The sequence below is a fragment of the Mya arenaria genome, chromosome 2 (assembly GCF_026914265.1).
Source record: "Mya arenaria isolate MELC-2E11 chromosome 2, ASM2691426v1".
NCBI classification, from domain to species: domain Eukaryota; kingdom Metazoa; phylum Mollusca; class Bivalvia; order Myida; family Myidae; genus Mya; species Mya arenaria.
Genome location: NC_069123.1, coordinates 64,412,301 through 64,673,365, shown reverse-complemented (window position 1 = coordinate 64,673,365; position 261,065 = coordinate 64,412,301). Strand labels below are relative to the sequence as shown.

The following is a 261,065-nucleotide window of genomic DNA, read 5'->3' as shown; positions in this document are numbered from 1 at the left end:
TCTCTTACTAGAAGTGCATAACCATAACTTTCATTCCTATATACAATGAAACAACAGTACAAATAACTTGTCAGAATTTTATTTTGTTTTATTTACATTTAAAGTTTGCATTTAATGGCGAGGCTCCATGTTATTTAAACAAGCACGAATTCACAAGCATGAACTGCGAACGAAGCAATCTGGTCACCTGCCAACTTGGCGTATTACTTTCGACCGCCTAAAAGGGCAAAGCAGCAGCTTTTAACAGCCCCCAATGGGCTTATGAAATAAACTTAAGTATATGACCGTGAATTCCGTCAAGGTGTACTATGGCCAGAACTCACAAGTTAGCATTTTAACTTTAAGTCTACTGTCTGTATTTATATAATTCAATTATCTTAATAAAACATTATAATTTAAGTGCTGCCGAACGCTAATCTCAACTCATAAAGCATTCAATACGTAACAAACTCAAAATGTCACGATTTTAATAGCAGCCACGCCGATGGTAACTTCACGAGTTGTCCATCCGATGAGGGTTTGGGTCCCACGAGCGAAGAATGTGCACCTGTGTTTGGGTAGTGCTCAGCGACTTTGCAAGTTCGTCGTGGTGGCTTTAAACGACCATGGATGTTTTAGCTCTGCTGAAAACAGATATGCAAAACGGGCGCAGACAAATGCAACACATGCCGCTATTCATGAACATAAATATAAACTAATCAAGAGCTAAGAAGCAAAAGGCGCGGCAATTGGGTGGGAGGGGGGGGGGATTTTTCTTAAATAGCAATCCTAGCTCTTAAAAAACTGACCTTTCGGCTCGTCTGCCTGAACGAAAGTGAAACGGCGTGGTTGCACGCTCGAGTAAGCGCATGCGCTGAATTTCTTTTTAAGTTTGAACCAATGAAATGCTTTAACGAAATGGCGGGCGCGGGAATCTTTTGATTACGTTATACTGTAGGGTGCCCTCAAGCGGATCTGTTGAATGATTAGATGTGTATTGCTAACCTAAACATCAAGGTGATTAAACGGGTTGATTATTCTCGATAACAACAGCTATTTTATAGTAAATAGCTGGTATTAACGTTCGCGACTGTTTAGCGTTAACCACGTAATTTTTGCGATAGTTATCTAGCTATATAAATACCATACGACTAAAAACAGGCTCCAAAGTGCCCAGAACTGCCACCTGTCACCTTTTTTAGCTGTACAACATTAACAGTACCATGTTATGGTTTGCGAATTCCACTTAATAAGTAACATAATAACTGGTTAAGTAGATAAGATGCGTGTTACCACATATCTATATATCATGGCTTCCAGCAGTAACTGGTTATCTAGTTATGATTTGCGAATTCCACTTAGTAAGTAAGATACTAACTGGTTAACTAGATAAGATACGTGTTACCAGTTACTTTTATTTTGCGATGCATATTTATGTGGAGTTGTAATGGATATACACTAAATTTATATCAACTGAGTGAATAAAGATAGCTTTACTTGAGCCTGTTAATATTTCTCTATTCTAGTTCTATTTAATATCTGAGCATTTCCTCGCTAGGTAACGTTTTCCACATGACCATGTTTGTTTACTCGCATGAAAATTCCCATAGTTCGAGAGTATGTTAGAGGTCATGATTTGCGGGCATGGTTTGAGGTCGTGGTTCCATGCCATCTTCAACAAGTTCTTTCAAGTTTGACAATAAAGAGAGACATTTGATAATTACAAAACAAGCCCCAGTGGCCGAAAAGTTTGCGAAGATAATGAAATAGGCCCAGAGCAATAACAGTGAACGAAAACCCAACAAAGAAAATACATAGCGTAAAAAATGTAGACAAAACATTCATCGAATTACCTTTTATTAAAAAATCTTAACAAGCAGAAGTATCTTATTTCTTTTAGCCAAATTAATTATTGAGAAAACTTAACAAGTTATACTAAACCAATATGTACGTGAAGTAAGCGGCCTAGCGGCGTGAAGTTAGCGGCCTAACGGCCTGGCGGCCTACCGGCGTGAAGTTAGCGGCCTGGCGGCCTGGCGGCCTGGCGGCCTAGAGGCGTGAAGTTGGCGGCCTAAATTTTTTCACTATTTCAAAGCAATTGTTAATGCTTTGTTTTTTTAAAACAATGATATATCAAAGTTTTTATTCATACAGTTACATAGCGGCCTTAAATGGTTTTCTATTCAGAGCATTTTTCTACACGTTTTATTATAAAACAGTGATAAATTAACTGTTTTAACCACACATTATCAATCTGAAGTCGATCATGCAGTTCAGCGGCCTAGCGACCCAACGGCCTAGCGGCGTGAAGTTAGCGGCCTGGCGGCCTAGCGGCCTAGCGGCCTAAATGGTATCCTATCTTAAAGCATATATACATGCCTTTTCTAAGAAAAATGATATATTAGCTGTTTTTATGCACAAATTATCACTCTGAAGCGAAATTCAACATATTTTTCAAAAAAGTCGATCAAGCTGTCAGCTATTTCAAAGCATTTAAACATACATGTTCTTTTAAAACAATGATATATTTACTGTTTTTATGCACACATTTTCACTCTGAAGCGTTTTTCATTTTATTTTCAAAAAGGTCGATCAAACACTTCTTCGGCATAGCGGCATAGCGGCGTGAAGTTAGCGCCCTGGCGGCCTAGCGGCCTAAAATTGAATCCTATTTCAAAGCATGTATACATGCATTTTCTTCTTAAACAATGACATATTAAGTGTTTTTATGCCCTAATTAGCACTTTGAAGCGATTATCAACATTTCTTTCAAAAAAGTCGATTAAGCAGTCAGCTTATTCAAAGCATTAAACATGCCTGTTCTTCTAAAACAATGATATACTTACTTATTAAAAACGTTAAAAAAATGCTCTGAATAGAAAACAGTTTAAGGCCGCTATGTTAACGTATGAATAAAAACACTTTGATTTATCATTGTTTTCCAAAAACCGCATCTTGCAATTGCTTTGAAATAGAGAAAAAAAATATGCCGCTAGGCCGCTAGGCCGCCAACTTCACACCGCTAGGCCGTTAGGCCGCCAAGCCACCAGGCCGCTAACTTAACGCCGCTAGGCCGCTAACTTAACGCCGCTAGGCCGCTAGGCCGATAACTTCACGTACATTAAACCAATAATAGTGTGCTAACCTTGATTCTGTTAAAAGAAACTTAAAATTGTTTGAGAAATTGGTGTCAGTAAAAATCCCTTTGAGTCCTCCTCCTTCATTTTTCTATTGCAGAAAACTGGTGGAATATCTATCAATAGGTAACGATAAGTTTCATTTCCACGGCCACAATATTCAGAACTTTTATATTTGACAAGTGGCATAAATGTCTAGTGGTTCAAATTAAGATGTTCATTTCAAATTAAATGTTCGGCTTTAATTTAGCAGTTTCTAATTAGCGATCATCTATCATTTTTCATGATTTTCTTTCATTAAAGCGACCAATTCGGGCCCCTTCCCAGGATCTTTGCTTTTCTTTGGTAACGTTCTTTTGGGGCATCGAGCTCAAATATTACGAAATGCAAGGAATATTACGGGTTTAGTCAGAAGACTTCAGAGATTGCTTCGCTCAAAACTGTATTTATGTACATGAATTCAGAAATCTAAGGTGGTGTGAATATGATTTTTTTCGCACTTGGATATTAAACTTTAGTGAAAGTTTCTTGTCGAAAAACCTGGCCGAGACAGTGATATGATATCCCAACAAGAATGTCCTTAACATGCTCCTGTGGTCAAGGATGGCCAATTCATTTTGACTTTCACAGGAAACACGCTTTAAAAACTGTCTTGTGCCTAACAAAATAAATAGACTTATAACACCAGAGAGAGCTCCTACGTGAGGAACTGACTAGATACACCAGAGAGAGCTCCTACGTGAGGAACTGACTAGTTACACCAGACAGAGCTCCTACGTGAGGAACTGACTAGTTACACCAGAGAGAGCTGCTACGTGAGGAACTGACTAGATACACCAGAGAGAGCTCCAACGTGAGGAACTGACTAGTGAAACCAGAGAGAGCTCCAACGTGAGGAACTGACTAGTGAAACCAGAGAGAGCTCCAACGTGAGGAACTGACTAGTGACACCATAGAGAGAGAGAGCTCCAACGTGAGGAACTGACTAGTGACACCAGAGAGAGAGAGAGAGAGAGAGCTCCTACGTGAGGAACTGACTAGTGACACCAGAGAGAGCTCCTAAGTGAGGAACTGACTAGTGACACCAGAGAGAGTTCCTACGTGAGGAACTGACTAGTGACACCAGAGAGAGCTCCTACGTGAGGAACTGACTAGTGACACCAGAGAGAGCTCCTACGTTAGGAACTGACTAGTTACACCAGAGAGAGCTCCTACGTGAGGAACTGACTAGTGACACCAGAGAGAGCTCCTACGTGAGGAACTGACTAGTGACACCAGAGAGAGCTCCTACGTGAGGAACTGACTAGTGACACCAGAGAGAGCTCCTACGTGAGGAACTGACTAGTTACACCAGACAGAGCGCCTACGTAAGGAACTGATTAGTTACACCAGAAAGAGAGCTCCTACGTGAGGAACTGACTAGTGACACCAGAGAGAGCTCCTACGTGAGGAACTGACTAGTGACAGCAGAGAGAGAGCTCCTACGTGAGAAACTGACTAGTGACACCAGAGAGAGAGAGATCCAACGTGAGGAACTGACTATTGACACCAGAGAGAGCTCCTACGTGAGGAACTGACTAGTGACACCAGAGAGATCTCCTACGTGAGAAACTGACTAGATACACCAGAGAGAGCTCCTACGTGAGGAACTGACTAGTGACACCAGAGAGAGCTCCTACGTGAAGAACTGACTAGTGACACCAGAGAGAGCTCCTACGTGAGGAACTGACTAGATTCACCAGAGAGAGCTCCTACGTGAGGAACTGACTAGTTACACCAGAAAGAGCTCCTACGTGAGGAACTGACTAGATACACCAGAGAGAGCTCCTACGTGGAGAACTGACTAGTTACACCAGAGAGAGCTCCTACGTAAGGAACTGACTAGTGATACCAGACACAGCTCCTACGCGAGGAACTGACTAGTGACACCAGAGAGAGCTCATACGTGAGGAACTGACTAGTGACACCAAAGAGAGAGCTCCTACGTGAGGAACTGACTAGTGACACCAGAGAGAGCTCCTACGTGAGGGTGAGACCATAGTTAATCGACTAGTTACACCAGAGAGAGCTCCTACGTGAGGAACTGACTAGTTACACCAGAGAGAGCTCCTTCGTGAGGAACTGACTAGTTACACCAGAGAGAGCTCCTACGTGAGGGTGAGGCCATAGTTAATCGACTAGTTACACCAGAGAGAGCTCCTACGTGAGGGTGAGACCATAGTTAATCGACTAGTTACACCAGAGAGAGCTCCTACGTGGGGAACTGACTAGTTACACCAGAGAGAGCTCCTACGTGAGGAACTGACTAGTGATACCAGACACAGCCCCTACGCGAGGAACTGACTAGTGACACCAGAGAGAGCTCCTACGTGAGGAACTGACTAGTGACACCAAAGAGAGAGCTTATACGTGAGGAATTGACTAGTGACACCAGAGAGAGCTCCTACGTGAGGGTGAGACCATAGTTAATCGACTTGTTACACCAGAGAGAGCTCCTACGTGAGGAACTGACTAGTTACAACAGAGAGAGTTCCTTCGTGAGGAACTGACTAGTTACACCAGAGAGAGCTCCTACGTGAGGGTGAGGCCATAGTTAATCGACTAGTTACACCAGAGAGAGCTCCTACGTGAGGAAATGACTAGTTACACCAGAGAGAGCTCTTACGTGAGTAACTGACTAGTGACACCAGAGAGAGCTCCTACGTGAGGAACTGACTATTGACACCAGAGAGAGCTCCTACGTGAGGAACTGACTAGTGACACCATAGAGAGCTCCTTCGTGAGGAACTGACTAGTGACACCAGAGAGAGAGAGAGCTCCTACGTGAGGAACTGACTAGTGACACCAGAGAGAGAGAGAGAGAGAGAGCTCCTACGTGAGGAACTGACTAGTGACACCAGAGAGAGCTCCTACGTGAGGAACTGACTAGTGACACCAGAAAGAGCTCCTTCGTGAGAAACTGACTAGTGACACCAGAGAGAGTTCCTTCGTGAGAAACTGACTAGTGACACCAGAGAGAGCTCCTACGTGAGGAACTGACTAGTGACACCAGAGAGAGCTCCTACGTGAGCAAATGACTAGTTACATGAGAGACAGCGCCTACGTGAGTAACCGACTAGTGACACCAGAGAGAGCTCCTACGTGAGGAAACGACTAGTTACACCAGAGAGAGCTCCTACGTAAGTAACCGACTAGTTACACGAGAGAGAGCACTTACGTGAGAAACTGACTAGTTACACCAGAGAGAGCTCCTTCGTGAGGAACTGACTAGTGACACCAGAGAGAGCTCCTACGTGAGGAACTGACTAGTGACACCAGAGAGAGCTCCTACGTGAGGAACTGACTAGTTACACCAGAGAGAGCTCCTACGTTAGGAACTGACTAGTTACACCAGAGAGAGCTCCTACGTTAGTAACCGACTAGTAACACCAAAGAGAGCTCCTACGCGAGGAAACGACTAGTTACACCAGAGAGAGCTCCTACGTGAGTAACCGACAAGTTACACGAGAGAGAGAGAGCTCTTACGTGAGGAACTGACAAAAAACACTAGAGAGAGCTCCTACGTGAGGACCTGACTAGGTACACCAGAGAGAGAGCTCCTTCATGAGGAACTGACTAGTTACACCAGAGAGAGCTCCTACGTAAGGAAACGACTAGTTACACCAGAGAGAGCTCCTACGTGAGGAAACGACTAGTTACACCAGAGAGAGCTCCTACGTGAGGAACTGACTAGTGACATCAGAGAGAACTCCTACGTGAGGAACTGACTAGTTACACCAGAGAGAGCTCCTACGTGAGGAAACGACTAGTTACACGAGAGAGAGCTCCTACGTGAGGAACGGACTAGTGACACCAGAGAGAGCTCCTTCGTGAGGAACTGACTAGTGACACCAGAGAGAGCTCCTACGTGAGGAAACGACTAGTTACACCAGAGAGAGCTCCTACGTGAGGAAACGACTAGTTACACCAGAGAGAGCTCCTACGTGAGGAACTGACTAGTGACACCAGAGAGAGCTCCTACGTGAGGAACTGACTAGTTACACCAGAGAGAGCTCCTACGTGAGGAACTGACTAGTTACACCAGAGAGAGCTCCTACGTGAGGAACTGACTAGTGACAACAGAGAGAGCTCCTACGTGAGGAACTGACTAGTTACATGAGAGACAGCGCCTACGTGAGTAACCGACTAGTGACACCAGAGAGAGCTCCTACGTGAGGAAACGACTAGTTACACCAGAGAGAGCTCCTACGTGAGGAACTGACTAGTGGAGAGCTCCTTCGTGAGGAACTGACTAGTGACATCAGAGAGAGCTCCTACGTGAGGAACAGACTAGTTACACCATAGAGAGCTCCTACGTGAGGAACTGACTAGTTACACGAGAGAGAGCTTCTACGTGAGTAACCGACTAGTTACACCAGAGAGAGCTCCTACGTGAGGAAATGACTAGTTACACCAGAGAGAGCTCCTACGTGAGGAAACGACTAGTTACACCAGAGAGAGCTCTTACGTGAGGAACTGACTAATGACACCAGAGAGAGCTCCTACGTGAGGAACTGACTAGTGACATCAGAGAGAGCTCCTCCGTGAGGAAACGACTAGTGACACCAGAGAGAGCTCCTTCGTGAGGAACTGACTAGTTACACCAGAGAGAGCTCCTACGTGAGGAACTGACTAGTTACACCAGAGAGAGCTCCTTCGTGAGGAACTGACTAATGACACCAGAGAGAGCTCCTACGCGAGGAAATCACAAGTTACACCAGAGAGAGCTCCTACGTGAATAACCGACTAGTTACACGAGAGAGAGAGAGCTCTGACGTGAGGAACTGACAAAATACACTAGAGAGAGCTCCTCCGTGAGGAACTGACTAGCTACACCAGAGAGAGCTCCTTCGTGATGAACTGACTAGATACACCAGAGAGAACTCTTACGTGAAGAAACGACTAGTTACACCAGAGAGAGCTCCTACGTGAGGAAACGACTAGTTACACGAGAGAGAGCTCGTACGTGAGGAACTAACTAGTGACATCAGAGAGAGCTCCTACGTGAGGAACTGACTAGTGACACCAGAGAGAGCTCCTACGTGAGGAAACGACTAGTTACTCCAGAGAGAGCTCCTTCTTGGGGAACTGACTAGTTACACGAGAGAGAGCTCCTACGTGAGGAACTGACTAGTTACACCAGAGCTCTCTCCTACGTGAGGAACTGATAAGTTACACTAGAGAGAGCTTCTACGTGAGGAACTGACTAGTAACACCAGAGAAAGCTCTTACGTGAGGAACTGACTAGTGACACCAGAGAGAGCTCCGACGTGAGTAACTGACTAGTGACACCAGAGAGAGCGCCTACGTGAGGAACTGACTAGTTACACCAGAGAGAGCTTCTACGTGAGTAACCGACTAGTTACACGAGAGAGAGCTCTTACGTGAGGAACTGACAAAATACACTAGAGAGAGCTCCTACGTGAGGAACTGACTAGTTACACCAGAGAGAGCTCCTACGTGAGGGTAAGCTATATTTAACTGACTAGTTACACCAGACAGAGCTCCTACGTGAGGAACTGACTAGTTACACCACACAGAGCTCTTAAGTTAGGGATTGCCTAGTTACACCAGACAGAGCTCCTACGTGCGGAACTGACTAGTTACACCAGAGAGAGCTCCTACGTGAAGAACTGACTAGTTACACCAGACAGAGCTCCTACGTGAGGAACTGACTTGTAACACCAGAGAGAGAGCTCCTACGTGAGGAACTGACTAGTTACACCAGAGAGAGCTCCTACGTGAGTAACTGACTAGTAACACCAGATCGAGCTTCTACGTGAGGAACTGACTAGTTACACCAGAGAGAGCTCCTTCGTGAGGAACTGACTAGTTACACCAGAGAGAGCTTCTACGTGAGGAACTGACTAGTGACACCAGAGAGAGCTCCAACGTGAGGAACTGACTAGTGACACCAGAGAGAGCTCCTTCTTGGGGAACTGACTAGTTACACCAGAGAGAGCTCCTACGTGAGGAACTGACTAGTTACACCAGAGCTCTCTCCTACTTGAGGAACTGATAAGTTACACTAGAGAGAGCTTCTACGTGAGGAACTGACTAGTAACACCAGACAGAGTCTCCTTCGTGAGGAACTGACTAGTTACACCAGACGGAGCTTCTACGTGAGGGTGAGGCCATATTAATGTAGTTAACCGACTAGTTACACCAGAGAGAGCTCCGACGTGAGGGTGAGGCTAAATTAACCGACTAGTTACACCAGACAGAGCTTCTACGTGAGAGTGAGGCCATATTTAACCGACTAGTTACACCAGAGAGAGCTCCTACATGAGGAACTGACTAGTTACACCAGACAGAGGCTTTTATGTTTAACGTCATGTTCAAAACCTACATACCAGGCAAGAAAAACAAAAACACATTGGTCTAAGCTTAATTTCTTCGATATGTTTATGAACGTCTGTCTGGTAAAAGAAAGACCTTATTCATTCTGTTATAACGCACAAGGCTTAACACTGAATCCTTTACCGCTTATGCAAAATAAATGGAGCTATGATAACAATTGGTCCTGTCTCAAAGGTCACCGTATTATGTGCACCTTGCTTGTTTATTATTTCTCCTACCAAAGTTTATCCATAGTATACACTTGATAAGGAAATGTCCATTAGCTTAGTTTTTTCTTGTTGTTCCAAATGCACGGATACCAACATGTATTTAAGGGACTCACATATTCTATTTTGGCAACATTGCTTTCAACCTTTGTTATTTTACTTACTTTTATGAACAAACAGCAAGATCAAATTGATATACACTCATTTCTGCAGAATTTCGTAATTCTAAGCCGAATTAATTCAATATCCAATATGTTGCATTTTCTGTCACATGTTTAAACAATAGTGTGCTAATTTGATAAAGTTTAGTCATCGTTACTGACTATTAGTCCTCTTTCTCACGAAATTAAGCATTTTAATGCATGCCCCTATAAAACATGAGTGGGTACCTTAAAGTGTTTATTTGGAGAAATAAAATAAATATTTTTCTATAAACTTGAATATAGTAAACAAAAAGACTTTTGTATCGGTCAAGCAGTCCTTACTAAGTTGGCATATACGGATGTATATTGTTATGGCTGTGAGGCATATCCTACCGAGTGCATATATATATATACTGGTGCGTATTGTACTGGATGTGAGGTATATCCTACCGAGTGCATATATACATATATATATATATATATACTGGTGCGTATTGTACTGGATGTGAGGAATGTTATACTGAGTTGGCATATACTGGCGGGTATAGTTGGCATATACTGGTCCGGCTGTGAGGCATATCTAACTGAGTTGGCATATACCGGTGGGTATTTTTGTGTCTGTTAGGCATATCTTACTGAGTTGGCATATACTGGTGGGTATTTCTGTGGCTGTGAGGCATGTCTTACTGAGTTGGCATATACTGATGCGTGTTTTTGTAGCTATGAGACATTCCTTACAAGGGTAGCTCTGACCATGGTTACATTCTGCCCGTGCACGATGCCACTCATCCTTCCAAGACTAATAGTCTATCTAGGGCCGACACCCGTGGATTGGACAGGGTATCGTAAAATAGACATGTATATATCTCATAAATAACCTTATTTTTAATAAATTCTTCCCAAAATGTACTCATATTTTTAATTGCACGATGAAGCTATACAATTGCTGAAACAGAAAGGAATTTATTGCTTTAAAACTGCAATTAAAATACTGCTCCACAGTCGGGCTCTGAGAGGTCAATACGGCTGGATAGTGACCGTAACAAGTATGACCTGGCCCCAATATCACGAAAAGACTTTAGTCAAATCTAAACATGCATTATTAACATTATTGTTCAATATACTACAAAAAATATTTCTACAGCACAAAATGTATTTGAGTAAAACTCAAAAATAATAAATTGGACTCAAGTACAATTTTTACTCTCAAATTTGTTTTCTATAAAATATTTACCATTTTTTTAATCAAAATAATGAATGTGAGAATGTGATTTTAAAAAGGGTAAAACATTTACAATTTTGAATCATATGATGCTGTAATTTGATAGAAAGAGTTGAGACTGAGATTGAGATTTGACTTGAGTATTAAAAAGATATTGGGGCCTGGTCGACCTGGAGGATTCAAACTTTGAAGGTATCACTATCAAGGTCAATGAATGCTTTGTGCATGACTGCGAATACGGCCTGATAGAGTTATGCACGCAACTCGGTTGGATGGTTCTTGACATTTTTTTTTCTTCAGGAGTAATCTCTCGTTTATTTTAAGAAAAGAAATATACTGGAAATTCGATTTCTTTTGGGGATATAATGAATGCTCATCATTTTTTTTTTATATTTAAAGTGATAACAGGTTCCTGTACAAACAAGTGCAAGTTACAAAAAATACATAAAACATCGCGAACTTTTCTTGACATATACAAACTGAGGCTGTTAGAAAGAATTTACAGTAGGGGTAATATGCTGTAGCATTCTGAAATTCGCACGTATCATGTTAAAAGTAAGATATAAATTGTTGAAGCATAAACCATTTTAATAGAAGCAGCCTTTTGAATTGTGGCTGCATGTCCTCACAGATATGCACATACTTCAAGTATGTGCACAGCCGAACCTCTGGCACCGAATTGTCTTACACAAATTTATTTATTTTAAATCACAAAAAAATCTTGATTCCAATCTTAAAATTACAATGCTAAAATGTGAAGAATAATTGATTTTTCTTTTTTTCTCTCACATTTTTGGCATTGTAAATTCAAACGATACTAAGTACAACAAGCATGTCACTTACCTATATGCCAACGTAGATATATGCTTAAGCTAAGAAAATAAGGCCGCTCTTTCATTTTAGTTTTTTTTTCTAGTACTGTTTTTGGATGTATTTTAAAGTGCATCTAAGCGCATCCAATAGCGATTAATAACATTCGCAGGGGAGCTTGCCCTCAATCCCCTCCCCAGCAAACATGGCCTGTACATCAATGTTAGTCAAGCTACGCCCTGGACTCTGATTGAGGTAGTTGTTGGTGGTATTTATTGGTAGAGAGAGGTAGTTGTTGGTGGTATTTATTGGCAGAGAGGTAGTTGTTGGTGGTATTTATTGGTAGAGAGAGGTAGTTGTTGGTGGTATTTATTGGCAGAGAGGTAGTTGTTGGTGGTATTGATTGGCAGAGAGGTAGTTGTTGGTGGTATTTATTGGCAGAGAGGTAGTTGTTGGTGGTATTTATTGGCAGAGAGGTAGTTGTTGGTGGTATTTATTGGTAGAGAGAGGTAGTTGTTGGTGGTATTTATTGGCAGAGAGGTAGTTGTTGGTGGTATTTATTGGTAGAGAGGTAGTTGTTGGTGGTATTTATTGGCAGAGAGGTAGTTGTTGGTGGTATTGATTGGCAGAGAGGTAGTTGTTGGTGGTATTGATTGGCAGAGAGGTAGTTGTTGGTGGTATTTATTGGTAGAGAGGTAGTTGTTGGTGGTATTTATTGGTAGAGAGGTAGTTGTTGGTGGTATTTATTGGTAGAGAGGTAGTTGTTGGTGGTATTGATTGGCAGAGAGGTAGTTGTTGGTGGTATTGATTGGCAGAGAGGTAGTTGTTGGTGGTATTTATTGGCAGAGAGGTAGTTGTTGGTGGTATTTATTGGTAGAGAGGTAGTTGTTGGTGGTATTTATTGGCAGAGAGATAGTTGTTGGTGGTATTTATTGGTAGAATGGTAGTTGTTGGTGGCATTTATTGGTAGAATGGTAGTTGTTGGTGTTATTTATTGGTAGAATGGTAGTTGTTGGTGGTATATATTGGTAGAATGGTAGTTGTTGGTGGTATTTATTGGTAGAATGGTAGTTGTTGGTGGTATTTATTGGTAGAATGGTAGTTGTTGGTGGTATTTATTGGTAGAATGGTAGTTGTTGGTGGTATTTATTGGTAGAGAGGTAGTTGTTGGTGGTATTTATTGGTAGAATGATAGTTGTTGGTGGTATATATTGGTAGAATGGTAGTTGTTGGTGGTATTTATTGGTAGAATGGTAGTTGTTGGTGGTATTTATTGGTAGAATGGTAGTTGTTGGTGTTATATATTGGTAGAATGGTAGTTGTTGGTGTTATTTATTGGTAGAGAGGTAGTTGTTGGTGGTATTTATTTGTAGAGAGGTAGTTGTTGGTGGTATTTATTGGTAGAATGGTAGTTGTTGGTGGTATTTATTGGTAGAATGGTAGTTGTTGGTGGTATTTATTGGTAGAATGGTAGTTGTTGGTGGTATTTATTGGTAGAATGGTAGTTGTTTTTGATTTTTATTTAATGAATGTTAAGGAATTCTGAGAATATTTGGAGTGTTTGTTGCAATTCATGATTATTTTTTATGCAGATCTTTATGTATTTTTACTTAGAAAAATATATGATAAAACCATTGATTCTATTGTAATAAGCCATTTGATTAACAAAAAGAATATATATCAAATGTTTTTTCATGGAAAAGGGACCCTTGCAAAGAAATATGACGTGGATGTTTACAGGACTTATGTAACTTCACAGTATGAAACATTTTTCTGCATTAAGGGTATATTGATAATTAAGTTTTTACAAAGTCAGACCCCAAAGTGTGTGTAGGTAATATCACTGAATATTGCAGTCTTACTGGAAAGGAAGAACCGTATGACCGTTGCACAAGTTTTTTTTTCTTCGGTGTTATTTTATTTATCTGTTTATCTTATTATGCAAATATGATTGTCATGTGCATAGTTTCATGTATCAATTTTTTGAAGTCAATCTTGTTAAAAAAAACTTATTTTAATATGTTCTCAAAGAATGTTAAAGTCTGCGGTTTGTGCGAAATTAATTTACTCACAAAGGGGCTTTTTGGCTCGCCTGAGCACAAAGTGTTCAGCGTGAGCTATTGTATTAGGGTGATTGACCGTCGTCCATCGGCGTCCGTTCTCCACATTTTCTTTCAAACAATTTCTCGTCTGGGAAATTCAACAAAATAGGAGTTTTCCTTGGGTAGTCCTTTTACAGATTCCTTAAATAAAGTTGTTCCGTGTTGAACTGTGATTGCAATAGAAACCAATAGAAAAAAACACACTGATTTTAACATACAATCACAGAGATGCTCTTTAGGTGACCCTGTATCAATGTCCTTCACCCCATGTTGAATCTTAAAAAACACGGCCGCTGGGGCTACTTTTCTCAATGTCTGTATGGAAAACATTAAAAATCTTCTCCTCGGAATCCGCTGCCCTGATTTTAATCTCATAGTAATGTTCCTTAGGTGACCCTCGATCAAGTTCTCTCACCCCATGTTGATTCGTAAAAAAGATGGCCGCAAGGGGACAGGGCTATTTAACACATTCTGTCTATACGGAAAACAAGGAAAATCTTTTTTCAAAAACTATTGGCCCGATTGCAAAATAATTTCACAGATATGATCCTAAGGTGACCCTCTGTCAAATTTCTTCACGCCATGTTGATTCATAAAAAACATGGTTGCCAGGGGCGGGACTAGTTACCAATATACAATGTATATTACTATATATATATATATATATATATATATATATATATATATATATATATATATATATATATATATATATATATATATATATATGGAAATTTTTGAATATCTTCTTTTTAGAAACCATTGACCCGATTTCAAAACAATTTCTCCATCCCATTGTGATTCTTAAACAATATAATTACGTATTAAATCATCCTACATTGGAAATTCCACCATCGGACACGAAGTCTCATGTACATATGTGAAAGGTGCCGCAATCACGAGTTGTTCTAATTGTAACAAAGTTTGCAAAATTCTTACTATACTGTTGTGATAGCAAAAATAAAATGTTTGAATTGTACCTTTTGAGATAAACACCTAAAATGTTTTTTGTTTGGTTTTATTAGGAATTGAATGTAGTTAGTAAAATTGGCAAACATTCTCAAGTCAAAAGATCTAGAGTCCAAACATCGTGACGTGGTTAGCTGCACTCTCACAGATTTACCGTTTTACAATTTTTTATTTTTTGTCTTGGAAAAAGAAAAAAAATGCGTAAATATCTGCAAACCAATGATATAAGATTGCTGACAAAAGATCAGACCGCAGATTTGCACATTTCCGTTCGAAAATCAAAGTCTTATGGCTTAAACCGTTACTAACGGTTTAAGAAAAATGCATAAAACATTAATTTTTGAACTTAAATAAAAAAAATCTGCGATCTAATTTTTTTGTCAGCAGTCTTATATAACTGGTTTCAATGGATTTTTGCAAAAAATGGCTCGTTCAAAGACAAAAATTAAAAACGTTCAATCTGTGAGAGTGCAGCTTTAATTAAAACTTGACTTTTAATAAAGGTACTTCAGCTATCATTTTACAATGTTTTGACCACAGCCTTTTCCTCAATTAAATATAACCTTGGAGGATGTAAAACAAACCAATCGACAATAAAACAGTACTCCGGCCCTAACCGTTACATAACCCTCTAAACCTTCCCTTGTGTCTGGGGAGAGCAACTCTTGATGGTAAAACACGGTGGGCTGTACTCGCTTCCCTCCCTTATATAATGGTGATTTGTGGAAAGTATTTGGCCGTAACCTGAAGATTCTTATTTATATATAATCTCCTCATTACCAAATGGATGTATTCTTTAAAGTTTATAACAAATGCACACTTTCAATTATAGGTTTCATATTGATGTTATAATTCTAAAATTTGTTGAAACTTTGAACTTGAAATTGATATATAATTCGTCAGTAACGCATTCACGATTTGTTCTGTCGGCTTGATAGGACCATTGAATATTAAAATTTGTCTAAAGCATAATCAAGATCCGGTATAAAAAACATGTATTTATTCACGAAAACAATCAGATAATGTTCAGGAAGCTTCCCGATGCAGCCGTTTCCAGCCGAATTCCTCCCGGTTATCCCATTCTCAATCCGATTCTGATTCGATGTGTATCTTCAGCAAGGTAAGCAAAGACAGAATGATTATGATCCGGCGGTTGGGTTTCCCGAATGTAACGTGACGCACCTAACTCCTCCGGACCATTCCCGGTCCGCTGGGCTAAGTTACGAATGTACACGACTGCGTTCAGACTATAATAAGAAGACATTCCAGATCATTAAGGATAGTAATCCGACTTCTTTACTTTTCGTGTCGTGGCGCCGTCTGCTTTAAATCGGGAGCCATAATAGGCTATGTATGAGCGCCGCAAAAAGCGGAATTGCTATCCTGGAATGGTCCGGTGAGGTCGGTCAACAAACAACAAAAGACCCATTAGTTTAAACTTTATTTATTTAACAAATAGCATACAAACATACATACGTTATATGTATAGAAATGAAATACATCACAATATGTTCGAGGATTAGAAAACAAGAAATAACTTATATTAATTCTGCTCCTCTACTTAGATAAAGTGCATAAGAAACAGATGAGACATGGCATATGCTACGTTGAAAATGATCATAATTGATAGATTTTGTCTTTTTAATACTATCTAAAAATGATAAAAAATGAAAATTGTTGGTCGCACACCGATTATGGGACAGGCGTGATCAGCCCGATACGCCAGGGAGGGTTGGTCTTCGTGTATTGTTTGTTGCTGCTCATTGCTAACCGAACCGCCTAGAGGCAGTTATGTACAATTGCGCAAGTGAAAATATTACTTTGTTTTGTTCAAATGAAAGAGTTCCGTTTCCATAGAGGAGATTTTGATAAATAGGTGCACATGGCATAGTGCTCAAGAAGCGGCGTCAAATGTCTACAAGCAGTGGACAATAAAGTAAGAAGTGTTCGGCAGTTTCAACGGATCCGCAACGACACAAAGGGGAATCGACTATTGCTCTTCGATGGAGGTCATAGTTAAGTGAGCTGCAGCCAAGTCTTAATCTGGTGTGTAATATTTGTCCAGTGCGTGATCCAAAGCTGAATATTGGTTTGGCTTTGGACATGTTTGGATTAAGAGATTTCTTAAATGATATCAAAGACGGCAGATTTCTGATGTTGTATGGAAGTTTATTCCATTCACATATAGGTGCTGGAAGGAAAGAGTTTTGGTAAAGTTGTGTTCTTACTATAATAGTTGGGGTATTGTTGGTAGTTCGAAGATTGTATCGTGTTTGTTCTTGTGCGGGAATAAGATCTGTTAGTTATTTAGGAGAAAGTGAGTGATATATTTTGTAAAAGGTAATAAGCTTGTGTTTTCTACGCCTGTCTGCTAGGGACTCCCATTTTAGTTCAGCGAGCATTGAGTTGATATTACAGTATTTAGTTGCACCTGAAACTATACGAGCAGCCTCATTTTGCACAGACTCTATATCAGATTTTTGCTGATTTGTGCAGTTGTCCCATAAGATGTCACCATACTCCAAAAGCGGTCGAATAAAAGACATGTACATTTTTTTTCTAAAGAGGGACGATTAAGGTGATACTTTAAGGACCTAAGCAGACCGATACGTTGCCAAGCTTTTCCCAACATTAGAGTGATGTGCTATGTCCATTTGGCATCGTTTGAGAGTGTTATACCGAGATGTTTATGTGACTCGACTTGTTCTATTGGAATATGGTTCATGTAAAGTTGTTGAATTACAGGCTTATTGTGTTTTCTAGAAAATATCATAGACTTAGACTTGTCTGGATTGAAGGAAACAAGCCATGTTCGGGACCAGGAGTAGACGGTTTGAAGATCTCTGTTAAGTACAGTGCTAGCTGTGTCGGGATGGTCGACCACGATGTATAAACTTGTATCGTCAGCAAATAAGCGAATATTGGCATTGATGTCCGTTGTGATGTCGTTTATATAAACGAGAAAGAGAAGTGGGCCGAGAATTGACCCCTGGGGGACACCGGCGTTGACAGAATACAAAGATGACGAGAAACCAGCATATAACACACGCTGTTGGCGAAATGATAGATAGGAAGAGAACCAACGAAGCAAAGAGCCAGAAATACCAAGAGCAGATAGTTTGTGGAGGAGACCTCGATGCCAAACCCTATCGAACGCTTTAGAAATATCACAGAAGACTGCGCGGACTTCTTTGCCATCGTCAAGCGCTTTGCAGACGTCATTGTACAAGAATGTGAGCTGGTTGATTGTAGAGTCACCCTTGATAAAGCCTGATTGGAGAGTGGATAAAAGTTTGTTACTAACGAGATAGTTATAAAGAACCTTATGGATACAACGCTCCATCAGTTTTCCAAGACAGCTGAGCAACGAAAAGGCCGGTAGTTGGCTGGATTAGACGGGTCTCCTTTTTTAAAGATCGGATAAAGGTTTGCAAGTTTCTATGACGACGGAAAAACAGATTGACGAATTAGTTTACTAAAGTATATGGAAAAGGGCGTAGCAAGGACAGTTGCACCCTCTCGTATAAGTCTGGGACTGACAAGATCGGGTCCACAAGCCTTTGAAGGGTCGATAGAGGTGATCGCGTCTAAGACATCTTGAGGAGAGATGACGATGTCTGATAAGACTGACGTAGCATTTCGTACGTGAGGGAGCGGTTGAGTGCTTTCATCTGGAAGTGTTGATTGTTTATAGAAATAGTTGTTAAGCATTTCAGTTTTCTCTTGATCTGTTGACACAGTGCGATCATTTTCTATTAATATTGGTAAAATTGCATTTTAAACCATTTTTTAGATGAGATATTGCTACTATTAACTTGAATTATTAATTTGTTTTCATGTTCTTCTTTTGCCTTTCGAATTGAGTATTTGACTTCATTTCTGGACCTCCTAAAATTTGACCAGGTGTCTCAGTGTTTTGCCGTTTAGCTAATTTGTGTATTTTTTTCCTGATTTTTATTTATTTACGAATCATATTGTTTATCCAATGGATGTCATTAGGTCTTATTGTTACATTTTTATTTGGTATTGTTTGTAAAGCTGCTGAGATAATTGTATCTGATATACTGGATGCTGTCTGATCGATGTTGTTTGAGTTAAGAATGTTTTCCCAGTTTGTTGCTTGCAATTTATTTCGGAATTCGCCATAGTTACCCTTGTCGTAAAGCCATATGTGACGTTTATAATTGCTTGTTTTGATTTTTGTAAATTTAAGTACGCAGACTATTGACCAATTCAATGCCCACTTCCGTATTTGGGAAGAAATATCACTTTCTTCGATTTCAAAAGTGGGCCTTTCTGGTCCGGGCCTTTTTATACCGGGTTTTTCCACAGACAGCATGATGTATGATGCAGAATCTACCTTTTCGGCTGCTTATCACGTCATGGGACATAATACAACAACTTATCATGATTCCACGACAATATTTCCACATAATAGGGAAGCTAAATATCCTCTTACCTAGGGGATATTAAGTTTTTCATCGAATGGCTTCTCGATTTTCTACGTTGAAATCTGCCCCTTCAACGCATGTTGACCTTGGTTGAAAACTGACCTTTTAACTCGTGCTATTCTGACGATCGTTAAAAACTGACCTTCAACGCATGCTATATTGACCATCGTTGAAAACTTACCCTTCAACGCGTGTTATGTTGACCATCGTTGAAAACTGACCCTTGTAAGTTACATATTACAATGCCTTTGAAGGAAATTATTTTGGATTATCCGGATACATAGGCACTTCCATCACCACACACAGGCGTACAGAAAGCATGGAGCGAGCGAACTCCTAAACTTTAACCAATGTAGGAAAAGGCGTTGTGTATATATTTTGAGTTACTTGTAATTGTAAGGAAGGATAACGCCGTGAATAGCTATTATCTCTTATTTTGCAGTTTAAAATTTTACATTCGTATTAAAAGCGAAACCGCTGTCGATTGGTAAAACTCCAGACAATTCAGACCTCGCAGATTCCACCAATGGTCTCAAATCGAGGAAGCATTGGTATTATTCGTGAACAAGAACCAGCGGTGTCAATGAAATTCTATGAATCTATAAACCGTGAGTTAAAACCCGTCCAGGAAGTTGTAGGTTTAAGCTCCGGCTCGACAATGCGTGTGAAGGAGCTAGCCAGAAAGATCGCGGAAGTCGCTGGTTCTTGAAGAGACACATTCTACGGACAATCTCTGGCGTCGATCTCTGATGTTCCTCATAAATTGTATTAACTTTTAAAAAATGATCTCGTTACTTATCAACATTTAGCACTGATCAGATTTCAATGACTACTTTGATCAACTGTTGTTAGAGTATATTTTCAACGTTGAAAAATTAAGAGTTCGCCGGTATATGTGAGTACAGGATTAAATAGCTAGCTTTTTTAAATAATGAAATTTCACAACATTTGTGTTTGAAAGATTTTGGCCATAAATTAGGTGTTCTTCTTGTGCCTTATATTTTGACAGCTGTAGATGTTGGATTTAGTGTTTAGAATGGTGCCTATTAATAGTGTTATAGTTTGGCAGCTGTAGATGTTGGATATAGTGTTTACACTGGTGCCTATTAACAACGTTATATTTTGACAGCTGTAGATGTTGGATATAGTGTTTAGACTGGTGCCTATTAACAGTGTTATATTTTGGCAGCTGTAGATGTTGGATTTAGTGTTTAGACTGGTGCCTATTAACAGTGTTATATTTTGACAGCTGTAGATGTTGGCTATAGTGTTTAGACTGGTGCCTACTAACAGTGTTATATTTTGACAGCTGTAGATGTTGGATTTAGTGTTCAGACTGATGTCTATTAACAGTTTTATATTTTGACAGCTGTAGATGTTGGATTTAGTGTTCAGACTGGTGCCTGTTAACAGTGTTATATTTTGACAGCTGTAGATGTTGGATTTAGTGTTCAGACTGGTGTCTATTAACATTTTTATATTTTGACTGCTGTAGATGTTGGAATTAGTGTTCAGACTGTTGTCTATTAACATTTTTATATTTTGACAGCTGTAGATGTTGGATTTAGTGTTCAGACTGGTGCCTGTTAATAGTGTTATATTTTGACAGCTGTAGATGTTGGAATTAGTGTTCAGACTGGTGTCTATTAACATTTTTATATTTTGACAGCTGTAGATGTTGGAATTAGTGTTCAGACTGATGTCTATTAGCAGTTTTATATTTTGACAGCTATATAAAATTATGTTGAATTTAATGTTCAGACTGATGCCTGTGCCAATGGACCGCTGGACTGATTGATATCAATAGCTTTACTAAAGGTCGTTAATACTCATTTACTAGTACAGAGTCAGCTACAGAACACTTTTATAATTAGCATTCATTTTTTGGTTTTCCTAAAGATTAGTCAGCGCCGGGCTGTGCTCCCCTTGCCGACTTGATTTCAGTTAAATATTCTTTGTGATTTAAGAAAATCCTATGACTTTATGTGGGTGTAGATTTCAATGAAAAACCGGGATTGTAGTCATGAATGTGGCGCATTGTCATTAGTCATGGCTTTAACATTTATTTCACTCAAAAGCTCAAATGGTTTTGAAATCGAGACCACTATTGTGAGATTTTCATAATTGAGATTTTTGAAACTCGAGCTAAAGTATACTTAAGTCCAAAATTCAGAAGCGCATGCAAATAATTGAATGTACTACTTATAATAACAGTAACACTATTTTAAAATTGTAAAACTATTAGATTACATGTTCGACTTGTCGTACTATCATTTTTTATTAGGGATGCAAACGAATGGCAAAATTGATATTCGAATATTCGGTAATTCTTTCGATCGAATATTCGAATATTCGATTACCGAAATACATATTTTAGAAGATGTAGTAAGCTACTATTATTATTCGCTTAGGTAATAGCCGGGACAATTTTACCATACTTTGTCGTAGCCAGTACGCGCGGCGGACCCTGATTTCCCCCAATGAGCCTTTGTAACTGTTCATTTTCAGGAAGAAAAAAAAACAATACATTATCAACAGACAAACAACAAAATCGAATAATTTTAATTCCGCTGCCTTTATACTTGTAAACAATGTGAAATTAGATGGATTCCTAGTCAAAAAGCGTTTTGCGCCAATGTGAGGGTCTTTCCGCAAGACGTGCAGCCTCGTTCTGAGATTGACCTCTAAATTGACTAAATATAACTATGGAAAACCCAAACCAACTCCGGAACTATTACAATAATAACATATGTGGATTAGACTCATCATTTGTGCAACAATATAGGAAATATATCCTAAAACGCTATACCATACATTTACATTTCAAAGCACAAACATTGTATCGAAACATGGAAAAAAGTTTAAGCATATTAAATTTTAGCACATGCCATTCATATCACGATTTGAGCTATGTTACACAGTTTAATTTGCAGCCAAGACAACGCGTCGGTGTTAAAGCCGATTCCTAGCCAGATATTGTAAAAGTAGGAAGACTTTTTATAGTACCCGACGATATGTCCCTAAATGACATATGGCACGTGTTTAGTGTATTGTCATCACATTCACACCTCTTGCATTAGGGGCCAATCGTTGTAAAAACAAGACAAACGCAACAGTGTTGTAGGCAAAAGGTTTGTTATTCTCTTTATTAAGAATTATCATTATTATTACTTTTTTCGAATATTCGAATACCCATTTTGACATTCGAATACCAAACGTTTGATCGAATATTCGAATATTCGTTTGCATCCCTATTTTTTTTTATTGAAACTCCGTTTCCGAAGTCAGCCAAGTTCCGTTATTTACATTCCATAGTCCGCTTTCTTTATTCCCGTCCCGTAGTCCGCTTCGGTTATCTGTTTCCGTTATTCTTGTGCCGTAATCCGCTTCCATTATTCCCGTTCCGTAGTCCGCTTCCATAGTCCGCTTCTGAAGTCCTCTTACGTTGTCAGCGTCCGTAGTCCGCTTACCTTGTCCGCTTCCATAGTCCGCTTTTGTAGTCCACTTACCTTGTCAGCATTCGTAGTACTCTTACCTTGTCCGCGTCCGTAGTACTCTTACCATGTCCGCGTCCGTAGTCCGTTTACTGCCTTGTCCGCGTCCGCTTCCGAAGTCCTCTTGCCTTGTCTGTGTCCGTAGTACTCTTACATTGTCCGCGTTCGTAGTACTTTTACCTTGTCCGCGTCCGTAGTCCGTTTACCTTGTCCGCTTCCGTAGTACTCCGACCTTGTGCGCGTCCGTAGTACTCTTACCTTGTCCGCGTCCGTAGTCCGTTTATCTTGTCCGCTTCCGTAGTCGGCTTACGTTGTCCGCGTCCGTAGTACTCTTATCTTGTGCGCACCCGTAGTTCTCTTACCTTGTACGCGTCCGTAGTCCGCTTAACTTGTCCGCTTCCGTAGTACTCTTACCTTTTCCGCGTCCGTAGTACTTTTACCTTGTCCGCGTCCGTAGTTCTCTCGCCTTGTCCGCGTCCGTAGTCCTCTTACCTTGTCCGCGTCCGAAGTCCGCTTACCTTGTCAGCTTTCTTAGTCCGCTTACCTTGTCCGCGTCCTTAGTACTCTTACCTAGTCCGCGTCCGAAGAACTCTTACCTTGTCCGCGTCCGTAGTTCTCTTACCTTGTCTGCGTCCGTAGACCGTTTACCTTGTCCGCGTCCGAAGTTCTCTTACCATGTCGGCGTCCGCAGTAGTACTCTTACCTTGTCCGCGTGTCCGCGTTCGTAGTACTTTTACCTTGTCCGCGTCCGTAGTCCGTTTACCTTGTCCGCTTCCGAAGTCCTCCTCTTACCTTGTCCGCGCCCGTTGTCCGTTTACCTTGTCCGCTGCCGTAGTACTCTTACCATGTCCGCGTCCGTAGTCCGTTTACCTTGTCCGCGTTCGCTTCCTAAGTTCTCTTACCTTGTCCGCGTCCGTAGTTCTCTTACCTTGTCCGCGTCCGTAGTCCGTTTACCTTGTCCGCGTCCGAAGTCCTCCTCTTACCTTGTCCGCGCCCGTTGTCCGTTTACCTTGTCCGCTGCCGTAGTACTCTTACCATGTCCGCGTCCGTAGTCCGTTTACCTTGTCCGCGTTCGCTTCCGAAGTCCTCTTCCCTTGTCTGCGTCCGTAGCTCTCTTACCTTGTCCGCGTCCGTAGTCCTCTTACCTTGTCCGCGTCCGTAGTACTCTTATCTTGTCCGCGTCCGTAGTTCTCTTACCTTGTCCGCGTCAGTAGTCCGCTTACCCTGTCCGCGTCCGCTTCCGAGGTCGTCTTCCCTTATCCGCGTCCGTAGTCCGTTTACCTTGTCTGCTTCCGTAGTCCACTTACCTTGTCCGTAGTACTTTTACCTTGTCCGCGTCCTAAGTCCTCCTACCTTGTCCGCGTCCGTAGTCCGTTTAACTTGCCCGCTTTCGTAGTACTCTTACCTTGTCCGCGTCCGTAGTACTGTAACCTTGTTCGCGTCCGTAGTTCTCATCCCTTGTTCGCGTCCGTAGTCTGCTTACCTTTTCCGCGTACGTAGTCCGCTTACCTTGTCCGCGTCCGTAGTACTCTCACCTTGTCCGCGTCCGAAGTCTTCTTACCTTGTCCGCGTCCGTAGTCCGTTTACCTTGCCCGCTTCCGTAGTACTCTTACCTTGTCCGCGTCCGTAGTACTGTTACCTTGTTCGCGTCCGTAGTTCTCTTACCTTGTCCGCGTCCGTAGTCTGCTTACCTTGTCCGGGCCGTAGTCCGCTTACTTTGTCCGCTTCCGTAGTCCGCGCCCATAGTCAGCTTCTGTAGTCAGCTTCCTTTGCCCGCGTCCGTAGTCCGCCTCTCTTGTCTGCGTCCGTTGTCCGCGTCTGTAGTTCGCTTTCTTTGTCCGCTTCCGTAGTCCGAGGCCGTAGTCCCCTTCCGTAGTCAGCTTCCATGCCCGCGTCCGTAATCCGCTTCCGTAGTCCGTGTCCGTAGTCCGCTTCTTTAGTCAGCTTTCTTTGCCTGCGGACGTAGTCCACTTCCGTAGTCCGCGTCCGTTGCCGCTTCCCTTGCACTCGCCCGTTGTCCACTTCCGTTGTCCGCTTTCGTAGTGCGCTTCTGTGGATTTTGATTGTTTTCAGGTTTTAGCTCTATCGGTTATGCGCCCTGTATCACAAATTAAACCCGATATCGGACATGCGCCGTGTATCACTGAGTACACCCAATATCGGACATGCGCCCTGCATCACTGAGTATACCCGTTATCGAACATGCGCCCTGTATCACTGAGTACACCCGATATCGGACATGCGCCCTGTATCACTGAGTACACCCGATATCGTACATGCACCCTGTATCACTGAGTACGACCGATATCGGACATGTGCCCTGTATCACTGAGTACACCCGATATCGAACATGCACCCTGAATCACTGAGTACACCCGATATCGCACATGCGCCATGTATCACAAAGTAAACCCGATATCGGACATGCGCCCTGTATAACTGAGTATACCCGATATCGGACATGCGCCCTGAATCACTGAGTACACCCGATATCGGACATGCGCCCTGTATCACTGGGTATACCCGATATCGGGCATGCGCCCTGTATCACTGAGTATACCCGATATCGAACATGCGCCCTGCATCACTGAGTATACCCGATATTGGAAAAGCGCCCTGTACTATTGAGTATACCCGATATCGGACAAGCGCCCGGTACTACTGAGTATACCCGATATCGAACATGCGCTCTGTACTATTGAGTATACCCGATATCGAACATGCGCCCTGTACTACTGAGTATAGCCGATATCGAACATGCGCTCTGTACTATTGAGTATACCCGATATCGGACATGCGCCCTGTACTATTGAGTATACCCGATATCGGACATATGCCCTGTATCACTGAGTATACCCGATATCGGACATGCGTCCTGCATCACTGAGTATACCCGATATCGGACGTTCGCCCAGTATCACTAAGTATAGCCGATATCGGACATGCGCCCTGTATCACTGAGTATACCCGATATTGGACATGCGTCCTGCATCACTGAGTATACCCGATATCGGACGTTCGCCCAGTATCACTAAGTATAGCCGATATCGGACGTGCGCCCCGTATCACTGAGTATACCCGTTATCGGACATGCGCCCCATATCACTGAGTACACCCGATATCGGACATGCGCTCTGCATCACTAAGTATAGCCGATATCGGACATGCGCTCTGCATCACTAAGTATAGCCGATATCGAACATTCGCCCTGTATCACTGGGTATACCCGTTATCGCACATGCGCCCTGTATCACTAAATATACCCGATATCGGACATGCGCCCAGCATCACTGAGTGTACCCGTTATCGAACATGCGCCCTGTATCATTGGTTATACCCGATGTCGGACATGCGCCCTGTATCACTGAGTATACCCGATATCGAACATGCGCCCTGTATCACTGGTATACCCGATATCGGACATGCGCCCTGTATCACTGAGTGTACCCGATATCGGACATGCGCCCTGTTTCACTGAGTATACCCTATATCGGACATGCGCCCTGTATCACTGGGTATACCCGATATTGGACATGCGCCCTGTTACACTGAGTATACCCTATATCGGACATGCGCCCTGTATGACTGGGTATACCCGAGGCGATATCGGACATGCGCCCTGTATCACTGAGTATATCCGATATCGGACATGTGGTCTTTATCACTGGGTATACCCGATATCGAATATGCACCCTGTTCACAAAATCCGGTAAACCTCGCTATTATCACGTAACATATGAATGGAAAAGCTCAATATTTCAACTTTGGTCGAGTAATTTGTCATTGTTGAAAACCGAACCCAATATTCGCGTGCAAATAACTTATTGCCATGTTCGATTTAAATTTCATTATCAGTCATATTCTTTAAGTGAAGAAATGCGACAAGTTGAGAAATCATTGCTTTTCCTAAGTCAAGGGCAATAACTATGCTTTGATTAGACAGGAAAAACTTAACTGTTTTAAGGACAGTTTCTTTCTTTCTCCCCACACAGGCGAACGAACTACAAAATGTTCGCCGATTTAAAGAGAAAAGTTGTGTTATTTATACATTTTGAGTTGCGTGTCTAAAATCGAGACCATATTGACATTATTAAGAAGCAAATGAGCTCAATAGAGCGCGAGACGCTTAAAGGCAATCTAAGAGGAGCACGAATCATCTGATGATACCAAGTACAAAGTTATAAATTCTGTATTGAAAGGTATGATATAAACTTTGATGATGTTTTAACTTTTGCCCAACGTTTTGGAAAATATTCAAAGGACTCCCCTGGAATGGTTCTCGTAAAGTTTAAAGATCATAATAAGAAATTTGAGCTGTTTAAGTTTAGAGATAAATTAAGGCTGCAGGGTGTCAGAATGGCCAACGATCTTACAAGCTATGAAAAGATACAATTAGATGATCTTAAAAGGTCGGGTAAAAAAGGTTACTTTAAGAAGGGTACTTTAGTTGTGCTTGACAATAACGTTCAACCCCGAGTATTCAGGCGAGCAACCAGGCGCCAAGATCAGCAGGTACAGCCACCTCAGCATGACGACATGGAGATCCAGCCAGACGCGGAAACAGCTTATGTTATAGACTAGGGGGGGGGGGGTGGTCAACTCTCATTTGTTCGGAAACTTAACGTGGAAATTATATCATGGAATATTTGAGGAATTTATACTAAATTGAATATTGCTGATTTTATACAATATTTATTGGCGTTCGACATTATCTGTGTCCAAGAAACATGGTGTCTGGAGTGTAATGACATTCAACATATTCTACCTGGTTATTTTTGTTATTTTTGCCCTGCGAAAAAATCTTTGAAGGCTGGGAGAAATATGGGGGGGTGTAGCAATTTTTATAAAGGATTACCTAACTCAGTATGTAAGACGTGTTTGTGAAGATTTTATTTACGGAATATTGATAGTTATTGTTAAAGGTATATTTTGTCCTGATAAACAGATTCTTTTAGTGTCATTATATAATCCACCACAAGTGTCACCATTTTATACGGATAAAACAGTCAGTGGTTTATCTGAATTTGAAACATTGTTGTGTAATAGCGAATACAATTTCAAGGCATATGAGTTGTTGCTATGTGGGGATTGTTGTGTTTTAATGTAGGTATGTAATAAAGACACTTAAATATTTACTACATTTATTCTACAAGTGTATAACATGTGAGTACATCAATAGTCTGAATCCTACTGCCTCTCTGATACTTCTAGGGGTTCCACCTTGGTGCCTTAGCAGGGCGGTTACTAATTTGCATATAGAGGCGGAGCTTCTATGCTCACAACATTACATCCCATCTTTTCTCAGATTTAAACTTTCAGCATCTGCCAAAGATTAGTTTAATATTAAAACAATTTCAATCATTAAATTTGTTTAACCACATGATAGTCAATTCATTAGGAGAGTAGTTAATGTTCTGGCAGTTTACGAATTGTGGCATTATGGCCAGTGTCAGATAGAGCTAATGTCCAACGGTGTCAGATTTATGGCAGCGGCGAGCACTAATTGCTTGATTCACCACAAAGTTTTTGTAAACAAATTATCTGTTTGTCATTACACTGGTCGTTTTCTGAGATTAATAGCATGTCTCTGGGAGGATTGTAAATTCCAAAGAATTCCAGGTAACTCAGTTTTCGATAGAAAGTTGAGTCTGTTCAATAAATTTAGACTGGTCACTAGAATTACACTGTTACATATAAAGAAATTTGCACTAGCATCGAAATGACCTGAATTAAAATGATAACAAAGTAAACAAATATTCCATTTCTTAAACATACAAAGAATGCGCAGACATATTGGTAAATTAATCTAAATCCATAAAGGGATTATTATGCCCTTTTCACAATAAATCACTTTTGCACAAAGTCTTGGAAACGTTCTGGGGGGTTTCGATTTCGCAATGAACGTCTCGGTTGTGAAGGCTCTTGTTCGTCTGTACGTACAGTGCCAGGACGGTAGAAGTCGTCGAAGTCGTCCTCGCTGTCGGAGTCTTGTAGCCTTATCAGCTTGAAAAAGGACGAATTGCGGGTGATTGACTTGTCTCCTCTTTTCGCTGTTATCATCGAACCGTTTATCTTTGTAATTTTATATGGCTGACTGTCGAAAGGTGTGGAGAACTTGTTTGTTTTGTGTTGTTTGACAAGTACAGAGTCGCCAACGTTAAATGTTGCCGGCTTTGCATGCCGTTTTGCGTCCGCGTACGATTTCATTTTAGCTTTTTGATATGCGTCATTTTCACGAGCTTTGACTTGCACATTTTCCTTTGAAGGTTTCGATGGTGCAAATGGTAATTTTATTCTAATCTGTCTTCCAAATAATAGTTCTGCTGGACTGTATTTTGTAGTCGCATGTTTTGTAGCTCTATAGTTGCGTACGAATGCATACATGTCTGTGCGCCAATCTGCTTTTTGAGTTTTTGCTGCACGAATTACTTTTCCTATTGTTTTCATGAAACGCTCGCATTCTCCGTTTGCTTGAGGCCAGATAGGGGTTATTTTTCTGTGTTTGAAACCAAATTGTTTTGAAAAGTTTTGAAAGTCTGCACTTTTCATCGGCGGTCCATTGTCAGTTCTCAGTACTTCAGGTATTCCATATTCTGAGAATATTTTGTCAAGCTTCTCAATAACTGATTTTGCATTAAGAGATGTTATTATTTCAACAATTGGGAATCTTGAAAAGTCATCAATCAAAACAAGAAGATATTTTCCATCAGGAAATGGTCCAAAGAAATCCATGCTCACTGAATCCCATGCCTGTTTTGGCATTTCAGTCATTTGAAGTGGTTCCCTGGAGTTTTTATCAGTTGCTGCGAGACAGGGAATACAACTGTTACACAAGTCCTCAACCATTTTGTCCATTTTAGGAAAGTACACCTTTTCGCGCAATAGTTGTTTTGTCCTAACTATTCCTGGGTGTCCTTCGTGTGCTATTGACATAGCCTTCTGTTGCAACTGTTTAGGTAACACGATTCTATTTCCATGCAAGAGAACTTCGCCGTTTTTGAACGTCACAACTGTCAGTTCATTTTTCACACGTGCAAGTGTATCTAGTACCGTATTTGTTTTGTAATTTGATTTCCACGAGGATTGTCTGACGTTTTGCATCACCTGTTGTAGGTCGTTGTCACTGCTTGTCTCATTGATTATGTCATGCAACGTCATCGCTTTTGGAACATCATGGTATGTAATGAATGACAGGTATTCTTCTGCGATTTTTCCTGCGTTGCTTGCTTGCGTCTTTGTGACATCAGGGTGCCTACTTAGGTAGTCTGACATGTTTGATTCACCTGGCTTGTATATGACATCAAAATCATAGGCTTGCATTTTCATTCGCCACCGTTCCAGTCTGGCTGGCGGCTTGGACTTCGGGTTTTTGTATATGTGTTCAAGCGCTTTTGCGTCTGTTATGACAGTGAATTTGTGTCCAAAGAGGTATATATGCCAGTGTTCAATTGCCCATACGATAGCTAAGTTTTCTTTCTCGGTCTGAGAGTACCTTTTCTCGGTATCTGTTAATGATTTGCTTGCGTAGCTAACTACTTTCCCTCCTTGCAGCATGATTGCTGCTATGCCTACGGGGCTTGCATCTGCAACAATTTGTGTTGTCAATTTTGGATCGAAATATGTCATTACAGTTTCACTGCTTAGATCCGATTTGAGTTTATCAAAAGCATTTTGCTGTCTTTCTTCCCAAACGAATTTGGCATCTTTTTTCACGAGCATTCGCAAAGGTTCTGTCGTTGTGGAGTAGTTTGGTATGAATCTGGAGACATAGTTTGTCATTGCGAGGAAGCTTCGTACTTCTGATGCGTTTTGTGGAGCAGGTGTGTTTTTGATTATTTCACACTTTTTCTTGTCAGCAGAAAATCCGTTTTCACTGAAAATATAGCCGAAGAATTCAAGCGTTTTCTTGTTGATTTCACATTTCTGTTTGTTCAGTGTGAGGCCTTTTTCCTGTAGACGTCGTAAGGCGGCTGCCAGTCTACGGTCGTGTTGCTCTTGCGAACTGCCATACACGATTATGTCATCGCTGATGTTTTGTACACCTTCAAGTCCTTCAAGTGAGGTCCGTATTGCATTTTGGAAAACTTCTGATGCACATGTTAATCCAAAGTTTAGTCTTTTGTATCGTCTTAGACCAACATGTGTAGTGAATGTGGTTATGTTGCGTGATTTCTTTGAGATTTCAAGTTGATGGTATCCCTGATTTAAATCCAATTTTGAGAATATTTTTGAACCATTTAAGTCCACAATAAGATCGTCTATTGTCGGTATAATGTGTCGAGTCCTTTTAATGGCTTCGTTAGGAAGGCGCATGTCTACACAGATACGTATTTCATTGTTTTTGCTCTTCGGTTTCGGTGCTACGACAATCGGTGATACCCAGTCTGTTGGTCCATCTACCTTTTCGATTATATCCATGTCTTCAAGCCTTTTGAGTTCAATTTCCACCTGTTTTCGAAGGTGAAATGGTATTCTTCTATGTGGTTGCACAACGGGTTGAACTGTATTGTCTACAAATAACTCAATTTGTGTGTCTTTCAATTTCCCAATTCCTGTGAATACCTTCGGGAATTTATCGCATATTTCACTTTTGCTTGTCATTGAATATATTTCTGGAACGACTTGCAGTGACACTGATGTAGAGTATGATAACAGATTGCCACTGTTTCCTTTCGTTACGTATATCATGGCTGTCGTAAACTTGTCTTTGGTTTCTATCATTGCTTGAAACTGGCCCATAATTTTGACAGCTTCAATTGAACCGTATGCGTATACTTTCGTATCCGTTTTGTTTAATTTTGGCTTCGGTTTCATGGCGTTGTATGCTTTTTCATCAATGACATTTATCGATGACCCTGTGTCTACGAGCATTTTTAGGGCATGACCTTCGACTTTGACTTTGATTGTAGGTCGTTTGCATGATATGTCTGGCTTGTTTGAATTTATTGCAAGTCCAAATGCAAATTCGTTACTGCTTTTATCATTGTCCGAAATTTCACTGTCTGAGCAATTATCGGTACCCAATGTATGCACTGGCCTTGACTGTTTGTGCTTTGAACGACAAACAATCTCAAAAGGATTCATTTTCTTGCAAAAATTACATATTTTGCCGGCAGCGGGACATTGGCCATTCATGTGCGGATACTCCTTACCACAGTTTCTGCAGCTTCGTGTTTTCTGTTGTGACTGACGGTAAGTGTTGGTAGACTGTCGTTGTTGACGATGGTTTGGTTTTCGCTTTTGCCTGATTGCACAGGTGTTGTAACTGTTGTGGTTGGCTGATTGTTCTATCTCGCTTGCGTTTTTGTCAGATAGTTCTAGAGATCGCGCTTCTTTGATTATTTCGTCTTAAGACATTTCTGATCTGAGCGCTTTGCGCCTTAGTCTTGTTGACGTACAGCCTTGTATTATTTGTGACTTAATTTCCTTGTCTGTATTTGCAAACTCGCAGTGTTCTCCAAGCTTTCTGAGTCGTGTGTGGAAACTGTCCAAGTTTTCGTGAGGTTCTTGCTTTGCCTGTCGAAACTTGTACACTTCGAACTCAATACTTTTCTTGGGTGCAAAATACTGGGTTAGTGCTTGCTTGGCAGCGTCAAACGTTTCCTCCACGTCTGGAAGTGTTGTAAAAATGTCATAAACATCTTCACCAGCGTAGTGCAAAAGTAACGCTCTTTTGCGTTTAGCGTCCTTGACATCCATACCAACTAGCACGATTTCTAGTCGACCTAACCACTTTTTCCAGCGACTGTCCACTGCTGTTTCAGTGACATTGAATGATGGGAATACTGGTAATCCTTGAGCCATTTTTTGGTAAATAATCAGTCCTACTAATTAATTACACAGCACAGTTTTTTTACACAGTTAATCCGCTTTTCATGTGTTTTACACTTTTATCCTCGTCGCCATTGTTGTGTTTTAATGTAGGTATGTAATAAAGACACTTAAATATTTACTACATTTATTCTACAAGTGTATAACATGTGAGTACATCAATAGTCTGAATCCTACTGCCTCTCTGATACTTCTAGGGGTTCCACCTTGGTGCCTTAGCAGGGCGGTTACTAATTTGCATATAGAGGCGGAGCTTCTATGCTCACAACATTACAGGGATCTAAATGCAAGAACTGGTGCTTTAAATGACTTTATTAACATAAATCTAAATATACCAGTGTTTGCTCAGCTGGAATCCATTTTTGAGAGTGATGTTATTACAATGAGAATTTCGAAAGACAGTACTGTTAATGCTTTTGGAAAATTTATCTTACAGTTTTGTAGATCTTACTCATTATGTATTGTAAATGGACGAGTTCGGAGTGATAAAGGTGTTGGTGATTTTACTTACTATGGAGGTATTGGGTCAAGCGTTGTGGATTATTTTATATGTAGCCATAGCCTGTATAAGATTTGTAATAATTTCAAAGTAGACGCTAACCCTGAAAGTGATCATATGCCATTAGTTTTGTGTCTTGATAGTATATTAAAACTAGATAATTATGATAAAGACAAAACTATTTATAGTAGCAAAATTTGTATAGATTAAAGTAGTTATGAACATTACCAAGATGTGTTAAGCCAAAGTATACATACTGGTGAATTCAAAGCTGTTGATGATATGTTAGAATTAGAGGATTGTGATAGTAGAACTTTAGTCAAAGAATTCCAAAAATGTATTTTATATGTATCGAAAGATTTTGTTAACCAAATAAGGAAACCGAGTAAACTTAAAGTAGGTTTGAACTGGTTTGACAATGAATGTAAAGAACTTAAACGAAACGCTTTACGTAGTCTTTGATTGTATAGATCAACAAAAAGTATGGCAGATCTGTTTGATTTCAAGGACGCAAGGTCTAAATATAGGTGTGTTTGTAAATCTAAGAAATTACTATGCCAGAAGCGCATTGGTTTAGATTTAGAGAACTCCATGCCAAATCCGTAACAGTTTTGGAGTAAAATAAAGCGTTTAACTGGCAGACAAAGAATTGATCCTGATATAAGTGGCGAGGAATGGCTGCAGCATTTTAGGACTTTATTCCAATCTGATACTGACACTGAAAATGTAACCCCTATTTTTGACGACTTCTTTAATGAAGTGGATGGTGTAAATCATGTCATCTTAAACTCCAGGATTGAATCTGATGAGGCAGTGAATGACTTAAAGTTAAATAAAGCTTCAGCCGGAGAGCTATTGCCTGCACATTTTAAATATGGTATTTTCTATTTATTGCCATATATGTTACGTATTTATAACCAAATATTTACGTCAGGTCAGTTCCCGAGAAGATGGACGCTATCTATTATTATACCAGTGCACAAAAAGGGAAGTTGTAATAATCCTGATAATTACAGGGGTTTAGCCCTTGTTGATGTATTAAGCAATATATATATAAGCATTTTAAATAGAAGACTTACCTATTATACTCAAGTTTATAACTCCATCTCGGAGCCGCAAGCAGGATTTAGATACGGTTATAATACAACTGATAATGCTTTTGTTTTATATTCTGTTATAAGCAGGCATTTAAGTACGGAGGGTAAGAAGTTATTTGTTGCTTTTATAGATTTCAAAAAAGCGTTTGATTCTGTGGACAGGTCAAAATTATATACAAGCTTATTTAGACAAAATGTTAAAGGAAGGCTATTGGATGCTTTTCAGTCAATTTAAAAAGATGTCAAAATGTGTATTAGATGCAAGGATGGAAAAACAGAGTGTTCTGACTGTCCAAGTGGTTTAAGACAGGGGTGTAATTTAAGTCCAGTCATTGTTCTCACTTTTTATTAATGATTTGTATAGTTATATTGAACAAAGTGGTGTGTATGGTGTTCAGCTGTCCCCTTCTGATATTGAAGTGTTTCTACTTATGTTTGCAGATGATGTTGCTCTGTTATCTGATACAGTTTTAGGTCTACAAAAACAACTAAATGCGCTAAACTTATTTTGTGCTGATACTAAGTTGCAAGTTAATACTAGTGAAACAAAAATTGTTGTTTTTAGAAGAGGTGGGCAGCTGCCGAGTAGAGAGAAATGGAAATATAATCATAAAAACATAGATGTTGTATCAGGGTTAAAGTATGTCGGTTTATATTTTAGCTGTACATTGTCATGGTATAACATGGCAGAGAATTCTGCTCTAAAAGCTATGAAAGCTTTACATTGTCTTTTTAAAGGCATTGCTTCATTACCTTCTGTTAAGTCTTCAGTATTTTTTTAAATGTTTGATACAAAAATATCACCTATTATGTTATATGGTGCTGAAATTTGGGGAATGACTTCAATGAATGCTATAGAAAATTTCCAATTATATGCATGTAAAAGGTATTTAAATGTATCTTCTAAAGCTTGTAATGATGCTGTTTTAGGTGATCTAGGTCGTTTACCTTTACATATATATGCTTCGAAACGTTGTCTTAAATATTGGTTAAATTTTTTGAAACTTCCTGATGATAGATATGTTAAGTTGTGTTACAATATGTTAAAATTATATGATAGTCTAGGTCATGAAAATTGGGTTAGTGTATTGCGTATGAATCTGTTGAGGAATGGTTTTGGATATATTTGGGAGTCACAGCATGTAGTAAATGAAAGTGCCTTTCTTAAAGAATATTAAACGAGATTAAAAGATCAACATCTACAATTATGGAGTCAAACTTGTTCTGCGAATATGAAACTTAATAAAATTTACATATATATAAAATCGTGTTTTAAAGCAGAATTATATGTGAACTGTGTTACAGTTGATAAATTTCGTAAATGTTTAGCAAATTTTAGATGTTCATCGCATCGCCTTGCTATCGAAACAGGCAGGCATACCGGAATTGATAGGAACCATAGATTTTGTTTATATTGTAAAAATGTTGTGGAGGATGAATATCATTTTGTTATCAAATGTCCATTGTATATCTACAAAAAATGAAGAAGTTTTGCAAAAAAATAGCTATGTATTTGTATTATGCAGACAAAATTAAAGACAGTTTATCAATAGTTGATTATCATGTATGATGCCATATTAACAACTAATATTTTGTGAATTCTATGTTTGGTCAACTCCACGTTGTTTATATGTATTTATGTATGAATATCTGTATATGTGCCGGAGGCCTTCATACAATAAATATTTGAATTTGAATTTGAATTTGTTTAGAAGGAAAACGTCGCGATAAGGCAGTAGTTCATGTTTTGCAATCTAAAATTTGAGAATTGTTTTTTATACTTTAATTGATTTTTTTCTGCAATATCAGTATCAAAGAGTTGATTAATTATAATTTGATGTTTTCAGATCAATTACCGGTGAAAAAAGCCGGTGAAAAAAAGCGAGTCCCTTTAATTGAAATCTTGCTGTTAGTGTTTCTAAGATATATTTATATGGCTCTGACTAATAGTTGTTTGTTATAATATATGAATATAATATCTACTGTAACTGGGCTATGTTTGGAAGTATTCATATTACAAATACTTGTAAACTAGACAATTTGTCATAATCACGGTATGTAGGAAAATGACTTTCCCAAAACACGCCCTACTGAAACTTGTATTTATAGAACATGGGAAACCATATTTTGTGTATATACCTAGCCTTATCCGCGGCGTCTACTCCACAACTCGTACAGACTTCACTCTAACAGTGTTTCAACATTATATTGTCTATAATTACAATTCAAAGTAGGTATTTATTATCAATTAGATAATGACTTGTTAAGTAATGTAACTTTATTTGGAATATGTTTTTTTTATATATTTGTTTATTCGGTAAGATTGTAAATTACCAATTCGCATATGATTGACACGGGCGCCACAGACAAGATAACATAAGCAGGAAACCGGTGCGACATAGTGATGCTAGCTTCATGGAATTGTATTTAATATCAACAACATATATTTTCAATGCTTAACATTACTTTTACAGAAAGTAGATACTCAGCAATGGCTTCCTCACAATTGCTTATGTTGGTTCTGGTCCTCCTGGCTCTGACGTTCACGTCAGCTGGTCTTCGCCGTAGAGTTTGTCGCATGGACGGCGCTCCCGGAAACTGCGCGGAGGTTGTGGGTCGGCGGGGAGCGCTCAAGGGGGTCGGACTGTGTCAGGAACGTGGCGGCAGATGTATCTACTTCGAAAGGCGTGGCGCCAAAAAGTGTGCGTGCATGGAGGTGAAACCGGACACCGTTAGACTGTTATAGTGCTGTTCCGGGGCCGCTTCGTCCGGATTCCTAGTTGCATTCGATAAACAGTTCAAAACAACTGTTAAAAAATATTGTGTTCAGGAGTATAATATGTTAGGAATGTTCTCAACAATGGCATTTTTATTATATAATTGAAGTATTTATGTAAGTACAAATGGCAACTATTAGTTAAAATACGTGTACCACTAACACGGAAGTATAAATATAGTTTTAACATATATTTAATATTTTCCTTTATTTATTTGTCGATAGTCGTAGTATTATTGTTCTTTGTTTATTTTACATTTGTAGTTGAGATTATTTTATCACTTTTACATGCAACAACTGAATGTATATGAAAATGCCTGTCCAAACATATACATATATAGTATACATTGGTATAAGATATGCTCAGTATTTATTCAATCATGTTTGTTTCTCTATTACATAATAAATTGTAAAATACAACTCGTTTTGTCCTAAATGTTGCATATCAATGTGTGCGCAACATTACCATTATAAATAAATTGAGGTACTGCTTTCCACTCGCCAGTCTCTTATTTCCCTTCAAACGGCCGGGTAACGGTAATGGTAGTGTCCGTCCGTCTGTCTATCTTTGATTAAAAGCACACAATGGAATAAGATGATGACCGACAGACAATTTCCTAGCAATACATGTAAGGAAAAATGCGGTGACTCGGTCACGCGATTGTATTTTAAAGATGTGTAAACGGTTTTTGATTAATTGAATACGTTTCACTTAATGATCCCTTTTTTAATTTGAATATGCAATATATAAAAATGTTTAGTGAGCTGTGATACAAAATTTGAATTGTTAAGTTCTTATATTGTGACTCAAAATAATGTTACGCAATATTAGATAAAAGTAAAAAGTACGTTTTTTGCAGAGAGTTTTTCCATGAATTAAACTCTTAAAAGACACATTAACAATACCAGTGTATGTATACCACGTGATAAATTGCGTCATAAATGCTACATCGAAAGGCAATATTTTGCTTCGAATGTTCCGTCTTAAAACAAAGATAACTTCACTATTTCTTCACCATTTTAGATGAAACATAGCGCAGTCTACGCCTCTTACGGAGCCCCGCATTCGGTCTTTTACCAGAATTTGATCGAAAGTTTAGTTTCTTCAAACACTTCGAAAAACCTTTTCACAACACGGCCGTCTGACGGAGCACTGTCAAAACATTATATTTGATACAGGTTTGTCGAAGTGTTTGATGAAACTAATCACCTAATCAACGAAACATGCTTTTTAATGCACAAGCAAAATCATGATACTGGAACATCAACTTGCTGTCTGTATTACAAATGTAGAGATTGCGGACAAGCAATAAATATGCGGAAGCATAAGAATCCTCACGTGTGTAATGAAACATACTGTAAAACATGCAAAGATTTTGTGGAAGAAGATCACCAGTGTTTTATGCAGCCAGTGGAAGAGGATGAACATAAGACCGCAACTGATAGAACAAAAACAAAGGATACCAAATATATATATTTTGACTTTGAGTGTACACAAGATCAGCAACTCCAATGCGAGAAAGGATATCTTTCAGGCGTTAACGGGAAGTGCGGTAACTGTAGAAAAGCAACTTGTGGTTCCTTTGAACATCGGCCTAACGTATGCGTCGTACAAAGGGTATGCACTCAGTGCCTGGACAGTAACTTATCGATCGATTCAGAGTGTGATCATTGTGGAAAAAATGAACTAGTTTTCAAAGGAGAGAAGACCACCCAGCAGTTTTGTCAATGGTTATTCTCTGAGGAAAATGTTGGTGCTACCGTCATTTGTCATAACTTCAAGGGCTATGACAGCTATCCAGTTCTACAATACTTACATGACAATGCCATTCTTCCTGAGGTCATTACCAATGAAACGAAATTTATGTCCATTAAAGTTCCTGTATGCAAGATGCGCTTCATAGATTCCATAAACTTCATTCCAATGGCATTAGCGGATATGCCTAAAGCATTTGGAATCACAGAATTAGCAAAGGGCTATTTTCCACATCTATTCAATCGACAAGAAAATCAAACCAACACTCTGACAAAGTTACCAGACCTAAAGTACTACTACCCAGATGGTATGAAAATAGACAAACGATTCGAGTTCCTTGCTTGGTATGACATTCACAAAAACGACGCGTTTGATTTTCAATATGAACTGTTAAAATACTGCCGATCAGATGTGGACATCCTGAGGAAATGCTGTCTGAAGTTTCGAGAATTGTTTCAGGAAATAACACAAAAGAATGAAGTTCCTGGCATAGATCCGTTTGAAAAATGTTTGACCATTGCATCGGCATGTAATTTGGTGTTCAGACGAAATTTTCTGGAGCACGAAAGTATTGGCATTATTCCAACACACGGTTACAGGCCTGAAGAGAAACAATCTATTTTAGCATACAAATGGCTGGCTTACCTTGCATACCAAAAAGATGTGTACATACAGCATGGTCGAAATGTCGGTGAAAAACAAATAGGCCCTTACAAAGTTGACGGATACTACGATACTGAAGAAGGAGAGAAAGTTGCTTTAGAAATGAATGGTTGCTTTTGGCACGGTTGCAACCGTTGCTTTAAAAGTAACACCATCAATCCCGTGAATGATATGACAATGGGCGATCTGTATGCTAGAACATTGGACAGACAACAGTATATAGAGTCCCTGGGATATACGTACGTGTCGAAGTGGGAATGCGATTTTAAAAAGGAAATACAGGATACCCCTGGTTTGCAAGAATTTATAAGATCTGTGAATATAGTGACCCCACTGGAGCCGCGAGATGCGTTTTACGGTGGAAGAACAAAAGGATTCAAATTGTACGAAGAAGCGTCAAATGACCAAGAAATAAACTATTATGGTGTGACATCGTTGTATCCGTATGTTAACAAAACTGGTAAAATACCTCTAGGACATCCCGAAATTATCACAGAAAATTTCAAAGACATTACCAAATACGAGGGTCTGGTCAAGTGTAAAATTGTACCTCCACGTGGACTCTATCCACCTGTTTTACCCGTGAAGTCGAATGGAAAACTGCTTTTCAGCCTATGTAGATCATGCGCAGACCAATACCAGCAGTCGCCATGTCAGCACACTGATAATGAAAGAGCCTTTCTGGGTACTTGGAATACAGATGAAGTCAAACTGGCCCAGTCTCAGGGCTACAAAATAATGGAAATCTATGAAGTTTGGCATTTTCCTAAGATATCACAGTATGACCAAAACTCCAAATGTGGCGGTATATTCACCGAATATGTGAATACCTTCCTAAAAGTCAAACAGGAGGCCAGTGGGTGGCCTGAATGGTGCAAGACAGAAGATGACAAGCAGTCATATATGCAAAAAAATTATGACAAAGAATGTATACTCTTAGACTATGACAGGATATGCAAAAATCCAGGTCTTCGATCCTTGGCAAAACTGATGCTGAACTCCTTCTGGGGCAAGTTTGGCCAACGTACAAACCTAGCACAGACGTCTTATGTAACAGATACAAACGAGTTCTTTGACTTTATGACCAGTGATCAACAAGAAATAAAGAACATCCGTTTTGTCAATGAAGAAACTGTGCAGTTAGACTGGGCATACAATGACGATTTTATTGAGGCTTCTTCCCGGACAAACGTTGTCATAGCTGCATATACAACAGCACAGGCGCGTATTAAACTTAATAGCTATCTACAACATCTTGGAAGGCGTGCACTTTATTGTGATCGATAATATTTTCATCCAGACCAGGGCAGTGGAAACCACCTCTTGGAGATTATCTCGGGGATATGACGGACGAGGTTTCAGGAAACAAAATTACGAATTTTGTTACTGGTGGACCGAAAAACTATGCGTACAAAACACAACGTTGTGATAAAAATGGTTATAAATCAGTCTGCAAAGTGAAAGGAATCACGCTTAATTTTAAAAACTCTAGTTCGAGTTCGAATTATATGTAAAGATTAAAATATATTCCAATTGTGAAAGTGTGGAAAGTGTTTAAAGTGCCTATACGACTAGATCATAGACTATATTTATAAATCACAGATCCCAAGGTTTAGTTGCTGTGGGCATTCCCCCTCTGTATATACACTGGCTTCACGCGCGTGTGACGCATCTGGAATTCCCCGTAACCCGTGTTGTTAATTATTGTTGTTTATATATTAATAAAACAGGAACCTTATGACTTTGGATTTCTGTTGGTGATGTTTGGATTTTTCACGCTTTTACAATTTGAACATATATTTTAAATAAATTGTATATTTGTGTCGAAACGCTCAGCAACGTTTTGTGGTTAAATAAACCACTACTTGGTTAATACAAAAATGAAAAATTATCTTATTATAAAATAGAAGCAATCACTTCAAAGCAACTAAGCCACAAGTCATTGTTGTCTTAGTATCGAGTATTCATATTATTATTATACCACCTTTTATATAACACTTCTATCGTAAAAACATACGTTCAGAAGTTAATAAAAAATGTATGCCGTTTACATACAACCAATCTACGGAGAGAATCTGTAGGTATTGGTAAAAAGCAACATTTTGGATACACAGCACCACTCTATACACACCATCAGTAGGTATTAAAAATTACAAAAGATAAGAAACAGCACTGAAAAGTTAAATATTCGCGAAGTGTACAAAAAGATTAACCGTTGTTCCTTATGGTATCTAAAATTACAAATATATTTCATCAGATAGATCGTGCTCCTTTTAAAACCTAGTGGAATAAAAGTTGAACGCTTAAAACACTAATACAACGGGTAAAATGGACATACGGAGCAGTGGTATATCTTCAGAATGCTAAAAGTCTGACACGAAAGCATATTCATTTTGTAGAACGACCACGTACCTTTCCGAAAAATATGTAAAATGCTTATTGAGCCAAAATCTGATATCTATAGATCGTTGTTCGTAAAAAATTGCTCAACTCCCTATCAAACCTTTATTATTCTTGCTAAATATTGAGCCGAAAAAACTGAATCAAATATGACAGTTCTTGTAGACCAAGTTTCGGTTTCAGTCCTGAGAATTATTGATGACTCACACACTTGTTGTTAACCCACTTAATGTTGGAAAAACCCGCTCTCTAGTATAAATGGCATGCTGTTTACACCATGGAGACGACATTCGAACGAGAGGGAAACAGAGAGAAAAAAGTAGAAAAAACTTTCAACATTATAGAAATCATCGATTGTGTAAAAAGTAAGTCGTACGATGGTTTTATAAATTAATAAAATAATGACTGGTTAATACCTTAATTAAAGAATTCATGTTATGCTGTTTTCATGTATAACACCGATCTATTCTGTGTGATTGATAATTATAACACTTATATTCTCGGTATAAGGAAACCGTCGAGCTCTGAAGCTGGTTTTAAAAACACTTGTTTTTCAATACTAACATAATTTTACAGAATTAAGATACTCAGCAATGGCTTCATCAAAATCGCTCATGTTGGTTCTGGTCTTAGTTACTCTGACGTTAACATCAGCTGGTCGTCGCCGTAGAGTTTGTCGCATGGACGGCGCCACCGGAAACTGTGCGGATATTGTGGGGCGGCGGGGAGCGCTCAAGGGAATTGGACTGTGTCAAGAACAGGGCGGCAGATGCATCCACTTCCAAAGGCGTGGCGTCATAAAGTGTGCGTGCATGGAGGTGAAACCGGACACTGTTAGATTGTTTTAGTGCTGTCGAAGATACAGGGACCACTTCTTCGGTCAGGAGGCCCAGGTGCATTTGTAAAACATTTCAGAACAACTGTTGAAGAATATTGTGTTCAAGAGGATTTATGTCTCATATACTCGAAAATGGCATTTTTTTATTATATAATTAAAGTATTTATGTTAGCGAAAATGGCAACTATTAGCTCAAATACATGTACCAGTAACACGGAAGTATGACTATAGTTTTGTCAAACATTGTACATATTCCATTATTTATTTGTCTGTGATCGTAGCATCATTGTTCTTTGTTTTCTTTACATTTGTAGTTGAGATTATTGTATCACTTATACATTCAGCTATTGCTGAAGACATTGCCAGTCCAAACATATTATTACACATTGCTATTAGATATGCTCAGTATTTATACAAACATGTTTGTTTTTATTACATAAATAAATTGTAAAGTTAAACTTGTTTTGCCGTCAATGTTGCATAATAATGTATGCGAAACATTACCATTATGCATCAATTGACGAACTGCTATCCCCTCGTCATTCTCTTTTTCCCGTCAAAAGGCGTGGTGGTGGTGGGGGCGGTTATGATAGTTGCCGTTTGTCTGTCGGTCTTTGATCAAATGCATACAATGGAAGAAGATGATGAGTGACAGAAAAATGCATAGCAATACAAGGGAAAGTGCGGTGACTCGGAAACGCGATTAACGAACATATATTTTTGACTTCCAGATATAATAGCTTTCATAATTTTAAAGATGTGTAAACTTTATTTGATTAATTAAATACGTTTCACTTAACAAATCGCTATTTATTTTAGAATTCGATATGTCTTAAAATTGACTGCTGAGTCTTGATTTGTAACAACATTAGGTAGGGCCTTTTAATGAAATATTTGATAAAAGTAAAATGTACTTTTTTGCGAGTTTGGAAATAAAATTGAAGACGCATTTACAATACAGATACTGGCTTTTTAAATTGTCCACTAGCGTCGGGAGAACAAATATGATATAATCCATTTTAGGAATCTTCCAATGCTTATATCTGTTTTATTGTTGGAAATAGGAAATGGATATACATACCTTGGACTGTTACTCACATAACATTTAGACTACAGTACATTTATTTGATGTCATCGCGCAAAACTTTTGATATTTTTGGGTTCAGTGAAACATTTTTGACTGACAGAATATCAGACAAAATAATAAACGTTCCTGGTTATATTTTTGAACGTAAAGATAGAAAAACTAAAAAGGGCGGTGGAATATTGGTGTACATTAGGGAAAATATACCATTTATTCGCAGAAAAGAACTTGAGTCTGAACACATTGAAGATTCTTTTTGCAATACCAAACCATTTCTAATGTGTTTCATTTATCGACCACCTGATAGTAAGTCAGAATGGATTAATATGTTCAATAATCAGTTAAATAATGTTGAGGACTTAAATTTAGAGTATCATATCGTCGGAGACATTAATATAATTTATAATGCCGAATGTAAGACATTTAAAATTACTGCATGGCAGGATTGTATTATGAAATACGGATTAAATCAGCTTATAGATGTTCCTACAAGAGTATCAGAGAAAACATCTTCTATTATAGATCATGTATATACGAACTCAGTGGATCGAGTATGTGAAGCATTCGTATCAAATTTAAGTATAAGTGACCACTTTCCTGTTTGTTTCACTAGAGCTGCCCGTTTACAAAAGATTTCAGAAAACACGCATCGACATCATACATTAAAATATAGGTCGTTCAGAAACTTTAATGATATTTCCTTCTGCATTGATCTTAACAAGGTAAATATTAATGAGGTTGAACAAATTCAAGACCCTAATGAAGCCATGGAAGTTTTATATAAGCGACTGAATGAGGTGTTGTCGCACCATGCGCCACTGAAAGAAAAACGAATAAAATTTGAAACACAACCAACCTGGTTTACTGACGAAATAAGGTTGGCTATAAAAGAAAGAAATCTATTGAAAAAACGTCAACATTGGTCGGAATATAGACTTTCAAGAAATAAAGTTACTCGATTAGTACGGCAAACCAAGAAAGATTATTACAATAAAGCTGTTAAAAACTGTAAAGATTCTAGGGTGTTATGGAAGAACCTCAGAGAGTTGAATGATAATAATAATGACACTACAAACAATAATAGTATAATATTACCACAATACCTTCATTCAAACGGAATAAATGTTGTTGGCGATGCACAAATATTAGACGTGTTCAATAAGCATTTTACTGACATATCCGATTGTATCAGTAAATCAGTGTTCGATGAAACACATTTTTCAAAACTTGGTACTAAATTAAATAGTTTGCTAAAGGGTCAGTACTTTGATATATCTTACATCACCCCATTAGAGGTAAAAATGTATATTGATATGCTTAATACGGCGAAAGCTACAGGATTATATGGAATAGGGCCTAATATCCTAAAACAATGTGGTGATTGTATTGTTATACCACTAACGTCCATTATAAATAATAGCATACGGCTAGGAATATTCCCAGACTCATTTAAAGAGGCTAAGGTTTTGCCTATATATAAATCTTCTGGTCGCAATGATCCAAATAATTATAGACCAATTTCTATCCTTCCAACACTGTCAAAGGTGTTTGAACGGCACATGGCAGATCAAATCAAAACATTTTTAAAAAATACGAATATCATACATGAATTTCAATCTGGGTTTCGAGAAAATCATTCTTGTCACACAGCGTTGATAAGAATAATTGATGATTGGATTGATGGAATTGACAATGGAAACTATGTAGGTGCTCTCTTCCTTGATTTACGAAAGGCTTTTGATCTAGTAGACCAAATACTTTTACATAAATTGAAATTATACAATTTCAGTGATAATACCGTTCAACTGATAACTTCGTATTTGAAAGATAGACACCAAATTGTAAAGTTTGGGGGTTTCCAATCTTCACGAAGATGTATAAGGTCTGGAGTTCCTCAAGGATCCATTCTTGGACCTATTCTTTTTCTTATATATATTAATGACATTACCTTTGAAATAGAAAAGTCCTTGATTGACTTATATGCTGATGATACTACACTATATGCAAAAAGTTCAAATACGCAGGAAATTGAACGTACGTTGCAAATAAATTTAGATATAATATCGGAGTGGTGCAAAATAAACAACATGGCAATACATCCATTGAAAACGAATTGCATGTTGCTGGGTTCAAATGCAAAGTTAAGAAATGCATGTGCACTCAAATTATTCGTAGACAATGTACTTATTGAAAATGTAACTTCGAAGAAATTGCTTGGAATTGTTATTGATTCATCATTGTCATGGAACCTGCAAGTTGACTTTGTCTGCAAGAAAGTAACTGCAAAGATAGCTCTTTTAAAAAGACTTAATTACTTTTTAACGGATCAAATGAGACATTTGTTTTATAAATCGTATATACTTCCTATGTTTGACTATTGTTGTAGTGTTTGGGGGAAAAGTAAGCAAACGCATACGAAACGAATAACCATGCTTCAAAAAAGAGCTGCTAAAATTATTCTCTTTAAGCCTATTAGAACGCCATCGCATGAATTATTTAAACAATTAGAATGGCTTCAATTTGAATACCGTTGCAAATATCAAACGGCTGTCATGGTATATAAATCTATTAACAATCTTACACCGAGTTATATAAGAGACATTATAAAGTTATCAAACAATACAAGATATGGATTACGATCTTCTACGCGACAAGACATTGCCCACATTCGACATAAAACTCAATACAAGAAACACTCGTTTGCATGCTACAGCGGGACAGTTTGGAACTCTTTACCAGAACGAATACGTAAATCGAACACGGAAAATACATTTAAAGCCTGCTGCAAGAAGTTCTTTTTACATCATCAATTGCAAAAACCGTTGTAAGAATTGTACGCATAATTCCATGACTATTGTTTTTACATTATATATATCTCGATTAAGGTGTTAAATACATGTGTGACTGTCCTACTTACTCAGTTAATAAATTTAAATGATACGATTTGTTAACCTTTAGGTACAAATTGATGTATTGTTCGGCATTGATCTTATAAGTAATGTATTATATTCATGTTTCTTTATGTTTTCGTATAACATTTTAATGCGTACCCTTTTGAAATAACATAAATTTATGCTTGCGTTTTCATTCTAAGCATTTATGTGTGTGTGCGTGTGTATGTTCTTTCAGAAGGCCACATTGTAAATAAGTCGTGTGTTATGTTTGTTTATAATATGATGCCTATGTCTTAATGTGTTACCTTCTTTAAATAAAGTTATTATTATTATTATTATTATTATTATTATTATTATTATTATTATTATTACAGCAGAGCAGCTAAAAAGTGGACAAATCAGCTAATAGAGTATTGGGCCTTCTCATTGCAAAATACAAATCTTTTTAAGTGGCTTTAACATTAACTTTAATCGAACATTATGATACCCTTGTTTGGAGCACTATCAGGTATGGTGCCGAAATATGGGAAACAAGAGCATTAACTGTACCAGCAGTGTGCAGTTACGAGCTCAACGATATTTCATGGGTGTGGGAAAGTATACCCTCAAATTGGCCACTAAAGGAGATCTTTCGTACACATCTATTCATTTTAAACTGTTGAAATGTGTTACCAATACATTTTGCCGGTTGAAATCGATGAATAATATACACATAAATCACCGTGTATTCAAATGGGTGAACATAAATCTGAAGGAGAAAGGTGTAAAAACTGCATATTAAAAGTAAAAACTATTCTACAAAAACATGAACTAGAAAACCAATTTATATCACCAGACAAAACGGTCATTAATCATAGTCTTCACAGTAATTTGCAGACTGAATATACTGAAAAGTGGGGTGGGGGGGGAATGGAATACATTCTGTAATTAGTTGAAGTGGGCAAGGGCGTAACACACTTCGCACATATACAACTTTTAAGAGACATTTTAATCAAGAAAAATACAATGTACCTAGAATGCCCAGTGCCGAATAAGTATAGATCTGTATTTTCTAAGAAGCGGGGAAGCACAGAAAAGAAAAAGAACGTGTTTGTGTCACTTGTAATTCTTGTCTAGAATTTGAAGAATATCTTCTTTTTGTATTGTCCATTACAATAGGGTTATTAGTACTGCGTTTTGATACGGGAGGTTGTATTCGACTCGAGTGTGTTTTTTTGCAGATTCGGATTTCACGAGGCGCCAGCCGAGTGAAATCAAAATCTGCAAAAATCCACGAGATGTCGAAGATATTTTATAATGTTCAGTCAGGTTTTTTTAGCAATTAGTTGAAATTTAAAAATATTCATAATTGATAAAGTTTGAAAAGCGCTTATATTCCTGGGACATATAACTTTTTAAAATGTGTTGCCAAAGAAACTCCACAGGTGACAGATAGCTTACTCAATGTTCAAATCGTGTCGAACATGAAGACTATAATAAGCAAATAAATGAACGGTACAAGTACTGCTATGAAAAACTTAATACCATCTATGGTTAACATTTCGTGGTGAAAAACAACAATGCATGAAATGATATCGTATATGTTTAAATATGTTAGATGTAAGACAGTTCGTTATTAATGTCTGTTAATTGTTATACATTATGTATGTGTACATCTTTCCTGTCGCTCTTTTTAATCACTTAGAGTTAGACATTATCTTGGTGTGAAATGACAGCTTTATTATAAATTGTTTTACTGCATATTTGTCCAACTTGCATAATGAAGGATTGCATCTAAGTTGTTTTAAGTTTAGTCTCCTAAAACGGATGATTATTTCCACATAAATATTTCATGTAAAATATATGTTGTCTAGTTAGAAAATGTGTAAGGTTTGTAATAATAATTACAAAAATATTATGAACTGTTCATATACAGTGCATATTTGAAAGTATTTCTAATATCGAATACTTGTAAAATTGTGGAACATGTGTTCAGTATGCCATGCCAAGAAATCCTATCCAATTTTCGATTAAGAAGGAAACCCCTGTATGCCAGCATATACCTGGATTTTAGCAGCATATGCATTATGTTCCATTCAGTGGTTTTGTGCCAAGGGTTAAAGGGCCGACTTGGTTCTCCATGTAATTTTTATCTGTTATCTGCTGTAACAGCTAACTCATTTCATTTAATGGCCATTACGACCAGCATGAAATTCAGGGGAGCAATGATGTTGGTCTTTTTTCGAAAAAAATCTATTTATAGTGCATGTTTCTTAGGTTTAACGGTTCCTTGTTTATGAACAATCTCCTTGATAACAATGTTCATTGTACTCTGCGCTCATTATAAAAAGATAAATGAAGGGTCTTCGCATTGATACAAAAAGCTTAGTTCCTTCACTCACAGCAACATATAGTTGATAAACGCGAGATTAGCAGCATCAGTAGTAGTTATATGATAGTTAGTAGAAGGAATAGTAGTAGCTGTTGTTATAGAAGTGGCAACAACAACAACAAGAATTCAGCAGGAGCGGCAGTAGTTTTAGGGGAATCATCATCATCATCATCATCATCATCATCGGTGGTGGTGGTGGTGACGGTGGTGTTCTGGCGGTGGTGTTGACAGTGGCAATAGCAAAAGCAGTAGTGGTAGTATCAACAGCAATAGCTGCAGCATTACCACCTGTATTACTCAGACTTAAGAGCACACGTATTAAATGACCAACATAGTCGGTTCTGTTCGGTGGGGTTAAATACCCTTTTACAGTAACGATCGTTGGGAGTCATGTTATTATTTGGGGTGTGGGGGGTGTGTCAATATTTTACAGAAAAGGAGTCACTCAAGGACAGCGACCATTGCCGTGATTTTATGGGGGTCAAAATATGTTCTTTCACCGGTCACGGTATGAAGACAATGCCAGATGAAAACAAAACTAAGCAATTTTCTAGATTGAAACATTGCAAAAACAAATCGCAATCAGTTATACGAAAATGCATTTTAAACGCCTGAGAATGTGTTCATGATGATATGAACAAAATTGAAGTAAATTTAACATTCGGAGATTCAGTTTCGCCAATGTGATGTATTTTTTGAAGTTTCGTTTGTATTTTCCATTTTCCATGGTGTATACGTATACTTACGAACTCAATAATTTTACAGTGAAACAACAACAAAGCTTTAAAAATGAATAATAAGAGTGTGTGTTTTTGTTAAAAAATGCGAACCCAATAAATCTGACATTTTAAAATCAATATCCATACGCTAAGTAAAGCATACTCTTAAATATTATTCGACCTATATATATAATGTAATATAGGTTACATTTTCATTCAAAATAAAACGGTTGGTTAAGCATACCATTTTCATTAACATCTGTCATATGTCTAAAAAAATAATGTTACTCATTAAAAACAACATATTTTTGTTTAAGAATAAGTAAATAATAAGTTTTACTAAATTAAGTACTCTGTAATTATGTCTAACACTTGATACTTCTTCACGTCTTCCAAATCTTGACCCGAACTACAGCAACTCCCTAGATATGATAACATGATTAAACACATGGTCAGATTCTCGGTCAATTAGGGGTTAATGTGTAGCTGAAATTGACTCTCGTGTAGAAATGAAAAGTGGAAAAATTGGCTGGTATTTCGTGGCATGATTAAATATGTCAGACATGACAAACAAAACTTCAGCAGAATTCACTGACGAAATTGAAAATCCCTCGCCTGTTAATATCGCCTGTTGTTTAGTCATAACTAACAGATTTGAAGCAGTCGTGGTTTTCCAGTTTGATGTTGCTAATCCCACCTCCGCCCACATTTCAAGGTAATCTAATATAGCATTACAATTGAAATATAAATGACTAATACCACTTAGCGCTGAACCGAAATGTAGGTCAGCCTATTGGAATCCCACTGGTATTACATATAAGTCTTCGAAAAACAGGTATATAAATGGCACGCAGTCCACACCATGGACATTGAACAAGACATCGTTAAACGTGGAGATAAAAAGTAACTTCAACATTATAATAATACAACTCACCGATTGTGCGTGTCGTACGTAATACTTTGTTCTTATAAATTAATAAAATAATGACTTGTTAATGCCTTTAATTTAAGATTGGTGTTTACACAGTGGTTAACATTCGAGTGTGTACCGTGCTTGACATATTGCTAAAACTAAGTGTTCGATCCAAGAAAATGCCAGAGATCAAAAGCTGGTTTTATAAGTATACACATATATTTTCAATACTAACATAATTTTACAGAATTAAGATACTCAGCAATGGCTTCATCAAAATCGCTCATGTTGGTTCTGGTCTTAGTTACTCTGACGTTAACATCAGCTGGTCGTCGCCGTAGAGTTTGTCGCATGGACGGCGCCACCGGAAACTGTGCGGAGATTGTGGGGCGGCGGCGAGCGCTCAAGGGAGTCGGATTGTGTCAGAAACAGGGCGGTGTATGCATGCATTTCCACGGACGTGGCGCGCCCAGGTGTGCGTGCATGGAGGTGAAACCAGACTCCGTGAGGTTGTTATAGTGTTTTTCATTGTGCTGTGTACTTCTCATAGTGCTGTGTACCTCAGGGTATTTTTAACTAATTTATACATGCAGCGTTTGTGTTCAAAAAGATGTGTGTTTCACTTGTAAAAATGGCTTTTTAATATTTTCTATAACACTTTATGTAGGTATAAACGTTCCAGTAAATTAAGAATTTTATAAATAAAAAAAATATTGTATACATGTATCTTATTTATTTTTCTTTAATTTTCATGGTCATGATATTATATATTGCTATTAATCCATTGCCATTTTACATTAACAGTGTTTTGTTTTTGATTATATAAATAAATTGACAAGTTTTATTCGGTGTGTTGTAAATGTTTCACATTCCAAGTACATGTGTACTTAGCATTATCACCTGTCATTATCACCTGTCAATATCACCTGTCATTCTGATTGATTGTTCAGCTTCTTTTATCGACTCGCCATTCTTATATTTCCCGCCAAGAGGAAAGCGTACATCTGAATAAGATGATGCTCGAGCGAATAATGTACATGTATGTCAGTCAGGGGAAATGTGTATTTGGGCTTGGTTATACATTGTACACTAGCAGTTTACCTATTAAGATTAAGCGATTATCTAATTGATTTGTTCAGTGATAAATGAGCGGACACTTATGTCGAAATTATATATATATATACTTATATAAATTACGCACTCAGTTGTTTGGAGCATGTGTTTTACGGAAATCAAAAGGAACTAATAGGAGTTAACACAGTGAACAAGCACACGAAACTGTACAAAACAAGGCATTTCATCATTATTTTAACATTAAATTCATACCTTAATAAATTAAACGCTTTTCAAATCAAAGAGCGGACAAACTATAATACAGCAGGAACAATAAGACCGCTTGAAATGCTGTGAAATATCCGATTTAATAATGTGTGACATGTATATAAATAATATGGATGGAAATTAATCGATGGCCGCAATAATCTGTTCATGATTTAAGAGCACTATTGCTTTATTATACATCGATCCGACCTGTCAATCAAACTAATCATTATTGACCAATGAGAAAGCTGCAAATTATTCACCGAGTCCCGTCCGCCATCTTTACCCACAAACACAGCAGCGATAACTGTTTACAACCGGACATTTTATTGAAGTTTTAAGACTGATTTGTGAAAATGGTTAAACGATGCGGATGGGGAATATGTTATGCAGATTAAGGTATCCGGAGGGACTAAATGGAGGCCGATTTAAACGATTTCCGACCTATAATTTAATATAATCCGATATTGAGAAGTGCAAATGCTGGATTAAAGCCTGTGGACGGCCACAAGAGAAACTGAATGTCAACAGGATAAACAAGCACGAAGATGTCTGCTCGAAGGTTAGTAAATTAAAATTTGGTTTTATCGTAAAACGATCAAAATACAATCATTTCAATTATAATTCTGAATTCTGCAAATCATGCCAAATGTTTATTTTGTTTACTTTTCTTGTGTCCTAAATATTGACCTCCATATGGAGATCATGCTAGTTGACAGTTTCCATCAGGTTATGAATGTGTCAAGTTTAAACTACTGTTTTATTGTATAATATGTATAATATGTTACTGACTGGCATTGTGGAGTCTTGTCACACTAATTATATTTTACTATTATGCATATTTAAGCACTTTCATGGAGGAAATGGACCATCTTAAGAGTATCCTGACCCACCATCAGCTGATGGCTGGAGAATAACATCTTCAAGAAAACTCCCCACAAAGCGGTCACTTGGAAAGGAAACTTATGGCAGCATTTATACACAAAATGCAAGTGTGCATTTTATACAAGATATCACATGCCTGGGCGTTAGAGTTTTATTTATCTTTATGGAGTGCACGGAAGACTTGAATAACATGTACCATGTAGGATAAATTGCAAAACTGAGACTGTATTATTTTGTAGACTTAAATATATCAACATAACAACAATTTCTTTCAGAGAAAAGCTGGTCCAGGATCCTGCAGACACTGTACCAGGAGTAGAAACACAGACCGAATGTCCATGTAAGTGAAACCAACACTGTAACAATGCCTATGATCTTGTTGTCAGTTCTGTTTTACTTGGGTCTTCACAGGTTGTGTGGTATTTAACGGTGTGAACTCTTTCGGTAAATCAATAGGTGCTGCATTTCAAACAGAGGTATTCCCACACTCTTGAGAAATGGTAGGAGTCAGTTTTAAACATCTTGTCTTAAATGTAAAATTTATTATGCATTTATTTTCAGGGACGTCACCTTTGGATGTTTGCACTTTATACCGCTCAAAATGCTTCCCTAAAAGAACAGTTGTCACAAAAAGAAGTCCAAGTTGAAGAATAACAGTCTGCACTTTTATCAAAGTGTTGTGAAATTCAGATTTTAAAGCAACTGGTGGGAATTTAAACAAACTGTAAATGTCGATATAGTTCTGCTCAAAGAAGCAATAGTTAAAATTTGTTTAAATATTATACAGGAATCATATGATTTTATTTCTGCTTCTTTGATATAATTGAATAACTGTTAGTTTATTCATGTTTGGAATAAAGCATTGTAAAGTGAATTGTGTGTTTGTAGTTCATTTATTTAATTAGATTTAAAATTTGTAAACTTGGTCTGTGTATCTATCTGGCAAAGGACAGGTTTCCTTTTCCGACTGTGCTACTATGACTTGGTTCACTGGAACTGGCTTGATCTTTGATCCCTTTGGCACATTCCATTGTTGGGGAATACTTGTGTAACTTTGTTGATCAGGAACATGGGTGAAGTTGTGCAACTTGAGTTCCTGAAGTGACTTGATTAAGCCAACCACGTGTGAACAATGACAGCTCAATCTATAAAAAAAATGAAAGCAGAGATGGTTGACAAGTTATCAAAACAAAAGCATGATATCATGCTGTGAAATTGGCATGTGTTTATCCTACACTGACCCATGAAGTATCATTTGACTTTCCAGATGTTAAATGTCTAAAACGAGGCAGTAACTAGAAATATGAAAACCAATAAATTGAAATACAACATACAGTATCTTACTTCTTTCTCTACTCGACGACTTGAAAATATTTTAAAATTTGTTTTCGCATTCCGTATTACGGCATGAAATGTAAAAGACATGGCGATCCAAAATTGCTTATAATTCACAATGTATATTTAAGAATAAAATTACTAGTATAATAACATTTGTTAAATACAATTGGAAATTCACATACCCTGGTTTTCATGAGCAATACCTATATCGTATGGAATCCCTCTCCACATCGACACTTAACATATGATGCTTGTCGTTTTTTCTCATTGAAGGCCAGCATCTCGCGGTAACATGGCAGATATTTCCTCTTCCAAAACTTTAATGTCATGAATATAACCTTGTAGAAAGTAATTTAATCCCTTTTCTTACACCTTTCCCGATAATTTGGCTTGATCTGGTAAATATTTAACTGATATATTGTCCGAAATCTTCGCGAGAGAATCGGATTCTGATGCTATCGTAGCAGCGCGTGAGCCGCCATTTTGAATTTACGCTTGGGGCGCATAGTAACAATATCTAAGGGGGCGGAGCTTATCTTGGCATCTCGGATCGATGTATTGTCATGGCTCTTACAAATGTGGAATCATTATGAACAAAATCGCGAGGAAATATTTGATTAGATTTCATGACATTCCGCTTGTGTTTGTTAAGACCTGCTATGCTAACTAGGTTATGTATATATGAAAACGGTGATTCCCAGGCCTGGAGACGTATCACATGACAAAGCAAACAATACACGCGGTATACGAGGGTCATATTCTCAGGGCACGAAATGACTAGTTCCCATCGATGTGGTACATGCAGGTATAATAGTTCAACGTTAAATTATTGATATGAAGAAGCCGAGTAGTACATACAGGATAATTGTTTGTGAGTGTAAGATGATAATATATTTCACCAAGTGAGCACCAAACGTTCGAGTGGCTCGAATGAAATACATTTACTTTTGGTGTTTATGAGGTGAAATATATTGCGATCTTAAAATGAAACAAACAAGTTTTATTATATAGGATTTAAAAAGACAGTTATTGTTGTTTTTCAGAACAGCGAGGCAAATTGTATCCAAATAAAACGTCATTCCGTTAATGACGTTGTTGGAATTGTATTTCAGCCTCGTGTGCGCTAATGTTTGCTTTGAAAGTGAGAGGGGTTTAAATGTGATATTTTCACTGTTTGAGAAAGTGAAATCCTTTTTATGTCATAACTAAATCTGTATAAGCTATCTGAAGGCATATAATGATAAATAACTATCTTACACTGAAACATTTTTTCCCTTTTTATGCCTAAAATTGGTATTGAAAGAATTTTAATAAAATTCTAGAAGAAAACACAAGCCAATTTGTATGCGCACGTTAGGTCATTTTTGAAATGACGTCGTGGATTACAATAATCAATATTTACACCTCAACTTCCATTCCTTAAATGAACTGCCTTTCGGCTTTCAATCGATGAACGCAACATCTTCGGATATGTTCGTATCGTAATTAATTGCATAACAATATACATGAAAGCTATTGCTCTTGTTATTGGTTGTATTGTGTCTGCAGGTCCCGTAAAATATAGATCAACATTTTTAAAAGTGTTAGTTTATTATATTTTAAATATATTCGTACCAGAATTGTTTTAATTTTACGTTTTAAAGTGATTTCAAGTGGTTGATCTTTTCCCGCGTTATTGTGACGTCATTTGAAAAAAATGTTTCCGGTTATAGTCGGGTCGTTCTATTTACAGAATGGGTAAGAACGGATTACTGAAAGGTTTTCTTAAATGAAATGAAGTATTTTTTTAACAATTCTTGAATGAAATAATGAACTATTGGTGTAAATATAAGGAATGAATTGCGGGGTTGATGTCATTATCGGGGATATGAACGCAATTGGGTTGGTCAAAGTACGCGTGGAGTCCTTCGGACTCCACACACATTGACCAACCCAACTGCGTTCATACCCTCATAATGACATCAACCCCGCAATTCATTCCTTAAATGAATGTTTCCGGTACGGATAGAAACATCCCACCCGAGGGCACGCGCGTAAGCCAATTGCGCTTTATTGAAAAGGCTTAGTATGCGTTTCATTAACCATACAATAAAAGAAATAAGAAGTGGCGCCTTGTTGCGCGTGACTCATCTTACATGGGGGATGAAGGATGTTTTTTTCCAGCACTGGTCACATGACGTCCGTTATGAGAGTATCTGTCATGTGTTTCCGGTACGGATAGAGAAATCCAAACAGAGGGAACGCGCATAAGCCGGAAACGAGGCTTGCCGATTTCCCCGATCGCAGCGTGCTCGAGGGTCGATTTTTTTTTATCCGGATCGGAAAAAAACATGATTGAAAAAGCGTATGCTACGCTGTTTACTGACGTCATAAAGCGCAGTACATTTCAATCACTACTGACATCAAATAGTTCCTCTATTTTTATGCGTTTTTACGATTATTTATTGTCAATTTTGATTAAAAAAACTATAATCATATACTACTGGAAAATAGACAATAAAAGGTCACATGGTTTAGTTGATATGTGGGAAATTTCAACCTTTCGAAACACTTGTAGATGTCTTCATCTTTGCTTTAATAATGTAAATCAAATACATTTCTGAATATTAGTCATTAGTGAACCTTTTAAAACTACAACAAAATAACAATACATCTTATACTTGATTTTATTCTTTAACTACCATAATCTAGAACCAAAAATGTGCATACTCTATCCATGTTTGACTAGCAAACATAAACGATAAGTTATACAAGAATAAATAAATCAATCACATAAACAGTTGTCAATAAACAAACAACACACTCAGGTTAGGCAAATATAACAATCAAATGTACTGTTTTGTCAGATTATCACCACAGTAGACATCTAAAAATGCATTTTATACGGTTTATTTTTATTCGAATCTCGAGTTAGTTCTAAGAAAAAAGCATCCCGTAACAGAGTTGGTGGACACATGGCTCAGAATGGTATCATACAAGCCTAGGTGTTAACTGTTGAACAATAAGGCTAATATAAACTCAATGTATTGAACGCATGACATTCTTTCAAGGGTCTGTTTACTCTTGGACTAATTTAAGGATATTAGCATGAAAATCAACTATGTTTCAGCACTGCCGAATTGCAGGAGCTATACATATATTTGAATGCTCGAGTAAAACGGCGTTCTCACTTAACAGAGATCAACGAATCAACTTTCAAATTATTTAACCAGTGTTCATTTGCTTTCAAAGAGTTTAAGCCTATGATACAGAAGCAGAGATGATATACAAGCCAGCATGTTTTTTTCTTATACAGCACAAACAAAGCGCCAAAGCTGTCATCTATATTTTTGCACTTTCTTGGACAAGATCTGGTAAAAGCAATTTCTAAATCGATGAGCATCGGAAAATTTAAAATTATTTTTGAATCACTTTATTCGTTTTTGACAATTTATGTGACTTTATATGAGCTTACTCCCCAAAATGCTCATGCAAACAGATTTGCTCTGTTTTTAACAAATACAAGTGCAAATATGATAATAATCAATACCATAAATTATACTAACAAATATACTAAACTTAGTAGAAAGACACATGCTTGCCGAATAGGCCTCCCTAAAAACTCAATGTACCATATTGTTACAAGCTCACTCGCTACAAGATGATGCTAGTTTCCAATGACTCGTATCAACTGCATTTGATAGGCATATATCTTGTTTATACTGAAGCTCCATGGAGTCTGTCACTACTGTCCCAGTCTACTGATCCAGCCATCCAGTACTAGATATTTTTATCATGAGTTGTAATACCCAACAACTTCACAAACATGGAATGGACACCATTGTACATGAGTAGAAGTTAACAGGAGAAAAACAAACACATATTGTTATTAATGACAACACATCATATGCTTAATTATTATGACACAAACTAATCAGTGATACATGGATAGAAGTATCTACTGTAAGTATAACTCATTTAAATATACTTTCCACTTTTTTCTTAACAGTAAATGGTTCAGCAGTTGCATGGGGTTTCATTGGGATTTTGTGTCGTTTTCTGGGCCAAGTGAATGTATCATAGCCTCCTGCTTTCACAGAGTCTTGGTTTACAGGGGAAGGTTCCTTGGTGAAGTTCGAGGTGTGAGACTTTTGCACCCCCATACCATGGCCTGCCGCTCCCTGTACAGGCTGTAGAGCACCCTCATGTATGGAGGCAGACATTCCTGCTCCGGGAATCTCGTTTTCTTCATCCTCAAACTCATCATTGAAGCTCATGTTGGAGAAAGCTGATTTTTCAATGTCTCTATCTGCAGGTCTGGGACTTCGGGAAGGCTTAGCTTTCTGATGTTTTATCTTCTCTGTCAGAGCAAACTCGTCATCATCATCCGAGTCATCCGAGTCATACAAATCTTTGAACTTCTGGTAATTTGGTGAGGGGATGTTACTGTTTGTGTCTCGCATTTTTGAGGACTCTCGTTTAACATTAGGGGGTAAGGTTGCCAGAGGCTTTGTATCTGTGAACATTTGCTTGATTTCTGGTTTGGTTACAAATTGTTTATGTAAGCTGGTCACTTCAGTTACTGTACAGACGGTTTGATAAGGGATTTTTTGGAATGCAGGATTTTTATTAACACTGGTTTCAGCAGATTTATTCACTAATGTTGAAGATTTAGAGTGCATCGAATCAAATGGTACAGCTCCAAATGAGTCTTGAACATGCTCTGGTCTGAAATTGAGACTGTCTGCACTGAAACTATTGGTAACACCATTTCTATGATCTGGATAAGATCCTTTTACAAAGTCACAATGTGGGGAAGCTGAGTGCAAAATTGCATCTGTAGAACTGGAAGACCTTTTCATGAATGGAGCATTGCCAAAAATGTCATTTACCATCTCACCACTGTCACTGTCATCACTCCTGGCCAGAAGTCCCTGCCTCATATCTCCTCCAGAACTGTGTCTTTTGTTTCTAGCTCTGGCGGCAGGGGTTGGCTTTTGGCTGTCATCTCTTGTGGAGGAAGATTTCGATGGCAAGCGTGGCTTTGGCGGAACCATTGGTTTGCCTGCTACTGCAGGTTTTGTGATTTCTGTCTTTGTGTCAACAGCTGTGTGGAGACCAGAACTTGGCCTTTTTCTGCGTACAGTTTTCTTCTTAAATGGTGCAGCTCCAAATATGTCAGTGGTCTCAGACCTGAGGTCAGGGGAGGTGGGTACTGATGTGTAAGGGGAGGAGATGTTCTCAACCTCTTCCTCCTTTAGTTCAGGTGCCTTTTGTCCACTCTGGCTTGGACCTTGACCACCATATGCATCCTCAAGCTCATCATCATCCAGCAGGGGTCTGACCCCATGCTCATGTCCAATGATAGGGTCCGGTTTCTCTGGAGGGGTGCTCTCAACCTCCGGCTCGGATACGCTCCTTCTAGGGGCAGGAATGGGCACATGTTTGGGAGTGGGATCATACTCTTGACTGGAGGTTGAAACCATGGAGATAACATCATGGTCTTTCTTTGTAAGATGAGCACTTGGCCGGCTTCCATACTCATCATCTAGTTCTCTGTAATAAAATTCAGTGCCTTTCAGTTCACAAATACCATCCTCATCTGCATGTGAGGAGCTTGACTCTCTTCTTTTACGAGGTTTGATCACCTGTCCAGATGGTGTTATGTGAGTATTCTTCGGTAATGGTTTTTGTACTGTCAAAGTGTCAGTATGATCTTTAGCACTTTCATCTTTTATTTTCTTCACACTTACTTGGTTATTACTAACTTTTGATTTCTTCGGTTTAGCAGTTCTTTCATTGTCTTCATCATTTAACAGTTTGTTATACTTTTTGTTCTTGTTTTTCTCTTCATTGTCATCATTATCCTTTACAATGAGTTTCTTCCCCTCTCCTTGGTCATACTCATCATCGCCAGTATCGACCAGTTTGTTATACTTGGTTGCCATGGCAAATGCTGCCCGGTAGAGTGGGTTGGAGGAGAACTTGTCTCCTGTGCGGGGCTGCGGGGCCTCTGTATCCATGGTATCACCAGTGTCAGCCTCATCCCCATCACTCAAATCACTGTCTGTCTCCAAATCTGGAAGTACAGAAGAAGAAAATGTTATGGTAAAACTTACTTTACCTTGCACTGATAAACAAGCCACTGACGTCCAATAGAGCTTTTTATGGTTACAAGCATACATCCAGTTTTTAAATCAACTATTCTTGTGATTAAGAAGCATGTCTCGATGTTGGGGGCAAACAAGTTAATTGCCATAGATCCATAGTCTGATAAACGACCACTCAGCCATTGCCACTAGTCAGCATAACTCGTAGAACTCCATTTTCTATTTATTCAAATATCAAATACACGTTACTTCCATATTGGTTTACGTTCATTTTTGCACTTGGGTTCTACACATTTTTTTGGCAAGTAAACGTTATTCCGCTGTATAAGCCCAGAATTTTGGATCTACTATATAAGCCCAGAATTTTGGATCTACTGTATAAGCCCAGAATTTTGGATCTACTGCATAAGCCCAGAATTTGGGATCCACTGTATAAGCCCAGAATTTTGGATCCACTGCAAAAGCCCAGAATTTGGGATCCACTGCATAAGCCCAGAATTTGGGATCCACTGTATAAGCCCAGAATTTTGGATCCACTGCAAAAGCCCAGAATTTGGGATCCACTGTATAAGCCCAGAATTTTGGATCCACTGTATAAGCACAAAATTTTGGATCAACTGTATAAGCCCAGAATTTTGGATCCGGGATCCACTGTATAAGCCCAGAATTTTGGATCCACTGTATAAGCCCAGAATTTTGGATCCACTGCATAAGCCCAGAATTTTGGATCCACTGTATAAGCCCAGAATTTTGGATCCACTGTATAAGCCCAGAATTTTGGATCCACTGTATAAGCACAGAATTTTGGATCCACTGTATAAGCCCAAAATTTTGGATCCACTGTATAAGCACAGAATTTTGGATCCACTGTATAAGCCCAGAATTTGGGATCCACTGTATAAGCCCAGAATTTGGGATCCACTGTATAAGCCCAGAATTTTGGATCCACTGTATAAGCCCAGAATTTTGGATCCAAACAAAATCTATGTATTCTAGATAAACCCAGCAAAATTGTGTTGTTACTATACACTAAAAAATTTCTGAGAGGTTTATTTGTAGCTGAGAACAAGACCACCCTAAATAGAGGCCATAGCACGTATGTTTTGAGACTTGTTACTAATGTGCCTATTGTGAACACTTGTACCAGGTTTCATGCCAACATCTTTTAACAATTTGAGAGTTATGGCTAATATTACAGTTTTTTTCATGACAATGATACCTACAATATAAAGGTTAAAACGATATTTCATTGACGCAAAACAAACAAACAATAAATAAGAAACTCATTTTTGGTTAATAAATCTACTGTATTCTGTACATATCACAAATATTGCACTAGCTCTAATCATTGGCAAAGAATGTACTGTTGGAAGAAATCAACAAATTCCATAAATTATGCATCATTTAGAAGTTTAAGCAGTCCCATCTTGCATACACAGATACTTGATAACCATACAGTGCTCCTATATATGGTTGCCTATTATGGGATCATTGGGCTGATCGTTCAGAACTACTGTCAATTTAACTTTCAGATCTGTATTGTTCTGGAAGTTTTACCTACACACTAATGATCTACAGTATTTCTAACATGACTTGAGACAACTGTTTCAGCTGTACTTGTTGTTATTCAAATATATGAGAACATAATAATTCATATCTCCTTTAATAGTTACCAACCCTGTCGTTTATCACCCTGTTAACTTTCCAAAGATCTGAACAATTGGCCTAATGAATGTTATTGTTTACATAATATACTCATATGTTAAGTAGCCCACCAGTATGATTTTCGTCTGTGGCTAGATTTCCATGTGCAAATTACCCACCAATGACTGGCCGGCAATTACCCACCAATAACTGGCCGGCAATTACCCACCAATGACTTGCCGGCAATTACCCACCAATGACTGGCTGGCAATTACCCACCAATGACTGGCCGGCAATTACCCACCAATGACTGGCCGGCAATTACCCGCCAATGACTGGCCGGCAATTACCCACCAATGACTGGCTGGCAATTATCCACCAATGACTGGTCGGCAATTATCCACCAATGACTGGCCGGCAATTACCCTCCAATGAATGGCCGGCAATTACCCACCAATGACTGGCCGGCAATTACCCACCTATGACTGGCCGGCAATTACCCACCAATGACTAGTCGGCAATTATCCACCAATGACTGGCCGGCAATTATCATGGAAATAGTTCCGTCATCAATCATAGAGTTATTACAATGTTATGAAAACAAGGCAAGTTCAATGCATAAAAACAAGCGTTAAGACAAGTGTGTAGCTTGTTACACTATAAACAATCAAACCAATTGATTTCAATTATAAACTGTATTAAACAAAATGATCAAAATTACAGGACATTACCATTTTACAATACATATATGCACATCATGTTATCTACAGACCAATTAGAATCATGGGATGAACACACATGTGATGAAGACGTGCGTTTAACAGCATGAAGAGAAGATGAGTAGGAATTTTTAGGTGATGCATGAAAATGTTATTCAGTAGTTTATCATTTCACAAGATTTTCAAACAAAATGAACATAATATATTTTTCACTGACAATGGAATATGCAAGACATTCAAAGACTTAACTTTTCCAAAAAATAGTTAATATAAACTAATGTTCTTACAAGTAAAATGTTCACAAAACAGTTATTGTTTATATATATATATATATATATTCAAATGCAGAAATTCTGAGAGTCACAATTCTTCTCTTTATTCTTAAAGCTGCACTCTCACAGTTTACCATTTTTACATTTTTTTTGTCTTCAAAAGTGCAAATTTTTGCGTAAATATCTGCAAACCGATGATAATAGATTGCTGACAAAAGATCAAATCACAGATTTTCATATTTCCGTTCGAAAATTATGTTTTATGCCGTTACTAACAGTTTAGAAAAATGCATAAAACATTTATTTTTGAACTTGAATATAAAAATCTGCGAACTAATTTTTTGTCAGCAGTCTTATATAACTGGTTTCCATGGAATTTCGCAAAAAATGGCCCATTCCAAGACATAAAATGAAAAAGTTGTTAAAACGTTCAATCTGTGAGAATGCAGCTTTAATGCATTTTCTAAAGAATACAAAATGACAGATTATTCTATATGTGGGTGTCAATAAAACAGAAAGACAAATCTGGATTTTTATACATAAAACGTATAAAGAAACATCTGACATAAATGGGCGCTTATTTAGAATACATGGGTATACAGACAACCTTTGACTTAAAACCACATATATATGACCAACAAGTATGTAATACAGCCTTGTAAAATAATACCCTGCCAAACCACAAAAACTTATGGGCTAGAAAAGAAATGTAAAAAACAAATGGTCAAAATGTAAAAAATTACAAGAGCACTATAAGTGGATGTAAACGCTCACCTGTTGTTTTCTTTTCTTTTTCCTTTTAACAAGGGATTTAACTTTTTTAACAATTATTAAATTATTAAAGCCCAACTTATGGCCCTTTCTGGACAAGTGCGGATTACATGTGTACTATGTTTCATGGGAGTATCTTCACTAGTTGGGAGTCAGGTCCATGGTTAAATTTTGCAATCCGCCAATATCAATGTAAAACCCCCCCAAAAAAACCCGAAAAACATTCATACTTAACATTAAATACTGCAAAAATATTGAGATAGAATAATACAAGAAGGCAAAATTGGCAAAGGCTGTGTCAAGGTAAGGCTCAGATATCCCAGATCAGATACAGCATTTAATATGCAAAAAAGGAGAGAATAGATGAGCTGCATAGTGCGATTTTGGGCCTTCGGACATAATGGTTACAAATGAAATAATCATTAATAAAAAATGCCAAAAATAATGATTTTTTCTATGTTAATCAATTTCTTCCAAACTTCTATCTTTTTAAAATTTGTCATTGGTGCATCATTTTCTCAACAATTTATGACCATTGGTTTACTCATGTTTCCATGCAACCATGGATTTCGTCCCGACATATTTTGACCAGATTAATAGTCTGTGTTTAAAATGACCGAATGTATTAAAAATACAAAAATGATTCATTATTTTTATCTAAATTAATGGTCCTTGAAGATTCTGTGATAAGAAAATAATCTAAATTATAAGCTAGTTGCAATATTGATACATTAATTTTGCACGTCATTTGAATAATGTGCTTTCCTTACGACGTCATTTGAATGACGTCAAATTTAGTATTCAAAATGTGCAATACATGGTCTTACTTGTAAGCACGTATCTTACGTTATTTAAGTGATATCATCATGAAATTTTCAGAATATATTCCTGAAATATCATTTCATTCAAATACCTTAAAACAATGTAAAAGCAAATATGTCCCAAGGCCCAAAATCGCGCGATGCGGCTCATATATCCATTATACAGACTTATATATCTGAGCTTTTTCAACCACAGTCTTAAGTATACAATACTGCATTGAGTAAAACTCTTCAGTAAAGTTAAGTGCTTGTACCTATAATCAAAAAGAGTGTTGAATTTCAGCTTTAAGAAAATTATGCTCGGTCTGTAGGGTTTTACAATCATAATATAAATGGGAATATTAAACAAGTTTTTCAAAATTAATGCAAACTGGTTTGCTTTCTCAAGATTGCTTAGCTGCTTTTAAAACAAAGAAGTCTTACAATTTCCTGCAAAAAGATTCTCTAACAACTGAATTAGACAAAATTAAAGTACCTTAACAATTCTGAACTTAAAAAAATGTAATTGTAAATCATAGTATGAATGGTTATAATGACTAAATGTAAACACAAGGTGTAGTACTCATCAACACATCAACAGAGGATTTCTCAGATGTAAAACATACTTTTTGCAGATTGTGCAAACGTTGGGAAAATGCTAGAAGTATATTTTTATTTAATCCTTATTCCAAAACTGATCTCATCTTCTGGTGAGGAGAAAGACATATAATTAGTTTCAAAGACCATTTTAAAAACATTTAACATTATCATTGAATTACAAGTAGTTGGGATAAAATCTCTTCCAAGGCATTAGACTATGGCAGCCCTTTAAATTTGAAAACCCATCCCTACTCATTCCTATGTTTGTATGTACGCCGTCTCAGAGCTGCCACTGTTCCCATATAGTACCGAGAGACTTGCCATGACTGTGGTGTATGTCACACACCAACTCTGTAATGACGCCAATTCATACATGTCAATTGTTACATGTGATTAAAATGACAGTCATGGGGATGATATTTCATCATAAATAATCAAAATGATTGAAAACCAAACAAATAATGAAATTTAAAATTCCCAAACCAGACATCACATGAGTTAAAGTATTTTTAACACGATATATTCAAAAAGAGTACAATGCATATATCTATATATATATATACAAAATCTATACTTTAAGTGCATGAAAATCATATGTCCTTAAATACTGCGATTTCATTGGAAATATATGTAACTTGTAAATGCTTAACATTGTCAGCAAACTTAGGAATAAAATTTAGCCTAATGGAACTCACAATTAACAACTTAAATTAATAAATATTACGTTCATATTTAAGAATATAAAGACAACCCAGTAATCACACTTTCAAACACATTTTTCTTAATTTAAAATGCAAGTAACAATCAGAAACCAGATTTACAACAGATGCATGTATAATGCTAGCACACAGATCCTCTATAACAGTCTCACGCCATCCCAGCACCATCTCCATACACAGAATATTTACACAATACCAAGGGCAGTAACTCTGGTAGAGAGTAGGGGCTGTAACCCTGTATAGAGCAGGAAGTGTTGCCATCTCAGGGGAGACAACTGTACAGTGGGCGCAGGCAAGGAGGGGAGGTAACCCATGCATAGCATCTCTCATCACAAGGTGTTATCTAACCTTGGCTCCTGCAATGCCAATGGAGAAACTCAGTTTGTTTGCCTGTGAAAATGTGGACAGTGCCAACTCATCATGATAGTGGTATAAATGGAATTTAGGGAGTGTTTGATATGTGTGTGTGTGTTTTTGCACAGGAGTACTTTACTGCATGCCATAGGGAAATACAATGTTTGTCGATTTTTATCCTGTATGATAATAATCTGGTAAGGTAAAAAATTAACTAAAATCTAAAAATGGGTTTTGATTCATTTCACTTGAACATGTTTTACAAAGGCAAACAAATATTTCCTCCAATGGCCCACAGTTTAAAAACATACATTTTGTATAAACAATATTAAAATCATACTACATAATGTACATTTAAAATCTCATATCAAATGTTTTGAACACCTTAAAGAAATTAATACCTAAAACAATACCTAAAAACATTCTTTGCCAATGACGGGAGATGGTAGATTAGGAATGAATGACTCAGTGCAGAAGAAGAGTTCACAGAATGAAGGAGTTGCTTCAAGAAAGGTACAAATCAGAAGATTTAGAGTAAACATCAACACAAGACTATACATACATCATGTCCTTAAAACATTTTTTCATCCATGTATTATGCACATTACATGCAGATGAAAGTGTAGATGAAAGATTCTCATGGAAGAAAACAGCTTGACAGACAAGACACGTCTTGGAGACAGCAGAACGGGACAAGACAGTGCAAGGTGTAAATGTAATATTGTCTCACCATGTTTCTTGAAGGGGGCATTTTGGAATGGATCAGTGGAGGAGTCAGAGCCAGACATAACCAGGTCTTCACGGCTCTTCACGTTCGATATACCTGTAAAATGCATACAAAATCTGCTCAGTGTACAACCACTCTCAGATCATTTCACTGTTCAACTTCTTCACTTGTAACAAAGGATGATATGAAATCAATCAAATATCAAAATCATTACTCATAAAGACCTACAACCAAGCGTATGCAACACTTCAAAGTTGTCCACAGTTTAGAGTCTATATATAGTTTATATTAAAGCTAGTTTGCAGATTTAAATGATTTAAAAGGTTAATAGTAACTACTGGATAACATTGACCAATCAATAAACGTTTTGGCTCACCTTTGACCAAACCAATGAATTAATAGTGTTATACAAATGCCTGCAGGTAACATCCAGGGTAACCAAGCTTAATTGCTTACTGCTATTGGATCCCCGGCGTAGCTTGTCAAACTCCTTCCCAAATATTGAGTCCTCTGTTTCATTACCAAAGTTATCCTCCTCAAACGGATTCCACTCATCCATCGACATGGTCCTCGCCATTGATGCCAGTGTCCTGGAGGTAAGAATAAGGTAGGTTGGGCTTTGTGATAAATACGGGTGATAAATAACCTTCTGTATGCCCTTACTGTCTTAATTTTACCAATATCATTAAGCACAAAATTATTGAAAAAACACACACTTTTACAGGTTCTAAGAATGAGATTTTGTCAAGAGTCGTAAAATTATGTCATAAGTATTAAATTTAAAGTGATTTTGATGAGTACAGGATTTTTTTCCAACCATTTTCACATACATCGTGGTAGAGTGCAAAAGTTTGGTCTTGTTTTGTGCATCTTTGAGGCCTCTTGGTAATGTTGACTCAGGTATAAGATAGTTTATCAATTGAAATCAAGCTTTACCATTTCTGTGTTTTGAAAAAAATAAAAATATATGAATAATATACATTAAACTCCGCAGCTAAGTGGTAAATTAAAATAGTACAATTATTAATCATAATTTTCAAGTATGTATTTTTACAAGGTTGATTTATGGCAGGTCTTTACCAATGGAGTTTTGTAACATTGCAGTTTAAATCAAAACAAGAGCTGTCACTATAATTGACAAATGCCCCTGATATGATACGCAAGTGTGGTGCAAAGGTCATTTAGAATGGAAAAAAACCACAAAAAAACAACGTGTGATCTTGACCTTAGAGGTAGGGACACTGGTCTTGCATGCGACACATTGAATTGGAATGTCAAATATGTGTGGCAAGTAATTTTAAAATCTGTCCATTCTTGAGAAAGCCCAGACACAACCACCTATACTCTATGTCCTTATATGCAGCATTCCATGTAAGTGTCACACCTGTCTTTAGAGGATGTGACAAGGTGGTGCATATGACATGTCAGCTTGGTGTGTCAAACACATGTGGCAAGTTATTATAAAATCTGCCCATACAAGAGAAAGTTACAGCCAGGACACAAGAAGTTGAGCTTGACACAAGTACGGACGGGCAGACAAATGGAAGAACCAACTGTTCAGGGGCATAAAAACACATCTGATTCTACACATTATCATCAAAATTAAGCAAAATGTTTTGGAATTGCCATTTTTTTTCTTCAGAATTTGTGTATTCCATTGTTTAAAATAAAGGGTGACTGACTGTCCATAAAGTGAACGTTATTCTACATAAATTTGAGAAGTTTGTAAACATATTCATAGAAAAATTAACCAGGATGTTGTATATTCCTGGCAGCTTACCTTGGTGGTGAGTTGACAGGACTGGTGGTGGCTGACTTGGACTTGTGATCAAACACAACACTGAGTGAATCGCCCCCGGTTCCTCCATATGCCCGGAATGCGCTGCCCCGCCCGCCCATCCGGTAGCCTGATGTGTCACTCACATTGCGCCGGTGACAACGAGGCGCTGGTTTTGGGGAGGTGGGTGGTGTGATTGATATCAGAGTTTGACTGGTTGTAACCTACAATGGAAAAAGAAAAATGTTAATATTATACATAAACATATTTAACAAGAGATTTGCCGAGAGAAGAATATGCTTGTTAGTTAGTGATGGTTTTCAGTATAAAAAACATATCTCAATAATTATTAAAGCCTTTTTATACATAAATAAATTGACATTGCAAACTTGTGTACATAGTTTCATTCGTTATCTGTTTAGCTATGACTATGGTTAAACTTTTGCATGGTGATGCCAATGACTACTGGAATGCTAATACATCCAGTCCTAGTACAAATGAGGGTCATGCATAACACTTTAAAGCTTAATGACAACAAACAAATGGCATCAAACAAAAGATGACATGCTTAGCACATTTTTACTGCTGTGTTATTAATATTACAATACCTGTTTTGGAGGTTTGGGCGGTTTATTTGGTATTGTTTTGAGGCGAGCCTCCTGGAATGTTTGCTGATTATTCTGGTTGGTGTTTGTCTCACTGTCGCTGAATACAATCAGCTGCTCTTGGTGCCTTGAGTTTGCGGCCTGGGTGGGCACAGCACCAGAACTAGGGCCTGCAGTTGTCGCCGTGGTCACAGGGGCGGACACCTGCAGCCGTTCTTGAAGTAACAAGTTAAACTGATCCTCGTCCGACGACTCTGACGGCCGCGACCGCTGGGCGGCCTGCTGCTGCTGTAGCTGCTGCTGCATTATCAGGTATTGCTGAAAGTGAGCACCAGTAAGCAAAGGATTTAATTCCATGTTGCCAAATAAAACACTATGTTAATGTCTTAAGAAAAACTTGTGTTTTATTGACACAAATACTACACAGTATTTTATTACCATTTTAGCAAAATGAGCTTGCACTGGTTAAGAATTAATTGCTCATCTGAATTTAAAATTGTCCACTTTACAGACTTTACTACTATATAACTTAAAAAATGCAGTAAAATCCTATTTTAACCTTTAAAAGCAGTATGCAGGCTTTAGTTTTATTGCATTTTCACATGACATACAGTATATTTTCCTAAGACAATGTAAAACAGTTATGCTCATCAGTGTTTTCTCAAAGTTTTTGTGTCCTTAAAATTGTGAAAATAGTAAAACAAAGCCTAAAATTGTGAAAGTATCATGTAACATTTTAAACAAAAAAACAACAGATAAAAGTCACTTAAAGATGCTGGATTTGAAGAATTTAAAGAGATAAAGACTGCATTTAAACCTTTTTTGTACTTGTTGACTCCTTAAGAGTTTCTTTTTGGGAATGTGAATGGGGCTGGATTTAGCCCCATTTTCAGTACAAAAGAAACCCTGGTCATGTTCAAAATGTGTGTGACTAAGCGTACCTGTCATGGACGCTTGGGAGGTTTATTGGAAAAAAAATGCCTTTTGCCTACAACTGTAGTTGTGTATAAAGTTTGTTTGTCTTGTTTTTACCATGATTGGCTTCTAATGCCAGAGGTGTGAACTTGAAATCAATATGATATACACAAGTCATATATCAATTGGGGACATACTTTCTGGGACTATAAACAAGCCCCGTAATTTTACAATATAGGTTATTAGACAAAGTGACATCCAATAAATTTCAGTTATTTTTAGTACAATTAAATGACTATGCCAATTAAGACTTTAAATAATCTACCTTCACACCAATGTGTTGTCAATTAAGCTGCCCAATATTGCTCAAATTGCAGTGATGAAATGAATGATATATGCATGTTATGAGCTATAAACTGTTTCTATACAACGCTCGTGCTTTGAAATATTTGCATAACGTCATTGAACCAGGAATTTACAATATTCGCCTATCTAATTGAGCATTGTTTACAAATATTAACGCAGTGGAATTCATATACTTTAATTACGTTTTTGTTTGTTCAAATTGTTTTGCTTTTTAGTTGGATTTTTTTTCTGAAAATTAGGAATTTCAGAGGCTTAAATCAGGGTCTGTCACAATTACCGATACTACAATAAAGGGTTAAAAGGCCCCAGCTATTATTAGAGCTCATTACAGTTTACTACAACTTCTAAAAGATTCATTTTAATAAGTGAATATTAGATCGAAGGAATTACCGAAAATTCGTATTTCATTTTTGCCATTCATTTCCATCCCTAGTCAAGGTAACGATGAGAGAAAGATCTGATAAAAAAGAAGCCTCTGCTCTGTAAACAAGGTTTTTCTTAGAAATGACATAGTAATCTTGTTTCAAATCTTCTGAGATTTCAAGAAGATAATCATTCTGATCAACTTTCAGAAGCATTGGTCCAAAATTGTGGTCTCTAGAGTGTAAACAAACAAATGCATGACAACCTGTCAACCACAATAGATGTGCTAATTTTGGGGTAATGCTGTGTTTTAATTAACAATTTATTTGTAAGTGGGGGACAAAACTCTAGCCCTCTAATCGAAACATGTTAGCAAGTATCACCTGCTGCTGATACACCATCTGTTGCTGTAGCTGAGTCTGTTGTTGTGGTGTGAGGTGCCGATACTGCTGCTGTAGCATCTGCTGCTGCTGTTGCAGGTAGAAGTGGTACTGCTGGGGGGTGACGCCTGCAGGGGCTTGGTAATACACACCCGCTTGGGCCCCTCCACCTGCCTGTGCCTGGTACCCAGCACCAGGGGCCAGCTGGTATAAGGAGAAAAGAAGCAAGTTGAGAGATTGATAGAAAAAAAATTGTGCTTTGTTTTTAGAATTCTTTATATTTTTACTAGGGATGCAAACGAATATTCCAATATTCGAATATTCGATCGAACGTTTGGTATTCTTATGTCAAAATAGGTATTCGAATATTCGATGTTTTTGTTGAATTAATAAATTAATAAACTTTTTGCCTACAACTGTCATCTTCGTCTGTCTTGTTTTTACAACGATGGACCCCTAATGCCATAGGTGTGAACTTGATGACACTATCGTCATATCGGATATATCGCCGGGAACTATAAACAGTCCCCGTAATTTTGCATTTACTGGCTGTTAGACAAGTGACATAAAACACATTCCAATTATTTTGGGTACATTTAAATGACCATGCCAATTAAGAGTTTAAGAGATCGGCCTTTATACCAATGTTTTGTCTTCATTGCTTATCAAGCTTGGCGATATTGCTCAAATCGCCTTGATGATATGAAGGACATGTGCTTTAAACTGTTTCCATGTTTTCAATATAACGCTCTTGTGTACAAAAATTAACTGTATGGTTTAACGTTTAAGGATATATGTCCTGTATTGTTGTACAATACCTAAGGCAAAAGCGACGTTAAGTCATGGTGTCGTTTTCTATAAATATATTTCGTAAATATCAATCCCAGAACGAGGCTGCAAGTCCCACGTTGGCACATATCGTCATTTAACCGGGACAAACGCAATTCCCTGATCTTATATTGCATTGTTTACAAAAATGAACGCACAGGTTTTTTTTTTTTTCAAAGATAGATCGCTTTTTCTTGGGATATATTTTGAAAATGGGGAAATTCAGAGGCTAATTTGTGGAACAATAATGGTCCGTCGCGTGTACCGAATACGACCAGGAAGGGTAACAGGGCCCCCACTATTACGTTAGTGAATAATAATAGTTTACTACAATTCTTAAAGGTTCATTTTGGTGTTCGAATATTCGATCGAAAGAATTACCGAATATTCGAATATCACTTTTGCCATTCGTTTGCATCCCTAATTTTTACACATATATAACTAGAAAAAATGTACTCAGAAGTAGTTCATCTATAAATTCCTATGCAACTTCTTTTGAAGTAGCGAATAGAACATCAACATAGGTAACCTAAATATTCTTGGATAATTGAACATATTATAAAATGATGTTTGTTTAAGTTTTTCATATTATGTGTAGTGTAGGTAAGATCAATGTCAAGGTTATTTTGGCTAAAAATAGGAAGGAAAATGAGTCCTTGATTTATAACATCGATGAGCAAGCCTTAAGTATTTTCAATAGAGTGATAGATATATATGGTGGTGACTTCATAACATTCTTTTACTGCTTTTGAAGAGAAAACACATGTTATAAATATATTATCACATTTGTGTCCATTGTTTTTTTAAATATTAAGCTTGTTGCACATAATAATAATGCTTGGTAGAGAGCGCTAATTATCAATCTGTGCAACTTGTTTAAGACTTTCAATTAACATTTATATCTTATCCTCATTTTAGCTTTGTCGTAATATGGACCCAAAACTTAATGATGGATTAATATCACAAATTGCAATTGGTTCGAGTTTTTGGATCAATTCAGTTATTGTTGCTAAAAGTACATGAAATGTATAAGGTCAAAAAATCCAGTAAGAATTGACATACCTACAGTGCTAAATGTAAAAAGCCCGGACACAAGCATGTGTACTATGACCTTTAAATGTCATATGTGACCTTGACCATTGAGGTATAGACCCGGGTCGAAGTCACTGCACATTGTCTCAATAAGAACAACATTTGTACCTAGTAATATGGTAATCCATCAATGCATAAGTAAGATATAGCGCGAACACAAACATTCATACTCTGACCTTTAAATGTCTCGTGTGACCTTGACCTTTTAGGTATTGACCCGGGTCAAGGTAACTGCATATCGTCCCAAAGAGGACAACATTTGTACCAAGTAATATGGTAATACATTAATGCTTCAGTAAGATATAGCGCTGACATGAACATTCATACTCTGACCTTTAAATGTCTCGTGTGACCTTGACCTTTGAGATATTGACCCGGGTCAAGGTCACTGCACATCGTCTCAATGAGGAAAACATTTGTACCAAGTAATATGGTGATCCATCAATGCAGAAGTAAGTTATAGCGCGGACATGAAATGTTACAGCCAGACGTACGGACAAATGGACGGACAAAGTGCATTCCTATAATCCCCTCCCCACTCCATGGCGAGGGATTAAAAAAGCGATAGTTTTGGATAAGCGGTATTCAGAATAGCGTTGTTCAACTGTTTAAAGCACATGCTAATTTATTAGGAAATACCTTTATGGAGGCCGTTGACTGTTGTTGTTGTTGCATAAACTGATGTTGTTGTTGAGAAGCCGGTTGTTGTTTCTGTTGTTGTATTTGTTGCTGTGGCTGCATAGATTGTTGTTGTGAGGTTGGTTCTGTTGATCAAAAACAAGTTTACAATGAACAAGATAAGTCTTTTTCTATACGGACAGTAAATAAAAATATTAGTCCAAGCCTGCGAGCCCTCCCTGGGTGAAATGTTTGTTTGGTTATCACACTTGCTAAATTTGAAAAGCACACATAGAAAAGGTATAGATACCTGATCCAGCTTGTGGCCTCCTCCGTGGGGCTATAGAGGTCTGGACAGGGGGAGCGATCCCTGCACTTGTACTTGCAGAGTTCTGCCCCTTGGGTCTCTGGCGAGGGGCAATAATTGTAGAGGTGCCCTCTGATGTGCTCACAGATGCTGACCTGAATGTGCCAAATATGCCACACAATACTTCAAAATTTACATTATCGTTGAATACTTTTAGTTGTTTAGAAAATTGAACTGGGAAAAAGTATTGCCCATATACATAATGAAATATGTTAATAAAATAAGAATTAAGCCTTTTTGAGCTACTTCTATAGTTTATTTTATGAATCAAGGGCACATACTTTAGAGTAGAATTATGAAAATTAGATAAAGGTTACTTTTAAAGACACCTTACATTTAAGACATTGACCAATTTATCCCTATAGCTACAGGTATGGCTAACATGCTTCCTAGTTTGAGTACTCCGTTATTGATTGGAAACAAAAGTAAACTAATTTATGGCCGAACTATAGTTAATATTTGTACAGACTAACAATTTACGGTATAAATGCATACCTGACTGGGTTTTTAACCTCCCTGGCCTCGCTCTCTGTCAGAGGAACTGGCAGTGACCTCATGTCTGGGATTGGAGCTCCCTGGTTTGGGGTTACAAACAGAATTTTATAGATACAGCAAAAAGGACCAGAAAACAAGCTTATTAAAGAGCCACACTATTGAAAAACAAGAGATGTTTGTCAAACATTATGCCCCCACTGAGCGCCATGTTGTCAGGATTATATGGACAATTGAATGAAATATGCATGGACCGAAATGACAGCTGATTTGTCACTGACATTGGATGCCGTTGAGGCAGTTTTAAGATTATGACCATTCAAAGTTTGAGGATAGAGTGTGTTATAACCATGACCTTTGACTCTATGACCTCAAAATCCATAGGAGTCATCAGCTGGTCACCAAAAATCTAAATGTTAAGTTTGAGGGCCATGGGTGCAGGCATTGACAAGTTATCACACAGACAACCTTTTACCATTGAAGGTCACTGTGACCTTGACCTTTGGCCCGATGACCCCCAAAAACAATAGGGGTCATCTACTGGTCAGGCCCAACCTGAAAGTCAAGTTTGAGGGCCATGGGTGCAGGCATTGTTGAGTTATCACATGGACAACTTTTTACCATTCAAGGTCACTGTGACCTTGATCTTTGACCCGATGAGCCCCAAAAACAATAGGGGTCAGCTACTGGTCAGGCCAAGCTTTGGTCTACCGACGGACCGACCGATATGCCTGTGCAAAGCAATATACCCCTCATCTTCGAAGGGGGGCATAACAATGGAGGAAAGACATATGTGGAAGAAAATCTAATGCAGTTCATTTTACAGTTCCATTTCCTGAATTGGTCTATTACCAATAATAGATGTTAAAATCAATAATTAATCTGCTCCACATAATGAAGGTGATTTTAATAACAACAAAAAATGCTGCGGAGGAATAAATAACATCTCATTTTATGCAAGACCTTTTGTGTCAGAAGCAATTTAAAAAGATTAGTATTAGATTGTTTTGTCTTTCCAGCATTTGATTAAATTTCTTGCATGTCAATAATGTGAATACTTACACAGGATATTTTTTCCGCAGATGACATCTTAAAAATAACATAGGTAACTTACATTCATGTTTGGTACAGGACAGTTTTTACGTGCCAGCTGGAAGGCGAGATGAGAGACCTGGAAAATGTCTGGCCTCTTCTCTGGGTCCTCTGTCAACATGTAACCTGCAGGAGAATGGTAACAACTGTTACCTGTATGTTTAAACACTGTAATGGGGGCTCCAAATAAGATTTGGATTAAGTTGAAAGAAAACTTCTAGTTTTGAAAGTTTGTTTTTTACAAACAATACTGTATGGATGGATATTCCAGAGCTCAAGTTTCAGTCTATACTCAGAATAAAAAAAGTTCTTTTATTCAATGACAAAGAATCATTATTTTCATTTGTTTTACAAAATTAAATTTAAATAACTGTACAATTTATAATAGTAATAAAACAAGAGATGTTTGTCAAACATAATGCCCCCCCCCCCGGAGCCATGTTGTCAGGATTATATGGACAATTGAATGAATTATGCATGGACCGAAATGACAGCTGATTTAACACTGACATGAGATGCCGTTGAGGCAGTTTTAAGAATCTGACCATTCTAAGTGTATTGAGTGTGTTATGACCATGACCTTTGACTCTATGACCTAAATATCCATGCCAGTCACCAAAAACCTAAATGTCAAGTTTAAGGGCCATGGGTGCAGGTATTGACAAGTTATCACACAGACAAGCTTTTTTCGTTCAAGGTCACTGTGACCTTGACCTTTGACCCCTTAAATCATAAGGCTTCATCTACAGGTCAGACGAAACTCCAAGTCAAGTTTGAGGGCCATGGGTGCAGGCATTGTCGAGTTATCACTCGAAACATTTTTGCATTCAAGGTCACTGTGAACTTGACCCGATGACTCCTAAAATCAATAAGGGTCATCAACTGGTCAGGCCCAACTTCCATGTCAGGTTTGATGATCATAGGTTCAGGCATTGTTGTGATATCACTGGAAGAAGATTTGTTAACTTTTTTGCATTAAAGGTTACTGTGACCTTGACATGGCCCGATGATGCCCAAAGTCATGTCTACTGGTCAGGCCCAACCTTCATGTCAAGTTTGATGACCATAGTTCCAAGAATTGTCGAGTTTCCTTTCAAGGTCACTGTGACCTTGACCTTTGACCCCTTAAATCAATAGGGGTCATCTACTGGTCAGGCCAAACCTCCAAGTCAAGTTGGAGGGCCATGGGTGCAGGCATCATCAAGTTATCACTCGGACAACCTTTTACGATTCAAGGTCACTGTGACCTTGACCTTTGGCCCGATGACCCCAAAAAGCAATAGGGGTCATCTACTGGTCAGGCCCAACTTCCATATCAAGTGTGATGACTTAACGTCTAGACATTGTTGAGTTATCACTTGGACAAGCTTTAAAATTCTTTTACCATTAAAGGTCACTGTGACCTTGACCTTTGACCCAATGAGCCCTAAAATCAATAGGGGTCATCTACTGGTCAGGCCCAACCTTCAGGTTAAGTTTGATGACCATACGTCCAGGAATTGTTGAGTTATCACTCGGGCAAGCTTTGGTCTACCGACTGACCAACCGACCGATCGACATGTGCAAAGCAATATACCCCTCTTCTTCAAAGGGGGGGCATAATTATTGTAATGGTACTCCCGCGACTTAAACTAAGACCTTGAGTTAAAAACACAAAACTCCCCATATGTATAGCCCTGCAAAGTATTAACAGTCAAAAAATATTTTTCTTACCAACTTTTCAAGGACATTAAATTTAAACACAACCACTGGGTTTTACATGTCGCAGAATGTCAATTTCATGCTTGTCAAAATTTGGTGGTCAATGTTATTGCCATTACACTCCCAAAAATGATGAAACAGAAAAACATATTTAAGAAATTGGGTGTACTATACAGACAAAAGGAAACATATTGTACATATAAAGGCAGCTTAATTTGATCATGAAAGGTCACATGACTCCTACTGTACCAATGAGCATGTGTATGCTCCTGGAGAAGCGAGAGTCGTCTGGGATTGTGAACTTCCCACTCTGTATTGCCAGGGAACTCTCCCCAAATGGAAGGGTGAAGAAACACAGCCGATACAGCAAACATCCTAACGCCTGCAGACAACAAGTTGAGCAAAAATTACATAATTTTAGGATCAATGAAGATCATGAATCAACGGTTTTAAATGTCAACTTAAGTTCATACAAACCTTTATTATAACCATGTAGACTAATGTAATTGACCAAAGTTAAAAGTTCCCAATCATTCTTTTTTGAGGTGGTGATTGTGGCCTTTAAATAATGCTTTGACCCGCCAGCTGGACAGATAAGACAAGATGACTGTAATAATGCTGCATGCTCCATACCCATATATCAGCCTTGGTGGTGATAGACTTTCCTCCGTACAGGTCCACCATCTCTGGTGATCTGTATGATATTGTGGTGTACCTGAAACACAACACCAACTGTAACCACAGGTTCTAGTTTTACCACTAATACGAGGACAGAACAGAAACAATTCATAACAGATGTCTTGTAGAAGCTTCAAATACTTCAATATCCTATCATATCCCTATGTACTGTAAGCAATTTCTGTTGGAATAGGTCTGTTTCAAGTAAAACACAGAGAAAAGGAAAGTTTTAGTTTAAAGAGTTGTAAAGTGATGCAGCGCCCTGTCCTTTTTTGGAAGCACTATTCTACTCTTATAGAGACCAACATGGGCACAACTTCATCACTATCCAATACAATGTCTTCTCCTCTTATAGAGACCAACATGGGCACAACTTCATCACTATCCAATACAATGTCTTCTCCTCTTATAGAGACCAACATGGGCACAACTTCACCACTATCCAATACAATGTAGAGACCAATATGGGCACAACTTCATCACTATCCAATACAATGTCTTCTCCTCTTATAGAGACCAACATGGGCACAACTTCATCACTATCCAATACAATATAGAGACCTACATGGGCACAACTTCATCACTATCCAAAACAATGTCTTCTGCTCTTATAGAGACCAACATGGGCACAACTTCATCACTATCCAATACAATGTCTTCTCCTCTTATAGAGACCAACATGGGCACAACTTCATCACTATCCAATACAATATAGAGACCTACATGGGCACAACTTCATCACTATCCAAAACAATGTCTTCTGCTCTTATAGAGACCAACATGGGCACAACTTCATCACTATCCAATACAATGTAGAGACCAACATGGGCACAACTTCATCACTATCCAATACAATGTCTTCTCCTCTTATAGAGACCAACATGGGCACAACTTCATCACTATCCAATACAATATAGAGACCAACATGGGCACAACTTCATCACTATCCAATACAATGTAGAGACCAACATGGGCACAACTTCATCACTATCCAATACAATGCCTTCTGCTCTTATAGAGACCAACATGGGCACAACTTCATCACTATCCAATACAATATAGAGACCAACATGGGCACAACTTCATCACTATCCAATACAATGTCTTCTGCTCTTATAGAGACCAACATGGGCACAACTTCATCACTATCCAATACAATGTCTTCTGCTCTTATAGAGACCAACATGGGCACAACTTCATCACTATCCAATACAATATAGAGACCAACATGGGCACAACTTCATCACTACCCAATACAATACAGAGACCAACATGGGCACAACTTCATCACTATCCAATACAATACAGAGACCAACATGGGCACAACTTCATCACTACCCAATACAATATAGAGACCAACATGGGCACAACTTCATCACTATCCAATACAATGTAGAGACCAACATGGGCACAACTTCATCACTATCCAATACAATGTCTTCTGCTCTTATAGAGACCAACATGGGCACAACTTCATCACTATCCAATACAATATAGAGACCAACATGGGCACAACTTCATCACTATCCAATACAATGTCTTCTGCTCTTATAGAGACCAACATGGGCACAACTTCATCACTATCCAATACAATGTGCTCTTTTCATTCTTAGCACCATGTCCTTTTGAAAATCAGGCTAAAATCCTACCTTTTTGAAGTAAACAAAATTTGACCACTATTTTACATTAAAACAATAAAATGCACATAAAGGCTTAAAGCTTTATAAAAATGGTCAATTATATACAATTTTAATAGGTTCCTACTTTTGTATTTCGTCTTCTATGTGTTTGATGTCATGCTGGTCCTTGTCGAGAATGCGGGCTGTGGCACTCCCGAAGTCACACAACACGTAGTGGCCCTCGTCTGATATCAGCACATTCTCTAGCTGGCAGACAGAAACACAAAATGCCACGGGTGTTGATTATTGTGCATGATAGTCACTAATATGATCAGTGATGTGCAACAACCTCATGCATTATAAGTGATGTGTTGTGTGAATTCTGTTGCAGGCAGCAATAGCAGTTACTGTAGTGGGTTATAATTTTAAAAGGTCCATTTGATATATTGGTGGTTTTGGCTTATTTCGCAAGGTTTTTATTTAAAGACACAATTATTTATGTATTTGACAAAACATAAGAAAATTAATAATTTGTTTTTGTTTTGAATTCTCTTACATGTTCTGATCCACTAGTAAAAAACAGTTAACACTAAACACTCGCAAACTCTAAACAATCAAGAGTAAAATTAAAGAAAGATAAAATCTTATTAAAAGATTCTATACACGACAAGCGTACCTTAAGGTCCCTATGTATAATGGGTGTCTGGCAGTGGTGGAGCCGGGACACGGCCTCACACACATCTGAGAAGATGCGCACAACCTCGCGCTCGCCAAGGCCCTGCCCGATACGGTCATTCATCAGCTGTATCACACTCCCTGGGCAACATGAATCAAGTATGAATTTAAATGCTCCACAATTCTAGTATAGCAAGTAGTTGATCTTCCATTAAATTTTATAAGCATGTTAATGGCAAGTTATGTGTCTTGGCTTACGTATCATCTGGCCTTACAATTGAATGGATGGTATATTGATTACATCTGTGGCAAATTCAAAAGACCAGGGGCCTGTTTCAGTGAAATCTTCGGATAAAATAATCTTAGTGTTATATTTAGTTTGCTATGTATTTTCATGAAATGTGTGTCAAAAACCCAAATAAGGGGAAATCTTAAAACATGCTATAATTTATAGTTCACATGTCAATTGATGGCCGCAGAATGTCATAATCTAGTTTCTCTTGAATTATAGCAAAAACATTGGAAATAATAAATTTGGCCATTGACGTTTTGTAATTTTGACTTAACTATTATATATTTGTCTTAAATGAATTTTTCCAAGTGGAAACCTATTTACATACTATATCCTCAATATTTTGTATTTGAAAATTAGGGATTTCCAATAGAAATGGAATATACACGTGTGTGCATGTGGGGAATGGTGGGGGGGGGGGGGTAATTTGTAGAAATGTGAGTGAGGAGTCTGGACAGAAAAGGTTTAATCCAGGTAATATGGTTCTTGACTTACAAGAACCTAAAATAACTATTCGTGGGTAGCTGAAACCCAGGGCTAGTATTCACTTATAATGTCTCTCAAAAATGTGAATTGTTAATCACGAATGATCATTACCTTAGTTGTTTATTCATGAACATAATAGTCAGACATTGAATTTTTGAGTCTTAAACTAACTTAAGACTTAACATGGTAGTGTATGTGGTCCCTAGGGCTGTTCAATGGCTTCTGCACGATACATGTAGACTAGATCAGTCTGGTGTTACATTAACTATTAATTCTAAACTATTATATAACTCATGGTAATCAAGATCTAAGAAAGTTCTCCTTGTTTATTTCATCAAACCTTCATATGTTGTTTTTATATTCATCATCTTTAAATCAAAATAAAGAACTGCATTTTTTTATGAACAGTTATATGAGAAGGAGATCCAAACCTGGTCTGACATCAATATGCTTGTAAACATGAAAGGCTTACCGCATGAGTCATAGCAAGATTTACAATGCTGGGATACATGTACACTGTATGTCATTTGAAATTAAGTTTGTAACAGATGTTTGTAAGATCAATTAAGTACAGTTATGCAAGTGTCTTAATGGCAATCACAGATCTTATGAACCTTTAAGGATACATTAGCTATCATAATCAAAATTAAAGCAGGCCAGAAAAGAGTACATCCTTGATGATGTGTTCACAGATGTTTTAAATTGCAAAGTTTACTGGAATGCACTGTGTATGAACAGTATTTGTCATTTTAAAATACTACAGCGATTTTGCGTTCACAAAGGTTTAAAATTGAATGCATGTGTATGTTCAGTATTTGGCATTTTAAAATAGGCAAATTTGAAATACCACAGCTTGCAACAAGGAAAACTAAGTGCAAATAGTACATTTTATCTAAACCTCCTTACCACCTGAAGAAAACGTGAAGGAAAAAAACAAAAGTTCATTTCTGATATACAACAGAAAATTGTTCCAAAAACAATTATAATTTATGTAATTAACACAAATACACTTTGATTACTACATAGCAGGTATTTATAAATGATAGTAATAATAGTACATGTTTATCAAGGTTGTTTCTAACCATGTGTATTTATCCTGTTTGATTTGTTTAGTACATGTAAGACAGTAGGCTCATGTTTGAGTCGAGACATCTTTGGTGCAACATATGCAAATTCTTAAAATCACAGTGTGGTTTTTCCATTTAATAGTAAAGTCAGAATAATTAAAGGAGCGGTTGTAATCATGACAATTTAATTTTCTCAAGCTTAACAGGTGTGGTTACCTCTGCAGTACTGCATCAAGATGAGCACCTCATACACCTTGTTGGGGGTGACAGTAACTGACGACTCCACATACTTGATGATGTTCTTGTGACCACTCAAAGTTCTCTGAAACACATTAAACTCAACATTCCTACACTGGTCAGCCTGTACATATTTGAAGGAAATAGCTTTTATTCAAAATAAAAATGTATGTACAGCACCATTAAAGATACTAAATAAACAAAATATATAACAATATTAAAAGTTCGATATAATTACAAGTCCTAATACTGTACTATGAATATAGTTATTAATCTTACTATGGATGAGATAATGTCCGTAAAATCTAATATATGATGTCCTGATACTTCATCACAATCAATGTCATTGTTGAACTCTTTTTATAAACACAAAAAAGACAAACACTCTTGGTGATTCAGTGACTGAATAATTTCAGAAAGCTTCTTTATGTTTGTACTCACAGCCATCTGTTTATATGCAAAGCTATAGGTTTGTACTTGTAGCAATATGTTTGTACTAACAGCTATATGTTTGTACTTGCAGCAATATGTTTGTACTAACAGCTATATGTTTGAACTTACAGCTATATGTTTGTATCAACAGCTATATGTTTGTACTAACAGCTATATGTTTTTACTAACAGCTATATGTTTGTACTTACAGCTACATGTCTGTACTATAAGCTATGTGTTTGTACTTATAGCTATGCTTGTAACATCTATATGTTTGTACTTACAGCTACATGTTTATATGCAAAGCAATATGTGTGTACTTACAGCTACATTTCTGTACTCAAAGCTATGTGTTTGTACTTACAGATATATTTGTACTAACAGCTATATGATTGTACTTACAGCTATGTTTGTACTAACAGCTATATGTTTGTAATTCCAGCTACATGTTTGTACTAACAGCTATATGTTTGTACTAACAGCTATATGTTTGAACTTACAGCTATGTTTGTACTAACAGCTACATGTTTGTACTTACAGCTACATGTACGTACTTACAGCTATATGTTTGTCCTTACAGCTACATGTTTATACTTACAGCTATATGTTTGTACTTACAGCTACATATTTGTATTTACAGCTATATGTTTGTACTTACAGCTATATGTTTGTACTTACAGCTACATGTTTGTACTTACAGCTACATGTTTGTACTAACAGCTGTATGTTTGTACTTACAGCTAAATGTTTATACGCAAAGCTATATTTTGTACTTACAGCTACATGGGTGTACTCAAAGCTATGTGTTTGTACTTACAGCTACATGTTTGTATTTACAGTTATATTTTTAATTTACAGCTACTTTTGTAATTTAAACACTGTTACACACATCCCCATTTACCGAAAATATCGTTATTTCTTATTTATTTTTCGGTCTTTGATTTCTTCTTTTTTTAATCAATTTTTTTATCCATAATCCAAAATCACTATATCAAAATTATCTCAATTTTGGATTATAAATTACAGTTCTGATTCAGTATTTCACACCTATTTATCAATCATTGTTTCGAACTTGGTCATCTCTTAGTTTTCACACCATTCTGTGATAGCACGCGGTTTGGGGTGATAATGAAGTATATTTTGCGCTTGTTAAAGAATGACATTGAACAAGTGTATGTAACATAAATCAATGGCAGATAATGAGCGATTAAGTTTGGGTGGTTTAGTTTATATATAATCCCTGGTTTACACATTCTTAAAAATGTATTTGAAATGTCTATCTCAACCGCTGCAAAACAATCCAGAGATTGACCCAGTAACAAACCTGGAGTATATCGGGATCGGATGAGAAATGGAAGGTTGTTATGCGGCGCCACAATTCTAAACTTACCAGGAGATGTCTGACAACAAAGTGCAGCAACACATAACATTATTCTTTAAAAAAATAAGCTGAACGATACTGAGTTTGTTTTTAGTGCTACATGTATATAAACAGGTTTTATATAAACTGTGCTGTGTTACAAATACATACATGTGCTGTCATTTTGTTTCACAATCATAATGTTGTTTTATTAAAAACTATAAGAACATTTAACATTAATTCAACAAACATGTATACTGGTAACGTGTAACTGACATTGCAATCTTCAAGACTAAATATTTTACATCACCAATAATTTGCAAATGCTTAGGCTAATAATACTTTATTTTTTGTTGATCCGAAATATTGCTTATCTGAAGTTTTTATCTGGGTCCTGACGACTTCTTCTAGCAACATTTTTGTCTACAGTGATTGCAGTAATATATTCATACTTACAGATATATGTATTTCTTTCTTACAGACTGCAAGATCATGGTCATTGTTGACAAACATTCTTTTGAGTGCATATCTGTTCCCATTGCCAGCCTTGACCAGAAATACCACGGCAAATCCTCCTGCAACATTGAAAATCATTAATAATCATTATAATATGATGCAGATACATCATAAAGAGTCAGAACCAGTAGGAGGGTTTTGTTCCTAGATGTTGTTTATAAGCATTATTTTACTTAGCTAAAAAGACAATAGACAGCTTGTGGCATCAGACACATGCTCTGTTTCCTGAGAAGAAATCACTAGTGTCATTTATCCCAGCTAGGAGTGATCACTATCTACCATGATTGTGTAGGTTTAGTAACAATGATGAGAAGGACTCACTAAATTCTTGTAGAACCAGAGAACTACATTGAAGAAATTTGAGTGAAAACATCAATATATGAATTATGGCATTGTAATTATCTCAGTTCTTGACAATTTTATAAAACGTTTATAAACAGGGGTGTGTCCCAGCTATAGGGAAATGGGACCGGGACAATTCAAGCAGGATATTTATCAAGAAAAAATTGCAATTATAAATAAAACCACAAATAATACATATTCTAAAATCAACATCACATTTAATCTTATTGATATTTTTGGAGGTATTTACAGCAGAGTATCTGCTTTTTCCTCCAAGCATTTTTTTTTTTCATTTTTCCTCTTTTTGTTATATCCCTCACTAAATGAATTAATTTTATCTAAAATCAAAACTTGCAAAGTCTGGATGTTCTCAAACAACAATATGCTTGGTGAACGAGTATAGGTTTTAACTAGATTCCACATGGCTATTTTCATCAATATTCCTAAAAGCTTCAAGCGCACAATATAATCTTTCAGACAACACAGAGAGTTTCTTTTGTTCCAGTTATAACTTTCAAAATTTAGAAATGATATGGGACTTTATTTTCTCACAATAACAAGTATTACTTCAAAAGATAAACAAAACAGAATACTTCACTACTTATCACGTTCATAAAAATTTAGGTTCAAGTATTCTTAATTCCATCAAACCAAAATTAAAGAAATCAATTATGTAGATATTTAACCTTCGAAATCTAGAGTATTTGTAGGAAAACTCATTACACACATGACCTGGAGAACTTCGGAACACCTTGGCCATTTTCTATCCAAAAAAAACCTTGGTTGTACATGGACGGTTTACAATGTCAGAAATCTGTACATTTAAACTTAGATATATAAATACATGTTGAAAGACTACACTTAATTATGATAGTATTTACAATTTTACAAACTACTTCTACTGATGAACAGGCATACATTCAAGGTTGTTTTTTCAACAGAAAATGACCGAGGAGTTTTAAATGGATCTGGAGACTGAAGCACTCCATTCAGCCAATGACAAAGTGGAACCATCACATCATGTACATTACCAATGTACTTGTATGACCAGGGCCTGTATCTGGTAATCAAATGGCTGAGAATTTACAATACTCCATTCCACAACACTTTTGACATTGGCACCCACAAATAGGAAATTTGCACAAATTTCAAGGACACAAGTGACTGCTTTTACTTAGGCACAGTCACATACTCTCTGACCTGCGCAAGTCAGTACAAATATGTTTATAAACGTATCCTTCAGTAAGTCTCTTTTAATATTTAAAACTAGAATGAATGTTTTGTTGGAACCGCCCACTGGCCGCTTAGCATATTGTTTTCTGATTTGCAAGTATGTGACATGCAGTTATTGTATTTTAATATGAGAGGACATACCTTGAGCAATGACATCTTCAACTGTCACCTGAAACTTCCCAACAGTAAAAACCTTTCCTATATGAGGATTTTGCTGACTGTTAGAATCGATTTTAGAAAACAATTTTTTCATGTTTGTCTCTCGTTTCTTGCCTCTTGTAACAATTTATCACAGATCATTGTAGGTTTATATAAAGAACAAAGACAGACGCTCAACATCTGTTAGAAGGTAATGCTACGTAGGCATAAAATTGCGAAACAAAGTCATTTTTATGAAAAAAGTTATGACAAAATAGATAGTTTCACATAACCGGAAGTCTCCTTGTAAGTCACGTGATTTTTAGATGAGTCGTGTATTTCCGCAAAAAGTCGGGCATTTCCGTATGACCTACCTACGCAGTCATCTCCCCTAGCAAGTCTAAGAGTGACCGGCCTTATCTGTCAAAATGGACATTTTTCCTATCAATCCAGACAAATATCACGTTTGCCAAGAGTATGGCTTCATGATAAAGGAGCCATTGGTATAGTTTTGACACATCAGTATTGACGTTTTCAGTATTAGTATACTTCATTTTAGTGTTGTCATTTGTTTGATGCCTCAATCACAGTTACTTGGTATTTGGACTGCATTTTTTGGCCAGTCGAGCGATTGGTCCCTGTGGTGATCTCTTGGACTGAGAATCATAAAAAAATGTGTTTTAGTACTCTATGATACACATAATAAACACATAATCAACTTTTGGTCGTTTATTTTTATACATTAAATATTTTGAAATTTCATACATTCTCAACAAGCACAAACTAGACGCGTGTTCTCTATTTTCTTTAATAATTCTGCCAAGAATACTGTTTATATACCGACTCACAGATCTTCGCCAGTACTTTCGAGTATGCGCAAGATCCGAGCCCGGCATGCGCTATTTGTCTCTACACGCGGACGGGTACCAGTCATGAGGTAAACATTACCCCGGTTCCCGTTCGCGCGTTAAGTTGAAAAGCGCATGCCGGGTCCGGCCGGTGTGCATGGTCAAAATTACTGGCGAAGATTTGTGAGTCGGTAAAAAAACAGTGTTCTTGGCAGAGTTGTCAAAGAAAATTGCGAAAACACTACTAGTTTGTGCTTGTTGAGCGATTGCACCTTGGAGATAACTTCCTTCTGAACATGCATGCGACGTATACAGTTGTTTTATCGAAAAATTCTTGTAGATCTGAGCTCGTTTCCACACATATGTCTCAACCCGAAATCTGCTAACCTTCATAACTTGTGAATGATAAAGATTGTATGGAATTGTATAATATTTAATATGTAAAAATAAACGACAAAAAGTTGATTATATGTTTATTAAGTGTATCGTAGAGTACTAAAACACATTTTTTATGATTCTCAATCCAAGAGATCACCCTAGGGACCAATCGCTCGACTGGCCAAAAAATGCAGTCCAAATACCAAGTAACTGTGGCCTCAATGGCACCACTAACTCAACACTGGTCAACATACTTAAAAATGCGTACCAGTAAGAATCTGTCAATAGTTTCATGTATAATGGTGCAGATGGGAAAAATATGAACCAAGGGCAAACTATGCTGTCTCCATGGCCTAGTGGTTAAGGCGTCCGCCTACAATGCAGGAGGTCATGGGTTTGATCTGTGGCCTCATCTAGTCCATATAAACACCCGCTTCAGAGTCTTTGACGATTTTTTATTTGGCGACTACGCGTCCATATCCCACTTGTTGTTTTCCAAACCAAGAATGATCCCAGCGCTAAGTGTATTGAGCGGAAAGATAACGGGCACCTGCTAGATGGTACCAAAATGGCGATAATTTGTTGACAGAAGTCGATCTTACTGAGACTAATTATTTGTGTTTCATTAAACACTTAAGTGTAACAAGAGAAAGCTTTTATATATAGCCTGTATATTTTATAACCGTATTGGCTAACAATAATTAATGTGTATCTTTTTTTGTTTTAATTTAGCAGCGTGTTATGTATAGCGGAGTTACAGTTTAAAAATATATTTTACATTGGTATGGATCAGTCGATTTGTGGTGTTTAGGGAACAAAATGAATATCCAAATGTTAAAAAAAGTTCGCTACTAAACGCACATTATTGTGGCTATGGCCGCATCATAACAAAAGAACTTAAAAAGTTTGCTCAAATAGCTCCCTTGCCTGGCGCTCGGCATTTAAAGGGTAGTGCTTGGAAAATTGGTGTACTCAGTACTGGTTTAAACCAGAAAAGTTATACCCTGTGTATCGGTGCTTTACACCGAGCACATGAAAAGAACCAAGGGGTCTCTTCGAAAAAGAGCTAGGGTATTGCAACCGGACTTCCTTGTATCCCACCACTGTCTCTTCCGCATGCTGTCCCTATAGCAAAGGACCCGGTTAGAAATAAGTACTTGCACTTTCAGGGGTTATCCTTGACTGCAAGGTCTAAAGAAATACATACATAAATATGCAGCTAATTACAATAGTTGTCATTTATGATTCAAGGATTTATTTTTATTTGGGCATTTTTATGCTTAGCTGTACACCACAACTCTCAACTGTAAATCCCATGCGAAGTATATTGAAGCTAAAATTCAATTTCAGTTTCCCAAACAGTAATGAATTAATATCGAATACACATAAACATATATTAATATACTCTCCTAGCCAATAGTACAGTTTGTTATAAAAAAGAGAAAGCTTTTTTTTAAACGTACATGTACCTGTAGAATATCTGTAGAATTGTCTTTGTTTACGTAGTAAAACCCCTCTTTTTTATGTAGGAAAGATATGGAAGAAATTTATGTTGCAATTGTGTTATATTTAAGAAGCACTGTGAGGTGATACGCATTGTTTGGCCATATATAACACTGACTCCAAACAACATTAATTTTAGTCTAATATATCACATTGTCTTTTCTGTGCATGCCGATCTGGAAGTTTTCTTCGTCTTTGGCCTGAACAACATCGTGTGGCAGCTGATTTCAAAAATTAATCACAGAAGAAAACTGATAAAGGGTTCATTTGGTTCTTTTTAGGTTTTATTTGTTGACATGCCAAAATTGCTTTGGTTCAGATTTCACTTTTTGGGAAATATTTTTTCATATTTTTTTTGGCTCAATTTACTACCTCGTTAACCTGATTTTTTAAAAGTTTGTAATCTTGCTAATGAACATCTTTTTGTGTTGCCAAATACCTGTTGCAAGCCTGAAGTTTTTTTCTTAATTTGTCTATAGTAACAGCATCGCTTATCCATCTAGGTTTGTTTTTTTATCCTTTACTTGAGTTAGAATTTGGTACTTGATCATTCACGGTACACAATTTTGTGAAAGCTCCACACAGATCTTCAAAACTTCTCTTGACTAAAGGCTTGACTAAAACCTATCATCACTTTTATTAAACAACAGTTTATGAGCACATGTATATTACAGGTGCTCATAATCACAGAATAAATCCAACAGCAAGTTAACATGATCACTACAGCCTAGATAGTAGCACACTATAATTAATGTCTTCATTGTTTACACTATGTAAGTAAACTCTATATTGGAAAAAGCTTACCCGTAAAACTAAAAAAGTTGTAGTTTACACCACCATGCAGCATTCTGGACTAGAGTTTTGTTGTTATTATTTCAGGAATTTCTGCCGGCTTACTTTTCAGCTTGGAACGTACTTGCTAAACAAATGCCAGAGTTGGTTGGGAAGAAGGAGCTCAGAGCAGCTGTGAACAAGGTTAGTACAGAACTTTTCTTATCAGAAAAAAAATCAGAACTAAAGATATTAAGAACTGATTGGTAAATGATAAGTGGTAAAAAGTAAAGAAGACCTGCCTGTGTTTGTTCAGGTTATAATATTAGATAACCCTTTTCTCCTTATTATAGGGGTATTTGTATGCAGAAAAAGTGAATACTGGTATTCAAATCGAGAAATAATTGAATATTGACTTTCAACATCAGGGAATTCATTAGATGTCATTTCTGGGCACTTTCCATCAATTAAAAAGCACCTTTCATACCCTTTTGAAAGTAAAATTCTCCCTCAGAATACTCTTTCAAAGTCCTTTTATAAGGACTTTTGTAAACTTGTTATGAGCTTTAAGTTCACACAATGATGCATTAATATATCATTTAGTATGCATGATTGTTATTGTTTCATTAAATTTTAAGTTGGTCAAAAATATTTCTTTAAAAATCCCCCTTTGCTTGAAAATCCTCAACTAAGGGCTTAGAATGGCCCTAGCTCCCAAAGGACATTGAAAGTATTGCTATTGATATACATGTTTCTTTTGTCAGATGCCGCTACTGGATGTAGATCGTTTGTGTGGATATCGTGAACACAGACTGGCCCATGTGCAACTCTCTCTTATTGGGGCTGCCTACATCTGGCAGGAGGGCGATATTGGGGTAGCAAAGGTCAGCCAAAATCACTATCTGTTCTGTTGATATTGAATTATTTTACAAATAAACATGTACCGCAGTTATACATATGCACATACAACCTCTTTAAGCTTTAAAACTCATTATTGAATAATGGTGTCAGAGGCAAACTTTTTGGTCAAGATATTGTGTGTTATATCATGTATACAAGTTCTCATTTAGATCAGGACATGGACCTTATGACCCCTGTAAAAGAAGATGGGCCATATAGGTTTCCAAATGTCTATAGTTCAGTTGGTCTGTTGGCTGAAGCGGTTGACCGGTACCTTAGGACAATAAAACTTGTTTCAATGGTAGGTTTCCCTTTATAAGCAGATGGACCCTATTGGTATAAGGGATATGAGCGATATTACTTCAGACCAATAACCAGACCAATTACCAGTATTTGATTCCCATTGTTTTGGAGTCAGTTGATCAAAGATCACTGTCAATGTTGTTAAAAAAATTCTGCACGCTAGCTTTACAACAGATTTACCATTGGACCATGAAACTTAACTGGTAAGTCAAACTTGGCCAGTGGATTACCCGTATTGTAACTTTGTATCAGAAGTTTAAGGTCTTTGTCGATATTGTTTGGACATCCTTGCCCGTGAAACTTCATTAAAAGGTTACCATTGACAAGTAGATGACCCATCAGTTTGATGTCTGTTGCCAAAGGTCATGGTCACAGTCAATGTTGTTTGGACAACTTTGTCTTCACAATTACTCAAGAACCACTTGACCTAGCATGATAAATCTCACAGATGAACTTGCCAAATGAAATTTGTGACCCATATTATTTTTATGGTCATTGTTAATGCATTTATTTTTAACACACCAAATTGCAGTCTAGCAAATGTTTCTTACAAAGCAATGCTTAGGGGGCATAACATTTTACAAACATCTCTTTCTCAAATATTGTGCTTATAATGCATGATTGTATAACAATACATGCTCAATGCATTTGGAATAAACGTCCTTCATTACCTAGGAGTTACCAAAGTGCCTGTCTGTACCATGGGTGGCTGTGTCTCGCTGGCTCGGAATACAGCCCATCCTGTCCCATTCAAGTCTTGTTCTTGCCAACTGCAGATACGACACTCAGTCAGGGTAGGTTGGTGGTTTTGAGAGACAAATGTAAAATTATTGGATTTAGCCCTATTAGTCAATAAAGAACATTGATGTTCCTTATAAGAATTTTGCTTTGAACAGTAACATGACATTGACATAACAAGTATAATATTTTGTTCTTGTTTTTTATCCCAGGCTGATTGAAAGCCTGTATAATCTTCCGGGAGGTTCTGAGGCTGCATGGTTTGTTACTGTCACAGCACAGGTGGAGCTGGCCTTCGCAACAGGCATCAAGGTGGGTTCACATAAGAGCTGGGGATATTTCTTTTAAAAAACATTTTATTTTCAAAAGTATTTTCATTTGGAATTCCCACATTCTTCATGGTTGCCCCGTTTGGGTTAAATATTTGATCCCTTGGTTTAGGTCGTTTTCTCAAGAACTTAATTGAGATGATTCACATTTAAACGTTTATTGCTTAATAAACCACAAAAATACAGTGAATCAATTTATATCATGAAAATGATATTTATTTTTGTTTATTTTGATGCAATAGTTTCCTCCTGTTGAGGGTCATTCAGTAATGACAAAAAGCAAAAAATCAGTATGTCAACAGAGTTCTTTTGTTAATTACTTAATTGCACTTTATTGTCAAGCTCGCATGGCGGTTCCATGTATGTGTGATGTCCAAAAGTGCGGAGGCGCGCCCGTCCAGACTGAACCTTGTCTGGTGGTATCTTGACCATCCATTAAAGGATTTTCAAAAACCTTGCCCTGTAGGTTCACCATGATGATGTGCTGTGTTGCACAACAGACGCAGTTCTGTACCTCAAAGGTCAAGGACACCCTTAGAGGTCAAAGGTTGAAATAACCTTTGTCCTGGCTGTATCTTGTGCGGGGTACCTCTAAACCATGCATTAAAGGTTTTTCCTGGAAACTTAACATGAATGTACATCATGATGAGGTGGCGACTCAGGTCCGATCCTCAAAGGTCAAGGTCACTCTTAGAGGTCAAAGGTTGAAATGGTTCTTATCCGGGCTGTATTTTGTGCAGGCCGTCTCTCAACCAATCATTAAAGGATTTTCTTGAAACTTGGCATGAATGTTCTTGATGATTAGGTGGCATGCCACTCACAAGACCCAGGGCTGTACCACAAAGGTAAAGGTCATGCTTAGAGGTCAAATGTTGATATATGTCTGTGTCAAAGGCTCTTTTGATGGGCTGGACATGTCACCTGTTGCCATCTAGTTTAACCTATACTCCATAAATCATGGATATTTTTCTGAATGCAGGACCTGCTGTTAGCCCTGTACCATGCTCAGTGTGGTGACCTTGAGGCTTTGACCTCTGACCTCTTAAGCTTACCAGACATGCTTTACCGCATGCAGACTGCTGTGGCTAAGATGCATGGTTAGTGAGTATATTTTTGGGCGCCAGCCATCTGTTTTCACTTTTGGTCTCATGGAAAGAACCTTCTAATTGCACATAATTTGTATTTAATTTTATCATATTTTACCAAAAAATCATCTCAAAATAGAAAATACAAAAATGCACCTTTTGATAAAATTGCACATTAATAATGTAGTACACAAATAACATCATTTGTGTAACTTGAATATATTTTGATAATCATTTTTCTATGTGAAATACTAGTACAACTGAATTTGTTTTACCCTAGACTTGTTCATTTAATGCTTTTAACTGTTTTCAGTAATTTAAACGGATTAAACTTTGATGAAATATATTGATTAGGCTTTTTTAAAATTTATAATTGAAATACATAAGCATGCATGTTTGTAACCAAAGGGACCTTTCAAGATTATCAGTTATAAGTTTTTGTTTTTCATGGGAAAGCCTTTTCTTTGTTTTTAAAATATGCAGATTATCTATATAAAAAATAGGTCCTGTTTTCACTTATACATGGAACTTTTTTTGACCTATGAATATGGAGATACAAAGAACAAAGAAATTGAGTTCTTTTGAATGTCCATCATGTGCATAGCTTATATGTAACATATGTAACACACAGGCTATACTCCCCTTTTAATTGTTTAACCAGTTGCAAACTTTGGCAATAAATATCAATTATTTCACATTTTTTACAGAAAAGTTATCTGCAGAAACCTTTTATGATATTATGCGCCCTTTTTTGAATGGGTAAGTAACATTTGTTATCAGACTGCTAATATCTTGTGTACAGTAATTTAATGTATACATGTATAATTAATGTTTTTCTCTGTTCCATTATGAAAGAGGTTTCAAAAGTCTAAAGAACTTCTTTCCACTTGAATTGAGTCTTAAACACACAATGAGTGATGTTTAATTTTCAAAAGTGCACCTTTAACTGAAAAATTTCTCTTAGAAATCATTATCAATTCTTGCTTTGCCAAATTCCTACAGTAATTGTGCACTGTTGCAGATGGGGTGGGGCAAGTTCACCATTACCTGATGGTGTTATATACAGGGGCATCAGTGACCAGCCGGTAAAGGTTAGCATGTTGTTAATGTTTAAAATGTTTTTCACGCACTTAAGGCCATCTTAACAAAAAAAATTGATTACAAATGCTTTTTTCAGTCGGGTGGTAGATCAAGCATTATTTTTTTGAATGCTGAAAATATGTATTGGTTTGCTTTCTAAAAGTAAAAAAGAATTAATAATGTTGGGGTAGATTTACATGAGTTAATCGGTCCACTGAAATAAAAAAAATAAAAAAGTTGCTATACATATATTGGGTTGATTCATTGCAATTTAATGCATCTAAGTGTAACCATTTTATTTATATAGTTCATAGTTTTAATTTATTTCTGGTCATGAAGAACTACCTTAACCAGTATTAGAATACACAGTAACAAGTGAACGCTACAGTTTTAAGTTTACCTTACAGTATAAAATAACTTTTTAAAGTCCTGTGATGAAAAGGGTATTCTGTGTACTGTTGTTAACAGATGACTGGGGGTAGTGCAGCCCAGAGCTCCACCCTACAGTGTATAGATGCTGTCCTTGGAGTCCAGCATGAGCCAGGTATGAAAGCACTCACAACATTTAGAGAATATTCTTGGTCTATTGTGTTAATGATGATAAGTAATAAATGTTTTTTTTTAAATTCTATCATCTATAGCTTTAATATTATTAATCACTAGCTAATTTGACAACATTTGTAAATCTCATATATCTTGAATGAAGAACTTTACTTTAATTTCGGCTGAGGGAATTTGATTTCACTATTTTGACCAAAGGGAGATTGATTTCACTTAGTTGACTGTATGTAGATTGGTTTCACTATGTTGACTGTATGTAGACTGATTTCACTATGTTGGCTGTATGTAGATTGATTTCACTATGTTGGCTGTATGTAGGTTGATTTCACTATGTTGACTGTATGTAGATTGATTTCACTATGTTGGCTATAGTGAGATTGGTTTCACTATGTTGGCTGTATGTAGAGTGATTTCACTATGTTGGCTGTATGTAGGTTGATTTCACTATGTTGACTGTATGTAGATTGATTTCACTATGTTGGCTATAGTGAGATTGGTTTCACTATGTTGGCTGTATGTAGAGTGATTTCACTATGTTGGCTGTATGTAGGTTGATTTCACTATGTTGACTGTATGTAGATTGATTTCACTATGTTGGCTATAGTGAGATTGGTTTCACTATGTTGGCTGTATGTAGAGTGATTTCACTATGTTGACTGTATGTAGATTGATTTCACTATGTTGGCTATAGTGAGATTGGTTTCACTATGTTGACTGTATGTAGAGTGATTTCACTATGTTGACTGTATGTAGATTGATTTCACTATGTTGGCTATAGGGAGATTGGTTTCACTATGTTGACTGTATGTAGAGTGATTTCACTATGTTGACTGTATGTAGATTGATTTCACTATGTTGGCTATAGGGAGATTGGTTTCACTATGTTGGCTGTATGTAGAGTGATTTCACTATTTTGACTGTATGTAGATTGATTTCACTATGTTGGCTATAGGGAGATTGGTTTCACTATGTTGACTGTATGTAGATTGATTTCACTATGTTGGCTATAGGGAGATTGATTTCACTATTTTGACTGTATGTAGATTGATTTCACTATGTTGGCTATAGGGAGATTGATTTCACTATTTTGACTGTATGTAGATTGATTTCACTATGTTGGCTATAGGGAATTTGATTTCACTATTTTGACTGTATGTAGATTGATTTCACTATGTTGGCTATAGGGAATTCGATTTCACTATTTTGACCAAAGGGAGATTGATTTCACTATGTTGGCTGTAGGAAGATTGATTTCACTATGTTGACTATAGGGAGATTGATTTCACTATGTTGGTTATAGGGAGATGGATTTCACTATGTTGACTATAGGGAGATGGATTTCACTATGTTGGCTGTAGGAAGATTGATTTCACTATGTTGGCTATAGGGAGATGGATTTAACTATGTTGGCTATAGGGAGATTGATTTCACTATGTTGACTATAGGGAGATTGATTTCACTATGTTGGCTATAGGGAGATGGATTTAACTATGTTGGCTATAGGGAGATGGATTTCACTATGTTGGCTATAGGGAGATGGATTTCACTATGTTGGCTATAGGGAGATGGATTTAACTATGTTAGCTATAGGGAGATGGATTTCACTATGTTGGCTATAGTGAGATTGATTTCACTATGTTGACTATAGGAAGATGGATTTCACTATGTTGGCTATAGGGAGATTGATTTCACTATGTTGGTTATAGGGAGATTGATTTCACTATGTTGGCTGTAGGAAGATGGATTTCACTATGTTGACTATAGGGAGATTGATTTCACTATGTTGACTGTATGTAGATTGATTTCACTATGTTGGCTATAGGGAGATTGATTTCACTATGTTGACTGTATGTAGATTGATTTCACTATGTTGACTATAGGGAGATGGATTTAACTATGTTGGCTATAGGGAGATTGATTTCACTATGTTGGCTATAGGGAGATGGATTTAACTATGTTGGCTATAGGGAGATGGATTTCACTATGTTGGCTATAGGGAGATGGATTTAACTATGTTGGCTATAGGGAGATTGATTTCACTATGTTGACTATAGGGAGATTGATTTCACTATGTTGGCTATAGGGAGATGGATTTAACTATGTTGGCTATAGGGAGATGGATTTCACTATGTTGGCTATAGGGAGATGGATTTCACTATGTTGGCTATAGGGAGATGGATTTAACTATGTTAGCTATAGGGAGATGGATTTCACTATGTTGGCTATAGTGAGATTGATTTCACTATGTTGACTATAGGAAGATGGATTTCACTATGTTGGCTATAGGGAGATTGATTTCACTATGTTGGTTATAGGGAGATTGATTTCACTATGTTGGCTGTAGGAAGATGGATTTCACTATGTTGACTATAGGGAGATTGATTTCACTATGTTGACTGTATGTAGATTGATTTCACTATGTTGGTTATAGGGAATTCGATTTCACTATTTTGACCAAAGGGAGATTGATTTCACTATGTTGGCTGTAGGAAGATTGATTTCACTATGTTGACTATAGGGAGATTGATTTCACTATGTTGGTTATAGGGAGATTGATTTCACTATGTTGGCTATAGGGAGATTGATTTCACTATGTTGGCTATAGGGAGATGGATTTCACTATGTTGGCTATTGGGAGATGGATTTCACTATGTTGACTATAGGGAGATTGATTTTACTATGTTGACTATAGGGAGATTGATTTTACTTTGTTGGCTATAGGGAGATGGATTTCACTATGTTGGCTATAGGGAGATGGATTTCACTATGTTGGCTATTGGGAGATTGATTTTACTTTGTTGGCCATAGGGAGATTGACTTCACTATGTTGACTATAGGGAGGTTGATTTTACTATGTTGACTATAGGGAGATTGATTTCACTATGTTGACTATAGGGAGATTGATTTCACTATGTTGACTAAAGGACGATTGATTTCACTATGTTGACTATAGGGAGATTGATTTCACTATGTTGACTATAGGGAGATTGATTCACTATATTGACTAAAGGACAATTGATTTTACTATGTTGGCTATAGGAAGAATGATTTAACTATGTTGACTATAGGGAGATTGATTTCACTATGTTGGCTGTAGGAAGATTGATTTCACTATGTTGACTATAGGGAGATTGATTTCACTATGTTGGTTATAGGGAGATTGATTTCACTATGTTGGCTATAGGGAGATTGATTTCACTATGTTGGCTATAGGGAGATGGATTTCACTATGTTGGCTATTGGGAGATGGATTTCACTATGTTGACTATAGGGAGATTGATTTTACTATGTTGACTATAGGGAGATTGATTTTACTTTGTTGGCTATAGGGAGATGGATTTCACTATGTTGGCTATAGGGAGATGGATTTCACTATGTTGGCTATTGGGAGATTGATTTTACTTTGTTGGCCATAGGGAGATTGACTTCACTATGTTGACTATAGGGAGATTGATTTTACTATGTTGACTATAGGGAGATTGATTTCACTATGTTGACTATAGGGAGATTGATTCACTATATTGACTAAAGGAAGATTGATTTCACTATGTTGACTATAGGGAGATTGATTTCACTATGTTGACTATAGGGAGATTGATTCACTATATTGACTAAAGGACAATTGATTTTACTATGTTGGCTATAGGAAGATTGATTTCACTATGTTGACTATAGGGAGATTGATTTCACTATGTTGACTAAAGGACGATTGATTTCACTATGTTGACTATAGGGAGATTGATTTCACTATGTTGACTAAAGGACGATTGATTTTACTATGTTGGCTATAGGAAGATTGATTTCACTATGTTGACTAAAGGACGATTGATTTCACTATGTTGACTATAGGGAGATTGATTTCACTATGTTGACTAAAGGACAATTGATTTTACTATGTTGGCTATAGGAAGATTGATTTCACTATGTTGACTATAGGGAGATTGATTTCACTATGTTGACTATAGGGAGATTGATTTCACTATATTGACTAAAGGAAGATTGATTTCACTATGTTGACTATAGGGAGATTGATTTCACTATATTGACCAAAGGGAGATGGATTTCACTATGTTGGCTATAGGAAGATTGATTTCACTATGTTGACTATAGGGAGATTGATTTCACTATGTTGACTATAGGGAGATTGATTTCACTATGTTGACTAAAGGACGATTGATTTCACTATGTTGGCTATAGGGAGATGGATTTCATTATGAAATGTAAAGGATATTCCTCTCTGTTTAAATTTAAGGCTATTAGCAGCTATGTTTTGAACATTATTAGAAATACAATTCTATAAATAAAGATTGATAAAAATGCCTTCAGCTGTACAGGACTCAAAACCCACAACAACTTTATCACCAATGTTGAACAACTTTATTTGTCATTTGATTTTTTCCAGTATCCTGCAGTAGAAAAAAGCTTATGGTAATCCCAGTTCACACATGCATTTCGGCTTTTTCAGTTCTCTAAGTTGATACAACTAGGATTTCAAATGTCAAATTTCAACCAGTGACTGGTGTACCATTTTCCAGTATGTTTTCAGAGATTGGTGAGTTCCTGCAGAACATGAGGCGGTACATGCCAACCCTCCACCGACAGTTCATTGAGACAATAGAGGAACATTCCAAAGTGAAATCCTTAGGTAACATGATAAATTGATCTGTGACTGAATTTTAAATTTTTTAATGCAATTTTTTAAGGTTACAGTATCTAAATTTTTTGTATGAGAGCTGGAAATAATTATTTTCTTCATTTTAATGTAGATTTGAAGCAATCTTTTAAACATTTTGATAGATAGGCTTGATGGCCAGAGCTCTGGTATTTTATCTTATTGTATGAGGCTACTTGTTTGATTTTTTTTCAGTTAAGCCAAAAGCACACAACAATTACAAATTAACAATACTGTCATGCATAGTTTTTTTTTACATCATCTCTTTCAATGACACAAATAAAACACTTTTTATTATTTGGTAGATGTAATTAATGTGAATTTTTCTTATTGTATGAGGCTACTTGTTTTGTTTTTTTTTCAGTTAAGCCAAAAGCACACAACAATTACAAATTAACAATACTGTCATACATATTTTTTTACATCATCTCTTTCAATGACACAAATAAAACACTTTTTATTATTTGGTAGATGTAATAAATGTGAATTTTTTGCCTAAATTAGAGATACTAATTATTTTTTATGACAACAAGTCTTTCACACATAGTAGGTGGTGAATTAACAAAAAAGGTTAAAAATAACTGGTTCCAACAACCTGGTTTGCTGGCTAAGCAGTGTATTGTCACAGTACTGAAATAAATTTATCACTTTGTAAGATATACATGCAGAACATAACACACTATTGATGACAGTATATTCCAGCTGTTCATTACTCCAATAATAAACATTATCCCATTAATTGGAATGACAAAAAACAAGCATAAAATTATTGTGCCAATTTTTGTTATTTATTTCAAAAATAAAGATTTTAAGCTAGTATTAGTGGTGAAAATATTTTAAACATTTCTATTTTTGTAGCCATTCATGATAATGAAAGGTGTCTCTAAAAGGTTGGATGTATAAATGTATGTTATTTGCAAAAACTTTTCTTTAGATGGGTGCTACAGAATGTAATGATTAAAATTCAATTGTTTCATTTATTTTGTCTGCTTGCATTTTTTGTCCGAACCACTAGTATAAAAAAGAAATGAGGCTCTAACGTCTGCCTACAACCAGGACATACGTCCTACTAAGCCATGTTCTGTGTTGTAGTTGAGTCTAGTGAGAATGAGGCTCTGATTTCTGCCTACAACCAGGACATATGTCCTACTAAGCCATGTTCTGTGTTGTAGTGGAGTCCAGTGAGAATGAGGCTCTGATGTCTGCCTACAACCAGGACATATGTCCTACTAAGCCATGTTCTGTGTTGTAGTTGAGTCTAGCGAGAATGAGGCCCTGATGTCTGCCTACAACCAGGACATATGTCCTTCTAAGCCATGTTCTGTGTTGTAGTGGAGTCCAGTGAGAATGAGGCTCTGACATCTGCCTACAACCAGGACATATGTCCTACTAAGCCATGTTCTGTGTTGTAGTGGAGTCCAGTGAGAATGAGGCTCTGACATCTGCCTACAACCAGGACATATGTCCTACTAAGCCATGTTCTGTGTTGTAGTTGAGTCCAGTGAGAATGAGGCCCTGATGTCTGCCAACAACCAGGACATATGCCCCACTAAGCCATGTTCTGTGTTGTAGTTGAGTCCAGTGAGAAAGAGGCTCTGACATCTGCCTACAACCAGGACATATGTCCTACTAAGCCATGTTCTGTGTTGTAGTGGAGTCCAGTGAGAATGAGGCACTGCCGTCTGCCTACAACCAGGACATATTTCCTACTAAGGCTTGTTCTGTGTTGTAGTGGAGTCCAGTGAGAATGAGGCTCTGACGTCTGCCTACAACCAGGACATATGTCCTACTAAGCCATGTTCTGTGTTGTAGTTGAGTCTAGTGAGAATGAGGCCCTGACGTCTGCCTACAACCAGGCTCTCCAGGCGGTGATAGACTTCCGCAGCTACCATGTACAGATTGTTACCAAGTATACGCATAATTCTTTTAAAATGTTGTACATCTATGTGCTCCTTAAATACATTATTTTTGAAATTTCCTTCTTAGATCTACATTAGTAGCAGTCATTTCATTTATAATTAACACATACTAAATTTAGTCTTAAATTAAAAACTGTAATTTTGTAATTGTCATATTTCATAATAAATTCATTATCGTGTGCCATATCAATTGTAGTATCTTGACTTCAAAAATGTCTCATGCTTGTTTCTCTCTGGTGCTGGTTAATGACTTATGTCTTGTCCATGTATGTTCAGGTACATAGTGGTTATGGCTAACCGGAAGTCAAGGAACAAGGAGTATGAGGCTCTCGCCACCCGAGGGACAGGGGGATCCAGTAAGTGTTATTTAATGCTTATAAGTGTGTTCAAACCTTGTTCTATTTGGTCTCCTTTCAGACATTGTTCTGTCTTCCCACCTTTCAGACATTGTTCTGTCAATTTACCTTTCAGACATTGTTCTGTCTACTTACCTTTCAGACATTGTTCTGTCTTCCCACCTTTCAGAGATTGTTCTGTCAACTTACCTTTCAGACATTGTTATGTCTACTTACCTTTCAGACATTGTTATGTCTACTTACCTTTCAGACATTGTTCTGTCTTCCCACCTTTCAGACATTGTTCTGACCACGTACCTTTCAGACATTGTTCTTTCTACTTACATTTCAGACATAGTTCTGTCTTCCCACCTTTCAGACATTGTTATGTCTGCTTACCTTTCAGACATTGTTCTGTCCACTTACCTTTCAGACATTGTTCTGTATTCCCACCTTTCAGACATTGTTCTATCCACTTACGTTTCAGACATTGTTCTGTATTTCCACCTTTCAGATAGTGTTCTGTCCACTTACCTTTCAGACATTGTTCTGTATTCCCACCTTTCAGAGATTGTTCTGTCCACTTACCTTTCAGACATTGTTCTGTATTCCCACCTTTCAGACATTGTTCTGTCTACTTACCTTTCAGACATTGTTCTGTATTCCCACCTTTCAGAAATTGTTCTGTCCACTTACCTTTCAGACATTGTTCTGTATTCCCACCTTTCAGACATTGTTCTGTATTCCCACCTTTCAGACATTGTTCTGTATTCCCACCTTTCAGACATTGTTCTGTCCACTTACCTTTCAGACATTGTTCTGTATTCCCACCTTTCAGACATTGTTCTGTCTTCCCACCTTTCAGACATTGTTCTGTCCACTTACCTTTCAGACATTGGTCTGTCTTCCCACCTTTCAGACAATGTTCTGTCCACTTACCTATCAAACATTGTTCTGTCCACTTACCTATCAATCATTGTTCTTTCCACTTACCTATCAAACATTGTTCTGTCCACTTACCTATCAGTCATTATTCTGTCTTCCTACCTTTCAGACATTGCTCTGTCTTCCCACCTTTCAGACATTGTTCTGTCCACTTACCTATCAAACATTGTTCTGTCCACTTACCTATCAAACATTGTTCTGTCCACTTACCTATCAATCATTGTACTTTCCGCTTACCTATCAAACATTGTTCTGTCCACTTACCTATCAGACATTGTTCTGTCCACTTACCTATCAAGCATTGTTCTGTCCACTTACCTATCAGACATTGTTCTGTCCACTTACCTATCAAACATTGTCCTGCCCACTTACCTATCAAACATTGTCCTGTCCATTTACCTATCAGACATTGTTCTGTCCACTTACCTATCAAACATTGTTTTGTCCACTTACCTATCAATCATTGTACTTTCCGCTTACCTATCAAACATTGTTCTGTCCACTTACCTATCAGACGTTGTTCTGTCCACTTACCTATCAAGCATTGTTCTGTCCACTTACCTATCAGACATTGTTCTGTCCACTTACCTATCAAACATTGTCCTGTCCATTTACCTATCAGACATTGTTCTGTCCACTTACCTATCAGACATTGTTCTGTCCACTTACCTATCAAACATTGTTTTGTCCACTTACCTATCAAACATTGTTCTGTCCACTTACCTATCAAACATTGCTCTGTCCACTTACCTAACAAACATTGTTCTGTCCACTTACCTATCAGACATTGTTCTGTCCACTTACCTATCAGACATTGTTCTGTCTTCCCACCTTTTAGACATTGTCTTGTCAACTTACCTATCAAACATTGTTCTGTCCACTTACCTATCAGACATTGTTCTGTCTTCCCACCTTTCAGACATTGTCCTGTCAACTTACCTATCAAACATTGTTCTGTCCACTTACCTATCAGACATTGTTCTGTCTTCCCACCTATCAGACATTGTTCTGTCTTCCCACCTTTTAGACATTGTCTTGTCAACTTACCTATCAAACATTATTCTGTCCACTTACCTATCAGACATTGGTCTGTCTTCCCACCTTTCAGACATTCTTCTGTCCACTTACCTATCAAACATTGCTCTGTCCACTTACCTAACAAATATTGTTCTGTCCACTTACCTATCAGACATTGTTCTGTCCACTTAACCTATCAGACATTGTTCTGTCTTCCCACTTTTTAGACATTGTTCTGTCTACTCACCCATCAAACATTGTTCTGTCCACTTACCTTTCAGATATTGTTCTGTCCACTCACCTTTCAGACATTGTTCTGTCCACTTATCGATCAAACATTGTCCTGTCCACTTACCTTTCAGACATTGTTCTGTCCACTTACCTATCAGACATTGTCCTGTCCACTTACCTATCAGACATTGTTCTGTCCACTTACCTTTCAGACATTGTTCTGTCCACTTACCTTTCAGACATTGTTCTGTCCACTTACCTATCAAACATTGTCCCGTCCACTTACCTTTCAGACATTGTTCTGTCCACTTACCTATCAGACATTGTTCTGTCCACTTACCTATCAAACCTTGCTCTGTCCACTTACCTAACAAACATTGTTCTGTCCACTTACCTATCAGACATTGTTCTGTCCACTTACCTATCAGTCATTGTTCTGTCTTCCTACCTTTCAGACATTGTTCTGTCCACTTATCTTTAAGACATTGTTCTGTCTACTCACCCATCAAACATTGTTCTGTCCACTTACCTTTCAGACATTGTTCTGTCCACTTACCTATCAGTCATTATTCTGTCTTCCCACCTTTTAGACATTGTTCTGTCCACTTATCTATCAAACATTGTTCTGTCTTCCCACCTTTTAGACATTGTTCTGTCCACTTACCTTTCAGACATTGTTCTGTCCACTTACCTATCAGTCATTATTCTGTCTTCCCACCTTTTAAACATTGTTCTGTCCACTTACCTATCAAACATTGTTCTGTCTTCCCACCTTTTAGACATTGTTCTGTCCACTTATCTTTTAGACATTGTTCTGTCTACTCACCCATCAAACATTGTTCTGTCCACTTACCTTTCAGACATTGTTCTGTCCACTCACCTTTCAGTCATTGTCCTGTCCACTTACCTATCAGACATTGTTCTGTCCAATTACCTATCAAACATTGTTCTGTCCACTTACCTTTCAGACATTGTTCTGTCCACTTACCTATCAGACATTGTTCTGTCCACTTACCTAACAAACATTGTCCTGTCCACTTACCTTTCAGACATTGTTCTGTCCACTTACCTATCAGACATTGTTCTGTCCACTTACCTATCAAACATTGTTCTGTCCACTTACCTTTCAGACATTGTTCTGTCCACTTACCTATCAAACATTGTTCTGTCCACTTACCTTTCAGACATTGTTCTGTCCAATCACCTTCCAGAGATTGTTCTGTCTACTTACCTTTCAGAGATTGATCTGTCTACTTAAGTTTCAGACATTGTTCTGTCTACTCACCTTTCGGACATTGTTCTGTCTACTTAACTTTCAGACATTGTTTTGTCCTCTGCGCCTTTCGGACATTATCAGTATCTATCATATGTTTCCGGAAGGATAGAAAATTCCGACCCGAGGGCACGAAGCGTACCAGCGGGTCGGATTTTTCAATCCAGACCTTAAAAAAACATTATTGATATTTTTTCTTGCATATCTGAAATTATAAATTTTTGGAAAAATTGACGTAGAAAACGCAAGTTTGTACCAAAAAGCGCTTGCGACGTTGTTAACCAGGTTTTCAACGAAAACCGGGTTATTAGAATGAGGTTGTCGTTGGGCGGGCAGACGGGCGGGCGGGCGTCAAACATTGGTTTCTGTTCAATAACTTTAGTTAGCATTGATAGATTGATAAAACTTGGTGTGTAGGTAGCTTATGGGAAGAGATAGCTTGGGATTGCTTTTGAGGGGGGTGGGGCTAAGGTCAAGGTCACTGTTTCTAAAAATAGAAAATGATTTCTGCCCATAACTTTAGATAGCATTGATAGATATTGACGAAACTTGGTGTGTAAGTTGCTTATGTGAAGAGCTAACTTGGGATTGCTTTTGAGTGGGGAGGGGCTAAGGTCAAAGTCACTATTACTTAAAATAGAAAAATGGTCAAGGTCACTGTTACTTTAAATAGAAAAATGGTTTCTGCCCAATTAGTTTAGTTAGCATTGACAGATATTGATGAAACTTGGTGTGTAGGTAGCTTATGTACAGAGCTAGCTTGGGATTTCTTTTGAGGGGGGTGGGGCTAAGGTCAAGGTCGCCTGTTACTAAAAATAGAAAAATGGTTTCTGCCCAATAATATAAGTTAGCATTGATAGATATTGATGAAACTTAGTGTGTAGGTAGCTTATGTGAAGAGCTAGCTTGGAATTGCTTTTGAGTGGGGAGGGGCTAAGGTCAAGGTCACTATTACTAAAAATAGAAAAATAATCTCCGCCCAATAACTTTAGTTAGGATTGACAGATATTGATGAAACTTGGTGTGTAGGTAGCATGTGAAGAGCTAGCTTGGGATTGCTTTTGAGTGGGGAGGGGCTACGGTCAATGTCACTGTTACTTGAAATAGAAAAATGTTTTTTGCCAAATAACTTCTAATAGCATTGATAGATATTGATTAAACTTGGTGTGTGGGTAGCTTATGTAAAGAGCTAGCTTGGGAAACTAAACACATAAGATACTTAATTAGAGTAATTTTCAGTTACGTCTCTTTACACATAAGAAACTTAATTAGAGTAATTTTCAGTTACGTCTCTTTTTGATAAAAGTAAAGATAAAGTCATACAACAAATTAATTGGCTATAATTTCTGATTGCCCATAACAAAAACCTGGTTTCGTCGCATTGCGGCGCTTCTAGTTTACCTCATAAAGCGCAGTAATTTTAAATCACTGTTGACATCAAATAGTTCCTCTAAAAATCACGTTTTTACGATTATTTATTCTCAATTTTAATTAAAAGTGTTGCATACTTATTTATTTGATTGCGCTTTATTGAAATGCATAATATACTTTTCATACACCATACCATAAAAGAAATAAGAAGTGGCGCGTTGTTGCGCGTGACTCATCTTACATGGTGGTGTAAGACGTTTTTTTCCAGCACTGGTCACATGACCGGAAACAATCGTCGAGTATGCAAGAATGTTCTGTCTGCGATTGTTTCAGACATTGTTCTTTTTGCTCAAATTTTCATTGTTCTTTTTATCCCCCGCAGAACTGAATGTTTTTGGAGGGGATATTGTTTTCGTATTGTCCATTTAGGAAATCTGTATTATTATGTCCACTTTATTGTAATGCCTCATTATGTTATATTGTATATGTACTGGTTTTTTTGTCATGTATTTATGACATGAGTGATGTTAACTAAACTTGTAAACTTGTCTAACTGCCATTCCGTCCTTGCATCAGTCCATTTGTCTGTTACATTGTTTCATCGTCCGGAACCATATCTTGGTATAAAAATGGTCAGATGATATTTAAACTTGGTCAGAATGTTCCCCTTGATCACGCCTCAACGGCTTGTCAAAGTGGGTTACACGGGGTCAAAAGTAAGGTCACAATGTAAACCTTAAAAAAAGTCTTTGGAACACACACGAGGCATTATATTTGGTCCAATATTCATCAAACAGAATATTTCCATCATATGGACTCTTGGACAAATTAAAATTGGTTCACATGTGATCAAAAATTATGTCACCAGGTCACTAGGTCAAATCTTATTATTTTGACTGGAACCAAACTAACGATTGGTCAGATTTGGTTCGAACTTAGACAGAATGTCACCCTTGATGAAATGTCTCATGATGTCAAAAACTAAGTCATGAGCTCAAATCTGATAAAAAAAAAGCTCTGGAACAACATACTAGAGGCAATTTATTTGGTCCAATATAAATTAAAATTTATCAGAATGTTTTCCATGACCGAACATTGACTAGTTTGAAACTTGGTCACATGAAGTCAGAAATTAGGTCACTAGGTCAAATTTTTGATCAATCATGTCCAGAACCAAATATTGGTTTTGGTTGGTCCTACGTTGTTCAAACTGTGGTCAGTATGTTCCCCTTAATGTTATCTTGGTCGCCTTTAAAAGAGGGTCACATAGGGTCAAAATACCGGACGATTGTTTCTGGTCATGTGACCAGTGCTGGAAAACAACGTCTTACACCACCATGTAAGATGAGTCACGCGCAACAACACGCCACTTCTTATTTCTTTTATGGTATGGTGTATGAAAACTAGATCATTAGGTTAAATTGTAAAAAAAATCTTGGGAACTAACAGAGGCAATATATCTGCTCTAATCTTCATGAAACTTTATCAGAATATTAGCCCCATTAAATCTTGGATTGGTTTGAAACTAGGTCACATAGGGTCAGAAGTAGCCCAGTAGCCAAAATAATCCAAATATAAATCCATTGAACACTGAGACATAGCTGTACAAACACCACAAACAGACCACACATTAAATTCATAAAATACCAATGTAAATTCTCAAGAACCTTTTTATTACAGTTGCCATTATACCATATCTCGTACGACAGCTACAGTGACATGAATGCTCAGTGTCATTATTTGTTGTTTGTTTTCAGGTATTTTGCCATTTTTGAAGAGTTTACGAACTACAACCTCCAACACTAAAATTCCGGAAGCCCAGACAGAGTGATAAGAGATGTGTTGTGGTCATTATATGGTATGTGGTGCTACTGTCAGGAATGTGGTAATCAAACTATGGCGATATGTATTGGTGCAGCAATAGAAATGAATCACAAGGAAGACAAACAGAAAGTTTATAGTTTTAACCTCTACATCTTGTGATATTTTCACGCATTTAGATTTATCAAAATCCTTTAAAACATGTGTTCTTACTTCTTATTAAATTCATGGACATTGTGCTTTTCATTATTTCGTATATTGTTCATATTTTCATATACCCAACACACTCACACAGTGACTTGTCCATAATAAATGAAGATTAAAACTAAAATTCCTTTTGTTATTTACTGAGCTTCTTCGTGATAGGCAATCCAACGGAATAGTTAAGTAAGAGACAATTTGTTAAATGATTTGGTGAAATATAATGATATAAAGGCAATACTGATAATAACTATTATGTAGACATTGGCGAGATAATTTTAATGCAAATAACTGCGTGATGTTGAAAAAGCACGTATCAGATTGTGACTGAAATCAAGTATTTTAGGGATACAGTATTATTAGTACTGGAACTTCTGGAAGTAAACAGCGTGAATTTTCACAACATTTAACATGAAAAGTGAAAATGTAAAATGAAAGCTAGTTGAAATAATGTTTATAAATGTCTTTACATATGAAGATGTTGAAACTTTACAATGTATTCTAATAATGCATGTAGTGGTACAAGGAATGTTTTTAGAAGTAGTGACAATATCGCGTTATGGTTTTAGCTAGTATCTTGGCAGAAATATTAATTATATAGGTCCCTCAAAGTATTTTTCCTTGGCATCCAAACACTTTTTGAGCTGTGCTCCGGTACTGGGACTCGAGCTACTTTCCTGTCGCTTACATGCCCAGCATGACAGTCCTGCTGCATGACAATCCTGCTGTGCTTCTAGGATAATCTTTTTTTATCCACCCACATTATTTTATGAGGCTGCATGAGCTATGTTTCATTACCCTTGACAATCTCTCTTAATGACCAAGGGTCCTTATCTTTGAATTTAAAGACCAATGCGGATGCCCATTCAACACGTGCCAGCTTCTTTTCTGGGGTCAACAAGTGCAGTATGTATCTAATGTGCGCAAACCTTTTGCATTTTTTATTGTTCCTTTAAAATCATATACACTGCTGACAAATTTATCCCCGATATGTTTCCTATCTCTTCCACTGTAAGACGGATCTTGCTCTTTTATGGATTTGACAGTATCAATATCTTTGTCAGAGCCAGCTGAAATTTCCCAGTCTAGGGCTTTTATATTTAACAATATTTCTTCCTTCCTTGAACAAAAAGGATACCCTTCTAGCAACAGTGCATTATGGAAGAGCTACTCCCTATACACATTGTCTAGGTCTGTTTTAATTTTTAATCCGCTTTTACCCAGTAATTAGCCTCGAACCTTACAATACAGTTTTTGCTGTTCAGGAATATTTTCGCCAGATTCAGCCATATTTTAGTCAGCATGAAATTTTATGTTGCCTTTATAATCGATTATACTACTTGTGTACTTGGAAAACCTGTAAAATTTGGGTAATCTTATAAAAAATCAATTCCCTTCCCAGTAGTATGCTATACATGTACATGTTGTCACTACTCATAATAAGCCCCCCACATTGTATGTACTGCTTGTTAAATAAAGTTTCTTTTATTGTTACATGTAACTTAATATAGATCATGTGTCCTCTCAACCTTATACATTCAAGGTTATTATTAGTCTTTGACAAAGATAAAATAGCTTTGAATTCAAACACCACAATTTTTTGGCAACCAATTAGCTCCGGGTTGGGCCTACACATCATTTTCTGTAGAACTAGATTATTTAACATCTGTGTAAACATTGACTAACTCATTTTTTGGGGGTTTTGCCATGCTCAACTTTGCCTCAGTCCAACTAATGATGGTTGGTTCCTTTAGGGAAATAAAAGATTCTGCAATAGGTACAAATTTGACATCAGTGAATAACTTGACAAGTGATTTTGCTCGAGTTATGGGTCATGATGCTGGTGTATTGTTATAGTGCAGATGGGTACACCCTTTCAAGACACTATTTAAGTATTCCCTCTGTGTGAATAAAACCATCTCTATGCCTTATTTAACTGACAAGATCTGACATTCTTGTATCATTTTTAATACTGACCATGATCCTAGTGCCTTTTAAAATGATCATGGTCAAATTTCAGGCTGTGGTCCATGTAGTTTCCCATGTTATTGTTCTGCTGAACCAAAGGAAAATGTAAATATAAAACTGATCTGTATTCATATATGAGCAGTCTTTATCTATATATTAAAAAAAAGACTACAAATGTTTTCAACATTTTATTTTTTTGATTTTACACCCCAAGAATGGAGGCTTATAAAGTTATTAATTATAATTATGTACGTAACAATCTACTATACACATAAGCATAAAGAATAAATATAAATAACAAAAAAACTGAGACACCTTATGTACAAGACAAAACTAGCTTAATAGTTAATACATACATTTTCAAATCAGATATACATAACGCTTTTAATAAAAAGGCTGCCAGAATATTCTGTAAGCACTGTACATTTACATCCGTATAATAAATATGAGCATTGGACACAAAAACTATAATAGAGCTATGCTATTTCAAACAAAGTTCTGTTTTCTGAAAGAGCTGTGAAAATGGACGGAGATATGGAATGATATGTTATATGGCAGCACGTGGCAACAGATGCAGCACGTGGCAGCACATTGGAGCACTTGTGGACAAGGCATTATATTACATAACCAATAATAAAGGTAACAATTATTACTAACAAAGTATATAATTATATATGTACTGTGTTGTGACTATCACAACAACAAATGTAGTTTCCTGCATGTACACAGAGTTCATTTAGTTTTCAAATCATACAGGATTGAATGGTACACAATGTTTGTTGGCAAAATCATGCATTTTCTCAGAAACAAAGCCCAAAAGCGTTGATGAATCAAGCAGGGAGAATGACTACACAGTAGTTTTTCTCAGTGAGGCTATAGTCAAATGCAGAAATTAATACTTCACAAATCATTTATGACACTTAAATTAAATTCAGCCAGAACATTTGGCAACAGTAATCATTTCAAAGTCTCAGTGAAAGGAGACTGGTTGCTCTCTACAAACAAACATTCATCATCTTTTCTTGGAGTGAATCACGCTGGTTTTGGGACGCATTTCTGAAACAGCAACAAAAAGAGTTCTGAACACTATTTTGGCTATACCCATGTGGGCCTTCTTTTCAACAATCGTGTTGTGTGATCACGTTTCCAAAATAATACTTTGATTAATGAGTTGAGAGAAAGCTCGTAAAAACATTTATTTAAGTTGTAGCTGGACATAATATCTAACTGAAAATCTGATCTTATGTTTTTTGTGGCCCCTTATTTTTAACAACTGTCCATTTTGTTTTAATTGTTATAACCACAGAGAAGAATGGTTTTCATTATTCAACATTTTCTAAATTGTTTTCATACCTGAAGAGCGTACTACAACCTTAAGACTATAAGACTTATCACAATAAACATACTCTGGTCAACAGGTTTTCCTGACTGGGCCTTCTTTGGGTCAGTGTAGTGGCTGACAATCTTCTTCTCGTTTGTCATCTGAACATCCTGCTCATCTGTCTGTTGACTGGAGATAAAACAAGTACATGTGTATGTAAGTGTGTGTCAATGAGAGCACTGAACACAGAAGGTCGGTTAACACAGAAATGCTGATCACTGCACTATAGCAATTTAACTACCGGTAATCTTAATCCATCCTTAGCATAAAAATAGCAATCTTACTAATCCTTGTACAGTAAAACTGCGATCGCTCTAGGTCGCCAGGGACCGAGCCAAAACCTCGAGGGAACCGATGTTTCGAACGACCCGATTTTCAATTTTCCAGTTTGATATGAAATATCTTTCAGTGTATTTTAAGTTTGAAGTCGTCAAACAGACTGTTTACTAAGACACCGATTATGTGTTGCGTTGTGGAAATCGCTTATATGTTCAAAGGTTGACGTAAACTGAATGTAAAACGCAAAAGAAAAAAACAATAAATGAATAAAAAGAAATGTTTATTTTAACAATTTTCCTAACAAGCAACATTCGAATGACAGTACATATTGTGGCATTAGTCAGATTTAAGATTCGCAAAATCAAGGATTGTTGATTGGCGCATCTTGTCGGTTTCGCGAAACTGTTCAATCATAATGTGATGTGACAGCGTACAGAGCTTCTGAAGATCACGGTCAGCATCGGCAGTGGATTCAAAGAACCTTCTGACAATATCTAAAGCATTAACTTCTCGTCATTAGCTTCTCATAATTATCACCTCAAATGCCCATATCAACTTATATCGGTCATGCGTTAACAGTGAAAAACGGTTTGTCACACCTTACCAAATTGCCTTTCAACTGTCATTGCAATTTTTACAACTTGCGAAAATTTTAACATCCTAGCAATTATTTGTTTATTTTGGAACACGCGTTCAGGAAAAAGTGTGAAATTATGTCCTCGAGGGAGCCATAAGGTTTTGTGCACGATTTGTGTACTTGGGACCGAGGATATTGCTCGACTGCTCGACATAATTAGGTTTCGATGCAGCGTGGGTATATTTTATATGAAAATAGAAGGAAAAAAGTTTGGGACCAAGCTCCGACCTCGAGGGAACGCCGGTTCTCGAACGACCGCTTGTTTGAGAGAACGCAGTTTCACTGTACATGTTTAACATAAAAATTTAACATGTTTACTAAAGTCAAGAACCAAAATGAGAAATGTAAGACTCATGGCCCTGCAACTTACTTGATGACTGTGTGTTTCTCCTTACGGAGGATGTCCTTGTTGTTGGTAAAGAGGATGGTGTGGTAGGGCTGGGGGGCGTCACAGGTGGGTAGGATACCCCTGGCACCTGTGGGCACCCCCTGTAGAGTCCCGTTGTACACCAGTAAGTCATCTACAAGTAACTGGAGAGAGAGAGAGAGAGACAATATCACCATAGCAACAATAATGGAATCCTTAGTGTGGCAGACCTCATGTCTTCATTTACTCAATACACGTCACACACTCGGCAATTCCTGAAGATTTTTAATTTCCTTACTACCAAGCATGACAGACAAAACTGTCTGGTGCATTAATTTCTAATTAAACAAGAGATGTTTGTCAAACATTATGCCCCCCCCCCCCCACCCCCTAAGTGCCATGTTGTCAGAATTATATGGACAATTGAATGAAATATGCATGGACCGAAATGACAGCTGATTTGTCACTGACATTGGATGCCGTTGAGGCAGTTTAAAGAATATGACCATTCAAAGTGTGAGGACAGACTGTGTTATGACAATGACCTTTGACTCTATGACCTCAAAATCCATAGGTCTGGAGTCATCAGCTGGTCACCAAAAACCTAAATGTCAAGTTTGAGGGGCATGGCTACACTCAAGTTATCACAGACAAGCTTTTTTCATTCAAGGTCTGTGACCTTGACCTTTGACCCCTAAAATCATAAGGGACATCTACAGGTCAGATGCAACCCAAACTCAAGTATTAGGGCCATGGGTGCAGGCATTGTTGAGTTATCACTCGGACAACGTTTGATCATTCAAAGTCATGGGACCTTGACCTTTGACCCAATGAGCCCTAAAATCAATAGGGGTCATCTACTGGTCAGGCCAAACCTTCAAGTCAAGTTTGAGGGCCATGGGTGCAGGCATTATTGTGTTATCACTCGGACAACCTTTTACCATTAAAGGTCACTGTGACCTTGACCTTTGGCCCGAAGACCCCCAAAAACAATAGGGTTCATCTACTGGTCAGACCCAACCTCCAAGTCAAGTTTGATTACCATAGGTCTAGGCATTGTCGAGTTATCAATCAGACAAGCTTTAAAATTATTTTACCAATTAAAGGTTACTGTGACCTTGACCTTTGGCCCGATGACCCCCCAAAACAATAGGGGTCATCTACTGGTCAGGCCCAACTTCCATATGAAGTTTGATGACCATAGGTCTAGGCATTGTTGAGTTATCACTCAGACAAGCTTTAAAATTCTTTAATCATTAAAGGTTACTATGAATTTGCCCTTTGACCTAATGAGCCCTTAAATCAATAGGGGTCATCTACTGGTCAGACCCAACCTCCAAGGCAAGTTTGATTACCAAAGGTCTAGGCATTGTCGAGTTATCAATCGGACAAGCTTTAAAATTATTTTACCAATTAAAGGTTACTGTGACCTTGAACTTTGGCCTGATGACCCCCAAAACAATAGGGGTCATCTACTGGTCAGGCCCAACCCTCATGTCAAGTTTGATGACCATACGTCCACGAATTGTTGAGTTAACACTCGGACAAGCTTTGGTCTACCGACGTATGGACCGACGGACGGACCGACCGACATGTGCAAAGCAATATACTCCTCTTCTTGGAAGGGGGGCATAATAACTGTATTTTGCCTGCATGATCTTGTAAGCTTCTTATGTCTTGTAAAAGTTTCTGTGTAAACTGGTGTCAAGTATTTTTTTCTTTACTGTAAACCTAGATTTCACAATCTGATACACCATAACTAAAATGACTGTCTTTTTTTTTTGAAGGGATGTTAAATGGGGTCAAATGCGTCTGTTGTTCTTTACCTGAATAAGTTAAAAAGCGATGGGTTGCTCTTACCAGGTTGACGTCATGCACTAAGTAACACAACCTAACAAGACTGAAACTCTTCCGGAGGCTTACAAATATATATACTATTATACTGTCAGTGTTGTAAATCAAACATACTTATATTGGTGAAAAGAATGCCGTAAATTTAGAACCAATATAGACCTGGTCTAAACCTATCTTTTTAGAACAGTTTATGTGGTTTTCATCGATTCCTAAAGAACTTAATGAAAGGAGCAAGAAGAACACAAGTTGATACCAATGCCCAATTTTTGTCAAAAATTAGCATAACTTAAGAAAGATTAAAGCCTGAGTAAAGAGTCCTAAACATGCCAGTACTGCTGCTGGTAACATGCTTATTATGTTTCATGTGACTATCATGGATTTGTTTTGTTATTGCCCAGGTTAAAAATTTGGCGCACCAACACCAACACTGACAACAACAACACCAACACGGACAACAACAACACTGACAACAATAACACTAACACTGACAACAACACCAATACAGACAACAACAACACTGACAACAACAACAACACCAACACTGACAACAACAACACTGACAACAATAACACCAACACTGACAACAACAACACCAACACTGACAACAACAACAACAACACAGACAACAACAACAACAACACTGACAACAACACCAAGACTGACAATAATAACACCAACACTGACAACAACAACAACACTGACAACAACAACAACACTGACAACAACAACAACAACAACACTGACAACAATAACTCCAACACTGTCAACAACAACAACAACAACACTGACAACAACAACACCAACACTGACAATAATAACCCCAACACTGACAACAACAACACTTACAACAACAACAACAACAACACTGACAACAACAACAATAACACCACCAACAACAACAACACTGACAACAATAACACCAACACTGACAACAACAATAACAACACTGACAACAACCACAACACCAACACTGACAACAACAACAATGACAACAACAACACCAACATTGACAACACCAACACTGACAACAACAACACCAACATTGACAACACCAACACTGACAACAACACCAACACTGACAACAACAACACCAACATTGACAACACCAACACTGACAACAACAACACAAAGGCTTTCACAACTCTGGCAGTCACAAAATCATAACCATTTTGCTTTAAGAGACAGATGAGCCTAAAAATGTTCTCAACAAATGCCAGTTTAGTACTCACAGCAAAGTCTTTAGCACCTCTGGACGCAGTTTTGCTGTAGTTCCAAATCTTGATCATGGATATAGTAGTAGGTTGGTCAAATATAACATACACTCTGTTTAACTGAAATAGGAAGTAAAATAACTGATCAGCTCATTATAACAAACATTCCCCAGTTATGCACAGTTATTTCCATAACACCAATTTATCAGAAGGTAAATATCTAAGAAACCCTATTTTACAATCACACGAGATCATTTAATATTTGCATAGCAAGACTTAAGATCATAAACAAGAGCCGTCGTAAGACAGCGCGCTAGACTAGGCCGCTTTGACTTAGAAAACAATAACGATGTAATAATACCAAGTTTGGTCTCTTTATGTCAAACCTAACTAAAATTATTTGATACATAAGGTGACTTTGATGCTGCCCTCCCACCAGCCCGCCCAAACAATGACACAAGTCATTCAAATAACTTGATTTCCCATTATGAAAATGTGGTTAAGAATATACTAAAAAAATCAATAAAAAAATCAAGGGCCATAATTTGTATTTAGGCTTAAAACGGAGTTATGTTTCTTGTTTTAAGATAGTGGTAAATAATTTTGAATTTTATTAAGTGCATTTAATGAACGGAATAGAAGTTTTTTTTATTAAAATCCCAACTTGCCCTTAACTTTTACTTGCCTAAAACTTTAACTTAAGTCAATCAGGGGCCATAACTTGTATTAAGGATATGGAGTTATGTAACCTCATTGGGTGATGGTCCTGATCAATGGTGTGAAGTATTAAGTCAATTGAATGAAGGGTATAGAAGTTATTAAACAATATCCCAACCTGCCCTAAAACTTTAACCTAAGTTACATAGTCAATCAGTGGCCATAATTTGTATAAAAGATAATATGGAGTTATCTAACCTCATTATGTGATGGCTCTGAACATCTGTGTGAAGTATTAAGTCAATTGAATGAATGGTATTGGAGTTTTAGGTGAAAATCCCAACTTGCCCTAAAACTTTAACCTGCCCTAAAACTTTAACCTAAGTCAATCAGGGGCCATTACTTGTATTTAGGATAATATGGAGTTATGTAACCTCATTTTGTGATGGTCCTGAACAACTGTGTGAAGTATTAAGTCAATTGAACAAAGGATATAGAAGTTATTAATAAATATTCCAACTTGCCCTAAAACTTTAACCTAAGTTCCATAGTCAATCATGGGGCCATAATCTGTGTAAAGAATAATATGGAGTTATCTAACCTCATCATGTGATGGCCCTGAACAAATGTGTGAAGTATTAAGTCAATTGAATGAAGGGTATTGGACTTATAAGTGAAAATCCCAACTTGCCCTAAAACTTAAACCGGACGCCGACGCTGGGGCGAGTAGTATAGCCCACCTATTTTTCGAATAGTCGAGCTAAAAATTGGAAAATATTTGCCAAAATATAAACTTATTTGCACAAATATACTTAAAACCTACTAAAACGGATCACTAAAACTTCAACTTAGATTAGATGAACATACAATGTTGGGCAGTATGGGAGCCAGCCACATGTGCCCGCCATCGGTGGTGTCGTTCACCCCGTCAATGAGTTTCTCCGGGGTGCGTACATCATTCTGCATCTTCTCCAACATGTTCACACTGCCCGGGAACGCTGAGATGTCTGAAAATGGGCAAGTGACATACAGTTAGAATGTTACACACAAGTAAATTTGCTCTCAACAAATGAACCTTGGCAATCGTTTGCTATGGTACTTATAATTAAAACCTTCTTACTGCCATGTGTGTCATGTTTAAATATACAGTTTCCACACATTCAAGCAGGAACCCCCTTGCAACAAAGTCATACAAATCTCCTGGGCTTATTAGTTTGGGTAACAAACTGTCCTTGACCCGGATACCAGCTTACATAAATTAATTACATACATGTACATGTAACATTTGAAACACATCAAAGTTACATGTTTGTTATTTTCTTAAAAAAATATCGAAGTCTGTTTAACAGGGAAGCCAGGTACTGACTGTTTTCTGTGAGGTTGATCATCTTCAGTGATCCATCATACAGCTCTATGCCATTGAGACCTACATAGTAGGCATCTCCCCATGTACTGAACAACTGAAGCTGGTAGATGACTGGACAGTGGTCAAGGATGGTAACAGAAATATCAATGGGAAGGTTTACATTCAAATTCATATCCTTAACTTGTATCCCTTCATAGAGAAACGTTTTTGTATATGTACAAAACAGACCCAACAACTGCTATGAAAGAAGTCTTAAAAATGATTTTACAAACTGTTCTGAAAGAGTGAGAGGGTTGACTTATAATGAATATAAGGAAGTTAGGTAGACTGGTACTGAAATAAGAAGCCCATAGAAGGATACACCCACAAGGCATCTGTACAACTTCATAGTCATCATCGGCATTGCTGGGACTGGGGCTGAAATGGGCAACAGTTGTAGTCAACACATTTATCAAACCACACAGACAACAATCTAGAATAATGTAGAACACTCAACCCCTCATTTTAAAAGATTTTGGATATATCAGTCTATAAATTGTATACAATGGTAGTACACATATATCTTTAAAGTAACATGACAAGTTAAAAATGTACTTGTCAAGAAAACTCTAACGGTAGAGAATCTTACTAAAAGATTGGAAACTCAAACAATTTTCTCATGACTCAATATTTCATATTGTGCTGCACATCATAATGAGCATCTCTGACAAATTCAAACAATAAAGATATTTCACATACCCAAGAGCGGACAGCATGCCACCAGTGTTCCAAGATTGGGGTGAGAAGGAAAGCTCCTGGGCAAAGTCAAAGTGGCAGTTGCCTGGGCCCTTCCTCACCAGGAAACCCTCAGGGGGTGAGACCGGCTTCCCATCTATAGCCACATGGACAATACGAACCTGAAGATGTACACGTGTCAACAATGTGTTAAGTCTTACACCTGATCACATTTTAACACACACTAGCACTTTCCATTACACAAAAAAATCAACAAAATGTACTTCCTACATTAGATGGCAGAAACATAACAACAGCACTATGGGCTCATGCGAATGCTTGCCTTTTTTCTGAGTTGGTAAAGAAACAAAACTAAAATATTATATCAGAAACAGGGGTAGTATTCATAAAACATCTTAAGTAATTTCTTAACTTGAGTCAAATACCTCAAAGATTTTTGCAGTCAAATAAAAAAAAAAATTAAGTGTTTTTTTACACAAAGTCAAAAGTATGTATTATAAATCATAATAATAAAAATGAAGTATTTCGGATATCATGAAGCGATCATATCATTTGATTAGTGAGATACATTGTACTTAAGAAAATGTTAGGAGATAAATATCGGCCAAAGTAACTATTAATAAATTTTTAAAACGAAAAATGAATTACACACAAAAGTAAAATATATAATCATTTTGTATTCTGATTCTGCAAGCTTACATCCCTGTCTCTAATACACACATCCACCTAATGTCTTGCCTTCTATATACCATCTTAAGGTATCTTTCATGCCCTTGTTGTAGTTCCATACCTACAGTTGATCCACTTCCACACCTGTAGTCAGGCCAACACCTTCTGACCGAAGTCTTAGGTTAGTGTGTGCCCCACTCCCACCTAAATAGCCCCACCACTCCCCTGCTACATACCCCCTGTAAGTATCCTCCTTGCTCTTGTTGTAGTTCCACACCCTTAAACCAGCCACCAGCACCTTCTGGTCAAAGTCTAAGGTCAGTGTAAGCCCCAATCCCATATACGGTAAATAGCCACACAACTGCCCTTCTACATACCCCCCTGTAAGTATCCTCCTTGCTCTTGTTGTAGTTCCACACCCTTAATCCAGCCACCAGCACCTTCTGGTCAAAGTCTATGGTCAGTGTATGGTTCTCCCCTTCCACAAACGGCACCAGCCACATGTGCTCGTCAGATGTTGTAACATTTGTACCATCTATCACCCTGTTGAAAAAATTAATTATAGATTAAGAAAGCTGGATATCCATGTTAAATTCCAATATTAATATATATTATCACTGTTCACATGCTTTTATAAATATAGATTTTTTTTGCACCCCAGATAAGTAGATATAAATATTTGGCCGTGCTGGAAATCCTTGTTGGCAAAGACAAAAGAAAAAAATAATACATTTTTATTATATTTTGCTTAACTGAGGTCGGAGAAAAAACATCTACCATATCTGCTCATGTAAGATAGGTTTATCTCAACACTCGTGCAGGGTGGTCTTACTAAATTCTGTAAACCTCATTTCTGCAAAACACCCAACACTTCGGTTGAAAGTGTATATAATAAAAATAATGCATTCATGAAGAAATTTCTTGTATACAATAATCTATGACTGCTCACTTGTCAAGAGTCCGGTCATCCAGCTCGTGTCCTGGGAGGTGGTGCAGGTCAGGCGGATTGGCAGTAAGCATCTCCATGGTAATAGGCAAAGCCTCTCCATCCTTCCCCACCACTTCAACCCCTGTGAGGCCCACATAGTGCATGTCACCCCACGTCGCTGTGAAGTTCAGCTCTATACCTGGATGACATGAGGACCATAAGTCAGTTATCTCCCTTGACCAACGCATTGTTTGAACACTTGTAATCTAATACAGGCAATAACATACTTATTTTGAACAATGGCGGACTTGGAGTGTTTGGAATACTTTTAATCTAATTCCTGTGATTACTGACTTCTTTTCAACAAGGCAAAATATTAATTGGTTATATTTCTTGACCAATGAAGAAGTTGAATCACTTTCAGTTTTTATTTGGAGAATATAACCCCCTTATAGGTCCTTTCTTTCATGTAGATGACATATTTAGGTTTCGATGCAGCCTAGGTATATTTTATATGAAAATAGAAGGAAAAATGTCTGGACCAGGTTCCGACCTCAAGGGACCGCCGGTTCTCGAATGACCGCTTGTTCGTACGACCGCAGTTTTACTGTATATACATTAATTACCAAGTACAACCTAGCCTGATAATGAAAATACATCTCAAATACTTACAGGCAAAATGTACTGAATCCTTGGCTATGTTCTATTTAATATACTCTCACTCATGCCATCATTATAGTGAAACCAGTCATTAACAATTCATAGCCAATTAGAAACTGTAATTAAAGGCTATTCAAATCCTATTAATATTTGTATGTCTCTACTCACTGTGCCCCCTATATGCCATCATGTTGCCCTCATACTCAAACACGGTGAGCTCTCTCTCCATCTGTTTGATGTTCCCAACTGCCCGTGTCAATGGTCGACCCTACAAGATGTTAAGACACGGATGAAGAAGAGAAAGTAAAAACAACATTTAGGTAACATTTTGAAATAAAGATATTTTTATAAACAGAATGACCTTGATTTGACCACAATTTACATTAACAACATAAGCTCAATGCCATGAAACTAATATCTTTAATGGAACTAGTCTTTGCGACTGATTTCAAAGAAATTGATTTGATTTTAAATAATCTACAGTTCCGCAATTCCTATGTGTCATCTGTTGAGTGCTGAAAGATTTCAAAGTAAAGGTCATGATGACCTTGACCTTACAACTCCCAAAAGGGTCATTTACTGACCATGACCAATATGCATACCAAGTTTGACAACTTCACACCCACACAAAGGAAATGAAAGTTGGACACTGATGAAAAGGATGACATAACACCACCATACAAAGCCAACCCTTCATGTCTTCCATGCTTTGCAGGTTACACAAAAACGTATACAAAAACAAGAAGAAGCAGCCAACCAAAGTTCACAACTTATTATAAGCATTCCTCAATTAAATGGTTGTATTTTTAACACTTTAAATACATGTATTATCAACAGTTCCATTTCTCTGTACCTTCTCATCGCCAGCATCAGCAGTTGAAGGTCTCTCGACATCAAATGGTTCGTCATCATCCAGCATCTCACCCTCGTAAGCCGCATCATGTTGTGAGACCAAATCAAGGATACTCTCGTCAGTTGTGAACAGTATCGTCTTTAGGACAGGGAAAATGAACATGTGAATGTTTGATGATTAAAAAGAAAGAAATGTACCAAGCAAAACTGTCAGAAAAAGAGCAAAACCTGTAAAATTTGTTTAAAACATCTAAATTGTTTCGAAGACTTTAAGAAGCCCTTGGTTTTGGGGAATAATACATCAGAAAAATGTCTGCTTAGCAGATTAATTAATTAATATCACATCAAGAGGTTGTTTCTATAAAATCAGCAACAATTGTACACATCACTGTAGACCGGATCTTACATCTCCGAATGCCTCCGTTCCCCCCTCAATCCCTCCACATGCCCTCGCAATCTCCCCCCGGAATATCACAGTTGAGTCAAGTGCCATTATCACATCTTTGACACCTCGGTAAGAGTGGATTCTTGATTTGTTGTAATTCTGTGAAGTTAAAGCAGTATTTTTGTGTATTAATTTTCCATTTTGTTACACCTGCTAGAGTAATAGATTAGAAAAGCCAAGTTATGTCAAGTGGTCTATATGTGTATAAGAGCATGCCTTAAAAGCTTTAAAATCATTACAATACTATTTTTATAAATCTGCTTTTTAAATACAGATCTTTCATACATGTATTATATCATTTAATATCATGCTATTTACCTACAACATTTATTCATTCATCTGACACTATAAGTCACTTACCCATATGCGTATAAGGGCAATCTTGCATGGTTTGTCCAGTGTACAGTAGACCCAGTGATCCTGGCCCTGTGTGAAGGGCGCAAGCCACATGTGGATGTCGTCACGCGTACGGTTTGTCCCGTCTATAAGGTTCCCAACCACGCGCGGGTCCTTGTTATACTCTGGCAACATATTAATGTCACTCGGGTCCGCGAATACCTGACAAATGAATTAAGGTTATAATGATAATAAATGCTTAAAAGCAATTGTTTGTTGAGAACTTGAGAATGACAGTTCAGCAAAGACTTGTTTTCAAAACTTTTTAAATGGAAACTCAAATTATTTTCCCACATCAGTTATTTCAAAGACCAAAATAACTATATATGTGAGTGTTTCTGTTATTCATCCCATGTGAATATTTTTCCATCCTGTGTCTGTTTTTTTTTTTCATTCAAACAAGAGGCATAACTCAACAATTATTCAAGCTAGAGTTATGAGCCACAGTAAGTTAGTGTTTGTATTGTTGCTGGCAACATGTGTACCAAGTTTCGGATAAATATCTTGAATGCTTTTAGAGTTATGGCCAATGTAAAAGTTTCTGCACAAAACGCCAACAATGACACCAAGGCTTTCACAATATCCAAACTTTATTTTTTAAACAGATCTGACAGCTTAAAGTGAATGTGGTATACCTTGATAATATTAGCCTGTTCTCCTGTGGCTGAGAACACTTCAATGCCAGTGAATCCGACATAGTGCTTGTCCCCCCACGTGGAGCGAATGTTGATCACCAACTCACGCCCATACGGTAACTCAGGAATCACAAAGTCCTCATCATCACTGAAAATATAGCGTTATTTGAGACAATCTTGGGACTTCTATTAAGCATACAATGCTTGCAAGTAGAATGTTTTAGAAAAAGAAATACAGCATTAACCAGGGCCATTAAACAACATCAACTAGACAGGTGATAAAATTGTCAATAAACTAATTTTTTCAAACATACACAGGTAAGTTGCCAATAGTTTCAAACCAATTTGGAAGAGAAAAAAAAATCAGTGAAATTTGGCCTTTTCTTTTACACAAATGCTAAAGTTCAAACATTGTACAGCCAGCAACTGTTACTCACGAGTCCACCACCATCTGTGTTAATGGTGTTTGGGAAGCCTCCTCCGGAATGGCCGGTTCTGAGGGCAGCCCCGCTAGCTTGGCAGCCTTGTTGATGTACTCATCCAGAACATCGTCTGTAGGTGAAAATGTACGGCAACATGAAGAAACAACAGCACAGCAAATTTATCTGACATGTTATACTATCATGATGAGATAAGATATTTTACATAATTCTAATTTTTGTACCAGAGCCTTCCATATTTAATGTTGCTTGTTACATTCTGGCATTTACCCAACAACATTATTAGGCTCATATATGTTTTCAAAATCAGTACATTTCTTTCATCAGAAAATGGCCAGGAAATTTAAATGTATATTATGTCTGATCAGCCAGTATTCTACAGAATTCTTTGTACTAATATGAATCCCCTACCATCCATGTCTAGTGAGAGGCGTCCCCGTTGACACTTGTTGAACTGTGAGAGCGAGCCCCAGGACTCTTCTAGGTTCAGGCCTGGCCCCTCGCGCCACTTGGAGCGGTTCTTCTCTATACGCTGCATTGGGGTTGTACTCCCATCTAAGTACATAGCATAAAACATGGTCAATGCTTAATATCAGTTTTATCAGTTATAAGACTATTTGTTTTTATTAGGGATGCAAACGAATGGCAAAATTGATATTCGGTAATTCTTTCGAAGGAATATTTGATTACCAAAATACATCTTTTAAAAGTTGCAGTAAACTATTATAATATTCTCTAAAGTAATAGCCGGGCATTTAAGCCCTACTTTGTCGTAAACACTACGCACGGCGGACCCTGAATTTCACCAAATGAGCCTCTGAGATTCCTCATTTCAGAAAGACAAAAAGTAAAACATTATGAACAAAACAAGTCTTTTAATTTATATGCTTTTATATTTTAAATAAAACTATAGAAAAACAAAACCAACACGGGAACTAGTTTATTCTTTAATTGGCAAAGGCACTTAAGTTTACCGAAAATAATAGATTTTTTGTCACTTGTCTTATAGCCATTTTTTGTAAAATTACGGGGACTTTTATAGTACCCGACGATATGTCCCTAAATGACATATGACGTGTTTTGGGGTATTGTCATCACATTCACACCTCTGGTAGTATAGGCCAATCGTTGTAAAAACAAGATAAACGAACTTTAAACACAACAACAGAGTTGTAGGAAAATGGTTTATTTTTATATTTATTCAACAACAAAATCAAATGTTCAACTAACGATTTTGACATTTGAATACCAAACTTTTGATCAAATATTCGAATATTCGTTTGCATCCCTAGTTTTACAGTTTTGGACTTTCAGAAGGAATAGGATTTAAAGACAAACAAAAAGAACTCCAAAGGTTCTTGTTGTTAAACCCTTCTTAAACCCCATCATTTTTAATATTAAAAACTAAATCCTTTTCGTTTTACATAGGATATTGAAACAAAACTTCCACAAATCATGTGTGTCACCTGTCGGGAGCATACATAAACTTTTTATTAATGGTCACTTTGAATTGGACTTTCAACATTCCAACACAAAAATCAATAGAGGTCATCTACAGACAATGTCTGATGTGCATACCAATGGAGTCATATAAAAGTTATTGATCGAAAACGAAAGTGTGACAACGGCGCTGACAACATCACACAACAAAGTAATCCTGATGTGTTTGCCATACCTCACAGGCGACACAACAAACCTACCAGAGAGTTTTGTGTCAATTTAAACTCAACATTTCTAGTTATTTCAATGGCCTTGGATATGAAATATCTTGAAATACCTGGTTTGTCTCCTGCTGGCTCTGGTTGTACAGCACCTTTCCTACAAACACACACAGATGGAACTAAATGAACATGACAATGAAAATAAACAAAAACATGTGTCTAATCAGTCAACCTAAATTATATAATTATATCCCCACTTTCTCTTAATACACTCCCTGGGAATAAATGTATTTAATTTGTAACAAACTACCATCAGTTCTACATTGACAACACAATAAATTATCAACTAAGCAACCCATCATAAGAGAGGTGGAAATAAATTTGAAACAGGCCACGAAGATTTTATAAATTCAAATCCCGTACTTGTTTTCCGGGAACTGGGACATCTCCTCGTCAATGAGCATGTTGATTTCCTTCTGGGTGGGTGGGGGCCCAGGCCTCTGGGTTCTCACTTCTGCAGGCTTCTTGGCTCTCATCTCAACACTCTCTGTTGGGCTCTCAAAGGACTCTGAATTTTGAGGTACATACTTAAGTTCAAGATCAAGTTTACAACAGATTTTTTAAAGATTGACTAGGAATCATTCTTGGTTGAAACAAGCATATGTACCCATTTCAAACAAACAAAAGTAATTAATTTTACAACATACACAATTTCTTTTACCATTTTTATCATTTCAGGAAATTAATTATGTCCAGAATTAACAACTAGGATTTGGAAAGAGGTGAAAATTCATCACACTAACTTGCAATATCCTCTTGCTTCAGCCATCTTGGAACGTCTTTTTTACGAGATGATGTCTGCTCCCTACAAATATCCATTCAGAGAAATTACTTTTACTTCTATAAAATAAAGCTTTACTGTTCTACCCAACTCCCGTTTCTTTTTCTGTATAACTAGGAATAAATATAGCTAATGCAGTGTAGGAGGAAGTTTGGTAGCTTATCTAATGTATCTTCCTAACTTTACTATCAACAATGAATATGTAAAATTAATTGAAAACCCAACCAACACCCTTAAAATGTTCTGAAACAATTGAATTAAACACATTTTTATTTTTGAAATTGAAATTTTGAAGATCTCTGGACTTTGACATATATGTTCTCTATCTACATCAGTATTCACTCTTAAAAGAACTAAATCCTAACCAACTGATGCACAAAGAAAAGTCTGGTATGCGCCAATGTGCACAAGCCACTTTTCTAAAGAATGGCCCCAAATTTGATTTTGCCAGATAAAGTGCCTCACTTCTTGTTCATGTCCTTGAGTTTCTGGAGCATGGGCATGTCATCCTGACTGGAGGCCACCGACACTGAGCTCGATATTGTTGTGCTGCCTGCTGGAAATGTACGCAAATACGGTAATACATATTTCCTCATAAGGAAACTGCATGGTTTGCTGCAAAATTGAACTGCCAACTTTGCTGACCTAACAATCCCGATAAATATTCAGAAATCCTTATCGACAAAACTACACGGGAAGCATTAACCGCAAGTAATTTCAAATATTTTAAACAAAAAGGGTTTTACCATTGACAATACAACTCATGAACTTTAAGTTTAGGTCACAATACATGTGTATGCAAATTTCTCGAAAAGTTTCAGAAAAATTAAAAAAGACCAAAAAAGATTGAACAATGAAATAATATTGAACAATTTATCAACATATAAATATGTGTATCTCTCAACTCCACTTATTTAAGTGAGCAATGCAGACCTTTTAAGGTGTCATCAAGTTCTCCCTCTGACTCCCGCTTGCCTGTATCCATGACAACTGGCTCTGTCGCCACAGAGATTGCTGGGGCAGCAGGTCTCTCCAGTGCTTTCTCCACCATGGACTTTCGGGAATTTTTCTCCTCTGATTTCCTATGGGGGATGGGAGGTCGGGACTCCACACTGGAACAGTTGGGAAGTAACAGTCAATATTCAGGAAATCAATTTAAACATAACATTATCTCACCTGATTCTGTAAGAAAACAATCCAAAAAGAGTTAGTAAATGGCCATATAATTAAGCAAACAGGACCAGTTGCTGAGGATATGCTGAATTCTATACTTTTTAGTTACTTCAGTATATTATGTACAGTCGAAACCTGTTTCCTTGATATCTCAGGGACAGGCCAAAACTGATAACATGATACGTGAAAACAAAGCAGTAATGCTTACAAATAGAGTTAATCAAAATCAGTCCTTTACATCCAGTATGAGCCAATGAGGAAATCAAGCCAAGGGATATCGAGCCAACAGGTTTCAACTGTAATTCAACTTTCCTTTTTCATACTGCTGCAAATCGATAGATGCTACACTCCCTACCTGTCTGATACAGATCTGGAGCTGTCCACCTCAGCAGAGCTGTGCCCACCTAGCCTCGCTCCCATACGCTTTGACTTCCTCGGGGTCTTCGTGCCACGCATTTTCCCTGGAGGCTGACTGCTCTTGATCGGTCCATCTGGAAGTAGAAGATTGACAGATATGTGAATAATTATATAATGCTGTGGTTCTTAAAAAAAAAAAATATTTGAGTAATGAGGGTTTAAGCCTGGTTTTATTAAGCCTGGTTTTAAAAAGGACAGGGTGCTTCATAAAGGGGACAGGGTTCTCAGGGTAAAAAGGGCACATTATATCGGGCTGTGGTGATCTTAAAGTATTGTGCATTTTGTGCAAAAAAGTTTAGGAATTGCTGTAAATCTGTAATTTTAGGTGTCAACTGCTATATGTCAATTTTGTATGTATTTATATCATATTATAAGTTTGAATCAAATCAAAAGAAATAATTGAAATTCTTAAGCTGTTAATTCTATAAAGGCAGGAGGGGGCTCATGCTGGTTTCCATGAGGGCAGAAGGGTGCTTAGTACCAAAAAAAGACATAGTGTATATAGCACCCTCCCATAACCCCCTACCTGTTATCAATATGTACACCAACAACTTAAGTATGTGACCACAAGAACTCAAACTAAATCAAGGAAGTCAAAAGCAACAAAAGTGTTTCACCGGACATGACTTGACATGACTTAAAATATTGAAAGAATATGATTCATACAGGTGGAAAGATGGATTCACAGGTTGGAAATAGCATCTTTCCTGTTAATTCTTGGGTGATATTTCTATCCATGATGAATGAAGATGTTCAAGAACCTTAAACAATATAACCCCTGCACACTAGTTCATTACCCGGTAAGCAAAAAAGTATGTAATACAACATGAGAATAAAATCATTCTGCATACCTTTAATTGGCTTCTTATCCATGTTTTAACTTTTCCTTTTAGCTAAAACATCCAGTTTCAATTCAATTCAAATTCAATGAATAAAGCTATTCAAACAATAAAAGGAACTTATCAATGTTTTCAATATTCCACTCTCAAGAATATCAAACTGAGACTCCTTCGCTTTTGAATAAATATAAATTTGAAAAGAAAGACACATAATTCTTTCATAAACACAAACTATTAAGGAAAATCAATGCAGTTAAAAATAAGCACTTCTCCCATACATGTGTGCCATCACAACTTACACACAGTCTCATACTTGGACTGTTGTATTAAGAGATTTTCAGGCAGGACAAAGGGTGGCATGGGACATGTTGATCTCCATCATTACAATCAATAGACACACAAATACGGACCACAAATACCTGGTAAATAATTCATCACTGCCCTACTCTGCAGATGTCACAGTCTCAGCCATTAAGACACAATGGTCAAGTTTAATTCATTTACTATGATAATTAAATTATCTGAATATACATCTGCAACCAATAGTAAATTTAATATATTCCAAACAAAATGCTCGCAAAAGAAAGTTATAAATCCACATAAAACAAGATGAAAGCATGTCTCATTTTTAAATTCAAAAGTTCCATGCAACAGTGCTTCTAATCTTAAGTGTTTGACAGAGTATAAACATACATATCCTTAAGCTGAACTATGTTACTGACATAAAAACAGGGATAAATCAAGCAGGTCATGTGCTATAATGATTCTATTGATCTCTGTAAGGAATAAAGGTATGCTAAAAGGGTATAATAACAGAATGTCGTGATCAAATTATCTGCTAATAGAGATCAAAGACTACTGCCACTATATATAATACAGGAAGAATTCCCTCCATTTAACCATTATCAAATAAGGTTAACAAATAACAGTACCAATGGTTCAATGATAAAACCTTTATTTTGGCATGATCCAAGACCAGGATTGTTATGTATTATTTTGGCTTTTGTTTTGTGTGTTTTTTTTCTTCATTTCTTGATTTATCTAACACCTTTTTTATCATAATTACATCAAACTTTCTTCGCAAGCACAAAGAAAAAGAGTTTTTGAAGGCAAGGTTACCTTGCATGTAGGTAAAACAAATCACTCACCCATCCACTATAAAAAGAACCAGAAAACAGAACTAGGACAATTAAAAAAAAAAAATCACTCAGATTCACAAGCCCATACCTAAATATCTTTAAGTGACCAAAATCATCTGCAAAAGTTAAATGCAAATACATGCATTGTATACCCACCAGCATGGGGCTGTTGTTTAGGCCAGAAGTGAGGTAACACCCATTTCTTTCTCTTCAATGTATCACCCAAACCAGCTCCATCTTCAGCTTGCGTTCCACCTTGTTTGAGGACAGGGAATCTCGAGGTCACCAAGTTTCCCTCCCTGATCCCATATGAACCATCATGCTGCCTTGTATTACTCTTACTATGCTCATTGTCCCCCTTTGTGTTCATTTCATTAATAGAATTATCTCCCTTATTTTCTGTTAAATGTTCTGAGTTGTATACCTTTGTTTCTTTCAAGACATTTTCATAGCAGTTTAAACCTTTCAATGCCTGTTTCCTGATGTCTTCGAGAGACTGAGTTGGCCTGCTGATGCTTTTGCTGGACGTAGTGTTGCTGAATTTAGACTCATCGGTGTTTCTTGTAGCTGAAGAACTTGCAGATTGTGGAACAATAAAAAAATTCAAGGGCTCTTCAAGAGATCCAAACTGCCACTTTTTTCTTGACTTAGATTTCATGATTTGAACACTTTGAGATAATGAAAACTTTACAGGCTTGCGTTGTTGACCCAGCTTTTTTGGTTGCAGAATTCTTGGTAGTGACAATGGAGAATCAAAAGACTCTTGGGAAACATGAGTAACAATCAGAGAGTGCTTTGGTACTCTTATATGGGTATACTTAGGGAAGTCTATTAATGTTGTCTTGTCATTTGTTTTTTCTATTGCTTTATGCTTTTTATGCTTTGGAGGAAAGTATGTAAAACTATCTTGAACAGGAAACATTCTTGCAGTGTTTGGTTTAAAAGTTGGAAGTTTTAAGGTATCAAGATGATTTGTATCTGTCTTTGGTTCACTATTACAATATTCCTCTTGTGTAGGTTCACCATCCTCAGAAATGACAATATTGGGCACTGACGGTTCACCATCATCCAACACCTCTGCCATTTCTTCAGTTTCTTCAGCTACCATTTTCACACCACTATCCCTCCTCAGCCGACTATTCTCTCTGGACAATACCACCTTGACTGGTCCACTGTCTTTCTTCCTCAGCCGACTATTTTCCCTGCTAAGTGAAGCCAGTCTAGCCTCCTCCTCTTCATCCCCTTCTGAGATTTGATACATTGCAAGAGCAGGGTTGCTGGCCACAACCGCTGGCGGTCCTGACTGCCTCCATAGTTTCCGCTTCCGTGTTTTGCTTTGTTTTTTCTCTGCTTGTCTCTGCTGTTTGTCCTGCTGCAGCTGCATTTTGGCCCAGGCCCCAGGGTTGGGAGTGTAGCCTGTTGTCTCAGACAGCTGGGCAAAGGAAGACCCTAAGCTGGTTGAAAATTCTCCCACTGTGTTCATGGTGGCTTTGAACAGGAACTTTGTTAGATTTTTAGCTACTAGGCTTGTCCCTGTAGCTTAAATTGTTTAATTTTGTTATGTTCAGCTTCAGCTAGTAGTAGTTCACAGAATTTCATATGATCACTTACGTTTCTCAGCATTTCAAGAACCAAATATCTTGTATTTCCTTCTCTTGGTTACTATAAATTTTATCAATAATAAGATGTTAAAACTTAAAAATGTCCCTTGCCATTTTGAACAATCTTCATCAATTTTAATCAATGCACAGTTTGCATTATTACCAATATAAGAGGATGAAGTGGTTTCATAATTGAAGGTTCTTATCTCCCGACACAAAATTCCTTTTAAATTCACACCAGACACTTAATTCCAATTTATATTTTGAAGAGATAAACCTCTAGTTCCGATGGTCTCTCACTTTTCCTTATATTTTCCATTTTATGGCATTTAAGGATTTATTTGTACAATTTTAACCTATTAGCATAGAATCCATATCCATAAACATGTTTGCGAATGTATATCTTATCTGCAGGATTACATTAACAACAACCTTATTTGCTCCTCAAATACTCATTACTACCGAAAACAAAACTTAGTGAAATTCTACACTGTTCAAAATTAATCAAGCATGTATGAGCGCATTGAACAGCTGAGGGGGTTGTTATATTAAATATTCATTTTTTGACAAGTGCATTCATAAATAAAACATGTCTATGGAATCACAAAAGCAAATCTTTTCTTTGTGAAATGATTTCATTTCGCAGAAGCCCATAAAAAGCATTCTTTATTTAAACCTTTATGTAATGTTAATACTCATTTATTGATAAAGAAAAAAAACATCATCATTGAAACTTATGAATGAGAGAACAGCAAATTCCTTTCTATTTGTGAGAACACAGCTAATTTACAGCATAAAGAGAAATGGAAAGATGTCCAAAATGTACTCTTAACTGGCAAAGATTTCTACTGCAGATCTTTCAGAAATCTATGACTGCATTTAGCAAAAGAAATTTAAGGTGTGAAAAGGAAGTATTCATTTCCATGAATGAGTTTAAATTAAATAATCTGATGCTCTTACATGTGCAGTTAATGATGATTTTATTGCATTTCTAATCTCACAAAGAGCTGGCATTTAATCTCATTGGATCCAACGGAGAGACATAATAACCAATAAGATTATCTATATCTGATTATTCTTAACTTTTAGCACAAAGTGTAAGAAGAAATCAAATTAAAAGAGTACAATTTCCTACTCTCTGGTTTCATTCCCAAAATAAATAGGATAGGTCTGTCTCAAAATCATTTTTTTTGTAGGCAAATTGTTTCTTAATTTTTCTGTACTAAAATCTATGAGCAAAATGCTTTAGAACATCTATACAATCAGTGTAAGCATCACTGGTAATGTTTAAAGCCCAAAACACTGCATTTTTAAGAATGATGAAAAATATTTTTAAAGACAAAAAAAATAATTGGGGGCAATAAGTTCAGGTAACTGGAATCAAACATTTTTATTTTAGGCTTTAGTATTGAAGACTACAGAGATTTATTCTGACAGCACATAGAGCACAAGTTTCAATACAGTTTAACAATGCTATTGAAAGCAGCATAGAAATCGTTGACATCTAATGTTTATTTATGACTAAAATATCCACCCTGTATTATCTTCTGGCAAAACACTACACTAAAGCTATTCATCAAAGATCGTCTTAGATGGTCCATATAGGCAGGGCATTATTGTAACAGGATCAAATATAAGAATATAATTATCAGTTATTCTTGTTTTAGGTTACATTCAACTGATAGATTTGGCTCTTAAAGCAGATAGATCTCTCAAACTCCCCAAGTCTGAAACTCACCAATAAATGAGCATCAGATTCTTTTTAATTAAAAGTAACACACATTATTCAAATGCCTACCAAATGCGTCAAACATGATAGGTAATGTTTGGTGCAATTTTCTGAGATAAGTCAGTCCCAATGGATGTTTAAAAACTCAATTTATTCTTCAGCAATATTCACTTCCATTGGAATGTCTTTTGAGCATAATCCTAAAGAAGACCACTGCTGACAAAGAACCACTTTCATGAAAAAAACTTCTTTATAGCTTTAAGCATTTTCATATATGAATTACTTTGATTGGATCTCAGTAACCTAAATTAAAAAGTTATTAATGAGACAAGTCCTCTTATACATATACATATTTATTGCTACAAAGTTAATTTCTGCCATTAGTCTGTTTGACTATGAAATTGGTTTTCCATTACATTTTGTTTTATGTTGACTTGATTGTGATTATACACATGTATTCCGGAAGGTCACAGAAAAATACTAGATCCCTTATTTGTATCACAAATGAGGCTAGCAGTAGTGTAAGACACTAAGTTTTAAGGACGTCTTAGTTCTTGCACAAAAAATACATAAATCAACAATAATTTATTATCTGAGCTGGATTTTGAACATCTGTGGTGCACAGATTCCCACAGCGTTTCATTGACTTTTGATAAATGCTAAACTGGTGCACTCACAAACACTTTCGTACTGAAATATCTGCAGTTCATAATGCATATTGTTTACTTTTTCCAACAAAAAAGTTTTAAACCCTAGGATATGGAAAACTTCAAAAGAATATTTCAAGCCTGTAACTATAGATCTTCTTAAACTGCAATAAGACACAATGTATTCTATTTAAAGAACTCTTAAAAGAGTTCAGATCTGCATATAACTATAAAAGAACAACCTCAAAGGCTCTGATGAATTAATGAACTGTTTTACTCAACTGTCATTCGCATAAAACATTATCAGATTTCTCAAAACTCAATACCTCTAAAAAACTTATGTCCTAAAAAGCCGACAGATTGAGGGATAAGAAGTAAAAACAAGAACTTCTGACCCATGGAAATTGAAAGAACTAAGACAATCAATCATTTAGAGGTAATTAACACTAATGTGACAATTGGCTAAAACAGTGTGGCAAAGTAAATCATCAGAAACAGGAATACTCCTTACCTTATGATTTGATAATGATAATTTTAACACAATGTCAAAACATACTGAGGCTAAAATCCTATCAGTTCCAAATAAGCATGTAGTATCAAACACCTACCGTATTATATCATGCATAGGACACACTTTTTTACTCCCAATTCTCGTCTTAAAAATTGCCTGCGTCCTTTCTATGCTATTAGAATTTCATCTGTTTTTTCCAAGTCCATTTCAGGTCGAAAATATCGGACCGGGGAAGAACGCAGTAATAGTAAGTATCTGTACTGCTCCTTCCGCTGGCAAGGATAATTATAATATGCGTGAATGTTCTCAAAATGTCAAGACTTATATCATTGTTGTGTACACTAAATTACCGAAATGCTAAATTACCGAAATACGACGATAATTATCGAAATACACAAGACAGTTATCGAAATATGCCTTATATACATTTTTTTTTTTACTTGAATATATGTTATAAATACTTTACCAACCTCAATTTTTCGGCTCCGATTTTGACCTTTTTTCCGCCGCGTCCAATTTTATATATTAAGGGTTTTTACCCGTTTTCTCAACTATTTTTTTGCCTGCATCCTATCTATGCTAGCGTCCTATACATGATATAATACGGTACTACATGTACAAGTACTACACATTTCATCACTTAAACTTATCTTGAAAAAGTAACTAGCAGTCTAAATAACGTTACACGATATATACACCAAGATTTTTTTAAGAAGATTTGTTTTCATAATGATGCACTTACTTGAGCTGTCCTCAGTTTCACTATCTGAGTGATAAATGGTCCTGGTTTCACTGCGCACCTGCCGTTCTGTGGGTGTCATGACCCCTGATGCTGGCCTCGAATTTGGCTGGGACTCTCCGCCAGATTCCGCTGAAGACTGGGAGGACATACTGATACTACGGAATGTCTTTTTTCGATCCTGGCTGCGCCGTGGGGATATTGTCCTGTGGTTTACTGATGTAACCTCACGAGGTGACTTAGCAGCGGGGAACCTAGGAGCTGGTGATGGTGACCTTTCACCTCTCGGTGACAGGGGTGGTCGACGTTGACTTTTACTGATTGATGATTCAACACTGTCTCTGCTCTTTGAGATCTGCACTAAGGACTCTTTACTTGAAGAACTCTGCACAACACTGTCTCTACTCTGAGATGCTTGCACGTTTTGTTTAGATTTAAGCTCATTCGCTTCACGTCTCTTTTGTCTTTTATCAGCACTTGTCCGTACAGGAGTAGTATGATTTTCAATTTTCTTTGGAGTTTTAACAGACTCATTTCTTACAGATTTTACTGGGACGTCTGGGGATCTCGCAGGTTTTTCTGCAGACTTGACCGGCCTTTTCCCTGCATTGACCGGTACTTCTGGAGAGTCTGGTTTCTCCACAGGCACCTGCGGGTTAGAGTCACATGTGTTGTCCGGGATGGCAATCACGTGGCCATAGTCGAACACCTGGTTCCCACAGCCTTTCTCCACGGCTCCACAATAGACAAGATCGCTTCCAACAAATACTCGCACATCCTTGATTCCAATGTCCAGCTCCTGAAATAGAAAATACATTGCTACCAGAATTACAGATAAGGTGCCTTTTTGGGTAAACACACAATTAAAACCTTTGAAAGAGCAATTATTTTTAAAACCAGCAAGTAACAAATCGCATAAGAAAAAGCAGAATGCACAAATAAATTAAAATGGAGGCATAATGAAGTGAAAAGAAAAATTGAAAACTCAATTGGTCTAATTCAGTGAAATCAATATGGTAAACTTTTTTAACCTCAGTTAAAGATAGACCATCGTTTCCGTGATTGGCTGACCATTTTCGGAAAGTAATCCAGGAATAAACTATGACCTCGGCTTTTGACTATAAAAGGTTTATAAAAATGTGCAGAAAAACACATCTTTTTATGCATGCTTTCCCGCATAAAGGACTAGGAATAGAGGACAAAAAAGAAGTAAAAGCTCAATTTAAGTCTAAGATTAGTTGACTTAGACAAATAAATATCAGACACAGTGCTGTAGTTCATTGTTATTGCCGTAGCAGGATCTACAATTTATCAAACCATCAACATCAATTATGGTGAGTCGAAAGCAACTAAATATTATACAGCTTTATTTTGGAATGTTAACTAGAATACTAGACATTTTGCATTATTAAGTTTGAACCTGTTATTGTTCTTATCACACCAAAAACAGACAATTGTTCATGGTTGATACTCCATTGAAATCAACATGATGGGGTAACAGAAACTTGAAATGTTCATTGATAATGTGGGAAAGCCAATGTATTTCAAAAGTGTGGATTAACACTCAATTACATTGGACATCTTATCCGTAACTCTGCTCACATTATGTTTCACATGCTGGTCATTCCATGAAATTTTTTACCAGTGAGGAACTACTCACAAACCAGTTAAAACTTAAATGTTAAAACTCATTCTCAGTAAAATGTACTTGCAATAGTTCAAATGTGTTTCAATTTAATTTTACTTGAATCATACAGATTGTGCTATTAGACTCATAAAAAATTTTAATATGAAAAGATAATAAAACACATGTAGAAAATGTAGTGTCAACAATGTAACTATTTTGACAGCATTCTGTTTAGGTTTGACGGTAATTATGTATCAACAAACAATATCATAACTAGTATCATAAAGCACACTCTTACCTTGATGCTTGTATTGAAGTTCCATATCTTGATTTGTGAGATATTGAATCTCTCCCCAGGCCTGGGATTTCGCACATTCATGATGAACTCCACAGGCCTGCGGGCATGGTAACGACAACTCCACATGTTGCGCTCCTTGTTGCTCTGCAAAATGCAATAATTGTGATCTGATACAACATACCTACAGCAGCAGGTACACCTTATCATAATTTGAACAAAAGACAAAAAGAACAGACATTCTTTGTTTTAAAACTCAATGTACAGCTTCTCATCTTTCTAAAACCTTTCTAAACATTAAAACAGAAATGACATTTTGGATATATTTTACATAAAAGTCATTTCTAAAAATTAATGAAGTCAATTGTAGAAAACTTTTTAATTATTTGTTTCCATCAAAGTTTTTAAAAAGATTTAAAATTACTTTGAACTAATAAAATCAACTAAAAGTGCAAATCCGCTAAGAGATAACCGGTGGACAACACGTTCAATACAAATGGCTGCTGAACATTATCTTATAACGTTGGATTTGACTGAAGATGCTTTTATGAGTACAGGGGATAAAATATATTAGTTCATTTTCACCTTAAATTTTCCGTTGAAGAGGACATCGACTGTTCCCCGGCACTCCTCTGCCCCATGCACACTGACGTCGTCCCCCGAGACATGCACAAGGTTTCCATGCTGGTCATACACCTGGATCTCTGTGAGACCCAGCCTCATAGCATGGCCCCAGTTAGATTTCACCTCAATGTGAACGGGTAAAGTGTTCTCATCACTGGCCACAGAACAGCCGGACATGAAGGAGGACTGAAAACCAAAGATACCCAGTAAGCTCAAGAGATTGGAAATAAAATAGGAGCAACAGTTTTGGGATTTAAGATATGATGATTGAGTCTAGTAATTTCATCACAAAAAATAGATGTAAAATTTATATAAAGTGTGACTGTTAATTCAATATTCATGATGAAGTCATTAGTGAAAAAGTACTTAAAAGAAAACATATGATTGTATGAGATATGTATTGATATTATGAAATGTTTAGATTCTTTTCATAAGAATGCTGTATGGCAGAAAATGTAAAAATGTTGTATTCAAGGCAAACCATTGCGAGTTACCGTAAATGACTGGTTATAAGACGATAGGGGGTATTAGACGCAGGGAAAAAAATCTGTGAAAAATCCGAGAAAAAAACTTTTAATCTATGTTTTTGGTTAAAAGACGCATAGAAAAAATGTCAAAATCGTCCGGCACTTTCAGCCACAATGTTTGTTGACAGTGACAAAAAAATTTTTTTCGTGAAAATGGCGATGGTTATCTTTAAAACCATACAACCATACTGTCGAGAATGAAAAGTTATGTTATGCAAAAAATATTTTGACAGTGCCCAACTTTGCTTTTTTATATGTAAGTTTGATTATTGTTTAATTCAATTTATTATTCAAAATAATATTGAATACCGTAATTCACAAGAGTTTGGACACCATATTTTTTTTTTTTTCGCTCTCCGAATACATAGAAAATTATCATTCTTACATCTTATTTACATGTTTGTTTAACCTGCCTTTTTTCTTCATGTTTTCTTTTTACCACTTATTAATTTATCCGTAGTAATCAATGGTCATAAACTTATTTATTACGCCTATAAGTGTAAATCCTTCATCAAGTTAATTAAAACACCATTTTATACATGCACTGAACTGAATAAACACATTCTATCGGCTTCAGATCAGAGTCACACTGTGTGACGTCACATAACTTACAGTTATACCCACGAGGATCTCGTGGAGAGCATGGACATTGCTATGCAGGATTAATGTATAACTGTACGATTATTGCTTCATATAGTCTATAAGTGTGGTACAAGTTTGAAAGCTTATTGGCAGATCGTTTTACAAACATGCCATGTCGATGTTTTCTTAATCCCTTGATTGCCCTTGTTGTTTGTTTAATCCTCAAATAAATATATCACACTTCCTTTTCAACAGGCAATAAATCGTTTAGGATGGGTAGTAACTAATTAAATTGTCACAGTGGTGTATATGGTTAGGTAATCTAGCCAGGCATTGTAAAGATAAAAATCAATAATCTTCGTCTGTGAAACTCGGTAACTATGATAGTTATGATTGATGTCCTTGGGTGTCCGAAAATTAGGTACGCAAAATAAATTATTTTGGGAAATAATTATGGGTGTCCAAATATTTAGAGTGTCAGAACTCTTAGGTGAATTACGGTAACTTTAATTGAAAAATATTTTTGTTGAAATTATAAACGTCTTACGATATACCGTATCCCGATCTTCAACTGCCGTTTTAACCCGTATATACTCGATCAATATGACGCGAGTAACATCCCTTTCTACATAAATCTAAACAAACTCTCGGCTTGAAATTGACCTCAGAAAAAAGTTCAAAAAATTGTTACTGGGTATTATACGCAGGCATTTTTTTGCATCAAAATCTGAGGGAAAAAAGTGCGTCTAATACCCAGTCATTTACGGTAGTCAGGGTATGTACCAAAATATAGTATCTAAACAAAATCTGACCTGTAAATTAGGCTTGCCGAGTTACAGGCAATCATCAAGGCTGGAGTTTTTTTTATATCAAGAATCGAAACACATGATTGGTCTTTATTCTGTTAACCTTAAATTATCCAATTGTAAGATAATTTGCTTAGGAAACACATTTTTTTGACATTTTACCACAAAGCTTGTGCAATATTGTTTAATTGAGGTCAGACACGTAGACACTTTAGATCAATGTGGAAGTGAAATAGTTCATCTAAGCAACAATTTGTTCCTTAAATTATTAAAAGTCTTGTTTAAGTATAGATTTATTTGCTCTTTATTGAAATGCAATAATGTTATTTTCATAAACCATACAGTAGATTAACTAAGAAATAGTGTGAAGTCTGGCCAGATGGAATTTTCCAGCTAGGATCAACTCATAACAAACACTTGTCAAGTGTTCAAAAAAGCCAAATCCTGTGTTAAAACATGTTCTTTCTATTTTGATTGAAATGTCTGTTCTATTCTGTTCTGTTCTTTATTAATGTGTCTATTTTTTTTGTTCAATTTTCCAAAATCATTTCCAAAGTTTTTTATTATAACTCTGATACCGGAAAAGGAACAAGAGCTGTCACAGAGACAGCGCTTATGACTATTCCGCCACTTTTCAGTGTAAGGATTAAAAAGTTTTGGCAGAACATGCATGGATCACTGTAAAATTAGATTAGAATGATGCCTGCGAAGATTTGGGTTAAATTAAAAAATGTTCAGCCTTTAATGAAATACAGACTTGAATTTAATGCAAAATATAGTTATCTAACTTTCTAAGTCAAATAATAAAGGCCCATCATTTGCATTTTATTCAAAAAAGTGTTATACATGCAAAACCTTAACCAGAATTTCTAAGTCAAATAATAAAGGGCAATTATTTTGCATTAAATGCAAACTAGAGTAATCTAACTTGGTTAATTCAGTAGGTTGGATGGGGGCTGCGAAAGGCCCCCTTACGGTTGCAGGGCAGCGCCCTGCGGGGGTTCAGAGGGGGCGAAGCCACCTGAAGCTCATGGGGTTTAAGCATTTTAAGAGCCTTAAATTGCATTTAATTAGCACATTGTTGGCAGAACATAATATAATATTGTTGTAAATGAAGCACAAGATGAGCAAATTGTTATTCTATTGAAAAAATATATGGACAAGTATATAAATAAAAAAAGATAATGAAAATATTGCAAAAAAATGTGACATATAAATGATATACATCAATATATTGATTTCAGTCTAATACCTGCATACAATAGTGTCATAGAATTAAAGAATATGATTATGAAATTATGAGATAAATTTAAAATTAAAGGAAACTCTAAGAAATATACATTGTCAAATTAAGGCCATATTGTCCTAATAAAATAGTGTCTACTCTTTACTCCAGCCAACTTATTGGAAGCCTTATCAAATGGGATGTAGTTCTATTTATTTGTAAGCATACCCAATGACTTCTGTTTATCTTTTTGACACTATTTAACACCCTAAAATGATGCATACATAGCAATTACAAATTGCGACAAATCCGAAAGCAAATATATTTTTAGCGCGTAAACGTCATTACGAAATTTGCATATCACATGTCTTTCCGACAACCTAAAATTCTATGATTTGCATTTTAAAACTAACACGTTAATTACGCAACAACTGCACAAAGCTGTTGAGCTAAATCTTAAAAAGTGTTTGTTAATAAGAGACATAAAATTTAAAGGATGTCATTGTTAATCCGTGAAACAATAAAATTCCACAATAATTAGCGAGGTGTTGACTGAGCCGTGACTGCTTGCCCTAATTGTCAGATTTGTTTTCGCACCAGTAGATGCGCTTGATTTATGACAGTGACAAAATCGATAATCATGCAGGCCGCATGGGCACTGCTTTTGTCATTTTAAGAAAATATTTTCAAAAAAAAATTGTTGTCTCCATAAATTCGCCAAATTTGAAAAGTTGTCGCCACTTTTGCGATTTTGTCGCAAATGGCCACAATGGTGATCACCAGTGGGAACCCTGCAATGCAATACCTCAAGTAGTTGCTGAGATATTAACCTATGTCTGCTTACATACAAAACCTTAACCAGAATTTCTAAGTCAAATAATAAAGGCCCATTTTTTGCATTATATTCAAATAAGTGTTATCTAACTTCATTAATTTAGTAGGCTAGATAGTTCCAAAGTTTCAATGCAAAAAATGATGTTTTTACTGAGATAATGACTTAAAGGCGCTTACATGCAAAACCTTAACCAAGCTGTGACGCCAACACTAGAGTGAGTAGTATAGCTCTCCTTATCCTTCAAATAGTCGAGCTAAAAATGACTAGTCTTGTTTACCATTCCTTTGCTTACTGCACTTAATAAGCCCACCAACCTTGTTGCTGGAGGAATGGACCGCCCGCAGTGGGCCATCCATGGAGGGCTGTTTATTGCGGGATTTGAGTGCAGGTTTGTCTTGACTGTCAGCTACCACAGTCTTCTCCAGCTTACCCAACATGTTCACCAGTCGCCTCTGGTGTCTGCAAACAAAGACAAAACATTATTTTCCAATAAACATCAAGCCATATATGGTTATGCATAAGTAATTTCGATAAACATTTAATTCTAAATTCATGCCTCTTTGATCTTGATTCCTGACACAAAAGCATCGCATAAACTCTTCTGTATATCTTCCTTGCCTTTTCTTTGAAAAACAGATTAAGATATAAAACTAGATAAAAAAGATAAAGATAGAACTAATCATAAAATTCTTTTCTCTTGGAATGAGAGAAAGCCTTGACCTTAAAACTCAATATTGTTTAGAACTAAACCTAGAATACAATATGCAATTAATCAGTTCAAGTTGGATGAGAGATAGTTGTTAAGGCACCATACGTTGGACTCATCCTGAGGACCCTCTCCATGATCTGTCCAATCTTGTCCATAGGAACTAGTGGATCAGTGGCACTGGAGCCTACACTCGCCCGTGGGCTCTCAGACCTCCGTGGTGCACGGGGTGGTGGCTCTGACCGGTCCACTATGGGCCTTGAGCTGTTGTTTTTCGCTGGCCTTGGACTGGGCTTCTGTTTTGGTGTCTGAAATACACTGACAGTGTTACCCAAAGAAATAAAATAGTCAACATTTCTCAACAGTATGTCTGCATGTTTGTTAAGAAATAACAATATTTTGATATTACTTTTGTTAAGAAACAGAGCACAGCTCTTTTTTCATAAAGAAGCAGTACATTCATAAAGTCTCCCTGAATTTTGTTGAGATGTAAAGCAATGTTATTTTCAAACATAACTGTCATAATTTATTTTCTAATTTGATCTAGGTCTAATGTACCTGTTTAAGCTTTGAAGCCTTTTCATTCTCTGCCCTAAGAGCAGCCATGACAGCGGAGGCCTCACCGTCCGGATCTGTGCTATTGGTGACTGGGGTTCGACGGTTGGCTGACAGGGGGCGTGATGACTTTTTGTTGTCTGGAGGTTAAAAAGTATAATATCTTTGATAAGACACATGACTTCCCTACCACATCAAAGAAAAGAAAAGCCCAAAACTATTTAAGAAAGGTGCAAAAAGTCTCAACTGATGTCACACATGTGTGTATGTCCCAACTGATGTCACAAATGTGTGTATGTCCCAACTGATGTCACAAATGTGTGTATGTCCCAACTGATGTCACAAATGTGTGTATGTCTCAACTGAAGTCACACATGTGTGTATGTCCCAACTGATGTCACACGTGTGTGTATGTCTCAACTGATGTCACACATGTGTGTATGTCCCAACTGTGTCTCGACTGATGTCACACATGTGTGTATGTCTCAACTGATGTCACACATGTGTGTATGTCTCAACTGATGTCACACATGTGTGTATGTTCCAACTGATGTCACACATGTGTGTATGTCTCAACTGATGTCACACATGTGTGTATGTCCCAACTGATGTCACACGTGTGTGTATGTCTCAACTGATGTCACACATGTGTGTATGTCCTAACTGTGTCTCAACTGATTTCACACATGTGTGTATGTCTCAACTGATGTCACACATGTGTGTATGTCCCAACTGTGTCTCGACTGATGTCACACATGTGTGTATGTCTCAACTGATGTCACACATGTGTGTATGTCTCAACTGATGTCACACATGTGTGTATGTTCCAACTGATGTCACAAATGTGTGTATGTCTCAACTGATGTCACACATGTGTGTATGTCTCAACTGATGTCACACATGTGTGTATGTCCCAACTGTGTCTCAACTGATGTCACACATGTGTGTATGTCTCAACTGATGTCACACATGTGTGTATGTCCCAACTGTGTCTCGACTGATGTCACACATGTGTGTATGTCTCAACTGATGTCACACATGTGTGTATGTCCCAACTGATGTCACACGTGTGTGTATGTCTCAACTGATGTCACACGTGTGTGTATGTCCCAACTGTGTCTCGACTGATGTCACACATGTGTGTATGTCTCAACTGATGTCACACACGTGTGTATGTCTCAACTGATGTCACACATGTGTGTATGTCTCAACTGATGTCACGAATGTGTGTATGTCCCAACTGATGTCACACATGTGTGTATGTCCCAACTGATGTCACACATATGTGTATGTCCCAACTGATGTCACACATGTGTGTATGTCCCAACTGATGTCACACATGTGTGTATGTCCCAACTGATGTCACAATTGTGTGTATGTCCCAACTGATGTCACACATGCGTGTATGTCCCAACTGTGTCTCGACTGATGTCACACATGTGTGTATGTCTCAACTGATGTCACACATGTGTGTGTATGTCTCAACTGATGTCACACATGCGTGTATGTCTCAACTGATGTCACACATGTGTGTATGTCTCAATTGATGTCACACATGTATGTATGTCTGTATCACAAGCTACACTCCTTTTAATGACCAGTTTGGGATGCAAAGTGATTTTACTATAAGGAAAGCAAATTCTTCATGTGTACCTGCAACCAGTGTTTTAGTTGAGTGTGGCCTGTTAGCTGGTTTAGTCTCATAGCCAGGTTTACTCCTTCCTGATCCCGGTCTTGAACTGTACTCCCCATTGTCCAAGTCTCGACGTCGGGCAGCACTCAGGTTTCGCTCCACCTCTACAACAAAGAGTCTCATACATCAAGACTCATTACCTTTAAACATACAGTCTATGTAGGACTGGTATAAACCTTTTAAAAATTTAATCACAAACATAATGATATACATTTATTTAAATAAATCATTTGCCTGATAAAATAGTTTATTTCATTTTCAGTAAAACTGCGGTCATTTGAACAGGCAGTGGTTCGAGAACCGGCGGTCTCTCGAGGTCCGAGCTTGCCCCCAAACATTTTCCCTTCTCTTTTCATATAAAATATATTGACGCTGCATTGAAACCATTGAAGTTGAGGAATCGAGCATAATAGCCGGTCCCAAATACACAAATCATGCACAAAACCTTATGGCTCCCTCGAGGTCATAATTTCACACTTTTTTCCGAACGTGTGTTCCAAAATAACCAAACAATTGCTAGTAGTTAAAGTGTTTGCAAGTTGTAAAAATGCGATGACTGTTGAAAGAAAATTTCATTAGGTGTGAAAAACAGTTTGAACAGTTTCGCAAGACAGACAATTCTTGATTTTGCGAAACTTAAATCTGCCCAATGCCATAATATGTACTGTCATATTTAAATGTTGCTGTTTATTCATTTATTATTGCTTTGTTTTTCTTTTACATTTAGTATACGACAGTCTTTGAACATATGAGCGATTTTCACAAAGCAACACATAATCGGTGTCGTAGTAAACAGTCGGTTTGACGACTTTAAACTTAAAATACACTGAAAGATATTTCATATCAGACTGGAAAATTGAAACTTGGGTCATTCAAAACATCGGTTCCCTCGAGGTTTCAGCTCAGACCCTGGCGTCCTCGAGTGATCGCAGTTTTACTGTATCACAAAATTCAAGTGAAATTTTGAAAATCATAAATCCTATCAATTAGGAAGTATTAACTCAGTCTATTCTCTGTAATATTAAAATGCCTTCGATATTTGAACTTGAAGTATGTATAATATGAGGATTCATGACAGATCCTATATAAAGACGTTGGACAGTGACCAAACAAAATTAAACAGAGCCTACTTTTGCTGGGAGGAGGTCCTCCCCCAAACTCCAGGACAATTGTGTCATTGGGTTGTTTAAGGTTGATGTTTCTGCGTGGACTTTCCTCGAAATTCTCACTCTCGTCTGTGGGAACGTCTTCTTCCACTTCTGGGATTGGCGACTCTGGGACATAGTCATCTGTGTTCTGAATAGAGAGGAAATCAGGAATGTTTATCTACTTCATAAGTAAAGGGTATATAATAACTTTTGAGCGGTTAACTAAGCACCATTTTAAATGAATTTTGAAGTCGATTTTCCTGAATTTTAAATTCCTCAACCACCCAGAAAGATGTCATCAATTTGTTCTATTTTAACCATTAAGTTTCTGCTTTTTAACAAACAAATACAGTTCTTACATAACTGTTGTCTCTGGCCATACTTTGTCGTATCGTTGCATTTTTAACAAGACTTTGCCGCAGTGTCTAAAAAAGAAGAAATAAAACAATTATTCAGACATCCATACATGTGCACATTCAATAAGAGCTAACAGATACATTTCACATTTCATTAAATTAAATAAACAAGTAATGGTATCAGGAAGCACAGGCCTTGTGCCCTACAACGAGAGCTAGCTGTAGCTGGGATATTAATATCATCACTATATTAAGGAAAAGAATCACTGCTTTATAGATTTTGATTCCTGTGGTGCTTAATAAAAGTTTCTCACACATATGGTTTTTCAGTTAACACCAATGATGCCCATGATGACAGAAAATAACATTTTCACGAGTATCTGCGCCACTTGTGATAACATTGCTTTTTGTGATCACTCTATGAAATGAAATTTGATCTCACACTGTAATTAAACAAAATATCCATCGGAATATCTATGAAATTGCCTACCCTAAGCTCCCTCATACTAAGCATCAGTTTTTCCCCATGCCCTTCTTCTTCCTCCTCGCTGTCTGAGTCGGGCTCCGGGGATCTCCCCTGGTTCCTCCCTCGAGAGTAGTCCCCGTTGGAGGCGTCTATTTCCATCTCATCTTCAGAATCTCCCTCCAACACTGCTGACATGTTCCTCGACATCTGAAAACATGGAAGGGCAAAAAACACCAACTGTTCTTCTTTGTTTCAAATACATATGTATATATATAATTACAAGGTATAACTACAATGTCATGAAAGTTATATTGCATGAAAGGGAGATAAATATAAGTTATATACATGTAATTATACAATTATAGGATCTAGCATAACTTCTAGACTCTACAATGGCTTGGATAATGGGATACCCTGTAAATATGTCTTAAAATTAGTATTTTCAAGACTAATAAAATCTGACTTATTTCATCATATCTATCCTTTTGTTGTGGTAAAATACTTCTGTAGAACTAACTAGATATATCAATAAGTGATGAATACCACAACAACACATTTCAAGTCCACAGTCTAAATAAATACCTGAACTTCCTCATCTTCACTACACACACTGTCACTGCTGTTAAACAAGTCACTTTCCCGCGGGGGTGGTGGCTTACGCTGAAACATGAAACACACACAGTTGTTCTACATTCCTTTTGGAGATCCAAAAGCTTCATTAATAATGAATATAAGATGTTAAGTAACTTGAATAGTACAAAGCATCACTTATTTACACTTACTAAGGAAACCGAAAGGGTTATCAATAAAAAAAATCTAATTGATTTATTAAATATTGTCTTAAATCAACAGTTACTTAATGGGATGACAAATTGATATCTTACAGAATACATGCCCCATGCATTATTCTTTCTTAAAACAAATTATAACTAATTTTTTTCCATCATTGAAGGATATGAAGGGCAAACCATGACAAAATGAGATATATGCTTACACCCAAAAATAATATTTCCATTTCTTCACTTACATATTTGTGAGTACCCACCAGTGGTTTTCTGTGCTGCTGTCTGCGTACAGCCACCTCTGTGTTCTCACTGCCACTACTGCGAACCTCATCTGACTCCTCTCCAGACTCAAAGTCATCAGCATACTTCCCTGTTAACAGATCTGGAAAAGACACAGGCTATCAATCAAGCAAAATTATGCAATAAAAGAGTTAATCAAATCCAACAATACTGACAAATATACATACAAGTTCATATTCATGGCGAAAGTGGGAGTGTTTTATCTGTGGTATTCGAAAACCAATAATAAAAATAATTAGATTACTTGATGTCCAAAATATACTATATCCTTCAGGGCTTTTTCTATAGTACCCACGGGTCCGACTATCGGACCCATTCCCACAGCAAAATATAAGGTATTTTTTCCAATATTCAGAAAAAAATCCCAATAAAAAAAAAAATCCAAATATAAAATATTTTTTTATTTTTTTTATTTTTATTTTTTTAGAAAGTCTTTTTATCTGTATTGTTTCATTTGCAACATCCTAATAAATCATGTGATGTCAAGTTTTTTTGATAATTGATTTCAGAAATCATTGATTTTCATCACATTCAGAGATCAGTATGAATTATTATCTGTCATGATTTATTGCAATAGATATTTACACCCCAAGGATTGATATTTCAGCCATTTTGGGTCTTTTAAAGGGTAAATAAACTAATAATAAATCATTTCCTAATTCGCAGGAGACTAGACACTTTTTCTTTGAACTGTAAAATTTCCCAATTTCGGCATTTTCACGACGCAAAATTTCCCAAAATGTCCAGGGTCTTTTTCCCAAAATGGGCAGAAAAAGCCCTGTCCTTCATGCCTTTGTCTTCAGTACAACAAATTACTACTGCTGCACAAGAATTCCATAAAGAATTTGAAATTGGAAGTCTAAACTTCCTTACCATCAAGAATGGAAGTTTTTCAATGAAATGTATCTTAACTCCCTCAAATACTTTGTTCCCTTGCTTTCAACTTATAAATCAAATCATTTGCAACTATAACTTGTCAACTCCACAAGTTTATATTATGATAATTCTTTTTACTTTAAGACTGATTGAAAATGTGACCTTAAAAGTAACATTGAAACCAGGTTTTGATATTTTGAACTTCCAAGCCTTCTTCTTTGGATTTTTCCTCAAAGTTTTTGTACTTCCAAGGAATCGATTTTGGAAGTTTTAGTCCATTTCTAGGGAGTAATATACTTCAAAACTTCCTTTAGCGGAAGCCCTGTACAGTAACTACAAATGTTAATCATTATTCTTAGACTTGTGAATTAAGAGTACAGACTTAAGGTAATGCAGTTATACAGAAAATAAAATATCACTTTACAGCATATAGTCTGTGTGTTGACATTCTTCTTGCATACAAATTATATTCAAAATTAGTTTTGTCTTCACCATACCAGGAGCCTTAATTTTAGTGCCACCCCTTGTAGTTTTTATTTCGAGAGAGGATTCCACATTCCAGTTCTTGCGTTTTTCCCGTACATTTGGAGCTGTCTTTGCACGCGCAATCTTGCGCTGTCTCTCCATTTCCTCCTTTGCAAGTTCAGCTAAAGCTTGGTTGTCCAAAATGTTTGGATTACGACTCTCTGAAGTAAAAGAAGTACATTTACAAAATAAAATTAAAAAAAAAAGGTTTTTGCCATATCAAAATAAAGAATATCTAAAAACCTTAATACTGATAATAATAATAATAATAACACTCCAGGCCACAACAACATGTTTACTCCATAATAACAACAAATATTTTATACCTCCAGCAGTTTTTGGTTTGCGGGCGGTCTTTGGTTGAGGCTGTGTTGGGATGGTGGGCTGTTTTCCTGGGGACTTGCCTGAAGGCCGAGCATTCTTATGTGGCCCATTCACGTACAGGGAGAATCCCTGCTCTTTTCGTTCCTGTTCTATCTGACCTTTATCCTTTTTGCGAAGACGCTTTAGAAGTCTTCAGAAGGATATAAATTGTGATAGTATATAAAATTATGTATTGATTCATGGCAAAATATTTTAAACAATCTGACAGTGACAAAAAATATTTATTTAAATTAATAAAGTAATTTCATGATTTTCCAATTTAATGGAAATTGGTAAAATTTTGTTGACTTTCTGAAAACAAATGAAGATTCATAAAATCACTTAAACTAATTCATAAAATACAATGTCTCTTTCTTTCTCTCCCTACATACATATATGATGAAAGAAACTATAATATGCAACTATACAAATACCTATTTCTCTCCTGCAGTAGTACTAGGTATTCTTCATAACCTGGCATTATCTCCTCTTTGGCAGCCTGGACCTTAATTCAGATGGTAGATCAGCATCATAAGACATTTATGTAAAAACATTGTGTGATTATTACCGCTTATGGTCTTTATAGTATATAGGCATTCACACTTTGTTATTAAATATACATTATGTAGTTACAAGCTATGACAACCAAACACAAAGTCATGATAGCCTATAATTTATGGAAAGAAATACATGAACAAACAAACCAGCAGTTTTTTTTATAATTTTGTGTATGGATCTTTCCTTAACAATATATATATATGTTATATTTAATATCATATTTAAACATAATTTAAAATACTGATAACTTACCCATGGCATTTCTTCAGATTCTCTGCCCACAGACTGCTTTCTACCATGACCTTAAAAAACAACAATGTTTAGTTTAGTTTAGTTTGTGACACAGAATTAATGTGTGTAAAGAAAGAATATAAGATGATGAAAATAATAGTGACAGCGCTTGAATTGTGCTTACTCACAAAATAGAAAAATATTGAAATTGTATTTAGTAATTTATGTTTGAAATGGATAATAAAGGTTTATATTCATATTTTACCATGTAAGTGCAAAGCTATTTTGCACAAAACAAGCATTAAATGCATTAAAACACATGATATACCTTTTCAATAAAACGAAACTTGACTGACACAGACAACAATTATGCCAAGCGGAACAGCTCAACCCGATCGTAATAACTGGGCCACCTCCGACAAGCTTCAAGAGACCTCGTAAATACAATCGTAACAACTTGGCCATGGTCAAAGTGTTCCGATTGTTGTAAAACTGTGAACTGCAGCCTTGCAGGTGCCCTCCATGTGTATATTGTTGTTTTGACAGAATGAAATGAAGAAAACCCCATCAAACTCATAATTATTTGTTGGATATTTATTTTTTGTGTACGGAACTAATATAAAATTGTTTTTATGATATTTTACGGATACAATATGCGTTAACCCAGAATCATGTTCGGAATAACTACCCACTTTTGGTACAAAAAAAATTGTACGTGAAGGATTTGCCCTGTCAAAAATTGTAAAAAAAATCTGTCAAAGTACAATTATTTGGACTAGCATTCTGCAAGCCCAATTTTTAACTCATGAATGACCTTCGTTCTTTTTCTCATATCATTGGTTCTATGTTATTCTGTTTCTCTCACTTGCTTCATGTGTATTCTTGTATGAGTAGAAAGCCTATAGTATTATTAAAACGGTTGTCAAGTTTTGTTTTAAAAAGTATACCCAACCAACAATGATTGATTGAAGTGATTGGGACATTAAGGGAATGAAAACATACTTTCATGTTCGGGAACAGAGAGGTGAAATAGACAGAGAGTAAAACGTTTAAGCTTATAAATACAAACATTCTTAACAACCGACTATAAATCCAAAGTCGAAAAAATAACAATTTCTTGTAATGTCAACAAATTATTTAGACCCTCTTAATCAAATGACAGGCGTCAAGTGACTGATTCTCAGATGCACTTACGGTCCATAGATCTCAGTTAAATTGTTTCTGCTTAGAATTGGTTCGTTTGAGTTCAGTGTTGTAAAAAGCAATCTAAAACTGGACAAGTCGATACACAATGGAATTTTCGTCGGCCATGATTGTCCAGGTAAATAACGCATGCGCAGAAGCATAGACTTGCAACATTTTTTTCGTTTGTGAAATCTGCCACAAAAACCTAAATAATTTCAACACATTTCAGTTCCGCTTTATTGCTTTTAATAATAAACGTTAGACATAACATTTTGTGATATGTTGAGGTAATAAAATCCTTCATTAAATGAATAGTAAATATCATGTACTTGAGTATTCCATGAACACATTATCGAAAAAAACGTAAATATTTTAATCAGGATAATGTAGAGGCTTTGATAACATGGTTACAGTCCACCATTAGTTAAGCATCCCATCAATGTTTAGGGGTGGAGAAGTGCAGTAGGCATTACCAGGGATTTAGTCAAACTTAAGTTTTCAGCTCGTCTGTATTTTGGAAACATAAGCTATAAACAAAATTGTGAAAGCCTTGGCATATGCATATTTTGTATAAATCAAAAAATCAATATATTCAAAAGCCACTTGATATTCATGTTGTCATAGAGACAATATAAACGTATAACAAGGCCAATTATTCTGCCTATACTAATTGTTGATTAATGACCCTTTTAAACTGAAAAAGAACAGATGGGCATTTGTATTGACTCTATTTGACTCTTGATTTGTCTAAATCCTATTAATAAAGGAAAATGTTTACTTTAAAACCTGTCTGTCTAAAATCACCAGAAAAGGCTAAAGTTTCACTTAGTTTGTACATTTATGTAACTCATTATTGTAAAAGTTTGATTATTTTCTCAGATTTACAAATCACAAATTGGTTTAGCATGTCCTGTAATTTTATGACGTATTGGGCTTCACAATAAATTTTATTGAATATAAATGACTTCGATTTTTTTTCTTTTTTGAGAATTTTCAAAGCTAAAATTGCTTGGTTGGATAGTTATGGAGATAATTGATTGCAAGAAAATTCAAAGGTATGAAAGTTATTAACAATGGTTCTGCAAAATGAAGTAAATGTGTAAATGAATACAATGTTCAGTGTCAAAATTTACACAAGTGAACCTGGACCTGATGTTTATATTTGCCTTCCGCAATCCATACCTTAATCATTTTGTAAGTGCATTATTCTTGAGATTCTTTCCTAGTGCTGATGAGCTTTTCAAGTACAAACAAGGCCTTGAGAAGACTGTGCCAGAGAAAGGGGGCACAAAGGACTTCAACCCAGATGGATCTTGGATACAGAACAAACAGATTGAGAAATTCCATGAAGAAAGGGAGAGAGTTTTGCAAGAGCCAAGGGTGCATAAGAAGTAGGCACAGCAACTCAATTATTTGTAGTAAATTATTATTTTCCATTTATGTCTTAATTTAGAAGGTTTAAAGTCCTTTGAGCATCAATTCAATTTAAACCCACTCATTATTAAATGATGTAACAGTCTTAGAGGTTGAAATTGGACTAGCTTTAATAATTTTCAAGTTATTCCCCCATGATAGAATAAAAAACAACAACATCAGCATAATATATGCGTTTGCCGAGCTCTTGACAACACCAAGGCTATGACAATACTGTAACCATTTTTTGTTCTCAGAAAAGCAAGCGAGTCAAAATTAATTGGTATGATTGTATCAAATTTACTGGGTTTTTTTGCATATATGCACTGCAAATTTTAAACATTTACTGTTTGATATATATTACAGACAAGACCTTGCAGTGGGAGAATGGAATGCAGACTTGAATCTGGTGGAACTTAGGAAAGAAATGGTATTGTTTAAATTTCATCATAAAGAAAGTCATCTAAACACTGTTTGAAATTAAATTGAGGTGTCAAATATCTATCTAGGTATTTTTTATAATATTTTTTTACATGACGTGTATTCTAAAGGTACAAACATCAATTTATTGTTGATGAATTTCAGCCTTGATAATAATTGTTTGTTGCAGCGAAATTTCTGGCAGGTGATGGGCTTCACAAACACGGCCAGAAAGTGGTTACACCCTGAAGAGGCACTATTTCTTATTGAAACGGTATCAAAGGCTTTTTATTAACATATTGCTCATGTGCATTGTACTTTTTTTGTAATTGAAATGGCATTATTATATGGAATACTGTACATTACTCTTTTTCATATCTTTGTGGTTTAAAGTTTACTTAACAAATGTGCAAATATTTGTTATTTAAAAATGTTAGATTTAAATACCATTCTCTTTCCAAATACTTTTATTTCAATACTTTTGCTGTCAATGTAGTGTTACATATTTATTGCATGCAGTTTTTTGAAGGCACAATGTTTTGATATAAGTTTCTGTTATGTGCAGAACAGGGCTTCTGTTTATTTCAAATTGTCTTCCACTGTGTTTCAGAATGTCCTACAAGTGTTACATGAAGGGTTACCATTGAGCATGCAGGAGGCATGGCAACTGTTGCTTGGCAACACAGTAACCATGGAGTTCTACCAGGTGTATACTCATCTGAGGAGGATTGGTTATGTTGTACTTCGACATCAAGGCAGGTCAGTGATTAGGGTTGTCTTTAAGTGTTAAAGAAACAGAAACCTACACAACCTACCAAAAAACAGAGCATATAATAAGCATTTCATCACTTATCCTTGGTTAAAAAATGTCAAGAGTTGATTTGGATTGAGTTCTCTGTTGTTGTTTTTACAGCAACTTTGATTTTCGAACATGAAATGTTGAGGTATTGTCTTAGATGTGGTGTCATTGGCACTTTGACATCATGCAAGAATCTTGAAAATTTTCCATAACTCAAATAAGTATTTAAAATATTCATATGAAACTAAAATCACATGTTACCAATAGCAATACACAATATAGATGATTAAGCATGGCAATGCCCACTGCTTAGGCCTTAAGACTGGTTGAGTGGTGATGCCCCTTAATGGACTGGGATAAACTGGGAATAACAGACAAGTGTTTGCATCCATTAGCAGAATGCTTGTTTCGATTTGTTGAACATATGTATGATTTATGTGTACTTCTGATGGCTTTGTCTTAATAACTGTACACAATCTACTATGGATAAGTGTTTAAACCTTTAAGAACACTCTCTCTTTCTTCATGAGTATCTTACACTTTAATCTATTTTTCAGGATTTCAACAAAGTATGAAAGGCAGATTGGAATTGACAAGCCACGACAGCAACAGAACAGAAAAAAGACGAAGAAAGTGAAGACAAGGGATGAAATGAACAATAAAGTCTCCAGAAATAAGGACAAGGGTGAGGAAAGAGGATATACTTTGGATACAGCTTCTGACAAAGTTGCTATGGATACAGGTTCTACACTTCCAATTGAAACAGAGACTGATTCTGCAGGTACACAGAACACTAGTGATATTATAGAGACAGGGTCAGATTGTGTGAATGGAAGTCAAGAGCGAAATGAAATGCAGCGTGACAAAACTGAAAAGCTAGATATAAGTTTACAGTGGATGAAACCACCAACATTCTCAAATACGGACCTCAAGTATCATCAGTCAGTGTGGGATTTCAGGAAGATTTACCTGCCAGACTTTGGTTGTACCTCAGAGAAGATTACTGTGAAGAAACCTGATGTGTTGTTCACCCCTGGTCAGGTTGATGTTGAGCGTGAGGAATATGTGTTCAACAGGGCTGACTGTATCAACAAGAAGAAAAGGAAAAGGAAGGATATGGAAGAAGACCAACAACAAATCAGGAAACTGCAGTTTTCACGGCCAGATGTTATGTCCCTGGATTTCAAATGGAAGCATCACTTTAAGACTTGGTCAGAGTACAAAAACTTTTTTAACGGGAGTTGGAGGCAGAATAGAGTAAAGGATTTTCAAGAGTTGGTTGATGGGGACCTACAGCCTCTTGTTAAACCAGACCAGGCAACCTCTACATGTAGGTTTAGACCCTTCAGATTCTTTAAACAAATTGGAATTGTTATTGCATGTTTATAAACTCCATAAACTGTAATTGGTATCAAATAAACATTTTGCAAAATGGTAAGCAAGAAATAATTTCGCATATGTGTAATTTCAAATTCTGATACATGGTCAGATTATTTTTTTCTAAATATTGTTTGCTTTTTTTCTGATGAATTGTATGGGAAATTTCAAAATAATTGAAGTATAGGTTGAGATTTTCATTGATTTGGCCTATAGAATAATCAATTGTTTTGGTAGATATCACTTTATTTACATAACAACTGTTGAATGTTTCAGTGGCAGTTTTGGAACAACTTCAAATAGTCAAAGAAGAAAAGCTACTTCTGAGGTAAATGCATCTACAAAGTGAATGTACTCTTTCATGGAATGGCTGATAGAAACTGTTTGTTAATGTTTCCCACGACTGAATGCAAGTACCGGTATTGCAATCAGTACTGAAACATTGTCAAGTACCATGCCGGAAATGTCTATAAATGGTCAAATCTTGTCTTTGTTTCTGATCACTTAATAAACACTATTTGGGATAAAGCAGAATTATGGATTGGCAAGTGCAGCTGAAAATATGACATATTACCAATACTATCATAAGGGAGTGCTGCAGGTACTTGCAATAAATTTAAAACAGGTTTCTTGGAACTTTCCCGATCAGTGCTGTACAGATTGCTGGATTATTTGTGTATTTGGTCAATATTGTCATTTCTCTGAATGAAAACACTTAAATATATTGATTTTAAAGTTTATAATGTTGATTTCTATAAAAAAGCATTTTATAACCAATCTGTGAGATGATTCCTGGGAAAAGACTGGAGATTGGGCCGTTCAATTGTGAAATAATAAATTGTTGTTATAAGCTGGACTGTTTTTATAGTAAAAGTGGAAGTATTGTGATAGCCTTGGTGTTATCAACTGCCATGTGTTCAAATTTTAACCTTCAATGGCCAAAGCTGTTCAAGGTGTTTACATGAAGTGACACACATGTTGCCAGAGACAATGCACAGTGCTTTTTTATTGTTATGCTAATTGATAATTTTATGGAAAGTGGTTATATTTCCAGAGATCCTGATAGAAAAATGGTCATGCCAGAGTTTGATGTGTACCTGCCCAAGACTAGCTACTCTAAGAGCATGCCTGGCATCCCCGACTTCAGGATCCTTATCTGCAGGTAATGGCCCCCATCAGGGACTGCAGGTAATGGCCCCCCCATCAGGGACTCGAGGGAGGTAAATCTTCCAACTGCATGCAAAAAGAGCAAATACTGAATAATCTCTATGAATATCTTAAATGACTGATTTAGTAAACTATGGTGTCAAAATTGATTTTGATTTAACAATTTATAATCTAACAAGACTAAATAGAATTTTGAAATTACCATTTTAATCGAATGTCCTTACCTCAATGCTGTTGCTGGAACTAGCACAATAGTACATTACTGCATTAAAATCATTATCACTTTGCATGTGAATGGAGTGTAATCTCTATATTCTGTTTAATTGCCCTTAATTTCAGGCCAAATGATTGCCCTCCAAGTCTGCGTGTAACCAAAGACATCAGCACATACCTGGATGATGATGTACCCTTGCAGTGTGCTGTGGTCGACTCCGGCTCCATCTGCTCCTACACTGTGTCTGATATCTCCCTACCCCTCGACATACATGTAGGCTGACCCATGGTCGAATATCTACAGTGGTCAGATATCTCCCTACCCCTCGACATACATGTAGGCTGACCCATGGTCGAATATCCACAGTTGGCTGATATCTCCCTACCCCTCGCCATACATGTACGCTGACCCATGGTCGGATATCCACAGTGGTCTGATATCTCCCTACCCCTTGCCATACATGTAAGCTGACCCATGGTCGAATATCCACAGTGGTCTGATATCTCCCTACCCCTCGACATACATGTAGGCTGACCCATGGTCGAATATCTACAGTGGTCAGATATCTCCCTACCCCTTGCCATACATGTACGCTGACCCATGGTCGAATATCCACAGTGGTCAGATATCTCCCTACCCCTCGACATACATGTATGCTGACCCATGGTCGAATATCCACAGTGGTCTGATATCTCCCTACCCCTCGACATACATGTAAGCTGACCCATGGTCGAATATCCACAGTGGTCTGATATCTCCCTACCCCTCGCCATACATGAAGGCTGACCCATGGTCGAATATCAACAGTGGTCTGATATCTCCCTACCCCTCGCCATACATATAGGCTGACCCATGGTCGAATATCCACAGTTGGCTGATATCTCCCTACCCCTCGACACACATGTAGGCTGACCCATGGTCGAATATCCACAGTTGGCTGATATCTCCCTACCCCTCGACATACATGTACGCTGACCCATGGTAGAATATCTACAGTGGTCTGATATCTCCCTACCCCTCGCCATACATGTAGGCTGACCCATGGTCGAATATCCACAGTGGTCTGATATCTCCCTATCCCTCGCCATACATGTATGCTGACCCATGGTCGAATATCCACAGTGGTCTGATATTTCCCTACCCCTCGACATACATGTAGGCTGACCCATGGTCGAATATCCACAGTTGACTGATATCTCCCTACCCCTCGACATACATGTACGCTGACCCATGGTCGAATATCCACAGTGGTCTGATATCTCCCTACCCCTCGACATACATGTAGGCTGACCCATGGTCGAATATCCACAGTGGTCTGATATCTCCCTACCCCTCGACATACATGTAGGCTGACCCATGGTCGAATATCCACAGTTGGCTGATATCTCCCTACCCCTCGCCATACATGTACCCCGACCCATGGTCGCATATCCACAGTGGTCAGATATCTCCCTACCCCTCGACATACATGTAGGCTGACCCATGGTCGAATATCCACAGTTGGCTGATATCTCCCTACCCCTCGACATACATGTAGGCTGACCCATGGTCGAATATCCACAGTTGGCTGATATCTCCCTACCCCTCGACATACATGTAGGCTGACCCATGGTCGAATATCCACAGTGGTCTGATATCTCCCTACCCCTCAACATACATGTAGGCTGACCCATGGTCGAATATCCACAGTTGGCTGATATCTCCCTACCCCTCGACATACATGTAGGCTGACCCATGGTCGAATATCCACAGTGGTCTGATATCTCCCTACCCCTCGACATACATGTACGCTGACCCATGGCCGAATATCCACAGTGGTCTGATATCTCCCTACCCCTCGCCATACATGTACGCTGAACCATGGCCGAATATCCACAGTGGTCAGATATCTCCCTACGCCTCGACACACATGTACGCTGACCCATGGCCGAATATCCACAGTGGTCTGATATCTCCCTACCCCTCGCCATACATGTACGCTGAACCATGGCCGAATGTCTACAGTGGTCAGATATCTCCCTACCCCTCGACACACATGTACGCTGACCCATGGCCGAATATCCACAGTGGTCTGATATCTCCCTACCCCTCAACATACATGTACGCTGACCCATGGCCGAATATCCACAGTGGTCTGATATCTCCCTACCCCTCAACATACATGTACGCTGACCCATGGCCGAATATCCACAGTGGTCTGATATCTCCCTACCCCTCGCCATACATGTACGCTGAACCATGGCCGAATATCAACAGTGGTCAGATATCTCCCTACCCCTCGACACACATGTACGCTGACCCATAGCCGAATATCCACAGTGGTCTGATATCTCCCTACCCCTCGCCATACATGTAAGCTGAACCATGGCCGAATGTCTACAGTGGTCAGATATCTCCCTACCCCTCGACACACATGTACGCTGACCCATGGCCGAATATCCACAGTGGTCTGATATCTCCCTACCCCTCAACATACATGTACGCTGACCCATGGCCGAATATCCACAGTGGTCTGATATCTCCCTTACCTTAATATCCCCAGCCTATGAAATAGGGAGGGGGATATTGAAATGGCGTTGTCCATCCGTCATTCCGTCTGTCTTTCCTTCCGTCTGTCCTTCCTTCCGTCTGTCCGTCCGTCACCTGCGTTTTCTCAGTAACTAGCCGGTATAATTTCATGAAACTTAAAATAAATATGAACCACTATACTGGAATGATGCCTGTCCAAAAAAAAATTTGATTGGTCAATTGTCCTTGGAGTTAGTGCCCTTGATTTTTTGAAAAATGCACATTCACAGCCATTTCTCAGTCACTAGCTGGCAGAATTTCATGAAACTAAAAATAGATATGAATTACTATACTGGGATGATGCCTGTTCATTTTTTTTGGATTGGTCAATTGTACTAGGAGTTATTGCCCTTGATTTTTTGAAAAACTCTCATTTACAGCCATTTCTCAGTAACTAGTTGGTAGAAATTCTTGAAACTTGAAATAAATATGAACCAACATACTGTGATGATGCCTGTTTATTTATATTTTGGATTGTGTAATTTCTATATGAGTTATTTGCCCTTGATTTATCAAAAGATCCATGTTTGCAGCCTTTTCTATGCAACTAGCTGGTAGAATTTCATGACACTTGGAATAAATAAGAACCAACATACTGTGATGATGCCTGTCTATTTTTCTTTTGGATTGGTCAATTTTCCTTAGATTTATTGCCCTTGATTTATTAAAAAATCATTGTTTGCAGCCGTTTCTCAGTAAAACCAATGTGCTTATCTTATTCTTTCTGAGATTTTTTTTAACCTTCAAGCACAAACAAGCCATCAAGCACAAACAAGCCATCGTTGGCGGGGGATATCTTTTCACTAAAAATGCTTGTTATGGGTAGTGTAGGGCCAACTGACCACTGTTGATCTGAACGTGTGCACGGAAGGCCTTCCTAGCTTAAGATTAAGCTTTAGACTGTCCCTATAATTCCCTGTTGGGAACTTGGATATTGTTACTCCAAGGGTGATTTTAGTTTAAAGAAAACCTTCTAGTGATCAAAACAGCATTTTTGCTCTTGTGGTTGTGTCTATGTAAGAAATATACACTTCATGCAATATAAGTTCTCTACATTCATATTTCTAAAGACACTAAATGTACTTTCATTAACAGATATATGACAAAATTAACACCGAAATTAAGTCTCAGGGAAACTGATCTTTCCATGGATATGTACGGATTCTTGCATCATACCAGATGCTAAAGATACCAGTATATGTTGCCAAAAATTGCTTAATTTGTTGATGAAGAATGCAGGTACATGTATAGCATAACTGTAGCTCAAATATTGAAATGAAATTACACAAATACATTGAAAGAAAAAGAACTTACCTTTCAAAAGTGATTGGTGTTATGTATATAACCATATATGTTGTACCATATGCTGTTCTTTGTAGTTTGTACTTAAGCAACTTGTTAGTATAAATTAGTACATGTAAAACAAATGTGTTCATGTAGATTATCAAAGGTTAAATCAAAAGAAATAAAGATTGCCTATTGAAATATTAATGTTTTCAGTGAAATATCATGTTATTATACCCCAAACAAAACAAAGTTTAGGGGATTATATAGGAGTGATCATTTGGTCAGTCAGTCTGTTGTCTTTTGGGTTTGTCCGAATGATAACTCATAAAAGGGTTGAAAGAGTTCTGAAATGGTTCACAGAACTGAATATGTTTTTGTGCACATGATAAACACCATAAAATAAAGGTCGACTTTGGTTACTATTTTTTGGAGGACTTACTGCCCCTTTAAACTAAGAATCTGCAAAATAAATGATGTCAAGAAGATAACTGACAGGTTCAATGGATTGAATACAAGTTAACATGTTAAACACCATTAAATAAAGCTTAAGCTGCAAACACTATTTTTTGTGGAGTAATGTCCACTTTTCAACTTAGAATTTACAAAAGGGACGGTGTCCATACGATAACTGACTTTTGTTTCAATCCACCAATGTTTGACAGAATATTTAATACTTTTATTAAAACATACAGCCAAATGAAAAAAGTTAGCCATTCCTATGTCCAATCAGTGTGTATGGGTATTCGTCATTACTGTTTTTTTCATAACTGTTATATTTCCTGCTGTGAATGATCAATTTTCATATTTTCACTACTCATAAATCACTTGTTTCTTATGTGGCTTAATTATAGTAACTATGTTCACTATGTCAGGTTTAAATGACGTCACATTAAGTTTCTCACGTGATTTTCCAATTAACACTATGTATTTAACATTTTAGCTTAAAGAATCAGAACATTTGTTGAATTTCAGTTTAAAATTTTCTGTCACTTGCGATCACAGAAATGATATGTTCACGAGTGGTGCATTGCTTTCTGTAACCATTCTGTGAAATAATTTATGATCTTTCACTAAAATTGAACATGTTTTTTTTTAAATGTAAAGGATTCATGTATTTTGATATTACTATTCATGGTGATATCTGGTCTCTTCACAAGTGGTGTGTGCATGGAGTTGTATGATGCTATGACACTATATTAGTCCTACACATGAATTTAAATACTCCTTCATAGCACTCATCTTGCAGTTTCTTCCCTAAGTCTGAAGTTTGTGTTTGACTGAATTTCGATTCTTAATTAGATTGACATCATCTACTCATTTGGTTAATATCTTGTACTCTATATTATGATAATATTTTATAAATGTTTATTAATAAAGAAGAAATAAAACATAAATGTTTAAAAATGTGTTTGTTTGATTCATTAATAATTAAAATTAATAGAATTAATAGATTATAGATTAAATTTGAATTTCAAGCTTATTTTGAGGTAATGTATATGTATACTATATGCATTATAAAATGTAGCATGTCATGTGCATGTATGTTTGTTTCAATGAACATTTACCGCGTGTTATAGGCTTGGATATTGGTTGAAATATGAACTTTAGAGTGTTTGTCCACGTCGCTTTGTATACAATATGTTATGAAACGATGTCTAGTGTCTCGAGAATTCCATAAGCTGCTTCCTACATGACCCAGACGGCTGAATTGAACGTGGTCAGACACGGTTTCTTTCTCCGAGTGTTTTGTGTGTAAGTGAGAGTTTTGCCATGCACTTGTTAAATATGCAGGTTGTTCGTCAGTGTGCAATATCTTAAGAAAAAACCTCGTTTAGTAGTTAATAGAACTAATGACTGAACACAGAACACGGTATTCACTAGGTGGCATACACCCATGTAATAAATACTAGTACACTTTGATGTACCTGTTGATACTTCACATATATGATTTCACTGGTTGAAAGTGTGCCGTTTATCAAAACCGGGTCTTTGCTAATTAACAAAGCGCTGCATTGTTGGAAAATAGATAAAACATGACTTCTTGACACCTTGTCTCTTTCCACACACCTCGGGAGCTTGATGAAATATTTATTACATTAATTTGTTTGAAATTATTGAATTATGAATCGCCCCTGGACGTGCCATATTGGATGCGAAAGGGATTATAGCGCTTGAAAATGTTCAGGAAAGTGTGAAAGATGCCTTAAATCTTAAACTTGTCGAAGACCTTCTAATCCATAAGTCTCCATTCCTTTCCGTTCATTTTGGCATTAACAATGGACAATGCAAACTTATCTTGCGATGTAATTTATATCACCGGTCGCAATATCAAAGAGAGGTGCAAATCGTCCAAGAGAAATAGGATCCACTTAAATATCGGTTGAGTAGCATTTTAATTCTTTCGCAAAAAATCCGATCGAGTCATTTCACATGTTTCTACTTAAATACTCCTGGTGAAAAGAAGTTTTCGTGCAAGAAGTTAATGACTGGCCCTGTCATGCTGGTTAAACAACGGTATATTGTGAATTAATGATGCTGGGAGGCTGGTGGATAGAGCTGCCCGTCTCCAACCGAACCTTCAGCCAGCCATCGAGTCTGGGCTCCGCTTTCATGAGCCCCGTATCAAGTACTCTCAGTCTCAGTCTCCCAGCCATATAGAGTTACCCTGGTAACAATGGGAGGGGAGGATTCTACACAGCCTCTAACCTTTAATGTTGCGCCACAGATCGGCGTGTCGGCTCCCTCTCACCCGCCCCCATTCTTACCCGGCAATAAACTAGAGGGGCAGTAGGCGCTGGCTGCTCCTTGGCGCCGCGCTATTGTCATCGGAGGGTAGATTACAGTGTATCGGGATCCCGGTCCCGGGGAAACGCAGCGGACCTTGTCATTACCCCCGCCGCGGAGGCACAAACATGGGACTGGAAAAATATGTTGCCCCTGTTGTTATCATGCAACTGCTGATTCGGCTTCGAACAATTGCTCGAGATTTACATGTATGAATATAAGATAAGCGGTTAATGGCCCTTTCTGCTTCGACTAAACCTGCATTCAGGTGACATACGTATCGTTACCTTGATACAGCTTCGAACTCCTCGCCTTCTCATAAATAATCAGTAGTAACCATTTGTGAAACATTTAAATGCAAGTAATGAGCCTGTAATTGAAACATGAACTCAATGAATATCATATCGAATACATGTGTTTTATTTTCTCTGGTCAATATTTAAAGGAATGAGGACAATCATATTTAATACTCGTACTTGATGGCACACAATCTGAATGTTTCGATCTGTGGCGCCTTTATTACTTATATATCTTTATCTTCAGGCGCCAAAAGTTTTGTCTTTCACCCCGTGAAGCGGTCGTCTCGAGCAGTTTAGAAGTAGGCTGACACGTTCCGTGAGGTGTTCAGTTCTCTTAAATACGAGCGAAATATTAAAACGAAACCATAAAAGACTCGCTCGCACTTATTCTTGTATCAAGATACAATAGTTTAACTTTTAAATGTCTGAAGATCACATTTCTGTCATAAAACCGCCGCTAATTGACGCCGATATCGTGCTAAATGGGTCTATGGTGAGAGAAAACACAAACCTTCTACAATGACAAAAGGGGTAGTGCATTAACAATTAAAAGAGGAAATGCAGTGGATGTTAAAATTGTTACATCCTCAACGAAGCGCTAAGCCGGATCCGCACTACCTTACGACTGATGAAAACTAATCGGAAGCGAATTGAAAATCTATCAGGGGTACTTGAGCGCCACGGAGGCTTTATAAACAGAGTTGTTGGATTTTACCCGTTTCTACATTTATCGCCTCTGCGTTTACCGAAGCACTTGATAAGGTGTTAAAAGTGTTAATTGACGGGGTTTTGACAGACTTAGTGGAAACAATCGTGATTTGTTGGTGCTTTAATGGCGAATAAAGATGTGAAAAAGAAACACCGTATTATATTTGCACAGTGATTAATCCTCGACGGAATATCATTCACAAAAACAATTGTCGACGACACGTCCGACCCGCTCGCACACTATATTAACAGACAATAACAATACAGGCAACATTTTCGAAATACTTTTAACTAAATAACATTGACAGACGCAACTGTTTGTTATCTTAAAATTAATTCCTAGGATCTTGTCAGTGGTGAAATAACAATCAATCGGGTTTATAATATTGAGTGGGACAGCCAAGGAGGACAGTTTGAGGGATCAATCCCTGAAAAGGCTTCATCGCGCGGATATCTGCGATTGTTCGCCTCATTTATGATCAATGAATGTCGGAGACCTTTGGGATTTGCTGAACAATTGAGGTAGATATGAATTAAACGCATCTCGGCGAGATTGTGTGAGAGATTTGAAATTGGTGAGGCTTTTGGCGTCCCTCCGGGAGCGGTCTCCTAGCGTCCGTGAGAAATCGACGTCACCGTTCGTCTGTGTCACACTGGCGAATGACTAATATACCGGGAAACTTTTGTGTAATAACGTCGCAGTAAGGCATGGGAAAAACAATTGAAGGTTGAAATTATAGTTTTAGATCGTTTTAGTTCTATTGTCACTTTTAATCGTTATTAAAAATCGTCAGGTAACCTACGAAAAGAGCCAGTCCATTGCAAAAATCACCAGTGTTTTGTAGAGGAAGGGTTTAGAAAAATTGGGCAACTACTTTGCGTGCTTCTTTAGGATTTTAAGTGGATATTTCAATTAAAAAGAATGAAAAAAGTCTGCAAGGAAATTTACGAGCTTCGATGGGCCGTCAGAAGTAGCATGAATGGGTCACATTATTCAACGCTGGAATGCTAACTTCCAAACCAGGAATTCTTATTGCTTTAAAGTGAGTATAAAACTCTTGAGCGAACACTTTTCAACAGTTATTATAAATCATTTTAACACAGATCTGAGGTCTAAGTGCTTGCAATATTCTTTTTCAATCTTATTCAATTGAACAGAACAAAAAGAGTGAGCACTTGAGAAAGTTGTAAATATGTTACGAAATAATCGCCAACAAAATAGAATGAAATAACGACCAGCGTTCGACGACTGTTGAACATCATTTCTAAAAATTTCTTTTGAAGCATAAGGGTTTTAAGCGATAATAGACAGGGGTAAATTGGGTTCATTTATTCTTAAGTACATTTAAATCAATTTGAAAGGAGTTAAATTGGCAGTAGTTAAAGTTGAGATACAATTATAAAACATATGGTCCGTGTCAGCCCAACACACTGCATCACAATACTAAAGAAAACCCTCAAACAACAATCACGTTTATAGCCATTCGAGGTTGCAACAGACACGTATGGTTAACTTACACTGTCATGCGCAATTGACAATCAATTACAGCCTCTTTTCTCTCTACTTAACTTATCCTACGGAACATTTTTCAAAGATATTAAAGTCAAATCTTTACAATATTTATGTAATTAGAGTATTTCTTATTAATATAATACTAAAGCCGAATATATATATCATATATATGTATATAAAACTTGTATTTCTAACATTTTGAACAAGGTGATGAATTCACTGAGGTGATTCGTTATGAAAATTAACAAACGAACAAAAAATATAGGTTAAACTCAAATTTCATTTTCTGTTTAGTTAACATTCAAGCACGCAATCTGAAAGGTATCCTCATTACATTATTAAATAAATAAGACCTCAAAAGCAGGCTCCATATTGTTTTCATACTGCATTCATATTCATGTTCATCCCACAAAGGTGACAGAAAACTGACGACATTACTTGATGTAATGTAACCGTATTACTTATATACCTATCTTGTTTCCTGTATATTTTTGAAAACTTTTATCCCATCGTTTCTCTTTTTCTAAATATTCGCGTTTATGTCTATTCAATTGTTCTGTCTCGAATTCGCTGTATACAAACGTTCTTGTGTCTAAAATCGTTTATATTAACATCAACCGTTTTATGATCAAAGCTTAGCCTATTTTTTAGTAAAATATATACAGAAACTATATTTTCTATTTAGTTGGTGTTACTTTTTAATAAATGTATTTATTTTGATAAAGGAGAAAGGGCCCGCATTCACAAACGTCCTTATGCTGAGTTTGAGACTCAGGGTCAGAAAACTGAATTCTAAATGGTTTCAACGTATCTAAAATATATCAATTTTTACAAACAATGGACTTATGTTCAGAACATTGTAAATGTTAACAACGTTGTTAACGTCACCGTTGTTAACTCTCAAATCGTCATTACCCTGGAAGTTTAGTACCCTGGCCCCAAATTCTCGAAACTTCTTAAGCTTAAAAGGCTTAAGTCGCTTATTTCAATTAGCCAAAATACATACTAATAATGGATGTTGATAAATGAAAAATGGTTTCCTCTAATTAGCATACAGATTTTTCTTATATAATTTAAAAAAAACTCTTAAAGAAGTAAATATAACGCATATTATAGAACAACAAAAATAGTGAGTTTAGCTTAATCCTGTTATAAGGGACTTAAGAAGTTTCGAGAAATTGGGGCTAGAAGTTTAAATACGCCTGTGATCTGCTGTATTTCAAACAATATTTTAGACAAGTGTTTTAGCTGCATTTCAAGCTAAAATTTGAATATTTATGAGCACATCATGAAATCGTTCACATTTAAAAGTAAGCAAAGATGCCGTTAATCACAGTGTTAACTTAAACAAAGTTCTGAACAATGGAAATTGTTTGTTTCATTGTAAAACAGATTATTTGTAACAGGTACAACAATTTTAGCATCTTTGCGTCTATAATAGCAAATTACAACAAAATTAAGATTTTGCTTTTCTGAGCCTTGGTCTCAAACACCGACCTAAGACGTTGGAGAATAGGGGCCCATAACATGATTTTTCTAAATATAGAAACATATCAGCTTTAATCCGATGTTTGTTATACCACAGTGTGAATATTATATTATGAGACTTGACTTGTTCCTCTTAAAAGATTGGAATACGAACAGGGTAATATTTAAGGAATGAATTGCGGGGTTGATGTCATTATCGCGGTATGAACGCAATTGGGTTGGTCAATGTGTGTGGAGTCCGAAAGACTCCACGCGTACTTTGACCAACCCAATTGCGTTCATATCCCCGATAATGACATCAACTCCGCAATTCATTCCTTATATTTACACCAATAGTTCATTATTTCATTCAAGAATTGTTAAAAAAATACTTCATTTCATTTATGAAAACCTTTCAGTAATCCGTTCTTACCCATTCTGTAAAAAGAACGACCCGACTATAACCGGAAACATTTTTTTCAAATGACGTCACAATAACGCGGAAAAAGATCAACCACTTGAAATCACTTTAAAACGTAAAATTAAAACAATTCTGGTACGAATATATTTATAATATAATAAACTTACACTTTTAAAAATGTTGATCTATATTTTACGGGACCTGCAGACACAATACAACCAATAACAAGATCAATAGTTTTCGTGTATATTGTTATGCAATGAATTACGATCCGAACATATCCGAAGATGTTGCGTTCATCGATTGATGAACGCAATTGCCGAAAGGCAGTTCATTTAAGGAACGGAAGTTGAGGTGTAAATATATACCTGTATACGTTTTGCAAATAGTAGGATACGAAAACAAGCATTGTTAAGGTCATTCATATTTTTTGGTTAACTAATAAATGTCGCATTTAAAACAAATAGGGAAACTGCACGTGGTTATGAACACTGAGCGTGCAAATTAATTTCACTGTTAAACTTATAAGTTACATTTAGCATTTCCCTGTGTGAACATTGATACCGAAACCCAACTTCTAATTTGAAAATGTCTGTTATGAATGTAAATGTTTATTAGGCCCAGACAAATATTTATGAATAACCGTATACTTAATTGAATTATTGAAAATGAGCCGACTTACGAAATTTTGTTGATTTTTTTGTTGAAATATTGAAATTACGTATGACTGAAAGATATGCATTAACATCTTGCAACAATTCATGGGTTTTCCGTAAACATTGCTGTCTTGCAGACTCGGTTATGTTGGGGCTTAGGCGTATGTATCTATCGTCGAAATTATATTTAATTGTCTGATGTTAAAAATAGAAAAATGTTCTTGTTTCGTCTCTGTCAGTAAAATGTCTGAAATTCTGAGTTCTAACAAACCTCCTCGAAGAATTACGTGGGTGAAAGCTTTACCCAGTCGTAAATATCAGTGTAATTTTATACCACCAGTTCGTCCGAAAGTTCGGATTAAATAACTGTTTTGAATTGTAATCGTATAAAAAGTGTGTATATAATTAATTGAGCCCATACAGAATAAATACTATGTCAATGTCAACGTTACAGAAATTGAAATAAGGCAGAGGTCATGAACCTCCTTAGTGGTAGTGAGGCCGGTACTTGCAATCAAGGTCAAGGTCATAGGTAATGAGGCCAATACTTGCAATCAAGGTCAAGGTCATAGGTAGTGAGCCAATACTTGCAATCAAGATTAAGGTCATAGGTAGTGAGGCCAATACTTGCAATCAATGTCAAGGTCATAGGTAGTGAGGCCAATACTTGCAATCAAGGTCAAGGTCATAGGTAGTGAGCCAATACTTGCAATCAAGATTAAGGTCATAGGTAGTGAGGCCAATACTTGCAATCAAGATTAAGGTCATAGGTAGTGAGGCCAATACTTGCAGTCAAGGTCATAGGTAGTGAGGCCAATACTTGCAATCAAGATTAAGGTCATAGGTAGTGAGGCCAATACTTGCAATCAAGATTAAGGTCATAGGTAGTGAGGCCAATACTTGCAATCAAGATTAAGGTCATAGGTAGTGAGGCCAATACTTGCAATCAAGGTCAAGGTCATAGGTAGTGAGGCCAATACTTGCAATCAAGATTAAGGTCATAGGTAGTGAGGCCAATACTTGCAATCAAGGTCAATGTCATAGGTAGTGAGGCCAATACTTGCAATCAAGATTAAGGTCATAGGTAGTGAGGCCAATACTTGCAATTAAGGTCAAGGTCATAGGTAGTGAGGCCAATACTTGCAATCAATGTCAAGGTCATAGGTAGTGAGGCCAATACTTGCAATCAAGATTAAGGTCATAGGGTGTGAGGCCAATACTTGCAATCAAGGTCAAGGTCATAGGTAGTGAGGCCAATACTTGCAATCAATGTCAAGGTCATAGGTAGTGAGTTCAATACTTGCAATCAAGGTCAAGGTCATCGTTACTTAAAAATGTCAACACTCCAGATTTAAATGGGTTGCTATTATAGGAATATGTCACCTATTTTATATAAAGAATATTGTTGCCTACACTGAAAATAACGAATGTGTTTTTAAACACCCATGGTCGCATAATAGACACTGCACTGTAATGATGAGTAGTATATTGTGTACAGTGTACACTTCTTTCAACCACAGTGTGTACATGAGGGTTATCAAAGTATTTTTTGTTTAAAGTACTTGATTTCCGATGAATTTTGAAATGAAAATAAAAATGCATTAAAAGTAGATAAAACGTTCGGTATCACATTTTTGCCCCAACATAACTATTTCTTTTTAGATAATATTTTAGCTATACTTCAATTGTGTAAATGTTAACCTTCAGATATGCATACTGTTAGCTGGGAACAGGAGGATATAGGTTACTTTTTTAATATTTTTGAAAGAAAAATTTGCAACAACATTACACTAGAAACATACACAAATCAAGTACGTTAACAATCTCTGTGGAAGTACGCTAACAAAGATGGTGGAGGTCGAGTTTATTGACTTTGGTACTCAGAAATGACGAAATCAAAGGGTCTTTCAGGAAGAAAAAATAGCCTGTTATGTTTTTTATTCATTCAAAAATCATGCATTTATACAACGGTTATTCCAGAATCACGTAGGGGGAAATATGTCATAACGTGAAAGGGCAAATCAAGTCAAGGTCGTCTTTACTTCATACGACACATTTCTATCAGTATCGGTGTAAATCTCTTTAAAACTCTTTGAAAACACTGTGAATGGCGTGAGTTACACGCTGCGTGTCTGAATAACCTCACTGACGGACTTAAAGACTCGAGTGGCCATGATTTTAACGTGTTAGCTTGGATTTAAAATGCGTGCATGTGTTCTTTGGTTTCCCTTTTTCAATTCAACTCCTCTAACAGTAATTTTCGGATTGTTCCGTCAAGAATAATCACATGGAAATTGTTTCTCCCGGAAAGACAAAAGCCATAGCAGTCGCAATCAACTCGAAAGAGAATGATTACTCATTTTACATGGCTGTGTTGCGACATTTGTGGTACTTCTTTATAGGAGACTCACTGGTCTTTGACTATTTAAAACCAACACACACAATAACTACCATTTTTTCGTGCTTTGATTAATTTGGTACATGTATACCAATGTCGTGTTTCAGCTATTGTTACACAAATAGATGCATTCATACCAGACGCGAGTATTCACATACTAAATGTGTCAGGAGGATGAGCCATAATTATGTGTTCAAATTTACTAATATTTTAAATCCGTTAATTGGAAAAATGTCAGAGCTTCCCTTTTTCGGCGTTCCCAGGCTCGCCTCTGTAACACCACCGTTCGCGTACGGATTTGCCATCTTAATAAAGCACCGATGTATGTACGACTTGTTCGTGTTCAACATCCTTAGCTTTAATAATATTGCATGATATCAATCAATGAAATCGTAGTTTACTACAAAACTTGTTTGTAAAAAAAACTGTCGGAATAGTTGATCGTACATTCCTCCCGCCTGTGGATGCTGCGTGTGTGTTTAATTGTGGGAATAGTTTGACAGTAGGTGACCAAATGTCTACTCTACCTATTCATAAGATCTTAATCAAAATGTATTCGGATAATTATCTCAGTAAATTAAGATGGAAGATAGAAATCTAAACGCTAAATTGCCATCAATTTGTACAACAAAAAGCCTGGTAAACGCTCTCCATCATTGAAATTTCCTTAATAGACTGTAGCGATATGCTGTTTGAGTTTAATTTTTATTCCCAGTTTAATTTAACGGTATTTTTGCCCATGGACTCATATTTCACACATTGAAGGAAATTATTCGCTTTTGACGTCAGGCTTGCGATTTTGATTGAACATAGATAATTCTCTCCCCCCCCCCCCCCCCCCCCCCAATAAGATTTTTAATTTTTTATTTATATGTTTATATTTATTTATTTTGTTGTCGTTGTTTTAGTGTGTATTTTTTTAAGAGGATTGGTCGGTAAAATAGAAAATAGAACAGAAAATGAACGGAATAAATTATTGCTGTTCGGAGCCTTCAACGCTAGTCTCCGCTATGTAATTTTGTAGGAAGGAACATGAATAATTCCTCTGGTAATTAATATTTAATGGTGTACCTTCTTTTCACTGGGGGTCGCTATGTGTCTCATTTTAGTGATATAATACCGTGTTAATTTGGCAGATATGTTAAATAGGCAATACCTCTGGCGTCGACAAGCAACAAAAAATAACATCTCTAAATTGAAACTCAGGTAGAAAGTGAATAATACCATCTTTGGTTTGTAAACAATGAATCTGAATAGTAGCCGTTTTGTATACTTTTTATTCCCCATTTTGCATTTTGATCGGAATTTTAGATGACTTGAAAAGAATAGATGAAATAAAGTCTTATCGCGTGTTCAAGCAACTATACATATACGGGTGGATAGGTTATTTCGAGGTTTTATTACATACGAATCGAGTGCGATATTTATATACGATATAAAACGGCGACAAGACTATAGTTTTAGATGGATGTATGGCATACCGAGGAACTGACTCTTTTTCCCAAATGATATGATAGGTTATGGTGTAATTATATCATGAAAAGAAACCGGGGATGCCTTTTCAAGGAGGTTAATGGTTTTATACCTAATTATTGGCCTGTGGGAAATAAAATACGTCGTAATTATTTGAAATATGTAAGGGTAATGGAGCAGAAAATATCCCATGTTACAGAGGCTGACGACAAGACTGGCCTCGGGACATTCACATAGCAAATGTACACGTTCAGTTATTGAACTTGTGGAAGAATGCCGTACAACAATGAAATTTAACGTGTCGGATTCAACACTACACGAGCACAATTTATGTATGTGTATGTATTAATGTATGTGATTAAAGCTGTATGTTTCTATGTTCACGAATTTCCATATGTCACTGGACATTGAAAGAGAAATAATAAAACGTCTGCATTCTTGTACAGCGGTATTCGAACCCACAACCTTAGCGACCATTTAGCCATTTGCTTGTGCATGACTGTAAAAGGAGTATTCATGTTATTATAAAAAAAAAATATGCATCCCAGCTAATGGACGACGTATTAAAAAATGAATGGAAACGGTTTTTGTAGTATTCAGGAAGTAATTGTATAGTGTGTGGTTCTCCTAGTTTAGAAGATGAATATAACTTTACAGTGTATATTTTTGCCATCGTTAGAATGCCATCAGACGGAAATACCTCAGTTCATATAAGGATAAAAGATCAAGCATGTATAAGTGTATATAAGTTTTTTAGTCTTAACATAGATGTATTGTAGTAAAACGTCCAAGTATCTCATAAACATAGCTTTTCTGGCGAGTCACAAGTCTATGACAGTTAGTTCATCACCACGTCTGTGTCTCTGGGCATTTGTATTTATTTACAAAATAGTTATATTCATCTACAACCTACATTTTATTTTGTATAATGTAATTATGTTAAATTCATAATGTTTAAATCTTTTGGATATGTAATCTGCTGGTCCATGCATACAAGTTTTGTTCTGTAATTGTGTTGAAATTAAGCAACCATTTGTTACGACGTTTAATCATGATCGTCGGACTTTTCATGCAGTCATTCAGTTTTAAACATCTATGTTTGAAACCAGTCTATTCGGACGGACGAGCTGATAGGACATCCGATCCGCATTATCCGTTGACCCGCCACCATATTGCGTGATTCGCCCCCAGCTCGCTCGACCTAGATCCATTTATACTCAAAGATATAGTTTGTTCATTTAAGGTATCACTGAGTTGATATTTAGTGCGGATTAAATTTTCAGTTAAAGCGGTCATGTATAATATTCTATCTCTATGTACGGGCGTCTCGGGTAGTGGGGGTGGGCTTTCCTGGGGGTGGGGGAGGGAGTAGTGAAGATTGCACCCACTACCGCCCCCCCCCCTTGGGATTTTGGGGAATAATTTCCCTGCCCTGGATCCGCTTATGCAAAAAGGTCTTGTTCTGCGTGACCTTTTACTCAGGCGCTTATTATCCACTGTCCAATGCGTGAGCTGCATTAATGTGGGATTGTATATTTCTTATACATCATATACCTACCATATCTCATCTCGGGTTTTCTATGTTTGTCTCACACTGTAGCCGTACTTTTTCAATGCCGATTAAGGTGTTGCAATTCCGATGAAACCTTTATGGACTTCATATTCTGTGTATCAGTTTTTAAAGAACAGAACAGAACAGAACATTTATTTACCAGAAAATCATAGACCCATGTGGCCGAATATCATACAAAGTGTTCAGACGTAGAAATGTATATATAACGACAATCAAGAACACGAATGCCATTATAAAAACATCTATAGTAAGATGTATTTCTTTTTAAGTGTTCAATGCTATCCAAACGCACGCCATGACTCAGTCTGACGCGAGCTGACACTTACTGGAAGTAAATAAGTTAACTGTCGCTCATAGAACGCTTCCCCTGTCAAACGTCTATTGAGAGGCGCCTTCCAATCCATCAGACGCTGGCAGCTCGCCGCTCAAATGTCGAGATATGTTTTCTATTACAGCCATTGTCAACACGATCCCCCTTCCGGTGAGCCGTAGCATATAAGTGATAGACATGTAATTTCTTAAAACGATTTCTAAGAATTCGTATGGCCATGTTAAAAAAAAGAATATTTGAAAACTAATTTATATTGCCAGTTTATAAACGGGATTTCGACAAAAGAAGAGTAATCTCTCATGACTCCGAAAACTCATGTATGGTGTGGATAATTTGAAGAGTTTTGGTATTTAGAAATTCAGTGATGCTTGCATACTTAAAATAACATTTTAAAGATTCTTTAATCATAGTATCATCAGGTGAAAAACAGAATTCAAGTGTATGAAAAATAGTCCATTTCATTTTCTCTTTCCGATATCATTGCGACGCTAAATCTGAAATGTAAATGCATGTCACGAACTGTCTTTTATTTGATTTTAAGTTCAATTAGTTTAATTTTACATCTACTTGTGAGAATCGCCTCCTTTTTACTTCAATTCCATTCTCTGTCACACTTTTCTTTGATTAGAATGCCAGTAACGTGGCTCTAAAGTCTGAAAGAAAACCAACATTTGGATTGTTCCACCATGCATGTGTCCACTTGGACGGAAGTTTGGGCAAACAAACCAATTTCTTGAGCAGCACTCGGGGACTACTTTATCATAAATGGAGTTTCTCAAATATAGTCAAGAGGCTTTCCGCCATTCAATTCTTGTATACATAAACCTGGTATTAACGTTTCCATTTTGTCCCTTGGTGGAGGAGTCCTTCAATGAATATTAAATACATCATTTAGGAACTTCTTTATACTTTCAAGTGTCATTAAAGAGTTTGAAGTTTGTTATATAGTTGCTTTCTTTAAAGAGTTAGAAATATGCATACATTGATTCATTTTAAGTTTCATTGAAAAGCAAAATCATTTTAAAAACACTCTTTGCAATTCATTTTGCACAATTTCTTAAAAAAACAATATGTATTTTGTTATTGATGGTGATGATGATCATGATATGTATGCAGCAACATCAACATCATGATATGCCATTCAATATACAATGTGTCAAAAAACGGAGAAAATTGATATATCAAAACATAATAATAATAATAATAATAATAATAATAATAATAATAATAATAATAAAAATAATAATAATAATAATAATAATAATAAAAATAATAATAATAATAATAATAATAATAATAATAATAATAATAATAAAAAATAATAATAACAACAACAACAACATTAATGATAATAATAATAATAATAATAATAATAATAATAATAATAATAATAATAATAATAATAAAAATAATAATAATAATAAAAATAAATGAATAAAGAAAGAAATCAAATTATAAATACCTAAACATATAGATAAATATTAAATAAAATAATCAAACAATGAATCAAGTAAATCAAGCATATTTATCAATAGATAAATTATGGATGAAAAAGTAATAAACAAATTAAATAATAAATACATTAATATGTACATAAATACATATAATAAATAAATTAAATAAAAAGATAAATAAATTCAATAAAAAGATAAATAAATAAATAAATAAATAAATAAATAAATAAATAAATAAATAAATAAATAAATAAATAAATAAATAAATATTATAGACAAACAAATAGTAAATGAATAGATGAAATAAAAATAAATAAATAATGAAGTAATAATAATTTATTAAATCATATATGATGTTGAGATTATACATGATTTTTATCTAAACCATTGATTAAAGTCAGTCAGTACATTTTCGCTAGCTGGCTATGCTTGGGCGTGTATAATTACATGTAAAATGTCTTCAATAAAGCAGTCGCATATTTATATTATTCTTTTACTGCGAGTACTAAAGATGTGCTCTATAGAATTGTGAGTGTAGTTACATAACTACCCAAAATTGTTTAATTTAAATACTTTAGAATGTTTAAGCTGAGCATGAAGTATGAGACATATTCTAGACGCCGCGCATAGTGAATAATTTAGATACCCTATTAATTTCCTAATTAATTTTTAAAACATCTGATATTTTCATTAATTAGGCACATTGTTGCTGTACCAATCGAACTTAAATTTCGTTTTTGACATTTCATTTTTCTCTCCATTTGTATGTCTACTAAAACTGTTCCGGAGTCTTTATCTATAATTGCCTTTACATGAAGTTTTTTTTATTGCATTAAATTAATACGGCTCAAGTTTCAATTCGGTAACATTTTAGATTGCTGGGGTTCTATTTCAGACAAAATGGGTTACTTAAATTGAACCTCTGTATGTAATGAACATTGAAATGAGTATTGCCTATAACGTTTGAAGTGCATTATAAACAAGGTACCTGTTCAGTAGACTCCTTGTTCCGCAACTTAAAATTGCTGTTAATTGTTTGAGCGTGTTTTTTTTTTATATACATCATTATGTAAATATCGCAAGCAATTGGTTATTCTGTTAGAACGTAGAAAAATAAATAATTAATAAACAAGTCATACGTTATCATTATGGCATATCATCATTAATGATATTACTACCATTTCGTTTATTGTACAATGTTCTTAACAATGCAAATATTACGCACATACTACATACATATATTCATATTAACACTTAGTTTCTTTCTTTCAGCATAATTGATGATGTGATGGCCACAGGACGCCTGTTCCTTTTCGTGTGTTTGTCCCTTGTACACGTGCAGGGCACTACCCGCGCATTCCTCGATCTTCTCAAGGAGTCGGATTATGACGTCACAAGTGACGTCACAGTTATCAGCCGTCTCGGAACATCACGGCCTGCACCTTCGGATAAATTACCTGTTATTGACCTCATTGAAAACCCAAGTGCAGTGTTTGATCCACCCGAGTCGGAGCTAAACCACCGGAAACTCCGACGGCTGCTGGGAGAAGACTTTGATCCGGAGTTTATGGGCATTGGGCGGCCGGTCGTGGCGGCATTCCAACCCAACGGAACTGTTGATATGAACAGACGGCGAGGAAGGCCGAAGGAACACCGACCTGATTTTATCAAAGACATAGGCACTCCTATTAGGTATGGTAGTCATATTAGAATCGATGGATTAAACATGAACAGACGGACGAAACGTGCTGTGAAAAAGTATATATGGAATTATACACATTGTCCTGTGGTGTATGCATGGAAAGATTTAGGTATTCGTTTTTGGCCCCAGTGGATAAAGGAGGGCCACTGTTATAACGGGCGATCGTGCTCCATGCCCCCGGGGATGATGTGCCGTCCCTCGGCTTCAGAGACAAGAACGCTCTTCCGGTGGCACTGTCCACTGAGCAAAAAAGGCCAGCTGCTGAAATGCCGCTGGATTAGAATTCAATATCCGATAATAACCAAATGTTCCTGTTCCTGTTGAGTGGCCGATGTTGTTTGAACAACCATTATTTATAATACGGGTGGATTTACACAGCGCGTTTCTTCATATAGAAATGACGTTTATCGACGTAGTTTGAGATAGGATACTAATTGCCAATTAGTGTTGTGAAGTGTGAGAGAAGGAAACATCCGTGTCTCCTCGCTGATAGCACGGGCGATTGGGGGCGGCCGGACAGCCAAGCGGCCATCGATATTTGCTACATTGTTACATTTGTTAGTCAGTTCCAAGATTTGATAGCAGCGACCGCTGGTACTTTGACGCAAGCTACCTCCAATTTAAATACCACGTGACTTAGTTTTCTCTGGACAAGATTAATTTACTTCTTTGTAAGATGGCTACAAACCAAATATTATATTATACGACTGAAAGAAATTACAGTGTGAAGCATACACGGAAAGTTGAACTTTAACTTTCTTTTAATATTATTTAAGTATCTATGTTTCAAGTAATCACTTACATGGATAAGATTTGTTTCAAATGATCAAGAATCCTCAGTATTCTTTTTTTTTAAATGCCACTGTAACGTTTTATACATATTTGTATATTGGGGAGGATGGCCAGTATTGTTTATATAATCAGACCATATGTAATTGTTTCTATTTTTATCGCATGGTCTTAATAACAAAATCAAGACAGTTCCAAAGAGGACAATTGAAAAAGTTATTTTTCCCTTGTAAAAGACAAACTCCTGAGGCTACAAGGTTGCTGAGGCTAAACACAGAATCAATTTAGTATGGTCTTACATAAACGCAAACTTGTACATATTCTTGTTATAGACATAAAATGGGCTACTTCTATTGAAAATGGATATAGATGGTTAATCAAGTATTCAATAGAGATGGTGTGATGTCTTAAGTCACCAGCTAAAACATTTAAAAACAAAACCGCTAACTTAAAATTTACATGTTAACGTATATTATTTTATTTTTTATTCGCAGCCATACCAAATTTTGGACTTTACGAAATTTTAAATACTTATATGGTCTAATAAGAAAAAAAATGGCTGCTGATCAAATTCGTTTAAGATATTCCAATGTTGTTCTTTTTGGATTGCATTTATAAGTGAACCATCTTGTGTAATAAGTACTTAATATTTATACTATATTAATTGATTGCGTTAACGTCGGTAATTACTAGTTATCAATTATGTTGTCAGTGGTAAATGTACATTGTTTAAACTTAATATCAAAATTAATTGTTTGGATAACAAAATAGTATTGTTGTTTTGTCGATGTTGCCATTAAATCAAATTGTTCAAATCAGTGATTGAGTCGTTGAAATAATTCCCTTCGTTTTACCATGCCATAAACAAGTAAATGATGTCACAACGAAGGAAGGGAGAAAGCGTTGAATCTCACGTCGAAGAGATATTGAAGTTCGAAGTGTTTGACCGTGTTTTTGTTGCGACGGGTCATCTCATCAACGCAATAAAAACAATGTTCATCATCAACAACATCCTTCACCACCACCACCACCACCACCACCACCTTATCATCATCATCATCGTTGTCATCATCAGCATCAAGATGAAGTCAACGACAAAGGCATGTTTCCCTAAGCCCGTTTCCAATGCCGTGATAACAATCACGGTATTTCTCGACGAATGAAGTGAGGAAACATTGCGTATTACCTCAAAGAAATATCTAAACATGCTTTATTTTAGTGTTTTGACACCAGATGTTCACTGGGAGCGACGTCCCAGAAATTTTAACTGTTTCAAATTCTCGCCGTCAAGAAAGTCCGAAGTCGTCTAAATCTCGCAACTTACTATACAACGACCGTATACAGTATCGCCCGTTGCCGTTTGTACTATGTTGAACGTCAAAAGCTGGGAGTCACGACTGTATACAGTATCGCCCGTTGCCGTTTGTACTATGTTGAACGTCAAAAGCTGGGAGTCACGACTGTAACAAAGTGACGTCGGATTTTACGGCGACCAATTGAAAGTAATTCCCACTAAAGACGTGAGGTCGTCTTATGTTGCACATGTAACGTTAAATGCAATGACGAAAGGCAGACCCCATATGGTGTGCCGAGTCAGCTAGCGAAGTAAAAACATACACAAATTATTTGGTTGAAAAAAGGTTCGAAGGATAATCAACATGAGAATGATATGAGAACTAATAAAATACAGTAAATATTAAGTCCAAAACACCTATATATATATATTTATATATTTACTCTAAACACTGTTTATATTCAAGTTTGTTACATTTTATATTTACAAGGCCAAGGTCATTACAAAGATCAAAAGATAAATTTCGAAATAAAATACACTAACGGACTAGCTTTGCTCTCTTAACGTTTTAAAAATGTTATGTGTATCCAGCATATAAATACAGTTGCATGAAGATGAAGCAGTTGACAAGTGAACGATTATCGGAATTTTGTTACTTAAAGATGTGGAAATGTATAAAAACAAAACAAATTATATTATATACTATAAGATTCAGAACAAAACACAAATCTCTAAAAGGCCTTTACGGTTGACAAAATGGAGTCAAATGGGCACTGTTTATACTTACTTAGAGCTGCACATGGGTTTGTTTGCCTCTAAAGGGCCTTTATGGTTGCCAATATTGGGTCATATGGGCACTGTGTGCACTTACTTAGAGCTGCACATGGGTTTGTTTGCATCTAAATGGCCTTTATGGTTGCCAATATTGGGTCATATGGGCACTATGCATACTAATTAAGAGCTGAACTATGTTTATTTGGCTTTAAAAAGCCTTTATGGTTGCCAATGTTGGTGCATATTGGCACTGTGAATACTGTCTTAAAGCTGCACTTGTTTTTTTTGGCTTTAAATGGCCTTTATGGTTGCCAATATGGGGTCAAATTGGCACTATGTATACTGACTAAGAGCTATTTCCGTAATTTTTTTTAATAAGTATTGCAGGTTGTTCTTTCTTTTGGCGAAATAAATCGAGAGGTGTCGACACATATCGTGGCATATTCGAGGGAAGGTATGGCAGTGTGAAATGGGTATAGATTAATATCTTTAGAGATAAATAATATGAAAACTAGCATATTTGACCTCTGCCATTGGTTGAAAAATATGAATGATATATACAACTATAAACTATGAAAGAATGTCCTTAAAGACCCTGTCACACTGTCACGACTTGGATCCGCGAGTTACCACGAGTGCTGGTGAATTATAACTTGCCAAAAATGCCACAAGATGAGCGCGGATTCTGATGCTAGGTACATCAGTTCGAGACCTGCTCGAGTTCTCTTCCATGTGAGTTCAAGAGTAGTACGAGATTCTTCTGTTAAGCTCGAGTTTAAGCAACACCGGTACGATCTGTGCACGACACTCTTTCGACAACCACAGAGATTTCTACGAGTTCTGCCGATATGTGCACGATATCATGACGAGTTATTAAGAGTGAGCTACGACAGTGTACGAGAAAGGACGACACATGGCGAACTGGATATAATTACAGATGGTGCTGCACATCTGCTGATCTTGCGATTGCTCAGCTTTTACAGTACAGGCAAAACAGAAAAAGAAGAGCCCGCAGAAGATATTGGGTAAGGCCATAGATTATGACTAAGCATGACTAGTTATGGCATGACTAGTCTAACAATGGTTTATCTCTTGTAAAACAGTGATTTTACTGGTTGAAATCTTCAGGAGAAATGATGCAGTGCTTTTTATTGACATGATCACTCATGTATATGAACTCGCCGGAAATGGCAACAGTCTCGACATGTCGAAGGGGTACGTACAAACTCACAATAACTCAAACGAATCTCGAGCAGAGATCGTAATAATGACCTCCTGAGTCGCTGATGAACTCGTAGATTGATGCGACGAGAAGCGGCGACAAGTGAATACATGTCTACCACAAGTGTTCGAGTTTGTTCGACACCCCTACCACATTTATTCGATATGTGTACGAGATGAAAACTCGTACGACAATTTTAAACCGTTTAAAGTTTTCACCACTGCTTGCTGAATGTTTTTTTATGAAAAGACATGTCTTCGATATGTAACGACAAGGGTTCGAGTCCAACACGACTCCTGAAGAGTTTAGGCGAGTTGAATCTCGCAACAACTCGTAGCCAAAACTTGATAGATATACAGTGTTTCAGGAGCTTAAGGTAAACAATTGTTGTTACCTATAAAACCAAAACATTGCGTTAATAATGACTTGATATCAAGAGAATGCCAATAGTCAGTGCAATGGAAATAATGGCTGGTTACCGGTGGACGTTTGAAGCTAACCTTCTATGAAGTATGCCTTTGATAAAGCAGATGTTTGAGCTATGCTATTACTTTTTACTACTAGTATACAATTATTGTGAATAAATAACCAATTCTGGGCACTAATAATTACAAATAACGGCCTTAAATAAACCTCACTTAAAATGTGTACAAGAAGTTGGACCCATAAATACCCCTTTCCAATCCACAACATGCATAGATAACTAACGAAGGGCCATAATGCTTGTGGAGCTTGACCATCGATGTTCCGTGGAAGTTTGAAAACTCGCATTTTTTTACTGTACTCATTATTGTATACTGTTTAGTGTCATATATCATATGAAACAAGACTATCTATTAGGATGTATTTACATTTAATAATTAATATTAATGATATGTGTTATTATTTTGGTAAATTTATATCAAGATCCATAATGCGAACTTACTATATTCGTTTTCATACTGTAGACGGGAAGCAATCATTTCAATAAACAGGAATTACTCTTACACAGTATTTTCCCTTCACATAAACATTATTCTTGATCCTGCTTTGAATGATAATATGCATTGAATCACAGGGGCAGGATGTGTTGTTTTGACACACCACGCCCCCTTTTTTTATCATATATTATTAAAAAAAAAGTCAGTTATCACAAATTACAGTTACCCCATCATATTTTACTAATAAATGCTGGAGGGGGTGGGGGCGTGGTGTGCACCTTGACCCTGTGTATTGAATGGAAATACGAGTCTATTCAATTGATATAAAAGAGCATGTTATAAAATATCATAGCGCGGCTAACGTCATAAATCTTTGTTACTCGCATGAACTTGGGGGGGGGGGGGGGGGGGGGAGGAGGTGAATGAGTTTTTTTTTATAAAATATACAAACAGAGTTGTTCCGTACACATTTCAACGTCTCCCATTTTGATCACTCATTTCGGTAGTTCTGTTATTGGGCTAAACGCGCATTGTTTGAATATTATAAAGCACGCCAGTTCGATTCAACTGATTTAATAATGAAAGCCATATGTGAGTCTCATCGACAGATTATTATACGGTGACATTCCAATTCTTTTTCCGTTTTGTTGAGTATATTTAACATGGTACCAAATGCAATTTGTCAATCGACTGCTGTCATTTGAAAGTCCGAATTTGAAAGTCCGAATGATCGCCAAGCAACCAAGTCATCATAATGATGTACGTTATGCGCAACTCTAGAGACATAATTTCATCTGACATGACATGTATATGTACCAGTAGCCTAATCATTCAGATTTTTGTGAATATAATTATATTTCCAGATTGATCATTACTTCTTGTGTGTAAGGTCTAAGGTGTTTGCATCAATAAAGCAAATTAAATACACAGTGTATGTTTGCTTCAAACACCAGGACCCGGTTCATGCTTTATGCCAGTGTCCAGTAGGCTATGTACCATTTTGTATAAATGCTATTCGTTACCATTATATTTACATACAATTATATGTAAAATGTATACGCGGACTTGTCTAATTGAGAGATAGGCAACAAAATTGGCCCTTAAAATGAAAGCTTTGAATATTGTAATGCCTGTAAGCCCATAGTTACAATGGTTCCACTGGTTTATTGTAAAGCGTGTATGCTGAAAATTGTGTTACAACGGCGTTGCATCGGTTACATGGACAATTTTCAAAGTTCAACCTCAAAATTCGAGTATTTAGGTCGACGTCTGATCAGAGTTACGATAGTTACAATGAGCTACAGGAAAGTTTTTGAAAAGTTTGAAAAAGTGTTTTTCTATGTTAAATATCGGGTTACGCGGTTACATTACGAGTATTTAGGTCGACATCTAATCAGAGTTATACGGTTACAATAGTTACTTTCAATTACAGCAATGATTTTCAAAAGTTTAAAAATAGTGTTTTTATCTATGTCAAATATCGGGTTACGCGATTACAACCGGTTACAACGGTTACATCGACAATTTTTAACCTCATGTTCATCCTCAAAAATCGAGTTTTCAGGTCGAAATCTGATCACAGTTATGCGGTTACAATAGTAACAATGAGTTACAGCAAAGTTTTCATAAAGTATGAACAAGTGTCTTTTTCAAACTTTGCTGTAACTCATTGTAACTATTGTAACCGTATTATCTCTGATCACATGTCGACCTGAAAACTCTTTTTGAGGATGAACTTTGATTTTCTTTTAAATGTACTCAATATGCTTGGAATATTTGCATGTAACCCATGTAACCATAATGTGAGAAGGGTAACATAATTCAAAGCTCTCATTTTATAGGCCGATTTCTGACGCTAGTTGATCAATCAGACAAGTCAAAATGGTTATTCTGATATGATATCGATAAGACACTAGACATAATTGGTATTTTTTCAACAAAAACATAATGTCTTTTTAACATGATAAGGCGGAAATGAAATCTTAAGACCACCGCGGCGTTCCATAAAAGACAAAGTAATTGGTTGTAATTATATATAATCTTTGTCTGGTATGACAAATCGTTAAATAATATGTAACTTTCTGTAGTGTTCTATTATATTAATGAGTCTATAATCATAAGCCTTGTACACATATTTTCTCAAGCAGTAGTATGCTTTTTGTTAACACTTGTAACTACATAACATTACATGATGAATAGTAAAAATTGAAGGATCGGAAAAGAAAAGGGAATAAGGAACCGACTTATAGGCAATTATATATATTCAATTCATATGGCCATTGCTTAATTCCACGTTGCCAAATATCTCATCGTGCCAATGCATTCTTGTCAACCGCACGCTATATACGAGAACTTTGCTTGAAGACCATCCAGACTTGCCATGTCACTGTCCTCCTTCACAACAAACACCCGGCTTGGCTCGCTCACCAACGACTTAAGACCTCTCATATCAACGTCACCTCCGGGACCAATATCAAAGATATCTACATCAGTGTGTAGACGGATATTGCGCATTTGTTCAGCTACTTCGGTTATATTGCTGAATCTGCCTGAAGAGACGACAAGTAAAACCTTCCTGGCATCGTCTCGTCCACCAAAACTTGAAGTGAATTGGTTGTCAATAACATTCTGTATTATAGATGTTATATTTGATTTTAAGACGCAGTCATCTTTCGTTCCACGGCACGTATCCTCGCTATGCGCCATCACTTGGAGGAAGTGTAAAATATCGTCTTTTCTAAGTGTATTCGATAAAGAAAGTTGCTTTATTGGGTCATTCGTGTCGGGGAATTGTGCTATTCCAACTCTTTGTCCATTTTCATCATTGAACGCTTGTAGACCGTCGACTATTGTTGCTAGCCCATTCACTGCTATTTGCCACTCGGTAACGGTCATTCTTGAATCAGGCAAATCATCAACCAAGAGGAAAATGTCTGTAAGAGACTTCGGCTGACATTTCTCGCAACTAACGTCAATAAGGCGTTCAAGTACCGTGTGAAGAGCGTCAAAGCTCTCGACTGTGTACACGTATGACAGGCTGTAATCGTCTGCAGGGGAGGCAATCGCATTCAGCTCCCTGTGAGACACCTCGGGACCCACGCCTGAAGAAAGATATTAATCAGACAAAAAAGTCAATAAAATAATCTCTCTTAAGTATGTTGCCTAATTTATCGTTTAACGTGTACTACATTTCGGACGTAATTCAAGAATTTACTAGAGAATATAAAATAAAAAGGACTCCTGAATCTGGTTCCTGTTTTTAAGAAACAAAATAAAAGAGTGAAATGTTTGCGCCTCAAAAAAGATGTTTGTTTTATTATATTTACACCTCAACTTCCATTTCTTAAATGAACTGCCTTTCGGCAATTGCGTTCATCAATCGATGAACGCAACATCTTCGGATATGTTCGGATCGCAATTCATCGCATAACAATATACATGAAAACTATTGATCTTGTTATTGTTTGTATTGTGTCAGCTGGTCCCGTAAAATATAAGTCAACATTTTAGAAAGTGTTAATTTATTATATTTTAAATGTTTTGTAGTCATAAGTGTTTAAATTTTACGTTTAAAAGTAATTTCAAGTGGTTGATCTTTTCCCGCGTTATTGTGACGTCATTTAAAAAAATGTTTCCGGTTACAGTCGGGTCGTTCTATTTACAGAATGGGTAAGAAAGGATTAATGAATGGTTTTCTTAAATGAAATGATGTATTTTTTTAACAAATCTTGAATGAAAAAAGGAACAGTTGGTGTAAATATAAGTAATGAATTGCGGGGTTGATGTCATTATCGGGGATATGAACGCAATTGGGCTGGTCAAAGTACGCGTGGAGTCCTTCGGACTCCACACACTTTCACCAGCCCAATTGCGGACTCCACACACTTTGACCAGCCCAATTGCGTCCATACCCCGATAATGACATCAACCCCGCAATTCATTCCTTAAGTAAATTATCTTGCAAAGGCACAATACCTATTGCCACCACATGAGCTTCCCCTTTAAGCAGCTTTGCTGAGACTTCTGTCTTTGTACGATCATTAGACAAACCGTCGGTGAGGACAAACGCGATTTTTTTAGTGTACATTCCTGGTCGCCTCTCCATGCGGACGGAAAGCAGGCTGCGAGCAAGCTCCAGACCCTTGTTTGTGTACGTGGCTCCAGGTCGGAACTGTATGCCCAACAACTGCTCCTGTTTGTTAGGCGAAACATTAATTGTTTGTTTCAGATTTCAATGAAAAATAAATATGGCCGATAGGCCGGATTTTTTTTTTTAGTTAAGCTCAATCGGCCATTTCCGATCGAAAACGCTGTACGTAAATCACCTAGTAATTTTAATCCACTCTTAGGATTCTGAATTATCTATGCAAAAAGACACTTCACTGAGATTCAATTTAAACTTAGTAAAACAAATTCCACCCGTTAAAACCTTACATTTTATTAAAAGTATTATAAACATTTTTACGAACTACTTGTACCAATGCACTGACATACATTCGAGGTTGTTTTTGATGGTAAATGGCCGAGGTGTACGGTTTGAATTAAGCTGTGTCTGAGTAATTGACATTATGAAACTATTTGTGTTTTGAAACGATATAGTGTTGACGTTATGTTTGGTGGGGATTTCGTTATGGTAAAGACATTAATCTAAGCTGGGTAATAGTCACTATGATTAATAGCATTGTCTCAGTTACACTCAATCCAGAACAGTTCACCTTGTCATTTTGAACATGGCTTCGATTGTTGTATGTCAATGCAAATACTAACGACAAGTCCATCATATTACCTTAATCGATTGTTTTGAATTACTGTCGTCAAATTCGATTTCAACAACAGCAGTGCTGGAGTATGTGATGATGCTGAGGACGAAGGCGGTCGGACCGACGTCGACATTGTCCACGAACTTGCCGACGAAGTCGAGCTGCTTCTGGAACTCGGTCTGCGTCTGGCTAAGGGAGGAGTCTAGAATGAAAACGACGTCCGTCGGGATGGCCTCACAAATGTCAAGCCCTGTGGAGAAAATAGGAAACTAGAAATGCTTTGTTATAAGAAAAAAATAATTTCTTATCCGTCAATTGAATATCCCAATGCCGCTGCTACACGACAGGGTGCGTCTACGACGTCCTTCGGTTTTGCATAAGGAAACCCCACTGGATGAGCTGTGTTACATGTCCAAAAAGGGACTTCGCTCAGTTTAAACTTTTAAGGATGGTAGCATTCCGAAATCAGGTATTTCATGTTATAAGATTGTCGTTTTACTCACGATGTTTACAACACCTGCCATAGAATCTGTTTGTACAGAAACTGCTCTTTTCATGAGAAACAAAAGATCCTCCATAGAAACAAAAACCTCAACAATCTGTCATTTCAAAAAGTTCACCAAAGTCTTTGTGATAGTGTTCTATACATATTTTCTCCTCTATTACATATTCTTGACAGAACAACCTCCTTGACCTATGCCTTCGTGCAGTTGTTCCACACGTTTAAGAATACGGTCACCAGCTTTTCCATGGTGACCTTCAAAGCTTATATCATATTTTCCGGTTTGGATCGCTGGATAATTGCGCGTATTGTAGAAATTGAATAGTCAGCTAGGTCGGACATAAAGGTCTCGTGTGTTGATAGGCTTGTGTTAATGTGCTGGTATAAGTGTATTAGCGTTCAATTTGAGCTAACTAGGGTCTAGTGTGCCGCGATATATTCATTCAGTCGTTAGGTAGAAGAAAAAACAATCATTTCTTGATTTGATTTTAATCAATGGTTGATTTTTAAGTTCAAACATTAATTAAAATCATTTGTCTAATAATTCGAAACTAGTTATTTAATTTTTCATCTTAAACGTTAACGAATAGAGAATCTATGGCAAGGTAGGCCCAATATAAAAGTACTATTACATACGTACAAAACAAAGCAGCTATAATATTATTTAGGTTAAAGTTAACGCAGTAAGCTGCTCGATTTTTCGCATTCCAAATGAAAAATGTCAAACATGTAGCATAAGCCAACAAAGTTCGAGGTTAAGTTGTAAGTTTCTCAATATATGTAGAACACAAGCTCCCAATAGATGTAGGACACGCACTACCAATATATTTAGTACACGAACTCCTAACATGAAATACACGAACTCCCAAAACATGCAGTATACGAATGTTCAAAACATGTAGTACACGAATGTTCAAAACATGTAGTACACGAATGTTCAAATTATGTAGTACACGAATGTTCAAAACATGTAGTACACGAATGTTTAAAACATATAGTATACGAATGTTCAAAACATGTAGTACACGAATGTTCAAATTATGTAGTACACGAATGTTCAAATAATGTAGTACAGGCATTCCAAAACATGTTGTACACAAACTACTCCTTATTCATGTCGTACACAAACTCCCAATACGTGTAGTACACGAATTCCCAAACATTAAGCACACGAATTCCCAAAACATGTAGTACACGAACTCTTAAAACATGTAGTACACAAATTCCCAAAACATGTTATACACGAATTCCCCCAAAAAATGCTGTTCACGAACTACTTCTTATTCATGTAATACACGAACTCCTAAAACATGTATTACACGAACTACCAAAACATGTAGTACACGAACTACCAAAACATGTAGTACACGAACTACCAAAACATGTAGTACACGAACTCCTAAAACATGTATTACACGAACTACCAAAACATGTAGTACACGAACGCCTAAAACATGTATTACACGAACTACCAAAACATGTAGTACACGAACTCCTAAAACATGTATTACACGAACTACCAAAACATGTAGTACACGAACTCCTAAAACATGTATTACACGAACTACCAAAACATGTAGTACACGAACTCACAACCGATGTAAACAAACAAGCAAGTGATTTAATTTCTAAATAACATTTTTGCCAGAAAAGATATTAAAATATTTCTTAGGCTATAAAGGACTATGCTAGTTCGGCTTCTTCGGGCGTGAAATGTTTTTAAACTTGCTTTTAAGTTAATGATGCAGTCCTTGGCTAAACTTTCAGCGTTGCATCGTTCTACAAAATTCTGTCAAGGTGAATTTTTGTCAAAGATTGCGACATTAAAAAACAAGCAAATCTACAATAATTCACACGTGTAACTGTAACATCGCATACTTAAATAATTTGGTATTTTCACTCAAAAATTGAATTATGAATAACGTATAGTGCGGAAACTTGGTATAGGCGATTCTGTACATTGGGCTTTGTGATCGATATGATCACGGTCAAGGTCGCTGTTACTTTAATAGAAAAAAGGTCAATGCCATTGTTAATAAATTAGATTATTCGAAGACAATACTTGAGTTAAGAATAATATGTTGATATATGGAAGCTTTAGATAAAGGAAGCTAATCAATGTAAGCCATACCCTTGGATTGGATTTAGGTCAAATTACGGGAATCAGTCAATTTTAATCGTATTTAAATAGTGGTCTTTTAATCCGCACTATTTTAACCACAGAACACCATACCTCCCATTTTGTAACCCCGGCGCATTGAATATTTTAAAGCTGCACTCTCACAGATTTACCATTTTTACAACTTTTTTTATTTTTTGTCTTGGAAAGGGCAATTTTTTGCGTAAATATTTGCAAACCAGTGGTATAAGACTGTTGACAAAAGATCAGATCGCAGATTTGCATATTTCAGTTCGAAAATTTATGTTTTATGGCTTAAACCGTTACTAACTTAAACCGTTACTAACGGTTTAAGAAAAATGCATAAAACATCAATTTATGACCTTAAATATAAAGATCTGCGATCTAATTTTTGTCGGCAGTCTTATATATATGGTTTCCATGGATTTTCGCAAAAATTGGCTCGTTCCAAGACAAAAAAAAAAAAAGTTGACGAAATAGTAAATCTGTGAGAGTGCAGCTTTAACATGTCGTGTCAAAAAGTTGATCAGATAGTACCTAATTCCTATTTTCGGCACTAAAGTCTGTAGGCCTCTGCGAAAAACAACTTAATTAATTGCCAGCTTATTCAAGCGTGCCCCACTAACTGATGTGCACTTACACCATCGTGTTGGTGAAAATTGTCATACGTCAGCATATGTTACTGCAGTGTGTGACTGCGCCATATAATACGTGGTTTTTAAAAATTGAAGGGCATTAACTTCAGTGTTTTCTTCCCAACTGTTTTAGGAATAGAGCCGGGGTCTTTTTGATTAAGAAAATGCGTAACTTGACTAAAATTGGGAATTCCAAGTTTGCTAAAAATGCAGAACGTTTTAAAATATAAACAGAAAAGATAACAGAATGGGATAAAGTTTGTTTCTCTACGAACACACCAACTCATCAATACAAAAAGAGATTGTGGATTCTGTTTTTAATACCCCCTCCCACCGCCCCCACCCCCCGAAAGAAAAATACAAATATAACTTAAACAATAACAAAAAACCCAAAAAAAACCATGAAGTTGGCAATTTTATTTTCGCATTTGTGAAAAAGTATGTGTCGTTGCATTGAAAATGCGACCGAAATTCTGGCAAATAAAAAAAACTGAATCGAAACCGTTTGCAATTCAACAAGCTGTGTGAAAAGATCGCTAAACACGACAAAAATTGCACGGCTCAGGGCAGAAATATAATGATACACTCACGTTTGTCACAACACATGCCGTAAAATCTGTTTGTACAGACACATCCGGCGGAAGACAGTGTCCCGTCGTTATAACACTCCCTTCCACAGTCCGCCTCGTCATAATGGTCGGCAATGTCAAGGTTACAATATTCAACACATGATTCTAAGTCTGTTAAATCGCTCGGACAGCATAGTCCACGTGATGTGTTTTTCTTTTCCGTAGAACCGCATGTCTGTGAACATGTTGTCCAACTTTCCCATTCTGACCATTCACACCGGGCGAAACACCCTTGAGCACAAACATCTAATAAACTATGTGATGAAATACATGCTAGTACAAAGAATCGCAGATACATTTTACGCATTCACCAAAATGTAAGCATAATTCACTGTAAGTGTTTAAGTCTTTCTCATCAAGATCTCCAATATAAGTATTTTATGGTTATTTGTCTTTTGGTCGGAGAATGCATGCCACATGATTTATATATGACAAATATTTGGCAATGTCAGAAACTATATTTCAGGAAGTAGATATGAAACATTCCTTTGAGTAATAAAACATTTGATATAGGATATATATACACTAATATTGATCGTTTAGTAAAATCAACGGAAAGCTTAGATTTAACAAATACAGAATGTAGAAGTATTAAAGGCACTATGTACTTCCACTGAAAACAGTTTGATATGTTTTAAAATCAAACATGTTAACGTTTTGCCATACTACTTGTCATATTAGAGTAAAGAACACCGAAATGAAATTATCTTAAATGCATGAAAATGGTAAGCCATTAATGCAAATCTACAGCAACATGTACTTTATACAGTTTAAAATAACGCAAGTTATCAGTATTTCGAAAGAAACTTTCAACATTTGAATGTTTATGTTCATTAACTGCAAAAATATACTTATAAATGTTTATATATGTATATACAGTTGTCGTTAAATATTAAGTAGTGCAATTAAAACTAAAGTACAAGGCGTTGTGGGTAGGTGTTCGCTGCACCGTGCTATACAGTAGTAAATTCTCTTGCCATTGGGTTCCATTGTTCTCTTAAATTAGTCTCATTCTTTGTCAAATCTAAAATGGTCTAAAACTCAAAGTGTGATAAAATGTTACTCGATCAAAATTCTGCCAACCATTGATAGTGAAGTAGAATGTACCGATTTAATATCTGCCCAACAGTTGACATGGAAGTTATATGCCTGGTTTGGTCATGTTGTATAAGTCTGAAGGCAGGTTATATTTTAATCAGTTTACACATGCAAGCATATTAAATGGTCAAATGCCATTATTATATTAATATTGACCAATCAATAAATATGTCGACTATTTTTAACCAGACCAAAGTATTAACAAGTTTCATACATACTGGCTATAAGTTATGCTAACAAGCGCGTGATTCGGATACCTTTGGACAAAATTTAACAGACCTCTGGTAGTATGGATAACTGACTTATCCAAAACAAAGATGGCGGATCAGACATACTGTAAACAAACGCCTGATTCCTAACTGATTGCGAAGATTTTACAGACAAATGGACACTGCCTGAATAGAAAACAATTAAATTTCATCGATATTCATGGAAGGTTAGAAAGAGTCAATATCTATTTTGTGACCCAATGTTTGCATGGAAAGTATCCAAGGTACCGTTAAACATAAAAAGTCACACAAAAAGCTGCATCTCGCGGGCTTAGCGCAAAACGGTTGTAACTGACATTTTGAAAATTGTTCAGGAGAGCATAAAAACTGATTTATTTTCCTAGTTCCTATCATTTTCACTTTGTTTTTTTTTAATATAGTTTTAATTTTGTGTACTTTTCATGAATAAATCATAATAACACTTTGCATTCAATTTCTAAAAGAGATATTTGTAAAACAGTCAGTTACAACCGTTTTGCACAAAAAATTGAGGAATTTTCTAAATTTATTTTTGCGCAAAAGGGTTGTAACAGTCTGTTACAACTGTTTTGCCTGAAAAATTGAAGATATTTCTAAATACATTTTGCGCAAAAGGGTTGTAACTGAATCTTTTTTATTAAAATTTCTTTGATAGCTTTAAGATATTTGACTTTAAAGCACCATTTATTACTTGCAATGTAAATTATACTTAAATACATCAACTGAGGATAATAGCTATGATATTTTCCACTTTTTTTTTAAAATTTAGTTGTGTATAAAACATCTTATATTCTATGAATATTTTTGTTAATATACTTAGCACAAACAGGGGTTTGGGTAAAATTTTAGTTTAATATCACATTTATTATATATGAAAAACAATTAAATTATTATATATGAAAGACAATTAAATAATTAATTTATTTAAACAACAACAATATATACTGCAGTTATCTTCAACATCATATTTTAAGTTAATAATCAGCTTAATTCAAACTGTTAATGATGAATAACAGCATTTTGTTAATACAATTGTGAAGAGAATAGCAATTTCATTAACTAATTAAGATATGCATGTATATTTCTTATTTCTAGTTTTTAAGTTAAAATGATATCAGAAACATTTTTACAAGTCATCATAGCATACTAATGACATATCAGCTCTTAAAATGACCATCAATGTGTACAAAATATACAAGAACTTGAAATTTAAAATAATCATTTAGCAAAACCATAGATAATAAATGAAAGCTATTTTAAAATTGACAATGACCAAATCCAGTACCAAAACATCATATCCCGATGAAATCATTTAAGGGGTAAGATATTTCCAAAGCTCATACATATCAGACTTCCATCTTCCAGTACTGCTTTACTCAGCACAAATTCCATCTCCTTCCCCCATGAATATCAGAAACTTTCCATCTACTCTTAACAAATCCTTAACCCTAGCATGATTTCCATCTAATTGGCTCATGAATATCAGAATACTTTCCATCTACACTAAACATCATTAACACCAGCATGATTTCCATCTACTTGGCTCATGAATATCAGAATACTTTCCATCTACACTAAACATCATTAACACCAGCATGATTTCCATCTACTTGGCTCATGATAATCAGAATACTTTCCATCTACACTAAACATTATTAACAGCAGCATGATTTCCATCTACTTGGCTCATGATAATCAGAATACTTTCCATCTACACTAAACATCATTAACACCAGCATGATTTCCATCTACTTGGCTCATGAATATCAGAATACTTTCCATCTACACCAAACATCATTAACACCAGCATGATTTCCATCTACTTGGCTCATGAATATCAGAATACTTTCCATCTACACTAAACATCATTAACACCAGCATGATTTCCATCTACTTGGCTCATGAATATCAGAATACTTTCCATCTACACTAAACATCATTAACACCAGCATGATTTCCATCTACTTGGCTCATGAATATCAGAATACTTTCCATCTACACTAAACATCATTAACACCAGCATGATTTCCATCTACTTGGCTCATGAATATCAGAATACTTTCAATCTACACTAAACATCATTAACACCAGCATGATTTCCATCTACTTGGCTCATGAATATCAGAATACTTTCCATCTACACTAAACATCATTAACACCAGCATGATTTCCATCTTCTTGGCTCATGAATATCAGAATACTTTCCATCTACACCAAACATCATTAACACCAGCATGATTTCCATCTACTTGGCTCATGAATATCAGAATACTTTCCATCTACACTAAACATCATTAACACCAGCATGATTTCCATCTTATTGGCTCATGAATATCAGAATACTTTCCATCTACACTAAACATCATTAACACCAGCATGATTTCCATCTACTTGGCTCATGAATATCAGAATACTTTCCATCTACACTAAACATCATTAACACCAGCATGATTTCCATCTACTTGGCTCATGATAATAAGAATGACTTCAATCTACATTAAACAAATCTATTAACCCCAGTATGATTTCCATCTAAATGGCTCATGAATATCAGAATTACTTCCATCTACTCGAAATAAATTATTACCCCAGGATGATTTCCATCTGCTTGACTTATGAATATCAGAATACTTTCCATCTACTTTTAAACCAATCATCAACCCCAGCACAATTTCCATGTTAGCTCATGAATATCAGAATTACTTCCATCTGGTACTCTAAACAAATCATTAACCCCAGCACAATTTCCATCATCTTGGCTCATGATTATCAGAATGCCTTTCATCTCCTCTAATTAAGTTATTAACCCCAGTATGATTTACATCTACTCGAAACAAATTATTAACCTTAGCATGATTTCATCTACTTGGCTCATGAATATCAGAATAACTTCCAACTACTCTTAAACAAATCATTAACCCTAGCACAATTTCATTCTACCTGACTCATGAATATCAAAATGTCTTCCATCTTCTCGAAACAAATCATTAACCCCAGCATAATTTCCATCTACTTGGCTCATGAATATCAGAATGTCTTCAATCTTCTCAAATAATTAACCCCAGCATGATTTCCATCTACTTGGCTTATGAATATCAGAATACTTTCCATCTACTCTTAAACAAATCATTAACCCCAGCATGTTTTCCATCTAATTGGCTCATGAATTTCAGAATAACTTCCATCCACTCGAAAAAAATCATTAACCCAAGCATGATTTCCATTAACTTAGATTATGAATATTAGAATGATTTCCATCTTATCTGATTTCTATCCATTTTTTATCCAGTAGTTACTTGTAGTATTGACCAGTAGTTACCAGCATGACAACCATTACAATGATGACACCAACTACCTACTATTTTACAACTATTCATACTGCCTACCCAGTCAGTTCACCAGCATGGCTTAACTGACATGGCTTATGAATACCAAAATGACTTAAATTGAGTTACTTCTTTGCCAGTCATAAACACACCAGCATGACTTCAAACTGTATAGCTCATGAATATCAGAATTACTTGACATAGGTACTTCTCGAAATTTATAAACACCAGCATAAACTCGACTATAGAGTTCATGAATATCCAAATGATCAATAGATCTACTTCTTCCTAGTCAAAATCATCAGCATGACTTCAAACACCAGAGTTCTTGAATATCAAAATGACTTCACTAGATCTTCGCTAGTCATAAACACCACAATGGCTTGAAACTATATAGCTCATGAACATCAGAATGGCTTGAAACTATATAGCTCATGAACATCAGAATGACTTGAATCTATATAGCTCATGAACATCAGAATGGCTTGAAACTATATAGCTCATGAACATCAGAATGGCTTGAAACTATATTGCTCATGAACATCAGAATTTCATCCATAAGATTTAGTTCACATCAGCACGAACTCAAACTTCAGAACTCACGAATGTCGAAATGACTTCAATAGATCTACTTTTTTGCTATTGAAGATCATTCAATCAAGCGAAAGCTCATGAATATCACATGAACAAAAAGAAAGAAGGAATTTATTTTTGACTCGGAGAGTGTCAAGAAATGCAAAAAAATCGGTTGCAAAATAGCTTCCATTCGATAAAGTTTTCCGCTGGAAATAAGCGTGTTATAGGATACGAAATATTCAGTTAAAGTATATAACATTCTTCTAGAATTGGTAGGGGAATTAATTTGTGTTTTCACCAATAATGATGTACCTTAATAATTAGATAAATTGCCTTTGTTTTTCATTAGTGTATAAAAGTTATGATTCTGTGCACAAAACTTGTCAATATTGCCAAAATATAAAAATTTTACATGCAAACCTATTTTACCATAAAAAGCCCACGAAATATAAATAAATAATTAATATTTAGAAATAAAAACTACTAAGAGAAACAATATTCTTGTAAAACACACACATTCTTTTCCTGTTTTAAAATCATGTCCGAACTTTACACAGAAAACTAAATTCTAAAAAGGGATATTTAATTTTAAACTTAAATTTACTTTCCTACTCATATTTTTTACTTAAAAGCAAGAGCCTAAAGATACTATCAAATTGTTCAATTGTTTTTCCTAAATATATGACTTTTTAATCTTATCGAACAATATATCATACACATTATTAATATAAATGAATAAATAGGACTAAGGGAATAAAACATGAGATATTGTTCGTAATTGTGATGTTTAAACATGCATTTTTTCATTTTATTGGGAGTTTATTTTAAAAACAAATCATTTTTCATCAATATGACTGTCTCTCCTCAAAAACAATGTTAAATAATCATGATGTCATCATGACATTGGAGTTACATCCCATCCCAATGGTTTATTGATTCAAAGTTTTCTGTGCAAAACAGTTGTAAGTGCAGTTACAACCGTCTTGCACAAAAATAAATTGCCATTTTCAGATACAACCTTTTGACAATTATGGCTTTATATACATTTATCCTTAGATTACAGAGCTAATTTTTTGGGATATTATGGAGGCTTGTAAAAAAGGTTAAAAAATATGAAAATATCACTTTTGGAAAAAAAGTCAGTTACAACCGTTTTGCGCTAAGCCCGCGATATATACATTGTGGTGTGTGCAATTATTCAAAAATCTTACACAAGTCACGTCACTGGGTCTCGCCGTAACTGTGTATAAAATTAATATACTCTCATTTTGGCTTATTTTGTTTTATTTGCACATATTTTCAATTAAAATAAACTTCGTGGACACATTGAGAAAAGTTGGCAACAATGTCGACATTTTCAAGGAATCTTCTTCATTCTAAAGTCTATTTCTACAGTTTTCTCTTAAATGCTCTTATTATACCCTGGTAAGGGGGTAATTTCTGCCGACCATTAGTATGTTATTATAATGAAAACACATGAAATGTGCGTGTGTGAACAATCAGGAGTAAGCATAACTGATTCGAGACAGTACTGCATCCTTCAAATGCCATGTTATAGATATTATTTATCTCGTAATGTATAATGATAATGAAAATACTATGACTCACGAAAGAAATACACATCTGTTACATTGGTTAGGGGTTTTACCAGCCAAAGTCAGCAGGACCAGATTTGATTAGTTCAACAGATGTCTGCTAGGGAATGGAACCGGTACCAAGGTCAGTGAGAGAAAATACAGCTAGTATTACCAGATAACCGTGTTAGAGAAATTATTTTGTGAAATAATAATAATAATAATAATAATAATAATAATAATAATCTTCAATTTTTCCAACTTTCGAAACAAGGACGCGGACGATGTGCGAATAGGTTTTCGAAGAATTATTTTTGCTCAACGTTTCAGCAGGATTGATATTTTAAAAATGTGGGATTTTTTTGCATTTGCTCCATAGAACACAACAGTAAACCATTGTTGACAATATGTAGGAATTGAAATGTAGCCTTTTCATATACTTTGATATATATGTATTTATCTTCGATAGCATTGTACGTTTTGGCTCGAGTTTATTGCAAACATAATTCAATTGGTACTTCCAATTTAAATTCTGATCAATGTGAATGCCTAGAACCTTTTGATTTTCGACGTGTTCTATATGGGTGCTGTATATTGATTATTATGGTGTATCTAAATTCTTTAATATATTTGAAGAGCCTATCATCATAATGACATTTTAGGATGAACAAGTAAAACATATAGCAGTCAGTGGCGTACCTATGCATATCCCAGAGCAACTGAGCATACATATGAATTAAGGTTCCCTGCGAAATGGCAAGTGATTAAACCTCAAAATCAGAAATACAAATCGAAGGCTACGGTAGTTTGAAATGTAGATTTTTACTATGGCTGGTTTGAATTCACTTTATAAACTAACTTGTCACGTTTCAAAATGTATGGATCAAACGATCATTGGCGTAAACAAAGTCCAATCTAAACACAAACTAAACAGATATTCGTTGAAAAATGCAATAATTGGCATAGCGTCATTTAATCAGTTTGAAGAACATGAATCTTAACTTTTAATATAATCTTATTGTCACTTGTATTTAAACTATATACGACGGGTTGAACGACTATAATCAGAAAACGAGGACATAGAGAGCAAACACGTAATGCAAAGAAACAAAACTGCAAACCAATAGCAACAAGACAATCGGAAACATTCCAATCTTTTAAATACAAACTACAAACACACTCGTCAAAACAATTTCCACTTTAGAATGTCGGTTTGCGCCGCAACCAAATCATGCATTGCCGTCTAAGACTTGGGTATAGTTAGCTTAACCATGACCAGAAAAAAAATATAATTAATTCTCCTTTACATGCACCGCTATTGAAAATGCTTCCCATTTTTTCATGATATGCCCTTTAAACTCCATCCAGAGACAGCGATGTTTCAATGATCTTCCTTGTGCACCAACCATTCATATCTTACTTTTCGGTGACGATCGTTTACTTTTTGAACAGAAAAAGAACATATTTCTGTGTGTGCAGTGTGTCATGCAGGAGATGCTAAACCCATTATATAGCTACATGTGTTAGTAATGACAGTATACTAGCAAATATATCTTATCTTAAGCATCTTGATCAGATTTGAATATCATAAGTTTTTTTAACGAAATAACTATTAGGAAAATAATTTACATACGTTTTTACTCGTTTTTTTTATATACATGTATGTAAATTCGAAATAAATACCGTTTAAACTAACACTGCAAACTAAATGCAACACCCTCTCTATTGATAGATCTTGGATGACATATGTCCCAAAACTTATAAATAATTGCCAAAAAAAAAAAGAGATGCGCGCCTTTTCAGAACCTTACTTTTAATATCACCGATCGGTCTCAAGCTGTTTCAAGTCTATCGCTGGATCTGCGGAAGACAGTTTCAATGCGTAACCGTTCAATCACTGACCAGTTCCAAAACCTATCGCTGGCTTTTCGGTGAAAATGTTTTCACTGTTTAATCGGCCGCAAGCCAGTCGCAAATGATTACAATCGCCATTAGGTCACATCGCTGTGTTGGTGTGACCGGAGCTTTACCAATATAAGTTCATTAAAAGTCAATAGACAATTTGATTTACACATGATTTCTTTACAACGGACGCCATGTTAAAGGGATATTTAAAGAATGGAACTGATTTTAGGAAAACATACTCACGGTTTTCACAGCACGTCCCGTAATACCTCTCACCACAGACACAACTACCGTTCCCAACATCTGTGACAAAACTTCCGCCATGAAAACACTTTCTTCCACAATCATTGAAGTCATAAAATCCATCCAGATCTTGGTTACATGTTTCTACACATTGAGTTATGTTATAGGCCCCGGTATCATCTTGCAGGCAACATAGAGGTCGTAACCTTTTTTTGTGGCGTTTGTTCCGCAAGTTTGTGAGCACGATGACCACTCGCTCCATTCTTCCCAGTTACACAAAGTACACGTTTTGGAAATACTTAACAGTTGGAGAAATATGAAGGCCTCGAGAATCATAGCGAATATCCTTGAATGTCCTCTTCGTTCCAACAAAACGGTATTCTCCGTAAGGTTGTTCGTGATATTCCCCATACAAATAAAATGACAAGGTAATTGGCATGCAATTATATATTTCCTTTGTTTGGTATGACACAACCTGAAGTTTCTTAAATAAACCCTGATTGATCGATCTAAATTCGTTTCGGTTTGTTTTTTTCAAATTTCGTCGATTTGCGGCAGGTTTGAAATCTGTCTTTTTACTAAAGTGTCATGAAAACTAATACTTATACTTGTTATTGTTGAGAGAGAGAGAGAGAGAGAGAGAGAGAGAGAGAGAGAGAGAGAGAGAAATTAAACACTGTTAATAGTCATGCTAAATACATTCAATCATTTGTTTTCATGCAGCGCGTCAGAGTTAAATGTCAGATGGCTGTTTGAATCGGGGGCTACAAGTTATAAATACGTCATCAATCCTACGTCCATCTGTTGTCTGTAGTCTTCTTGGACGTTCAACACAATGGAAGAATCAAGAATACTCTGAGGCCACAATTAAACAAATGGCTTCAGCCGATCAACATTATGAGGAATGGGAAGGTTACATATATTTTTTAAAAGAAAACGGAATGAATATGAGCACTGAAGAAGCTATACAAACTTCCGGATCGCAGGTATTTTTACTAGTCGGCCGAACAAGGCCAAACTATCTGTTAATTGTAACCTGACATTTTATCTATGCACATCAGAAAAATGTGAGATGTCAAGTTATCTGCAATGTTTCATTAACAATTCTAAGGAATAACCAATCATTTATTGATAGTTGTGGATACGTTGATATCTCTGTGAACTGTATGTCTTGTCTAATATGACTCGTGTTGATTGTCTATTTGATGATTGTGTCATTAAACAAGGTGTCATTAAGGTTTGGCTGTCAATTGTCCCTGTAGTTCCCATTTCATTACAAACCTTTTGGATGGGACATTTGCAAAACATAGCTGATTTCTTGAGACAATTATATTCCGTTATCACATTGGGTCAAATGATGTGTCAGAACGAAGCTTAAGAAATAACATAACGATATTACTCCAAATAAGTTTGCTTGAACATTCTGTATTGTTGGCCACTTGTCATATTTCAAAATGTATGAATTAAATGATCATTGGTGCTAACAAAGTAAAATCTAAACACAAACTTAAGAGTATGTTTAAAGACGTTAAACTATTAATTTCTCAAGTAAATGTTACCACGGGTAGGTGCGATATAAAAACGATACGGCGGGACATGCTTTTATTTTATGCCTATCAAATTCCCTTTCAATATTCAACAGTGAAAATACAGCACGCCGTATTGAAATTTCCGTATCATGATACTGTCGTTTTCTGATTCCGTATCATGCGAGTATCGTGTGTATTCTCGGAACTACTTTCGCCTTGCTAAAAATAGGGTGATAAAAAACCTGGTAGAACCTGTCAACTTTTAAATAAATCATCTAACTTGACTCACGCTCCAGAAGCATGTAACTTTTCAGGAACATGGTTCACATGTTCTTTAAAGAACTTTGAGGATAAGCACAAAGCAGAGAACACTTCCAATCTATCTAGACAGCTACTTTAGTTCAGACTGAACTACGTTGTTTGCCATTTCCAAGTTCATCAATTGTTGCATTATCCATGTTTATTATCATAAATATGAGCAGCTCGCCAATACAAAGAAAAAAGCGAATTCGCGTCATCGATAGAAATAGCAACTGAATCACGAACTTCCCTCAATTCTGCATATCATGTTCGTCAAAAAATCCCACGAATATTTACTTTGTTAAAAATGGCCGCATTACGTCTACAGGAAATGACGATTAGGGTATACTCGTAAAATAAGTGCCGTTTTTTGTGTGTGTTTCTTTGTGCTGTAACATTAAATAATTGTTTTCATAAGCAAATTGTTAATTTTGCTTAGACATATGTTGTTCTTATTTTGCTCAATAAAGTAAATTCTGTAACTTCTGACTTCGTTTGGCTGTAGTAGCCTCCCTTCAATACACAAAACTTCGTAACACATTCAAATTCGTACGCGCATTTGACAGATGGCGATAAAATCAAATTGAAACCGAAAAATAAAAAGGAATAATTAAATAGGCAGGTATATAATAAATGGAATATTACGATAAAACACTTTTCTGGTGACCTGCATCACGTCTCGTTCGTCGAGTAAACATGTATTCGACGGATACGTGTTTACACATTGAACTCGACGTGATACAGGTCATCAGAAAAGCGTCCTTTCATAATATCGCCTATTTATCAGTGTACCGTCCTGGTACGGCATTAAGAGGGAAGTACTTGAAATTTTGGAAAACCTCTGGTTTAAACCCAGGAAAGTTGCATACCGTGCATCAAGGCACGTTGAAATACCGGGATGGATCTTCGTAAATAGCTAAAGTATCACAATCTTTTGATTCGTCAACTGATAACATCTCGATGTGACTGGAATTTGATGACACTTCTATCTCATGTCATTTTATTGCATTTCAAATAAACACTTAAAACCGGAAAGTCATATTTAAGCAAATTGGTCGCGGGCAGACTTTGTAAATTCAAACAAATAAACATGTTTTCAGTAACAAAATAATTCAACATTATATATATGTTATCATTGATCATGTATGAACATTTATCGGGCATACGACTGGTCTCGAAAGAAATTAATACTTTCTATAAAGATCTCAGAACAAAAATAACCGAAACAAGAGGACTGCAGTTGAGCTTCAGGAATCGTTAATTAATCATAAAAATTGTGGTTTAAGAGCTAAGATTGGCATAGGAAGTCCGTTTCCATTGTGTGTCAACTTTGTTGTAGCGAGTGAGATACCGTCTCTCTACTTTTCTTATTGTTTCTTTATTTACAATACTTTTTATTTAAATTCGCATTTGTTTTACCCTGTTCGCCTATGTATTTATGCATCGAACATGATCATTCAATGAATTGTATGCTCATGGGGAAGATGGTTATAATTCTGTACAGAACTTGTTGCTGACCCATTTGCTGTAGTTTGTATTCATATTATCGTTGTAAATATTGTAACTGTTTAATTAAAGAAAAAATGTTGAACAATATGTTAGAAACCAAAGCAGATTTAAGACAATAAAATCACACCAATATTATAGAGTACCTTTTCACCAGAAGATTGATTTCATGTACATGTAGATTGCCGGCCACGTCACATCATTATTCATGTACAGCAAATTTAAACATGACAAAGCAATTATATTTCACACTTCCGACCACATCCTTCAACAGTTCAACATAGTAATGATTCATAACCATGTCACAGAATAACAACAGTTATATTAAATGAGACGATAACTCCTAAAACTGAAGGAACGTAAGCATTAAGTCAAAAAAAGTGTTTACAGATGCCGTTATAAGATTATCACTGACGTATTTGGTCGTCGTTTTTATCAGCGGCAAATGTATATTTCGTTTTCCACAATATAACGTTCGTCATCAAGGTATGGATAACTATAAAAGCGTTGCTACCTTATGTTTTACATTATATTACGTGATGAATAATAGAAAGAAAGGTTCGGAAAAGAAAAGGGAATGAGGAACCATCTTATCGGACATTATTAAAGAAACTTTTCATAAGATCTTTGCTTAATTCCACGTTGCCAAATATCTCATCGTGCCAATGCATTCTTGTCAACCGCACGCTATATACGAGAACTTTGCCCGAAGACCATCCAGACTGGCCATGTCACTGTCCTCCTTTACAACAAACACCCGGCTTGGCTCGCTCACCAACGACTTAAGACCTCTCATATCAACGTCACCTCCGGGACCAATATCAAAGATATCTACATCAGTGTGTAGACGGATATTAAGCATTTGTTCAGCTACTTCGGTAATATTGCTGAATCTGCCTGAAGAGACGACAAGTAAAACTTTCCTGGCATCGTCTCGTCCACCAAAACTTGAAGTGAATTGGTTGTCAATAACATCCTGTATAATACTTGTTATATTTGATTTTAAGACGCAGTCATCTTTCGTTCCACGACACGTATCCTCGCTAGGCGCCATCACTTGGAGGAAGTGTAAAATATCGTCTTTTCTAAGTGTATTCGATAAAGAAAGTTGCTTTATTGGGTCATTCGTGTCGGGGAATTGTGCTATTCCAACTCTTTGTCCATTTTCATCATTGAACGCTTGTAGACCGTCGACTATTGTTGCTAGTCCATTCACTGCTATTTGCCACTCGGTAACGGTCATTCTTGAATCAGGCAAATCATCAACCAAGAGGAAAATGTCTGTAAGAGACTTCGGCTGACATTTCTCGCAACTAACGTCAATAAGGCGTTCAAGCACTGTGTATAGAGCGTCAAAGCTCTCGACTGTGTACACGTATGACAGGCTGTAATCGTCCGCAGGGGAGGCAATCGCGACAAGCTCCGTGTGAGACACCTCGGGACCCACGCCTGAAGGGAAATTTTATTCAGTATGTAGGACATGTTAATAAAAAAGTCACTTAAGTTTATTGCCTAATTCATAGTTAAAAGGATACTAGTTTTCGAACATGATTAAGGACTCCTAAATCTGGTTCCTGTTTAAGATAAATGCGTAAAGTGTTTGCGCCTCAAATGCTGTTTGTTGTATTGTTAATTATCTTGCAAAGGCACCATACCTATTGCGACCACATGAGCTTCCCCTTTAAGCAACTTTGCTGAGGCTTCTGTCTTTGTACGGTCATTCGACAAACCGTCGGTGAGGACAAACGCGATTTTTTTGGTGTACATCCCTGGACGCCTCTCCATGCGGACAGAAAGGAGGCTGCGAGCAAGGTCTAGACCCTTGTTTGTGTTTGTGACCCCCGGTCGGAACTGTACGCCCATCAACTGATCCTGTTTGTTAAGCGAAACCATTATTATTATTGTTTGTTTCAGATTTCTGCCAAAATGAAATAGGGTCGTTACATACTTTTGTTACGCCTTTTGAATATTTGAGAAGCATATGGGTCGGAACAATGAAACAATCTAGTGTTGACGTCCCGTCGACGTTTTTGAATGAACATTAACCATAGTTGAGAAATAGTCACTATGATTGATAGGAATGAGTCAGTTACACTCAATCCAAAACATTTTACCATGTCATTATGAACATAACTTGTTTCATGTGAATGCAAGTACTTATGGCTAGTGCATCATATTACCTTAATCGATTGTTTTGAATTACTGTCGTCAAATTCGATCTCAACAACAGCGGTGCTGGAGTATGTGATGATGCTGAGGACGAAGGCGGTCGGACCGACGTCGACATTGTCCACGAACTTGCCGACGAAGTCGAGCTGCTTCTGGAACTCGGTCTGTGTCTGGCTGAGCGAGGAGTCTAGAATGAAAACCACGTCAGTCGGGATGGCCTCACAAATGTCAAGACCTGTGTAGAAAATAAGAACTAGAAACTATATTTGGTAAGAAAATACATGCACATTTGTTATCCGTCTATTGTATTTCTCCATGCCGCTGCGACACGACGGTGCCTTGTCCACGTCCTGGTTCTGGATAAGAAAAATCCACCGGATGAGTTGTGTTACACGTCTAAAAACGAGACTTCGTTCATTTTAAGATTTTTAGGAAACGGGCATTTAATGTTATAAGATTGTCATTTTACTAACGATGTGTTCAACACCTTCCATAGAACCTCTTTGTACAGGATTAACCGTTGTTGTGAGAAACAAAAGATCCTCCATAGAAACACTCCCTTTCTAAATCGGTCAATTCAAAATATGCACCACCGTCTTAGTTACAGTGTTTAAGACCTCCTTGACCGTCGTACAGTTGTTCCACACGTTTGAGAACATGGTGACCAGCTTTCCCATAGTGACCAATCACAGCTAGTATAATATTTTCTTGAACAGCTGGGTTATGAAGACATTAAAGAATAACATTTGAGGCCGAAACACGAATAGAGTTCGTTATGTACTTAGACACGTTTGAACGCAGAAGAAATTATATGGATGGTAATATCCCTTTTTACATATTGCTGATGTAATTAATCAACTTCTTGTAATAGCTTTCTCAGACGTACGTCTATATACAAAGCAAACATATATTATATAAATTACTATCCAGTCTGCTAAAAGAATAAATATATCACTAAGACTAATTACTTCATGGTAAATATTGACACTATTCAAAAAAGTTATACCTTTCAGAAAGGACAACCTTGAACAACCCATTGTTCCACAGAAATAAAGTCAAACAGCATATTATATATACATGTAGTATCCTTTCAAGTTTCCGTTTTGATGAAAAACTGGTAAAAAATAGCAATAGGAAAATAGAAACTGGCAAAATAGCAACTTTCAACTGTTCAGATTTACTTTGAGATCGGCAGATTTGTTTCGTGCCTTTTATGAGCTTCTTAAGTTCTATAGTACCGTTTAAATCTAACTGGAAAGAATTAATTATGTTCTAACACCTAACGCTTGTAAGGTTTATGAAGTTTCAAGTTTTCAAGTTTTTATTTCAAACAATTCAGTTCATGTAGCATGACAGCATGAGCATGTGAAAAAGAAATACATAATAACAACGAGGCTGTTGTAAAAAGAAAACATTCCATATACAAAGGTACAAAGCAAATAAAACGGGAGAGACATATGTTATACAATGCTTTGTATGAATATGTCGAGAGTTATAGAATATAGGATACATGTGTTATTGTACAGTACAAATATATTAACATTTAGAACCGTTTTACTATTTCCTTCACAAATTTACACAACTTTTTATATTTCGACATTTGAGTGTTACACATACACATTAGAGATTCAAATTTGATGACATTCGGATTGACATAGTATTTTTTATCAATAAATCGCTTGCTGCTATTGTTTAAAGCTTTACATTCAAGTTGATAGTGATATTCGTCTCCAATGCTACTGTTTACTTGACACAAATGACACTTCCTTGATGACATATCAAGTCCAATCCAGCTTCCTGTCTCAATAGGAAGACGATGGTTTCTGGTTCGAAATTTAATCATAAACGTTATCAATTTGTAAGGTGAAGTTTTTAGATAGTTCTCAATAGAACAGACATTAAATGATACTGATACAGAAGTAAATTGTCCAAACACATATTCATTCACTTCAAGTAAGACAAGTATGTATGTGGTAAGTGCAAAACAGGTTTTTTAATTTCATTGTTAAGTTTTAATATGTAATTACAACAGCCGAATTGTGAACAGATTGTATATAATTATAACACAGTTATGTAACAGAACTATTACTATTATAAAATCGCTATTTCCTTTGTAACATATTAAAATAATCTTCAAACTGGAAGGCATTTTTAACAATCTTGTGCTAGAAAAGAGCTATTACTTAATGGTCCGTGTCATTTCTACTTAAATGTATCATAACTATTATTTAAATTCGTGAACAAATGTTTCTACACTTAGTACATCATCACATACAAAGGCAAGACTATATTCATTTTAATGGGAGTTTTCTAACATAAGTAACCCAGTTAAAATATCATTGACAATGTGCTTGTTACTGTACAACTCTTAACAATATACTATTAGTGTCATTACTTTTTCGTAATGAAAGGGTATCTACTAAATCAGATATATACAGTGCAAAACTTAAGGTGAACTCGTTTATTTTCTTTTTGATTTAGTATAACACCATATCACACACATAACTTAATATATTAATATATTATATATACTGTATATAATGTATTGTGTTTTCTATTCAATATTATATAGTATACCATTATGTATAAAGCAGCTCCAATGGATGCTAAATCTCAGTTAGATGGCCATATCATTGGCAAACAGTAACACAATCTAAGTTTAAACCAGAATTTAAACTGTCTTGTAAACGTAATTCAAGATTTAATATTTACACCTCAACTTCCATTCCTTAAGTGAACTGTCTTTCGGCAATTGCGCTCATCAATCGATGAACGCAACATCTTCGGATATGTTCGGATCGTAATTCATTGCATAACAATATACATGAAAGCTATTGATCTTGTTATTGGTTGTATTGTGTCTGCAGGTCCCGTAAAATATAGATCAACATTTTTAAAAGTGTTAGTTTATTATATTTTAAATATATTGATACCAGATGTGTTTCAATTTTACGTTTTAAAGTGATTTCAAGTGGTTGATCTTTTTCCGCGTTATTGTGACGTCATTTGAAAAAAATGTTTCCGGTTATAGTAGGGTCGTTCTATTTACAGAATGGGTAAGAACGGATTACTGAAAGGTTTTCTTAAATGAAATGAAGTATTTTTTTAACAATTCTTGAATGAAATAATGAACTATTGGTGTAAATATAAGGAATGAATTGCGGGTTTGATGTCATTATCGGGGATATGAACGCAATTGGGTTGGTCAAAGTACGCGTGGAGTCCTTCGGACTCCACACACATTGACCAACCCAATTGCGTTCATACCCCGATAATGACATCAACCCCGCAATTCATTCCTTAAAAAAACTCCAAACAACTTATGTCCTATTTGCGTCGGAAAGCAATAGATCTAAAAAAGATCTTATTATAAAAACACTTTTCCTTAGTGTGTTAGCCTTTTCGTTTTTAGTTCAATCGCTTTCCGACGCAAATTGGACATTAAAGCCAATATTTTTCGGGTAATGGGATTCTACCATTGTAGACAAAAGTGAGGTATAATAAAATAGCATGTCGCTCAGACATAATAGCATGTCACACATGCTGCCATATGATATTTATATAATATTAGATTACCATGTCGGCTTGTCTGATTGATACGTGAACTTATCGAATTGACATGGTATTATGTTCAATGGACATGGTAGTATATCTATTTTCGATTTGACATACTACCTTTTTAAAATTATGAAATGGCAATGGACAATACGTCGATTGGACATAATTAAACGTAAGTATAACGCTTGTATAATACAATAGAAAACTCACGGTCTTCACAACACATGCCGTAGAATCTGCTTGTACATACACATCCGGCGGAAGACAATGTCCCACCGTTATAACACTCCCTTCCACAGTCTGCCTCGTCATAATGGTCGGCAATGTCAAGGCTACAATAGTCAACACACAATTCTAAGTCTGTTAAATCGCTCGGACAGCATAGTGAACGTGATGTGCTTTTCTTTTCCGTAGTACCGCATGTCTGTGAACATGTTGTCCAACTTTTCCATTCTAACCATTCACACCGGGTAGAACAATCTCCAGCATAAACATCCAATACACTATGTGATGAAATACATGCTAGTACAAAGAATTTTAGATACATTTTCGAATGATCTCAACTGTATAATAAAGCACATTACTCTACAACTGTTCAAGCCTTTATATTCACCATTCCAAAACAAGTAGAATATGACTATTATTATGTCTTTTGATGATTATCTTAGGGCCACACAATGCATGTCATATAATTGATGTAAGACCAATAATTGTTTATATTTGGCAATGTCAGAACTAAGCAGATATATGAAGTAAATGTTGAAAATATCTATGAGTAGATCAACATTTGTTATTTGACATGTATACACTATTGATCGTTCATTGCGAAATGAAAACTTGGATTTAACAAACAGAAGTAAAGCACTATTATACGTCTAAAACAGTTTGAAATGTTTAGAATTAAACATGTAAAGTTATTTTCCATGATTAACATGATATTAGAGAAAAACAACGAAATGGACTACACTCTCACATATTGGCCGTTTTGTCAAGTTGAAGTTGACAAAACGGCCAATATGTGAGAGTTTTTTTGTCTTGGAATGAGCCAGTGTTTGCGTCAAGATCTAAGAGTTAGCAATAAAAGACATCTGACATTGTATCAGATTGCAGTTTTTCATATCTACGTTCGAAAATTGATGTTTTATGGCTAAAAGCGTCACTAACGGTTTTAAAAAAATAAGGTATATTCTATTGTGAATTATATTGTATGACTGAATTGAAGGAACTGATACCAAAATCAGCTGATTTTGAGAATTTTTTTTTTGTCAAACTGTCAATCTGTGAAAGTGCAGCTTTAAATTGCATGCAAGACTACTAAGCTTAACGTTATTCGCCCGGTAATTTCAAGTATAATGTAAATCTAAGTGCATTTTTTTTTGCTGAGATGTGCAATATACTAGTTTTCTTTGCAAAGAATGAAAGCAATTTTGTATTATCAATGGAAAACTTTGTTAACTATAGCAACATGTGAAAGGTAGATATGTATGTAGATAAAACAAAGATATCAGTATTTGGTAACAGAACTAGAAGGGATAGAAATAGTTCTGTGTTAGGTCAAAATAGTTATAGAAATATTTAAATACTTTGGTGTTTTTTTTCAAAGAAAAAAGAATTTGCAAATGCCAAAAAACATGTTGTTGATCAAGCAAGAAAAGCTTTATGTAGTCTGTATGTTAAAATAAGAAATTTAGATTTACCAACTGATTGCCAATTGAAATTGTTTGATAATACTGTTGCACCAGTTTTGTAATATGACTGTGAAGTGTGGGGATTTGGAGACCTTAGCACAATTGAAAAAATGTAATAATCATATTGTTTTATGAATGTTGACTTAGTTTTATATGACAAAACCAGTACTTTGACGGTACAAAGAAATCTTTGTTAAACCTTGTTGAAAATTCACTCAATGATCAATACAAGCAGTCTCGGAATAGTACTGTTAATGAATCTCCAAAATGTTGCAATTATAGGATTTACAAAACGGATAATAAGTTTGAAGATTTTTGTAGTTCAATTCCAGAAATGTTTATCCAGCCGCTCATAAATTTCATACTTTGCAATAATTGTTTGCCCGTTGAGACGGGTCGCTGGCATGGAATTCAAAGAAGTGACCGAAAAAATACTTTATATGTAACTTAAATGACACTGGCGATAAATTTCACTACATTTTGAAATGCACCCACTTTGCAAATGAAAGAAGGAAATATTTACCTATACATAGCTATACATACAAATGATGTCAATAATACGTTCTTCAAAGGATAATGTGTGAGATAATATATTGTTATAATATGATGTCTACCATCTACTCACATGTATATGATTCTATTGTTTGGCCGATTATAAGTTACGGTGCATCTATCTGAGGTGTAAAATCGTTTTCATGCATCAACGCCGTGCATAATAGAGCCATGCGTTTCTTTCTCGGCTTTGGGAAATATACCCCTAATGCTGCTGTTTCAGGCGAAATGGCCTGGGTACCACCGATTATCCGTCAGTGGAAATCTATAGTCGGACATTGGTCTAGGTTGTGTAATACACCTGTGTCTCGTATCAATAAACGAATAGCTCTTTGAGCAAACGGCAAGGCATGTTATACATACACATCTTGGTTTTATTATGTAAATGAGAAAATGGTAAGCCTTGACTTGGATATATATACTAATTTGAATGACCATGTACCAACATCCACCGTTGTTAGCCAAATATATGATAAAATGATGTCAGCGTATGTCAATGAGTGGCACGATTCTATTAATAGACCAAAAGGTATACGTGGAAGGGGTGGAAATAAGTTAAGTAACTATTGCAAGTATAAAATTAACTATTCTGTTGAAAATTATTGTAAATTGATTATGCCGCCAAAACATAGGGCAGCGTTAAGTAAATTTAGATGCGGGGTAGCCCCTATTCGAGTGGAAACATGCCGATATGAAAATCTTGCCCTAAATGATCGTCTTTGCCCTTTTTGCAATTCTGTTGAATCAGAAATTCATGTGTTATTCTATTGTAAGTTGTATAATAATATACGAATGCCATTGTTAGAAAAGGCGAACACATTTAATCCAGTATTTCAAAGTATGTCCGATATAGATAAGTTGTCTTTTATTTTAGCAAATAACATGTTGTCAAGACTTAGTGCCAAAAGTTGCAACGATATTATAGGATGTTTTATTTGTGTAAGTAATGTTGTTGTTGTTTTTAAAACTTAAATGATTGTGTTATTTTACGTTAAGCTAGAAATGAGTGCTAATCACTTCATCTACGGTCTGACCGGGATGATATTCGATTTCTACACCCATTTCGTAAGTATGCACGCTTGTGCGCGTTCATGTTTTCAGTATTTTATTTTGTTTGATTTAACTAAGTTTTAAAACAAGATTACCATTGGTTTCTAGTTTTTTACTTTTGTATGTATCGATTTTAGATGTTAAATAAGTAATGTATAGTTTTATGGGTTTTTTTGTGCGCCATAGTCTCTTATAACTCATATACTGAGTGGCAATGCATATTTTAATGTATATTTAATAGGTGATGTATATATGTCGTATTGATGAGACTTTAATAAACTATCAAATATGTATAATATGTTGAGAGTAATAAAGTAAAAAAGGAGGTTTATTGATCACAAGTTTCCATTGTTCTATTGAATTAGTATCATGTTTATCATATCCGAAACAGTCTAAAACCCACAAGGTGATAAAGTAGTATTCGATTAAAATTCTGCCCTCAATTGTTAACATGTACAGGGGTGGTATTCAATATTTAACTAAAGTAAATATTATGGTCATAACTCATGACTACATTCGCTCTTTTGGTCAGTTATTAAGTTATTAATAACAAGCAATCCGGTTAGCTATATCGTTCTTATATCAATAAAAGATTTATATTGAAAACCAGCCCAGATATATATCAGTACGACTTAAAATCAGACAGTGCTATACACATAGTTTAAACCGTGAAGCAATATGAAAGCTAGTATAACATGTGACTGCGATTCATAAGATGTTCTTTTTTAATCTTTGAAAAGCAAAATAAAAACAATGTTTATCAAAAACAGTGTATCTATTCTGTTTCAGATTTTCAAGGCTCTACCGCTACTATACGGTGTTTTGTTCGCCCTTCGTTCAATATTTTTCACTCAGACAAAATAGTTTATTTAATAAAACATTGATTTAGCGAAACAGATTAATACCGTCGTAGAGGTGCAATTTTTTAATTTTGTACTTTAAGTCCTCAAAGACATACGGAAATATTACCTTGGGTATGGAAATTCTACCTTGGGAAGGGAAATATTACCTTCGGTAGGGAAATTCTACCTTGGGAAGGGAAATTTAATTCTACATTGGGTAGGGAAATTCTACCTTGGGTTGGGAAATTCTACCAAGGGTAGGGAAATTCTACCTTGGGAAGGGAAATAGTACTTTGGGAAGGGAAATTCTACCTTGGGTAGGGAAATAGTACTTTGGGTAGGGAAACTCTACCTTGGGAAGGAAAATTCTACCTTGGGTAGGGAAATACTGCCTTGGGTAGGGACATTTTACCTTGGGTAGGAAAATAGTACTTTGGGTAGGGAAATTCTACCTTGAGTAGGGAAATATTACCTTGGGTAGCGAAATTCTACCTTGGGTAGGGATATATTACCTTGGGAAGAAAAAAAATAAATTCTACCTTGGGTAGGGAAAATCTACGTTCGGTAGGGAACTTCTACCTTGGGTAGGGAAATTCTACCTTTGGTAGGGCAATATTACCTTGGGAAGGGAAATTTGGGTAGGAAAATTCTACTTTTGGTAGGGAAATATAATCTTGAGTAGGGAAATTCTACCTTGGGTATGGAAATACTACCTTGGACATAGTCCAAAATATATTTAATATAAGAAGAACAATGGATTTCGTCACATACGAACATGTTCTGAAGTACGCTCTGCTACACTGAGTAATCTTAACGGAAGAAAGCTTCGGTGAAACCGACGATGAATACATCTGGATTACTTAATTTTGGAACATTAGTCCCCACCAACAAGCACACACGTTTTGCACAGGTTTTCAGTATTAATTTTCTTAATACAAAGGGACACCAAAAATGAATTATGTTTTTTTCATTGCGACACGAAGGGTAAAGGGAATGATGAGTGTATTCATTTAATAGATTCATGACATGTGATACTGATCATGAATTCACGCAATAGACGCCTTTATAAAATAAGGTATAACACCATTTTAAACATATGCAGGGTATTTGTTTCATATACATACAAATTTAGATGACAGATAAAACTTAGACCATAACAGCTTTTATAACCATTTATGACATATATTTTATGGATATAGACGAGAGAAAAATGATTGAATAACATTGAATTGCATATTTCAGTTTGGTCAATTTCCAGAAGAGTATAAGAGGCCAGTACGTTCAATGTTTCATGTAGATGCGCCAATGATTTGTGTATTTTTATCTCATAATTCACTTTATTATTGATTTTGTACAACAGGTATTTGAGTGAGATTTTGAATAAAAGTCATGAAAATATGATTTCAGAATAATTCAGCAATAGTTCATGCTTTAGTAAAATGTTCATCATGAAACCCAGAAGCGAATGCGCTAACCTAAAATACCCATTCAGACAAACGCATACAATTCACACATCTTCATCTTGATAATACTTTTAGCTATTAGGTAAAGGCATACAAGTTTGCTTTAGTTGGTTTAGTTAGCACAACCCCCCAGGTGCACAACTTCACATCCTGTAAACTTTTATGACTCTTGTATTGACTAACAATTAAACTAAAATAATTTTGGTGATACACCGAACAACTTTTCTAATTGGTCACGTAACATTTTTCTGAAATAAAACTAGCATTACTTACTGTTTGCATTAACAATTCCTGTGCATTTTTTGCTGAGATTTCATGATAACGCCTTTTTAAATAGATAGAAGAGATTTGGTAACAGTAAACCACAGAGCCAGAAGTCACTTTGAGCATTACAGAACTTGAATAAAATTCTACACCAATAAGTGGACGGGAGCTGAACATCTCTTTAAACTACTAAATATATAAACGTTTTGAATTCATTTTTATAACTTTAAAGTCATATTTAATATAATACTTGCTACTCGAAATATCTTTAGTCTTTTGAGATTTTAACAAACCCGCATATTAATCAATGCAAATGCAAGGACAAATTCATTAGCTTCCTTAACGTTTAAACAGATAAATGTTTTAAGTATAACTTAAGGGCTGAGGGCACTCTCAAGCCAATTTTTAGTCTTATGATATTTATCCTACCAAAAAAGTATCGCGAATATTAACTAGATAGCTAAATAATTATCGCGAAAATTAAAAAATAAACACGAAACCATTCGCGAACGTTAACAGGTTATCTGACGGCAGTTATATGCAACCATACCATCACACAATGAGGTGACATTATGGCCTCTGATTGACTTAATTAAGAACTTAGGTTTAAGCTTGAGGGAACATTGTGTCAGCTAGGTTAAGATTTTAAGGCAAGTTAAGATTTTTCTTAACAACTTCTATACCCTTTATTCAATTGTCTTAATAATTCACACAGTTATTGACGACCATTAAGTTACATTACTCCATAATAACCGAAATGCACATTTTGACCCTTGATGGAGTTGTTTGACATTCACATTTTTATATTTTAACTAGGGTTTCACAAAGTATTATTTCTTCCATAATAGGATATGGTATCGAATGTCTTTCAGTAGCGTTACCATATGTTGCCCAAACTCGGTATATAGGAAGAGCTTATGGAGACCTTTCATGGGATTCGAGTCAAGTAAATTGTATTTATTAGTCGGAACATTAACAATATAACACAAGCTCTGCAGAATTTTTGATACCTACTATTAACATACATTACAATGACAAGTAATACATTTTAGATAACAAAATTTATGCAAAAAGGTACAGAAACATGCTCAGTAGAAAACAGTTTAAACATAAACCCGGTTTAGTGGCAATGGGCAAACGCCAAAGACATAGAACACAAAATCACAAACAAGAAACATAGAACAGCACAAAACTCTACAAACAGCACAGTGCATAAATACTATATATATATATATATATATATATATATATATATATATATATATATATATATATATATATAAAACTAATTGGTATGTTTATCAAAAATTGTTAGGTACCGCCTTGGAAGTCAAAAGTCAAACGTCAAAAAAATAAATATGAGATTAAATGAATATTTTATATAACTTGATTTCTAAAATACATTTAAAAAAAGGTGATACGTTATGTTACGACATTATTAAACATGGATTATTTAACATTCCCATGAGATCTTTGAAACATTTAAAAAATAAATATACATGCAAAAAGGCGAAATGGAGCTAATGACAGGAATAAATTAAAGCAGTCTAATTAAAAGCAATTCCATAAATTTATACATACAAGTAAATGAAAGCAATGTTAAAAAGCATTAATGAATAAGCTCATATCATAGTTATGCATATTAAAAGTATAAGCATGCATATGTTCACTAACATTTACAGCAAAAGCAGTAAGCCAACATAGGATTCAGCATCAAGACTATGTTTTACAAGATGGACAAGAACATGTTGAACCATCCCATAGACTTATCATTGATTTGAATTGGGACAGCGTTAATATTTGTCTGATGTGATTTGGAAGAGTTTTATAGTCTGGCTGCTGAATACTTAAAGGAGTTCAAATCATACCTTGTACAATAGACTTTTGGCAGTCCAGTCATATTTGTATATCTAAAATCATAGGGAGAATGTTTAATATTAACAATATCATGTAGATATATAGGTCCCTGTTTATTCAAAATCTTAAAAACTTTAATAGCAGCAGTTCTCATTTTCCGAACTTCAAGTGATGGTAAGCCGGTTTTTTATCAAGTAGGGTTTCGTAGGAGCTTGTATAATCAATATAAATAAAACGAAGGGCTCTGTACTGGATTTTCTCAATCTGAGGTGTATTGATCTTACCAGAGAAGTGCCATGTTAAGAGACAATAATTAAAATTCGAGAGTATGAAAGAGTGATACATCGTCAGTCTGCCAAGTTTAGTAAGGTTGCTACCAATTCTTTTAATAGCATTAAGCTGTCTTGAGGCCTTCTTACAGATTTTAGCCACATGACTTTTAAAATTTAGAAGAAAGGCGAAGGTGACCCCAAGAAATACAACTTCATTATCACAATTAACAATAACATCATTGAAACTAAAGTGCAAATCTAATCCATGTGTTTTCCTTCCGAGGGAAATTTCTTCGGGTTCGCCTGCATAAGATTGTCTGAAATCCACTTAATCAGTGTGAGACTACTAGTATCTGATTAAGGACATGAACAAGGTCTTTCAGGTGATTACTTGCATAATACTATGTATTGCCATCTGCATAGTTCTAGAGACTAGAATTAGAGACAAAGTGAAATATATCATTAATTAAAACATTGAATTAAAAGGACCAGGTGTTGAACCCTGGGGAATTCCCTTGACTATATCCCTGAAAGAGTTTCAGCATGAACCCAACTTGACACATTGTTATCTTCCTGACAGACAACTTTCAATAAATGAAACAGAGTTATCTGACATATTGTAATGCTTGAGTTATGATAATAAGAGGTCATGGGGAAGGCAGTCAAGGGCCTTCGAAAGGTCCATCAGCACAGCAGGAAGGTATTTATTTTCATCTAAAGACTGTTTCCAGTCTTCAGTGATCAGCAACAGAATAGTATTACAACCTTAATTTGGTCTAAAAGCACAAAGATAAGGGTTGAAAATAATTCCTGTGTGTAGATGGCCCTTTCAAACACTTTTGACATAACAGGAAGACGGCTAAAAGGTCTTTAATTGCCCTTTTTCAAGAGTACTTTTCTTTTTATGGATGGGAGCAACTTGTGCAAGTTTCATGTTTTCTGGAACGGAAGATTGATCAATACTGATATTGATTAATAATAGAGGATGACAAATGACAGGGGCAGTAAGTTTAAGCATTTTTACAGATATACCGTCATGACCTGATGCCTTCTTACTGTTCATTTTCTCTATACTAGTATGTGTATAGATAAAATCAATATCAAGATGTTTTAAATACAATTCTGAGTTTTCTATAAAAAACACTTTCAATCTGTTATATACTATGGCGTTTGTTTATTTCTATATCAGTGTTCCCAATTGATTTAGCAACATTAACATGTTTTTAAACACAACTGTTCGTTTGTTTGTCAGGTTTGTCTTCCAAAATTACTTTTACATCCATCACTACATCTTTCAATAAAATGATTCCTCACAGATTTCCTTCTGAGTGTGTTTCCTTTTCTCGTCGCGAGGAAAAGCTCGTGTTCGCGGCCTACGCTGTGTATTCGACGGTTTGGCAGGCGACGGAAGATGAGTAACGTCCTCCTGTGGGAGAAAAAGGGTCCCTTCCGAGTCTCTAGCTACACTTGATAGATAGGAATATCTGGATCGATTATGTTAACAATGACATAAGAGTCCCTTTCCCACTTATCAGCCAGCTTGTTCCTAGCCCTCAAGCCAACCTTCTGTACAAGGATTACGTCACCAACATCTAGACGGTTCTGTTTACCTCTCGAGTCGTAATTTTTCTTGTTAACGTTGCCGGGTTGACCGCCCTCTTGGATCGCTGTAATGTCTGTTCCAAAAAGGGGATCGACGGACAAAATGGGATGCCAGCCAAACATCAAATAGTGTGGGAAAAATCCCGTCGATTCATGCCTCGTGGCTTTGTACGCTTGTATCAAAAGTCCGATATATGTCGGCCAGTCCATCTTCTGTTCATCTGTTAACTTACCAAGCATCTTCAATAAGGTCCACAATTCCGTTCCCGCATGGGTGGTACGGCGTCGTACGGGTTTTCTTAACACTGGCCAGTTCACATAGGGACTTAATCATTTTGCAGTCGAAGTTTATCTCCTGATCGCTATGAAGCTGTTTTGGAAAGGAGAAATGTACAATAAAATTATCATACAGAGCTTTTGATGTGGCATGAGCTGTTATTTTCTTGCAAGGTACAGCTTTTGCAAAACGGGTTAAGTGATCCGTTATTACAAGAATGTCTTCGTAACCACCCTTGCCGAGATCTGCTTTTAGAAAATCCATTCAAACTAACTGCAAATGTCTAGAGGTACTAATGGTCAGAAGTTCAGCCACTGGTTGGGTTGGTGTTTTACGACATATACAACTAATACAGCCTGTGACCCACTTCTCAATATCTGCCTCCATTCTTGGCCAATAAAATCTCTAGCAAACCAGAATGTCTTGTCCTTACCAGGATGTCCTACTTACTTATGTACGCCATTAAACGCTGTAGGTCGGTTCTTTTCCGTGACAACAGACTGCTTTACAGGCTCACCGTCCTACGTGGCGTCCCGGTACAAGACTTCCCCGTCTATGTGTAGTCTGTTCCACTCCTTAAGGAGGCGCCGTATTACCGGTGGTTCCATGTTCTCCTCCCGCGGGCGAGAATTGGCACTCAGTGGGTTAATGAGATGTGCAATGGCTGCATCTTGACGCTGCTCGGTATGCCATGCCACAGCCTGCATGGTAATGGGTGCTCGGACTGCTCATTCGGAGGTTGAGAAGTGAGGTCACCGGCTAAAACAAATACATACGGCACATCTACCGTAACCGCAAGGCAAACGGCCTTAACAGCGTCCGGTAATATAAGTCTGCTCAGACCATCGGCATCATTGTTAGTTCAACACGTCTTGTACTTAATGGTAAAGTTATAATTAGCTAAGGCTGCCACCCACCTATTTTGTGTTGCATCTAATTTGGCACTGGTAAGTATCTATGCCTGCCAACGATTTATTGATAGTAAACACCAAAAAAATATTACCATAGAGATAATCATGGAATTTGTCGGTGATGGCCCACTTCAGTGCGAGAAATTCATGTTTGTGAGCGGGGTAATACCGCTCACTCGGTGGAAGTCCCCGACCGACTGGTGTAGGCGAGAACCCGTTTAACACCGTCCTGCTCCTGCAATAACACTGCACCAGTGCCTGAACCTGGTGCATCTTTGTGAACTGTAGATGGCAATGAATAGTCAGCAATACCTTATATGGGAGCTCGGTAAGGTGCCTCTTAACCGAGTCAAATGCAGACTGCTGGTCCTGTCCCCAATCCCACGATGCAGGAGATTTAGCCTTCTTTCTAGACTTGCGCGACTTCTTTTCCGAGCAATGGCCCTCCAGCAACTTGTTAAGATACTTGACAATCTTAGAGTAGCCAGGCACAAAGCGCCGGTGATAGCCGGCAAAGCCTAGAAAGGACCGTAAATCACTCACATTGGTGGGGACAGGCCAATCCAAGACCGCTAGTGTCTTGGTGGAATCGGTTGATATGCCATCGCCAGATATCACGTGACCTAGGTATTCGACCCTTGTCACACTTTGACGGTTGAGCTTAAGACCATGATATTCCAGGCGCTTAAAAACTGACTCATCATCATGTTCGTCAAAGGTTCTAGAAAACACCAAGATGTCATATATGAACACGAGACAATCTTTTAGATGTAGGTCACCCATGCAACGTTCAGCGAGACACAGGAAGCATGCTGGGGCGTTAGTGAGACCATATGACATACGATTAAATGCACAGTGACCAAGGTTTCGCTACGGAGAAAGCAGTCTTCTTTTTGTCCGGCTCTTCAATTTCGACCTGCCAATGATAAGCTGAAAGAAGGTCAAGTTTGGAAAAGAATCGGGCCCCTGACAGTACATCAACAGTATCGTCAAATCTAGGCAACATGTAGGCATCTTTGCGCGTTCCGTTATTCAACATACGATAGTCGACACAGAAGCGTCTGGGTCAAGGGTTACGGTCACTGCTACTAAGATAGGTAATTGTTTGGTACTTATTAGTTTTTTGTTAAGGATGACATTATTTTATTGTGACCAAACTTTTTATGTAGGAAGAATTTATGGAGGACTTCCAAGGGATTTCGTTTGGGGCCCCTAGTGTCAATGTAAAAAAAAAACAAGTTAAAACTGAATCTCACAACAAAAGCTGGGAGTTCTTCTGTCAATCATTGAAAACCTGTTTTGTCGCATTGCGGCGTTTCTTGTTTACTTTTTAATTTGACTTTTTTGCTTTTGACAGGCATATATTACATCATTATTGAATTCATTTCTAAGACAAAGCGGCGTATAGTCGAGCGCGCTGTCCTACGACAGCTCTTGTTTGTTCATACAACTACGTATTTTGTAAAGCTTAAATGAGTTTTTGACAATGAACGGCTATTTTGTACGTGCATGTAATAAAAATAAATATTATTATAGGAGGATAATGTTCATGAAATGAATGAAAATTCTGTTATGTACAGAAGGGGTTATAACTCATTATATTCGATGGAAATACGCCTTAAAATTATGAAGTAGGCTATAGAAACGGTATGCCAACTTCATCATTGAATTCGCTTTGATTGTCTTTATTCATCTTTAAATATATTGAAATTTAAACACTGACCAATTGGAAAAGTTGTTAAGTGTATACACAAATATGTGAGATTACAATGGTTCTATCTAAGTCAAAGGCAATACCTATTTGACGGAGATGTTATAATAATTCTAACCAAGTCGAGGCCCATAACTCAGTGACGGGAGGGATTATAATAGTTTTACCTAAGTCAAGGCCTTTGACTCTCTGACGTAGAGATTTTAATAATTCTTACTAAGTCAAGACCCATAACTCTGAGAAGGAGATATTATATTAAGTCGACATAAGTCAATGCCTTTCATTCTCTGACAGAGCGTTTGTAATTATTCTTACTGTCAAGGCCCATAACTCTGTGACGGAGAGTTATATTATTTCTAAGTCCAGGGCCGTTACTCAGTGGCGGAGAGATTATAATAGTTCTAACTAAGTCAAGACCCATAACTCTGTGACGGAGGGATTATAACAATTCTAAATAAATCAAGACCCATAACTCAGTGACTGAGAGATATTTATAATTCTAAATAAGTCAAGACCCATTACTCAGTGACTGAGAGATTATAACAATTCTAAATAAGTCAAGACCCATAACCCTGTGACTGAGAGATTATAACAATTCTAAATAAGTCAAGACCCATAACTCTGTGACTGAGAGATTATAACAATTCTATATAGGGCAAGGATCATCATTCTGTGATTGACAAGTTATTATTATACTGACTTAAGTCAAGGTCCATTACACTGTGACGGAAATATTATAATAATTCTCTAACAAAGCCAAGGCATTACATTACTGCATAAATTCATGTGATTTTATATGATAACATTTAAAATTTACGAAATAATGCACCGGGTGTTTTGGCTTGAGTCACTGACAGCTGAATTATTCACCATGTAGAAGAAGCACTACCAAGTCTTGTTGACATGTTCATCTGATCGCACTCCTCAATGAAAAAACTTGCCATTTTAATCATTAGTATCAAAAGCATGCATGATTAACTCCGACGTTTGCGATGATTACAATGACAAGCTTATCAAGCTACCTTTATCATTATCAGGTGGTGGGCTTTGAAGAATCGTTCCTGGTACATCCTTTTAAGACATGCTTTGGTTAGTGAAGAGAATATCCATTTAATCATGACCCCCTTCGAAGAAGAGGGGTATATGCACATGTCGGGCGGTAGGTCGGTCGGTCGGTCCGTCGGTAGACCAAAGCTTGTCCGAGTGATAACTCAACAATTCCTGGACGTATGGTCATCAAACTTGACATGAAGATTGGGCCTGACCAGTAGATGACCCCTATTGATATTAGGGCTCATCGGGTCAAAGGTCAAGGTCACAGTGACCTTTAATTGTAAAAGAATTTTAAAGTTTGTCAGAGTTATAACTCGACAATGCCTAGACCTATGGTCATCAAACTTGATATGGAAGTCGGGCCTGGCCAGTAGATGACCCCTATTGTTTTTGGGGATCATCGGGCCAAAGGTCAAGTTCACAGTGACCTTGAATGGTAAAAGGTTGTCCGAGTGATAACTCGACAATGCCTGCACCCATGGCCCTCATACTTGACTTGGAGGTTGGGCCTGGCCAGTAGATGACCCCTATTGTTTTTGGGGGTCATCGGGCCAAAGGTCAAGGTGACCTTAAATGGTAAAAGGTTGTCCGAGTGATGACTCGACAATGCCTGCACCCATGGCCCTCAAACTTGACTTGAAGGTTGGGACTGACCAGTAGATAACTCCTCTGGACTTTGAGGGTCACCAGGCCAAGGTCAAGGTCACAGTAACCTTTTACACAAAAAAGTTAACAAATCTCGCAGTGATATCTCAACAATGCCTGAACCTATGATCATCAAACTTGACATGGAAGTTGGGCCTGACCAGTAGATGACCCTTATTGATTTTAGGATTTATCGGGTCATAGGTCAAGTTCACAGTGACCTTGAATGCAATTTTTTTTCCAGTGATAACTCGACAATGTCTGCACCCATGGCCCTCAAACTTGACTTGGAGTTGCGTCTGACCTGTAGATGACCCTTATGATTTTAGGTCATTGGGTCAAAGGTCAAGGTCACAGTGACCTTGAACGAAAAAAGCTTGTCTGTGAGATAACTTGTCAATGCCTGCACCCATAGCCCTCAAACTTGACATTTAGATTTTTGGTGACCAGCTGATGAGTCCTATGGATTTTGAGGTCAAAGGTCATAGTCATCACTCACTCTATCCTCACACTTTGAATGGTTATAATCTTAAAACTGCCCCAAAGGCATTCAATGTCAGTGACAAATCAGCTGTCATTTTGGTCCATGCATATTTCATTCAATTTTCCATATAATCCTGACAACATGGCGCTCAGGGGGGGGGGGGGGGGGGATAATGTTTGACAAACATCTCTTGTTTAATTAATTTCTGTTGTGGCACATTATAATTGTGCACTTTAAGTTGACAGTAGATTATCTCTGATATTGAATTAAGGCCATTACAAGACCAAAAATAGTAACGCTACTGCCACATTTTCATAATATTTCGCAATATATTAATACATTTTTAAGAGTACAAAGGGAACACTTTAACAGTTTTATTTTTTTAAGTGATCATATTACTTATTTATAATGTGTAAACACTCCAAATATAGTACTAGCTTGAAACTTAAATACTACAAACTACATGTACACATTTAGTCCCAAAACCAATATACACATTAATATGTTAGATATATTGTTCTGGGATTCAACTTATAAATTAGCTATCTTCTGCTGCATAGTTCATTTAATTTTGCTAAAATCATATTCTTTTGCAAAATCTTCAAAGTCATTGTTGGTAAATGCTGAGGATTCTCCATTCATCTCGGACTTTTTAGCAGGTACAGTTTTCTTTTGAGTATGCTGGAAAACCTGAAAATATAAGGAACACACTACTGTTACATTGAACAGTTTTTATCTTTCAAACATAAGAAAACTTGCAGACAACCATTCTTTCTGATGTTATTTGTTTTCAGTTGATAATGCACCCATTGGTGTTTGAGGGTGGCAGACACACACATCTGTATGGACAAACCGCAAACTTTGTTGTCAAAATTCCTGGGTTCTCATCATGTTCCAGGCATTGAAATCTTCAGAAAAAAATCTCTTCCCATGAAAAAACTACATGTAGGTGGCGGACTCTTAAGATTGTAAAAATCCAACCTGTTGGGAATCACCAAATCACCTGTCTAAATGCCTGCCGCCCTACAATGGGGGTGCATTAAGGAACATCACCCTTCAAAAGAATCTAGTCAGCGTACTACATGCATCAAATCTCCATTTGCCATTGTCAACATGCCAACCAAATTTCATGTCAATATCTTTTCACATGTCTGATTTACATTTAACATTAAAGGGACTGTACACCAGATTGGCACCAAAAAATATTTTTTTCTGTAACGAATCTAAGGACAATTATCTAATAGAATGTGTTACGCTTTAATATCATAATTGTAAAAAAAAAATGTAAAAAAAAAAAATGTGTCGGAGACGGGTTCGAACCCGTGTCGCCAAAATAGCAGTCCAGCGTCGTATCCACTGGGCTACAACGGCTTACTCTAAATGGAAGACATAATTACGCTATATACCTACCTCGGTAATATCACGTGATAACACCGACTAGCCAATCACGCATAAGGAATAAATTCTACCTGGTAGACATACCCAGTAATATTTTTTAATGGAAAAATACGAAAAAACTACTAAACTTAAATAAATTGTTAACTATGTGGTACTTCAGTTAGTAAGTTTCAATGCATTGTACACATCGATGCCAAGTTTATGTCAGTTTTTGACAATTTTCTTTTTTTCCACTATTTTATCATACAGAGTACAGCCCCATTAACAACAACAAAAACAACAGTTCATGAATGTGATACAGGATATGGACAAATAAGACCTGCAGATCAGTAACACTAACTCTAGACCCATCAAAATCGCGTGTACATGTACTTAAAATCAAGTACGCACAAAACAGTTTCAAATAAGCTTTTGTTGAATCAACAAATTATTTAAGGCTACAAGCATGGATGGAGTGTCAAACCAGCTGAAGTTCTAGGTATAAGGTATAGACCATCGTCTCTTTAACATCTCAAATCTTTACTATGAAATGTTTGCTTGTATTGGTTACTCACTGTTTCAGAGATGTGTTTACTAGTTGCATTTATCTTTGTGAGTCTACACAGTGCCTTCACACTCTCCTCTGTGTAGTCCACCGGCTCACGCGGCACTGAGTCGCCTGAAATGTAGTCCTTATACATGTATTGTTTATCTTATTTCATCACCTATCAGCTTGAGTGTGCAGTAAGTCCATCAGCTAAATAAGCATTTTTACTCCTTATACATTATGTAATTGAATATAACTCTACAAAATTTATATTCTTCTTTGAGGGTTAGAGTTTGGTTAGGGTGGGGTTTGATAAATGGGTCAAGGTTAAACTAGGCTAAGGCTTAAAGAATAACAATTGTAAAATCGCTCGCTCTTAAACTGTACCCAGTTAATTAAACATGTATTATTATCAATATAATGGGACAAAAGGTATCAAATGAAAATATTTTTTATGTATGATAATAAGTTGCTATATTTCAACTCAAACTACTTGAAAGAAGTAAAAAAAAACTGACCATGTATTGACCTCTTGGTGTGCTTCACTTTATCTCTAGATTTTGCCAGCTGCCCTTGCTGCAGCTTTTTCAGTTGTTTTCTGACACCTTTCTTTCGACTGCCAATCTGTGCCATCAAACTTTTGTTTTTTCCTGATTTTTTCTTTTCTGCAAAGGAGAATATAATTTGTGATGGAACATTTTCATTTATCAATCAAGAACAGTTAATGATACATTATTATCACAATATTGAACTACACCAACACAGTGTTAGTCCTCCTGCTGCATCATCATCATCATCGTCGTCGTCGTCGTCATCATCATCATCATCATCATCATCATCATCGTCATTGTATCAGTAATAGGTTTGAAAATTATATAATCAAACTGATTATTGAATTTACCATGCCTTATCTGCGACATTTTTGGCATGCATATATCTGTGACCACTATTTTAATTGTGCAAAACAAACAAACCATTGAACAATAACAATACTGTAACTGTCAAAACATGTTGTCTGTTAAAGATCTATTCCCTAGCTGTAAGGGGTTAAATATGGATTAACTAAAAGACCCCAAGTCCTATAATATGATTAATTATAAACATGTATGACCTTTATAAAGTATTACCATACAAAATACCAAGCATCATATATTTTATTTATGTTTGAAAGTGTGGAATTATTTTGATTAAAGTTAAGCCGGTTGTTTCTTAATTAATATCATGATGATTTTTTGAGAATGCACTCTTTAATATTGCCATATTTTCTTCAAAGTTTCCTGTCAGCATGAGAGAACCGTGTTAGGGTAAGGGCTAGCCGGCAATAATGGGCATTCAATATAAATCAATAAGTTTGATAAAATATTACAATTTCTATAGTCAAAAAAATAACAGGCTCAAAACAGAATTCTTTTTATCCCTAAATGTGAAGGATTTGCTGTCCACAAACAATTTATTGAACTAATAATATATACCATATTAGATTAGTCCACCTAAATGGCAGTCAACGAGTCTTTTGACGATTTATTTTTACTATGGCAGATACGTGAAGGTTATAAATTCAAATTTCTACGAAAATATTATTGCGTTCTATTAAACACATATTTATTTATGTCATTATGCAAAAAAACATGTTCCAATATCAATAAACACTTACATGTGTTGATTGTATTGCTGACCCAGAGTATATTTATGTGAAAATAACGACTCTACCCAGTAATGACAAATTCAATCAAGTTTAGATCACTGTTGGGTATATTTGAAAGTTTTTGTCATTATTATTCAACATCGATGCATAATATTACTATATATTCTTTCGCCGGGTTTTAAATGGTAGTGAGTTGTAGCGTTACAGGGATACATAAGAAATATCAAAAATGATAAAAAGAAGTATCCCTGATCGCTCATTATTGTAATGTAATGGGTTCTACCAACTGACTATGACGGAAGTCTATAGTGTAGACTGTTGTGTACATGTAACTACATTTTCCTGTGCTAAAGAAGATGATTTTATATTCAAAGTTTACTGTCTGCTGTCAATTAATAACTGTATATATGCAAATCTTGTTAGTTTCAGTTTGTTCGTAAATGATTCATTGGGAAATGTGTTTATTTTGAAATTAAATATGAAATAGATTTCTTTAAGTAGCTTGTTTGGAATAAATTATATCATTAAAATGTTTTATAATTAGCAACCTAGCTTGTTATAAAGTTGATTAGCTTTGTCTTTTGGTTGTTTTTATAACCAAATTAATCTGTGCTACTTGTATTAATATTCATATTTTATAAACCATACTTGGATTGGTTTTTCTTTCTACTTAAAGACCGACTGAATTAGTTTCAGTAAGTTATCTGTCCTCTGACGGTATCTTCACCATTTTTACATTCTTGAACTCTGTCAAGGTAGTGCGTGGTTTCCCTGTGGGCCACTCACATTTTCCATATAGGTTTTTCAATTTAAAACTTGATTATTGTGCCTGAGATGTGAAAGTTCTCTATTTTTGATAGTTAGAAATAAATTACTTGGAGTTTATCTTTTTATACTGTTTGTCAATTTTTGACACTCTACAGAGTTGTTTTAAACTTAAGCCGAAAGTTGCATTACCGTGGCTTGCCTGAGCAGCTAGGTGTATCTAAGGCATTTATTAGTTTCATAGTTATTTTGGTTTTACAGTATTATTTCCATTTGAATTTAATTAATGAACTTAAATTTTTGAATAGATTGTATAAAAAATGCAAACATCTCAGTTGTTTTTCACACCCAACATCCCTGCCTTTGCCCTGTGTTGAACCTGAGGGTTCTTGTAACCGCCCGTGTGGCTTACTACCACTCGTTGAGGTTCGGTTACAGTAGCTACATATTAGATTTGGTACACTAGGGTTATTGAAATACTCAAACAGATCACTTCAAATGCAAATTGTAAAATTGCAACACTAGGACAAAATATATTAACTGATAAATACATGTATATAAATGAATAATTAAATAAAAAATATATACAGTACACAATAAAGCATTATAATATAATAAACTTTATAAATCGAACGAATACAAAGTAAAAGTAAATTTCTGAAGACAAAACATACTGTATCAATGTCATAAGATGGAAACAGAAATATCATTTTACTTTCATTCCCTGTTGTCTTTAGATCATCGTCAAAAAGTGACAAACTTTTCTTGACTAGAGAAGCTGACATTATTCTGTTTATTTACTTTTGCTATTTACACATGCTGTTTCCGGTAGCAAACAACAGTTTTGGGGCGTAGTTAAATTTGCCGGGACCGGGACTTATTTTCGGAAAAGCCGGAACTATTACACTAGTTGCAGGCACTGAGTCCTGGCTAAAAAGGACCATTATACAAGTGAGTTTTTTTTCCTCCGTCCTTAGGTTATACTGCCTTGAGAAACGATATATTGAAAGGTAAAGGCGGGGGGGGGGGAAATTGTGTGGGTTAAACTTGAAATAAAGGGTTGTAAACCCATATATATTTTATCCTACTATAGGCCACATGAGTCTGACCTTCAGAGCCTTCTTGAACTTGAAAAGTCACTGGACCTTGTCAACAAATTAAAGGGTACAAAACTTATTCTTGGAGATTTTAACTTTCCAAAGCTTACCTGGGATTCAGAACATATGCCACACCTAAAACCAGGTTTCAGTACCACAACTGTTTATGACAAATTCCTTGACATCATAAATGATCAAAACATGACACAGATGGTCAGTGAAAACACTAGAAATGATAACATCCTGGATCTTTTTCTAACAACCAACCTTACATTTGTAGACAAAGTAAATATCATACCTGGAATAAGTGACCATGACATCATTTCAACCATTGTTAATGCCCGTCCAAACATACTCAAACAAAAGCCAAGAATTGTACCCCTTTATCGAAAAGCAAACTGGGATGACTTCAAACAATTTATGAACACTACCAAGTCTGACATCCTACAAGGTTCAGACAGTCTATCAGTTGAGGAGATCTGGCTTAGATTCACAGATGCTATCAAAAAAGGTATTACTCAATTTATACCTGTCAAGAAAATGGTATAACAAGTGTATAAAAGCTAAAAGTCATTATGACGGTAAAGTTGGAAAGTAGTTGGTAGTTGGGGATTCAAATAATCAACTACTTACCAGTTGCCAGTTTGGGATTCGAATATTCAACTACCTGCTAGTTGCCAGTTGGGGATTCGATAAACACTGTTTTAATTCACTTTTATTCGTATATTCGCCAGTCGGATATTCGACCATTTCCAGTTGATTATTCGCGAATATTTAACTATACTAACCAGTCAGTAGTTGGGGATTCAGATTATGTGAATATATATACGGTTTTAATGGTCACATATGGGACATATGGGAAAATCAAACTCCAAATGTTTCTTTATGCATGTACACATATGTATCTTTGCGACAAACACTGTTTTAATTTACTTTTATTCGTATATTCGCCAGTCGGATATTCGTCCATTTCCAGTCGATTATTCGCGAATGTTCAACTGCAAACCAGTCAGTAGTTGGGGATTCAGATTTTTTCTATATGTATGGTTTTAAAGGTCACATATGGGAAAATTAATCGCCAAATGTTTCTTTGTGCATGTACCAGAATGGCATATATCACAGATAGCTTCATAATTTATCAGTATTGCACCAGATTGGCATCTACAGTCAAACCTGTATTAAGTGGCCACCCTTGGGAAATGATCAAAGTGGCTGCTTAAGACAGGTGGCCACTTAATCCAGGTTTGACATTTCCGCCACTTTAGCTTTATTCAGAGATGGAGTATGTATCTTAACCACCATCTCACACCACAATCAATAACATCTGTTTCAATATTATTGAAGAAGGTTGAATACAAATGGTGACCGTTCAACCAGGTTTGACTGTATCACAGAACTTCATAATATCAGTATTGCACCAGAATGGCATCTATCACAGATAGCTTCATAATATCAGTATTGCACCAGATTGGCGTCTATCACAGATAGCTTCATAATATCAGTATTGCACCAGATTGGATCTATCAGAGATAGCTTCATAATATCAGTATTGCACCAGATTGGCATCTATCACAGATAGCTTCATAATATCAGTATTGCACCAGATTGGCATCTACCACTGATAGCTTCATAATATCAGTATTGCACCAGATTGGCATCTATCACAGAACTTCATAATATCAGTATTGCACTAGATTGGCGTCTATCACAGATAGCTTCATAATATCAGTATTGCACCAGATTGGATCTATCACAGATAGCTTCATAATATCAGTATTGCACCAGATTGGCATCTATCACAGATAGCTTCATAATTTATCAGTATTGCACCAGATTGGCATCTATCACAGAACTTCATAATATCAGTATTGCACCAGAATGGCATCTATCACAGAACTTTTAACAATAAACATTTCAATTTGATTTAAACAATATGAGCGCATACAAGTCACACAAGGATAAAAACTGTGTTGAAGTTGCTGATCTGGGCAGAATCTGCCTAAAAACTGCTATAAAAAGGATAATAAGAACCTTAAAAAAAGAACACAAAAATTGTATGCTTTAATAAATGGTATGATAGCTATATCCCCCCAATCAGATTTGGGGAAAATTGATCAGCAAACTCCTCACAGGGACACATTGGCAAACTATGAAAGCATTACAAGGAGTACAAAGGACAGTAACTAATCAGACATACAAACAATGGCAACTAAGTACATATACTGGCAATGACAATAACAAAGTTAGTAGCAGATGGTTGAATACTACAAACAAGCAGATGGTTAAAAACTACAAACAAGCATAGCAACATTGAGCACAGAAAACTAAAGCAAGTAGGCATTTGTACAGACACAATACACACATGCACATGCCCGACCCTAGGGATTTCGACAAATTTCCTTGCTGATGTATTGAGATATCGACATTAGTGCGCTTTTTAAAAAAAAACTTGTTCCAATAGTTGTACCTATTTTAAACTATATGTATATGCTTTTACTTCCAGGTCATCAGCTCAATGTTATGTTTTAATATATTATGTGTGTTTGTTATTCATGTCTGAAAATAGCTCTTTGAGCTAATAATTTCTTGTTATTCTATACCCGACTTTAAATAAAAATAATTGTATCTTGTATCTTCTATATTTAGTTGTGATAAAAATGAAGGTAAATCGAATTGATTTAAAGTGATATTTACTCAAAAAGAGATGTATAGATATGTATACATACATGTGTGTAAATCGTAGGTCAGTAAAAGTCCATTAAATTATCAATGATTTAATTCTTATACTTTTTCTTACATTGGAGTTTAACTTTTCATTATAAATATACATTGCGATCTAGTGGCGGGTCGGTCAACCCCGCCCCCGCCCCCTTAAGTCGTCGCAGTGAACATTTCATATCGATATAGTGTGGGACCACTCCCGGAGATATGGTCGACATATGGACCGTTAGGGTCAATGTCGTGGTAACCTTAAGAATACCTTGCTGAGGGTTACAAACTAGAGCGAAGAGACGGGAATGTCCATGGAGGTAGAGCCTGTTTTGTTAGATCTGATGTCCCTGCGAAGGCGTCGGACGGAGCTGGAATCCAAAGACCTTGAATGTATGGCATTTGAATTGATTGTTAACAAAGCCAAATGGTCAATATCCTGTGTTTATAAACCGCCAAATATAAGTCGGATCCAAAATAAACAGGACTGGCGTACTCATAACAACATAGAGATATTTACTGGGTTGTTATTGCTTGTTATGTTTTATTAGTTGCTCAACTCTGTACTCCTTGTCATGCTTTCATAGTTTGCCGATGCGTCCCGTGGAGGAGGTTGCTGATCAAAGGTCAAGGTCGTGGTGACCTTAAGCTGAAAATATGATTTTGTTCAATAACTGAAGAATGCTTATATCCAGGTACCTCAAACTTGGTATCCAGATTAAATGCACCTGCTTCCCTTAAGTCATGTTTCAAAATCATTCGCGACGTCTTTGATGCTTTGCATCAAAATTAGTCTTACTAATCCCTTGGATGCGGCCATCCCTCACACTTGTGCCTAATCAGGATACAGTTATTATATCAATTGCACATGGATCAGCTGAAATATTCTTCTTATTATTATTTTAAAGAAACTGTGGAAAAGTCTTTGTACTGATTTACACATCGATATAGATATTTAGACGGGAACACCAGCCGTTCCACATCCGCATGGCAACAAGAAATTAATTTTGTATTCGGTGGTGTTTTTTTTTCAGATTAAATTTTACATCACATCACCTTCTGGTTTGCAATAAAAGACTAGCTTTATTTTCTTGCAGGACTGATAAGTGTATTCAAAAAGGATTTGTTCCAGACATTATGAGAATTTTGTCAAAATACAAGTTAGCTTATTTTATTATTAAATATATACCCTGGTACAAACATGAATGTTTCCTAAAAAGTCAATGTCGAAACATAAAAAGGTTGGTGTATAAAATGAAATTAGACAATGGGAAACTAAGAGTTCAAAGTGACGCAACTTTTGATCGCTTCATGAATGCTCCTACATACAACAATCGAACCGGCCATTATATAGACCTGCGCAAACGATTTTCAATTAAGACGGCACTAGAAGTTAGCAAACTTTGGATTGAACCTAGCATATACGAAAATAAGTCAATTATGTTTTGTCACGCGTGTGGCGTTATTATAAATAATGATGTGCCCCAGCACATATGGACAGTGTCGTTAATGCTAATTAAATGGACTGACCTTTAAAATGACTGTATTCGTATTGATTAATGAATATTTTCTTTGGGAGTATCCGTGATTTCGCAGATTGTGATGCTGTACCCAAATTATTACAAATGCACTGGCTTGAAAACTGCCTAGTAGCATATTAAATTTATGGCGTACATGTCATGTTCATTATTTTTGTAGCAATCATCACAATTTTCATATTTGGCATCCATATATTAATTGTCTAACAATTGCATGATACTGTACTGTATACTGCAGTCACAATCTGTGCAACTAAATGTTCACTGCAAGTTCTCACATTTAAAAAGTAAAATATGCGTTTGTAAGAGAATTTCACGATGATTGTTGATTGCGTAACGTAAAAATGCACAAGTCTTATATTTCTGCTAAATGATTTCACGTTTTGTTCAGGTTTTAACTCACAAACCTGGTAAATGTAAATCCGTCTAACATTGTTTTTGTCCCTAGCAAGTCATGGTTTGCATGGCTAATTTCTTTCCAAGGGATATAACTTTTGTTGTTAAACTCTACGATAAACATAGCACTGTATTGTAATTTTAAGGTTTCTGTATAGCTTTTCTAAAAGTCGTTTGATTGCTGAGAAAAATGCGATGTAGATTTAGCTATCAGCAGAATTATTTAGCCGCCATCATTTATCATTCAACGATTTTTTTTTTGACCGAGTCGATTCATCTTTATGCGATCGATCGCAAATTCTTCGATCGATCAGCTGTTGTCGATGCACATTTTTGGTGTCGATCTAGAAGTCGATCGTAAGTCGATCGCGAGTCGATGCCGTCGTCTGCTCTGGAGTATTTAAAGAGCGGATTTTTTCATCAGAGGGGAGTAGGAATTTGGTCTTTTTCGGGGCAGGGGGGTTACGCAAAAATTGTACAGAAAGTATAGAAAACAAATTAATTTAAGCACATTTAAGCACATTTTGATCAAACTTAAGTATAAGAGATTAAAAATAAATAACGTAACGATTAAATCAGCATTTATTTACGCAGTTTGCTGAAATTTCATAGATGTTAGGAATTTTCACGAATACTCAGAACCTTGTACTTGTTATTTTACGTTGGCAGAAGATTATTGTGCCATTTCTTATGTTAAGAAGAAATTCCTGACAATAAACGTTAGAACTTTATATGGATTTGGTACCATTTCTCATCCCCGGGACTATGTAATCATTAAATGGTGCCGAGTATAAGCTATTTGGGCCAAATAGCTGAGTATGGTGAAACTTGGAAAACGATAGCCATCCTGAGTAATTATAATATAGCTATCAAGCGTCGGAGAGCGCGGCAGAAGCGTCGGGAAGCGCCGCTGACCGACGGGCATCGCACGAGAGGCGAGCCCACAACAATAATGTCGTAAAGCATGTTCTATTTTCATGCAATTTATCGTCTGATATTAAAAATAATTTTAAAAATACGTTTTCAGAAAACTTTTCTTACAACATTATGTTCGTTGATTTCGTTTGTCAGTCCCAGGTCAATGTAAGTGACTGATTGCATAATTATGTAATACATGTTAATTGTTTGCTGTATGATAATGCCGGTACAATGTTACAATTATAATAAGTACATGTAGATATCGTACATGGTCCTTTTTAACCTCCGTTCATTGTAGTAATGTTTGAAAACCTGTTTCGAGTCGTTGATTGCACAAATCTTTACCCTGATTATGTAACATTTATGCTTGTTCGCATATGCATTTTTTCCTCTCCGTTTCTTTTGATATAAACATATTCTTTTGCAATGCACAGTTTGCCATTGTGTGTTATATTTCTGCTTGCAAATGTATATCTGATCATATCATTAGTATATTTCACATGCATTTATCATGACATATTTCTTTTCGTTTATATTGTTAACACATGCATTTATTATGTTAATTCGTTAATATATATGTATCTCGATCAGAGGAAATAATAAAGAGCATACTGGGTGAGTACCTAAATCGGAACACGTTCGGCACTATTTCTGAAATATTTTTATTTAGACTTGCACCACGACTACAAAAATTTCCATTAGCATTCTAGGGTTCAAGACAAATTGATTGATATATATGGCATTTTTTCAAGATACTACCAATCTGCATGAAAAGTATGTTATTAACCGTACAGTCTAGGACGGCCATTTTTGTTGTCAGAGTACCTAAATTTGGAACAGTATTAATTAATTATTTATTTTTATGTATTCGTTCAAAATTATTGCTACAAGTTTGGTTTTGGTAAATTAATAATTTATTTTATTTCCAGCTTGGATTTTGTCAATTCTTTCAGTAAAATTTGACGATTTAAGTAAAACAAAAACAGGCTGTACCAGTATGCTGTGATTGTGGCAAGCATGAAGTCATTCCCCCGCATGCCATGTATTGACATTTGAACATGAAGAACTTGGAATGATTACAGTATTTGAAATACTTACCACAGAATCATATTATTTGGAACTTGTATCTAAAGCAATCATTTTTATTGATTAGAATCGTAAATAAATTGATCGCGATCGGAAAAACGCTTTTATAATGGGTGTTCCATATTTAGGTACTATTCCGATTATGGTACTCACCCAGTAAAATAATATAAGTGCTAAACCAGGTTGTTTTAGGGGAGCTCACTGCGTACAATACTTAGAAATTTGTTGTGTGCTTTTTTAAACATTAACCTACTCTCCAAACGTAAAAAAAAATGAATACGTTTATTTTATTTTTTTCCCTGAAAAAAGGGCAAAAAAACAAACACTGAAGTCTTAATGTTTGTATTATTTTTAATCTTAAGTATAATATAAGTTCGGGCATTGTAAAAATATTTTGGAAAGGAGATTACGGAAGTCGATTGAAGATATATTGAGAAATATAAAAATCGGTAAATTTATTGTTATATTGTTTTTGAATTATAATGTCATGTCAGTTTTCATTAGAAATACACAAGCCTTTACCTCATTTGTTAGATATAAATAACGTTCTCTGTAGTCAGCCTGTATTAATTGAGAACACAGAGGGGTGGGTGGGGTAAGGCTGCTCATGCTCTCTGTTTCAGTATTTTCTGATCAGTCGTGCATACTCTATTTATATCAATGTCAGAGCGTTGTGATGTCAATCTTTACCATTTTCTGCTGCAAAAGAGTAAAGACATAAACTAAAGGCCTAGTGCAAGACTAGTCATTCTAAAATGCCGTCCAGGCTTTTTTTTAAATGATGGTTAGCCTGGACGTCATTCACACAGTGACTTGAAGGGAATGTGCTGAATTTTGACCTCTAAAAAAAATTAGTGAAATTTTACCTAAAATAACCCAAAATATATATTTTTTTCTTCAGATTCATCAAAGGGGTCACTCATACCAACTATCTAGCATAAATAACTATGAATTACGGCACTTTTACAAAGTCAGAAAATCTCGATTTGTCTAAATAGACTAAAGTGAAACAACTCCAATTTCATCGAAATGTGACAGCTAAGAACAACATGCCTACAAAGGCACCCAAACGAAAAGTTGCAACAAAAACATGCAGCCAACATGCAGATAAAACTTCAATCTTTCAATTGCAACCAATATTCTCACCTGAACATGCATCTAGTTGGAGAAATTTGATAAAGTTTCTGAAAATATCGCAAAAATATCTCAACACAGACGTGCGTTCTGTTTTGCAAATAAACCAGTCTAATTTTTTTTTTAAATATTGTATTTAATAATACAATCAACCTTACTAATATTTCATCAATTACCTTTCATTAATAAACGAACAAAACAGCCTTTACTCGCGAGATAATGGGTAAATTAAAAGAAAAAAAATCACATGCAGGTTTGGTTACATTACACTATTACTTCTTCCCCGAATTCGGCTACCACGTCTGCTTCATGAATGAATCAGTTGAACCAAAAAACGTCCGCCCCGTCGTATTTAAACATACTTTAGCTGTCATTTCCTTTTAAAATGATATTTTCTTGAAGTTTTATCCACAAATGAAGTCGGGGGATACAGGTATTACGGCAACCCCGTTTGCCATATTCACCACCCCGATCAAAAGGTACACGCAATATATCAATTGCAATTTTTCTTCAATTTAAAACGTTCAACATTTTTCATTTTAACACCTGGGTTTTAATTCATAAGATATAACAATTTAAACGAGCTGTAGTCATATAAACTGATTTATTCATGAAGCAGACGTGGTAGCCGAATTCGGGGAAGAAGTAATAGTGTAATGTAACCAAACCTGCATGTGATTTTTTTTCTTTTAATTTACCCATTATCTCGCGAGTAAAGGCTGTTTTGTTCGTTTATTAATGAAAGGTAATTGATGAAATATTAGTAAGGTTGATTGTATTATTAAATACAATATTTAAAAAAAAAATTAGACTGGTTTATTTGCAAAACAGAACGCACGTCTGTGTTGAGATATTTTTGCGATATTTTCAGAAACTTTATCAAATTTCTCCAACTAGATGCATGTTCAGGTGAGAATATTGGTTGCAATTGAAAGATTGAAGTTTTATCTGCATGTTGGCTGCATGTTTTTGTTGCAACTTTTCGTTTGGGTGCCTTTGTAGGCATGTTGTTCTTAGCTGTCACATTTCGATGAAATTGGAGTTGTTTCACTTTAGTCTATTTAGACAAATCGAGATTTTCTGACTTTGTAAAAGTGCCGTAATTCATAGTTATTTATGCTAGATAGTTGGTATGAGTGACCCCTTTGATGAATCTGAAGAAAAAAATATATATTTTGGGTTATTTTAGGTAAAATTTCACTAATTTTTTTTAGAGGTCAAAATTCAGCACATTCCCTTCAAGTCACTGTGGTCATTCATAACAAAATTCGTAAACATGTTCAAAATGCCGATCAGAATTTGGTCGCACATTTATTAAGAATTTTCCAATTTAGTCTATTAAAACAAAAAAAGAAGACTGTACCTGTTGAAAGTAATCCTTTTTACATCAATTGCACTTAGTCCAAATAATTGTACGTTGACGGATTTTTTTTAGATTTTTGATATGGCAAATCCTTCACGTACAAATTGTTTAGTATCAAAAGTGGGTAGTTGTTCCGATTAGGATTCCGGGTTATAGCATATAGCGTCTATAAAATATCATAAAAACAATAAATATTACCAGATACCGTATTATATCATGTATAGGACACTAGCATAGATAGGACGCAGGCAAAGTAATATTTAAAAAACGGGTAAAAACCCTTAATATATAAGATAGGACGCAGTGGAAAAATGTCAAAATCGGAGCCGAAAAATTGAGGTTGGTAAAGTATTTATAACATATATTGAAGTAAAAAACAAACAAAAAATTGTATATAAGGCATAATTCTATATCTGTATTGTGCATTTCGATAATTATTGTCGTATTTCGGTAATTTAGCGTACACAACAATGATATAAGTCTTGACATTTTGAGAACATTCACGCATATTATAAGACTTATACAAATGCTGTAATATTCCCGACACGCCTTCTGACTGACAGTCAACCGTTGCATCCGTTGCAATAGTCCCCACATGCCTTCTGAATAACAGTCAACCGTTGCATCCGTTGCAATAGTCCCCACATGCCTTCCAATAACAGTCAACCGTTGCAACCGTTGCAGCCGTTGCAATATCAACTGTGTATTGTCAAAACTGATGATTGTTTTGTTAAGGCGTGTCGCTGCGCGGATTAAAGCATGTCGGCATAATTAATGCGTGTCAGTAATTAGCCTTGCCAGTGGAAGGCAGGTCGGGTAAAGTGCGAACAAACAACCATACGGTATTACCATCGCATTAGTTTGTTCTATTGATGTATTTCTAATGACAGACAACGGGTGTTTTTCACACCTTCGCACATTTAATATTTTCGACCTGAAAAGGACTTGGAAAAAAAATGGGAAAAACAGATGAAATTCTAATAGCATAGAAAGGACGCAGGCAACTTTTAAGACAAGAATTGGGGGTAAAAAAGTGCGTCCTATGCATGATATAATACGGTAATGTTATTTTATATTTGTTCCGTACACAAAAAATAAATATCCAACTTATAATTATGAGTTTGACGGTTTTTCTTCATTTCATTCTGTCAAAACATAACGATATATACATGAAGGGCACCTGCAAGGCTTAAGGGCACAGTTTTAAATCACTCGGAACATTTCGGTCATGGCCGAGTTGTTACGATTGTATAACGAGGTCTATCTCGAAGCTTTGTCGGAGGAGGCCGAGTCATTACGATTGTATCGAGTTGTTCCCCTTCGCATAATTGTTGTCTGTGTCAGTCAACTTTTGTTTTATTGGAAAGGTAAACAACTTGTTTTAATGCATTAAATGCTTGTTTAGTGCAAAATAACATTTCACTTACATGGTAAAATATGAATATAACTCTTTATGATCAATTTCAACCATAAAATACTTCACTTAAAACAATTTCAATATTTTTAAAACACCCCCGTTTTTTGCACATTTCCGTTTAGACGTTAGGGATTGGAAGAATCCCGTATAACACGTCTATTATTTTAGACTAGTGAACCTCTGGCAATGGCAGAAAGGTAGATTTGAGTCTCAAAGTCGGTAGATTAAGTTCAAAAGCGGTAGAATATCTAAGTCTCTTTTGTTTTCAGTCAAAAACAAAGATGGATACAATGTAAGCAAAAACTTGATGTTGTTACTATTCTTAGATTTGGGGTCTTGTCTTATGTCTGTTCTTTTGATCGAGAAACAGTAGGAATATTACATCTGGATTGTAAAAACTCTAGTTTATATTTAGTTGAGCTGCTGATAAATCAATCAGACTGCCCAACAGGTGTAGTGCATACTGGAACAGCAGACGACAGAAAAATTGTGTATGCTAATTTTCGCGCCAAAATGTCGTAAAACTTTATATATTGATTGAAGATAATTAATAAAACTTTGGAAATTTTATTTCTATCATGTTTCGATCAAAGCATTAAAAGATATGTCTTTAAAATTAACAAAGAATATTTTTTTTGGATTAGTTTGATGCCAATTAACAAAGAATGATGAATAGAAGGATGCCGTTTTTTTGTGCCGTAAATTGTACTGTAACAACTCAAAGGTTGCATCATTAAGGCATCAAAGTCAGCAGTGTTGGCATCTTTTTTAGGCGGTGCTTACACATAAGCAAAATAATTCAACATTATTATTGTACCGATAATAAATGTCTTGTCACCTCTGACCTTGTTGATAATGTAAACAACAAAACGGAAGCGTTAACCCGCATGCGCACTGTGAAATGACCTGTTTATTTATAGATTCATGACGTGACTATAGTAAAAAAGTCAGCCATACTTTCGCTTTGGTGTGTGCGATATATTAATAATAATATCATTTTTACATGAACTTTCAAGAAATTCAGGGGGACCCAAATTCAGACTCGGGACTGACTCACTTGTGTACCCACTGTACAGTGAGATTTTTGTATTCCTCAATGTTGTTTTACTAAACTAGTGAGTAGTATTGTTAATATTGACACTGGTGACGTACCCAGTGAAATGTGTAAAACGTGGACTCACTGCAGTCTGCTGTCCTTGTACATAATATGCAGGAATCACCTGAATCATGCGATCATACTCAAATAATTATTAAATGCAATAATGTAATTATATATCGAAAAATCATTTATTCAGATAGGAGACTATCAAGTAGGAATAAAAATCTGTATAACGGTTACAATATCGCGAGCTTCACCACCACGCTTGCTGACATCACCTGCATGCGCACATATTTGCTTGAAGAACGATGACATTGAGAAACAGCGAACACAAATTAAAACTTGGCAGTGATAGCATACTGAATTATCATAATTCCATGTACATGTATTTTTTGCGAGGTTCGGTTTTTGCAGGTTTTTACCAATCAAGTTTTTTAGTGATTTTTTGTTTTTAATTTCAGAAAATGGCTAAAAAACCCAGAATTTGTAATACGCAAACAGTGTTTGTAATACCACATCCTTTACTACCAGGGGAGATCCTATTGTAGCTATGGGACATTCTTGAGGGCGATAACCGTCTGTGTTAATTGACTTAGCTGTTTTCATTATATCAAAGTGATGTCATATTCGCCTTCTTTTTCTCATCAGTTGTCACACTTTTGTTATGAAGGTCCATTATCATTATCATTATATCATAAATACAATTGTCTTTGGTAATCCGCGAAAGCATTAAAATTCTGAATTAATCAACCTAGACCTGCCTTAATTTTGTAGGATATCATCAGCGACACGCTTGATTAACTACAGAGTCTGAAAGCTGAGTGCGCTGCTTACGTCATTTTTAGCTCGACTATTCGAAGATTTTCACTTATAAGTCCAATACCCTACATTCAATTGACTTAAGTTGTTCAGGGCCATCACATGATGAGGTTAGATAACTCCATATTATTCTTTACACAGATTATGGCCCCTGATTGACTATGGAACTTAGGTTAAAGTTTTAGGGCAAGTTGGAATATTTATTAATAACTTCTATATCCTTTGTTTAATTGACTTAATACTTCCCACAGTTGTTCAGGACCATCACACAATGAGGTTTCATAACTCCATATTATCCTAAATACAAGTTATGGCCCCTGATTGACTTAGGTTAAAGTTTTAGGGCAGGTTAAAGTTTTAGGGCAAGTTGGGATTTTCACTTAAAACTCCAATACCATTCATTCAATTGACTTAATACTTCACACAGATGTTCAGAGCCATCACATAATGAGGTTAGATAACTCCATATTATCTTTTATACAAATTATGGCCCCTGATTGACTATGGAACTTAGGTTAAAGTTTTAAGGCAGGTTGGGATATTGTTTAATAACTTCTATACCCTTCATTCAATTGACTTAATACTTCACAAAATTGTTCAGGACCATCACCCAATGAGGTTACATAACTCCATATCCTTAATACAAGTTACGGCCCCTGATTGACTTAGGTTAAAGTTTTAGGCAAGTAAAAGTTAAGGGCAAGTTGGGATTTTAATAAATAATACCGTTCATTAAATGCGCTTAATAAAATTCAAAATTATTTATGACCATCTTACAACAAGAAACATAACTCTGTTTTAAGCCTAAATACATATTATGGCCCTTGAATTATTATTATTATTATTATTTTGATTTTTTTTAATTTCCTTTGAAAGGCATATTTGTATATTCTTAACCACATTTTCATAACGGGAAATCAAGTTTTTTGAATGACTTGCGTCATTGTTTAGGCGGGCTGGTGGGAGGGCAGCATCAAAGTCACCTTATGTATCGAATAATTTTAGTTAGGTTTGACATAAAGAGACCAAACTTGGTATTATTACATCGTTATTGTATTCTAAGTCAAAGCGGCGTAGTCGAGCGCGCTGTCTTACTTGAAATGTTATGAAAAATTCATTTTCCATATCAAACTTATAGAAACCTTGATTATGAATAAAGATATATCTGCTAATTTAAGATTATCACTTGAGTGTTGATCCACTGTAGTTGTATTTAGCAAATAAATCATAATACTGTTTAACTTTTTGTCGTTGGACCAATTCCCACGGCCACAAATAAGTATGATTGCAGCGTTCCTTGTTAGAAATGCTGCAGAAATGGAATGGAGTTGCTTGGCGGGCGGTTTTGCGGGCTGACTTTAACAATTCTGCGTTAAAGTTTTCATTTTATGTAATAACATCAGAGTTTTTATCCAATGGTTATCAAACTTGGTCAGACTATTTGTCGGCATGTTATCTTGAATATATATGAATATGGGTCACCTCGGGTCAAAAACTAGGTCACTAGGTCAAATCTTTAGAAGAAATATTTCACGGTAATAAATTAAATATTTCACGGTAATAAATTCAACAAGTTTTATCAAATCTTGATGAAACATGGTCAGAATGCTTGTCTGCATTTTATCTTGCATATTTTTTAATATGGGTCAACCCTGGTCAAAATCTAGGTCACTATGTCAAATCTTAGGAAAAATATTTCCACATCATCAATTCAACATTTTTTTTCATATCTTGATGAAACTTGGTCAGAATATTCGTCTGCATAATATCTAGCTTACCGGTCATCCCAGGTCAAAACAAGGACGATACTATAATATTTCTAGAGAATTCAGACATTGTTTTTATTGTGAAGGTATGGTAGAGAATGAAATACACTTTGTTTTGATCTGTCCCCTATATAATGATATTCGTGAGGAGTACATTCCACCTGCTTTTACATGCAACCCTTCTCATGTTAAGTTTTGTCAAATAATGTCCACAAGAAATGAAGAAACCAATCGAAATCTTGCTATGTATTTGTATTATGCATTTAAACGGAGATTTGACTACTTAAAAATATTTGAATAGACTATTTGAATAGATTATCAATAATTTATACAAAATGACTTGTAATAGAATATATAAATACTGATGTTTAATAATGGATAACACTTTATGTATTATTGTATGTATAACTAGCATATACTGTATGTTTTCGTAATAATGTATATATTGTTGTGTTTGGGCCGGTGGCCTGCATATCACGAATAAAGTTTGAAATTTGATAAGTATAAATATGGGTCTTTATGGTTAAAAATACTAGGTCACTAGCTCAAATCCTAGGTTTGTAAAATTGCATCTTCAAATAAAAAATCCAGCTTTAATGCAGCGTTGCAGCATTGGCGTCTTGTTTTTCATATTATTATTGTATTGTTATTGTATTGTTTTACTATCTTTGAAGATATAAGCTTCAAACCTCATGAACTAATTCACAGTAACCATATCCTATAAGAGTTATGGCCCTTGTAAACATGGCGTCCATAATGTTGTCCTATCAAGAACTCTATGTCCAAACAAGTGAGCAATATAGGGCCACCTAGGCCCTCTTGTTTAAAATTATTCTCAAGCGCTTAGTGTGAGTGTTTATTAATGAGCGCTAAGGGTTAGTGTATAATTATGATCACGAAAGACTTGTTGTTAATTTCATTAAGAGTTCAAGTTTGTTTAACCGTTAATGGTTCATGAAATTTTTGCTGTAAAAAGAAGAAAGGAAGAGTGTGTATGGTAATGTAATCCTTGTTTTCTCCCCAGAAATGGCTCCTAGAAACTAATGAATGGATCAATACTCTGGAATCAGCAGATACTGTCAGTCTGTTCATATAGCTGTAACAATCTTGTTTTGAATATTCACTGGGAACATTCTTTGAACTTTGACCATATTTGAAAGAAATTCTTGACAAGTCTTTTGTTGAGATTAATTGAAAGAGAAAGTTTAAAGTTTGTTTGTCAAAAGACAGATTTTGAAAATGAGCGGAGTTAAGTTTTGCTGCAATCTGCGTAAGTAATAAAATTATATGAAATTGTATATATATCCACTGATCAGATTTTTTTTTAAAGTATTTCACTGAGCTTAAATATAGTGTTTGAAAATCGGACTCCATTTGCTACTGATAATTTGTCTCGTAATGCTACTGTTCACTTAACTTGTTGGAAGTCTTTAAGCTATTAAACGACAACCGTTCGAATGTTAGTTCTTTATTGTTCCACGTTCTTTCTAAGTATAATAATAAGTCTTAAATACAGCATGACATTTAAGGTAATCCCGCATCCTAACTGCCGTCCATTAAGGACCCAAGGCCGCTTTCCTTGCCTTGCCTAACCCCTCTGTTTTTACATCCAAAATCATCTCTCTTATACTAATTTGTTGTATAAATATGACAGCTTTACAACCCCAGGAATACACGTTTTTGTAATTAACATGACCATTTTGTACATTTGTACCAGGTCGGCTGTCAACCACTTCCATATTCAAATGACAATCTAATATGCCCTACATTACTAAACATACAGTATGTAGACACATATACATTTAATTAAATCTTAATTATATCTTAAATATAACTAAATAAATATAAAGTTCATATAACAGTAAGGAATACATTCTTTATACATAGTATCATCATGATCATTTAAATGGTTAAACCAGGAATCAGTATGTGTGATGCTATAGTATTGCTTTTTGAAACAGTAAGTAAATTTCCATAACCTTTTTCTGTCTTAAATATTGAACTTAACAACACAACACATACTTAATAATTGCACACCAATTGCAAAATGATGCACACTGCATCATATAAGTTATCTTTTATAGCATTTTATCCATGTAAAAGCATATTAGTTATTTGTGATCCAGCTTAACATTCAGTAACCTGTTGAACATTGAATATTGAATATTTCATTAGAATACCTTAATTTCATTAAACTTCTAAAACAAAAAAGGTAAATTAGATAATAACAAATGATACAATTAAAAACAGAATGCATCGAGCCGCAATATTTGCAAGTAAGACCGGGCCCACTTCACCATAAAAACAGGTTATTGAAGGTTTTATGAAATATATAAACAATTAAAAACAATTTGTAATTTTGGTAGAGTTTGTAAATTTTTAAGCAAAAGTATTTACATTCACCCCATTTGTGTAAGAGAGTGACCTCCCTTTGTTAAAATGAGCTCAACGAGAACTCGACTTTTACCACAAAACAAAAAAATACGTAGTTACAGGAAGTAACTTTGGCGACGACAACCACTATCGATTGTCAACGACATAGCATTGTCAGCGGCGAAGTATCGCTTGTACTCGATAATCGTTTCATCACTACTTAAATTATAATGTGAGATTGAATAATTGTTTTCGACTTTTTTCTTTGAAGATGCAAATGTAATGGCGTCTGATGTTGCCTGATCAAATTACCTTGAGAAGCCTTTGTCCAATCATCACCATATTTGGTCTGAATGTGTATTTGAAAAATATCTTTTATAATAACTTTGATAACCAGCTATATTGATCAAGTCACACTAGAGTTTTCGCCCTTTTATAGAAATTACCTTAGTCTTGTCTGATCAATAACTATAGAAGCCTTTGTCCAATCATCACCGATTTTGGTTAGAATGTAAATGGGCATAATATCTCAGACAAGGTTGATTACCAGCCATATCGCTGTAAGTCACTTGAGAGTAGTCATCCTTATATTATAAAAATTACCTTCAATCGGTTTTACAGGAACAATAACTTCAGAAGCCTTTGAGCAATCATCACCAAATTTGATCGGGATGTGTATGGGAATAAAATTTGCAGATAAATTAAATAACAAGCCATATTGCTTTAGTCACTAAAGAGTTATCACCCTTTAATTAGAGAAATTACCTTAAATCAGTCTTATTGGATCAATAATTTTTTACACCTTTGTCCAATCATCACCAAATTTTGTCAGAATGTGTCTAGGCATTGTATCTGGAACAAGTATGATCACTGTAGTAATTCAAGAGTTATTGCCCTTTTATTATAGAAATGACCTAAAATTGGTCTTGTTCCGATCAATAACTTTAGAAACCTTCGTCCAATTATCACAAAATATGGTCAGAATATGTATGGGAATAATATCTTGGATAAGTTCATTACCAGCCATTATGCTCTTGTCTGATAAATAACTTAAGAAGCCTGTCAATTAACACCAAATTTGGTTAGAATGTACAGATATATCTCAGTCGAGCTACGTCGCCGCAGTCACTCCAGAGTTATGACTGTTGAATTGGCAAAGACTGTATTTACAGGACTCTAATGCTTATTGTACAACCACCAAACTGTTATAAAAGTATAACGCTTTAATACGTCACAAAATTATCAGAAAAAATGTTTGATTTAATGTGAAATATGGCAGTTAACTAACTAGTATAGTAAGTAAAATGTCAATCAATATGAAGGTATTGTCATGTTTCCACTATAGGCAGGTTGGCTAAGAATTGTTGTCTGTTAGTGGAATTACTTAGATAAAGGTATGCACATTCAACTTTGAACTCACATTAACAATGAAAATACACATAATGTAATATACTAGGAAAATTATTTTGGCTGAAGAATTTGTTGTTAACATGTGTCCAATAATCATTGAAAACACAACACTACCATATCTTGCTCTTGTGTATTAGAATATGAAGGTTCAGTGTTATTGGCTCGTTTCTTGTGTGATCCCAGTAGCTATCCTACTGGGAATAATTGATTGAAATTGATATTTCCCCCCCCTAAGAAAAAATCTAAGGATAAAAAATAAGCTAGATTTGTCGTGAAGAAACTGTGACACTCTTATTCAAAATCAATACAAACACATGCAAAAAACCCCTCAGTGATTAACTTTTAACTACTTACTAAATAATGCATTTATGGAAAGTATTAATTACTGATAACATGATTGTAACCCTTTATTTAATAGCTGAAAACACAAAAATATTAAATGATTGGTGAGTGCTAAAAGATTTACTGTGATCTACTATGGTCAGGTAGAAATACTGTGTTTTCTGCACCGTTCCTTTAAAATAAACCCAGTATCCTTCATAAGAATAATTGTTTGTGATATTAATTTGATTGAATCCTTTTTAGTATATTAAAGGGGCTGTACTCCGTATGATGAAATAGCGAAGAAAAAAAAGAAGAAATTTTTCGAAAAACTGACGTAAACTTGGTATCGATGACTGTGTACAATGCATTGAAACTTACTAACTGAAGTACCACATAGTTTTAAATTAATTTATTTTTTGCATTTTTTTTCCATTAAAAAGATTATTAGGTATGTCTACCTAGTAGAATTCATTCCTTATGCATGATTGGCTAGTCGATGTTATCACAAGATATTACCTAGTTAGGTATATAGCTTAAATATTCCAACTATTTAGAGAAAGCCTTCGTAGCACAGTGTATACAACGCTGGACTGCTATTTTGGTGACACCAGTTCGAACCCGGCCTCCGACTTGAATTTTTACAATTATGATATCAAAGAGTAAAACATTTTATTAAATAATCGTCCTGAGATTCGTTACAGAAAAAAACTTTTTTTGGTGTCAATCTGGCGTACAGTCCCTTTAAAACAACAGTTTACTGTATTAATTGTGGAAAATCTTATTTGGGAGTAAGAGTGCATCTTTAAATGGTAAGATTGATATTGAATGGAGTTACTTTGGTTTACTTAGGTCGACTATTCGAAGAATATGGAGAGCTATACTACTCGCCCAAGCGTTGCCGTCGTCGTCGGCGTCACCCCTTGGTTAAGGTTTTGCGTGCAAGCACACATAGGTTAATATCTCAGCAACTACTTGAGGTATTGCATTGAGACTTAATACAATGATACTCAACCATCCAACCTACTTAATTAACCAAGTTTGATAACTCTACTTTGCATTTAATGCCAATAATAGGCCTTTATTATTTGACTTAGAAATTCTGGTTAAGGTTTTGCGTGCAAGCACACATAGATTAATATCTCAGCAACTACTTGAGGTATTGCATTGAGACTTGATACAATGGTACTCAACCATCCAACCTACTCAATTTACCAAGTTTGATAACTCTACTTTGCATTTAATGCCAATAATAAGCCTTTATTATTTGACTTAGAAATTCTGGTTAAGGTTCTGTGTGCAAGCATACATAGGTTAATATCTCAGCAACTAGTTGAGGTATTGCATTGAGACTTGATACAATGGTACTCAACCATCCAACCTACTTAATTAACCATGTTAGATAACTCTAGTTTCATTTAATGCAAATAATAGGCCTTTATTATTCAACATAGAAATTCTGGTTAAGGTTTTGCGTGTAAGCGCACATAGGTTAATTTCTAAGCAACTACTCGATGTATTGCATTAAGACTTTATAGAATGGTATTCAACCACTCAACGTAATTGAATAACCAAGATATATAACTGTATTTTGCAAATAATTGCCCTTTATTATTAGACTTAAAAAATCTGGTTGAAATTGTCCATGTAGCCTCATTTATGCTACTATCTCAGCACATCATGAATTGCATTGAAATCTAATCTAACAGTGATCCATGCATGTTTGGCCAAAACGTTTCAATCCTTACACTGAAAAGCGGCGGAATAGTCCAGCGCGCTGTCTCTGTGACAGCTCTTGTTTCATTTAAAGTATGTAATTGGATAAGATATGAAGTAAGAAAATATACACACATGAACAAAATTGTAGTTTCATGTTCTTCTGAGTAAGGCCTAAAAAAAAAATTGTTTGGTTAGGGTTACATCCTTAAAAATAATAGGTAGGGTAGGTAGGCTTTTTTTTTTTATTTTTTTTTTTTATTAGGTTTTATATAAGAATATAATTTTCATCATTGGAGAATGGTGTTAAAGCTATCTTCTGTACAAGCATTTAAGGTTTAAACTTAATATTAAAAAGCAATTAAAAAAAAAAACGAAATATTTTTTTTTTTTTTTTTTAGTTTTTCATTTTTTTTTTCAAACTGACTATAAAAACAGTAGGGTCGGCGCTTATTCCGTAGGTAGGGTCGGGTAACCCGAACCTAATGTATTTTTTTTTTTAGGCCTAAGTAAAATTGCTCTCAATGACATCTGGATACAATAAGCAGATCTACGTACATGTTGTCATTTGTGTTTGGGTTAGACAGTTATATGTCAACATGTAAAACACTTACAGATGATAACATTTATAGTTTGCATTATTTTTTTGTCTACATACATGTAATTCTATTGAAGGAAAAGCTGTATATACGTGTTTAATCTTTCATACGTTTTACAAAGAATAGAATACTTGTTTCTAGAATTCAATGGCTTTTTGAAGTATGCAGTGGGGTAAATAACGAAAGAGGATGTCAATAAAAAAAATGAAACTTCAAAAGTATAAAGATTAACATTGTTGATCACCTTCAATTTTGTGTTTAGAAAATAAAGTACTCTGTTAGTTTTTGTTGTGGGTAAAAAAAATGACACTAAAAATGAATGTTGAGAACAAGTAACATATCATCATGTACGGCATGAACATGCTGTATGTTTGAATTAAGGTGGTTATGATACCTGTACTGCAATCAATTCTAAACCTAAAACATTGATTGTTGCCATTGTTAAATCATTAAGAGATTAATATTGGAACAGTTATTGTTGTTGGATAGATATTAAATGTTTCACATTGAATTCATTGTTCATTGGGAAAGTGAAACATAACGGTTGTTATCAACAACAAAACTATAATGTACTGTTATCAGGCATTAGGAATTTATAATGGGCATAATATTGAGTTATAAAATAAGAACATATTTTTTGAGCATTACTCAATGCCAAGACATTTTAACTTTGCATGGTACTGGGTGAGTAATTAAATCGGAACAGTAGGTACCTAAATATGGAACACCCATTATAAAAGTGTTTTTCCGATCAAGATCAGTTTATTTACGATTTTAATCAATAACGACGCTTATGTTAGATACAAGTTCCAAAGAACATGATTCTCCGGTAAGTATTTCAAATAATGCTATCATTAAAATTTTTCATGTTCAAATGTCAATACATGGCACACAGGGGGAAAACTTCTTCCAATTGCCACAATCACAGCTTACTGCTACAGCAGGGCTTTTTCACCAAAAATTGTGAAGAGCTTGAAAGGTCTAAAATGTATGGACTTCCAATTGATACACATGTATCTTTTTTAAGGAGAAATCATGTCTTTGACTTCGCTTTTTTAACATGACGCAATGACAAGAGAGGGAGAGAGATTAGTTTTAATCTTCATAGAGTTGATTCTAAAGCGAGAGAAAGAATTGATAACAATATATGGACTAATTGGTCCTCGAATAACGTTTAAATTATACAGCATTCTTCTTATTTAAGAATAATTTGCTCAAACAGAATAAATTTTTATTGTAAATTTTTGAACTAAGATCTTCCTCTTTGGGAGAAATATTAGGGAATTGTGAAAGAAATATCAGGAAATTGGGAAAATATGCCATTTTTCCCAATTGTGAAGTAGCCTAATTTCGGCCCCTTGCAAAGAAGGTGAAAAAGCCCTGTACAGCCTGTATTTTTACTGAAATCATCAAATTTTACTGACAAAAATGACAAAAAAAACAAGCTGGAAATAACATAAATTATTAATTTACTTAAACAAAATATGGAGCAATAACTTAAAAAGAATACATAAAAATTAATAACCAATTAAAACTGTTACATATTTAGGTACTCCAAGGATGAAAATGGCAGTCCTTGATTGTGCGGTTAATAAAACACTTCACATGCAGATTGGTAGTATCCTGAAAAATACCATTTATATCAACCAATTGGTGCAAGTCTAACTAAAAATATTTCAAAAAAGTGCCGAAAGTGTTCTGATTTAGGTACCCAGTATAGATATGAACATATACCTCGCTTTTTTAAATAATTACTCTTGTTTATACACTCTCAATATGACAGATTGGATCCAAATGCATTATCCTTTAAATCAACATCAAACAGTAAAAACTACTGTATTTTTTTATCAAGTGTTGTTTTTTTGTTGACGAAAATATACCAATATTTCAGCAAACCTAATCTATAGTGATTGGGAAGCCTGTTATGAATTTACATTGTAGGGTATGCAGTCACATAATCGTACTGTGTAAGGGTTATGGTATGTGTTAGTTGTATTTTCAGCTGTGCATGTGCAAATACATGTATTTCAGCCTTTTATTTTATACCAACGTCTTTTTCAACACAGTTTAGAATCAAAGACTTCAAAGTCACAATTTGAATGTTAAAGGAAGTTTCCTGTATGATGTAAGCTTTCAGTACCTTAGTTTTACTACTAGATACAATAATCTATATGAGAAAATTCCATAAGCACAACATCTGCACATAAACTTGTTGACTTCGTTACTAAGAAAATTAAGGTTTTACATTGTAAAAGAGAGTTTAATATAATGCCTGGAGCTTCTGTTTCCTTAAATAACTGAATTTTCTTGCCGTAAATTGATTATCTGTCTCTTCTTCTTAAGACTTCTAAGGCATGTGAACTTTTCACTGGTTTTGCTTTTAATTTAAATGGCCATCTAGAGCATTATGTCGGCTAAACAAATTAAGTAGGTAAAATCTTTCATCAATTATTGAAAAGTTGGCAGAGCTACAGATAAGGGATGTTATTGTCGTAAATATGCTTTAAAATATGCCAATTACAATGAAAAAAATGAAACATGTGTTCGTTTAGGTACCAATTACAAGTTGTTTAAGGTTGTACTGTTACAGTGTTCAAATAACAACCGTTTCAGGAACAACCGTTTTGAATATGGCTGCTAACCGGTGTGGAATCATTCCTATGCAGTGATTTTCCTATGTTTTGTTTTATTTTGCAAAGGATATTAACCACGGTCCGACTGTTTTTAATTGATTTCTGCATTAAGGATTATGCCTTTCCTGTATGTAAAATACATGTATTGTTTGCACTTAAATGTGCTAGTAAACTTTTACCATCATCATTACTCTTTATTAATTGAAAACTTTTAACAATATTGCTAAAGGGCATACAATACACTTGAAGTCAAAAAGTTATCTGTAGCTCTGAGTTGGTATTAATTTTTGGTCTTCTTGATGATTAAGTCCGTTGGCTGGGTTTTGATCTGCTTAATGGATTTTTGGGTTGTCAGAGCTCTTCTATATGATTAATTGTAAATCATAAGCGTAAGGTGTGATGCATGCAAGGTAAAATGTAATAACTACCCAAGTGAGAGCATTTTGAAATTCAGTACAAACTTTTAAAATAATCCTTGCAAAAAATATTGCAAGTACAATTTGTTTGCCTTGTTTAATATGAAGATACCTTTTTATAATTTCAGATAAGATGTCGACCGATATACCGGACATGCAGGCAGCGAACAACCAGAAAATCGCCTCCCATGGCCGTGAATCCCCCCAATCACCTGCCCACAACAAATTCCTCCTGCCCAGCCCTATACCCACACGCAGAAACAGAACATACTCACAGTAAATACCATTGTTCATGATCCCCTGGCTGAAACTTGAATTTGTATATATCATATGTACAAAGAAAAAACCTATTTTCAGAATCTTTGATTTTTCAGACATTCAATCATTAATCTTATTTCACAGTGATCCATGCATTCTTCACCAAATGTTTTCAATCTTATAGCTTAAAAGCGGTGTTATTGACTATAATGCCGCTGACATAATAATAGTTGAGCATGTTGTCTCTGTGATAGCTTTTGTTTATGATCAGAAGTGAAATCAATTTCAATATTACACTGAAATGCAACAATATCCTCTATGCATTTATCATACTTAATAGAAGGTGCACTTGGGCTCTGAAATATGTAAAATCTCTTATTCAGCTGCATTTTTTTACAGAAGTTTATATAATATTTTCATTAAAAAGTAATTGAAAACATCTTTCTAACTCTTCAACTTGAAAGATGCACTCTTACTCCCTAATAAGATTTACCACAATTACCGTAATATGTTTGTTTTAAAATACCAAAATGGTAAATAAATGTCAAAAACAAAGGTTTTTATGAAGGATACCGAGTTTAATTTAAAAGAAAGGTGTATTTCTACCTTACGAGATGAAAGTGGATCGCAGTAAATCTTTTTAGTAATCCCCATGCAATCATTTAATATTTTTGCGTTTTAAGCTATTAAATACACGGTTACAAACTTGTTATCAATAATTAATATTTACCATATATGCATTATTTAGGAAGTAGTTAGAGGTTTAACACTCAAAATTTATGTTTTTTTATACAATCATGTGTATGTACCAGTACTGATTTTGAATTATTTATAAGAGTGTCACTTTAATGCTTGAGCCTACCAGTATGTTGTTAAGCATGTACTACATATCTTTTGGGGGTTTCAAGAAAGCGGTTGGAATCCATCCAGAAGCTTTTTATTTCTTTCACTTTTCAGTAGCTAACATTTTTTACAGAGGTTTATATTGTATTTTCATTAAACAGTTATTAAATATATTTTTACACATAAATATTACTTGCAGGCCTGGCTGAAATAAGTGGTTGGGAATTTCAAACTCTATTTTTTCGAAGCGTGATGGTGAAACAATTTGATATTTTGGCATTTTGTTCGGAAGAGTAAAATTAATTATTAATAAAGAACAGCTTCAACAGTTTATGAATATTTCTGAAACTTGTTGATTTTGCTTTAAAATCTTGATGTTCCAATTTTAGGTGATCAAAACAGTGTTAAAATTGTAATACCATATGGCTATTTCAGTACAGTTTCATTATATTTGTTGACGAGGTGATCATTCATGTGTTATTTCTGAAAGCAAATTTGTTTCTTGTTACTTTGATACCAAATTATTACCAAAATGTTGAAAAATAAATGGATTTTTCTTGTCTCTCGATTGATGTCGTTTTTAAAAAAAAAATCTGAAGTTTTAGGGTAATTCAAGTTTGAATAAAAATGTTATTTGACAGGATTAAAACTTCTTTACATTTCGTTTTTTAAGTCAGGAAATGATACACATTTAGAAATTATCAAGCTAGTTAGGGTCTTAATACATTGTACCTTGATTAAGTTATCTCCCGTTTATTTTTCATTATTAATACTTGTACGGCCATATCTTGGAAAATGTAAAAGGGATTGAAATGAAACTTCAAACATAGATAGATAGCATTGAGAGAAAGTGCAGTGGTGTAGTTATCTTACCATTGAGTTCACGGTCACTGTTACTAAAAAAAAAAAAGCAGTTTGTATTAAATAGCTTAATTAAGGGTTGTCATATTGTGACCACTTACTTGGTTTATAGGAAGAGTTTATAGATACATTGGTTTAGTTTGGGTCCAATATGGTCAAGGTCATGGTCACCAAAAATAAAGAACAGTTGAAACTGAATATCTTTATTTAGGTTATTTGTTTGTGTTTGGGTCACATATGGTCAAGGTCAAGGTCACTAAAAATAGAAGAACATGTGGAACTGAATATCTTTATTTATGTTATTTGTTTGTGTTTGGGTCCCATATGGTCATGGTCAAGGTCACTGAAAATGGAAGAACAGGTGAAACTAAATATCTTTATTAAGGTTATTTGATTGTTTTTGGGTCCCATATGGTCAAGGTCAAGGTCACTAAAAATAGAAGAACAATTGAAACTGAATAACTTTAGTTAGGGTTGACAAATTGTTACCAAACTTTGTATGTAGGAAGAGTTTATGGAAACATTTCATGGGATTGTGTTTGGGGTTCGAGCGTCAAAGTTGCTGTTACTTATATAGAAAAATAGTTGAAACTGCCTCACAATGCAAGCTAAGGTTCTTGTGTAAATCATTGAAAACCTAGCTTTTTGTTGCACTGCGGTGTTTCTTGTTTTGATGTCTTATGATAAACGTGGAACATATAAATGAGGCCATAATTAAGAATGTATAATGTGCATGGCAATTAACATGGTGCTGGAAAATGGCATTAATCTTTTATACAAATGGGTTAACTTGTTTCCACATTTGCAGGTCAGAACGTGCCCTGAAGAGTATGAGCTACAAGGGGAAAGTGAAGAGCTTCTGTCGAGAAAAGGGTCATGGTTTTATTGTTAGGGAGGATAACAAAGAAATCATGTTTGTGCACATATCTGAGTAAGTACTTCACGGCGTACTGTAATGACCATATGAAATAACCAGTTTCTTGATATGCCAGTTATAGCATTTCAATTTTGACAATTATTGTTGATTTCTTATAGATATGTACAAAAATAATTAATTTGATATTGTTATTCATGTTGTTGAAACCATAGAGACTGATATGTATTTTAGATTATGATAATATTGGCATGGAAGAATTTCTTATGACACGCACTTTTGTCTCTTTGTAATTAAACAATATAATTGAAGGGACTCTCACATTTGTTGATGGTAAGGTATTGAATTTTTATAATGTGAACAAACTTCTGGCCCAAAAAATCACAAAGTCAAAGCTCACTCTCAGATTTAACTTATTTTGTCACATAACATTAAAATTTATTAAAAATCGTTTTATGTTTGTACACCATTTAAAAGCGCATTCTCTTATAGAATATAATGAATAAAATCTTTGGTCAAGATTCCAAAGAACAAATATTCTACAGCATAAAATGTAATGGAGTACAACTCAGTGTGTTTTTTTTAACAATTACTCAAGTTTATTTTTGGCTGTAGAATATTTTTCTTTGACCAAATGTTTTTATCAACAGATTCTATGAGGAAATATGTTGTTTTTTAAAAAGGGAAAACATGCAAGTTTTTGAATCATGGTATCCTAAAGAGTTAAGACTAAATTTGAGATTTGACTGCAGTATTTTTGTGATATCAGGGCCTAGCACTCTGGTAAACTTTGAAATATTTGATGCTTACTCTGTGGAATATTTCGTGATCTCACACTGAAATAATTATCGTCTATCTGATAGGACAATCCATCTTCACTTTGATAATAATGTGTACCTGTATTTCTGGTTTCACAAGGTATTTCCTTCAAGATTTAACTCCTTATATATAAGTTTATTTTGAGTTTAGCAGGATAAAGCTATGGAAAAACATGTGAATTAGAAATAGGTACCATCTAGTGTTCCAGCTATTCCTTACCATTATACTTATGCATGGGTGTCAAAATTTTATGTATCTTTTTGCCTTCTTTTATTTCTCAGCATTGAGGGGGAGTATGTGCCGAAAGAAAATGATGATGTGTCCTTCAAGTTGGTACCAATGCCTCTTAACCCTGCTAAACAACAGGCTGTACATGTGAAAATCACCCACCTGGCCCCTGGGGTGTCCCACGAGACGTGGAGCTCCTGTGCCAGTCACCCAGTCTCTGGTTCCCCACGGTAGATTGGTCATGCGCCCTCCAGGCAGAACTCTTAGCACCTCATATTATGCAATAGTTGACGAATAATTTGGAACATGATTACAAATAGAATTGGCAGATGTTCTTACGGATGAAGTCTAGATAATTAACTTTGGATTACAGACTTGGACCTGCTGAATGTACAGGAGGTTGATTTGGGTGCATGTTTGTTTATGACTAGAAACTATTGAACATTAATCATAGGATAATATAAGAATATCTCCATTTGCATGTTAAGGTTTGTACTACCCGGTATTTCAAAACAAACACATACTCATAATAATTAAATTATCTTCAGTATGTATTTCTCAGGCAACAGTGTCTAAGATATTTCATACCCATACTTTATCCAAAATTTATGCTCAAGTCCCAAACATTGTCATTTATGAAGCAACAGTTTGGTACCGGTACATATTTGCATATCGGGTATTCCTTAAAAATTCATTGTAATGAACTTGTTTGCAAAGCCATTCATGGAAATAAATAAATCGCAGCTTTATTTACACATATGAAAAGCAAAAACATGAGAAAACCATGTCATGTGTTAAGGTTATACAATGATAGTACTGTACAGGGGTCATTGGACAGCTTCCATTTATAACACATAATAAATACACAACTTTACTCGCGCATATCTAATTACATATTTATTCAAAGTTATGGAATCATGTAAATTGAACTCATTAGAAATAGAGCAAAGCTAAGGTAATGGAATCGAATGCATTAGTTTGAAGTAAAATAAGTGTTCGGTAGAGAAATGACTGCTGTGAATTTTGTGTTATTTAATATACTCATAAGAAATGAAAACCGGTTGTGCGTTCAAGTTTTAGTCAGCATTTTACTTCACTGTAAAAATAGTATATATTTTTATAGAAAAATCTGTTGAATGTTCTTGTTTATGGTTGACCATTGTTAAATGATGTTGTTTGAGTTGGTGGTTTTCATGTGCATGTTAAAGCTCTATTAGTGGTGTGTAACCTTTATACTATGCCACCATGTTCATCCCCTGTCTAGACAATATTTGTCATTGAAGGGAAAGTTCTTGTGCACTGCTTTGTGTTAAGACTGTTGATTATATGAGTTTCATTCATTCACTTTGCTGCTGTGTCTCCTATGCTGAGAAAATACCATCTTTGAACAACTTGATATATGTTTAAAACTTCGAATCCATATGAAATACAGTCACATACATGTAGTTAAGTATTGAATTACTGTTAGATCTGTCTTGGTGGATTTGTGTACTACTTTAATAATACATACATTCAGAAAATGTAATGGGGCTGTAAAGTTATTGAACTGGATGAAATGATAACAATTTAAGGCTGTAATATGATGTCCATAATTCATAAACTCATCCGGCCTGTTGCTCAGCTGCTTCAATCTACAAAAGCTAATGGTAAAATTACTATGGATATTATCCCTTGTAATCCTATGAGCTCAGTTAAGAACAGTTGAGCAAAAGGCCAATCATGCTTTACAGTTAGTTATTTGATGTTTTTTCTAAATGGCAGCTCTCTTTGCATATTGCTGTTGTGGAAATGTTGTAACCTTACGTCCACTCCTGCTGGTCATTGGTCTGTCAGATGCCTTATTGAATCTTATCAAAATGAAAGTAAAAGTTTATTCAATATAAAATTTATGTCGATGCTTTAGATATAATGAAAATATTCCATGAACTGTATGGATATAATCTATGAATTAGCAGAACAAAGTATAGTATTGTTATCATAGCTATGAACATCATTGTGAAAAATATATAAATGATATTAGTTTTATTGGATGATATATAGGGAATTTAAATGTTAGTAGATTGGTCTGTGGGATACTATCACTTGTTTCCGTAAAACCCATATGGCACGAAACTGCAAGTCGAGTGCTATGTATCTTTTATGGAAGCAACTTGAAGTGATTCAATCCCATATGACTAAATATATATTTTTTAAGTTATACCTTTATAGCACTTTTTGAGAAAAATAGCAACAGTTTTCCTTCGACAAACAGCCTATTTTTGTATTCGAGGTACTAGGCTAGTGGGTGTTATGAAATCAGAAAACACAGTGTGTTATATGGCATTCTGTCTGAGAGTCTATATTATATGTTTAAATCAAGCACTATTGATAGAGGGGAATTAAACAGGTTTTAACTTATTTGGCCTTGCAGTTCTAGCTTTATATATCTGTACCTGTATCATGTATTTTTCACATGGCTAGATTTCTATTCTTTATAATGGGAAATATTTCAGATTTAATACATGTACATGACAGTATTTTTATAGTTCTTTTAATCCAGATTTGCTGCCAGTATAGTAAGGACTCAGATGATGATTTAAACAACATGCCAGTGTCTTCATGTGTTATCTACTCTCTTCGCAAATGTATTTTCAATTCAGCACAGCAGGTCGCATTTATTATGTTGCCGTTTCAAATGATGAACTATGCATTGATGATTCTATAAGAACAAAACACACCAAAACAGTTGCATATTTAATAAAGCGGTAGTGATTTTTTTCACCTTGTTCCTAAACTGACATTGTGAACATGGACGTCAGCTAATTTATATAACAAGCCTTGAACCATAGTGATTTCGTGGACAACTTAACAGTGACAAATAGAAGCAACTTGCTTGTTGATTTTTGTGTTAACAAGTGCTTAAATTATAACTGAATCCTGTTTCTCTAGTATATAAATAATGAATTATTCATAGTTATTTAATGATTTCAAAGATTCGTGTAACTTGTTCATGTAAGTCATTTTCTTTAATCAAATAAAAAAATCCAATCAATGCCTCTTCCTTTGTTCACATATAATTTTATTTGAGTTGACAAAAACTGAATATTAGCAGACTGATATTTTTTGTAAATAGTTCTCTTGATTTCTAACTGACAAGTTTGCCTTTCAATGCCTTTCAATTTATTCATTCTCGTAAATTGTTATTTTACACAAAGTTAATGTATGATTCTTACAATATTAAATTGGAATACAAATGTCTTGAATTGATTCACTTGTGCTGTATTTAATGGGCAAATAAACTCTGATATACCTACAGTTTGTCTCGTTTTTTGGTTCGTGAGGTACACCATATCATGCAAACAGTTACTAATCTACTTTTAAAGGGACTTAACACCAGATTTTCCAAAATCGAAAATACAGTATTTCCTCAAAACAAGTTTAGCATTATCAATATATGCTAGTATGAAAGCCGATGGATGAATTATTTTGCTTGATTAAAAAAATTTTTTTGTCACTGTCTCAGTTAAGTTTACCCGTTTAAAAAAGTGTACTGTAGACTGGTTTCCTAGTTTAAGTGTGTATATATTTAGAATGTGAAGGTCCTGTGATTAGAACAGATACATATACCGACGCTATTTTTAACCAGGTTTTCACATAGTGAAACCTAGTTATTTGAATG

The 261,065-nt window shown here is 36.1% G+C and overlaps 12 protein-coding genes and 2 long non-coding RNA genes across 33 annotated transcripts; 8 read left to right on the top strand and 6 right to left on the bottom strand.

The window, feature by feature from the left end:
- Positions 1-24,658: 24,658 nt before the first annotated feature.
- Positions 24,659-32,716, bottom strand: LOC128216643 (uncharacterized protein K02A2.6-like). Its single transcript, XM_052923265.1, has 4 exons — positions 32,311-32,716; positions 32,065-32,156; positions 28,764-31,360; positions 24,659-24,962 (listed from the first exon to the last, which is right to left on the bottom strand). The coding sequence occupies exons 1-4, from the start codon at positions 32,714-32,716 to the stop codon at positions 24,659-24,661; spliced, it is 3,399 nt and encodes a 1,132-aa protein (XP_052779225.1).
- Positions 32,717-36,497: 3,781 nt separating this feature from the next.
- LOC128225107 (uncharacterized) lies at positions 36,498-37,535 on the top strand. The gene is made up of 2 exons (XR_008259605.1): positions 36,498-36,569; positions 36,814-37,535. It is a non-coding gene; the product is annotated as an uncharacterized LOC128225107 (long non-coding RNA).
- An 895-nt stretch (positions 37,536-38,430) lies between these two features.
- Positions 38,431-40,821, top strand: LOC128216636 (uncharacterized). Its single transcript, XM_052923252.1, has one exon. It carries the CDS (start codon positions 38,431-38,433, stop codon positions 40,819-40,821), a length of 2,391 nt encoding a protein of 796 aa, XP_052779212.1.
- Positions 40,822-42,126: 1,305 nt separating this feature from the next.
- LOC128223257 (uncharacterized) lies at positions 42,127-43,246 on the top strand. The gene is made up of 2 exons (XM_052932551.1): positions 42,127-42,299; positions 42,511-43,246. Exons 1-2 carry the CDS (start codon positions 42,212-42,214, stop codon positions 42,780-42,782), a joined length of 360 nt encoding a protein of 119 aa, XP_052788511.1. The 5' UTR covers positions 42,127-42,211; the 3' UTR covers positions 42,783-43,246.
- A 7,439-nt stretch (positions 43,247-50,685) lies between these two features.
- On the top strand, positions 50,686-53,832 carry LOC128245479 (uncharacterized). Of its 2 annotated transcripts, none has more exons than XR_008263157.1 (5): positions 50,686-50,743; positions 51,001-52,635; positions 52,921-53,067; positions 53,234-53,298; positions 53,520-53,832. It is a non-coding gene; the product is annotated as an uncharacterized LOC128245479 (long non-coding RNA). The 2 variants fall into 2 exon arrangements; XR_008263156.1 differs by having other exon boundaries at positions 50,686-50,788.
- Positions 53,833-56,944: 3,112 nt separating this feature from the next.
- Positions 56,945-87,550, bottom strand: LOC128222377 (BMP-2-inducible protein kinase-like). 2 transcript variants are annotated; one of them, XM_052931361.1, is made up of 17 exons: positions 87,428-87,550; positions 84,890-85,008; positions 82,621-82,726; positions 80,561-80,700; positions 80,030-80,151; positions 78,221-78,302; positions 77,837-77,969; positions 75,909-76,012; positions 74,798-74,877; positions 74,246-74,397; positions 73,957-74,081; positions 71,401-71,601; positions 69,377-69,691; positions 68,772-68,992; positions 67,448-67,581; positions 66,995-67,087; positions 56,945-60,354 (listed from the first exon to the last, which is right to left on the bottom strand). In XM_052931361.1, exons 2-17 carry the CDS (start codon positions 84,944-84,946, stop codon positions 58,250-58,252), a joined length of 4,170 nt encoding a protein of 1,389 aa, XP_052787321.1. In that variant the 5' UTR covers positions 84,947-85,008; positions 87,428-87,550; the 3' UTR covers positions 56,945-58,249. The 2 variants fall into 2 exon arrangements, with proteins under 2 accessions (XP_052787321.1, XP_052787315.1); XM_052931355.1 differs by lacking the exon at positions 87,428-87,550 and adding an exon at positions 86,666-86,804.
- On the top strand, positions 87,042-108,981 carry LOC128222394 (myoglobin-like). Of its 9 annotated transcripts, none has more exons than XM_052931372.1 (13): positions 87,042-87,165; positions 90,271-90,366; positions 90,927-91,046; positions 92,041-92,159; positions 92,316-92,415; positions 93,412-93,529; positions 94,225-94,276; positions 94,539-94,608; positions 95,066-95,141; positions 99,705-99,803; positions 101,643-101,739; positions 102,026-102,105; positions 108,679-108,981. In XM_052931372.1, exons 1-13 carry the CDS (start codon positions 87,091-87,093, stop codon positions 108,750-108,752), a joined length of 1,176 nt encoding a protein of 391 aa, XP_052787332.1. In that variant the 5' UTR covers positions 87,042-87,090; the 3' UTR covers positions 108,753-108,981. The 9 variants fall into 9 exon arrangements, with proteins under 9 accessions (XP_052787332.1, XP_052787347.1, XP_052787364.1 ...); XM_052931387.1 differs by lacking the exon at positions 87,042-87,165 and adding an exon at positions 87,624-87,693; XM_052931404.1 differs by lacking the exon at positions 87,042-87,165 and adding an exon at positions 87,624-87,701.
- A 2,103-nt stretch (positions 108,982-111,084) lies between these two features.
- LOC128213159 (katanin-interacting protein-like) lies at positions 111,085-152,125 on the bottom strand. Of its 3 annotated transcripts, none has more exons than XM_052918713.1 (40): positions 151,998-152,125; positions 150,825-150,874; positions 150,449-150,519; positions 149,978-150,165; positions 149,624-149,812; positions 148,211-148,332; positions 147,748-147,825; positions 147,190-147,372; positions 146,703-146,768; positions 146,326-146,491; positions 145,156-145,299; positions 143,506-143,642; positions 143,056-143,255; positions 142,556-142,700; positions 138,228-138,452; positions 137,646-137,789; positions 135,724-136,519; positions 128,454-128,589; positions 127,859-128,037; positions 127,391-127,481; positions 126,888-126,949; positions 126,508-126,652; positions 126,201-126,241; positions 124,835-124,978; positions 124,421-124,535; positions 123,984-124,131; positions 123,313-123,510; positions 122,914-123,051; positions 122,509-122,646; positions 121,824-121,923; positions 121,017-121,194; positions 120,445-120,610; positions 119,402-119,559; positions 119,025-119,080; positions 118,664-118,774; positions 118,165-118,304; positions 116,659-116,760; positions 113,579-113,739; positions 112,318-112,421; positions 111,085-111,967 (listed from the first exon to the last, which is right to left on the bottom strand). In XM_052918713.1, exons 1-40 carry the CDS (start codon positions 152,002-152,004, stop codon positions 111,924-111,926), a joined length of 5,766 nt encoding a protein of 1,921 aa, XP_052774673.1. In that variant the 5' UTR covers positions 152,005-152,125; the 3' UTR covers positions 111,085-111,923. The 3 variants fall into 3 exon arrangements, with proteins under 3 accessions (XP_052774673.1, XP_052774680.1, XP_052774686.1); XM_052918720.1 differs by having other exon boundaries at positions 127,391-127,478; XM_052918726.1 differs by lacking the exon at positions 151,998-152,125 and adding an exon at positions 151,132-151,249.
- Positions 152,126-152,160: 35 nt separating this feature from the next.
- On the top strand, positions 152,161-162,628 carry LOC128223083 (tRNA-splicing endonuclease subunit Sen54-like). Of its 2 annotated transcripts, none has more exons than XR_008259285.1 (9): positions 152,161-152,275; positions 153,215-153,379; positions 153,768-153,831; positions 154,012-154,095; positions 154,432-154,580; positions 155,178-155,950; positions 156,274-156,325; positions 157,052-157,217; positions 157,504-157,632. XR_008259285.1 is itself a non-coding variant. In XM_052932322.1 (9 exons), exons 1-9 carry the CDS (start codon positions 152,268-152,270, stop codon positions 157,658-157,660), a joined length of 1,560 nt encoding a protein of 519 aa, XP_052788282.1. In that variant the 5' UTR covers positions 152,161-152,267; the 3' UTR covers positions 157,661-162,628. The 2 variants fall into 2 exon arrangements, 1 of the variants encoding a protein (XP_052788282.1); XM_052932322.1 differs by having other exon boundaries at positions 157,052-157,159; positions 157,504-162,628.
- Positions 162,629-164,678: 2,050 nt separating this feature from the next.
- LOC128242302 (noggin-2-like) lies at positions 164,679-179,619 on the top strand. Its single transcript, XM_052959402.1, has 2 exons — positions 164,679-166,067; positions 177,583-179,619. The coding sequence occupies exons 1-2, from the start codon at positions 166,030-166,032 to the stop codon at positions 178,334-178,336; spliced, it is 792 nt and encodes a 263-aa protein (XP_052815362.1). The 5' UTR covers positions 164,679-166,029; the 3' UTR covers positions 178,337-179,619.
- A 5,309-nt stretch (positions 179,620-184,928) lies between these two features.
- On the bottom strand, positions 184,929-201,158 carry LOC128242288 (cartilage matrix protein-like). Of its 2 annotated transcripts, none has more exons than XM_052959392.1 (4): positions 200,648-201,158; positions 187,798-188,021; positions 186,987-187,203; positions 184,929-186,112 (listed from the first exon to the last, which is right to left on the bottom strand). In XM_052959392.1, exons 1-4 carry the CDS (start codon positions 200,907-200,909, stop codon positions 185,340-185,342), a joined length of 1,476 nt encoding a protein of 491 aa, XP_052815352.1. In that variant the 5' UTR covers positions 200,910-201,158; the 3' UTR covers positions 184,929-185,339. The 2 variants fall into 2 exon arrangements, with proteins under 2 accessions (XP_052815352.1, XP_052815344.1); XM_052959384.1 differs by lacking the exon at positions 200,648-201,158 and adding an exon at positions 191,639-192,151.
- A 2,307-nt stretch (positions 201,159-203,465) lies between these two features.
- LOC128219900 (cartilage matrix protein-like) lies at positions 203,466-210,366 on the bottom strand. The gene is made up of 4 exons (XM_052928058.1): positions 209,920-210,366; positions 206,163-206,386; positions 205,638-205,854; positions 203,466-205,431 (listed from the first exon to the last, which is right to left on the bottom strand). The coding sequence occupies exons 1-4, from the start codon at positions 210,254-210,256 to the stop codon at positions 204,659-204,661; spliced, it is 1,551 nt and encodes a 516-aa protein (XP_052784018.1). The 5' UTR covers positions 210,257-210,366; the 3' UTR covers positions 203,466-204,658.
- Positions 210,367-224,739: 14,373 nt separating this feature from the next.
- LOC128212906 (uncharacterized) lies at positions 224,740-234,516 on the bottom strand. Of its 5 annotated transcripts, none has more exons than XM_052918333.1 (4): positions 234,466-234,516; positions 226,823-226,969; positions 226,333-226,436; positions 224,740-225,070 (listed from the first exon to the last, which is right to left on the bottom strand). In XM_052918333.1, exons 2-4 carry the CDS (start codon positions 226,935-226,937, stop codon positions 224,942-224,944), a joined length of 348 nt encoding a protein of 115 aa, XP_052774293.1. In that variant the 5' UTR covers positions 226,938-226,969; positions 234,466-234,516; the 3' UTR covers positions 224,740-224,941. The 5 variants fall into 5 exon arrangements, with proteins under 5 accessions (XP_052774293.1, XP_052774276.1, XP_052774285.1 ...); XM_052918316.1 differs by lacking the exon at positions 234,466-234,516 and adding an exon at positions 234,051-234,386; XM_052918325.1 differs by lacking the exon at positions 234,466-234,516 and adding an exon at positions 232,792-232,885.
- Positions 229,554-260,701, top strand: LOC128212936 (calcium-regulated heat-stable protein 1-like). Of its 2 annotated transcripts, none has more exons than XM_052918352.1 (4): positions 229,554-229,665; positions 253,653-253,800; positions 256,295-256,417; positions 257,461-260,701. In XM_052918352.1, exons 2-4 carry the CDS (start codon positions 253,658-253,660, stop codon positions 257,639-257,641), a joined length of 447 nt encoding a protein of 148 aa, XP_052774312.1. In that variant the 5' UTR covers positions 229,554-229,665; positions 253,653-253,657; the 3' UTR covers positions 257,642-260,701. The 2 variants fall into 2 exon arrangements, with proteins under 2 accessions (XP_052774312.1, XP_052774303.1); XM_052918343.1 differs by lacking the exon at positions 229,554-229,665 and adding an exon at positions 236,756-236,907.
- The last annotated feature ends 364 nt before the right edge of the window (positions 260,702-261,065 follow it).

Excerpts from the sequence above, each read along its gene's own strand:
- LOC128242288 (XM_052959384.1), bottom strand. The coding sequence starts at position 191,984 with ATGCGTAAAATGTATCTGCGATTCTTTGTACTAGCATGTATTTCATCA. Across the intron at positions 188,022-191,638 it reads CGGCATGTGTTGTGACAAAC|GGCTTGACATTTGTGAGGCC; the intron begins GTGAGTGTATCA and ends TTTTCTCCACAG. Across the intron at positions 186,113-186,986 it reads AGCTCATGTGGTGGCAATAG|GCGTGGGTCCCGAGGTGTCT; the intron begins GTATTGTGCCTT and ends ATCTTTCTTCAG.
- LOC128222377 (XM_052931355.1), bottom strand. The coding sequence starts at position 86,777 with ATGAAAAAATTGTTTTCTAAAATCGATTCTAACAGTCAGCAAAATCCT. Across the intron at positions 80,152-80,560 it reads TTATACATAGGGACCTTAAG|CTAGAGAATGTGCTGATATC; the intron begins GTACGCTTGTCG and ends TCTGTCTGCCAG. Across the intron at positions 71,602-73,956 it reads AGTCAACGGCCTCCATAAAG|CTGGCCCCTGGTGCTGGGTA; the intron begins GTATTTCCTAAT and ends TCCTTATACCAG.
- LOC128212906 (XM_052918300.1), bottom strand. The coding sequence starts at position 229,499 with ATGTCAGCTTCTCTAGTCAAGAAAAGTTTGTCACTTTTTGACGATGAT. Across the intron at positions 226,970-229,429 it reads AAAGACAACAGGGAATGAAA|AAAAGAAAAAATCAGGAAAA; the intron begins GTAAAATGATAT and ends TCTCCTTTGCAG. Across the intron at positions 226,437-226,822 it reads CACCAAGAGGTCAATACATG|GCGACTCAGTGCCGCGTGAG; the intron begins GTCAGTTTTTTT and ends ACTACATTTCAG.
- LOC128213159 (XM_052918713.1), bottom strand. Across the intron at positions 150,166-150,448 it reads CTACTGCAGGAGAGAAATAG|ACTTCTAAAGCGTCTTCGCA; the intron begins GTATTTGTATAG and ends ATCCTTCTGAAG. Across the intron at positions 116,761-118,164 it reads CTCCCATACTGCCCAACATT|TTAAACAGAGTGTATGTTAT; the intron begins GTATGTTCATCT and ends TTCCTATTTCAG.
- LOC128219900 (XM_052928058.1), bottom strand. The coding sequence starts at position 210,256 with ATGTATCTAAAATTCTTTGTACTAGCATGTATTTCATCACATAGTGTA. Across the intron at positions 205,855-206,162 it reads ATTCAAAACAATCGATTAAG|GATCAGTTGATGGGCGTACA; the intron begins GTAATATGATGC and ends CTTAACAAACAG. Across the intron at positions 205,432-205,637 it reads AGCTCATGTGGTCGCAATAG|GCGTGGGTCCCGAGGTGTCT; the intron begins GTATGGTGCCTT and ends ATTTCCCTTCAG.
- LOC128242302 (XM_052959402.1), top strand. The coding sequence starts at position 166,030 with ATGCTAACTTCCAAACCAGGAATTCTTATTGCTTTAAA. Across the intron at positions 166,068-177,582 it reads GGAATTCTTATTGCTTTAAA|CATAATTGATGATGTGATGG; the intron begins GTGAGTATAAAA and ends TCTTTCTTTCAG.
- LOC128212936 (XM_052918352.1), top strand. The coding sequence starts at position 253,658 with ATGTCGACCGATATACCGGACATGCAGGCAGCGAACAACCAGAAAATC. Across the intron at positions 253,801-256,294 it reads AGAAACAGAACATACTCACA|GTCAGAACGTGCCCTGAAGA; the intron begins GTAAATACCATT and ends CCACATTTGCAG. Across the intron at positions 256,418-257,460 it reads ATGTTTGTGCACATATCTGA|CATTGAGGGGGAGTATGTGC; the intron begins GTAAGTACTTCA and ends TTTATTTCTCAG.
- LOC128223083 (XM_052932322.1), top strand. Across the intron at positions 153,832-154,011 it reads TGGAACTTAGGAAAGAAATG|CGAAATTTCTGGCAGGTGAT; the intron begins GTATTGTTTAAA and ends TGTTTGTTGCAG. Across the intron at positions 156,326-157,051 it reads GAAGAAAAGCTACTTCTGAG|AGATCCTGATAGAAAAATGG; the intron begins GTAAATGCATCT and ends TTATATTTCCAG.
- LOC128222394 (XM_052931372.1), top strand. The coding sequence starts at position 87,091 with ATGGACATTTTTCCTATCAATCCAGACAAATATCACGTTTGCCAAGAG. Across the intron at positions 87,166-90,270 it reads TCATGATAAAGGAGCCATTG|GAATTTCTGCCGGCTTACTT; the intron begins GTATAGTTTTGA and ends TTATTATTTCAG. Across the intron at positions 101,740-102,025 it reads CATGTACAGATTGTTACCAA|GTACATAGTGGTTATGGCTA; the intron begins GTATACGCATAA and ends ATGTATGTTCAG.
- LOC128216643 (XM_052923265.1), bottom strand. The coding sequence starts at position 32,716 with ATGGCTCAAGGATTACCAGTATTCCCATCATTCAATGTCACTGAAACA. Across the intron at positions 32,157-32,310 it reads GTCACAAATAATACAAGGCT|GCAAAAGCGAAAACCAAACC; the intron begins GTACGTCAACAA and ends CTGTGCAATCAG. Across the intron at positions 31,361-32,064 it reads ACGAAGCTGCAGAAACTGTG|GTGGAAATTGAACTCAAAAG; the intron begins GTAAGGAGTATC and ends CTTCGAAAACAG.
- LOC128216636 (XM_052923252.1), top strand. The coding sequence starts at position 38,431 with ATGCGGAAGCATAAGAATCCTCACGTGTGTAATGAAACATACTGTAAA.
- LOC128223257 (XM_052932551.1), top strand. The coding sequence starts at position 42,212 with ATGGAGACGACATTCGAACGAGAGGGAAACAGAGAGAAAAAAGTAGAA. Across the intron at positions 42,300-42,510 it reads AATCATCGATTGTGTAAAAA|AATTAAGATACTCAGCAATG; the intron begins GTAAGTCGTACG and ends ATAATTTTACAG.